Genomic DNA, 288358 nt, shown 5'->3' with positions numbered 1-288358 from the left:
AACTTTATAATCAAGTGAGAATTATCTATTCCTGATATTTAAGGTTTTATAAGAACAGATATTTTATGTTGTTTGATGGATGGATGGATGGATGGATGGATGGATGGATGGATGAATACATACCATAATCTTGGCATATCTTTTCCTTTCCTCTATTTGTTTTATACCCGACAAAAGTGGCTGGCTGGCTGGCTGGCTGGCTGGCTGGCTGGATGGATAATGTATGAATGGAAGAATGGAGAGGGGAGAGATGAGTGGATAATATATTAGAAGAATTGAGAAAAAGTAGTTCCTACAAGGGCTCCATTCTTAACAACAACAACAGAGTGAAGAAACAATCTGGGTAAAATGACCCATATTATTTATACGACATTATATTTGCTACAACTTGATCTCTCCTTCTCTGTCTTAACCTATAAATCCTATTATCAATGAATCCACTTAATTGATAATTTAGTGAGCATATTATGATTTGTTAAAACTTAGTGTTTTATAAAGATACTTATCACCCTTTATCCTTATATGCCATTCCTAATGACATTTCATCAAAATCTTCCTTCTGGAATAAGAGCGCAGTCAAATAACTTTTTGAATGTGATATTTAAGATTATAATTTTCAAAATGAATAATATATTCCATAACTTCAAGAGAAAAAACAAGGTATATTTTCTTCCTTACTGCTATTTTAGGATGACCTCTAAAAAGCCACTTTAAAATGACTACTACAGAATCACATGGTCATTCCTTCAATAATCACTTGAGTACATACTCTGTGCCCAGCACCATGATAGATGCCTTCTGTTTTCACATATTTTTGAATCTACTCAGGAGACAGACAAACAAGCAATGAAAATATGGTGCTTGGGACCATAGGGAGATGTACACGTGTAGTGGAGACATGAAAGAACACCTTAGTCTGCTTTAGGGTGTCAGGAAGAGATTAACAGGAAGAAGTCACGCTTGAAGTAACACTTGAAGGATGGGCAGTTTGCCATTATCATTAGTAGGACAAGAGAGTGCTTGAGAGAACAGTATGTGGATACGTGCAAAAGTACAGAAACACGAGAGATTCTTATGTGTTCAGAGACTACAGGAACTCAGGTACTGGAGGAGAGAAAAGCACAGGTGGCAGAAGATGAAAATAGACACGTGAAGGAAGAGGGGATGATGAAGAGTCTTGTGTTCCCTGCAAAGAAATTTGGACTTGATACCACAAAGAATTGCAAAAAGAGACGCATCATTACCATCTTTGCTTGTATGAGCTGCTGCAAAGCCCAGCTCAGACCCCTGACTGAAGAAAATTGCATCTAATCAGCAGAGCCTGAAGAATATGCAGTGTTTCTCTATGGAGATGCCAGCTCACCATTATTTCAATAGCCATAGTGTCAACGTGGTCATCTTCACTACAAAGGCTGGTTGCAGACCCAAACAATCTAAGGAAAAATCCATCCCAACACTACTCTATTATTGGGAACTGGCCCCTTGTAGCGTCTGAAAACCTGTTCTTGTTTGAACAAATAACCTAAGCTTGGCAAACTGGGATACCCAGGTGCATGTAAGTATGGCATATCCTCCGGGGATGTCAATTTTGCTCAAATCAGTGTGGCAAAAATAAACTTGTAGATATTTCTCAAAATCAATATGATATTTCAAGATTAAAAACCTGCGATTCAAACTCTTCCCCCAAACACCCACCTCAACCCCCCACTCCCAGGGGCCAAAGTCATTCCTCCATACAGTTATGGGCAACAATGTAAATGTCAGAAAATCCAGCGCTCCATGAATTAATGTTTGGAAAAGAATATGCCCCTGAGGAAGAAACGCATTCTAGGGGGGCTCACACATATTTTATTCTTTGCTATGAGTCAACATTAGTCCGTATATAAGTTAACACCAAACATTTAAAGACGGGAATAGTAGCATGTCGGATTTTCTCCTCAACAGTTTAGCCCTCTTTCAACAGTCCTGCCGATTTCTCAAGGTTATTTTAAGGATTAAATGAGGAAATGAAAGCACTCTGTAAACTGTAAAGTGCTACCCTGATGTAATGTTTCATTAACAAATTAATTTACAAATGGCTAGGACAAGGTGCCTTCTGAATGACGGTTTTGTTCCCACATGAACTAGAAAAAAAAATGCTCTGGTGTGGTCTACCCAGCAAAATGAAGGGCTGTGGCATTCCCTGATGTCATGGCACAGATGTGCAGAATTCCGATTGTCTACATCAGACAGTAGCAATCAGGCAGCGTGTGGAAACCCATCTGGTTCTCATATTGTCTGAACGAGGTGGTGAAGTGGAGGGTTTTTACTTAGCTGAATTTGAACAAATCCTCCTGAGCTTTTACCAAATGATTAAAGACGGTGCAAACTGTCCTCAGCCTAGTCCCCATGCTTTGATGTGCCCTGTCAGCAAACCCTAGGCTCTCACGTAAGACAAAGGCTAAAGTGGTGGATGTCAGAATAGTGATTCCAGAGCTCCTGAGTGATTTTACTGAATTGTCACTGGTTCATTCAACTCCAAAGTTATACGTGAGACATTGGAGGTGAACCAAACATAAACCAGACCTACCCAATTTTTAATGTTCTCAGCTGTGTCTTTGTGGGAAATATATTTCTTGGAGGTTTGCCACTTCTTTGTTGAGTGCCGTGGCCGGGGTTTCTGCTTAATAGTTGGGGGAGGGGGCTGCTGCTGGTGACAGAAATGCTAAAGCCAAACACAGAAGCCTAGCTAAAGAAAACAAACTTTCTCTCAAGAAGACGCGCAATTAGCTCCATGTGTTAAAAGAAGGAAGTTATTAAATTATTTAGTCGGGCATTCATGTCAGATGCAAAATATTTTACTTTAACCCTTTCTAAGACCACAGTATGTTCTTACTAGCAGATTATTCTGTGGAAGTAAAAAGATGGAACGCTGATGGTAAATGAAAGGACACACTGACATTTTAAAGGATTAATCCTGGTTCTTGGGTGTTTAGGGTTTTTCACCAGGGTTATCCAAACTGAATCCAGACACGTAAAACCAAATTCTTATGTAGACCCTGAAATGTACCCGATCACTAATACATGTGTCAAGACCTAGTATACATGAGAAAATCTTATTTATCTTATTTACTAAAAGGTGAGCCCAGCCAGTAGCCGTTTAATATGACATCCATATTAAACTGAGCTTTGCACAAGGCTGAGAAGTGAAGGAGATTAAACCTCTCAAGAAATGGATGTTGATGTTGATGTTTGGTCTAACTAAAATAGCAGCCTACGAGGATACTTCCATTCCTCAACAAGATGAGGTTGAGGTCTATCTCAAAGACTCTCTTGATCAGGTTTTATCACTATTATTAGTAAGAATGAGAATAGCAAACATTTTAGAAAATATTCTATGTTACAAAGCACTGTACACTTATACTTATTGCTTTAAAAATCTTATAAAGTGGACATGATTAAAACCATCGTCTCACAGAGAAGGAAGCTGGATCTCACAGGAGGTGATGTGATTTGCCCAAGAATATACAATCAGTAAGTGACAAAAGAGAGATTGAAACTCAGATTTTTATTCCCTATCTTAGGAGTTTCCTACCACACCGATCTTTCTCTTTTTATGTAACCGTGTGTCATTCTTCTGCAGGTTACAGAATAAAGGACTACAGGAATGGCCTTTTCAACTCTGAAACTTTAATGAACAACTTCAGTTGCATGAAACGTTTCCTTGCTGCAGAGCAGTTGCTCACCCTGGTCTTTCTCATCAGTCGGCTCACCTCTCATTTGGCTATTTTCCACTAGCAAGATCATCCTACCCCTTTCTTATCACCCTCCAGAGGCCCTGGCAGAAGAGCAGCAGAAGCAGAGAGAGGTGAACGTCGTGGTTTCTGGTCCATAGATTCTGACCCCATCACGTATGTTGCTTCCCACATATGTCATCCCATAGACATCCGATATTATATATTGCTCCTTAGGAGAGAACACTACTTGACTGAATTTGCTCACATGATCATAAATGTGAAACAGGAAGTCCAAATTGAACAATTAAGTTGGCTGTTTATTGAGAAGTCATCATCTTTTGACTAAAGAGCACTGGCCAACGTGACTCATGCAGTGAGAATCCCTTTGGCCTCCCATTTCATAAGGAAAGGTGAAGAAACCAGATGCTGCCTGACATTCTTTGGGCTTATCTCTAAGAACAGAGATAAGTAAGGAGATATAAGGAGAGTGAGAATCCACTCCCAAATTCTTCACCCAGCTCTGCCCCCTCAAGATTTCCTGCAGGCTGGGAACTACCCAGTGGTCTTCAATGAGCATTAGCAGGGGAATAAAGAATGAACCTTGCTGGGTTGGATGCCTTCAGACCCAAGATCTTCTGAGACCTGTCTATGATGGGCAGGAAAGGCCAAGTAAATGTCACTCATGCAATCTGGGGTGCTTCCATGGCCCATACGAGCTACTAACAACCCTCATCCTCTTCATATCCAGGATCTATGACTCCAACTCCTTATGTAGAGACTTTCAGATTTTAAAGAATAGACACAAACAAATCAACAAAATACTTCTTCAGCAATACTTAAACTTGATCTTTACACCTGGCTTAAAGTAAACTGTTTGCATATGGCCACCTGCAGATTATGTGCTAAATCATGCACTCATTATAGAGAAAAATGTGCATGAACTTATGAACAGCTCACACGCCTCAAAACAGATGCTTTAGAAAAACATGTCAATCATGGAGCTGGAAAGATGCTGACTCCTGGCAGCTTTGGAAATTGTTGGGTCTGTTATTCCATGATCGATTGTTTTGTCTCTATTTAATCCAATGTTATTTCTCTGGTGCATATTCACTCTTAAATCTATTCATATACTTCACCCAAGGATTTCGGCAGGCTGTTGAACAAAGTGTCCATCTGATACTTAACAACCCTCTTATCTCAGATTTGGTAATTTAGTTTTAACCAGCAGCACTATTTCAACGTCACTTTATATCTGCCCATAAACCGTAATGAGAAAAAAGCTTCGCCTTCCAAATTATCAATAGCACGAAGCCTGGAACACAGTACTTGCTCAATAAATAATTGTTTAGTAGAAGTAAAATGAACTTCCCCGGTGGGATTCAGATCCCAGCAATGAGGAGGCATAGTCAAGCCTACCAACTATCCCAAGGGGCATTTCAAACCTCTATGTTACCCTGCAGACAAGAGTTGCCCAGTAGGGACTCAGATGAGACAGATATTTCATCAGAACACTCAGCAGACAAACAACGCTCTCCTTTACCTCAAAACTTCACATTTCAGTTCTCTCTCCAGTACAGCAGGTCTTTCTGGGAAGTACTTACAAAATCTTTTCTCAAATCAGAGGCCTCCTTCAATTATTTGCTTTTCTAACAGAAAGTTTACCCAAGGGAACACCCATACATTTTTTTTTCTTTTGAAAGACTAGGAAAGTACATATACTTTATTAAAAGGAAAAAAAAATTTCATTTGGGTGAAGGTTGAGAAGGCTGGCTGGGTGTTCTTGCCATCTCAACAAGAAGTATCCTTGTTTTTCTTTCCCTTTTTCTCTCTGGGTTGAAAGTTCTGTGATATTATGAGAAACAACAAAAGGCTTTTACATAAATCATCTAAGTGCTAAGGTGACAGACGCACTGAGGAGAACAGAATTAATGTTTTTGGCTCTCAAGCTTCAACAGAAGAAAGCCTTTGTTAACTTCCAGCAAGGATCCTTCTGTAAGCCATTGTCCCACTCTTAAGCAGTCTTCTCCAGAGAAATAAATGACTTAGCACTAGTTAGACTCTAGATGCCTTCCAAACCCAGAGCAAAAATCATGGCTTACAAATGTCTTCATATATTGTTTCTTCGAGTATGCTTTAGGATCTGTCAAGCATTTCATCTGGAACCTCAAGAAGAGCAGGGCTCTAGCCTAGGCTGGGATCTCAGCAGCTGGATCTGTCTTCACAGAGACAGAAGGAAAGGCAAATATGCATAAGGTGGCCTCAGAAAGTAAGAAACTGTTCAGATATGTCAAATTCATAAGGAAGAGATAAGACAACATTTATATTTTTCACTAATGCCTCCTCATGGCCTAGAAAAAGTGCCTGGTACGTAACAGGCATCCAATAAATAATCAGTGAAGGAAGGAAGGAATCAGAGCCAAACTATGTGATTCAGGCAGTACCTGCAATTGCATATGCTCAGGATATGAAATGAAATGAAATCGCCTATGTTTAGTGTGCCATCCAGGAAGCATGGGGTGAGGGAAGGAGGTACTGGGGAGTGTTGGTTCAAACAACATCACACCACCCACCCCACAATTACATGGCAATCATGGTCTGGGTTTCTGTAAATCCCTTGGGGGGACTCCTAATCCCTTCAACAAGAAGCCCTCTTCCTGATGGACTGTTCATGCTATGTTACTGGGAGTCTAGTACTGTCTGGACTTGTTCTCTCTCTCTTCAGTGAATTGCAGGGTCTCAGTGCATCAGGGAAAGCAGGATAGAGTGGATAATAAGAAGGGCAATTGCAATCTACAGGCCACAGAGATGATCTCCTTCCACCTTTAGGAGTCCCAGAAAACACTCTAAAACTCTGGTGTAAGAAGCTGGTGTTGATGTAATGAGGAGAGAACCAGACATGTTTCCACCGCCCGGCCCACTTTGCATATTGGGTCTTCCCTAATGGACTTCCAGATCCCTTCTAAGACACCTGTATTTCACCCAGATACTGGCTACCCTCCAGGATGTTGACAGTGTTATGAAGTAGGAAGAAGGAGTGGGGTGTAATGCCAAAGCAGTATCTGAATGGATGGGGTGCAGCTCACATTACTTTGTGGTACACAGGTCAATAGCTAAAAGGCATTACCATAACAAGGATTTATCAAGTCCCCATTTTATGTGCTTTTGGGGGGCCATTTGTTTATGGATGGGAGATGTGAACAATAAACACAAACATGGGAAGCCTCAAAGAGTGCCCCACAACATCAAGAGACCAATAGGGTTTGCTGTTTGAAACCTGGGTACACAGTCTAGGGCTATGGAAGCCCTCACAGAATACATCTGCTGTGGCTAACGGACGCTGCAAATGAAGTGTGCCCTCTGAGTAGGTGTCAGCTTCCACCAGAAAAACACACCACGTGGTGGGGGGGGGGGGGGGGTTCAGTGCACAAAATCAGTTTGTGAATTTCAGTCCACAAAATCAACCGTGCAAGAAATGGCACATATCTTTATTCTCTATAAATCAATTTAATTGCGATTGTGAGCCTACTTTCTTCCACACTCAGAGGAAACCTCCGTCATTCCGGGGGTCCCTCTGGTAGCCCAGGGCTGCTCATGGTTCAGTGCCTTACACAGGAAGCCAGCCGAGTCGTGCCCTTCACCTCTGCCTCGTTCTCCGACAGACTTTCTCAGCTTCTGTGCCTGCCTGGGGCAGGGACATGTTTGAGGAAACTCTTTATGAGTTCACTCTGCCAAGACACAGCAGGCAGTCATTCCTTTTAGGAGATATCCCCTGGGTGCTGCTCAGGGGATCATGCAAATTCCTGCTGCCCCTCTCACCCACCAGCTTTAGGAACTTCTTTTACTCCGGGGAAAATTCTTCTCTCGCCATATTTCTTCCAAAGCACTTTGCTGCTTTCTAAAAGGCATTTCTTCCCCTGGGACTTTGGCTCTTAGAAACAAACAAACAACAACAACAACAAAAGGAATTTTGTAGACGGCTTCTGCTTTCCACCCTGGGGCCACAGAATTTTCCTGGGGCAAGAAACACAAAGGTAGGCAAACCCTATGCTAGGGTGTTAGAACCACAGAGAGAAAATAAATAAACTAATATTTAGCTATACATACAAAAAGGATGGACCAGAGAAAAAGTCCGCATTAACAGTATTCCAGATTTCCTCATTATAGGCCCTTATGCTGGACACAGGTGGTGCACAATGCAACATCTGTAGTTTGCCTTAACATAGGGCCCACAGAACTCCACACGGCCATGAATATCCAATGACCTTGAACGGATAACTGGCCACAGTAACTGGCCAGGTCATAATCACCTAGCTTACAGAGCAGGCCTGGCCAGCATCATGCCCTTCTCCAGCAGCTACCTGCGTGAACCTAGAGCTGACTGTGCCAAAAACATGAATGGTTTTTGTTCTCTGCAGTCGAACCGAATAACCATATTTTTCCAGATAAGCATCTGCTGAGGGAGGCTGTATTAACTTCCTCAACAAATTGCCATAAGCTGAGCAGCTTTAAATGACAAAAATGTATTCTTCATTGTTCTGGAGGCCAGAAGTCTGAAATCAAACTGTCAGCATGACCATGCTCCCTCTGAAGGCTCTAGAAAAGAATCCTTCCCTGCTTCTTTCAGTGTCTTCTGGTTCCTGGCAATCGTTGGGGTTCGTTGGGTCAAGGTGCATTACTTCCAATCCCCGCCTCCACTGCCTGTGGCACTCTCCTTGTGTGCCTAAATTTCCTTCTTCTTATAAGGGCACCAAGTCATATGGGACTTAGTGCCCATCTTAATGAAGAATGACCTCACCTTAATTTGATTATGCCCACAGGGCGCTTGGGTGGCTCAGTCGATTAAGCGTCCAGCTTCAGCTTAGATCATGATCTCACAGTTCATGAGTTCGAGCCCTGCGTCAGGCTCTGTGCTGACAGCTTGGAGCCTGGAGCCTGCTTCAGATTCTGTGTTTCCCTCTCTCTCGGCCCCTTTCTCTCTCTCTCTCTCTCTCTCTCTCTCTCTCTCTCAAAAATAAATAAACATTAAAAAAGAAAGACAGAAAGATCATGAGTATGTCGGCAAAGACCCATTTCCAAATAGGGTTGCATTCATAGGTTCCAGGTAGACATGATTTTGGGCAGAACACTATTCAACTCAGTATAGAGGTTGGAAACTCAAAACAATAGGAAAGGTTGACCTCCTTTGTTATGAACTGTGTTCTCCAGCTTGCTGTAGCTGCCTGGGGCTGCAACAGTCTCGGTGCACTGTCACTGAATGTCAGCTGGCCCTAGACTAGCCTCTGTATCTCAAAAGCAGCCTTGAAGGTAAGCAATTCTCTACTGTTTATGAGGCTGCCTTTTGGGAGAAATTAATACAGGGTTTAGGATTCTCAGACTGGGATCTACCAGCCACTGAGCCTCCCCGCCAGCCTTGCCTGATGGAGGAAATTAGAAACTCCCCAAGAAGGGTGTGTTACCAGCCACAACTCTGTCCTCCAGTGGTTGGGGGCAGGGATAACGTTTAGATTCAGAAATTCAAACTGTCAGTTATAAGTTCTAGGGATCTCATGTATTGTGTAGCAATTATAGTTAATAATGCCATATAATACACTTGAAATTTGTTAAAAGAGTAAATGTGGTATTCTCACCACACACACACACACACACACACACACACACACATACACACGCACATGCACACACACACACACACACACACACACAGAGTAACTATGTGAGATGATGGACAGGTTAATTAACTTGATTGTGGTGGTCCTTTTACAATATATACATATATCATATGATCATGCTGTGTACCTTTGAAAAGAATGCTGTAAAACCTACACATATACCATTCTTATTTGACAACCCTACTTCATTGAAGCTGGAAAAGAAAATAAATAAATTTTGAAAACTCAAAAAGAAGTTTGGCCTCGAATAGTTCCTGGAATGGGACACCACCAGCCACTCTCCAGCAGCCCACACCCCAGAGCTCCCCTAAAGGTCTGGTTTAAGAAAGTAACCCTAACTGTTGCTCACTGCACTGGAGATCTGGTACATCCCATGGACTGACACAAACTCATTTTCAAGAGAGTAGATGCAGAGAATAGGGTCTCTGGGTCTGCAGTGGCAAGGTTGATGCAAAATCTGCTGGGTCCTGATTGATAGCAGTGACTCTGACTGAAGGTACGTGGCAACCCCCAGTGGCCATTCATTTGGAATGAACACGTGTGGAAGGGGCTGAGATCTGAACCACACTGGGAGACACTGCTGTTTTGCAATTAGCCACTGTAGGACACGAGAGCAAGCAGTCGATCGACAAACCCTTTGCCCTCAGACAGTTTGCATGAAGCCCTCAGCTGTAAATGGGAGTTAAAGCTACAGGGCACCAAAGGAGCAGAGGCTGCCTGATGCAGCCATCTCTGAGGCCCCAGGACAACCACAAGGCATTGAGAAAACCCTGCCTGCCTTCCCTGTTACCTTGGACAGTGAGACTCAAACAAGAGGTAAAGTCTGACCTGGCAGTCAGCAGGATGGCCCTGAGATTGCAAAGGAAAACCAAAGGCCAAATCCCAGGTAAGGTGGCCTCTGGAAGCAAGAAGTCATTCAAAAGCTAGGAAGAATATAAAGACCAAATTCATGATGTAAGGAATTCACACCGTTGGGAGAATCAACTGAATAGAAGATGTCCTTTCTCTCCAGAGCACTGGCTTAGGAAGGGGGAGTTGAGGGCAGCTGGTAAGAGACCCAAGATCGGACATGTATGAAGAGGCCAAGGGCAAGACAGGGTACCCATAAGAATTCCTCTCAGTTTTCTATAGAGTCATTTCTCAAACTTAGAGTTTATTATAATCAATTAATCAATAATATATTGATTTTACTATATATGTATATTTATTAAAATATGTGTGTCAGTTTACTCTGCCTACACACTTTATTAAGATGTGGCAAGAATTAGGGACTTTGGTTTCTCTAAAACTGTCATCTCCTCACATTTAACCAGTACACTGAAGTGAGGAAAAAGAATGGTAATGTTACTGTTTTTCATTGCAAAATATGAATTTCCCTTCTCTCCTTCCGGATTCTTGGGGATTGGTTCCTTCCTGTTCTGCTCCACTCCCTCAGTGAATCATAATTCTGCTAAGACTTGAATCTTCTGTCCAACTTTAGGATTTCTCTCCTCTCCGGGAGTTAGTCTTCTGGGACCCCAAATGTAATACTAACTGGCTCAACAATCCCACAGCTGTGCACAAAATAATTGATAGAAATCTATTCACTAGATCTGAAATCATGTTACAGCTTAATCCTTCCCTATATCGGGGCCAGGTGCTTCACATGGTAAAGCTGGACTCAAGAGCCTTACACAAGTGAGATGAGATTTTTGGTAAGCCAGGCAAATCGAAAGATATGATAAAGAGTTCTCCCTCTATTCAACCAAGAATAGTGATAAGGCAGCAGCTTTCTGCTAATGCTGCCCAAAAAGCATGACTTTGTTTAAATTCTCTACAAGTGTCCAAAAGGAAATGCTGATGCAAATGAATATAATGTGTTTCTGTTAAAATCTGCAGTATAACTTTGTGGGAAATGTAAGCTTCATAAATTAATCAAGTAAAACTTATCAATGCATCAACAAATATTTATTGTGCATTTCTGTGCCCTAAGCACTATACTAGGCTTGTTTATGGAACAAACCTAGAAAAATTATATACCACCGTGTCCAAACCCTCAAGGAGTACATTTTTTTAAAAAATTGCATGAAAAGATAACTAGCATAAAAGCAATGGAAGAAATCACAAAAGGAAAGATAGACTGACTACATGAAAATGTAAACCTTCTATTTCTCAAAACACAAGCTTATCAGATGATATAACACAAAGTGAAATATTTACATAATAATGTTGCACCAAAGATAAGCTCCTTGATATACAATGAGGTTATGTAATGTAATACACTAAGATCCAGTAGATAAATGGTCCATGAGCATGACTTTTATAAGTGAGGACATATAGTGGTTTATACATATTTGAAAAAAAAAATAACCTCAGTAATTAACCAAAGAAATGAAAATGAAAACAAACAACAAAAAAACAATTTAACAACTTAGCCAAGACATTTTAAACAATAAGGGAGAAAATACAATCTTTTTTTTAATGTTTATTTATTTTTTGAGAATGAGAACTCACATGCAAATAGAGAAGGAGTAGAGAGAGAGAGGGAGAGAGAGAATCTCAAGCAGGCTCCTCACTGCCAGCACAGACCCTGACGTGGGGCTTGATCCCACAAACCGTGAGATCATGACATGAGCTGAAAACAAGAGACACTTAACCAACTGAGCCACCCAGGTGCCCCGAAAATACAATCTTTTTTGTCTGAATCTTAGAAGTGAGGAAAGAAACAAATTACCACCTTTATCTCCCAAGTACGGTAACAAAATGGGAGGGGAAATCCATATCAATAAGTAATGGAAGAACCCCTGAGAAAAAAATTTTTTTTAATTAATAGAACTGGAGAACTGAAGGTTCTTAGATGGGAGCAGATTGTAACCTGAAAATATGTTCCAGCTTCTGAGAAATTAGAGAACAACTGTGTCTGTGGGGAGCTGGGAAGAACAAGAAGACATGGAAAAGACTTCGTGTCCTGGTGTTATAGTGAGCAAGATATTCAACTCCATCCTTACTGTTGAAATAATTGTAAGTTTCAAATGGCGCTCTTTCATGCTGGGCATCGTGATAGGCTAAGACTTTCCTACCAAAATTATACTGAAGCATCTCTGCAGGGGGCCAGGACTAGGAGGTCTGGGCACCCGGTTTGTAGCTGCTATCACTTAACCTGAGAGATTTTAGACATCACAAGGAACAGATGGGCTGCATAGTCTTCAAAATCCACCCCCCCCCATTGAGTTTCTCAAAAATATCAAGGCAGTCAGTCTGGGTTGTTCCTTAGGTACAATCCCATATGGCTTCCCAGTCATGCTGGGGGTAAAGCTGACATTCCTTCTAAAAACTGTGGAGGATAACAAGGATCCATGTTTGACGAGAAAACCATTGCTTCTCTCCGAGGACCTGAGCTGAAGCCTAACTACTACAGGCAGGACCAAGAGTCTTCTGAAAAGATTATTATGAATCATAAAAATAAATGAGCACCCCAGAACCCAGAGGTCTACTCCTCTCTCCTGGTCACAACAATTCAGGCTAGAAAGCTTTCAGAGGAGGTATAAATATAATTCAGCATGCTCAGAGAAAAATGTCAACAATGCACCCATGCAACACCTGACTTAGAGCAATGAGAAGCACCCTCCCAAACAAGCTGTAAAGCAAACCCTCTAGTGTATAAAATTCTTCTTGGATTATTTTTGGTGGGCCAATTAGATATTGAAGAGCGAGTACTCAAAATAGTAACTTTGGTTTTAGAATATGGATCTGTGGCCCTTATTTCTAGTGATAATTAGCTTTAAGGTCATTATATACCTTTTCAGGGCACTCTCCATTCAAGATCATAAAAGCTTAACACACCATGCAAGACTTTCTGTCTTCTACAGGAGGAGGGGGGTTATCCCACCTACTCAAAAGGAGTGTATGCTCTTTAAGAAACTAATTGAAAAGACAGCAGAAAGCATTCTTTTTTAATGCACATAAAAAATTTTTTACATTTCCATCTGGCAGGATTCCTTAGTCTGTTTGAATACAACTATGGGTTTATATTCATGCAGTTCATGCTGTTAGGTCCAAAACCAAATCCTACAAAATCAAAGCCTGAGGAAAAGTCAATAAACACCACATATATCCATCATTGATTCCAGATTATTATTATGTTTTCCAGGGGACTGAAGAGGATAAAGGCAGATTAAGATAGAATCAACATATCTCAAGTCCATATATTCCTCATAAAAATCACTGACCCAAGAAAACCAGATTTGTAGTTTTTTTGTTTTTTTTTTTTTCTTAAACAAGCAGCTAGCATCCTATTAAAGTGAAATGTCCAATAAACAAATGATTCTGTAATCTGACAGGATAAAAAGTGTACTAACTTTGAAAATAGGATAAACTACTTTTTAAAAAATAGGATAAACTATTTTTTAAAATAGGATAAATTACTTCACATAATCAATTTATTGAGAATGGAATCCCACCGTTGAGTAATTCCTCAAAAGCTCTCTCAACACATTAGCTTCTCCTCCAGACCACATTATTAAGCTTGATTTTTGTTTCATGATCAGAATTTCACTCTCCACACATTCACAACAGAGTTTCTCACCTTTTCATTTCTGCCCCCAAATATGCTTCTCTTCCATCTTTCAGATCTCAGGAAATGGCACCATCACCCCCACAGTTGCTCAGGCCAAAACCCTGCTATCTCACCCTCATGCTCCATGTCCAAACCCTCCACAAATCCCATTGGCTCTACCTTCAAGACCTAACCAAAAACAAACTTTTTCTTCTCATTTCCGCCACACTAGTCCAAGATGCCAACTTCTCCCACCTGGACCATGAAATAGTCTTCTGACTACATTTCCCACCTCCGCTTCTGTCTGCCTTCAGACAAAAGGATACACAGTGCGTGGAGCAACTTCTAGAAGCTCAAATAATATGATGTCACTCTTGAACCCACCAAATCCTCCGTGGCCTTCTACTACTCTCATAATAAAACCCAAACTTTTGACTATGACCAACAACAACCTACATGATCCATCCACTGCCCATCCTGGAACCTCATATCCAACCACTTGCATATTGTACTCTGACTATAACATTCTACTGCCAGGTATTCACACAGCTCACACCCTCATTTCATCCAAGTCTCCACTCAAATGCTCCTTCAAAAGGCCTTCCCTGGCAACCCTTTCTAAAATATCCCCTGCAGGGGTGCCTGGGTGGCTCAGTTGGTTGAGTGTCCGACTTCGGCTCAGGTCATGATCTCACAGTTTGTGAGTTCAAGCCCCGCGTCAGGCTCTGTGCTGAGAGCTCAGATCCTGGAACCTGCTTCAGATTCTGGGTCTCCCTCTCTCTCTGCCCCTCCCCCACTTGTGTTCTGTCTCTCTCTCTTTCTCAAAAATAAACAAATGTAAAAAAAATTTTTTTAATAAAAAAATAAAGTATCCACCTGCAACCTCTACTCTGTTACTCTCTACACCTTCCCCTCCCTGCTTTGGGTATCCTCATAGTCCTTATCACCACATATCTTTGTTCATGTTATCTGTCTTTCCTGTTAGGGTGTTAATTCTATGAGTACAGGATCCTGGTTGTATTCACAGCTGTATTCCCAGCCTTCTGGGATGTACCCAAAACACAGTGTCCACTCAATGAATATTTGTTGAAAATTCATGCCATTTAATGAGGACAATTACAAAAAGTGGGTGAGATCATTGCAAGCCTGTTATCAGCTAAAATCCATTCCACATAAAAGATGTACCTTGGTCTAGAGAGCATGTGAAAATAAGTGCCAAAAGACAAAAATGTTCATTATATCAATTTCATTACATTACAGTCATATATTTTAATTTGTACATAATGTAATTAATATATACAATGTCAATGGCATTATACTTCTCAATATCCATAACTATCTCTTTACTTTTTTATAATATATTGGGCATGTGCTGGCTCATTTGAGCCAGAAAAATAAATGTTTATTTGCACATTGACATAATGAAATATTTATCCTCCTTAGATTTGGTATTTCAAATTCTGGGAATTTGTCATAAGGCAACTATTCAAAACTTGAGCAAACATGTAAGCATAATGGAAAAAAATGCACAAACAATTTTACAAGAAAAATCTAACAATACCCCAGAGGTTTTAATTTCCATCTTCAACCAGCTAAGATGTCCTGACAGGTTATCTGTCATTTTAACTGGTCAGGGAAGTCCCCAAACTGCTAGATCAATCCCTAATCATTCCACTGAACCCAAATCAGAACACCTATGTCTTTCTTCTTTCAAAATGTATATAAGCATGTGTTTAACAAGAAATGAGAAAACGTTATACAGTGAGTGCATGACAGAGGAGAATTCTAAAGGGATTTTTGTTGTTGTTACTAAAAGAAAACAAAAATACAAAAGATATTAGTGCCTTTTCAAGATAGAAAGTGTCACAAATCTTAGAAATAGTTACTAATTGGTAATAACCTAGTTCTGACTAAAGACTAACATAAAAATATATCCAGAGTAAAGATATGCAAATAGTTCAATAGAACAGAAGTGAAAATTCAGAAATATCCTTACATTTATGGTCAACTGATTCTTAACAGAGATTCCAACCCAATTCAGTGGGGAAAGAATAGTCTTTTCAACAAATTTCACCAGAACAATTACGTATCCATGTGACACATGATAAGTTCAGGCCCTTACCTCACACCATACACATACACAATTTACACATTCACCATCTACTGATCTTCAACAAGGGTGCCAAGACCCACAATGGGGAAAGGGCAGTTTCTTCAAAATGGAACTGGATATCCATTAAGAATGAAACTGGTCTCTTATCTCACACCATTTACAAAAATCAACTAAAAGTGGATCCAAGACTTAACTGTAAGACCCAAGACTGTAAAGCTACTAGAACAAAGCATAGAGAAAAAGCCTCCTGGCATTGGGCTGGGCAACGATTTTTTGGTTGTTTTTTGGAAAGCACAGGCACAAAACCAAACACAGACAAATGATATTTCACCACCAAAAAGCTTCTGCACATCAAAGGAAACAGTCAACAACCTACCTTACAGAATAGGAGAAAATACTTGCAAACCATATATCTGATAAAGGGTTAATATCCAAAATATAAAAGGAACTCAAACAGCTCAGTAGGAAAAAATAATGCTGTTAAAAAATGGACAAAAGATCTGAATGGACAGTTCTCTAAATGGCCAACAGGTGTAGAAAAGGTGCTCAACATCACTAATAGTCAGAGAAATACAAACAAAATCACATTGAGATATCAACTCACACCTGTTAACTGGCTATTATCTAAAAGACAAAAGATAGGTATTGGCAAGGACACAGAGAAAAGCGTTGTGTACTGTTGGTGGTACAATCATTATGGAAAACAGTCTGGAAGCTCCTCAAAAAATTAGAAATAGAACCACCATGTGATGGGGCAATCCCACTTCTGGGTCTATATTCAAAGGCAATGAAATCAGTAGAGATATCTGCACTGTCATGTTCACTGCAGCACTATTCACAGTTGTCAGGATATGGAAACAACCTAAGTGTCGACAGATGAATGGATAAAGGAAACTGAATTTGTAATTCAGTCTCAAAAATAAGAAAATCCTGCCATTTGTGTTAGTATGGATGAAGCTGGAGAACATTATGCTAAGTGAAATAAGCCAGACACAGAAAGACAAATAGTGCATGATTTCACTTATGTGTGGAATCAAAAAAGTCCAACTCATAACATCAGAGATAGAATGGGGCTTTCCAGAGGCTGAGGGGAGAGGAAAATGGGGAGATATTGGTCAAAGTATGCAGAGTTTCAGTTACACAGCATGAATAAATTCTGAAGATTCAATGTCCAGCATTATGACAATAGTTAATACTGTATTATATACCAGAAATTTGCTAAGAGAGTAGACCTTATGTGTTCTTAACACACACATACACTAAAAAAGTAACTCTGTGAGATGACAAATGTGGTAATTAGCTTGATGGTGGGGATCATTTCACAATGTATCAAATCATCACATGTACACCTTAAACATATACAATTTGTATTTGTCAATTATATCTCAATAAAGCTAGGAAAAGTAAAAAAAATGGTCATCAAAGAGTAAAACGGGGAAAAAAAGGTAAAAAAATGTTTTCTTGACTTGGATGTTCCTAATATGCATTGAGTCATGCAGAGTATAAACTAATCAAACTGTTTGGTGCTAAGAAAAGAAGTAGGGCCCAGATCTAACAGACCTTCCTCCAGGGACCTTTGCCACATAGCTGCTGCCTGGGGGGGAGGAGGAGGAGGGTGGGAATAATCTAGCTCAGTGCAAGCCTAGCCCCTGAAGACCTGAAGGGATGGAATACATTCATTGGGACCCTGCCAACTCCTCTATCACTTATACATAAAGACAAGGAAACAGTCCAATTGTTATAATTATTGTATGTTTCAGATATATTTGATGTTTCATTGACAGATAAAAACTTGTCCATTGGTGTAATTTAATGAGTATAGATGTTTCTTTTTTTAACTTTCTTTTTTTATTTAAATTCAAGTTATTTAACATACAGTGTAGTCTTGGCTTCAGGAGTAGAACCCAGTGATTCATCTCTTACATATGACACCGAGTCCTCATCCCAAAAAATGCCCTCCTTTATGCCCATCACCCATTTAACCCATCCCCCCACCCACTTTCCCTCCAAGATGTTTTAAGTGGAAAGAGCTTCTTGCCCTCACAACAGCCCTTCCATCTACACTTAATGATATAATATTGGTAGAAGCATTATCAATCATGTAGCCATGTCATATACTGCTGTTATTTATACTTACATTATAGACCAACCCTACCTAGCAAGACACAAGAGGATATAGTTTGCTGTTAACCATGGCCTGACTTTCTCCTCATATAGCTGAGTCATCAGTTCAAAACCTTCTGCAATAGAGAATCTGAGGTCAAGGGAGTATTCTAGACAGCATATCAAGAGAACCAGTCCAGTTCAAGACTGAATGACTAAGCACTATGTGACATCATGGTAATCAAGTCAGCACTAGCAAGAATATGAGTTCTGGATCAGAATTAACTATAGAGTCACCATAAAATAGAGCGAAAGTAGAAACTGGTCCTAGAAACTTCCATGCCCTAGAGAAAATTAAGAGGATCTTTTTAACTGTCTCTGTCTCTTTTTATCTAGAGACAAAGCAGAAAGGACAATTTGACACAAGCATTTCAATGCTTCCATATTTATGCACTTGTATAAAAATGAACATGACAAAATGTTAAAAGCACTATTTTTTTATCCAATAATGTGAATAACAGAAACTGAACTCTACTCCAGCCCTGACCCCATCCTTGATCCTCACCCCAAGGGACAGATTCAGTAATAGAATAAAGCTTGGGGATAAAGTAGTGATATCTGTTTTGCACATTACTTAGAATAATTTTTTAAGTGGAATATTTCACAAGTTCTTTTAAGGAGGCTGAAAATATATGCAAATAGCCACACCATCATGTTGCATAACCAACCATAGGATGCAATCCACAGTTACTCTATCAGAGACTCAATCACAGAATTTCAGGGTGAGATATCAAATCAATACTCACCTTGTAACCTTTTTCCAACTTCCTTCCTGAGCAACGGATGAGACATGAGAAATTTGAATTTGGTGGAAGTTCCTGAATCAGCACCCAGGACAACATCACCAGAGATGAATGCTTTGTGATTGGATTAAACAATATCACCTGCCATAAGCTAAAAAGGCTTATCTGATAAAGCACAGAATTCTGATATTGAAAGATGATCAAGTAAATCAGCAGCATGTTAAATATTAAGCATATCTTGGAATGTGATCACTGTGCTAGAGGTTACCGCATCATAGGAAATGAATCTTAAAAAAAAAAAAAAAAAAAAAAAAACAAGGTCTTTGGCTCTAAGACTCTGCTGAAGCATAAAAATGTACTTAAATGGGTTCTAGAACTGACCTTAGAAAGAAACACGGCTGCTTGAGGGTGCATTATTTCTCAGACCCCCTAAATATTTTCTTTCCTAACTCCAATGATGTTGCCCTCAAATATCATCAGCTTTTAAGGAAATATAGCTAAATCCATCATCTTGGCAACCTTCAAATTAAGATACCCTTTTGACTTTGTATATTGTTCCCATTTGAAAATTTTCTCTCCCTCTTCCATAATATTATCAGACTCTCTGGCCTTCCATGATGCTACAACAAATCTCTAGTCTACTTATTCTTTAAATACTTATTGAGTACCTACCAGGTGCCAAGTTCTATTTTAGGCATTAGAGAGGTAAATTAGTGACCAGCAGGCCTTGCCATCCTTTGTGATCCATGACTTCACCAGTATTCTATTTTTCCTGCTTCAAGTCCATATTGTGTCTCCTCCATAATACTGGGGACTGTCTTATTGCCTGCCCCTAGTACTGTATAACCCATATTCCTCTAGCCCACAAGGATCTCCATACCCATAGTACCTGATTACTGTCCTCCCCTAAACAACCATGGCCAAATTTACCAGTTTCCATTTTAGGAGTTTCCATTCTCAATTACCATCCAGTAGAGCCATCCCCAATCCACTGTGTGCAATGTCCAACTTGCTGCTCACCTTCTCAGACGTGCTCACTTCAACTTTCTACCACTGTGATCTCCACATAATCCATGACAGAACTATATCTTAGTTTAAGACACAAGTAGAGCTCATAATTATATTATTTATAGTTGCCCCTAATAACACTAATGATATGACCATCCACTTGTGGCTCAGTTTATAGAAAAATACTTGCCTATCACTTTTGCATCATTCAAGTACTCTCTTCTTTTTCCTTCTTCCTCCTTCTCTTTCTCCTCCTCCTCCTTCTTCTTTTCTTCTTCTTTTACTCCCCCTCCTCCTCCTCCTCCTCTCCTTCTCCTCCAACTCCTTCTTCTTCTTCCTTTCTTCTTCTTCTTCTTTTTCTTCTTCTTCTTTTTCTTCTTCTTCCTCTTCCTTCTCTTTCTTCTTTTTTTCCTCCTCTTTCTCCTACTCCTCTTTCCTCTTTTCCTTCTCTTTCTCCTTCTATGACTTCTCTTACCCCCCCTCTTTTTCTCCCCCTCTTCTTCTTCCTCTTCCTCCTTCTTAGAGAACATCCTATAAGCTCAAATTTTCTATAAAAGTTTTTGCACTATTTCTAGAATTATTTTTTTTTAAAAATCAGCATTGTTATGGCATGAACATACCCTCCAAAATATTTACATTTCAAAAATATATTTTATGTGTTTATACCTGAACACGTTTCTGTTAGTAATTTAGTTGCTTATGTCCATTAATCCAGTCTATATTATTTTTTTAAAATTTTTTAATGTTTTATTCATTGTTTTTGAGAGAGAGAGAGTGTGTGTGTGTGAGCAGGGGAGGGGCAGAGAGAGAGGAAGACACAGAACTTGAAGCAGGCTCCGGGCTCTGAGCTGTCAGCGCAGAGCCCAGTGCGGGGCTCAAACCCATGGACTGTGAGATCATGACCTGAGCTGAAGTCAGACACCCAACCAACTGAGCCACCCAGGCGCCCAACTCCACTCTATATTATTGAATACAACTTCTTATGAATCCAATTACCTAGTAAATGGTAATTAATATTCTTTACTGTAAGCATGAAAGGTAAGAAATGGGACATAAAGGTAGAAAGAGAACAGCTGTCTTCCTACTCTACCATGTCTATGGAAAATAATGACTTGGAACATAAAAGAAACTCTCCAGAAGAAAAAGAAACTAGCAAGTGAAGATTTCTGATCTTGGTTTTAGTTGGTGTTGGATTGTTGGGCTTAGGAAGAAGGGAGTTGGAGGGATTTTTTGATAAGTGAGAGGTTCTTTTATTTTATTTTTTATTAGATAGAGCACACAACCCAGAAAAGTTGGGTTAAGGCATGGACAATCTGTAGAACTTGACACCCTTGAGAAACCACTCCACATCTCTGCAACTTATTCCCCTTTTACATCTGAAGTGACAGGGTTGTGCTAGAGGGCTCTCTGATCTCCTCAGAATAGGACAGTTATTCATGGTTTCCTGCAAACTGTACAACTTACCTGTATAATGATGTAGGCAGAAAGGGGTGCTCGCATCATAATCCCCTTGTCTCCAGTTTGTATCTGATAATCCAAGCACTGGAAGATGTTCTGAGGGCTTCAGAATACTCCACCAGTGATAAGCAATAACAAAAAGCATATGAAAAAGGGCTTTTGTTTCATTGCTAAACCTTGGGATACACCTTAAGAATCATCTACGATATTGGGGCGCCTGGGTGGCTCAGTCAGTTGAGTGTCCAGCTCTTGGTTTTAGCTCAGGTCATGATCTCATGGTTTCATGGGTTTGAGCCCCATATCAGGCTCTGCACTGGCAGTGTGGATCCTACTTGGGATTCTCTCTCCCTCTCCCTCTCTCTGTACCCTTCCCCCACTTGTGCTGTCTCTGTGTCTCTCAAAATAAATAAATAAAAATTAAAAAAAGAATCATCTAAGATATTATTGCCCATTGTAATTAATGGGCAATAAATTATGTTGCATTACTTCTTAGGTAATATTAACAATTAACAATGAAGAAAAACAACCAAATATTTAGAATCACAGATATTTGCAAAACAGCATAGTATCACCATTTAAATTATCCACATGTGAGTGGACACTGAGGACATTAAAGGTTACTTCAAGTTTTCATCTAGTTATTACATAAGGTCAAAAAGGCCGCCAAGATAAAGAAGAGGGTGGGCAAGTGCTATAAATTACAATCCTTGCTTTAAACTGCAGTTCAGATTTAGAGATACAAAGGGAAAGAATAAAGTACTTGTGTGGAGGATGTATGTGTTGAAAAGATAAAATAAACTGAACCAGTCTCATCTAAAGTGGTATTCTTCAGATGAGAGTTTAGTAAACACTCACCATGTGTTAGGCACAAACAAACCCTCCACTCACACTTGGAAGAATGCCCAGGGGCGCCCGGATGGCTCAGTCGGTCCCAAGCATCCAACTCTTGGTTTCAGCTCAGATCATGATCTCATGGTTTCATGGGTTCGAGCCCCACGTGGGCTCTGCACTGGAAGCATGGAGCCTGCTTGGCTTGGGATTCTCTCTCTCCCTCTCTCTCTTCCCCTTCCCCATGTATGCTGTCTCTTTCTCAAAATAAATAAATAAACTTTAAAAAAATTTTTTAAATAAATAAAATTTTACAGTTCATGAGTTTGAGCCCTGTGTCAGGCTCTGTGTTGACAGCTCAGAGCCTAGAGCCTGCTTTGGATTCTGTGCCTCCCTCTCTCTGTCCCTCCCCCACTCATTCATTCTCTCTCTCTCTCTCTCTCTCAAAAATAGACATTAAATAAATAAAATTTTAAAAAATAAGATGCCCAAAATATGGGTCCATACAATCTATGAGCTTGTAGTCAGGTTGCTGAGAAAATGAACTAGCACTTAACCCACAATCAGGAAAATTACTAAATGCCAAACTCTTGGAGACTCATAAATTCATATAAATCAAGAGAGAGAGAGAGAGAAAAGATTCCTATAGTCTGGAATTATTGGATTCCCTAAAGAACAATGGGGTAAGTCAAAGCATCAGTGTTGGAAGTCTGACTCTCATTGGACACTTGCCTGTTGGGTGCCCTGGGTTGCCTATGCGGTAGAAATGGACATCTTCAAGAAGCCTGGGCAGTTTCTGTGTTGCAAATGAAAGTACATGAATATACGAGGTGAGTACATGATCACTTGAAGTGCTTACAGAAGAATAATATAATTCTTGGTAATAGAGATGTTGGTAACCAAAGGGGGAAAGGGTAGCAATTTTGCCATGAAGAATTCCAATTTAGGATGGTTTTAGTCTAGCAATAATGTCAGGCTCTTCCCACAGTTAAGAGACAGACTCAATTAGGAATGTACCCTGTGGGCATTAGGTGCAATTGCCATCCTAGGGACAAACTGCACTCAATCAGCATGGAAAGAATTGCTGCTGTGCATCAAGCTTACAGCTCAATTCACTAACCCAGTAAAAGCTACATAAGGAGCAGCATCTAAAACACAGGCAGATTCCATTAACAGTTGGATCAGACACATAAAAAGTATTAAACTTTATAGTTATTTGTACTATGTAGAGTCTAAAAGAAAAAGGAGAGTAGCATTTGCTTTAGAACCTTCTTCCAACCATCCCCTTCCGAGTCCATTCCCCTCCATAACCAGAATGGCCTTCTGACTAGTCCCCTCTTTCTTGCTCTCCATGCTCCCAAACCATCACCCTCACTGCTGCTACACCAGTCTCCCTGAAATATAGCCGTAATTGTTCTTCTTACCCTGCTCAAAAGCCTTGCGCGATTCCCAGCCAGCCCCATGGTGTCTAAATTCCTGCTCTCTCCATTTCCTGTATTGTTTCCCCAATAAGCTTAGCCTTAAGTTCATGTTCCCTGCACAGATCTCTAAATTTTCACTTCTGCCATGGTCTGTTCCCTTTCCCAAGTTGGATGCTCTCCCCTCATCTTCCTCAATCCCTTTGTGAAGGTTTTAGAAATATGTCCACAAATACTTTGCTACTCTTTCCAAGGAGAGGTGGAATCTAATTTCCCTCCTCTTGAATTTGGGGTAGACTTAGTGGCTCACTTCTAACAAACAGAACCCAGTAGAAGTGATGATGACTCCTGGCCCACCTGGATAGAAATGCACCTAGAATCATGTAGGGTTGGACCTCTCTTGCAGAACTCCATATCTCTAGTATAGTGATGTGTATAACTTGCACAATTTTTTCTCTTATTAGAGGTTAAGATCTTTGAGGATTTGGCTCCAAATGTTTCCTCTTACCACAGAAGTTAGGTGCAGGAAAAAAAGAAATGGTAAATATTTGTTGAGTGAGTGAGCAGCTAGATTCTAATCTGAAATTCCTTTCCTTACCTGAAGACCTGTCTATCTGTGTTTATTGTTGTGATTTTAGCAAGGAATCACATACAACTGAAGAAGCCAGACACAACGTAAGAAATACTTCATTCTTTCATAACTTTTACAAAAGGGGGAAAACGCTCCGAGACATAATTAGCATATTCAAATTTTCCAAGCAGATCCGGTAGGTAGAACTAAACCATCACCATTTTGATGCTAGTCCTTGTCCAAAGCAAGGTATGAATTGAGAGGCATGGAAATCAAGAGATGACCACATTCCTGACCAAATCACAAAGTGCTCACCGATTTTTCTTCCCACTAAAGACAGAAACTTCTCTCTTTCCCATTGTTTGTGAGCTGACATCATCCCCTAGACCACTTTGACCCTCCTCACTATGGCCTCCGATTTGCTTTGTACAATATTAACCAGGAATCAACAGCAACATATGAAAAGTGAATAACCATTTTTGATTGTTTGTATCTAAAATCCAGGCTTCCCATTTCCTCTGAGTAATGGAAAATGGGAAAACTGATTATGAACTGAGCATTAAATGTTCAGAGCATTTGGCTTTTAAAAATGAAAGCACAAAAAATCATTATGCTTTGTTGGAGCTCTCCAGACATAAGTACATAAAGAGAAGGATTCTTCCTGCCAGCCCTTGTCTTTGCCACTGGTAAGAGGACGTGCTGTCAGAGCCCGTGTCTCTGCTTCCTTTGACATATTTCTAAAGTGTCTATTATCAACCAATGTTCAGCCATCAGGGAAGCTCAGATTCAGGCAGTAATCGCCTAAGTAGGCAAACTGTACCTATCTCTTATGCAACTGGATTTGATCCTTGATCTGAAGCAACCACAATAAACCTACTGAGACATTTTGTACAGGGATAATTGTTTTTATAGTAAATCAGTATCCATTTACAGATCATTATATACTGTAAAACAAGGAATATGCTATTTATGCGTGAACTCTCTTGCATTCTTGACAAGTAAGACATCAATTCAGCTGCCTCCCCTTTCCTGAGCAACAGTGACAGCAAAAAAATCAGTGAGTTCCTGAGTTTCAGTTCTTCCCAGCTTGCTTTCAAATGTTAAAATAACATTGTCTCAGTTCCAAATTCCTTTTTTTTTTATTTTTCTAACGTTTATTTATTTTTGAGACAGAGACAAAGACAGAGCACAAGTGAGGGAGGGGCAGAGAGAGAGGGACACATAGAATCTGAAGCAGGCTCCAGGCTCTGAGCTGTCAGCACAGAGCTCAAAGCAGGACTTGAACTCAAAAGCCGTGAGATCGTGACCTTAGCCAAAGTCGGATGCTTAACCCACTGAGCCACCCAGGCACCCCTTCAGTTCCAAATTCTAATAAGATTTTTAAAAAGTGTCATTTCTCAGTTTCCAAACTTCATCCTAAGGGTTTTGACTACTAGTGTTCCTACTCTCTACTCCCAAAATAGGAGTGGGAGAGGGGGGCAAATTTTAAGGGACTGAAACCCTTTTGAGTAGTATTATTCCCACTGCCAAGTGTTAGACAAAGAGCACCTCTGCATTATTTTCTATGCTGGATAAATGAAATAAAGATTTAGGCAATAATTCAGGAAATTTAATCAATGTTGCCCATCAATATGGGTGATTCAAGATAGTATAATTTCAGTGCTTGGTAGTATAAGTTTTCAGCCTGGATTCTCTAGATAAATAACTATATTTCTCTTTGTTGGTGTGGACAAAGCTTTAAGGTGAAACCTTGCTTTTTCTTTTTTCAGTAGACATACCTGCCATTCAAATTGCCACACTTACAGCAGCATATTCTATCCAAACCAAACTAATGGACTCTAATGCACTGTTGTTATTAATTGTCCTTATGGGTAGTGAAAATAGGTTCTCCCACATCCGGCTCTTTGGTTATTTTAATAAATCTCACCTCAAGCCCTATTGAATTTTAACTGGCTGAAGAAAGTCAGCAAGAACATAGCCATAGATTAAAGCAACGCTCGTCATAATACAACTTCTTGAAATGGAAGTGTGAAAAGCGAGGACAGCAGAGAAACAATCACGTGAAGATTATGCAGATGGAAGTCAAGAGGGAGAGAAAAGTCGCAGAAGAAATATGAAGAAACTCAGTGTGGTAATACAAAATTCCTATAGGTGTCTGGAAAACACCACAGGAAAGCAACCGTGTGTCCCTAATATAGAGAATAACAGATAGTGACCAGATGTGGTTCTGAGAGGCTGTTTTTTTGAGTCAGGCTTTTTTTTGGAAATGATAAACCTAAAATATTTTCAGGATAAGAAAAGCTTCAGCATCACATTGGTCTGTTAATGGCTGCACATACAGATCAGTCACCATCACAAGGTGACTTGGTATCGTGGCTCGCCCATGCCCGCTGTCCTAACAGTGTCATCTTTCACCCTCAAAAGTGCACCAGTTTGGGGGCGCCTGGGTGGCGCAGTCGGTTAAGCGTCCGACTTCAGCCAGGTCACGATCTCGCGGTCCGTGAGTTCGAGCCCCGCATCAGGCTCTGGGCTGATGGCTCAGAGCCTGGAGCCTGTTTCCGATTCTGTGTCTCCCTCTCTCTCTGCCCCTCCCCCGTTCATGCTCTGTCTCTCTCTGTCCCAAAAATAAATAAACGTTGAAAAAAAAAATTTAAAAAAAAAAAAATTAAAAAAAAAAAAAGTGCACCAGTTTGGAAAACAAATTATTTGATCACCCTAATTTTTAGTGGGTTAGTGTTTAGAGGGAAAGAACAATGACATAATAAATGCATGTATCATCTTAAAACCATCTCATCTACCTCCCTCATCTGATGTTCCTCAGACTTGGTGAGAATAACCAGTAAATATACTGCTTCTCAGAAGCCCTCAACCTGACCTTTCTAATCCAGCTAACACACACACACACACACACACACACACACACACACACCACATATCTTCTTTGGTGATGCTTTTATGGAGATGTCCAAATTATTCCCCAAACAAGAATTGGTTCTTGTCTGCCAACAAGTGTTATCACTTTATCCGGCATCAAGATCAAGAACCACTGGTTCATTTGGTTTTACTGATCCTAGTTCATTCTGTCTCAATGGAGGCAGATCCCATAAGTAAAAATACATTAACCATAAGTTGGATTCAACATAGATAAACAGTGACAAAATGCATTTCCCAAACCCTGGTGTGCTTGCGAAGATTATGGCTGTTGGCCAGTAGCTCCACTGCACTTGGGTTGCAGAGGCTTGGAGAATAAATACCTCCATCCCAAGGACTCATAATATCTGCAACCCTCTGCTTGAAAGGCACTAGATCCTATCAAGTTACAAACAAAATTTCTTGGCTTCATTTTTTTTTATCTATTTTTAATTTCTTTTATTTTGCTCTAAACCCCTGTAAGCCTTCTTAGATCCTTCTGCCACAGTGTGGAAAACACACCAATAACCAAAGATCGTTCTTGCCTGCATAGATCTTAAAATTTAGAAGAATAGGGAAAACAAACCACAGGTCTCTGGTACAGAACATGATACAACAAGCGCCATGAAATAGAGACAAAGTGCTATTACAGTTCAAAAGAAGGATGAAATCGTTTCCATGGGGGTGGGGGATGGATGATAAGAGAAGACTTGGCACTGGATAGTGGATGGTGCTGTAATTGGTTCTTGGGAGGTTGTATAATGAGGTTAGATAATGGCAGAGATATTGAGGAACAGGCTTTTTGGTGGAAACAGCATACATAACAGTCTAGGGATTGGGGAGCCTGGGTAACTCAGGAAGTTAAGCATCCGATTCTCGATGTGAGCTTGGGTCATGATCTCATGGTTTGTGAGACAGAGCCCACATCAGGCTCTGCACTGACAGTGTGGAGCCTGCTTGGGATTGTCTCTGTCCCTTTCTCCCTGACCCTCCCTATCTCGCCTGTGCTCTCTCTCTCACAATAAATAAACAAACAAATAAGGTCTAGGAGTTAAAAAGTGGAGAGTATAATTGGGATAAAACAGTAACTCAAACCAGCAGAATGGCTATTTAGGGGTAAGACTTGTCCTGTCTAAAAAGTGTAGACTTCTGATATATATCTGAGGAGCCTAGACTGAGAAAGGAAAATGTACATGTTCATAGCATTGGAAGTGGGCGAGGCTACCTATAATCTTATTAAGAATGTACCCAAGGGGCGCCTGGGTGGCCCAGTTGGTTAAGCATCTGACTCTTGATTTCAGCTCAAGCCATGATCTCATGGTTTGTGAAATCAAGCCCCACACCGGGCTCTGCACTGACAGCACAGAGCCTGCTTGGGATTCTCTCTCAATCTCTCTCTCTCTCTCTCTCTCTCTCTCTCTCTCTCTCTCTCTCGATAAATAAATACATAAATAAACTTACAAAAAAGAAAATAACAAAAAAATAAATACATAAATAAACTTACAAAAAAGAAAATAAATATCTGTTATTCAGTGCACAATTACTAAAGCTCAAACAAAATGCAGGTACTGAATAGTCCACTACTGCATACACTCACACAATGGCTGCTTTCTGCTCAAACAGAGAAATTTGGCCACGAGCTCCAAAGAGACCACCCCCCCACCTCCAACACAGATGCAGGGTGTGTGTGAGAATCAGGAGACAGAACAGCCCCGGATCCACGCTCCTGTAGAATCCCATGTTCGTGTCAGGCACTGTGGTCCAGGATCACCCGTCCCAGCTCAGATCAGCTGCAGCGACGGATTTGACGCTCAGGCGAGAAGCAGAGCACAGGACACAGCATCGGGTCTCCCCACCTGCGTGACAGTCTCACTTTCCCCCACTCTAGGTCACCGTCAGTTTGATTGACGCACGGAACTGTTCGTCTCTCTCCTCCCCAGGGAGGGAAAGGAAGAGAGAGTGCAATATTGTAGAGTGAAAAGTGGTTTTATACGCATCATCTTAATTTTCAGTGATGGAGAAAGAAGAAAAAGAACAAGAATTCTAAGTAGCACAGAAAGGTTCAAGGTTAATTTGATTGGCAATATATGAAATGCCACTTACCTCAGGCCATTTCAAATTGCCCCTCATTCTCTCCACAGTGAATGAAATGATTCTTTCCAAAGACAGGGGCATCAACTGATAATCGCTGCTATTACATATTCATACACCACTTTACATTCCGTAGCTTACTTGGCAGGAATTCTTACAAGTCCCTCTTCACAGATGTCAGAGGTGAGGTGGGGACCGAGCGCACTCTCACGGGCACTTTCAGCGGACAGAGGAACAGAGACCGGACAGCAGGTGGAGGAGTGAACCGCACCTGGTGTGCAAGTAGACTGTGCCTCTAACTGCCCGCCTTCCCACCTCAGCACATACTGGAAAATGCCCTTTCCAGAGACCTGGTGCTTTCTGTGTTATTAAGGACCATTTGCAGAACCCACAGCTTTAACAGTAAGGGGTACTTCTCAGTACTGGGAGGAGGAAGAAAGAATCATTTTGTGCCTTGAAGAACAATGTGAGAATTATCTTTCTACATTAAGGATAATTTCCTTATCCTAGAGAAACTAAGAACATTTGGGGTTTTTTTTTAAGGATTAAAAACAAAACAGGAGAAGTCATATCGTGAGTTTCTATGCGCAGTTGACTTTCCCAGCTGCGGTGCAACCAAACATTCTTCTCTGGAGCCCAAGCCCAGGGAAATGGAGTCCAGTCAGTTCCCCATGCGTTTCCTGTCTAGTGAGCAGCAGGCACAACACAAGCCATTCTCATCCCCAGACAGGCCAGTTTACCCCGCACAAAGGTGCAGCCACAGGCAGAGTTCTGGAATAAGCCCATGGAAAGCTGAGAGGAAAATATGGGTGGCTCAGTGAATGCCCATCCCACCTTCAAAAGAAACAGAGCACAGGGATTATTTACACAGAATCATTAGCTTCACATTTTTAAACCATAATATTTCTCTCTCTCTCTCTCTGCCCCCCGCCCTCAGTTATTTAGTGACATGCCAATTGCTGAATTGCTTTTCATGATTAACTCTCTTATTTCAAGGTCAGTGATTGCCCTTAGCGTGATGACAGGGCTCAAGGTTAACACACAATTCAGATAAACCTTGAAATGTTGACCTATCATAAGTTCAGTGTAATTAAAAGGTGTGCCTATGCCTGAGCCAACTGTTTGAAACATGTTTTCTAGAAACCTAATGTATCTGAACTTGGCCGGAACATCTGTTCATGCATTTCCTTCACAGACCCATTGTTCAGAGCAATTTTCATGAAGCCCTAAAAATCTGCATGAAATTAATGACAGCAAAATGAGCTTCAGCTTATTTTTTAAAACTAATTTTAAATAAGAATTTCTGGTTGAAAAATAGGAGGCAAGGACTTTGGGGTTATGTAGTGCCAGAGGATATAAGGTGGGTTCAAATGCTTTAGGAGTAAATGAGGCCCTGTTGGTAGACTCTGTGTTTTGACATGCAATGGCATTTCTTGAAGAATTGTTCCTTAGAGTTATTCTGACCACAATTGTCTTCAGTGAGATTGATTTTTTATTACTAATGGGATTGATGCTCCCAGGTATATGACATAGAGAAGGAGAAAGTAAGAGAGAAAGAGATATTCCCCATGAAACTCTTCTAGAATAGTCTTGCCTCCCGCCTCTAAGCATCATTCCAGGATGCCAGGATGCATTTTGGCCATGTGTGGGTTAGGAGGCACCCAGGGGCATTGCTTAAGGAACAAGAGGCAAAATTCTTACACCAAGAGAACAGTTGATCCATCCACGTTTGGCAGTAAATCAGCATGAAATGGTTGAAATTGAACAGGGCAACATGCTAAGAACAAGGAATGTGTCTGGGTAAACTAAATTCTTTGTGAAAAACACCTACCTAGGGTTTGTAATTTCAAATCTAAAATAATCATGTTATCCAGAGTGGTAAAGCCGGGAATTAGTGGCCAAACAGACTTAAGTTCTGAGAGAAAAGCTCGCCTGGGTAATAACTATGGTGATTTGTCCCACATCCATCAGACCCAGGGGCAAGAAAGGAAGGAAGCATGATGACACATACCAAATCATTCTGGAATCTCTAATACATGAGCTCGATTGCAAAACTAATATTATCTTTCTGGCTATTCTCCAAATTCTAAAATATTGATCGTCCATTCTTCACAGCACTAGAACAAATAATCCTAAAATGTGTATGGAACCAGAAAAGACCCCAAATAGCCAAAGCAATCTTGAAAAAGAAAACCAAAGCAGGAAGCATCACAATCCCAGACTTCAAGCCATACTACAAAGCTGTAATCGTAAAGACAGTATGGTACTGGCACAAGAACAAATACTCAGATCAATGGAACAGAATGGAGAACCCAGAAATGGGCCCACAAACATATGGCCAACTAATCTTTGACAAAGCAGGAAAGAATATCCAATGGAATAAAGACAGTCTCTTCATTCAACAAGTGGTGCTGGGAAAACTGGACAGCGACATGCAGAAGAATGAACCTGGACCACTTTCTTACACCAGACACCAAAATAAACTCAAAATGGATGAAAGACCTCAATGTAAGAGACAGGAAGCCATCAAAATCCTTGAGGAGAAACCAAGCAAAAACCTCTTTGATCTTGGCCGCAGCAACTTCTTACTCAACACGTCTCCCGAGGCAAAGGAAACAAAAGCAAAAATGAACTACTGGGACCTCATCAAAAAAAAAGCTTCTGCACAGCTAAGGAAACAATCAGCAAAACTAAAAGGCAACTGACAGAATGGGACAAGATATTTGCAAATGACATATCAGATAAAGGGTTAGTATCCAAAATCTATAAAGAACTTACCACACTCAACACCCAAAAAACAAATGAAGTGAAGAAATGGGCAGTGAAGAAACAGTGAAGAAATGGGCAGAAGACATGAATAGACACTTCTCCAAAGAAGACAACCAGATGGCCAACCGACCCATGAAAAAATGCTCCACATCACTCATCATCAGGGAAATACAAATCGAAACCACAATGAGATACCACCTCACACCTGTCAGAATGGGTAACATGAACAACTCAGGCAGCAACAGATGTTGGTGAGGATGCAGAGAAAGAGGATCTCTTTTGCATTGTTGGTGGCAATGCAAGCTGGTGCAGCCACTCTGGAAAACAGTATGGAGGTTCCTCCAAAAATTAAAAAGAGAACAACCCTACGACCCAGCAATTGCACTACTAGGTATTTATCCAAGGGATACAGCATCCATCGAAGGGGCACATGCACCCCCATGTTTATAGCAGCACTATCAACAATAGCCAAAGTATGGAAAGAGCCCAAATGTCCATTGATGGATGAATGGATAAAGAAGATGTGGCATACACACACACACACACACACACACACACACACACACACACACACCATGGAGTATTACTCAGCAATCAAAAAGAATGAAATCTTGCCATTTGCAACTACGTGTATGGAACTGGAGGGTATTATGCTAAGCAAAATTAGTCAGTCAGAGAAAGACAAATATCATATGACTTCACTCATATGAAGAATTTAAGATACAAAACAGAACATAAGGGAAGGGAAACAAAAATAATATGAAAACCAGGAGGGGAACAAAACATAAGAGACTCTTATAGAGAACAAACAGAGGGTTACTGGAGAGGGTGTGGGAGAGGGGGATAGGCTAAATGGGTAAGGGACATTAAGGAATCTACTTCTGAAATCATTGTTGCACTGTATGCTAACTAATTTGGATATAAATTTTAAAAAAATAAAATTTAAAAATTTAAAAAAAGATTGTCAAAGAAGTTTACAGGCTTAATAAAACAGGTTAGACAACTTCAAAAATATATATATATATATTGATCGATAAAATGAAGATCATAATATCGGCCAGCTATGGTGGTTGTGGGAGTGAAATAAATATATAGCTCAGCCTCGTGCTGGACGTACAGCGAACTCTCAACTAACAAATGTTGTCGCCATTATGACCCCACGTATCGCTTTCACTCTTCAGTATTTAGCCATGAATAGATTTTATCGGAAAAGATGTATGTTTGATGATAGTCTTTTTTTTTCCCATTCACTGCAAGAGTATGTTTTGAGTTCCTTCTCTGTCTTAGGCACTGGACAAGGCAGAGGGACTGAAATCCCAGGTGAGCAGAGTCATGAAGATGCATAATTCTTGGTGGCTGATGGGGTGCTAAGACTGAAGACCCAGCCAGGAGATGTCAACTTACCACTTGGGAGGCCTTGCCAACCCAACTTTTAGACAAAAGGGAGTTATTTTTGCAAAAAGTAAATAAATAAAACTTTCATTTTAGCAAACCTAAGTAAGGTCTCTCTCAAAAGGATCCAAGTATACTGCAAGGAAGTATGAGCCAAACAGAAATGTAAGCAGTCAATTTGGGAGAACCTGTAAGCATCTGAAAGTCAGGAAAATGAGAAACATAAACTCACAGAATGGAAAGAGAGCCTCAGGCAACACTAAGCCATTAGGACTGATGGTTATTCCGGTGCAAAAGACCTCAGAAAATGAAAGCATCATCTTCAGCCCTGTCCTGGGTTTAACCACATTGGTCCGCACCCACACCCTGTTCACACTGGTTTTTCTCCCAGGCTATCCTGCAATGCACATTTGTCTCAAATACTGGTCCATATGCTGCCTTGCCAAGGCCTTCAAGTACATGTGCACATTCTAAATGATAAGCAAGTGACTGTATTAGCTTTAGTGAACACATTAAGCCTTAAGGGGAAAAAAAATGCATGACTAGCTTTTGTGGTCTTTAATACTGACGATGTTTTTCCTGCCTTTAAAACATTCTTTTTGATATCATTCCCTAAAAGCGTCCAATTTTATTCACAATAAAAATCTGCTATGTGCAATGCCATTGTCTCCTTATAATTATTCATAACATTTGAGAATAATTTCCGTTGCTTTTATCACAATGCTAGCCTTCCCAACCTCTCATTTTTACATTTTGAACATTGGTACAAATTTTAAATCTATTGAACCACCCATGGCTAACCATAGCGTTGCATTAAAAATCTTGTACCTCCCCTTTACATCAATTTACAATAATTCTTTGTTTTAATTGTCATTTAAATGTATCCCATACTTTTGTAAATTTCATCCTTCATCTGTATTAGTGCTAACTTTTCCATTTAGATTTCTGCTTTTGTCAAGTACTCCAAAAAAAAAAAAAAATACATAGGAACACCAAAGCAGAGGCTATTTATGAAATGGAAATGCTACCGATAATGTGGATGAAAAATGAGATTTCATAGTGAACTGTATGACTTCCCAGGTATCAGGTAGAAAGGGAAGTACTTTATACATACTATTTCATTTAATCTTCAAAACAATCTTATAAGGTGCTGCTGTCATCACACCCATTTTACAGATGAGAAACTGAGGCTGGAAGACATGCAGCCATTTGTCAAATGTCACAAAACTAAGAAGAGACAAAATTCAGAGCTCCATCTGTCTCGCTCCAAGACCTAAGCCTTTTAAGCCTTATACCACGTGTAGGAAATTTTATGTGCACTTTTATGCATGTGCTTTTGTGCAAAATGATTTTCATTGTTGAGGCAGCCAGAGGAAATCCCACACAATGGAATAAAGGCTTTGGCACTTTTAAGCCTCTTTACACTTTCATTTTTTTCCTTCTAATGTACCCCTTGCTATTGCTCGGTTTCCATTCAATCACAGTTAGAATGTCATAAAAGAGGTAATAATACAAATGATACTGAAATAACACATACAAAAATCCATGGAGAAAACAGAACAACATGAAAGCATAGTCACAAAGCCCCTCACCTCGTGGTGGCTACTGCCTGCCCAGCATCCTGGTTTTGCAGCCAGCAGCCACACGCAGCATCACTAAAATTTCCATCTCTAAGATGTTATTATGGGCCTCATAGAACAATCTGTGTAAGGTCATATTTGCATAAGTCAAGTGTTCCACAGTCTGTACAGCGTCTTTACCTAATGCAGGATGAAATCACTGGCGTGGACCATAATTAACCCTCCAGATTGCCTTAAATGCCAGCCAGCTTTCACTTAGAGATGTGGCCAGAACATGGAAGGAGTGAGGTGGAGTTGACTATAGTCAGCTCACAAAAGCCAACACACAGAGCTCAGAAACCATTCAAGAAATACTCTTCTACACACCAATGTCCTTTATGTAATACGTTAGTACAAACAAGGGAAAAGTTAGTGTGTGAGTTGGCAACAGTGAGGACTTCAGGGGACCGTGTATGATATTACCAATTGTCATCCTTGAGCCCAGTGGCTTCCTAACTGAATTTCCAGAAGCCCTGGTTTCCTACCTCACAGCTGCTTTAGGAATGAGAGAAAAAGACCCAATTAGGGGGCTTACGGGTCTTCAATGCTTCCCTCAACCAGTGTGACTTCACTTTTGTCTGTTAGGTATGCTGGGGTTTCATGCACGATTTGACTGGGAAGAGTATATGATGCTAAGTATGAAGTCGGAACGCAGCTAAATCAGGGCAACTTCTACCTTTCACTTGCAGATGGTACTGGTCAAAGATTTAGCATCCTGCCCAGTGAGTGAAGCCTGGCTAGAGGCAAAACCTAGACCGGAAACTAACTATTTGAATTCCTGCTCCAGCGCTTAGCCCACCACACCTTGAATCTCCATTCATGACTTCTACTTCTTTCTACTCCCACCCTGGAACATGCATGGTTATCTTTTCCAATTTGGATGAATGCATACATGTGAGAGAAACACAGGTGGTTCCTTCATCACACCTTTAAAAACTGGGCAGACCCAGGAACCATGTAGCCTTTGAAAGCAAGCATCCACATCCTGTATTACATGTCTGAGCTCATGTGTATTAATTTATCTAGCCTTATTCCTTCAGCAATTACACTGTATGGTTCTCTAAGCTTTACCAAGCACGTGCACATATTTAGTCCCTGTGTAGAAACTGGCCCTTTTGCAGAGCAGTGGGAAATTATTTATCCTACTGGGAATGTTGAGGTTTACAGTTAGATGGGGCTTTACGGATGACCCAATCTAACTCTTCCAGTCTATAAGTGAGAAAACTGAAACCCAGAGAGGTTAAATATTAAATCAAATGATGTCATTAGGTCAACACCGAAGACCAGATCAGCTGATTCCTAGCACCCCTCACACCATATGTTCCGATTCTATGCAGTGATACCTAGAGATTTCAGCGGGCCTTAGTGTTCCTGAAGATTTTGATGATTCCACTCATAGCTGAATATATTACCTGGCATATGGATACTTGACAGCTCAAAGGAAACTTATTTGCTTCTTTGTAGGAGTACCTCTAGGGACCTGTAGGGACCTTTCCCATAATTATCATAAATCCTCATGCTTTCCTTCATAGTACCTATCACAGTTTTGTGATATTCATTCATTACTTACTTACTTAAATGCATTTATTCACTTAATGCATCTTTCTTTTTCTTTCTTTCTTTCTTTCTTTCTTTCTTTCTTTCTTTCTTTCTTTCTTATGAAAATATAAGTTCTATGAAGGCAGTTGCCAGTTCTGTCTTGTTTAACATTTTTTTTTTCAGACTGTAGCACAATGGCTAGAACACTGCAAAAGTTGAATGAATGAATGAGGGAATGACGAATGAGCAAATGAATGAATTTCACAGTACCTTAAGAATATTTCTATTGCTACACCTATAATATGGTATTTAAACCATGCGCTTGTGGTTTAATAAACTAGGAGCTTCCTGAGGGTAGTATTTGTGCCCTCTTGTGTTGGCAATGCCTAGCTTATGTCTTATCAGTATGAAGAAGCCTGCCAATAAATGTTTATCAGATAAATAAATACATTCATTCATCAATAAAAATCTAATTATCCTACATATATAATAGGTATTCAAACACATTTACTGACTGCTTAACTGATTGGTTGGTTGGCTGATTGATTCATTGATAAAACTCCATAAAAATCATATGTTTTCAGGGTGGCATTTTTAGAGAGCTTTCTCACCATCACAGAACCTAGTGTATTCATGAGCACCCAACATGTTTATTTGAAATATGATTCCTCTGAATTTTATTGTTCTACCCTTCCTTTTCTTCTCTACTAGTTAAGACAGAAATATATCCATCTCATGGAATAAGTTTTTACGCCTATTCAGGGAACTGTACAAAGGTAAATCATTCAAGAGTGGGGTAGAGCAGTTTTCTCTATATACGTCACTTCAAGTTCATTGAATCTTTACTTTGAAAACCAAAAAGGGGCCAAAGTTCAGGGTAACCACTTATGACTGTGAGCATCACGGCATGTAATAAAATAGTCATAGAGCTACTGTTTATTGGATTTGAGAAGGTCATTCTGAGTAGGGCTCAAGGCTAAGTGCCTAAGTGTATCATGGGTAATGCCTTGGATTTGTCAGTACCTTTTAAGAACATCTTTGCAAAGCAGATGACAGCCGTGGAAAACAGAACACACATACACACATTCCCATAGATCTTTTCCACTAACATTTTGGCTTTTCTTTTGAAATTTTACAACCTCTATTCTACAAAATGCAAACATAATAGAGACAGTCTCTCAGCAGCTATTGAAGGAGAAAAAAGCAACAGGAGTTAGTCTTTGATCTTTCCACCATATTCCAGGTGGAATGAAAAAAAAAACACTCTATTTGGCAACTGGCATGTATGTAGACATCTAAGCACATATATATTGCATCTACTGTTAGCCCTGCTCTCCAGGGAGACCAGGGATCGATTGGTAATTGAGATCTGCCACTGGTTTAAACACTTCAATTCGTATAATCATTTTACCCTCTCCCTTCACTGTAAACCTTGGTAAAATGTTATTTAAGCTGCTTTGCCTCCTTGTTTCTCCCCGTCAATTGGTAAAGGGGTTTTAAAAGCGTGAACTCGCCAAGAGGCAGGCACCATGACATGATACAGGGAGGGTTAAATAAAGGACTGAATTATACATAAACTGTCCCTCAAAGGCTACATCATCAAAGGTCACCCATATTGTGGCTACATCACCTACTAGATGGCTCATACATGAAGGGGTACACTATTCAGCACATTCAATACTCCATACACTTTGGGCCCCAGCAGGAACCTAAGGTTCCTGGGCGCATTCGGTGAATTGGTGTGGTAAGCCATCAGAAGCTTATTTGGAAGAGCTACTAAGGAGCTGCCTGTTAGAGACCTCACCAAAGGGCAGAATGAGCATAAGCTGAAGGAAAGCTCAGCATCAGAGCATTATCAGTGTGACTGAGGCCTACAGAAAGAGAGCACTACTGGGGGGAAGGAAGGGAATAGAAAAAGTTGTTTCACTAAAACCACAAGGCTTAGGAAGGTCCCCCTCTTCCACCTCCCAGAAATGATAATGCTGCTGCTGCTGCTGATGATGATGATGATGATGATGATAATGGTGGGGGAGGACGAGCCAGAAGCCAGAGAGCAGCTGTCATTCTCTGCTTCACAATAAAATATAATGTAGCTCCCATCACCCTGGGACTCTGATCTGCAAACCGCAAAACCCAGAGACTGCCTTGTTAATGTGGAGGGGTTGCATTAACATCTGGCAGCAATAGACATGCTTATAAGTACATCTGGGGAATTTCTGAAGTATTCAAAGTCCTGTGTGAGCTTCTTGGGACAAGTGAAATTTGGGTCCATGTTCATGTTTAAGTGCTCTCATTTGTACCCAAAACACAGGGAGGCTAGAGGAATCTCGGGACATATATATCTTCCTTTGTAATACCTTAGAAACTTAAATGACCATCAGATATATGTGAGTTGGGATCTATAATCCACATGATCAAGTGCAAAGTGCATTTTCACAAAATTAATTAGCTGTCCACTCCCTATGAGGACACTGTGCTAAGTGCTCTATGGAACTTTAAAGTTTTTTAAATGGGGCACCTGGGTGGCTCGGTCGGTTAAGCGTCCAGCTTCAGCTCAGGTCATGACCTCATGGTTCCAAAGTGTGAGCCCTGCATCGGGCTCTGTGCTGACAGCTCAGAGTCTGGAGCTGCTTTGGATTCTGTGTCTCCCTCTCTTCTCTGCCCTTCCCCTGCTCACGCTCTCTCTCTCTCCCTCTCTCAAAAATAAATAAACCTTTAAAAAATTTTGAAGTTTTTTAAAATATGGTACTTTTTGGGGCGCCTGGGTGGCTCAGTCAGTTAAGCATCCAACTTCGGCTCAGGTCATTATCTTACGGTCTGTGAGTTCAAGCCCTACGTCGGGCCCTGTGCTGACAGCTCAGAGCCTGGAGCCTGTTTCAGATTCTGTGTCTCCCTCTCTCTCTGACCCTCCCCCGTTCATGCTCTATCTCTGTCTGTCTCAAAAATATATAAACGTTAAAAAAAATTTTAATATGGTACTTTTTGATACTGAACATGATATATTACTGATTTTATATTTGCATACAGTCATATATAAGAAACCCACCTCCCCACCTTCTACTTTGATTTCTGGCAACTCTAGACCTTAAAGTCACTGCCGTCAACCAAATAAATCAGTTACAAAGGAAAGTGTTGTCAGTAAGTCCATGCACTTTACTCTCAGGAGAAAGAAAAATAAAGTCATTGTCAAGTGAGAACCGCAGGCTTAGTGTGATGCACAGATTTGGGGTCACTGATTTCTAGTTTAGCTACCTGCATTCCCCCGGTAACCAATAGCATAAGAAGTCACAACTGATGGCAAAGTGCGGGGGGCAGGGGGCCAGGCCAAGAAACTAAACACTATGACAGTCCCATGTCCTTGATTGACGTGATGGGCTGAGGTACCTCCAGGATCCCAAGGGCACATGCATGTCAACACATGTCAGCACAACGTCCCACCTTCAGCTAACATGTCCAAGTCATCACAAGGAGATGGGTTGCATTCTGTCTGTTTTGGTGACCTGGGTGACATGTAGCTACGCCACACTGAAGATGCTCATAATGTCTCTAAAAATATGTCCAGCTAACCAGTTCAAGGATATCCTTCACAAAACTGCAGTGACGTGCCCAGAAATTAGGACCTAGATAAAACCAAATGAGAATCCAGGTTCTGATACCCGAGTGGGATATGGATGGCAGTGACAGAGCTTGGAACCCGAACAAGATTGGCATCTCCAGCCTTACATCCTGCAGGTGAAACCACTGAGATCTATAGAGAGAGAAGTGAGTTGCTCAAGGTCACAAGTCAGTGAACAGTAGGAATTGGGACAAGAGCACGGGTCTCAAGGATTCTAGTACTACCTTATTTTCATCGAAATACGCTGTCGCTTTTCTAAGGTAGTTTAACAGAACTTCCATCCCATGGGCTAAAACCTGTTGTTCAGTCTCCAGCTCACAACTGGCCTGGTATTTGAAGGAGCTCCCGATCCTGCCTGCCTTCATCTAAGTAAAACCAGAGTAAGGAAATTGGCTGGATTAAATCCCTATGAGCACATGTACAGCTTTCCATACCTGACGTAGATACTTTAAGCAACTGCTGCCACATATGTTTTGATGTGAGAGATGTAACGAGGAGAAATTATGTCCTATCCACAACCTATGGGAACAAGTGTATTAAAGGAAATGGGGGACAAGCATATACACGTCTTTTTCTGGTGTTCAAACATTTATTAAGAACCTACTATGTATCATGGCTCTGTCTACAGTTCAAGTATGCTAAGATCTTAAATGGAAATGCCTCAGAGTCTCAAAGGGTGACCCCAAGTCTTCTAACGGAGCCTGTGAAAGTTAATAGTTGGGAGGCTAACACCAAATCTCATTTATTGCTGTTTTAAATGAAATAGATCACAGTTAATAAAGAGCCTGCAAATTAAAGTAACCCAGCAGTCTTAACTAGCAATTAAAATGACTTTTTTTTTCCCTATCAAAGGTGAAAGCATATGCTGGAGCGAATTTTGTCACGTACAAGATAAATGAGCAGTTTGGCTCAGCAGGGAATAATTCCAGTTCGTACTGAAGGATCAGTTTCAATATCAAAATCTTGTTCTCCCAATGTCAGGAGCCTGATACTGATTTCCTGAAGACACCAGGGCTCAAGAGCTTTCCCTGTGAGGACACAAGCCCGGGTATACCTTCCCCTCATCCCTCCCCACACACTCAGGGCAGTAAAGGAAGGAATAGAAGTGTGATATTATCTGGGTTGTGTTAAGAACCTAAATGCCAGCAAAAGGGTCACCTTCCTCACTGCTACTATGGGAGCACCCAACACTTACAGAAGTATGTAGGGAATGAGAAGCAGGCGGGGAGAGAAACGTGCCTGGCAACGTCTAATCTAGATGGATGCCCATTTTATTCAGCCAAAAAATTCCTAAGAGCATGTTGGAAGGACTAAGATGAGCTCTGGGAAGCACCAATCACGCTTTAGGAGAGAAGAAGGTAGAGGCCCATGAAACTGGACATAATGAGCGCATAATATTAATACAATAACGTGCAATACCTTCCGAGTTCAGCTATTTGGAACATTTCTTCCCAAGAACCTGACTTGCCTCTATGTGTTCATTTGCCTAGCTGGGAAAGAATAGAAGTAGTGGGGACTCCTGGGGTGTTCAGTCGGTTAAGCGTCCGACTTCAGCTCAGGTCATGATCTCATAGTTCCTGGCTTTGAACCCCATGTTGGGCTCTGGGCTGACAGCTCAGGGCCTAGAAGCTGCTTCAGATTCTGTGTCTCCCTCTCTTTCCGCCCCTCTCCCACTCGTTCTCTCTCTCCCTCTCTCTCTCTCTCTCTCAAGAATAAATAAACATTAAAAAAAAGAAAAAGAAACAGTGGAGGTGGCATGCCTGATGGAAAGACAGGAAATTTTTAATGACAACAGAAGACAAGAAGAAGATGTATGCAGAAGAAAAAAAGAAAATATACATAAATAGAGGATATATGGACAGATGTTTACATGGATAGACGGATTTATCCACATGTACCCATAATAGATATGGGATGGATGGATGGGTGGGCCAGTGAATGATCAGTATGAAAGAGGAAGACACCGTTGCTAGATTCCTACTTGGTTTCAGTCACTGAACATGGAGCTTCCTGTGCATCATCTCATGTCAACCATCTGCGACAGCATGGCTATTTTGCCTGTTTCGCACATAAAGAAACTATCAACACAATAACATCGTCAGGGTTAGATTTGAAGTCTGGTTCTATGTAGCCACAAAACCTTTGGGTTTTCCACTACCCACACTGCTTCTCACTCAAGGTCATGCTGAAATTTGGAAGACACTATATTAGAGAATGGAACACAAGCCATGTAGACTTGTTCCATGAGTGCATAATTATAAACTATACCATCAAATCTACACAACCATTCAACATATGCATTCTACTGAACGCCAGGATAAAAAGGCAAAAGAACACAAGAGATTCGTCACAAATCTCTCCCTACTTGATAGCAAGCAGGTGAGAAGCACATTTCTGTCCAAGATTGTCTTTCACCACCTCTATGCTCCACACCCTGACAGTGCCCACACCCCCACCTCCCAGCCATTTTTTACTCCAACAGTGCTCACACTTTTTTGTATGGGCAAATTGCCTCGGGTTTTGTTACAATGAAGATTCTGGTTCAGAAGATCTGGAATCTAAGACCCAGCAGTTCTAACAAGTTCCCCGATGATGTCAATGCTTCTCCTCTGAGGACTACATTTCAGGTAATTAACCTCCACTCTATACCCCATTGTTAGACAAAATCAACATGTTAACTGTAAAAGGCTATTTAGCATCATTCTGTGGGCACTGAGAACATTTAAAACTTGTAATAATAAGACACGTGATGTGGATGGAGGAGATTTGGGCTATCCATATATTTGAAGGAAGAGTATCTGTAAGTTGTAGAATCCTTCCAACCAGTCCCCAAGTCACTCAGCTGCCGTTTTACATTAATAAAACCAAGAACTGCACAGTAAAGAAAAGACGCCATCTTGATGCCATTTAAATATATATTTACTTCTTATTCATGATCTTTCACCCATTTAATTTTCTCTGAGAGATTATGCAGGTCACTTTTTAAATGGGTTTCAATGTTTCCAGGGCTGCAGCTCATTATAAAAATGTTCACAGCAGATAGAATCTTGCTTCAGCACAGCACTATTTTCAAACTGGCAGCCGCAGAAATCGGTATGCAGATATTGTACCATAAACATTAATTTAGTATTATGTGGAAGGTTGATTGATTAATAAATACATAAGCCAGGAAGCCTAATTTAACTCTTAATTCACTTTTTTTTTTATTTCACAGAGAGGGAAAAATTAATCTAGAAGTGTTGATTGATTGAGAGTTTTAGTCTCGTCTAGACAGCCATGGAAAATGACTATGAACCTGGGACTTTGCAAACTGCATCATTTGCAAAATAAACCCAATCAACAAATTTCATCACACAGTGATTGATGGTCAGAAGGGAAAGGCTGTAGCGATCATGGAGGAGAAGAATATGTAATCATCCAAGGAAGCAGCTCGCCTTACAGAGTGGATAAAGGACAAAGAATTAGCAAATATTTTCAGCTCAGAGGTGGACACAATTGAAAGAAAATACGCTTGAAGTTTTTTTTTTTTTTTTAATTAATGAGCATTAGAGCACTCCAGTAGACTAGCAAATTAGAATTAGTACATTGCATCCTTAAGAATGTACAGAATATAAACATGTTTTAGCTGTTGTGGTCCCACAGCAAAGACTGCCTGATGTAAAGAACCGACTTACACTCTTGCTATGATTAAAAGGTCACATTTAGAACCAACTGTTCTATATCAAGATTTGAATAGTGTTGAATTTTTTCTAAAAGCAAGGGAAGCATGTTCATTGTTCTCTTTTTGAAGAGTAGCAATTAGGCTGAGCAAGGCAATTGCTTATAAATTAGACCTGCATCTCCTTCCTGTGATTCTGGTTTTCCTTTCCAGCTCATATTTACACAATGACAATCAAGGTCAAGTTCCAAGCCCTAAGCCTCAGAAGGCTGACATCAGAATCATCAATATTGTTTGCATTTAGTGTGTCCATGGAAGGAAATGGAAGGAAGGAAAGAAGGTAACATTTGAGGACCTCCTATAATAAGAACTGCTAAATATTCTGCCAGAGATTCTGATCTAAGTTCCCACATCAACACTTTGGTTTATTAACCCCATTTTACAAATGAGGAAAAAATATCAGGGATGTTAGGATGATTGGCTGACACTGCAACCATTTAGGTTGGGTTCCCTGCAGGCTCTAACGCATGCTCTTTCTATAGCATCAGAATAATCTGCAGAGCTTATGAAAACAGACTGTTGGGCCCTATGCTCAGAACTGATTCCGTCAGCGTATCTGTTTCCTATTGCTGCTGTAACAAATTACCACAGTCTTAATGGCTTTAAAACACAAGTTTGTTAGTCACAGTCCTGTGAGTCAGCACACAGCTTAAGTGGGTTCTCTGCTTAGAGTCTCAGGGGCCAGAAATCAAGGAGGTGCTGGGAGGACCACATTCTTTTTCAGAGCCTGAGGAAAGAATTTGCCTCCTGGGTCATTCAGTTTCTCGTGCTTGTGGGACTGCATCCACATGCCTTGCTGGCTGTCAATCAAGAGCCAAACTGGCCTCTAGAGGCTGCCTGCATTCTTTCCCATGCTGTCCATGCAGCCCCCTCCAGCAGATCCCATCTCTCTCATATTTTGAACCTCTCAGACTTTCCTCTCCACTGCATCTCTCTGACTTCAGCCAGAGAGACGTCTCTACTTTTAAGGACTCACTGTGATTAGAATGGGCCCACTAGATAATCCAGAATAATCTCCTTGTCTGAAAACTTTATGAACCTCAATTGCACCTGCAAAGTTCCTCTTGTATGTGATAAATTCACAGGCTCAGTGGATTAGAGGGTGGACATCTTTGGTGTCCGTTCTACCTGTTATAGTCAGTCTGGGCTAAGGCCCCACAATTTCCATTTCTAATATGTTTCTCGGTGATGCTGATGCTGCTGGCCCAAGACCACATTTTCAGAACCCCCGCTCCGGCTTCTTCTACTCCAAGTATGGCTCATAAATCAGCATGGTCTAGGAGCTTGTCAGAAATGCAGAATCCAGGGCCTCATCCCAGACTTTGTGGATAAGAAGTTGCAGCTTAGGGGCACCTGGGTGGCTCAGTTGGTTAAGCGTCCAACTTCGGCTCAGGTCATGATCTCATGGTTTGTAGGTTTGAGCCCCACATCAGGCTCTGCACTAACCGGGTAGAGCCTGCTTGGGATTCTCTCTTTCTCTCTCTCTCTCTCTCTGTCCCTCCCCCACTCACACTTTCTCTCTCTCTCAAAATAAAAAAAATAATAATAAACTTTAAAAAAAGTTTTTTAAAAAGTTGCAGCTTAACAAAGATTCCCCAGGTAATTTGTGTGCACATGAAAGTTTGAGAAGCACTGTCAGAGGCCAGTGAAAAACAGGGCAAAACATGGGAGTAAAGTATACGTTTTATTTATTCTCAAAACATTTTGGAAAGACACAACTCCTCCCTTGTCCAGTGATTGCCCTTTATTTTCTCTGGGAACGAATGAAGTGAAGATATCTTACCTACGAAGTTATACTCGTAAAGAATTCCTGCACTTTCTCTCTGAGTGCCTTTAATCTGCCTGTCCCTACTCCCAATTTTAATTCAAGAGAGGAAAAAAAATATCCCTGTGAACTCAACCCCAGAAATGTTTGACCGCCTGGAAAAATTGCAGGTTGGATTCGATTATTCATTGGGCATCTTTGACAGGGACATCCTCCTTTGGTCATATCCAAAGTGTGATGGGAATAGATGTCAAATGGCACTCAGACGGGATTGAGGACAAAATACAGTCCTGGCCATCACCTATGACCAGAGACAGGGTGGGCTCCAAGAAACACAGCATACTCTACTTTTACTCTGCCATTAATAGGATTTCCTCAGTCTTGGAAAAAGATTTAGCAAAATCTCAGGTCCCAGAGGAGAAGGAAATATCATTAACCCTTTTATTGAGGATGCTATTGGTTTTCTGTGAGTTGCCATTAGAGGAAAGTGACTGCAGTTAGAATATATTGAAGAAGACACAGAGCGAGACCGACAGCCTAGGACCAAACATTCGGCTGACTTCTATCTCTGGCCCAAAATGCCTGAATATAATTACTGAAATCTAATCATTAGACAGCCAGAGAATAGTGGAATAGGTTTCAAGATGTAGAAATTAACTGAAAATTAATTAACTCAAATTCTGTTTTTCCTTAATTTAAGGTGAGAACACAACAAAAATGGACAGATGTTTGGGAGTGAAAATAAGAATATATGAGTACAGTGAAGTGCTATGAAGTTAACCCCATTGGTAAACCACAAGCTGACAATCTCTCTCTCTCTCTCTCTGTCCCTCTTTCTCTCTCTCTCTCTCTCTCTCTCTCTCTCCCCCCCCCCCCCGTCTCTCTCTCTCTCTCTCTCTCTCTCTCACACACACACACACACACACAATGCTGTTTCTTTTTTAGCGTGCCAAGCTCCAGGTAATAAAGACCCATATTGTCTGCTTAAATTGGGCATTTGTTCCAAAATGAGCATGAAGAACCATACAAACCATCTCTCAGTCCCAGTGCATCCTCTCTACCCTTGCACGTTTCCTCTTTGATCAGGTAAGGAGACTGTTTCCATTTCCAACACTAAACCAATCCTCTAAAACATTGCTAAATTCTCTGTGGGAACTCAATAATAAAAGTACCATGGGCTGGCAAAGGATGTCAGCAGCCCAGAAATGCTTAATGAGGTACCTGAAAATGTATGCAAATTATACCAGCAAAGAGTCGATAAGGCACCGGGCCATTCAGGCAAGATATGGGACAAAAGCCAAAGAGATAAAAACCACTCCAGAAACCTTGAAGGGAAAAGCAGTTCCCACCTCCCTGATCAATGCCATTCCCCACCTCCCTTTCTGGAAACTATTTACCTCAAGAAGCATTTACAGAAGAAAAAAAAAATCAGTTTCCTGAAATCTGAAGAGTGTTTACCTTTGAAAACCACCTGGCAAAATAGCTTAGCTTTCAACCCTTCACTGAATTGCCAGTGTTCTTTCTGATCCATGTTTAACAGCAGTGGAGGAAGAAGTAGGAGAGAGTCCAGATCAAAGGTAGGATCCCTCAGGGGTCACTGGGAAAACACAAGATGACCCTACACTGGATTTCTGACCCGACAGGCAGTAGTCAGAGGCTGGCATACAGTCAACAAACCTTATAATTTTTGCCCTGTATTTGAGGATTGGGCAATATTCTAATTCTGTTTGACAAGTGGTTAGTCTATGATGTGTCTCTTCTTTAGAGCCTGTGACATAATATTTGCATTTGTTTTGGACACGGCTATTCAAAATGCTGCTACTGTTAGTAAGTCTCTTCTGGATATTCATGTGTGGGCTTCGCTGCACTTGTCCATGTAAGCACCATCATGAAAAGGGTTTTCTAATTCCTATCTCAACCATTTTTCCATTCCTCCCAGCTTCCCACCCATCTAACTTTTCTTTCTCTTCCTCTTCTCTTCTCCAGCAATTCATTCCTGAAGTTATTAGCTGCGGCAGAGCAGGTGAGGAACTACAAAGATGTAGCCTGCAGTGGGCTGTCAGAGCCCCAGCAGGGGCAGGAGTGTGCTTACCCAAGAGGGGTGAGTCAGCACAGATGTGGGGTGGACCACAGGGAAGGAAAGTGCAGTGGCAACAGAGATCATTACATACTGAGGGATCAGTCAATACATTAATGGATGGGGGAGAAAGGTTTCTCACTGTTTGCGAGGGGGATTGTAAACACACAAAGGGAGAAAACTAAAGTGAATGCTGCAGTGTTGGATTGGAAGTGGAAGAATTGGTTTCAACTCATGTTTTCCATATATAAAATGGATTATAAAATATACATGCAAATGCATAAGGGTGTGTGTGTTTATGTGTGTGTGTGTACATATATGTTCCCTAGTTCTAACCATTGAGATAGCTCACAAGGAGTGAGATTCCTGCAGCAATGAGCCCACTTAGTAGCCAGATCCCAGCTTCTAAATACCATTCTCCACTAAAAACAAAAACCAAGGCTCCTTGAGGAAATGACTAATTCTAAGACAGGGCCCAGAAAATTACAAGATGAGCCTGTGATATCTCGTTAGACCAGCAAGCAATAGAGTCCTCAAAGGATGCTGAGGCCATATCAAAAGAACACAAGGCAGCTTGACTGAGATAGTACCAGCCAAATCAGAGACCATTTGAACATCAAAATAAATAATGACAATAACAGATTATAACTCTTGGAATAAAAAGAGGAAACCCATGAGTTCATATTGATATAAAGTAAAAAAATAATAATAATAATGAAAAAAGGTTTTGGTAAGGAGTGGGTTATTTCCATGATTTCAAAGTACCTTGCCCAAAGTACTTTTTTACAAAAGGCAAAGTAATAACTTTACAGTGGAGAAGGTTGGCAGACGCAACAGTAATCAATTAATCAGTGTGAATACTATCAGTAATGGAACAAATACAAATCATCCACAACCTCGTAAGATGCAATGAGAAGACAGCACGACCTCCATGTTGTTCTTCCCTACAGTGTGTAACCTGCATCTAATTATAAGAAAGCACGGGACAAGCTCACACAGAGAAACATACTGCAAAATAATTGCCTTGCAATCTTCGAAAGAGTCGAGGTTATCAAAGTCGAAGAAAGGGTGAAAACTGGTTCCAGAATGAAGGAGAGAACAGACCCAAGACAACTAAAGGCAACACGTAATTTTTGAACTGGATAATTTTTCTCTAACAGGCATTCTGGGGAAAATAGGAAAACTTGAACAGGGTCTAAAGTTTCAATGGTTAAAAAAAAAAGAAAAAAGAGGAAGAAGTTCTTTTTACCATCCTTGCAACTTCTCTGTGGGTTTAGGGTTGTTTTATAGTAAATACAATTCTATGAAAGAAACTTAATAAAATAAATCACTTGAATCTTAATAATTCTCTCCTTTGATGATTTCATTCACTCTGAAGGATACCCCCATTTAATGCAGATGATTTTCTGCATTAGTGACCTGTGGCTGCGTGACAAATCACCCCAAAACATTGTAGCTCAAAACCACCATCTACTGAGGTCAGTATTCTGTGGGTCAGAAATTTCACACAGGGTCAGCTGTGGTTTTTCAGGGATATGGGGCTGGGCTTACTCACATGTTTGTGGTCAGCTACCAGTCCTGGGGTGCTCCTTCTTTGTGAATTTAGTGGGTGTCAGTTGGGACTACAAAGGCAAGGGGACGCATGGTTGGTTAGTATCTAGCCAGGTGGGCCAGGCCTGTTCCCATGGCTACTCAGGTCTCCAAGAAGAACAAGACAGCAAGGATGATTTCCAGGAGGAAATCATTTATTCACAATAAAAATGAGAATAAATATTTTGTAGGATTTTCATGGAGATTAAACAAGATAATGTATTGTTGACCCTTAACACGCAGTAGGCATTTAAAATTTTTTCCATACTCTTTTCTCCTTCCCTAGGCAAAACCTACTCCCCTCTTAGAATTTCTCTTGACATGTTCCCAATGGTGCAGGCTTGTGGAAACATGGTGGTCATTTTCAAACTGTCCTTTTCCCTTGTCCAATCATATTCAACCTGCCCACCTAACTAAAGGCTTATATCACAGTCCTCTAGAACTTTTTTTTAACTCTTAAAAGGTTTTTGGGGCGCCTGGGTGGCGCAGTCGGTTAAGCGTCCGACTTCAGCCAGGTCACGATCTCGCGGTCCGGGAGTTCGAGCCCCGCGTCAGGCTCTGGGCTGATGGCTCAGAGCCTGGAGCCTGTTTCCGATTCTGTGTCTCCCTCTCTCTCTGCCCCTCCCCCGTTCATGCTCTGTCTCTCTCTGTCCCAAAAAAATAAATAAACGTTGAAAAAAAAATTTTTAAAAAAAAGGTTTTTAATAATCAAATGCAGTTCATTCCATTTCTGCAATCTTATTCAACACACTATGGATGAACATCTCACCTTTCTGGCCCTTTTGCCAGAGCTGCCCTTCTCCCTTCACCCCCTGCATCAGGCCTGTCAGCACCACAACCAGGCGAGTCAGATCATACACCTGAGCTCGCCTCTTCAGTGTGCCCAGCCACTTCGCTCAGATGATGCACCTGCAAGTTGCGGCCTGGTGGTATGACACAGGGCTCAACTTGACTGGAATACCTGGATTCCAGTTTCATCTCTACCACCTACTCACTGTGTGGCCATACACAAGGTCCTTAATTTCTCTTAGTTTCCTCACCTATAAAATGGGGGTGAGGTGCTGCCTTAAGAGGCGTTGGAGGATCAAATGAGGAAACCCACAGAAAGCACTTAGCCTGTGCTTGGTACCTGCCAAGGGCTTTAATAAGGGTTAGCCATTCCTATCGCCGCCGTTCCCCACCCCCCCCCCGCAACCTTTAATACATTCTTTCCTTACCATCTCTGCTTGCTGCTCTCTCGGACCAGGAGCAGTACCAGGTAAGGTCCAGATCTTACCTTCCCCGAGGGCACCAGCACCAATAACACCTAACTGAAACCCAGGCTCTAGTGTGGCTTCCTCAAAACCATCCTCCCTCATCCCCACCGGAGAAACCAGTGCAAGTGGGAAAGTCCCAGACAACATTTCCCTACTAAAAGCTTCACCTGTAGCTGTCTTCCCAAACTATTTAGGATTAAGAACCAGTGCATTTCCCAACCAAATATCAATAACAGAACATATATTTGTAAAACGCAATGAAAACTAATTATTGGAAATTTTTCATGTAAAAAAACAAACAGAAAACACAAACCCAAGATTTCTATTATTAGATTTAATAGATATAAATACTCCCTTGGATTGTTTTGACAGTTTCTAAACACACTTATTCCCAATTGCACTCATCTCCCTAGGGACTCCTGGCAAAGAGTTGCTGAACTAAGAATTATCCTTTCTCCCTTCAGAAGTGCTGGTAGGTGTCCTACAGGACCTAGGCTCTGGCTAGTTTCTTTTTGAGTTGCCCCAACTCTCAATATTTATACATGTCATATACATATATATATGTGTACACATATATTTATACATGTCATATACATATATATGTGTACACATATATATGTAGATGACATGTATAAATATTAAGAGATATATAAAGATATATAAGATTTATATTTATATATATATAATGTGTGTATGTGTGTGTATGTACGTGTGTGTGTGTGTGTGTGTGTGTGTGTGTGTGTGTGTGTGTATATATATATATATATATATATATATATATAATTACTTGGGGTTTCCCCCAACTTGCAACATTTCTATCTCTATTCTTTCCCACAGGGGATTCCGTTTCCCCTTTCCATTTTTGTGACCAGGAAACTCCTAAACATCTTTTGAGATTCTATTCAGATGTTGTACAGCCTAAAGTCTCGCATGTCTGCTGTTGGTATTGAGGCTCTGTCCCTGGCACTGTGGTTGATTGCCACCACTGTCCTGACGTGTTTGTCTGACTACCAGCACTCCAGTGGCTATGGTCCCACTCTGTCCTAGTAGCCATTGATTGCTAAGTCTCGCTACCTCCACCAAAGCTGCTACAATACTAGAGCTTGAAGGAAAACATCCCCGAGTGACTAAAGCCACCGGAGACTTTTAGTGAATCCCACTTATCCCATTTTTCTGTCCCTTCTCCTAGGGTAGCTGGGACGATAAACTTGAAGACTGATCCAGAAAATATTTCAAGGACACCAGCCTGTACATCAAGAGTTTTGCCAAATACCTACTACACACCTGGCATGCAGCTGGATGCGGTAAATACAGAAGTAAAGACAGAGTCCCTTCAGAAAAGTAATGCTTAGAGCAGTTCAAGAAGCACTATAATCATAGAATGTGCAAGTCGTTGCAGTAATTCAAGGAACAGCACGTAAGTGGTAACACAGATTTTAGTGCTGGGTCTGCATGAGTCTCATTTCTGTACATCTTCTTCACAGAGGCACTGACAACCTTTTCTCTCTTTTCAAGGATGTTTATACAGTGAACAGCTTTGGAAGATAGAAATAATGTCTTCTTCTACAGCAGAGGGAAGAAATGTTTGTTGTGTAGTATAACAAAATTAGTGTCTCCCTCCTGGGAAAAAAATGGGCAGCTTTTCTGGCATCCCATCTATTGTAAAAGAGGTTTCCTAAGCTCGGGTTTCCTCAGCTTGAAGCAAACCCAGTACATATGCAGCATCTAGGGCCATGTGTTGCACCCATGGTGGTTGGGGTTGCGAAAGTAGATGACATGAGCATGATGTACATGCTGCTTGCTCTATGGGGAGTAATAAAGTCCTTTGTCTCTTACCTGGGAGTGTCGTGTCTTCTATCAAATCCATGAAACTATAGAGGACTAATGTGTTAGTGTGAAAGTAGGGTAAAATCTAAGAGCTATCAGAGTTCTTGATATTTAGATGGTTCAAGGGAATTATTTCAGGGTCCTGACACCCATCTGATCTAAAATACATAGGGTTTTGGGGTGCCTGGGTGGCGCAGTCGGTTAAGCGTCCGACTTCAGCCAGGTCACGATCTCGCGCTCCGTGAGTTCGAGCCCCGCGTCGGGCTCTGGGCTGATGGCTCAGAGTCTGGAGCCTGCTTCGGATTCTGTGTCTCCCTCTCTCTCTGCCCCTCCCCTGTTCATGCTCTGTCTCTCTCTGTCCCGAAAATAAATAAACGTTGAAAAAAAAATTTTAAAAAAAAAAATAAAATACATAGGGTTTTGTTTTTCTTTTTTTTAGTGTTTATTTATTTTTGAGAGAGAGAGAGAGAGAGAGAGACAGAGCGTGAGTGGGGGAGGGGCAGAGAGAGAGGGAGACACAGAATCCAAAGCAGGATCCAGTCTCTGAGGTATCAGCACAGGGCCCAACGTGGGGCTCCAACTTGTGAACCATGAGATTACAACCTGAGCCAAAGTTGGACGCTCAACCCACTGAGCCACCCAGGCACCCCTAAAACAGGCAGGCTTTGTGTAAGTTAGCCTCAAAGGCATTCTAGAACACAAAGTAAAGACCATATGGATGGGAAAGAAGGAATAACCACAAAATACATTTACAAAAATTCAAGTAGACAGGGTGCCTGGGTGGCTCAGTCCGTTAAGCGTCTGACTTTGGCTCAGGTGGTAATCTCATGGTTCATGAGTCCAAACCCCATGTGGGGCTCTGTGCTGACAGCTCAGAGCCTGGAGCCTGCTTCAGATTCTGTATCTCCCTCTCTGCCTTTCCTCTGCTCATGCTCTGTCTCCCTGTCTCTCTCAAAAATAAATAAACATTTAAAAACAAATTTTAAAAACAATTCAAGTAGAACAAGTTGACCAGATCACCATCAAGGGTTTTACACACAGTCATAAAACTAAACAAGTTTAGTTTTGGCCTTAAGGTCTACTTTGAGATAAAACTTTTAATAATATTAACCACAGATGTACAATTAGCTAGTACAGTATTTTCCAACCAAACTGATGAAGAAAAACTGTTCTGTGTCATGTTAATTGCTATGCCAATAAAAATAGACTTTCCTTAGTTTCTTAACTGGAAGGAAAGTTCAATAGGTTTTGGTGTTTGAGTTGTTGTTGTTGTTGTTGCTGCTGTTTTTTCACTGAAGCCCTTCTTGATACTTCAATATGGTAAAAAAATATTTTGAATCACCAAAGGGGAAAGTCAGCAGCATGCAGCCTAGACCAAGCTAATCTGATCAGGTATCCTTTGTTTGAGGAACTCTGATTAACAATTATTTACCAGACTCATTGTTCTGCTCCTCCTGATATGAGTGATGTTTGTATAATCCATTTAAAAATCACTATGGCATTATAAGCAAACAAATGAAACGATAATTGAATAAAATTAATCGTTGGCTGGATTTGCCTTAAAATGTGTCTGTAGAATTAGGATTCTGTAGTCCTAAACCGTCATAACCTAAAATAAGTGAAATTCCATAAAGGTTTGTGTGTATCTGTTCTCTGCTCTGATGACCTACAAATTAATAAATTAAATATTAATTGCACAGGAACATTTCAGTATTTTAGTCATACATCTACATCTCTAGTTGACTAAACTGTTTCAAGATATCAATTCACTATGCATATATATATATTTGATTCAGACATTGTTTACTTTGCCAAAAGAGTGCACTTAGAGTTTTATTACATGCCAGGCCACTGAAAATGGAGCATAGCATACTTATATTAGTTCCATGTAGAAAGATATACAACATATGTAACAATATGTGTATCATATGAATATATATATATCATACATACACATTTCAGAAACACCTATGCAAGGTCCTTCAACCCTAAAACTGAAAGGAATAGGAAACCAATTAGGACAAAATCGACAACCCTTTGATTGTAATCCTTTGACTGTTGATCACTTTTTAGCTGAAACAAGGGTTTAATCATTGTTACAAGGTCACACTACAATATAAATGTAAGTATCATTTCCTTAAAATTGTAAGAAAAATTGCTATTTCTCACACTGAAAAGCTCTCTTGGCCAAAAATATTTGGAAAATTTTTCATTACCTATTGAATGGCAAAGATTCAACATATTGGCTCACTGCTGTCTATAAATTCACCCTTGAATCATCCCTAGCATTGAGCTATCATAGGGAAGGAAGACAGTCAATCGATATTTATTAAATAAGTAAATGAACTTTTCACCTTTTAGTTGATACAATGATATACAATTTTAAGTATATTTGCTGATGTCTATGAAATTCTTTACCACCAATCCATTTCATTCAAAGGATTTAAAAGTTTATTAGAAAAACAGACAAATGCAAAAGAAATGTTTAAATGGCTTATCAGACAATAATGAAATTACTGAAATCCTGAGGATTATATAAAATAAAACAAGGGGCGCCTGGGTGGCGCAGTCGGTTAAGCGTCCGACTTCAGCCAGGTCACGATCTCGCGGTCCGGCAGTTCGAGCCCCGCGTCAGGCTCTGGGCTGATGGCTCAGAGCCTGGAGCCTGTTTCCGATTCTGTGTCTCCCTCTCTCTCTGCCCCTTCCCCGTTCATGCTCTGTCTCTCTCTGTCCCAAAAATAAATATACGTTGAAAAAAAAATTTAAAAAAAATAAAATAAATAAAAAATAATAATAAAATAAAATAAAACAATATACTAAACACAGATAATATTCTGCTTATATAAGTTATACATTTAAGTTGAAATGCAGACATGTTTATCACTATAGTTTTTCTTTAATGAAATCATTACTCGAGTTTTACAATGTTCCTTTATTTCCATTTTTTGAGCTTCTTATAGTGAGTGGCATTTATTTCATATAATTCTCTGGATTTTAACAAATTAATATTTTGTTATTGAAAATGTGATGCCAAGGAGTTAGAAATTTAGGCTGAAATCAATAAAACAGCTTAAAGCACATAGGTGACTTTTCTGGCCCTGTCCCCCAAATAACTTCTGTGTCTCTCTGGTTCATGGGCCTTGTTTCTTCATTTGTGTGAGCATTAGTTTTGATCTAGCCAGGATAATCCTCAGCTGCAAATCCCTCTTCACCAGTGTGCGTGTATGAGGACTCACTGCCACACCTATCCCTAAGTTGTTTGTGCTTATTAGGCTCACATCTACAGAAAGATGAAAATCAACAATTCCCAGCCTCAATGAAGTTATGATCAATGTGAGAAGTCATATTTTAGATTCCAGGGAAGACAGTGGAGTTCAGGACCTTAGGCTCACCTTGTCCCACAAATGCAACTAGATAACACCCGCATCAGTGTAAATAATCCAGTGAACAAGCCAAGGGCTGGCAGAACAAACTGTCCACAGCTAAATGTAGAGAAGAGTCCACATGGAAAAGGGTAGGAAGGGTGGAGGCACCGTTGGGAGTTAAATGGCCCCAGAGGGCTATCTGCAAGAGGGAGAGATGGCAGGGTGGAGAGGGGAAAGAAATAGACACCCACACATACCCCAGGCACAGGGAAGACAAACCCCATAACATTTGGCTTTGAAAACCAGAGGGGCCAAATTTCAAGAATTTTTACAATCAGCAGGGCTTAACACCTGGAACTTTAAAAAAGTCACCAGGCTCCTGGGAAAGCCTGGAAGGTGAGAGGAAACTGAGTCCCCACCCTTAAAGAGACAGTACAACAAACAGCCCCACAGAGATACAGCATAGAAGCAGCAGTTTGAAAAATACCTGGGATTTGCAAGATGAAGATTTGTTTATTCATTTCAGAGCATGTGCTGGAGGGTCAGAGATCTTGGGAGATTTCTCCAGGGACAAAGGAGATGCCAGGTACCGTTTCCCTTCTTTACCCCCCAGGATGAACACACAGACACCTGCAGGAGCCAGTCAGCACTTACACTCACCACCTAACATACTGTAAGTCCACCCCATGCCCACATTCTGCTGCAGACATGCTCCCTGCAGCCCGGCCTCTGCTCCAGGTCCCCTCCCACAACAAACCAACACAAACTTTGCTAACACCACATGTCCTACCACCTGCATAGCTTCTGCGGATCTACCTCTTCTAACCTGGCCTGCTTCAGCCCCTAGCGGTTTCCCGCCTGCCAGCCCGGACCCCGCTGACACCACATGCACCAACCCCAGGTTCTACTACAGACCTGCCCCCTCTACTATGCACTTGGCTGGAGCCCATCCAGAACAGTGCCACAAGCTCAGCAGTGTGTAAGCATATGTGACAGGTGTCAGAATGACTCCCACCTGGAAAGAGGGAAAGATAACCATACACATCAGTCTGACTAAGGCCCCACCAATGTTGTCCCTGGACAACAAAAGGAAATCACCTTGTGGTTCAGTGCTACTGCATGCTCTCTGGCAAACACCTGGCTTGACTCAACTCAAACCCAAGACAGCCCCAGACTGGCCCACTACCAGCACAGGCAAAGAGATCCATTACAGAGGCCTGGGCTGAGGGTGAAAGCAGCTCAGCCACACAGTAGGGCAGATGCAACACACATAGGAGACACCCTGAAGCACCAGATTCCAGGTAACAGAAGACATGGCACTGCAAGGCACTAGAGGACCACTTCTTCATAAAGGCCTTTACTTTCAAGAGCAGGAGACATAGCTGATTTTCCTAACACAGAGAAAAAGACAGGAAGACTTAGACAACATGAGGAGACAGAGGAATATGTCCCAAATGAAAGAACAGGACAAAATCACAGCAAGTGAGCTAAACAAAACAAAAATAAATAGTATTCCTGATAGAGAATTTAAAGTAATGGTCATAAAGATACTCACTGGACTTGGGCTTAAGAGAAGAGTGGAGGACCTCAGTGAGACCCCTAACAAAGAGATGGAAAACAAAAAAGAACTCCGTAAATGAAGAACTCAACAAATGAAACAAAATACACTAGAGAGAATAAATAGTAGACTACAGGAAGCAGAAGAACAGATTGGAAACCTGGAGGACAGAGTCATGGAAAGCAATCAAGCTGAACAAGAGAGATAAAAATAAGAAGAAAAAATAAAAATAGACTTAGGGAACTCAGCGACACCATCACATAATACATTTGTCTTATAGGGATCACAGAAGGAGAAGAGAGAGAAAGGGGAACAGAAATTTTATTTTAAGAAATAATAGCTGAATAACAGCTTCCTAACTCTGGAGAAGAAAACAGAAATCCATATCCAGGAGGCACAAAAAGCCCCTATCAAAGTCAACCCAAGGAGAATCACACCAGGACGCATAGTGATTAAAATGGCAAAAATTAGTGATAAGGAGAGAATTTTAAAAGAAGCAATACAAAAGAAAAGTTACATAAAAGGGACACCGCTTAAGACTATCAGCTTATTTTTCAGCAGAAACTTCACAGACCAGAAGGCATGACATATTCAAAGTTCTGGCATGGGGGAGGGAACCTGCAACCAAGAATACTCTATCCAGCAAGGCTATCATTGAGAATAGAAGGAGAGATAAAGAGTTTCCCAGAAAAACAAAAATTAAAGGAATCCATGGTCACTGAACCAGCCCTGAAATAAATGTTACAGGGGATCTTTGACTGGAAAGGAAAGCCCATAACTAAAAATAAGAAAAGTAGGAAACACAAAAGCAACAAAAATAAGCATATCTATAAAAATCAGTCAAGAGATTCAAAAAATAAAAGTATATAAAGCATGACACCATCAACTAAAATATGGGGAGTAAAAAATGGGTTGAAACTTAAGTGACCATCAACTTAATATAGACTGCTATATGCATAAGATGTTATACACAAACTTAATGGTAACTACAATTAAAAAACCAGTAATAGATATGCAAAACTTAAAGAGAAAGGATTCCAAGTAAATCACTAAAAAAGGCCAGCAAACCATTAGGGAAGATAGCAAGAAAAGGAACATAGAACTACGAAAACAACCATAAAACAACTAACAAAATGGCAATAAGTACACCCCTATCAATAATTACTTTCAAAAACATGACTTCAGATGTAAGTGGACTAAACGCTCCAATCAAAAGACCTAAGGTGATGGAATGGATAAATAAAAAAAAAAAAAAAAAAGCAAGATTCATCTACATGCTGCCTACAAGGGACTCATTTCACACATATAGACATCTGCAGATTGAAAGTAAATGGATGCAAGAGGATTTATCATGCAAATGAAAGTGAAAAGAAAGCCAGCATAGCAATACTTATATTGGACAAAATAGACTTTAAAACAAACACTGTAACAAGAGACAAAGAAGGACACTATATAATCAAAAAGGGAACAATCCAGTAAGAAGATATAACAATTGTAAATATGGATGCACCATCATGGGAACACCCAAGTACATAAGGCAGCTAATAACAAACATAAAGGAAGTAATTGATAGTAATATGATAAGAGTACGGGACTTTAACACCCCACTTACACCAATGGGTAGATCATCCAAACAGAAAATCAACAAGAAAACAGTGACTTTGAACAATATATTTGACCTGATGAATCTAACAGAAATATTCAGAACATCCCATCCTAAAAAAGCAGTATACACATTCTTTTCAAGTGCCCATGGAACATTCCCCAGAATAGATCATGTATTAAGCCACAAAACATGTCTCAACAAATTCAAAAAGATTAAAGTCAGAACATGCATCTTTTCTGAACACAATGCTATAAAACTAGAAATCAACACAAGAAAAAAATCTAGGAAGAACACAAATACATGGACGTTAAATAACATACTAGTTAAATAACTAGACAGTGAATGAGTCAACCAAGAAATCAAAGAAGAAATAAAAAAATACACAGGGACAAATGAAAATGAAAATACAGCAGTCTAAAATCTTTGGGATACAGCAAAAGTTGTTTTAAGAGGGAAGTTTATAGCAATACAGGTCTACATCAAGAAGCAGGAAAAATCTCAACTAAACAACTTAACTCTACACCTAAAGGAGCTAGAAGAAGAAGAAAAAAACAGTAGAAAAAAGAAAATATGAAAATTAAAGAATAAACAAAATAGAAACTAAAAAAAAATATCATAGATCAAGGAAACCAGGAGCTGTTTCTTTGAAAAGATCAACAAAGTTGATAAATCTTTAGCTAGACTCATTAAAAAGAGAGAGGGGTGGGGGGACTCAGATAAGCAAAATCAGAAATGAAAGAGGATAAATAACAACAACACCACAGAAATACAAAATATTATAAGAGAATGTTATAAAAAATTATATGCCAACAAATTGGACAACTAGAAGAAATGGATAAATTCCAACAAACATACAATCTCCCAAAACTGAATCAGGAAGAAACAGAAAATTGGAACAGACCAGCAATAAAATTGAATCAGTAATCAAAAAACTCCCAAAAAACAAAAGTCCAGGACCAGACAGCTTCCCAGGTAAATTCTATCAAACATTTAAAGGAGAGTTAATGCCTACTCTTTTCAAACTATTCCAAAAAATAAATGAGGAAGAAAAGCTTCCAAATTCACTCTAAGAGGAGAGCATTACCCTGATACTAAAGCCAGGAAAAGATACTACAGAAAAAAAGAACTACAAGCCAATATCTGTGATGAACATAGAAGCAAAAATCCTCAACAAAATATTAGCAAACCAAATCCAACAGGACACTAAAAAAATTATTCACCACAATCAAGTGGGATTCATTCCTGGGATGCAAGGATGGTTCAATATTTGCAAATCAATCAACATGATACATCATATCAACCAGAGAAAGGATAAAACCATACGATCATTTCAATAGATTCATAAAAAGCATTTGACAAAGTACAACATCCATTCATAGTAAAAACCCTCAACAAAATAGGTCTAGATGGAACATACCTCAACAAAATAGAGGCCATATATGAAAAATCCATAGCTAACATCAGACTGAATGGTGGAAAACTGAGCGGTTTTCCATTAAAATCAAGAACAAGACAAGGATGTCCACTCTCACCACTTTTATTCAACATAGTACTGGAAGTCTAGCCACAGCAATAAGAGAATAAAAATAAATAAAGGCATCCAAATTAATAAAGAAAAAGTAAAAAAAAAAAAGTAAAAGTAAAATATTCATGATTTGCAGATGACATGATACTACATATAGAAAATCCAAAAGACCACCAAAAAACAACTAGAACTGACAAATGAATTCAATAATGTTGCAGGATATAAAATCAATATACATAAATGTATTACATCTCTACACACTAATAAGGAAGTAGCAGAAAAGAAATAAAGAAAACAAGCCCATTTATAATTACACCAAAAATATTAAAATACCTAGGAATAAACTTTACTCTGAGAACTCTGAAAAACATTGACGAAAGAAATTGAAGATGACAAAATAAATGGAAAGACATTCCATGCTCATGGATTGGAAGAAAAAATATTGTTAAAATGTCCATACTACCCAAAGCAATCTACAGATTTAAGGCAATCCCTATCAAAATACTAACAGTATTTTTCACAGAACCAGAATAATCTTAAAATTTGTATGGAACCACAAAAGGCCCTGAATAGCCAAAGCAATCTTGAAAAAAACAAAATTGAAGGTATCATAATCCCAGATTTCAAGATATACTACAAAGCTATAGTAATCAAAACAATGTGGTACTATTACAAAAATAGACACGTATATCAACGGAACAGAATAGAGAGTTCAGAAACAAACCCATGATTATATAGTCAATTGATCTTTGACAAAGGAAGCAAGAATATACAATGAGAAAGAGACAGTTTCTTCAACAAATGGTGTTGAAAAAGTTTCATTCATGCAAAAGAATGAAACTCTATCACTTTCTTACACCACACACAAGAATAAGCTCAAAATAAATTAAGGACCTAAATGTGAGATCAGAAACCAAAAAAAAAAATCCTGGAAGAGAGCACAGGTAGTAATTTCTCTGGCATTGGCCATCGCAACATTTTTTGATTTGTCTACCGTGGCAAGGGAAACAAAAGCAAAACTAAACTATTGGGATTACATCAGAATAAAAAGCTTCTGCACAACAAAGGAAAGAATCAGTAAAACTAAAAGATAACCTACAAAATGGGAGAAGATATTTGCAAATGATGTATCTGATAAAGGGTTAGTGTCCAAAATATATAAAGAACATATACAACTCAATACCAAAAAATAAATAATCCATTTTTAAAAATGAGCAGAGGACATACAGACATGAAAAGAGGCTCAACATCACTCATCATCAGGAAAATGCAAATTAAAACCACAATGAGATACCACCTCACACCTGACAGAATGGCTAAAATCAAAAACACAAGAAACAACAAGTATTGGCAAGGATGTGGAGAAAAAGGAACCCTTGTGCACTGATGGTGGGAATGCAAACTGGTGCAGCCATTGTGGAAAACAGTATGGAGGTTGCTCAAAGAGTTAAAAATAGAATTATCATATGGGCCAGTAATTTCAGTACTGGGTATTTACCCAAAGAAAATGAAAATACTAATTCAAAAAGATACTTGCACTCCTATGTTTATTGTAGCATTATTGACAATAAACAAGATTTGGAAGTAACCCAAGTGTCCATTAATAGATGAATGGATATAAAAGATGTGATGATATAGATATAGATATAGATATAGATATAGATAGATACAATGGAATATTACTCATCCATAGAAAAGAATGAAATCTTGCCATTTGCAACAATATGCATGTGTCTAGAGTGCACAATGCTAAGTGAAATAAGTCAGAGAAAGACAAATACCATATGATTTCACTCATATGTGGAACTTCAGAAACAAAACAAATGAACAAAGAAAAAAAGAGGCAACCCTAAAAACAGACTTTTAACTATAGAGAACAAACTGATGGTTACACAAGAGAGGGTAGGGGGATGGGTGAAATAGGTGAAGGGGATTAAGAGTCCATTTATCATGATGAGCAGTGAGCAACATATAGAATCATTGAATCACTATATTGTACACCTGAAACTAATATGTAACACTATATGTTAACTATACTAGAATTTTTAAAAAATTAACTGGTCTACAGAATAGAATTCATTTACTCATACATTCATTGAGTCATTATTGATTCATTCAGCAGTGTTCATTTAACACATATTATGGCCCACGTCCTGCAAAAGATACCTTAGATGCAAAAGCTAATAAAACATTGTAGCCCAATGTAATGTTTCTTATTCCCCTTACATTACCTCTGCCTCACCTTAGTCCAGGCCCCATAGCTCCTCAACAATCAAAAAAGACTATCACCTACAGTTTTCTCCAGAATCTCCGGCCAATAGGCAATTGTTCAATCCTCCTAATGCACAAATTTGTTTCTATAACTTCCTTCTTCAAAAACTTTCAGTTGCACCCCCCTAACCTATGAAGTAAATTATAAATTCCTTAAACGAAAATAATTTAAGAATCTCTCTATCTTGGTCCCAATATATCTTTCCAATCCTAAAAAACTAACACATAGAGGAGTGATTTACATTATTACCTCAGCCTTTCCATATATATTATTTCATATATATTAGCCTGGGCTCTTCACATACTTTATCTTCATAATAACACCAGAGATTCACAGGGCACTATTGTGTGCTCCCCCAGAACATTTCATTTTTGCCTGGGCACACCAAAGACTTGATTTTTAAGCCCCCCCAAGATCTAGGTGGAGCCACATGACTGGCTCTGGCCAACGGAATATGAACAGATTTCTAGGCCTGGTCCCTAAAAGATCTCCCACACTTTCTTCCTCTCGCTTCCCTTCTATAGTGAATTTGGGGACCAAATATTAAGGACAATGGTGTCCCAAGATGGAGTCCCTAACAGCAGAGTTCCTCTCTGACCCTGCCTCACTGCCACCCCCCAAATCTAAACGGGACTAAGATGTTAGGAAACATCCGGTTTTTATTGTTTTCAGTCACTGAGATTTGAGTTTATTTGTTGTTTCAGCGTAAACTATTTTATTCTGACAACGCAGGCAGAAATTAATTTGATATTCTTTTAGAAATGAAAACTAAGATTCCAAATGGCAAGTGACACATAAATTCATATATTAATAAGTAGGATTATAAATTCAGGTCTCTACTTTCTGTGATGATTTATATGTGAACTTCACTGGGCTCATGGATGCCCAGATAGCTAGTCACATATTACCTCTGGGTGTGTCTGTGAGGGTGCTTCTGGAAGAGATTAACATTTGAATCAGTAGACTAAGTAAAGATTATCCTGACCAATGCAAGTGGAGATCATCCAATTCATTGAGGGCCTGAATGGAACAAAAAAGGCAGAGGAAGAGGGAATTTGCTCTCTGAGCTAAGTTACCTACCCTCTCCTGCCCTTGGGTACTGGGGCTATGTATAGTGTTGGGTTTATATTACCTTGCATATAAGTCACCCAATAATCATGTTGAATGAATAAATGTGGTGGTTAAACTGTTTAATCTATCATTAGTACATACATAGACTTACAGCAAATGTCAACGAAAGCCACTTCTGATAATAACACAGAGGAGTAATACATGCAAAGGATCTTCTGGACAAGATGTCCACTTTGATCTCCTTTTTAAATACGGGACATTAGTTCTGATTTTTAAAGTGTACTTTGAAATCCTCTGATCTTCTCTAATGAGCCACTTGATTATATAAGGCTGTGCCTCATGTTTCAGCAATGAATTTGGCACTGTGTTCACCAGAGCTGGGCTTAGCAAATTTGAATAGTGGAGGAGACTATTAACAAGCAGTTATTCCTGTGTTACTTCTTTTGCCACAAACCAATTTACTTCAGCAATTTTTACCTACTTAAAAAAAAAACTACACAAATTAGAGCATGTCTTTAAAAATAAATTGCTTCTAAATAAACCTTAGATGCAATTAGAATTATGATACTTTTTATGAAGAGCTGTGTCTCCTTCCATTTGGTGCTAGTGACAAAGGTTAAAAATGCCCTCCTATAAAATACCACATAATTAAACAAAGCAATTTTGTAATTACCCACTACACAACTGGATAAATTCCAAGTTTCATAATTATTTTAACCTATAGATGATCTACTTGTATAAAAAAAAAAATAAGTCCAATGGATAAAAGAATGGAATTTCTCTTCAGCACAATTTAGTTTTGTTCCCATTCTCTCAACTTAGGCTTCTTTTTTAAAAGAATGAAAATAACAAATAGCAAACAGTTTCTGCTCTTTGTATCTCCCTCCTCACATAACTATGCACAGATATGGGAGTAGAATGTCAAGGAGAAAGCTTGAAAATTTTTGCAACCTAGCACTGGAAATGAGACATGGTGGTACAAGGCATATTGAAAACCCAACCCCCACCATCAACAGGTGTAAGAATAATGCCAAAGGAGAAGTTGAAGGAACTCATGATAATAATCTGCTGGAGACAAAACTCTATAAAACACAAATCCTTGTTTCCCAGGGATCAAATTACACCACTACGTAGGCAACTTTCCACCATGCCAACTTCCTGTGTTGAGCTTCCAAAAGTTTTCATCTAAAGTGCACACCATCTCCCCTCATCTTTGCAAAGTGCCCAGGCAGGCAGGCTCTCTCCCCACCAAGCTCCAGATAAATGTCCAGCTATCTCAGGGTCCACTCCCACTACCCCTGTCACACTAAGATGAAGACCGCCTATGAATAATTCTATAGAAGGAATCCATTCTGCACAATACAACACACTCTGGGATGACAAAGGGGAGAAAAACTCTTTTTTTTAAAAAAACCATCCTTCAGAACTTCCAGGTCACTGGATGATTTTAAAATCACAGTGATGACCAACTACTTTCATCAAATATCCATGATACACCTTAGGCATTTTGCAAAGTACTAATCCTAATACCTTAGCCAAATGTCACCATGGGGTAGGTACCCTGATTAATTATTTAGTCATTTTATTTTGAAAGTAGTATTCTTGCTTTAGGCTCAGACCATTACCCCACAGCACATTAAGCAAATATCCACAGATTCCAGGAGTTTCTATAAATGAAAAGTCTAAAACCTGATGACATCTGATGAAACTGCATTCAGATCTCACTAAAAGAGCTTGATAGTAACTTTTCCAGAAGGCTACTTTTACCTTCTGGAAAAGTGCACAACAGAACATGTTAACCAATGAGTCACAGGGTCCAAGTTCAATGTCCTTTGAAAACTCATCTCCCAGTCTGAGCATTTAGACTGAGGAAGAACAAGGGTCATTACATGACTACAGTGGTCCAGGCAAAGCAGCCTGGATTTGTCCCTCAGCCTGCCCCTCTTTCTGAGTTTTGGTATGAAAATAGATGTCTACATTATCTGATCTTCACATATATGGAACAGGAACACCCAGTGTAAGTTTCAGCTGGAAAACAACTTGAGGTAACATAAAGTGAGCATGCATTTATTCATCACTTCTTTGGCTTACCATTTTAAATCCATACGACAAGACTTTTTTTTTTTCCCATGAGAACTCGGAGGTTCTAAGAATTGAAGTGACTTTGTCAAGGTCACCTAATAAGAAAGTAATATAACTGAGCATTTGTCTCCACAGCCTACTGTCTTTCTACTATAGCATGTTAACTCCATGGATTTTAAGTTTAAAATGTTGACTTTATGTTTCTTAACCTCTAAATCTGTTTCTTTTTCTGTAAAATTGTAACATTCCCAAAATCACACAGCTGAAAATGGACAATTATGGGATGTGAAACACTGGCTTTGTATTTCTTTCTGACATACCACATTCAAACAACACTAGACATTTGGCCTTCCTCTGCCAATCCTCTTCTTCCTCTTGTCTCCTCAAAACCTGGCATCATCTCAAAAGCACCCTTCCTCTCAGTGACACACGTCTTATATACATCAAACAGATCTGGTAATTCTACCTTCAAAATCTTACATCCGTCACTTTTCCATATCTCCATCTCTACCTTCAGGACTAGTTACCATCATCTCCAGCTGAGGTAAGTGATGTCCATCATCAATCCAACCCTTCCCACAAGGCCAGGACCTTCTGGAAACATAAATCAGGCCATATATTACCTCAGTGCTTAAAACCCTTCAATGACCTCCTATTTCATTTAGGATTACCCCCTGGTCATTTCTCTCCTTTCTCCCACATGCCTTACTCATTATTCCTGTTCTTCATATGTATCAAGCCATTTTCTTTTTTCCCCCCTCTCCCATAAAATGTTTTATTAACTGAACATGACTGAACATGACATGGCCAGATATTATTTTATATCCTATGAGCCAACAATATGATCTTCGTTGGTACAGATCCTCTTAGGAGGGCTTCTGTAAAGCATCTTGTTTCCTTTAGCATTTTTCAAGTATAATTGACATATAACATTCTATTAATTTCAGGTTTACAACTTAATGATTCAGTATTTGTATACACTGCAAAATTATTACCACAATAAGTTTAGAAACCAACTGTCACCAAAGTTATAACATTGTTTCTTGTGATGAGAACTTTTTAGATTTACTCTCTTGGCAACTTTCAAGTACACACTACAATTTTGTTGACTTATAGTCACCATGCTGTATGTTTTTTCCCCCGTGACATTTATTTTATAGCTGGAAATGTATGCCTCTTGATGCCCTTCACTCATTTCACCTACCCTCCTCTCCTCTGTTCTCTATATCTATGAGTTTGGTTGTCAAATGTATCAAGGCCTTGTCCATTCCAGGGGCTTCATACATGCTAATGCTTCTGCCTGGGACCCTCTTACTCCTTCATCATCCCACTTCACAGGTATTTCCTCACTGGAGATACCCTTGCTTCTCCTCTCCCATTTCTACTGGGCCCCCCCTCTTCCCCTCCTTCATAGTCTCCTGTATCAAAGCATTGGCTAAGTTTCAATAACAAAGAGATTCCAAAAAACCAATGAACTTAAATAAGATGGAAGTTCATTTCTCTGTCAGTTATAATACATGAGTCCAAGGCTACAAGGGACACCCTGCCATCTTCAAATTGCAGCCTCCACTTGTGATCCAGAACTTTTGTTTTAGTTCTCATCATTTCTAGCCAGCAGGAAGGGGGAAAGGGCCAGGGAATATATGTGATTCCTTTTTAAGATGCACCTCTAAAGTGCAAAAAAATAGTCCTGTTCCTATCCCATTGGCCAGAACTTAGTCATGTGGACAAGCCATAAGAGATGGTCAGTGTTTGGTGGTGATCTCAACCAAAACTCAAGCATTCTATCATTAAAGACAGGCAGAAGGGACATTGGTGAAAAACAAGCAGACTCTATACTTTCTCTTTACAGGACTTATTTCAACTAATAATGACATATTTATTTGGTCCACTATTTGTTCAATGTCTGTCTTCTCTTTCAATGACAGAGAAACATTTTACCAGTTTGGATGACCATAATGTCACCATACCTGACACAGTTCCTGGAGTATACTAGTTGAGTCATAAATGTTTAATGATTGAGTGAATAGCTAAGAGTTCTTAAAGAATTGTGCAAACTAATATGTCTACCTTCCTCTAAATATATTCTCAGAGGATAGAATATATACTCTGTACATGTGGGTGTGTATCTCCATTGACCTGCCAATTCCTATGATGCCTCTGCCCTTCAGCACCATTTCTTCCTTGGACACTTTATCTGGAACTTATTAACACTCCACTGTAACTTTTTTCATGACCTAGTTTGCATTTGTCACTGCTGATGACCTTCCCATTGTTCTTACAATTCTTTCTGTCTTCGTTTCCCTGCTAACCAGTGTTACTTCTGCCCTCCACCCAGATGGGCCAGTTACCCTTCTTTCATGCCTCTACTACAAAGAGGCTTTGCTCATTGGTATCAATTCCTTCTTCCATTCAACAACTTTTTGAATCGCCAATCTGCTTACCATGCTAGTCACCAAGACACGACATATGTGATATAATCTCATTCCCCAAGGAGTCTCCAAGTCTGTTCGGGAGGTAGACTAGAAAACAATTTGAATCCAAAGGAACAGGTGCCATAAAAAACATTTGCTTAAAAAAAACATGGGAACTACCTCATTGTATCTGATATTATTATCATCGGATCATCCAAACTTTAAGGATAAGGAGGCTAAAGCTCAGAGAGCTAAAGTAATTTGCTCAAAGTCAGACATCTCCAAGTGAGAAAGTAGAACTGCCAGTTCAAGGCAATCTGATAAACTCACCATCTTTCCCCCCTGACAAGCTCTAATGCAATGCTACTCTACTCTGCTATGGTCTATTCTCCCCTAAGTTTTTGACATGGCTGTCAGCTCAGCCTCTTCTCCTTGTCCACAAGCACCCAGCTCCAAACGGGCCCCGTCGTGCACTCCATACATTAGGGTAATGGCCTCTCGTGTTATTTGCCTCAGTCTAGGACCTTATCAGAACAGTAGGCACCCCCGGATGCTGGGCGGTACAGAGAGAAATGACATCTGTTTGCTGGTATGCCAATTACATCTCATGGCAAACTACCCCATACGTTCAAAAATAATGCACTCATCTCTCTCATGGTTCTGAGGGTTGACAGGGCTCAGGTGGGTAGTCCTTGTTCAGGAGCTCTCAAGCATTTGCAGCGAGATGCTGGCTGGGACTCCTCACTCACATTTCAGGTGCCTGGGCTAAGATGGCTGGAAAAAATGGGAACCGGGTAGATGGCTCCATGCGGCTATCTTGGATTACCTCACAACACGGCAGTCTCAGAGCAGCTGGGCTTCCCACATGGCATCAAGCTTCCCCAAAAACATGCATTCCAAGAGGTCAGGGAGAAAGCTTTAGGCTTTTTTTTTTTTTAATCTAGACTTGTAAGTTCCAGAATGTCACTTCTGCTGAATTCATATAAATCTAATTAAGTCAAAAACATCAGTCCATATTCCAGGGAGGCGAGTTAGACTCTACTTCTCCATGAAAGAAGTAGCAAAAAAATTGGCAGCCTTCTTAATCAACCTCATGTGGAGTAACACAGATCTGGGCTCAAATCCCAGGTTTGCCACTTACTAACTGTGTGACCTTAAGCCAGTTACTAAACCTCTCTGAAACTCAGTGTTCTCACCTTCAAAATGTTGAAAACACTCTTTCTCTCACCAGGCTGCTGTGAAAACAAAAGGAAATTCAGTATGTGAAATGGCATGTGCCAGGCAGGTGCTCAGTAGGAATTAGTCTTTTTTCCCCTCATGCTCTACCCTCACTCCCAAGCAGGTGGCAGAATAGGGTTTCCATAAACAGGGGCCAACTGAAAGAGCTCCCAGCTGCAAACGCTAAAGCAATCTAAACAGAAAAATGAATAGAGTAGTATTGGGTTATAACCCAAATTATAAAATAAATATTCCTGAGTCCATTCAGATGTAAACAAATACATAAATTTATAAATAGGGAGAAGAAACAAATATGCTCTGCAGAAGAATTCTAAATAATTTAGGTTAGAAATGGAGCATAACCCCCCATACCTCAACTGGGGACTAAGCATAGTGACTTCTTTCCAAAGAGTGTAGTACAGAAAGGGAGAAACCTGACCAACCCTACCCCAGCCAGGTGACCAAGGTCAGCATCAGTTGTTAGTCATGTTGACAGTACGTGCTCCTCACATGATGTGATGGAAATGGTACTTAACCTCTGTGATCTTGCTCCAAACATCCATAACCCCAGTCCAACCATGAGAAAAACATCACACAAATCCTGAGAGATGAGTCCTTGACTAGTACTCCTCAAAACCCTCAAGGTCGTCAAAAACAAGGAAAATTTAAGAAACCATCAGAACCAAGAGAAGCCTGAGGAGACATGACAACTAAATATGATATGGCATCCTAGATGAGATCCTGACACAGAAAATAAAAAGGAAATTAAGTTAAAACTAAAGAAATTTGAATAAACTATGGAATTTAGGCATCATAACGCATCATTGTTGGTTCTTTAATTGTAACACATGTATCATACCAATTTAATATAGCCCTTGATAAACACTAAAAAGACTGATGCCTTCTGAGGTGTTATTAGTCTTAGTGGTCATGCCAGGCGATGCTTGGGCTCAGAAGCCAGCATGTTGAGTTGAGTATCTGGGTTGAGTTGGGCAGGCTCTTCAGCTTGGAATCACATCTCATGCTAACCCAACACACTTGATTCCTGCCTTTTCTTTGTCCATGGCACAGTCACCTCCCAGATCCCCCAGTTCAAGACTTCAGAGGCAGCCTTTCACTGTTTTTGTCCCACTTTCTAAGTCCAATTGTTTCTATTCATAATTTTATCTTAAACCCAGTACCTCAACTCAGTACCACTGTCCTAGTTCCGTCCTCAGCATCAATCATCCACACCTTTATGATTCTTACTGTCCCCAAGCCTCCCTCCGATTTCAATCCATCCTCCAATGTCATCAGAATTGACTTCTCCAAAAAGGTATTTGATGGCACCAACCCCTGCTCAAAAGTCCCTCACTCCTTTCAGATAGAAGGCACACCTACTAGCACTCATAGAAGGGTCTTCACATTGGCCACAACTCACATTTCTGCTTTCTTTCCCTGCCTGTCCCTCTGACACCTCTGGCAGTCAAACCAGATTGCCACTGCACTTCCTCACATGCGTCCTGGATTGTCAGGCCTTTGTGCCTTTGAGGGTCTTTGGACTCCACCAGGAATGCCCATGTCATCCCTTCCCCGTCTTTCCTCACTTGGTGGACCCCTCACCCCACAAACCTCACCTCAGAAGTTACCTCTTTCAAAGCTCTCTCTGACTCCCCAAGCAGAGACTCTCCCCAATAGCACCGCCTATGTGTGATTACACTTATTCTCACAAGAAGAGTCTGTCCTGTGAGGACCACCTGACATCCACCCGTGTCCTCCACACCTATAGCAACGCCATTCACACGGCGGGTATCCAGTAAATGTGCACCAGATGCTTCTATTCTATGACTCACCCCAGCTGTTCTGGGCCACACACCCCGGGCCCCTTTGCTCCCATACACCACCACCTCCTACCCCCATTAGAACTTTCTTTTTAGATGACCGTCTCCCTGTTGGCTCTTCTGAGGGTCAACTAGGACTTTGCAGCAAGAGTCAGCAAAATGAGAAAAGAACTGACACCTTGAGCTTAACTTCAGAAGCTTCCAAAGCTCAAGAGGAGACCCAAATGGTGACAGTCTCTCTCCTCTTACGTGAAATATATTCCCTTGTGTCGTTGTTATATCCTGCTGACTCAAGATGAAATAGCTGCAGCCAAAGGAAAAGATTTGTTTTACCTAATAACTGCAGCATCCCAAGGCTTCCTCCCCGACTAATCAGTCACAGATCCCAAGAGAGAGCACGAGAGCGCCCCCTGCCCAGGCCCAAGGCAATAACTGGTCTCCCACCAGCCTGGATGTCACGTTGGAGTCTCTTCATAGCCCTCAGAGTCTATAAGACACTCCCCTAAAGCAGAGCTAGATACCATAGGAACACGGGTTCAAAAAAAATTGATAATATGCCATTAGAAACCAAATTAATGAGGGAGAGGGAATTACAAAATAAATTTCCTCAGATGAATCATACAGAAACCCAAACACGTTCACATACATTGGTGTTAGGAAATAAGCTTAAATTTGGACCTCCAACCACTGAATACCAAAGGAATATCGAAGGCCACATCCAGATGTTTTCTGAAGTTCTTCTTAAAGAATTCTATTTTATCACAATGAGGCCATTTCTTTATTTTTGTACAACTGCTCTAATGATTTAAATTATAAATCATGTGAGATTTTTCCTCTTGTTTTGGTTTTTCATATATATTATCTCTTTTCCTAAATAGTAATTCTTATCCTTTAAAACACATAAGGCCAATGATGAGACATAGGGGGTGGAGACTGGCACAAAATTACTAGAGACCAGTGCTCCCCTACCGAGGGCCCAACTGTGGTGCATATCGGTAAAATTTCTTGCTGAAAAGCACTAATTTTTTTTCCACTGGAACCCTAGGCCTTTTCTCCATGATCCTGACACCCAATGTGGATCTATGGCCAAAGCATAAATTCAATGAATTAACATTCATTAAAGGTTAGCATTGTTATATATTATAATTTTCTTAATAAATCTTTATCAAATTTTATAAATAAGTCAGGAGTAACTAATATACTAATAGGAATCAAAATCACAAAGACCACAGGGTTTTTTTACTTCAGTAGGTCTACATTTGATCATTAGCTTAGTAGTGATACAGAAAATTTCCTTTTTTTTTTTTTAATTCTCCAATCTGATATTTGCCTCAGAGATAGCAGCTGATAACAGAGAGATTATGAAAATTCTGGCTAAAATTAAAATGCCAAAACTGGATCTTCTGGATAATGAGAAACTGATTGCCTCTATTACTGGAGAGGAAATGAAAACAGCAATAGAAAAATTTGCAAGTAGCAAGCCTCCCGTGGTGATGAGTACCAATTGGAATAGGATAAAGCTTTTGAGGGAGAATCAAAAGATCTGTTATGCAGGATTTATGAGGACTGTCTACTTATGAGATCCATGAAAGCCCTAACTCGAGAGCCTTTGTTCTTATAATCTGTCAAAAGTACCAACGTCGCTCCTGTTTGCTTAATTAATTGCACTGGATTAAAAAAAAAAAAAAAAGCCTTCCAGGTAGGAACTGGATGAAATAATTCAAGTTGAGATCAGTGGTGGTCTCTTGCACGCCTGCACTTATTATATGTGCAAAATGTCTAATTTACGAGTGCCAGCAAATAGATTTAGACCTCCCTTCTACTGCACAGAAAGTCTTTATCATGTAGAAGAGGAATATTTACAAAGGCTGCTAAACAAATTTCATTTTCAAGAACTTGAGTAAATGACATAAAAGGCATGAACCTCTTTGTGATACTACATCAGTTACCAGCAAGAGTGCTTCTTTCTCCAGAGAAGGAAACATGTGGGATATAGGTACCTTTTCACTTCATCTGTTGACAAAAGTTTATGTTTGATTCAATAGGGAAGTGATTCAAGGTAAAAGTTAAAAGTCAACCATCCTTGGAAATGGTGTACTTCATTTTAAAGTAATGTGTTCACTCCACTTTTCAAATTACTTGAAAAACCTCACCTTATCAAAACCACAAGAATCTACAAGCAAACACTTAAAACAACAACAAAAAAGACAAAGACATAAAGCAATTGTGCTCAACAGCACTTAGCAAGTGGGAAAGAATAAAATCCAAATCTCTCCAGCTAAAGGTAACTTTTTTAACAGACAGTATCCAAATATTCTTTCTTTGAAAACTTTATAGTTGATCACTTTTTCATTGTCTTTGGTTTTTCTCAAACTAGAGCCCCACATTGGGTGAAGGAGAAGAGAAATTTTCATGTTGTTTCAATTTTGGAGATCATCCGATGAGACAATACAAACAAATACCTGAAAGACCCACTTATGGCGACACCAGGGCCTCTCCCCCATTTCTCAGCACCTTTGGTTTCTGCCTGACCTCGAAAATCCTCACTGCACACGAACCATTCTGATGGCAGTTTCCACTTAAGGCAAGATTTTCCAGAATGGTAGCTTATTCAACCCAAAATATTGTATTTCCTTTCCTTTTCTTACAATTTTTATTAAGTTATGTACTACTATAATTATTAAGTTACTTGCTACTTACTTCTCAATGAAGTAAAAGGTAACCATAGCATATTAAAGAGTCAAGAGCAACCTTGTGTTTTACTGCAGCATTATTTACAACAGCCAAGACGTGGAAGCAATCCTAAAAGTCCATCAACGGATTAATGAATAAAGAAAATGTGGTGTAGATGCACAACTAGTCAGCCACAAAAAAAAAAAAAAAAAGAATGTAATCTCGCCATTTGCACAAACATGGATGGACCAAGAGGGCATTATACTAAGTGAAATAAGTCAGACAGAGAAAGGCAAATACCATGTGATTTCACTTATTTGTGGAATATGAGAAAAAAACACACAAAAAAGCAAACTCATGGATACAGAGCACAGATCTGTGGTTGCCAGAGGCAAGGGACAGGTGTTGGACAAAAAAGGTGAAGGTGGTCAAAAGGTACAAACTTCCCATTATAAAATAAACAGGGATGTGAGATACAGTATGGTGACTGTAGTTAATAATAGCATGTTGCATATTTGAAAGTTGCTGAGAGAATACATCTTACTAGTTCTCATAACAAGAAAAAAATTATAACTATGTGTGGTGATGGATGTTAACTAGACTCATTAGAGTGATCATTTTGCTATATACACAAATATCGGATCATTATGTTGCAAACCTGAAACTAATATAATGTATGTCAATTTTATTTCAGAAAAAGAGAGGAATTAGGAACACTAAGTATACTTAAGGGTACTCACTGAAAGGATCTTTTAAAACATTAATAACCTTCTTATAACATATTTTTGACCTATAAACTCATTTTTTTGACATTTTCTTATCCTCTGTTTGCATGTGAAATTAATATCTCTACCTTTCGAATATCAAAACCAGGCTAACTAAAGAACTATTGTAGATTGTTATGATTATAGAAAGAGATTGTTATTTCACTTTGCCAAAACTATTGCAGATTCCTGGAGAAGTCATAACAAGAAACAAATTGCTAAGGAAGCTATTAACTATTTAGTATTTCCAGCCATATGGAAATTCTAATATTATGTGTCCATGTGGATATGATAGGCATACTTAGTATGAAATTAATATTCTCTCAGTGGAATGTTTTAGTTATTTTTGTTTTTGCTTTTGTTTTTAGTATTTTGGTCAGCTTCCCATAAATGCCACTGCCTTTCTTCTTTTTTTTTTTTAATTTTATTTAAATACAAGTTAGTTTCAAAGTTGGCACAGTTAGGTTTCTCTCATGATATATCTGTATTTGGAAGATTGAATTCCAGAACAATTTATTATAGTTGTGAGAGCAGTTTCAACTGATTGGCTGACCTATCTAAGAAGGTGTATGTCAGATAGAGAAGGGTAACAAGCCATTGTTCAAGGGGGGGTCAGGTCTTTAGGAATTCTCTAGGGTTTCTTTGGGCCCCACACTAACGGCCCAGAATTAGCAGGCTCTTGTGCTTACTGAGCCAGACCCCAAACCTAGATTCAGCCCCAAATCAGGCTGGAAGCAGACACAAGATGGCCATAATCAAATGCAAAGTGCTGGGGGGAAAGGGGGTATATATACACATCTGTGCCTACGTCTGGCAAAAGGTGGAAAGGGTCAGAAGAGGTAAGAAATGAGCAATACCTTGAAAGGTGATGAGGAAGATGTCTTATGAACAAGGAGGGGAAAGACATCGTCTAAGAGGGAAGTGAGGAGAAGTGGAGACGCACAGAAGGGTGAGGAAGTCTGCTGAGTTAAGGGACAGTGAGATGTCCACTGGGACTTGACTGTAAGGTGCAAGGGGGGAAGGTAGTGGTGTCATGTGAATTTGTGGGAGGTCTCCTGGGAGAGCAGAATGATTCTGGAGGAGCATCCTCCAGGACTGGCTTAGAGACACCAGCCAGCGTGTACAACCATTTAGACTCCGGAAGGGTGACTTAAGAGCTCAGAATGGTATCATGTCAGCTGAGATGGTAGCTCAGATACTGGAGCATGCACATCCTGGCTTTGCCCCTTTCCAGCTTTGTGACCTTGGGCATGTTACTTACTCATCTGTGAAAGGGGAACAGTCACAGTATCTTTGTGTCATTGTGAAAATTAAATGCGTTGATTATGTGTAAGGCATTTTGCATGCACCCGGCACAGGCTAACATTACTTAAGTGCTAGGTAAATAAACTCATGACTGCAGCCATTAAAATACCAATTCTTTAGGAAAATCTGCTCTGGCTTCTAGGCTTAAAGGGAGCCCTATTTACAAAAATACATTCAAAGGATCACTGAGGTCTCTGACTCTAGAATCTTAACCCAATAACTTGCTCTGAGGAAGAATTCCAGTCTTGACCCAGATGTTAACTGAACTGAACCTTATGTAAGAAGTTATAAGGGTTCATCCTAAAGTGGGTGCTTATTGGGCTCCCCAACAGAAATCAAGTAGAGTCTCTTGGTTTGCTTTAGCAGGCAGGGGAGAAGAAAGGCAGCAGAAGGATGAGTCCCAAGCAAAGCCAAGAGAAGAGATTTTTCCCCCCCTCAGGGCTCTCTGATTATCCTCCGCTTCTCTGAAAAGCAATCATTCCTTTTTATAGGTTCTTCAGAAAGAAATACAAGGTTATTAAGAACATTTTTTAATTCACATAGCCCAGATATTTTTGGGTAACTATGTCATAATTATTGAGTTATGTGTCCAGATTGTATATAAAATAAATTGCTGTATATATATATGAGCAAATGAAAAATGAACTCCAATATTCTTTATAATTGCAGCTACAATCACCTAAATGGATCATTAAAATTTTTACAGGAACACTCTGGGTTGCATTTTGTCTTCAACTTAAGCCTGTGTGGCATGGGGTTCATCAAACCTCATTCGTACAAATAGAAATACAGAGTCATGTGGGACAATTTGCTTGCTAACTTCTTTTAGATTTGTGCTGCAAACGACTGACCTCTACTCAAAACAATGAAAAAGAGAACATGGCCAATTCTGCCCTAACAAAATAAATGCATGTATACATGTATGTAACATGAAATGCTTACTTTGAAATTCAGTCACACTAATGAATAATATGTCAGGACCAGAGTCTATTAACTAATTATTGTAGTTAACAGTGTTAGAATAAAAATCTCTTCCAAATGTTTACAACTCAGCCACTGAACATTTCTTTAAAATGGAAATTACTTTGAATATTCCACATATGTCTCCCCCACCATACCATTACCCCTGCCTAAATATAACTGTATGTATAAAAATAAGGGGTGATGGGGCGCTTGGGTGGCTCAGTTGATTAAGTGACCAACTTTGGCTCAGGTCATGATCTCGCAGTTTGTGAGTTGGAGCCCCACATGGGGCTCTGTGCTGACAGCTCAGAGCCTGGAGCCTGCTTCGGATTCTGTGTCTCCCCTTCTCACTACCCCTCCCCTGCTCACGCTCTGTGTCTCTCTGTCTCTCAATAATAAATAAGCGTTAAAAAAATAATAATAAGGGGTGAGAAAACCTGGCTAAAATATAATTTGTATGTAACTTGGGCTGGATGGAAATCATGAGAGTCTACTACTTTCCTATGGGATTTTTGGAAAAATAAATGCATCTGAAAATGTTTCATTTAATTAAATAATAAATTTTCTTAAAAAAAAAAGAAAAGAAAAGAAAATGAAGTCAGGGGAATTGCAAGAAGAATGCTTTCTAAAAGAGACTAACAAAAGGCTTCTGATGTCACAAATTATATTACCTTTCAATACAACTATGCTCCCTAGTGGGGACTTGTAAAAGGTTTAGTTTAAATTTTTTAGGAGTTTGTTTCATGTAAGCATCACCACATATGCCAAATGATCCATTAAGGATGTTCCATTATAGCTTAAAGAGTTTTGAGTTAAATACACAGGGTATCGTGGCCTAAGATGCTAAGAAAATATGCAGCTCAATTTCCATTTGATGTAACCCTGAAGGAAAGTATTACCCATGGAACATTTGCTGCATTAAGGCAAGCATTTATACAATGCCTTCAGAACTACTTGGATGCTTCTGACCCCTCTAGACAAAGTCCATCTGTCTCAACACTTTGGAAAGTTAGTCGATTCCCGTTATTCATATATGAGATATGCATTTATAAAGTGTGCATTGCAAACATGCCTAGAGACCTAAATTATATCTTCATGTTTTTATGAGGATTGTATATCACAGAGTCAATGCACCGTCCTGGCCCACACTCCCCAAGACTCTGTATCTTGGGTCTTTCTCAAGCTAGCAGTTTTAGAGTTTGAAGTATGGACGTCCAGATTTTTCTCCAGTTATCCTGTTCTCATCTGTGCCCTCCACTGATAGTCAAGTGTCCTGGAAACACCTTTGAGGCCAGAATTACGTAAGAAGTGTCTGCATACTTTGAAAGAAAACTGATAGCCACAAGACACTGAGCATGCCCTGAGGATGTCCTACCACATGAGCCCCTGAAGTCGGTTCAAAGTCAGTGGTGCAAAAATATCCCCCGTGAATCTTGAACAAGTGCCATGTTGACAGAGGGAGACATCTGATATCCAAAAGGCCAAAGCAAAAGATGCATTTCTCAGAGGAAGATTAGACAGCTTACTTCTGGAAACTACAGTTCTTCCACATTGGTCTTTTATATTTGGCTTTCTTTCCACTCACTCTCTCTCACCGGAAATCACCAAACCCAGTTAGATTTTATGGGAAGAAATCCAAGAACCCCACTGGTCTGAGAGAGGTGAAGAGTAATCAGAGACGACTGTATGGAGCAGGTAGGGTTCCATATAAGCTAGTTTAGACTTTTGTGTAGGTGCGGGTGAAGGAAGGCATTTTGTGCAGGTGAAGGAAGGCATTCTAAGTGGATAATAGCAAAACGAATAAGTCACAAAGACAGGAATGGCTGCAGAGTATTCAAGGAACAGTGACTATACCTGCTTCTCCAGAGGCCACATTTGGGTTGGGGATAATGAGATCAGTTGGGGCCAGATAGTAGAGGTTCTTAACTATCCGCCTAAGTGGGTTGGAATCTATCACACAAAACTGAGAAGTCAGTAAAGGCTTTTGAGATCATGAAAACCACATTTCAGGAAGGTTTATCTGATGATTATACGCAGGAGAGATTTGGAGGCAGAGGATGAGTTGTGGGAAACTGGAAATTGGGAAGTATCAATACATCCTAGGCCAAACCTCTCTCCCGTTAGCTCCATATGGTGACTTGGTCTCAGAGAAACCCAACAGAGGAAAAACAAACAGCCTCCCTCATCCCATCTCACCTTCTCCCCATTTCCCAGGGCTAGTCCAGTGACATCTGCTGGGACAACACCCCTGGGAGAATTCCAAGTCCAGTTCGGAGCTCCTCCCCTCCTATTCACTTACCAAAGACACACAGATAGATAAGGAGAAGCCTTTCCTTTTAAGGGAACTGGATTCTCCTTAGCAGATAAGACAGCTTTAAGATTAGTAAGTCTCCACCTGGGACAGGGCCAGCTGAATAGATCTGAATTGCCCTGGATGAAAGACCTCAGTCTACAGAGGCTCCTTATCAAAGCTACTAATCTTTCTGCGTATTCTTCATGCTGTTCCCAGGCCTGTCGAAGTTTTCTCCCACCTGCCTATCAAGTTTTGGGCCCATAATGTGGCCTAATGCCAGATCAGACCTGCCAGTCTCATTTCCAGCATGGCTTACCTAACCCTCTCTCCAACAAGACTTGTGCTGCCATCAGCTTGCTTGACCTCAGCTTGTCTCTCCAGTGCTTCTGGTCTCCAGTGCCCACAGTGGCCCTGACCCACCTTCTCATAGGGATGCTGTCACATAAGGAAGTCAGAGAGGGCTTGCAGCCATCTGGTCATAAAGTGGTGAGGGTTGGGGCGCCTGGATGCCCCAGTCAGTTAAGCGTCAGACTCTTGATTTCGGCTCAGGTCATGATCTCACAGTTTGTGGGACTGAGCCCCACATCAGGCTGTGTGCTGACAGAACAGAGCCTGCTTGGGATTCTGTCTCTCCTTCTCTTTCTGCCCCTCCCCCACACTTGGGCGTGCTCATGCTCACTCTCTCGCACTCTCTCTCTCTCGCTCTCTCTCAAAATAGATAAAGAAACATTTTTTAAAAATAAAAAAATATAAGGTGGAGCAGGTCTGAAACACATCAAGATTAATGGAAGGAAAAAGAAAGCCAGCAAATAAAGCATGCCTGATTTCTCCTATCATACATTAGTGAGAGGGCTATAGGCCAGTTCACTCTGGAGGACAGCACCATGTACAGAGCATTTCCATGGCATCTGGTGATAAAAACATGTTAATGAAATTAAATCTCAAAATGTCTTTCTGGTAGTGATATTGAGTACCAAGACCTAGAAACTGTAATTATCTGCAATGAGACAGAATGAAAACGAGACTTCTTTACCTCTGTTCTTTCAACGTGATTTAAATTGGGTCACTGAAGAAAAACTCAGAATGCTGGCTCTCAAGTATTCTTTATGACTAAATCCAGGTCAATCTCATTTCTGTCCTGTAAACAAATGTGAAATTTTTTTTTGTCATCATCTGTTTTGTAAAATATTTACATTCTAAAAATAAAATATATACATTCTAAATGAAGATGAGAGAAGGCAAAAAAAATGGAAAAATGGAATTGTTAACAGAATGCAATACAGGATAATATAGTTACTAAGGGACTTTGGTCTGTTCAGCCCCCTATACAGAATATCACAACACAAAAACAGCTTTCCACAAGTAAGCCTAGCCCAAAGTCCTGAAAATACAGGTGTGTCTGACAGTGATACCCAGGAATGTACAATGGAAGGTCTGAGTTTGTTCTTTCATTAGTCAGTAAGTATGTCATATATATCAGGGACTTGTAAAAGTTTAAGAATATTGATGGAATTTTTTTAATACTTTCAACAGTAGCAAAACAATCTCTTGTGATAAATGCAACAAACACAAAATGCTATAGAAACACACAGAAGGGACACTTAATTCAAAAGTGGAGTCAGGGCAGACTTTCCTGGAGGCAGTGACTTGAAGACTGCCATGTTGAGGATGAGTGGGGACTGACAGGGCATGTCAGTGGACTGCAAGAGAAAGCAGCAGCAGGTGTAAAGGCACAGCACTGTGATTGTGCTGGAGACACACAGGGAACGAGAGATATTCCAGCTGATGAGGGCATGGAGCTCAAGGAAGGAAGTGCTAAGAGAGGGGCAGTGGACAAAGTAGGTAAGGACTGGACCATAGAAGACTTGGCTTGCCACGTTAGGGATTTGATTTTTATCGGGAAGGCAATGTGAAACCATGAAGGGTTTTTTTTTTTTTTTTTTAATGTTTATTTATTTTTGAGACAGAGAAAGAGCATGAACAGGGGAGGGTCAGAGAGAGAGGGAGACACAGAATCTGAGCTGTCAGCACAGAGCCCAATGCGGGGCTCCAACTCACGGACCATAATATCATGACCTGAGCCGAAGTCAGACACTTAACTGACTGAGCCACCCAGGCGCCCCAAAACCATGAAGGGTTTTAGAAGCAATTGACATCATCTGATTTGCATTTAGAGCCCCCCTCACACTGGCTTCAGAACTGAGGGTAGGGTGAGGTGGGGTTAGAATGGGGACAGTGAAACTAGGCCGGACACTAGGGGGTGTTCCAGAAGAGACATACAAGGACTTCCCCCAACATGGTGGGAGCAAGAACACAAAAGAGGGAAGGGAAAGAGATGGGAAAGAGAAAGACTCAGCAGCACTGGGGATCTGGCTAAGTGAAGAGCCAGTCCCAAGGATTCATCACTTTGGGACTGTGTTCTAGATGAAGGGGAAGCCACTCCCCAAGATAAGGAGTGTGTCCGAAGAAACAGTGAGCTTGAATGTGAGGTTGGTCTGTGAGTTGCCCAAGTAGAAACTTCTTGGTCTGTCTGAATGTTCAACCTCAGAGGCTTACATCCAAGCATCTTTACATCTCTTGGGTCAAACTGAAAAGTTATCAACCACAGAATAATTTATCTCAGACTTTAAAGTATTAGATATTATGCACAGATACCAGCTTGTGGGGTAACGAGCTCTGTAAGCATATGACCCATGTGAAAAGTGCTTCTTGCTGCTCTGCAAAGTGAGCCTCACCATAAATTTCAGGAAATTACTGAGAATCTTACTGTTTAGATTTCTCAGTCCAGACAAAAACTCATTTCTCCTATTCTTCTTCTATTTTGTAAACAATGTCCTACCCAATGTACTTCTATTGTTAATGACACAAAGTGTACAAAACACTGCTGAGAACTTTTTTAAAAGTCCAAATATATTGTCCCTTAGCATCTAAACTCCTTCAAAATTCTCTAATAAATTACTCAGATGGGATGCTTCTTGACCAAATCCAGGAAGGATTCCTTCCACATATCCTATGAAATACAGCAAAATGACTAAATTTCTAGCATGTATAGTGACTCAGTACTAGCTCTTTTATAGGAAGACGGCTCATGTAAAACAAAGCAAGATTTTAGTCTAAATGGAGCTTATGCATTGTCATCATCCAAAAGCCTCCCAAATTATTCCCCATATTAATACTTTTATAGAAGCATTTCCAGAACATGTCTGAGTCTTAAGTTTCAGACCACATTTGACTAGGATTAGCAAAGCACCATTCACCACAGCACAGCTCTGAGGCAAGCCTGCAGTAAGGACTCTCAAGGCGCGTCTCACATCGCCACTGCTATCCCCCTCAACCGTGCATGACTCATGGAAGCGTCTCCCCTCATCCACCAGTGCTCAGTCCTCATCTGCTCTCAACGCAGCTGCCTGGGGAGCCTCTGCAATCACTGAGCTGAATTATACTCATCTTCTGCTCCAAACCCGCCAAGAGTTCTTTCATCCACAAAAAAAAGCCAAAGTCCTCAATGGTGTTATGGTGCCCCCACAGACCTGCTCCCCTCCGAACTCCTTCACTTTCGTCCCCTATGATGCTCCCCCTTGCTTACTTCACTCCAGTCCCACTGGCTGCTATTCCTTCGAAACTCCTGGAACAGTCCTTCCCTAGGACCTTTGCCCTGGCTGTTCCCTCTGCCGGGAATGAAGACACACTTATGGCTCAGTCACCCCACATCTTGCCAACTGTCACCTTCTCCGTGGGGTCTCTCCTGACCACTCTATTTAAAACAGAATCACACTCCACTCTTGCCCAGAATTCCCAGAGCACCTAACACTGCTCTGTGTTTTAGAACACTCATTTACTTATTTGTTGCATTGGCTGATTATTGTCTCCTCACACTAGAATATAAAGTCAATGAGAAGAGGGATTTTTCTTCTGTGTTTTGGTCTTGACTTCTGGTGACTGGATCCATGCCTGGCACCTAATAGGCACTCAATAAATATTCATTGAATGAATGTGAGTGCATAGTACGTGAATTCTTCATTGCCAGCAAGAGTTTACTGTGTTCAGGTCTGATCCAGAAAGAAAATTTTAAAGCCAGAGGAAGAATGGCTAGGCAGGCTATGGTTTTCCAAAACTGTGCACCAAGAGCACATGTTGGGGTCCCCATCAGTCACCACTAGCAGATCTCTAGGGAACCAATCTCACATTCTTCCTTTCAGCTATTCACTCATTTCTCATGCGTGCGTTTTCAGAAATTTTTGAGTGAAAAGACCTTTAAGTACTATACACGTTACTGCTGATATCTACTCACACACAACTGGAAAAAATAAAACACATTATCTTCCTCTTGTGCTAACACCATGCTAGGTGCTACAGAGGGTTTTTTTTTTTTTTTTAAGATGAAAAGAGTGGTTCTGGTGTTCAAGGAAAACACAGCCTGGGTAGGAGGACTGGAAAGTGATTACATCTGACTAGGGGTGAGCTAAGAGCCATCTTCCTAGAAAAGGGACATTCGATCTCAGCCTTGAGTATGACAATGAGTTCGGCAAGTGGAATATAAGAAGACAAGATTTCAAATAGAGGGAAGAGAAAGCATTAAGGCCTAGAGGCATAAAGAGACAAGAATCTACTTCCAGGCTTTCTTAGCCACCTGTCTGTGTTTGTTTCAACGGGGGTATATGACTTTTGAAAACTATAAAGAAATGAACAAATGTAAGGAACATTATAATTACTTCCTTCCTTTGGAAGCTTGATTTGTTCAATCTGTATTTCATTCCAGAGATATGAAAGATAATATAGGATATTAGGGACATTTTCCCTTTGGTTGACCATCGAGGAACTTAGTCCCATTTTTTTCCTACTATTCTCTTCTTTCTCTACAGTTGTTCCTAATTTTGGTAGAACTGGACTCTTCTGAGAATCAACAAAAATTCTAGACCCTCTCTCCAGAAAACTGCACATACACACTGCTTCTCAGAGTTTAATCCAAAGAACTGAATCCATTCAGAAATTATAGGTTTCTTTTTTATCCTTGTGTCCAATATAGTATGGGAAGACACAGTGGAAGAAGGGAAAGAGGTAAAAAGGCATAGAAAATTGGTGGATAGAAAGCAAGCACACATGTACACCAATTCATAGGCTCCAAGCTCAAAACCTCCCCATGGAAATAGAGCCCATAAAACTCCAAGCCAAGCACAAGAGATACGATGTGTAGCACTCTGCACTGAGCACCAGAGAAAACCAGAATGTGGCTATTCTCTCATGTCAACCTTTCCAATTTACAGCCCATTCTGCAAAGGCTGAATTGTAAAACCAGCAGGAGGCTTCAAAGTCAGAGGATACAGTCCTGTAACTTGATCTTCAATTTCCTCATCTGTAAAATGGGTGTAAAAACAAAATCCTCTCCAGTCTAACTCCTCCTATTGCTGTGAAAATCATAATAGATAGCATATGTAGAAAAGTTCCTATGCTCTCAATGCTTACGAATGATGGCTATTATTATTATGTCTGATTCGATATATAGCTCACCCTTCAGGATCAAAACTTCTACAGCTCACTTGAAGGAAAAGCCCTTACCTACTGAAGCGCTCTAATCAATAGTAAACTGTGCCTAATGAAATCAGCTGCTCCCACATGAGCCCCCTACATACTACCTGACTGGTCAAGTAGAAGTTCCACTACCGAATGTCTATCAAACCCAGGTGAATCAGCAATGTTATTATCCTACCAAACAGGTATATAGGGAATGACAGATGTGCCAGAATATTACTCAGAGGAAAACAAGCATGGGAGCTGACATTCAGCTTTCTGCTAGAAATGCACCAGAAACTCAAGAGACCTCAGCAGAACTCATGCCCTCCCTTCTGTCCAAATACCCCCCTTGCTGCTTACTGTTGTCACCATTCACAGTGCCCTGTCCACCTGGGTACGTTTTGGGTTTTTTTGTTTTGTTTTGGTTTGGTTTTTGTGGGGTTTTTGTAACATTTATTTATTTTTAAGAGAGCGACAGCTCTTGTGAGCAGGGGAGAGAGGTGGACAGGGGATCCGAAGCAGGCTTTGTGCTGAAGACCAGCCACTCAGGCGATGGCTGGTTTCCATCTTTCTAACTCCACGTCCTCCCCTCCAGCACACACACACAGTAAGAACCAAATCCTATTACTGGAACCCTCCGTTCTGTCCTTTACAGTTCAGCAATACTGTTTTTGTCTACACCACATCCATCTCTTGGAGAAATTATGGCAGAATCATCCCTGATGTGAGCTCTTTATAATGGGAGCCTGGGAATTAGATCAAGCTTTTTAGGTTGTTGTTTGTTGCTACAACCTTACCCATTTTTATTTTGCACAAACCAATTACGGACAGGAGCGTGCTACAGATCTCCCACTATGATGGTGGGCTTGTCACTTTTGCCTTGTATTTATGTCAGTTTTTGCTGTCTAAATATAAGCTGCATTATTAGGTGATTTACAAGTTTCGAGTTGTTAGGTTCTCATATTTTCCTCCTGAATTACTCCTTTTGTCAAAATGTTGTAATCCTCTTTAGCCTTAACAATGCTTTTTGCCTTAAGGCCCATGTCTCTTGCTATTAATACAGTTAAACTAGCTTTTTTTCTGTTACTATTTAGCTGGTATATCGCTCTCTACTCTTTCAGTTCCAATTGCTATGGCCTTATATTTAGACATTACCCTTGTAAATTATATATAGCTGGCTTGGTGTTTTTATTTTTGCCTTTTGACTGTAAAGAATTTTCAATCCATCCCGATAACCCCTGGGTAAAAAGTGGTAAATTTAATGCAATTATATTTATTGTGCTTACTGCTGCTACCTTACTGTATGTTTTCTTTTCCACTTTTTTTCTTCATTTTTTTCCTCCTTTTCAGTTTTGTATTGTTTTTATCAAGCTTTATTTATTTTTTTTCTCTCCTCTCCTTGGAACTTACAAGTTCTGTTTCTATCCTTTTGATGTTTTGTGTTTTAGTATTTTGAAAAGCTGTCCCTGCCTCTGGGTACCCAGAACTAGGGCAGCTAACTGGGATAACAGGAATGGTGTCTAGTGTAAGGGCAGAAGGGGGTAGCCCACTTCCAAGCCTGGCCATACTCCTTCTGTGTGACACTCCACCCTCCTTCCTGTCCTCAGTGTGCAGAGAAGCCGTGTGCTAAAGGCAGTGCTGTCCCCAAGTGGAAGAAGTCCGACGTGCCGAGTCATCGCTTCAGAGGAAATCACTTTGAAATTTCAGGGCTTATATGTTGCCTCAGCATAGTCAAAAGCATTCTGAAGGCCCAAAGATAATCAATGTTTTCAACGTCAGACAACCTTGGAATGACTTAAGTGCGGACACTCCCTCCCCACCTTTTGTATTAGGATTGTGCAGTAATTTCATTCCATCCTGATTTACCACCCTTCAAATTCATCTCCGCTCGTGTTGCTTATGCACATTCACCCACATGCTCAGCATTCTTTCTTACACTCCTCGCTCCTTCCTTCTGGCTTCCATTCCCTTCTTCCTGGAGTAAATTAATGTCAATGTTTTTCATCAACAGTTTTGATGCTGGTACCCGACTCCGTCTTTCTTTACTTCTAAATGTCTTTATTTTGCCCTGCCCCTTGAGATATAGATTAACTGGTACAGAGTTTTTGCTAGCCACTATTTTCCCTTGGCACCTCGAAAAATATCATTCCGTTATATTCTAGCATCTATATCTGCTGATGATAAGTCTCTCATCAGCTTTTCAGTTATTCTTTTATAGTTGAGCAATGGTTTTTGTCTGGTTGCTTTTAAGATCTGTTTGCCTTTGGTGTTTCAAAATTTCATCAGGATATGTTTCGGTGTGGATTCATTTTCCTTATTCAGCTCTGGACACAGTGAATTTCCTAATCTAAAGACACATGTCTTTAGTCAATTTTTCCAGAGTTGCGGTCATCAAATCTTCAAGAATCTCCTTCTGCTCTTGTTTTCTTTTTTCACTCTGGAACTTCTACTAGAAACATGCTGGACCTTCCAGTTCTATCCTCTGCATCTCTAAACTTCCCTTTAACAAACTTCCACATCCTACTCTTTCTGTGCTATATGCTTGATAATTTCAGATCAAGGTTCTAGTTCACGAATTGTCTCTTCATCTGATCACTACTGTTCTTTAGCTCTATTGCACTTTATTTATCTTACCTGCTGAGGTTTTTATTCTGATGACTATATTCTTTCATTTCTAGAAATTCTATTTGGTTCTTTGTCAAATAATCCTGGATCATTGTGAGAGTCTTGTTCTCATTCTGATCATTTGTTTTCTGCCCTTAAGTTTTCTGTACTTGTTGTCTGGTACTTCTACACCTCCATGATGTGCATGGAATCGAACCCCTCTATCTTCTTTGCTCACTCCTCAGGACTTAACTGTTTGTTGTTGTTGTTGAATTTTTTTTAATGTTTATTTATTTTTGAGGCAGACAGAGCACGAATAGGGGAAGGACAGAGAGAGAGGGAGACACAGAACCCGAAGCAGGCTCCAGGCTCCGAGCTGTCAGCACAGAGCCTGATGTGGGGCTTGAACTCATGAACTGTGAGATCATGACCTGAGCTGAAGTTAGACACTTAACCGACTGAGCCACCCAGGCATTCCAGGACTTACTGTTTTCTAACAGGTTTGAGTCCTGGTTCTATAACTGAATAGACATGTATCTTGAGTGAATTACTTAACTAAATTTAGTTTCCTAGTCTGTAAAATGCAATTAAGGAGTAAAGCACCCGTCCCACAGTAGGGCTGCAAGTAGCAAATCAGATAATATGTATATAACACTGTAAGCTCCAAAAACATAACTTTTGTTACAGCATTCAGCTCTGGATTTTCCCCACTACCTATCACAAGGTCTGCTCAGTGAATATTTGATTAAAAAAATATATACAAAATATAGATGGAAAAACTTTAAAACTTAAAAATATAGATTAAAAACACTGAAAGTTAAGTCAGTTATGATAAATTTTATTCTAAGGAGTTGTCCAAATGCTAGTACTCCTTGGGCTATGAATGCCCAACTTATAAATATCTCAAACACCCATTCATTCATTCATTCTCTATACCAGAATAGCCACTGTTCTAAAGATGAGATAAATAGAAATGAATGATGCAGAGTTCCTGCTCTTACAGGGTTTGCATTGCAGTGGGGAGGAACCAACAATAAATAGATCATCTACCAGATAAGGAAGGAAAGAAGGGAGCAGAGAGGAAATAGATTATGATTAAGGCTTAGTCAGAATCAAACTAAATGGATGCATTTTGGAAAGTCGTCGAGTTAATACTTTGCATTGAAAGGACTTGCTCTGTAGTGACTGAGCTGAGATTTGAAAAGAGGGAACCAGCTATTTGAAGATATAAGTAAGAGCAACCAGGCAAATAGGACAATGGCTGCAAAGGTTCTTGGGGAGCAGGTTTTGTTCTTTCAAAAAGTGCAGCAGCTAGTGTGTCTAGAATGTAGTCAGAGCAGGGGACTGGTAAGGTCAGGTCTGTATTTTGTAGGCCTTTGTAAACCAGGGTAAGGGGTCCAGAGTTTATTCTACTGGATCAGGGAAGCCACTGGAAAGTTTTGAGCAAGAAAATGTCCTCATATTGAGTTCCATTCTTACAAATATCACACTGGCTGATCGATCTCTGAGATGGAGGACTGTTTGAGGAGATGCAGCGAAAACAAAAGGGGGACACTTGCATACTTTCTGCCTGGTCCCCAATCTGCCCAGAAACTGCTGTTGCCACCAACACAGACCACACTAGCATCAGGCTGTCTATACAGAAAGCTCTGGTCTCATACCGCCATCTGGTGGCCAGTACTGGAACTGCTTGAGCCTATAGCCTCTCAAGATCTACCGGGCTCTTCCAGAAAATCCTCCAGTCTTCTACTTCTCAATCTCTTACCAAATTCTTTCCAGTCCTACTCTTAAAAGCATCTGTTATTCAATTTAGCAATTTTTCTGTTTCTACAAATAAAATATCAACAGGATCTCTTATTCTTTTTTATTGTAAGTAAAAACAAAGTCTGAATTAAATTAATAGACGAGGTTATAATCTTATTAGTGAAATTTATTGTTAATTCTAATAGGCTTCATGGAAATTGTGAGAATCAAGGTATCTTTCACCTTACAAACCACTAACAAACACTTGTAGAACATAACTATGGAGTAAGCATCATAATTTATGATGTTACTTTACTAAAGAGATTGGAAGTCAATCTCCTGTATATATTTTTAGTGCAGAATGTGGTCCTAGATGTGTAATCATAACATCTGGAACAGCTGGTATGTGCTGAAAGAAGTTCACCATTTTTTTTTCTTTGCTTAAGAAAGTAGCAATTTGAAAGATGAGGCTTTGTTTCAAATGGGAAAGCTATTTATAGCCGGCAATTGGCAATTGTTGAAGCATACTCCGGCTAACTGTGTGTATGTATGTATGTATGTATGTATGTATGTATGTATATGTGTGTGTGTATGTGTATGTGTGTGTGTGTGTGTGAAACAAACTGCCTTTTACAGCAGTATAATGGTCAAATCTGAAAACTCTCAACTTTTTCTTGGCTAATACAAAGCAGCTCCTTTTATATTAATTTAAAAATATGACATTGGGGCCACCAATAGCCTTTGAGAGGAGTTGCCACTTGCAGTGATATGGCTAATTGCAGTGATTGATATAAGGAGACCTACTTCCTTACACTGATATTTTCTTATCCATCACATTGAAAGATCCTAAGAGCAATGCTTATTCAACTTTATTCAGGAAACTTTGACACATTCTAGCAAGTCTGTTAAACATTTATTTTGCCGGGCATAGGATCTCCTGCTGCTTTTGCTAGGCAGAGGTGAAGCCCTGCATTTTTACCCCAGACATAATTAGATTGGCTCTTACTTTGGGGATACTTTTGGGTCCTTCCACATCAAAGTAAGATCTGGATAAGAAGTAGCAAAACTTTGTTTCCGATTCTGTGTCTCCCTCTCTCTCTGCCCCTCCCCCGTTCATGCTCTGTCTCTCTCTGTCCCAAAAATAAATAAACGTTGAAAAAAAAAAAAAAAGAAGTAGCAAAACTCCTCTTTCTGGGAAAATTAATTAAAGCATGATTTCAGTAGCTGTTAATGTACCACAATGAGACAGGCCTGTTGAAAACCACTGTGCTCTTGGTAATGATCTTCTTTTCCCCAGCCCAGCCTTATTGCTGTATTATCCCAAAGTACCTCCTCTCATGGGCATACTCTATACGAAATGAGTTAGGGGTCTCAGCCCTCTTCTTAGCAGAGACTTGTCACAGGATCTTGCACCACCATCGGCAGCAATTAGCACTAATTGGTACCCTGGGCAGCAGTCGAAATGAAAGGTCAGTGATGGAGTGAGCAGGCAGGACGAATTACCCTTTCGCCTCTGGAAGTGAACTTATTGGCTCTATGTGGCGCTGTTCCATCCCTGCCACCTCTGCCCGGCCTAGAAGCTGGATTCAGGGGGAATTTATTCTCTGAGGCTGTCAAACAAGAGTATTGGGGAAGGTCAGTTCACCGAGTGGGCAAAACAAAACTGCTGAGTTATGACCACGGAACAGCCATAAATAGGTCTCCCCTCTCCACCCCATATTACCTCACCCCTTCCTATCTCTCCCTCTTGCTTTCAGTTTCTTCCTATAATACTATAAATCCAATCAAAGCAGGTGCTCTGTCAGCATTTTCCTCGCCCTTACCACAGAGCCCACACACTGTCTGTGCTCATTACGGTGCACACCCGGGTCACTGGATGGCTGGGAAGAGACGGTGTCATTTGTCTCACCTTTCCTTCTCTGTCTGTTCGTCCTACCTGCTTCCTGAGAGAGGAGGGGGATGAAGTGAAGAGGAGTAAAATGAGGCCAGTGCAAAAGTCTCTCTTTATAGAATATTAATTCTGCTAAGCGCCTTTGTGTTTGTCATTCGAATACCTTTACCCTAGCTACTTTAAGTCAGCGGTTTGAGAAATCCTTGAGAGAACTGTCAGGGAACAATTAATAATCTTTTCCTCTGCTACAAGTAGCCACCACATGACTTGGCATCACTTTCAAGACAACAGAAGGCAAAGGAATGTTGGCTTTCTGCCACCTTATAAAACTTGCTCCTCCCGTTTACTTAACTCAGATGCCAGCACTATTCTGAAGGCTGAGCAGAGAGGAATATAGAAAGGGGAGTGAGCATCTGATTAACAAAATCACAAGTAAACTAGAATATCAGCATAGAAGTCAACGGCCTTCTTTCTGTCTTCATGCCCAAGAATGAATCTGAAATTCAACAAAAAAATGATTCCGTTTCTGCCTTTGCATTGCCTAGAAAACACTTCTCACCTAGATTTTGAAGCATTCACTTGGGGAAAGAACCAAGACATGGTTGACCTGGAAATAACTCAGCCTTGCAGAGATGTGAGAGCCCAGGCGTTAGCCAAGCCCAAGAGGAACCTATCAAGATCGTTTATAACTAGATCCGTGTGTCAACCGCCCTACCCTCAACTCACTCAAGTGTTGGTTGGACTTGAAAGATTAGCCCAAAAGTGAAACCGCCAGAAGCATGCAAGGAACCAAAGTTGTTCTGATGAGTCCTCTTTTCTTTCCCTAGAAACAATTCAAAATGAAGTTAATGAGGTGCCTGGTCTGAACCTCATTCTATCTCAAAGCCTGGCAAAACACCAGGCAATAGGAAGTGTGCAATACTGTTTGTGATATGAAAGAGTGGATAAATACCTGGATGGCCACATAAAAATCTAATAAAGGAGTACATTTTATGGCAACTAATTGACTTCATTCCATTCAGCCAAATTGATGCTCTTGGCCAGAGTCCAGAATTAAAGTGCCTGGAGCAAAATGAGAAACGTGTAACACTAGCTAGAGGGGTGACGTGCTTTCGTTTATTCAGTCAACAAACCTTCGTTCATGCTTATGATGTGGCAGACCCTGTGATAGGCACTTGAGCACAGAGATGAAAAGCATCAATTCTGCCTGAGTTTAGCATCCAGTCCAGTTGAGAGAGCAGAGATGGAAACAAATAATGGCAAAGCAAGTGACCTACCTATCCTGGGTGGCACCAGGAGAGGGAGGGAAGGGGCTCCCAGCCCTGGGGAGTTGATACAGGAGGGACCTTGGAGCTGGGTCTTTAGAGAGGGAGCAGAAAACCAAGATGGGAAAGGAAACGGTGCTCCGGGCTGAGAGCAGACAGAAGACTGAGCAGTGGACTGTGAGAGGTCACAGTGACCCTAGGAAGAGTGAATAGTTGTCCAGAAGGGAAAGGGAATGGGGCAGAGAAGAAAGGAGGCAGGAGAGGAGAAGGAGAAGGGAAGGAAGTGGGTGCAAACTCAGAGAGCTTGCCTGAGAAAGTCTGACAGGGGCCTGTGGGCTACCCGGAAACAAATCTGGTCTGTAAGCAGCAGGCACACATGAAAAGAGTCAAGTGGGGAAGCGACCCGATCACATCAGCGGGAGGACAATTCACTCAGTTTGGTCAGTGTCCCTTTTGTTCCTCCCTCACTCCCCCAGTAGCTTCGTGGTGCTCGAATGAATGAATGTTTGCAGAGAGATACTGCAAGATCCTGTTTAAACACACACACACACACACACACACACACACACACACACACACACACCACAGTGGAGGAAATCTTCTGGAGTAGAAGAAAAGTAAAGTCAGGGAGACTGCTATTTTAAGGGCAATGTTTAGGGGCTAAAACTGATGAGCCTTGATGGTTAAATGCCCCACAAGTTAAGAGAGAAAATGGACTTGAAGGGAACTCTGAGGTTTCTAGAGGGAAGATGGGTGGTTGAAGAAATGTTTACCGGAAGAAGACCAAAACCTCTATGTGTAGTTCCAAAAAAGAAGCACTTGGCCCTCAAAAAAGTCTCAAAATTTCCCTCACTGTGTTGAACTACTATATGTTTAAAGGCACGAACAAATGGCATGTTTCCTATCAGTGCCAGAAAAAGAGCAAAAAAATACTTTAACCCAGATGAGCCTCGTAGAGATCAAGGGAAGTATTATCTTAAAATATTACAGTTTAAGAAAGGCATCATTTGTGCGTCCCATTCCTACAGTTTATAAGAAGGCAAATGCGACATTTGGAGTTAAGGACAAGAACGTGTTTCAGTGATAAAACCCCATGTTCATTCACTCTGAACCTCCTGATTTTAAATGCAATCTCGGTTTTATCTCATCTGAGAAGAGTGTGCATTAGTTTTCCTATTAAAGTTGGAGCTCAGAAATCTGTGTAGCTGCCTGAGGTCTGGAAACAGTGAACAAGGTGCAAAGGTGAACCACATTTTATGCGCATAGGAGACAGACAAGGGAGGCAGCAGGCCCGGGCCACGGCGGCTCCTCCCTCAACCTCGCACACGTTTGCCTGCTCTGCACACCCCCGCTCCTTCGGGGATCCAGGCCTGTTCATTATTCATTTTGCCTTTGGCGCGCACAGCACACACTTTCAAACACTCGGACAGATGGATGGACACAGTGATGCAAATAGTCTCTTCCCTGTTGCAAAATGCACCTGAAAATCACATTTTCCCAAGCTTCCCCTCAGGCATTTTAAATACTCAAAACCAGGTAAATTTTTCAATTCACTCAGAAGTTAACAAGTACTCCACAATTCAGGAGCTCTACTCAATCCCAAACGGAAGAGGTACTTTTTTTTTTTAAGTTATAAGCCACATAAGTATGATTTTGCACAATAAGCTAGTTCATTGGGTTTTTAATCTTTATCAAAACTGTAGAGTAAAATTATTACTACTTCCTAACTGGTTCTAGCAAAGGTTTACATTCTGCTCCTACTCTTTTCTCCACAATCCCAGGAAATTAAGGATAAAGCGTTTGTTAACAATGTTCATGTTACAAATGTAAACACAGGAAAGTCAGAAAACATTTTAATAAGGTTCTCAAAGTCATTATAATTTGCCCACTCTGCTCTTGTGCAAAATCATATATCCTTGTCCTGTTTTCCAAATCTATAGTTTACCGAGTAATGGATATGTGTGAGTAAATCCCTGTTTGCAAAGAAAATCTTCATTTTTACTTTTGTTGACTTAAATTCGTAATTCACATCAACTGAGCTACTAAATTGTTTTACCTAGACTCACAGTGAAGAACTTAATTTTTCTCATTGTAGGGCTTGGTAATTCCTATCAGGACAGTTGATCAAATCAACTATTCATAACCTACTCTGCCTCTGCAAAGCTGTGTTCTTTTTTCTCTCCAGTTTGCTCTCTGAAACATACCAAAGATGATCTGAAGCATGAGCGAATTTAAATCCCACATGAATTGTGCCTGGCATCTGTACTTTGCTTTCACATTCAGGAAGAGCTTTTCCGATGAACTCTCTTACAGAGACTGTAAAGAAAACGGAAATGAGAGGTACCAAACTGAGCAGCCCACAGAGAGCCTAACAGAAGACCACAGATGCCATCCCCCCCACTCAGTTCTACCTGCACAGGATTTGTTAGTGGCAAACAATTTACTCTTTCTGAGCCCTGCATGAAACATTTTAAGGATCTAACTCCCAATACAACAGACTACCTGACACAGAATCACAGCTACCTGGTTGTATTGCTGCTAGTCTATTAAAATTCCAAATCGGCTTATTAGTGTCTTTGTGTGTTTCTTCGGTGAACAAAAACAAGGATTCTGAAAGAACTGTCTTTTTAAGCCAATAACAAAGCTGGAGCCTATCAAAATGATAAGGCACAAAAACCTAGAGAATTCATTTTAAGTTGCTATCAAAGGAAAACAAAAAATGTGGAGGTCTTTTGACATACCAACAACTTCTCCTAATAAAAAAGAAAATGACATGCATGAAGACACTGACCAAGACAAAGGAGGGAAGTTGTATCTGTTAAAGACTTTTCACCTAAGTGACCATTTTCATTTGATGATGCTGAGCATTGTTGAGAAAATTAAGTAGATTCAAGGCTTCACACCTACATGTGCCTATTTCCATGAAAGACTTGAAATAGTTTAAAACAAGATGGTGTGGTAAGAGGATCAACAAGACAAATAATTTCTCTAGAAGAAACTGAAGTTAGAAAATAACTTCACTTCTCCCCAGTGACATCATGGGGACCTATGCTCTGCTTGAAAGCTACTTGGTCAATAGAAATATAGCTACGAAAGGGACCTGTAAAAACTGGACGTGGAACAAAGACCCCCTGGGAATGCTAGCGAGGGTTTCTGTGACTCCCGGGAGAGCCAGTCACTGCTGAGGCCCATCAGGAGAATCAGAACCCTCTCCCAGCTTTGCAAAATCAAGCAAGCCTCTGGAGTTCTTGGACAATCCAAAGAGGAGAGCCATAATAAGACTAATATTCTTCCATTAACCCTGGAGATTGAAGAATACCAATTTGTTCGTAATCTTTCTTTTTTTAAAGTGAGAAACATGACATTTTTTTTATACCAATATTATGGTTCATGTCTATTCAATAGAAAATTAAACTCAAATAAAAAGTTGACATAAATATGCCAACTCTAGTGGTCAATATGGTCTCTGTCTCTATGCCATTTTGCAATGATCAATCTGTGTTGAATGGTAAGCAGGATTTCTTTTTAAAAAGAAAGTCCCAGGGTGCTTGGGCGGCTCAGTGGGTTAAGCATCCAACTCTTGATTTCGGCTCAGGCCATGATCTCAGTTTGTGGGATGGAGTCCTGCGTCACACTCTGCACTGACAGTGTGGAGCCTGCTTGGGATTCTCTCTCTCCCTCTCTTTCTGCCCCTCTCCCACTCTCTCTGACTCTCTGAAAATAAATAAATAAACCTTTTTTAAAAAAGAAAAACAAAAAGAAAGTGCCAAAGCAGGTTTATTATTGTGTCTTTAGCTTTCTGAAGAAAACATAGTTTTAAGAAAATATTGAATGTGGCTTTCAAATTTCCTAAATATATCTATATGTATCTATAAGTAGACAGACACAGGAAAAATACCTAATGTCAAATATAAAGATCGGGTCCCTTCTTTGACCCTTCATTTGGGAGCCAAGTTCAGGTAGGTACCTACAATTTCCCAGCTACTCCAGGATGATGACCACTCCTTCTTATCCATTACTCAACTCTTGCATGGGTTTGGGTAATTTCATCAGTTACCAAAACGGAAACACTGGACTCTGATATTGCAAAGCAAATAATTCTTCGAGTTTATAGAGGGTATTTCCACAGGAAACCCCGGGTATCACCTCTCCTGGGTAGACCCAGGCACGTACACCAATGCCTTCCAGTACTGTATTTCCTATACACCAGAGCCAGATTCTAGAAGGAACATTTCTCCATCCCCACTTATATTCCATGGGTAAAATATTAAGTATGTTCAGAAAAAGTGCTCTCCATCTTGGTCAGGCCACCTCTGCAGCACTGCCTCAAGTTTGGGGGGCCACAGCTTGGTTTTTGGGTTTTTTTTTTAAGTTTATTTGAGAGAGAGCAGGCAGGGGAGGGACAGAGAGAGAGTGAGGGAGAATCCCAAGCAGGCTCTGCACTGTCAGTGCAGAACCCAACTCAGGGCTTGATCTCAGGACTGTGAGATCATGACCTGAGCCGAAATCAAGGGTTAGACCCTTAACCTACTGAGCCACCCAGGTGCCCCAGGGGACCACAATTTAAAAGGAGGTATTGAGTGACTGGAGTATGTATAAGGGATATAATCAAGATTCTCAAAGTAACGTCAAATGACAAATGATTGAAAAAGGACTAGAGATGTTTAGCCTGAAAAAGACAGACTGTCTTCTATTCTTCTCATTATAGTTTTGCAGAAAATGTTTGTTTTGTTTAGGAAAGGCTTCTTTTTTTGTTGGATATAAGGAGCCAAGCAGATTTCCATTCCATATAAGGAAGTACTTTCTTATAATTAGAATACACTGCCTTGTCAGCGATAGGGGTCCCCTCCCTGAAAAAATTTTCATTCACCATCTGTTAGCAATACTTTAGAAGACTATTTTGCACTAAATAAGAGGTCGAACTCCTAATCTCCAAGGTAGCTTGAAATTCCAGGTTTCTAATAGTTTATATATTTGGTTAGTTCTAATATACTTAAAAAAAATTTTTTTTGCATGAGAATTCTGAATCATTTCTGGAACCAATAGTTTCTTCTAAAGCAGTTCAATAAGCATCACTTGATCTGATTTGATGTCAGTAGGTATGATTCCCATTACCTTACAGATGGGGTAGTAGATAAAACTCTGAAAGCATGGGCTTCAATGTTTGACTTAAGTTCAAATCTCTACTCCGTTTGTAGCCTGTTGTGACCTAGGCAAGTCTCTTAAGCTCACTAAACTTTAATTTCCTCATCTGTAAAATAGGATAATACTATTTAGCTACAAGATTGTTGTAAGGATTAAGTGGGATAATGAACATAAAGAGCTTAGCAAAGTCCCTGGCTCAAGGAAACTCAATATAAGGCAGCTGTTATTATTAGACAACTCATATGCCCCTCAATGCTCCTGTGTCTGAGCAATGCACTATTGGAAGACGTTCCACGTGCATCCTCGATATCCACATATAGAAGAAGGTGGATGGGGGGCGCCTGGGTGGCGCAGTCGGTTAAGCGTCCGACTTCAGCCAGGTCACGATCTCGCGGTCCGTGAGTTCGAGCCCCGCGTCGGGCTCTGGGCTGATGGCTCAGAGCCTGGAGCCTGTTTCCGATTCTGTGTCTCCCTCTCTCTCTGCCCCTCCCCCCTTCATGCTCTGTCTCTCTCTGTCCCCAAAATAAATAAACGTTGAAAAAAAAAAAATTAAAAAAAAAAAAAAAAAGAAGAAGGTGGATGGGGGAGGGAAAGGACAAAAACCTCTGTGTGCATCAACCATGTATAGATAACTACATCTTAACATACATCTTTGTTTAATTTTTAATTTTGAGATAATTGTGGATTCACAGGAAGTTGTAAGGAACAAAGAGATATCTCGTGTGCTCTTTACACATTACATGCCATTTTATGTAATGGCATTTTTTTATGAAGTTAGTCATTGTTGTCAGGTTTTTCCCCCATCCACCTTACTGATGCAGAGTAGAAATAAATGTTGCTGAAAGCACAGAGAACCCGGGAGAGTGCCCACCCTTGGGACCTGTGCAGTCACTCTTAATTTTTCCCTTTAGCTTGACACATCTCACTCACTGCTGAGGCTTCCTTTCTACATAACACCTGTCCACAGCCTTGTGAAAAGCAGAACCCCTATTCTGGGAGACTGAACTTGGGATGTTGGAAAATGGTGGTGTTGTGGCTCATTGAGCAAAGGATGTAGTTGGTGTTTAACATGGCAATATTCCAATTTCTATTGATTAGATCAATTAATATTCTAGTGCTGAGGTGAGGTAGTATGTTTTCCTTCATCCAAAAACAATTAATTAATCTGTATTGACTGAGCTCCAGGGGAAATGTATCTTAGGATATGCCTGGGGTTGGTTTCAATACAGTTGGAGGCTTTCATGTGGAAAATTCTCTATCTAGCAATTACATGCAATGAGAAAACTTGAAATTCATAAGTGATTCAGTAACTCAAAAGCCATGAAGAGTGCAGCAAGAGCCAAAGAGGGACAATCTGGGCATATTAGTCAATACACCAAACCAATAATTCCCCCCAAATAGCCAATCAACAGAGTCTGTGGAGAGCTTTGAAAAAAAAACACAGATTTTTACACCAAAATGCACCCATCGCAGCCCCTCAGGGTTCTTATCCAGTGGGTTGAGGCTGGGCCAAGGAAACAGCATTTCTCTCCAGCTTCACAAGGGCTCTGATTGATGGCTAAGGGTGAACATTACTGCCTTGAGCACACTATTTCAACACGAGGAGTCTGTGTTCATATTAGAAAAGAGAAAATACACTTCCTTTCACACCTACTCCCAAAATTTTCTGATCACTTTTATTTTAAAATCATTTTTTGCGATGATGATGATTTCCAGTTTTTCAAGTTACTTCTTGGACATTGTCTACTTGGTGGTATTAGTATGCCAATTTCATGGAAGAATATGACAACTTCATCACAAATTTGAAAAAAGAAAAAATACTATACTGTACTGCCAGAATAATTCATTTGTGGTAAAAATTCTCACCAAAGCCAACATCTCCCTTATCCAGCAAGTGGTGATGGTAGATGAAAACAGGGGTGCTTGCCCAGGTACACTTCTACACTGATGAGATCAGTAACTCTTCTCGGGGCACCTGGGTGGCTCAGTCAGTTAAGCGCCTGACCTCAGCTCAGCTCATGATCTCCAGGAGTTCGAGCCCCGGTGTTGGGCTCTGTGCCGACAGCTTGGAGCCTGGAGCCTGCTTTGGATTCTGCGTCTCCCTCTCTCTCTCTGCCCCTCCCCCACTTGCACTCTGTCTCTCTCTCTCTCTCAAAAATAAATAAAAACATTAAAAAAAAAAAAAAAAAAACCTCTTCTTGGCTGCGCTTCTCCTACCCCTGGCCTCCCCCTGACAAACTCCTTTGCACCACCAAGACTCCTGCCCCAAATGCTACCATTAGGTGTATATTGGAACTTCCCCTGTAAAGACTATATAAGGGTTGGGAGTCAAATCTCTGGTATAGGAGCTTCAACACATTTTTTAATTAAAAGCCCATTTGAATATAGAGCTATTACATACTATAGTAATAAAATCAAACATTGCCACTGTCTGTTCTTCAATAGCTTACAAGCATTTTATATTCAGAATCCCCAACCTAGAATTTCAAGAAGCATCCCCTTAGTCTTTGACTGTGAAATAATCTACGTACCATTTTTCTCATTCCCTCTTTACTTCATAGTCTATTTATAACTATGCTTAAAGTGTTAGACTCAAAATGGACAGAAATGGTGCATAAACATAAAAGAACATTAAGTGTGGGGCACCTGGATGGCTCATTCAGTTAAGCATCCTGCTCTTGATTTTGGCTCGGGTCATGATCACGCAGTCATGGGGATTCCACTGCTCAGGATTCTCTCTCTCTGCTCCTTCTCCCCCTCAAAATAAATAAATAAACTTTTAAAAAAAAAGAACATTAAGTGCAAGTAAAAAAGATTAGTCCATAATTTGCAATATTTAATGAAGCTGTCCTCCCAACAAGTTAGAAAGAATGGAGCCTACAGGGACTTCCTTAAGGGGGTTCGTGGAAGGTTTCATGGGGGAGAATGTTCATTTCAGGAAGAGGGTACCTCTTAAGATATGAATCGTCAGATACAAGAGATGAACTGAATAGGGGAAACATAGAACAATTAGATGGAGGCATCTCCCTTATATGCCTAAATGCCCTACACGCCAAAGGCTGGAATATAACGTATGACAACAGTGGTTCTCAAAGTGGGGTCCCCAGACCAGGAGCATCAGCATCACCAGGGAACCCATTAGACATGCAAGTTCTCGGGACCCATTCCAGATCTACTGAATCAGAAACTCTGAGCCCAACAGGTTGTGCTTAATAAGCTCTCCAGGTGATTCTGATGCACGCTCAAGTTTGAGAATGAATGCATTATAAGAAATCAAAATCTGGCAAGTCCGGCCAGATATTTTTTCTTCTCAGGCTGCAAGAATCCAAACCTGTCTTCCCCACTACAGGACAGTCTCTTTCAGCGACCCCTCCCCATTCTCTTACTCTTCTCTTCCTGCCTCCCCTCCTTCCTCCCTCACACAAGTACATAAACATGAACACTCACACACAGCCAGGTGAACACCTGTTCATCATTCAAAGACCTGAAAATCAGCCCTTCCTTTCCTTTTCTTGGAGAGTTTATTTCCTAGGAGTGTGCAGTGCTGAGGCAAGGGGTGGAATTTAAACAATCCCTAATTAAGGAGGACAGCACCACATATTTATCACATTATACTGTTGTGTATTTACCCCTTGTCGCTCTGGATGCATTTGCATATAATCTTTCATAATTCAATTCACTTGTTTAAATCATTTCTTTTATTTTCACTTCTTTATTCGGAAGGGAACGTTTATTTTACAGAGCACTGGGGCCTCCCAGTGGCAATTTTAGGTAACTTCAGATTTTATTCTGGAAGCTTTGGAGGAATGGTATCCAAATCCTTAGCTTTTCACCTACTTGTTCGAAGAATAAGACGGAATCAAAGCAAGCTTTTTATCTGAGGTAGATTATATTGGCACGCGAGCTGAAATGTCCTCAGATGTTGGCTTCGACTTCTTGCATGTATCAGACTCCTCGTTCAGTCACTGGCTTAGCAGAGACGTCAGTCAGCAGGCGTCAGTTTCTGGTCGATGTAAACATTGACCAGGAATACATCCAACAGAAAGACCATCAGAGACCAACATACTCTGCGATTCCTTGTCCTCACTGACCTTGAAGCTTGCTCCCTGGAGTTTCCATCCCTACCATCCTGCCTTTGAAGTGACTGCCCAGGGAAGCCATCTCCCACCAGAAGTTTGAGACACATCGTTTTTCCTCCTCTCGATCCCGGAACATTCCGTGACTACACTGGCTGACGTCACTCTTCAGTGCCAACCTGCACAGTCCTCTGAGCTTCACCCTCACATGACAGCCTCTGAGAACTGCCAGCTTCTGGCACCATGGCAGCACCCGCTGAACCACATGGGCTTACATCCGGCCACCTGTCCAGACCCCTGGCCAGTGTTTGAGGCTCAGTCAGCAACATCAACCCCCCAGAACCGAGGTGCCTGTCATCGGATGAACCTCAGGCCATTTCCACTGAGACCAGCACTTTGCCGTGGAGATGCTGGTGAATGTCCAGTCTCCCTGTCAGAGTCCCTTCGCTCTCTTGTTTGGCTTCAAAAGCCTACACTGCCTGAGTCAAGGCTGCCCTCACCTTGAAAGATTGCTGAAAGGCGGTTTCTGGGAACCGGCATGCTCACATCACCCCAGGGCTTACCTCTGTGCTGAGGCAGTGAGCGTCAGCACCTAGTAACAGGCTTGTAAACACTAGCATCATTGACAGATCGGATGAGGTTTTAAAGTTCAGCCCCGCCCCCTTGGCCTTTTCTGCTGAGGAGTCACCTGAGGCCATCCAACACCCCTCCACTTCCTTCCCCCTGGGTTGTCTTTCAATAAAAGAACAGCTTGGCTTCCACCTCCATGCCGCCTTATACATGGGGTCTTTCTTTACCCCCACACTGGCTATTTGAAGATCACTACGTATCTTTAATCCAGTATTTGTCCAATGTTCCGTGCAAAGAAAAAAGTTAAGTATTTGCTGGGTATATACACACATTTCTAAAATCATACTCTTCATGGCACATTGTGAAAGGGAGTTCATCTCAGTAGTGTTCCACTACAGCTAATTTGTGCTCAGGAGGAAAATAAAGACAATATTCAGTAAATTAGATTGCTCAGAATTAGCTAGAATAAAATTCAAATTCAGGATGTTAATGCAGGGCTCAGAGGGGAAAAGGGACATGAAGCACCAGCTTTGGTGCCACAGGGACCAGGTTCCCATCTCAGTCTACCCACAGGTGTAACCTTGGAGAAGCTGCTTACCACCACTGAGCCTCGGTTTCTTCATACTTAAACTGGGCTAATGCCTCTAGGGTATTAAAAGGTATTCAGTGAGATGCCCTATGTAAAATATCTAAAATAGAGTGCAAAACAGTGAGTATTTCACAAATGGACTTATTTCAGCAAGGGGCAATAGAAGCCACAATTTTTTCCAGGGAGTAGTTCAAATGGGTCACTGTTGGCTGTCTGAAAAGCTTCCCACGTGATGTTCCTTCTGTCCAGAATGCATCCCCTCTCCCCTCACCATCTCCAGCTATACGGGTCACTTATCCAGCAAGCCCTCATTGACTCCCTGGTTGGATGTTAGGTTCTCTCCTACCAGAACAGTCTGTTCCCCACCCCACTCCCCCAGGCACTGATCTCCCTGTCTGCCTGTTCACGTGGAACCTTAGGTCTCTGGGAGGAGTGGCCCATCTACACTGTTCACTTTGTCTACAGCCCCTGCTTGGCATATTGTGAGTTTTCAACAAATATTGAATTAATGAATGAATGAATGACAGCCATCAGATGGCTTCCTGGAAGAGAAAGAATAAACTCCAAAGGAAGTAAAAGGTAGTTGTATTAGTTGTCTTCTTGTAATTGCCTTTAACCCTCCTTGAGTTCTTTCAAAAATATGAAATCTGTTCCTAGTACCTGTAGCTCTTTGCTCTCTCCACTCCGAGAATGCTGCCCGTTCTTATTATATAAATTTATTACAACTGTATAATCATTATACCTAATTATAATCTTATAATTATTCCTCAATTCCTCCTTTTAAAATTTTTTTTTTCCAACGTTTATTTATTTTTAAGACAGAGAGAGACAGAGCATGAACGGGGGAGGGGCAGAGAGAGAGGGAGACACAGAATCAGAAACAGGCTCCAGGCTCTGAGCCATCAGCCCAGAGCCTGACGCGGGGCTCGAACTCCCGGACCGCGAGATCGTGACCTGGCTGAAGTCGGACGCTTAACCGACTGCGCCACCCAGGCGCCCCCAATTCCTCCTTTTAATACATAATTATGAAATGCGTTTATCATGTTTGACATCTAATTCTTAAATTGAATACCTATTAATCACAGAGATCCTAAGGAAGGAGGAAATCCTTGGTTTAAAAACTGTTAATAATTTACTAGATGCAAAGTGTACTTTTACCTCTGAACACCAGGTGGGTAGAAAACATTACTCATGGTTTTTAATCTAAGAATTTCTTACATTTTTATGGCCTGTTGTTTGGGCTTATTTATGATGGTTTGTGACAAAGAGACAACATTTGCCATCATGATTTATACTCTTCCAACAAAGGAAACACAGAAAGAGATAAGAAACCCAAATTAAATCATGACAGTAAAAAAAAACAAAAAACAACACAACAGTGAAGGTAAGGGGCTGACTCATAAAACAAAGAAGAGTATAGCTATATAGGCCGTGGACAATGAAAATATAAAAATTTTCAAACCCTAAACTACAAAATGTAGCATTTACCAAATAACTAGTTTTCAGAAGCCTTGTGTCCTATATTTGTGGCATTATGAAATAACAGCTGGCTATTAAGATATTTGTTAAGGGACTGTTTTAATCTTATTTGGCCATGCTTCTGCTTGGAAAACCAGACAAAATGCTTTGGTATGGTAAAGCGTTAGTGGTGGCAGCAGACAGCCAGTATCTTTTCAAATTTTTTTTTCTTAATGTCATTTATCACAAAATTTGACCTGGACATCTGTTTTCATGTTTAATGATGCTTTTAAATTCCTTGATGTTTGAGCGCCAGTTCTTTTTTTTTTTTTTCAACGTTTTTTTTTTTTTTTTTAATTTATTTTTGGGACAGAGAAAGACAGAGCATGAACGGGGGAGGGGCAGAGAGAGAGGGAGACACAGAATCGGAAACAGGCTCCAGGCTCCGAGCCATCAGCCCAGAGCCTGACGCAGGGCTCGAACTCGCGGGCCGCGAGATCGTGACCTGGCTGAAGTCGGACGCTTAACCGACTGCGCCACCCAGGTGCCCTGAGCGCCAGTTCTAAAACTTGATTGGAGTTCATGTCAAGACAACTGCCTTAGAAACGAGGAAACTGGGAGTGCTGAGAGGTAAAAATCGTCCTGTGAGCTGTCCCGATGAAAGCACAGCTCATGACAGAGGCCAAAGGTCATTTGGGAGGAACGGACATCGGTGGTGTTATGCGTGCCCAGCAGTCTAAACTCTACACAGCTACACACAGTCTGAGGACACACCAGTGTCCAGCCGGAGAACTTTTCATAAAGGAACTAATAGGACAACACAACTAACCGGTGCTAACTAAGGCCCCAACTGCCCCGTTAATACAGCCATGTAAGAATACAGAGCAGTGTCTTCCATTTTATCTGGCACCTGGAAGCAGAGCCGACACTGAAACTGGGCTTGCAGGTAAGTATTCTGGACTGAATTTCACATCACAAACTCAAAAATACCAAAACCCGGATGTGGAAACCATTTGTGAACAATTTCCAGGCTCCAGAAAGAAGACCTAAAGAACTGGATCCACACACACACTCACAAGCGTCTATGGTTTTTAAATCTTGCTTTGCCTGTATCCCCCTGCACTGCGTGAAATTATTTATCTGTTCCAGGCCCAATCTTCTTTCTTATTTTTGCCTTATAATTTGATGGAGGAAAAAAATGCACATATTTGACAATTATTTTCGTCCACATGCAGACTTCATTGAAAACTAAGTTTCAATGAAGGAGGAGGCACAGGATATTAATTTTCTTCTAAGCGTATCAATAAACCCATCTGATCTACTTAAGGCTGACTTTAAATCTTTTATTTCTAGAGGAAACAGGTTGGCTCAGTTGGTTAAGCGACCGACTTTGGCTCAGGTCATGATCTCATGGTTCATGAGTTAGAGCCCCGCATCAGGCTCTGTGCTGACAGCTCAGAGCCCGGAGCCTGCTTCAGATTCTATGTCTCCCTCTCTCTTTACCCTTCCCCTGCTCATGTTCTCTCTCTCTCTCTCTCTCTCTCTCTCAGAAATAAACATTAAAAAAAACATTTTTTTAATCTTTTATTTCTGAAGCCCAAGGTTCCCAGTTTGCTTTCAATGTTAGTACATGTAAATCTTTTCTTGTATGAAAATTCTACCCAGTGGATATGTTTTACTTCCAAAGGATATTCAGAAATGATTTACCTGCCCATACACCAATGGTACTGTTTAAAACAAGTTGGAGGGGTGCCTGTGTGGCTCAGTTGGTTGGGCATCCGACTTCAGCTCAGGTCATGATCTCACAGTCTGTGAGTTCGAGCCCCACGTCGGGCTCTGTGCTGACAGCTCAGAGCCTGGAGCCTGCTTCGGGTTCTGTGTCTCCCTCTCTCTGCTCCTCCCCTGCTCACCCTGTATCTCTCTCTCTCTCAAAAAATAAATGAACATTAAAAAAATAAAATAAAAATTTTTAAATAAAAAAATAAAACAAGTTGGAAACGGTCTCTGCCCACAAAGACCAGGCACTTACAGAGAACTTCACGCTCCTGGAACCCAAGGATTTAAAAAAATTAAATTAAAATAAAATAAAATAAAATAAAATAAAATAAAATAAAATAAAATAAAATAAAATAAAATAAAATAAAATAAATAAAATAAAGTAAAATAAAGGAACATTCTGTTATGTTTCCTTTCCTGTTTTTTCCACAATAATGAATTTATACCATTGGCTCCAAATCTGTTCAGAAGTTACCCAATGCCACAAATCTTTATCCCAAAAAAAGAATATAAATATGGAATAGAAACCAATTTTTTTTTAATTCTGGTTGACAAAAATTAGCACAAGTGAAATAGGACATATCAGTAAATTCTAAAATAGAAGATTTTCGTATAGTATGTAGTTTCCTAACGTCAATTGATACTGGCTGGGGCACAGCAATTTTTTGTGTTTACCTGTGTGTAACATGTACATTTTTCTTAATTTTTTTAATGTCTATTTTTGAGAGAGAGACAGAGACAGAGTGTGAGTGGGGGAGGGGCAGAGAGAGAGGGAGACACAGACTACAAAGCAAGCTCCAGGTTCTGAGCTCTCAGCACAGAGCCTGACGTGGGACTTGAACTCATGAACGGCAAGATCTATGACCTAAGCCGAAGTCAAAAACTCAACCAACTGAGCCCCCCAGGTGCCCCCATAAATTTTAAGCTGCAGAGAATCACTAGCAAGTTGGTACGTCTGCTGTGAAGCAACAACTATTCTGTGATAACCCTCTATTAAAACCTTGACAGTGTGTTTATTCTATTAGAAATCTGGAAAGTCACTGCAAGAATTGGACTAGGTTTTCAGTAGCCTAGTTTAACTTGTCAAAAAATAAGCACACACACACACACAGAAAAAGTGGAGTAAAGGCAAAATTCATAAACTACCTTGGACTAAAGTTAACAAATCAACTCCTAGCCATAAAATAAACTTGTAAGATAGAAAAGACTTCCTCAAATGACATCTTTTGAAATCAAATTATTATGAAACTGAATCTAGACAAGTGTGGAGAACCTAAAGCAAAAAGATAAAAGTAGACACGCACACAGTGTGTGTGGGTGGGTGTTAAAATTTGCAAGTGAATGCTATAAACAGAATAAAACAATGGCTATGGAACGATGCATTTGACAGACTGACAGTTAGGAAAAGAAGAACCATATGGCTGGCTTGGTCCTAACTCCGTCTTGGAAAAGAAGGACACTTTATCCATTCTACCTAAAAATAGCTGGGTAGTGATAGTCAAACATTTAGCAGAGGAGCCATTGTATTCACGTGTTAGCCCTGGATTCCTGCCACCACAGCTAAAACCGTCCTAGAAGCTCGCGAGTCAGCTGTGAGAAGATTTGGAACTCCGCTGACCCGTTTGAAACTGCTGTGGTTTCAAGAGTCAACAGATACTATCGTAATTTGTGGGTGAGGGGCACAAGCTCAAATAAATCCCAAACACACCTATGTGTGCTCCTCATGTTGGCCAGCCTCGGGGCTCCATCCCTGCCTTCTTATCTTTCCTCTTGCTCCATGAACGAGCTTTACAAGCCATCTCTAAGCTGAGGACTCTAACGTTACATCGAACAGCTGGGCTCAAACACTTTAGAATCACCTTTGACTCCTTGGCACGGAGGGAATGTCTGTTGGCTCTGGCTTCCAAATGCTTCTACAAATGACCACTTCTCACCACCTCTAGGGCTCATTCCTGCTGCGGGCTCTGCCCTCCTGGTTACCTGGACGGCTGCCACAACCTCCTAACCGGTCCCTTGGCCACTTCACAGTATTCTCCAAACGGCAGCCAGCGTGGTCCTCACCCGGACTGATGCTGTCTCCCTCTACTGCAACCATCCATCGATTCTCCACTTCACTGGAAAAAAGCCCAAGTGCTTTCAGTGGCCCTAGAGGCAGTGGTGCACACTGTGATGTGTTGCCCAAGTCCCCTTCCAGAAAACTTCTTACCTGGCTGCTCGAAGTGCTGCAGTAGACGGACCTCAGCTGTCAGCATCCTTGGGGATGCCGAAGAGTCACCTCACACGAGGTCACAGAGCCTTCCCAGGGCAGCGTGCATCCAGTGACTGAGTGATGTGGGGTCACCAAGGCCCAACACAGGGCCACTCAGGCCATTCTCAGTTCAGGGCCTCATGGGGCCAGGCCTGCACTGCAGCTCGACCTTCTGTCCCACCCCTTTCCTTTTCTTCCTGATCAAGAACTGGTGAACAAGACACCACCTCAGAGTCTGTTTCTGAAGAAGCCAGCCTGCAGTGACAATCAGACGTGACCTGGCCCCCTCAGCCCCTCTGACTAACCAGCATCCCCCCTCGCCCTGCTCCAAAGCACACTGGACTTCACTGTTTCTGCTCAAGGACTGGCACGCTCCTGTCTTAAGGTCCTGGCCTGGCTGCCCTTTCTGCGTAGAACACACTTCCCTGGATATATGCACCGCTTCTTCCCTCACCTCCTTCCTGCTTTGCTTAAATGTCACCTTCCAAATGCACCTGCACGAACCACCCAGTTAAGGCAAGAAACAAGGAAAAATATAAGGAAGGGCGGTTCTCATTCTCCTAATGTCTTTGCTTACCCTTCTGGGGACTGATCCCATTTTGAAGAGACGACTTCACCCATTTACAAAGGAGCTTGAAAATTGCTGTTCTAAATACATAAAAGCAGTGCAGTTGTGAAGAACACAGGCCCTAGGGGCACCTGGGTGACTCAGTCGGTTAAGCGTCTAGACTCTTGACTTCGGCTCAGGTCATGATCTCACAGCTTATGAGATCGAACCCCCGGCAGGCTCTGTGCTGACAGTGCAGAGTCTGCTTGGGATTCTCTCTCTCCCTCTCTCTCTACCCCTCCCCTGCTCATGTACGCATGCTCACTCACTCTCACTCTCTGTCTCAAAATAAATAAATAAACTTAAAGAACACAGGCCCTCTTCTCAGACAAGCTGGGTCTGAGGCCCACCCTCTGGAGCTGTGTGCTTGGGGCAGGTGACCACCCTCACAGCCCCGGCAAGGCTGCATGTGAGGCAGGGATAATGATAGTCCCTAGACTTCCTAGAAAAGTTGTGAGGATCACACAACTTTATGTAGTAATGGACTGTGAAAACCAGAAAAGACCACATAAATGTCAGGAGTCTCTGGGAGACAGCCCTGTGGGCTGCACAGCCAAAAACCCATTGGGAGTACATCAGCCTCCTTCTTACACATCAGGATCCTAGGAAGTCCTTCTGTCAGCTCTGCTGGACCCTGAGTGGCTGACAACTTCCAGCAAAGCACAGGGCTGGGCTTAGGAGAAGAAGTACCAGCCTGAGGAACATCACAAAAGTGATAACCACCAACCAATGGAGTCTGAACCACTGGTACAGAATCCTCGTTTTTTACCCTCCTTGCACTGACTTTAATTACATCGGTCTTTGTTCTAATCTCTAAGGTCTGTGTGAAGAAAATCATGTAGGATTTCAGGTATCCAGGTCTATATATGTGCATCAGAAAAGCTTTAAACTTTAAAACCAGCCCTGTATCTGGTGATTTGAGTTTAGGAGCCCAAATCTTTTCATGTGTATTTTCAACCCAAAGTTTTTATATTTATTTCTCTCTCTGTGATACAACATAACTGTACATGGCTTGAAAATTAAACAATTACTTCTCCAAAATCTCAACTGTGTTAATGCTGGCCTCCAGTCATTTTTCATTTACTAGAATGAAATGTCCTTGCCTGTAACCTCAGCTCCACATGCATGATTGATTTCAGAGGCTGTGCTCGAGGCCTACCCTGCCAAGGAGAGACCATCGACCACCTATAAGGTGGCACTAAGGAAAACCACAAAATTAATCTCCTAGTTACCATTATATTATGTATCTGCCTTTTCAGATTTACTTGCAGATCCCATTGTAATCCATTTCTTTATTTCTAAAGAATCAGATAAGCTCATGTCTAAAGCAATAGCAATGTTCATTTTAGAGATATTAAAAATTATCCTACAATTACACATTAAAAACAATAGTACCATTTAATAAAATGATAATAATAATAAATGGTGCTATTGAGGGATAAGAAAAGTCGACTGTGTCCTAACCAATGACCACACGGTATGGCTTAGCCATCTTCTAGACTCAGGTGTTATATGTGGGAAAATTCCTGTCTGGGGTGAGGCAAGTGTATGAGGCAAGTGACTTGGGAAAGTCACTGCTACATCAGATCATCCAGGGTCTTCTTTAAAGGAACACTCTTCTGGAAACCACCTTTCCCTTCCTTGCACTCCTCCGGCTTTTCTTCACAGCTTTATACAACTTAATATTCAGGCTGGGGAAACTGGAAATCTCCTCCAGGTCAAATAACTCCTTAAATCTATCTACAAATTTATTTTCTTTCTCCAACCTGAATTTCATGACCCAGAGGATGACGGTAGTTTCTTTGCACAGATGGTCAAAGGTAATGAGGAGTTCTTCCAGGAAAGGATGAGCGTAGACAACATCAGCTGCCAGGATGTAGTCAAAATTGTTGGAAGATCTGGGGAAGTTCTCATCTAAAGCTACACCCCAGGAGAGTTCTTTAACCTGAGGCAAATGCTTACATTTCATTTTGGTGTTTCGGGAAATATTATATTGCAGGTTTCCAAGTAATTCAGGTAAATCTGTGGCAGTCACATGTGCACCTATGAAACAAAGAACAGTAGGAAAAGTAACCCTCGAGGGATAAGGTAAAGCAATCAGGTTTCAGGCCAACATGCATTTACAATTCTGCACAATCGCTAACCCCACGGAAAAGACTGGTCACTACACACAGGAAGGAAATCTCTTCAAAACAGATGCTAAAGTAGCCTTATACATCCCCTTAAAAAAAAATTAGATTCCCATGGTACTTTTGCACTCCATTGCATTTTCTGTTCTCCTGGGGTTTTTGTTTTATTATTATTTCTGTTGTTATTTTCTATTTACTATACGCTAGGAGAAAAATAATCTAGAGAAAGGGAAAAGTCAAAGGATTTGGAAACTCCTGCATCAAAAACCATAAAATACCTAGGAATAAATCTAGCCAAAGAGATAAAAAAATCTATACACTGAAAACTATAGAAAGCTTGTGAAAGAAATTGAAGAAGACACAAAAAAATGGAAAAAAGATTCCATGCTCCTGGATAGGAAAAACAAATATTGATAAAACGTCAACACTACCCGAAGCAATCTACATATTCAATGCAATACGTATCAAAATAACACCAGCATTCCTCACAGAGCTAGAACAAATAATCCTAAAATTTGTATGGAACCAGAAAAGACCCCGAATAGCCAAGCAATCTTGAAAAAGAAAACCAAAGCTGGAAGCATCACAATCCCAGACTTCAAGTTGTATAACAAAGCTGTAATCATCAAGATAGTATGGTACTGGCACAAAAATAGGCACTCAGATCAATGGAACAGAATAGAAAACCCAGAAATGGACCCACAAGTGTATGGCCAACTAATCTTTGACAAAGCAGGAAAGAATATCCAATGGAATAAAGACAGTCTCTTCAGCAAGTGGTGCTGGGAAAACTGGATAGCGACATGCAGAATGAACCTGGACCACTTTCTTACACCAGACACCAAAATAAACTCAAAATGGATGAAAGACCTCAATGTAAGACAATGTAAGGAAGCCATCAAAATCCTCAAGGAGAAAGCAGGCAAAAACCTCTTTGATCCTGGCCGTAGCAACTTCTTACTCAACACGTCTCCAGAGGCAAGGGAAACAAAACTAAAAATGAAATATTGGGACCTCATCAAAATAAAAAATCTCTCACAGCCAAGGAAACAATCAGCAAAACTAAAAGGCAACCGACAGAATAGGAGAAGATATTTGCAAATGACATATCAGACAAAAGGTTAGGATCCAAAATCTATAAAGAACTTATCAAACTCAATACCCAAACAGTGAATAATCCAGTGAAGAAATGGTCAGAAGACATGAATAGACACTTCTCCAAAGAAGACATCCAGATGGCCAGCCGACACATGAAAAAATGCTCCACATCACTCATCCACAAGGAAATACAAATCAAAACCGCAATGAGATACCACCTCACACCTGTCAGAATGGCTAACATTAACAACTCAGGCAACAACATGTTGGCAAGGATGCGGAGAGAGAGGATCTCTTGCACTGCTGGTGGGAATGCAAGCTGGTGGAGCCAGTCTGGAAAACAGTATGGAGGCTCCTCAAAAAATTAAAAATAGAACTACCCTACGACCCAGCAATTGCACTACTAGGCATTTATCCACGGGATACAGGTGTGCTGTTTCGAAGGGACACATGCACCCCCATGTTTATAGCAGCACTATCAACAATAGCCAAAGTATGGAAAGAGCCCAAATGTCCATCGTTGGATGAATGGATAAAGAAGATGTGGTATATATGTACAATGGAGTATTACTCATCAATCAAAAAGGATGAAATCTTGCCATTTGCAACTGTGTGGATGAAACTAGAGGGTATTAATGCAAACAAAATTAGAGAAAGACAAATATCATTTGGCTTCATTCATATGAAGAATTTAAGATACAAAACAGATGAACATAAGGGAAGGGAAGCAAAAATAATATAAAAACAGGGAGGGAGACAAAATATAAGAGACTCTTAAATATGGAGATTAAACAGAGGGTTGCCGGAGGGGTTGTGGGAGGAGGGATGGGCTAAATGCGTAAGGGACATTAAGGAATATACTCCTGAAATCATTGTTACACTATATGCTAACTAACTTGGATGTAAATTTAAAAATAAATAAATTAAAAATAAAATAATAAAAATTAAAGAAAAAAGTATTTGGAACCCTCAATGGAAAAATCAGAAGTCACTGCTGAAATAGGTTATTTCAGTACATAGGTTATTTGCAGTGCATAGGTTATTTGCTAAAAGAATGCTGAGCCCAAGTCATGTGAACCGAAATGAGGGTATATTACATGGGCATTCTGTCATTGAACAGGAGGCACTCAGGTGCAGAAAGAATTTTTAATGCAATTACATTGGAAATGTCATGACATCCATGTTTATGCCCAAGTTTCAGCTTGACCACTTTACAAATATGAATCTTCCCATCAAAAGATGTTTAAAACCTAGCCCTGAAACACACATAGTGTTCCTACAGCCAAGGACCACAGATGCAGGACAGAATACTCGTATGAAGAAGATGTGCACAGCCTCTGAGTGAAAAGCGAATAGTAGTGGTCATTTTCAGGAAGAAATTGGAAGAGGCAAAATTGTAAAAACCAATAACCAATAAAATTTGGCCCTTAAAGTAAAATTTGAGCAGTAGCAGAGACTGAATATAACGTGTAAATAAATCTAGGGACTGGCCAATTCCACATCATCAGACAAGAAAAGACTGGTGTAAGAAATAAGAAAGCAGAACTGGGAGAGAAGTATAGCACAGCCCAGACCAGTTAAGAAACCACTCCTTAGTCACGATGACAAGTTTCTCTGGCCATTGATTATGTTTTGTGGGAAATATGAAACATGCGTATCATTGGTAGAATCAGAGAAATATGAATTGTCACATTCTAGTGTGGGTGGGTCTATCATTTTCAACAAATCTCTTTAAAATCCCAAGATCAGGAAGACCTCCTCCCACCACCACCCCCAACTTCCCAGAGTGAATATGAACTACCTGACTATGAAGATCTTTGTGTCTAGAGAGCAGAACACCATCTGTCTCCATCTTTTGTTATTTGTGTTGTTATACAAGTAGCCTAAAAGGGTCAATTATTTTTAATGGAACAAATGACTTTCTGAAGCACAAATGTGCTCCTGATCAGGAAGCCTTTGGGTACAAATCCAGTAGTACCTCTGAGTACCCATACTAAATGGAATACTGACTTCAGAAAGCAATATCTGAAGAAGCAATTTTAAAATATATATGGAAGACTTCAAGGGTCCTATATTTCCCCAGCATTTAGAAAATTGTAAATTGCTAAATTTTGAATTCCTCTCAAGATTGTAGACTGGCAGGTGTGCACTTCTAAAGATCAAGAAAACCAAGACAGACCTGGGGAGCACCCATCAGAGAAGGCAGCTAAACAGAGGCAATGCAACAGGTAACAACAAGAGAGGAAGTGAAGCAGGCTCAGGCGTATGTAGAGACTGTCACACATTCCATGAGACAAGGGAACACTGGTAAGAGAAGAAGGGGTCCCAGAAAAAGAACAGAGATGAGCTGGGAAAAGAAATTCAAGGGGAAACACCTAAAATTAGAAGCAGACATGATTGATAATACTCCTTCTCTCTTCCAACAGGTGCTTTTTCACGAAAGCACAGGGCTCCAAAACCCAAAAGGAATATCTGGCTGCTCAGGGCTACCAGGGCTACCATTTAAACAAAGATGGCCAGAGCCAGCGCAAGACATCCCCCTGGGCCTTGTATCCCACATGACTCCCCTAGCAGCCAGGAGGCCTGAACACAGCTCCCAGTTACAATACACTCGTGACTTGGTTCTCCATGAGAAGAATTAATACAACTTCACAGAAAATTCTGAAAGAAACCAGTAAGGTGACTTTAAAATTGGCAGTGTTTCAGAATGCCTGGGTGACTCAGTCGCTTAAGTGTCTGGCTCTTGGTTTCAGCTCAGGTCATGATCTCGCGGTTTCATGAGTTCGAGCCCCACATCAAACTCTGCGCTGACAGTGTAGAGCCTGCTTGAGATTCTCTCTCTCCCTCTCTGCCCCTCCCCACTCGCTGTCTCTGTCTCTGTCTCAAAACAAACAAACAAAAAAATAAATAAATAAAATTGGCAGTGTTTCTTGATGAAGCCCATTCAAACAATTAAGGAGCTAAAAATTAGCCTAGGTTATAGTAAACTAGACAGCAAAAGCAAGTAATTGCATCTGATCATGTAATTCTCTGACCCCATTCAATCAAGAGTCCTTACTTACCAAGTAAACTTGCCACGATGGAGACCAGCCCTGTTCCAGCTCCAATTTCAATCACATTTTTGTCAACCATATTATAGTGCTTTACATTTGTTTCCAGAAAATAGCATAGAACAAGGGCCTATGAAAGTTAAAAAAAAAAAAAAAAAAAAAAAAAGTGCTCGGCAAGTAACAACAGAAACTGAAATTAAAGTCTATTAGATAAATACACCATATACACTAATACTATATGTATGTACATGTGTGAACATGTGTGTGTATACGTACACATCACAACAGAGGTACATCCTCCAACAGGTTCAATATTTAGACTAGAAAAAGTCCTTAGGTACTGTTGGGGAGATAAGAGAAATGAAACTATGGAACTCAATTGTGTAGGTTTGATTATCTTTAAATTTTTTTTAATATTTTTTCTTTTTATTTTTGAGAGAGAGACAGAGCAGAAGAAGGGGGCGGGTGGAGAGAGGGAGACACAGAATCTGAAGCAGGCTCCAGGCTCTGAGCTGTCAGCACAGAGCCCAACACGGGGCTCAAACTCATGAACTGCAAGATCATGACCTGAGCCTAAGTCAGATGCTCAACCAGCTGAGTCACCCAGATGCCCCTGATTATCTTTAAAGACAGCAACTTCTGGGGTGCCTGGGTGGCTCAGTCAGTTGAATGACCAACTTCCGCTCAGGTCATGATCATGGCTCGTAGGTTCAAGGCCCGTTTCAGGCTCTGTGCTGACAGTGACGCCTGCTTGGGATTCTCTCTCTCTGCCCCTCCTCTACTCGTGCTCTCTCAAAAATAAATAAACATTTTTAAAAAATAAAATAAAACAAAGAAAGCAACTTCTAATAATAATAGTCATTTCAAAGAAGTGTGTGGGATTGGGGCAGACAGTGGTAGGGGGTGGTCTGTCCCCTTCATGGACAATTGGTAAAGGATTGGTGACATTTTAGAACACTCTGCATGTTGAGACTAATGGATTTCATTATGACTATTTAACTCAAATGGAGTCAGTTTTAATGGGAAATAAAAATGTTTGCTATTGTAAACTCCAATGGTCACAAAACACTGGCAGTGTAAACAGTGCTTGTTGTCAATCAACCCTTCAAGTCAAAAATAGAACTGATTGCTGGAAGTGTTTTCCCAAGTTTTAGTGCTGTTTGAGGTCATAAACTAGAACAATAGAACCTATTTTCTTTCTTCCAAATAGTACACAGTAATGAACAAAACTGGCTGAAAAATCATTGAAAGGTAGCAAATTCTATGTGAAATTATACCGATGGCCAAACGACAGCACCGTAAGAATCCATGGCTTCAGTAATTCGAATCTCATGACCAACAAAATGAAATCCCTCCCAGGAGGTGGTTGTTATTAAACTTGGAACAAAACATCTTGCCATGATCTCTGCAACCACTTTCTTGCTGTCATCATCTCTCTTCTCTGAAAGGAAAAGAAGTTAATGGTTGTGATTGTTGTGTTAGTAAAAACCAGGAAAAAGAACTGATGGAAATGTAGCATTTCTACTTATTCTAAGTTACTTTTGAATATCCATTGACCTTATCTGCAGTATAATAGCAAGGTGAACTATTTTAAAATAACTCATACTACAAGCTAACATTTCATATGTCCACAGCTTTCTGATTTTCACCAAAGTTGAAATCACCATTATTCATTTCTGCAAAGCCATGTGAAACAAACAATAATTGATATTTTTTAAAAAAGCAATGATTTTCAAAGGCTACCAATCTATTTATCTAAAACGAGAGAAAGATTGGCGATGAAACATAAGATCTTGACTATTCATATTGGCTACACAATGCAATTGCAGCTATTTCAAAAATGCATCATAGTATTCCCTTTATGACAAAAGATATTCAATACCACCCAACAATATACCCTTGTATTATTTTATTATTACTTATTTTAAGTACATTACTTTGGGGCAATTAACGGCATCTTAATATCCAGGACACTGCATAAGGTTCATAGGCAACATCACCAGTTACTGAGCACATTTTAAACATGCCAGACCATGTTAAATATATTATATATGTTACTTCATGTAATTTCTTTTATTTCATGTAATTTTTGCAACAGTTTTGTGAGGTAAGGCATTATTCTTTGTACTTTTACAGATAACAAAACTAAAATTCAGAGAGCTTTATTAACTTGACCAAGCTCATGCAACTTGTAAATGAAGGAGCTAAATTTGAATTCTTTTGGTGGCTCCAAAGCTCCTTCTCTACTCCTAAAAAGCTATAATGTAACTTTTAAAAACTAGCCATCTCTAAGAACTTAACAAATTAGTTACGGAGCAAGATACACACCTCTAAGTCTCTATTTCCTTATTTGTAAAACGTGACAGAAGAATCTACATCAAATAGTGTTGGGAGCTTTAAATAAGATGATTCATGTAAAGTGCTTAGCACCTTGACTGCTACCTAAAGCTTGATAAATTATTATCATTATTATAACTGTTATTGTACTTTGGTCATGAAACTAATAATATAACAAGATCACCATGTAAACAAAAATACTGGATTGTGAGGTACCAGACAGAAAATTCTATACTTCCTCATAGAAGCAGAGAGTAGAACGGTGATTGCCAGGGGCAGGGCTAGGGGCAAGGGGGAGATAGTGGTCAAAGGGTACAAAGTTTCCTTTATGCAAGATGAATAGTTCTAGAGATCCAATGTAGAGCATGGTGACTACAGTTAATAATAATGTATACTTGAAATTTGCTAAGAGAGTAGATCTTAAGTGTTCTTATAAAAAGAAAAACAGTAACAACGTGAAGTGATGGATATGTTAATTAGCTTGTCATGTTCATTTCTATATATCTATACATATAGACATATATATCTATTTTACATATATGTAATATATATACATATATATACATACATATATATAATATATATCTATACATATATATAATATATAAGGGTGTGTGTATGTATATATATGTATACATATATATATCTCAAAACATCAATCATACATCTTAAATGTATATAACCTCTATTTAATAGTCGATTATGCCTCAGTAAAGCTGGGGAATAAAAGAAAATTCCAGAGTTAAATAAAGAAGGGGTAACTCACCATGGTGGTGGTTACTAAGGGATGTCTTCACAAAGGAACTGTCTTAAGTTTAACCTTTGATCTATGATTTGCATTAACGGAGAAGCTATTTATTTCTTATACCAATCGTTAAATTCCATTGACTTTTCAAGTTTTGTTTCTGTGCTTTTGAGTCTCGCTAGTCCTTCTGGCCACTTCCCCCACCTCAGCACTGAATCCGGGTCTAGTTCTCTTCAACATAGTTCTTAACAGGTAAAAGAAGAAGGAGGGGAGGGGAGGGGAGGGAAGAGGAGGAGAGGGGAGGGGAGGGGAGGGAAGGAAAGGAGGGGAGGGGGAGGTGGGGAAGGAGAAGGGAGGGGGAGGGGGAGGGGAGGAGGGGAGGAGAAGGGAAGGGGGAGGGGGAGGGGAGGAGGGGAGGAGAAGGGAAGGGGGAGGTGAGGAGGGGAGGAGAAGGGAAGGGGGAGGTGAGGAGGGGAGGAGAAGGGAAGGGGGAGGGGAGGAGGGGAGGAGAAGGGAAGGGGGAGGGGAGGAGGGGAGGGAAGGAGGGGAGGGGAGGGAGGGAGGGAGGGGAGGAAGGAAGGAAGGAAGGAAGGAAGGAAGGAAGGAAGGAAGGAAGGAAGGAAGGAAGATACAGACAGATATACATACAACAGTGGAGTCTTGCCTGATGAGAGTGCATCATGACCTGATGGGGATGATTAACTCACACCTCAGTCCTGAGATCCAAAAATAAGCAAGTAAATAAACAAATAACAAATACAAGTATTTCCAAAAAACTGGGAGCAGTATAAAAACTTCTCTTTCTGGTCTTCATAGAAAATAAGCTCCTGCTAGAAAATTTATTTCCCAAATCTCAAAAAGTTAAAAACTTTCACAGTTTCCAACATTGCAACTATTCAAAGTTTTAAAACAGATGCACCACTCAAAATTAAAATGTCATAGAATCCTAGAATGTCAAGATGGAAAACACCTCAGATACCTTCTAGCCGAACCTTACACCTAATTTGGGAACCTCATGTTCCTGTTGGGTGTAAACTACATAGTCAGCTTGTGCAACCTCTTTCAGCATTTCCAATGAAGATAAATGTGCTACTTCACGAGGTGCATTTAGAAAATGTGACTATTGAAAATTCTTCTCAATATTAAGCCAAAATCTGACACCAATTTTTGTGTCTATTATTCCTAAAAGTAAGCTTCATGGTGAGCAAACTTCTATTTTTAAAATGTGTTCCAAAATTTTAGCAAAGGGGAAAATATGCAAATACATACATGGCCCCAGTGCCAGTCTTAAAAATTCTGGACTCAAGAGTATGTGAAAGCCTCAAGTGGCTTTCAAACTTCTCCATTGCACTGAGGCAAGAATAGAAGTGAGAGTCTTGAGTCCCTGAGTCCTAAGAGAAGATGTTATTGCCAGCTCTGTCCTCTTAGCTTCAGTAACATCATTCCCTAGTGTTCGGGGAGCAGAATGGCTAGATGGAGGTAGATCAAGTTTGACATTGTTGAAAACTTTCTTCAGAGGCCACAGTCACAGGAAGGACTTCCTGTCAACATGATTTCCCGTCCTAAATTCTGTGATCCTTCAGTAGAGTCCTTCCAAGGATCCACACAGAACCAGGTATCACCCCCAAAACACTCTAACTTAACAGCACACTATAGGAAGGACCCAGTCTACACTCCAGTCTACAGCACCACAAACACTGACCCTTGGCAGAGATCTAGAAAAACTTAAGAAATGAAAAACCAATACTTTTAGTAAAAGCCACCCTTGTAATCAATCGCACTGCACTTTTTCAATGATGGCATGCATTCACATGCAAGAAGGACTCTAAGAACCAAATAATGTTGGTAATATGCTTTTCTTGAACTTTAACTTTCATCTCATTATATTCACATGCCTTGCTAAAATGGGGTAGGGAAGGAGGCAGATTTGCTGTGGATGTTCTTTAGGGAAAAGCAGAGAACATTAATTGCTTCCCTGACCTTTAGCTGAATGTGCCTTCTTGGACCTCCTAGCATACTCTCTGTAAATGCAGTGCTTTCTGAGAAGTTACCCAAGGTATCAGGGATTAATAGATGTTAGAGTACACTAAATCCCAGGAGTGTCTCCTAAAGTTCCAATCTTTGATATAAAAACTTTGCCAGTGAATATTTACTGCTACAGCCTGACATCTCTGACGTTGCACTTTCTTTTAAAGGTTAGTAGACCAGATTAGTGCTGCTGTCCTAACAAGAGTGTAATAGCAAATGATTCCTGTTTTTTACAGTCTTTCTAAATAAACAAAACTAGTCATTTTTTTAAGAATGACTACAACTTTACCTTCATAAAGAAGGGAGATCTAAAAATATAGATGTGAATATATTATTATAATCAAATTATTTACACTTTCCAAAATAAAGGATCTCCAAAGAGATTAATGAAACAATAGCCACTATTAATTGCTTATATACTTAAAAGAGTACAACTCTACCCATATGTGGTCATTCAAAATTAATTATATACCTAGGATGCTATGTATCATACAGAAAATATTGTCAGGTTGAATAAAATTTAATTGATAATGTTTTATATTAATATTTTCTTCTACATTTAAATAATATACAAATACTATAAGCATTCCTTAAGAAGTAAGTCTCAGAAAAATTTAGTATAATTTATAACAGGAAACTACAATGTACCAAATTTGGCTCTTTAAAATAATTTGTCTAGATGTAATATGTAGGATTTTAAAAGTTGGGACACCTGGGTGGCTCAGTCAGTTAAGAGTCTGGCTTCCACTCAGGTCATGATCTCACTGTTCTTGAGTTCGAGCCCCATGTCAGGCTCTGTGCTGACAGCTCAGAGCCTGAAGCCTACTTTGGATTCTGTGTCTTCTTCTCTCTCTGCCCCTCCCCCGCTCATGCTCTGTCTCTCTGTTTATCAAAACTGAGTAAATGTTAAAAAAAAAAAAAAGCAAATACACCCACCCACACACACGCAGTTATTTCTATCTTAAAACTTTGCTGTTTAAATCTATTTAAAGATTTAAATAACAATTTTAACAGTAGTTATTTATTTAAATCAAAAGACATGTTTAATATTAAGTTTTAGCAATATCACCGCTTTGATGACAAGAGCCTCTGAACTGAAATCCAGTGGAAAGAGCTGCGTTAGTTATAAGGGCATTCTTACATAAAACTTGTAATAAAAAGGAGAAATCTATCCTCCAAACATAATATTCAAAGAATATGTTTTTTAAAATACATGCTTATGTGGCGCCTGGGTGGCTCAGTCCATTGAGTGTCCGACTTCATCGCAGGTCATGATCTCACGGTTCCTGGGTTTGAGCCCTGAATCGGGCTGTGTGCTGACAGCTCAGAGCCTGGAGCCTGCTTCAGATTCTGTGTGTGTCTCTCTCTGCCCCTCCCCCGCTCTCTCATGTGCTCACGCGCTCTCGCTCTCTCTCTCTCTCAAAAATAAACGTTTAAAAACAATTTTTAATAAAATAGAATGAATGCTTAGTTATTTGTTGAATATGGGAATGAATCTTAAGAAGATTAATGAATCAATAGATATTCTTTGGCCTTTAGTTAAGATTTGAAGAGAAATTTTTTCCAAAAAGTAGTATCGTTATCATACAATGGAATTCTAATTTATATTTCTGAAGAATATTTTTTCCACACATATTCTCCCCTTGTTACCTAGCACTTAGGCCCTGGGACAAGTAACTAAAACTGAGTCATGTTACACAAAATGTTGAATCTTGACTTTCCGATACGAAAAGCAGAAAGCTTCTGATTATCTTTACTTTTAGATAAAAGTTATCTACTATAATCTTAAGAGTATTATTAATGAATTTAATATTGAAAGAAATATCAAAACAAATTATAAATAAAACATAATTAAGACAGCATTACAATTAACTATGTTGCTATTTCGGGCTTACCTATTTGAATGCTCTTTGATACAAAAAAGTCTTAAGCACCATTTTCCTGCTATTAAAATCTTTGCTGACAGGGAATAAAATCTACCAGGTGCTCTTGTTCTCCTGAGAATTAAAGGTGTTTCAAGTATGAAGTGAAAATTAGCAGAATTCTGCTACATTATGATGATGCTTTTCTTAAGAGGAAAATTCACTTCAGAGACTGGATTGTAGTAAGCCTTCAAAAACAGGAGCTCTGTCTAGATTCTTCTCTTTTATACTTTTAAGGTCAATAACAACAGTAATAAATGGAAGGGTCAGATCACAGAAGTACACCCTCCCCCCCCCAAAAAAAATGCCTTTAATAGCTCTGACAGGTGAATTTAAGCTTCCATTTAAGGGTTGTCATGAAAACCCGTCAGCAAAATTTAAAGTAAAAACCCCTCTACTAAATGAAAGAGCCTTGTCATTCAACTGAATCTTCTATTCAAAGATGAATGTCATGTGCTTTTTAGAAATAGCTAGAGATTAAAAAAAAAAAAAAAGATGTTAAAGATTTTATTTTCCAATTAGTAAATGGTCACAGGCTAACCTGAAAGAATTCTGGATGTCTCAGCAATGTCAAGGTCTTGGGCCTGATGTTAAAACTAATCCCCGAGAAGATTTCACAAATATTTTTTGTCTGGAGTTCTGCTTAGTTTCAAGAATATACAGAGGCTGTCACTTTGATGCAGTGGATCAAATGAGGTTACATTTACAGAAGAAAGACAATTCGCCCTTTACTAGATGGCTCAGGATGCAAATGGAAAGGAAAAAAAGAACCAAAATTAGTTGTACTCAAAGTTTGCTTGCTGGGATCCCCATGGGGACAGACACCTAAACAAATGTGAATGAAGTGTGACAAGCACAATAAAAAGTATTTCTAAAGTGCTCTGGGAAGCACCAGTAGTGGGCGAATCTGGAGAAGCTGTTCTCAAGGAGGAGGGAAGAGGTAGGTGGCCAGGCAGAGAAGGGAGGAAGCAAGGTCAAGGGAGAGGAAAGTTCCCGGGGAGTGGTCAAAAGCCCCCCAGAGTTGGTGTAAAAGGTGCATGTTGGGGTGCTGTAGAAAATAAGTGGTTGCAGGGACAGGTTGGGGTTGGACTTGTGGGGACAAAGGGAACAAGTGTGTGCTTCTCAGGTGAGGAGCTGTGGCAGGAATTGACAGGAGCAAATTTAGCTCTGACAGCAGCAGTGAAGGCTAGGTGGAAGCTGATTAGTAGAACACGATTGCAATGATCCTGGCAAGAGCCGCAAGAGTTGAACTAGGGCGACACTGGGTCCAGGAGCCAAGCCTGCTTTCGCGAGCTGTAGAAGTTGTGGTAGATCCTCCCCTCGAGGGTAGCAATGGACATGCAAACGTGACACTCACCCTGGTGTTCTGAAGACGTCTGAGGCAGACTGTTATTTAAGAGTTATGTTTATTCAACACGTGGAGGATGTGTCAGTTTAGCAAATAGTTGTTCAGGCTGCTTATGAATGATTTCTCACATTAGTAATTATATGTGCGGTCGTACTCCCCCTACTACGTAAAATTTATCACCTCAGACTATAGTTTGATATGTCCCCTAAACAGCAATACAATTACTAAAACTTTCTTCTTTATATATTAAGGTAATGTGGCTTATAAAAGCCATTGACCCAACTCTGGAAAGATTTATAAAGATGCTTGTGGAAGGTTTTCACCTGATATCCCTACAGAATACAGTATACTTGGTTCTGAAAAGAATCAACTGACTGGGGACCAGAAACAGATCATTCCTAATGAGCAAATTGTAAGTCCAGCCAATAGCCCCAGTTAGAGCTAATTCATTCATCCACTCATTTTACTGAGTACCTGGGCACTATGAATATAAAGATAGGGTAACACACACCTGTTATAATAGAGATCTAACTAGTTCACTCAAAAATAGAAAGAGAAAGCTCAGGAAAGCAGGACCTGAGCCCTGATGATTATGAGTCCTGGAGTCAAATGAGAGAGGGCAAGACGTCATGCAGAGAAAACAACATGTGCAAAGGCCCATTGGCAAAGACTCTTGACCAATTTTCCGGTTTAGGAAACTCTGAGAACTAAAATGAAGGATGAGTGGGGGTGGGGGGCGGGGGGTAGCAGGAAATAAAATTCTTAGGTCATGCTAAGAAGTCTTGATTTTGTCCTATTGAAAAGAATGAGACACTGAGGAATTTTTTTTTTTAATTTTTTTTTTCAACCTTTATTTATTTTTGGGACAGAGAGAGACAGAGCATGAACGGGGGAGGGGCAGAGAGAGAGGGAGACACAGAATCGGAAACAGGCTCCAGGCTCCGAGCCATCAGCCCAGAGCCCGACGCGGGGCTCGAACTCACGGACCGCGAGATCGTGACCTGGCTGAAGTCGGACGCTTAACCGACTGCGCCACCCAGGCGCCCCGACACTGAGGAATTTTAAGCACAAGGCAAATATGACAAGATTTGAATTTTTGAAAAGATCCTGCAGCTATAAAGAAAGATGTACAGAAGATAAGGAGGGGGAGCTGGCCTAGAGTAGGGGCAGCCAGGTGGAAGACAGCTATGACAGTCATGAGAAGAAATAATAAACACCTGAATCAAGGTGACTGACGCTGTCAGGGGGCATGAGGAGTCGGGAAACAGGAGTCGGTAAAATTGATGGGAGATAGTGATGAAGGGTATAAGGAAGGACCAGGCTGATTCCAGATTTCTGGGTAGCCAGGGAATGATGTTGCCATAAACTGAGACAGAAAAGATAGGTTGGGTGGGGGTGTAAATCTGCAAAAGGCAAAAAAATCATGCAGATTATCCTGCAGTAGGACATGCTAGCCACAGAGCTGTGTTGTTCAGACTAAGGGAGCCTGCCGCCGGGACCATAGCTGCCTGACAGCTCCCGCTGTGTCCCTCAGAAGCCATGTCTCCCCTTGGGGCTACCCGCTAAAGCCAGCCCGCTCCCATTCCACAGATGACCCGTACCTAGTGGGTGCCTCGCTCCCTCTCCTCTCGAACACGTCAGACCTGCACCGTGATCTGATGGCTTCCCCCTGCCCACTTCTGTTCCTTCCTTCCTTATTCTCCACAAACACTTCCCCCGGTAAATCTCCTGCAACATTTAATCCCATTTTGGTATCTGCTCTGATCTGACACAGCAGTAAGGCTGATTTGGGAGTCGTGCACAGAAATCACTGAGCCTTGGGTTAGGACTAACCTGTTCCAAGACTATTTTGTAACACATTGCTATGCGGGCTAACAGCTGGAGAGTGGCTGTTGAGAGGTAGGCAACATAAGATATTTTGAAAAGTTAATGTGGATTAGGTGTTACGCGGCTTGGACTCTTGATGTAGCATTAGAAACCAGATAGAGGATGTTTTAGTATCTACCACAGTCCTAACTTTAATCTGTGTATAATTTAGGTGACATCCTAGAATTCTTGGACCTTCAGGACAGTGGCAAAATAGAAGAACTGGGCTATGGGTTTGCTCCATCTTTTCCAAGCACAAGACACTTAAGTTTAAGAGTGAGGACAGGGAAAGTCAATATCCTTTAGCACCCAAGAAGTGAGTGTTCCACTGGTTAGTGGAAGTCTTTCCAACAAAATGCCATCTGATTCTCATGCCCCAGCAGCACACACTTACTCTGCCTGTGAACATATTTTTAAAGCTTTAATTGGCTCTGTAGATGATTATGGGGTGTGTTTTCTCATGTTATAAAATATTTTAATACTAGTTCTGTCTCAACCTTACCTTGAACCCCTTCCACTTCCTTTGTAACTTGCCAAATTATTGTACGCACAGTTGAAACCAAGTATTGTTACTAATGATAATGATAATGACGAAATTTTATTCATAAACTGCACAGAAATCGCATCTTCATTCAAATCACCTAAATGGCTGGATTTTCCAAGTGATCATGACTTTAAATGTTTAGGTTTGCAAAAATCACTACAGTAAAACTGTTTGTGTAGAAGCCACGTAGGCTGCCAACACTGGGCACCCACCCAGCTCTCTTGGCCTAAAGATATGCTCACCTAGGTAGAGGCCACCTGGTATGCCTAAAAAAGGAAAAATTAAAAAAGCAGGACTACATTTCATAGAAAACTTCCACAGTGTATAGACAAAGGAGAGAGAAGAAGAAAGAAGCCAAGATAATTAAATTTGTATGACAAATGTTCTACGAAAACATAGTAGTCACTCCTCCAAGGCGGTCAAGAGTGTCTGTCTGCACTTTTATCTCAAGGCAATGGGGACAGTTGCATTACACAACCCATGAAAAGTCACTCTTGATACTTAAAATGATGTAAAAATCAATTTCAAATAACTACTATTGCAGCAGAATTCAAACTTAAATTCCTCTATCCTCAGAGATCAAATTGCATGATGTACTTTTCTCTAATTAATACATCAGAGGAACCATAAACATAGACTTAAAATGTTTTTCTATAAGTCTAAATCACCTTTCATGCAGGCATTTATAAAAACTTGCAGCCCTACCTAAAACTACTTTTATCTCTCCTCCTATCTAAAAAGAAATAACTTAGAAATCACAGTCATGTATTTAGTGTGTAGCACGTGAGGAAAAATTTATTCTACTTTTTCGTATTTGAAAAAGACTCCAAGTACTTAGCAAGTCTATATATCTAATTTGTCTGTCAAAATTATCTATAACATATCATCAGGACCATAGGTACAGCAGTAGACATCACACATTATTATAGATTTTTTCAGGTTAGCAAATACAAGCCAAGATACAATATGCAATTGATAAGTCCTAGTTCTCTTTAAGACATTAGGGAACACTGGGGCGCCTGGGTGGCTCAGTCAGTTAAGCAACTGACCCTTGATTTCAGCTTAGGTCATGATCTCATGGTTTGTGAGTTCAAGCCCTGAGTCGGGCTCCACACTGACAGTGCAGAGGCCGCTTGGATCCTCTCTCCCTGTCTCTCTACCCCTCCCTGCCTCTCTCTCTCAAAAATAAACTTAAAAAAAAAAAAAAAAAAAGATGCTGGGGTGCCTGGGTGGCTCAGTCAGTTAAGTATCCAACCCTTGATTTGGGGCCAGGTCATGATCTCATAGTCATGAGATCAAGCCCCGCATTGGGCTCCACACTGGGCGTGGAGCCTGCTTGGGATTCTCTCTCTCATAAATAAATAAATAAACTTAAAACAAAAAAGGCAAGACATTAGTAAATACCACAAACGTAAGCACTTATATTCTATTAGTTGTTTCTCTTCTTAGAATTGGCTAAATTACATAAAGAAACATAAAATAATTTACCTTTTTGAGTTCCTGAATCCATTAAGTGATGAACTAATGGATGGCTATATATTGACGTTTTCTTGATCATTTCTTGAAAACTAGGCAAATAATATAATAAAATATCAAATGGTAATAATTCAAAAGTGTGTTAAGTGCTTTTATATTTACCTAATAAAGCTTAAGTAACATCAAATCTAGTATAGAAAATTCAATTAAAATTTCATATATTGATAAATCAGGATTTAAGATAGACCACCAAAACACAATCTACGCAATACAAATAAAAATTCGGACAGAGAAGAGTCAGAAGTTTCAGAAGCTACTGGAGAAAGAAAACATCCTTCACCAGGGACTACCTTAGCTATCACAAAAAAAGGCATCATCTTTATACTGACTGGTCAGATAGCAATCTTAACATTTAAGAGGTGATTAAAACATTGGGAGAAAATGGATTTTGTTCAGTGTAGTGAAAACCACAGTTTTCATCTGAAACAGCAGTAGATATAAAGTTCACTTGTTTCCATCACTGTATTAGTAGGAAGTACCCAGGTTCTAATAGCTCAACCACCAAATGGGCTTTTTAAGTAGCTTCTACTTTGAAGAACCAAATATGTTTAAAATTAATTATTCTGTGCCTCTCAAATAGAGCATATCCTGTGAACAAGCTGAAACAAGCTGTTATTCCAATTTAGGGAAGAACTGATTTGATGTTTTTCATCTCAGTTTTGGCTCCTATCATACATAATCCCTGTAATACCATGGAGTTATACAGCACTCCGTTCTTCCGGGGATCCCCAATCACTTTTCACAGCCACCACATTTTTCTTTGCAGTATGCCTCAATAAGTTAGAAGACCAATTATTTTCCCTACAGTTGACAAAGAAAACAAAAAGTCAAATGACATCCCCGCGGTCGCTGGTGAAACAACAGCAACAGTGGCCACGCGTTCTGTCCCCGACTTCGTTCCTCTTCCACTAAAAGACGCAGTGTTTATTACACATGTCTGCCTAAAGCTCAACATTTATTAAATGTGAAATCCAGACATACCTAAACAGGTGGGCTGAGTTTCTAGAAGTTTAAAAAGTATCATCCACAACTTTTGTTTTGCTGGAGAGACCACTGAGGATGCATGAAAGGCGAGCCCAGAAGCACGCACTTTGCTACTGTATACACTGGCAGCGAGTCCTTGTGGAAGGGATTAGAATCCTGACAGCTGCGGCTTTGGGAGCCTCTGGGTATACAGCAAGGAGGCTGGAATGCCTGTAAACAAGGGGGCTGAAGAACAGCAGGAACATTCCATGCGCATGTCTCATGAGTAGAGCTAGAGCCAGTAGGCGAATATAAACCACTTGGACAGGTCCGTGAAGACTATGTGAGCAAAGTGATCCATTTTTGAACCTCAATGCCAAGAGTTATGTAAGACTTCACAGCTGTAATGTCCTGTGACGCAGAGGCCGCGGACTGTTTAGGTCACCTGCCCGGGTGTGAACATCATTTTTAGAATCACACAACCACGCCAGAATGTTAGAGAATGTGCTCTGGGCACAGGCATCAAGTTTCAATTCCTTCCTGCTCAGACTAAATAGGAAGGCTGAGGGTGCATGTTCCCTGTGCACCTGCACATGTATACACCTGGCTGCACTTCAGAGCACGTATACATTTCCCCAGGCACTGAAAATGCCCTTAAAAAGAAGTTACGATAGGTAACAAAATAGAGCAATATTATTAAGGTAAACAAACCTAGCGGACTGTGGGTAGATCTTCTAAGAAATACATTATATACCATGATGTATATACAAAGTTGACTTGGGGTCATGTTAATATATTGGACAGGACTAGCAGTCTGGGAACCTAATTTTAATTAGTCCTGTCAATAATCTGCTTGTGATTTTAAGCATTTAGTTAATGTGTTCCTTGGTTCTCTCATCTATAAAACAGGGATGTAAAAGGTACGCAGTATTTGTGGGATGAAAAAATGGCAGGTAAAAAAAATATTCCACAAACTGCAAAACCCTAAACAATGAAAACTATTATTCATAGGTGGTTAATTCTAGGCAGAGGGCATTCTCTCTCTTTGGCTTTCTTTAAAACAAGAATAAAGAACCATTTGGTGAATAAAAATTACCTGTCTAGGGGCGACTGGGTGACTCAGGTAAGCGTTAGACTTCGGCCCAAGTCATGATCTTGTAGTACATGAGCTCAAGCCCCGCGTCCGGCTCTGTGCTGACAACTCACAGCCTGGAGCCTGCTTCGGATTCTGTGTCTCCCTCTCTCTCTGCTCCTCCCCCGCTCACGTTTGGTCTCTCTCTCAAAAATAAAGAAACATTAAAATTTTTTTTTTTTTTTTTAAAACAGAACCTGCCTTTTTCAAGGGGTTGTTTAAAAGATCACGAGACCGGGGCGCCTGGGTGGCGCAGTCGGTTAAGCATCCGACTTCAGCCAGGTCACGATCTCGCGGTCCGTGAGTTCGAGCCCCCGCGTCAGGCTCTGGGCTGATGGCTCAGAGCCTGGAGCCTGTTTCCGATTCTGTGTCTCCCTCTCTCTCTGCCCCTCCCCCGTTCATGCTCTGTCTCTCTCTGTCCCAAAAATAAGTAAACGTTGGAAAAAAAAAATTAAAAAAAAAAAAAAGATCACGAGACCTCAGTGCTGGATTTCTTAAGAGGCAGAATCCCTAAATCGATGATTTAAAGTGACATGATAACAATGATCACTTCAGTTACACTGAACTGTCTGAAAAGTACATGGATACTTCTGCCTCCAACTGTAAGTAGCTTATAGCCTACCTCTGCTTCTGAGAACTAGAAAAGCAAATTACACACACACACACACACACACACACACACACACACACACACACGAGAGGTCATCAGAGAGTTGTCAAGGCAACCAAGAATTCCAGGCTTTTGCTGACTATTGGGGTAAAGAGGCCGAGAGGGCAAGGGGAAGACAACAGGGAGGGATGCCAGTGGAATTTCAGGAGATCTCACAGAACCCAGGAGACAAAGTACAGTGTTTGGGGCCAGCAAGGTGGCCAGGAATTGGGAGCCCAAGATCCCAGGAAGCACAGAGAAATAAACCCCACACTCAGCACTGACTCTCCACTCAAGGCCTTTGCTCAATAAGATGTTTAGGGCAAGAGGCTAACTTCCCAACCAAAGAGTGGCTAGAAGCAGATGTAGCAGGGACCTAGCAGCCTAGGTGATGGCTGATCCTGGGACCCTGAATGACCTCATGGTGGACAGCTGCCCAACCAGCTCAGACTGGTCATCCTGTTGACTGGGAGATGAATAATTGTCCAGCTTATCTAGGCCACTGCATATGAACATCTCTTTGCTACAGGAGCTCAGCCTTCACCCCAGCTATTGTAGGGCAAAACAAATGTAAATTATCTATTAAAGACAACAAAATTCAATTTTAACAAAAGTACTATCTACAAACACATATGCAGAAAACTCCCAATTATTAGGTAGCTTTGAGAAATGAGGATAATATGAAAAAGTTAATGTCCTCCCATCCCATCCCCAAAAAAGTGTTCTGCTTCAAATGCCTCCAGAGAAAAGAAGCATTAAAAACAGATCTGAGTATTACGTGGAAGCCATGGTTGACTCCAGAAGAAAGCTGCTAGAGAAGACTGGTAGAAGCAGACAAGATATTTCAAATTGGGAAAGAATAAGTAATAAGCAAGGAAAAGCAGCAGCTGCAGATCAACTATTTGAGAAGTTGGGCTAAAAGGTGAAAATAAACAAAAGCCTAAAAAAAAAAAAGCAGCCAACAGTCAGTCAATGGTTGTTGAAAGGTATCTGTATTTAGCATTCATTGGTAATGATGTCGATTATTTGAAGGCAGAGGAAGAAAATCAGTCAAGATGGAAAGACCAAAGATGTCAGAAAAGACACAGACTTGGGAAGACAGTACCTCTGAAGGCCAAAGAACCCAAGCTCAGCCTGCTCTTCACCATAAGCAATCAGAACTTTGAGAGCCGCTGTTGGGAGAGGTCTCAGCAGGAGCAACACTAAAGTAACCGTGGCCAGGACGCTCTAGAGGAATGTCTCTATCAACAGTAATCGACCTCTGGAAGCCACCCCTGAAGTCACCCACCTACACCGGTTCAGCCGCAGTCCTGAGCCCCCACAGCCACTTACACACAAGTCGGCTTGTGACAACCAAATCATCTTAAAAGAGAAACATTACGGTACAGAGGCTCCCGTATACAGTTAATACTCACAGGGGAATCACGCACCCCATTCCAGCTTCCTCATTATTTTGCTAGAACCACAGCAAACATACTTTTCAAAGGATGTGGCAGCAAAGTGAGGTTCCCTCCTGCTATCCTCTTACATGGCCGCTGAGGAAAAAGGGGAAGGTGCAGAAAACAGGACTTCACGTAGTTGTGGGCAACTGCCACTGTTATGGAATAAGAAATAAGGAGATCTTTCTTCTCATCTGGGTCGGAAAGTCAGGGGGAATGCATATAGACACTGACCACTGACCAACAGAAATCCCTTCCTTTCTGTCAATGCTGTCAGAAAGCATCAGACACCGTATGATAATAGAAACATGAACAAAGACTGTGAGTACAAGGAAATACTCAATGACGTGGAAAACACTAGAAAAACATATCAGAAAACAAGTAACTGTCAAGCTCTGCATCCATAGTTTTACAAACCACACAATAAAAAAATTGTGCAAATACTTTTAATTGTACTATTTCATCACAACAAATTCATTACGAGATGTTAAGTTGTACCCGATGACGGAGAACACACTGGTTTAAATTAGCTTTTCCTCTTTCTCCCTCTGGTACCTCTCAGTTTGCCCTTTTTCTTCCCAAACACAGATCTGGCAGTCACCAGCACTGGTGCTGTCCCCGCTCGGTCATCATCACTAGAGCTGCTGCTGGTCGAGTCTTCGTCGCGGACAGGAGCAGGGCGCCCTGCTCTTGGCAAAGCCGGACGGCTGATGGGGAGCTCCTCGGCTGCTTTCCCCCTTTGCAGGTTCACCAAAGATACATACTCAGCATCCTCCCCAGAAGACGCCCCGGATGACGGCGAGAGGCAGGTGCCCCCCAGAAACCCACCACATTTATTCGCTTGCTTAGGATCTGAAAGCCTCTTTCTTTTCAGGTTTGATGACTCTTTCCGTTTATTTGCCATGCATCTCTTCTGGGTTTTTCCTTGTGCCGTATCCGGGAACTCACAGTCTTTCTCCATGGCAACAGACACCGCTTCTATTTCACTGGCCTCTTCTTCTCTTTCTTTTCTCAGCATACATGTCACAGCTCTGTTAAGTCTCTGGCTCCTAATACCCTTAGCATCTCGTCTCTCCTGTTGAGCTAATCTAAAGAAAGAATCAATTCGGAGCTGTGTCTAAAAAAATGAAATGAAATAAAAAATCAGCCAAGGAGGTAAACTTTCTAAAGCAAATCAAAGAGTTCCACCTTGATCACCAGCTTCGGAGGGCTGTTTCAGAGAATATGAATTCATTCTCTCTCAAAAGCCAAATCTCTCCTACGTGATTTGCTGGAGATAGGTTTTATTTTTCTAGATCATACTTAAAGCAGTACTTGTACCACCTCTGTCACCCCCAAGTCCCCCGTACACAGCTCAAATAAGAACCCCCTTCCAAGGCACGTAATGAGACTGAAATATTTCTCAGTAGCCAAAAAGACCACCTCCTCCAGGAGCAACACAGTGTCACGGGTCTGTTTCCAAATTTCACTCTTCCTTTCTTTTGAACTCATCATCCTCATGCGATACACTGAGGAGACAACCTCACAGCATATTGGGAGTCGTAGGAAATAGGCATGTGTTTTGGTTAGCAAACCCTCTTCTAGGAGGACAGTTGCATTCGGGAAAAGTTATATGCCTAATGTTCATCACACCATTATTTAGGAAAACCTGAAAATGGAGGGCCTGCTAAGTAAACTCAATCAGTAAGTGAAATCTCTTCGATGAAATGCAATCTGGTCACTTGAAATTATGAAGTCTATGCAATACAGAAAATAGTCCTCTGTTATTAAGTATGGGGGGAGTCAGATCTATCAGACTGCACTTATGTGTGACAACAAATCTATGTGGGAATGGGGTTGGGGGGTGGGAATAAAAGAAAATAGACCTAAATGTTAACATCTGTGTCAGAGAAAGTAAATAATGGATAATTTTAATGCATTTTTTTCACTCTCTAATTTAGGGGAAATAAATTTATACTAACTTCTACAAGGTAAGAGAAAAAACATATTATAATAAAATATATCTGAAATTAAGGAGTAATCAGTCACTAAGCCAAGAAGCTTTCCGAGTCTGTTGGCATACAACGTCTGTATTAGAGAGAGCCCTCAAATAAGCAACAGGAGACTCTTTCTGGAAAAGCATGTCAGTTTTATGTTTTTTTTTTTTTTTTGAAAACTAACCAAGCTTGATGACAACAGATTTAAATATAAGTATCTTACAGGATATGGTCCCATACGTACAGGTAAACCATTCAGTAGAAATATTTTGGAGGTTGTTCTGGGGTAGGAACAGTTTTCTGTACGGGTAGGAACATACTCACAGATGAGCAAGACACAATTATCTACCAACTCGGGAGAACTGAGGGACATACAAAGGCCTCGTTTCTCCTCAAAAATCTCTCCTGCCAACATGCCATAATGATGATAATTCACATATAGAATTAAGGAGCATTAGTACTTGAGGAGAATTTAATGATCAGGATTGCTTTGGACTGGACACTTCCCCGACTTTTTAAAAATGAAAATAGCTCTGAAAAAGTAAAATATTCAACCATAAACACCTCAGTGTGTGATCCATTATTAGACTGTTTTTTTTCAAAGTCAGAATGAATAATGCAAAGACACCAAAGTCCAGCCCTAAGAGTGAAATTCAAAAATTAAGACAAAGTGCAATTTTCTTTTTCTGTTTTCCTCTGTTCTCTTATCTAAAGCACAATAATTTTTAAATGGATGTCATATGCCCTAAGATAAAAGAGTAACTCATCTTTAACAGCTGCCACTCACAGTCTTCCTAAGTTCACTCCTCACCCTGAATTTAGGAAAAGAGCTGCCATGATTACCTGCTGGGCGTTCAGTTGCTTTAATACTGGAAACAGAGACTCATCTGTCTTTGTCCTGTTCCAGCCAAAATAACGCTGACAAAATATGCAGGCAGTTAAGGCTTCTACGTGTTTTTAAATATATTTAAACAAGTGATAAATAAAAAGGTCCAAAGAACTCACCCTAATTCCATTCCCCAGATCTTAGAGATTTTCATATTTATAAGGAATAAGTGGTAGAGAAAAGAATGACAATGACTTCAGTGTCCTCTAAGATAAGACATATCCAATTCTCATTTTAGGACATCAAAGACTCGTTACTGGGGCGCCTGGGTGGCGCAGTCGGTTGGGCGTCCGACTTCAGCCAGGTCACGATCTCGCGGTCCGTGAGTTCGAGCCCCGCGTCGGGCTCTGGGCTGATGGCTCGGAGCCTGGAGCCTGTTTCCGATTCTGTGTCTCCCTCTCTCTCTGCCCCTCCCCCATTCATGCTCTGTCTCTCTCTGTCTCAAAAATAATAAATAAACGTTGAAAAAAAAATTTAAAAAAAAAAAAAGACTCGTTACTATGGAAAACAGTTAACCTAGATTAAAAACAAGTTTCCGATATCATACATACATCTCTGAGAGAAAAATATTGTAGTTAGACTAATACTGTTAAACGTTTAAACACCTATCCAAATCATTATTTAAATATGCAGAAAGGAACATATAAATAATAATAAAAAACAAAACTACTAATCTTTTCTATTCTTTCAAAATGACTTAATACTTAGTTTGTGGTAGTATCTATGAATGCTTATCACTACTTATTTCAGGAAAGACCTTGTTTAACGCTAAAGAGATTATTCATGATAGCTAAAACACAGAAGCAACGCAAGTAGCCACCTATAGATGGACAGATAAGCAAAATGTGGGGCATCCACACAACAGAGTGTTATTCAGCCTTAAAAGGAAGGAAACTCTGACACGTGCTACAACATGGATGAACTTTGAAGACATTACGCTAAGTGACATAAGTCAGACACAAAAAAGACCAATACTGTAGGATTCCTTAGTCAAGGAGGTCCTTAGTCAAAACCACAGAGACAGCTGACTGTGGTCACCGAGAGCTGAGTGGAGGCAGAAGGGGAGTTACTGTGTAATGGGGACAGGGTTTCAGTTCTTTCCGGATGAAAACAATATGGGGGTAGATGGTGGGGATTGGTGCACAACAATGTGAATGTATTTAACGGCACTGATGGGTACACTTAAAATGTTAAGATGATAAATTCTGTTCAGTGTATTTTACCACAAAAAAAAAAAAAAAAAAGGAAAAGGAAAAGGAAAAGGAAAAATCCTAAGGAGAGAGAAAAAGGAGCATCTTAGATAGACAGAATGTTAAGAAAAAGTGGATCCTAGTGCATGTTCCCTCAGTTGCAAACGGAAACACATACTTGGCTCAGCGTTCCTTTACGTTTTAAGAAGTAAAAGGATATTCTCTAATTTTGTCGAGATCTGGCTTCCCCCACAGAAATGACCCCCTGGAGTCATCCACCACAGGTTTGAGGTAAGCGTCTGCCACAGCTGGGTTGGGAAAGCCAGGTGTGAGTTGCAGCTTGCGTAATTTTTTTTTCACTTTGGTGTCATAAGGGTCAGGTCTTATCTTCTTACTTTTTTGAGCTTCATGCCACCACTCTCTAGAAGGCAAAGGAGACAGACCACGACATTATAGTGGAAACGCTGCAGATACAGGCCTATACTTAGATAGAAGACGCAACGTCAAGTCCCGACTCCAGAACAAATTCTATGACCCACAGAGAACAACTTCATCATTTTTAATGTTCTTCACCACAACATGTAACGATGGCAAACACTGACTGAAAGCCTACCATGCCTGGCACCGTGTTAGCTCTTCTACACGCCGTATATCACACGACCACAGTCCGACCACTGTCCTCACATCACAGATGAAGAGCTGAATGCCAGCAGAAGTCACTACCTGCTCAAGATTTCACAGCTGGGACTGGGAGGGTCAGAACCTGAGGATCTCCCTCCAGAGCCCACAGCTTCTGTGGGTCTCTTTCTTGCAGTAAAATGAAGTAAACTGTATCATTTACCTCAAACCAACTATAGTAACAGACCCAAAAATATTTAAGAATATGTAAAAATGCCAAGAACATGTTAAATTTTTAAAAATGCAGAACATGAGTCTATATAAAGTCTAACATCAATTTTGGGGAAAATGCATATATGTGAGAAAGAGAAAACATAAGCAAGCCAATTTAAAATAAGAAAAACAGCAACAACTATTATTTTACTGCGGGCTAGGCAATGTTCTAAGCAAGGACAGAGCTGTTCATTTTCTTCTTCATATTTTATTCCTTCCTCAGTTTTTCCATTGTGACCATAAATCACCATGGCAGGTTCAAGAGAGCCACACGTTCCGTGACTCTCCTGCCATCCAGAAGTGGCTTGGCATCCCTTCCCTCGAGCCGGGTGGGCTCTGTGACCAAGGAGTGATGCTGGGCCAGGTCTTCAGGGGCTGCAGTTTCCACATCCCGGCCCTGAGAATATCTGCCTTGGAAGCAGCCGACATGCTGTGAGGAAGCGCCCGCTAGTGAGGAGGTCCAGACGGACAGGGTCCACCATTCTGGCTGGGCTCCCCGCTGACAGTCAGCACCACTGGCCAGATCTGTGGCTCCAACTCCAGTGGATCCTCTAGCCCAGCGGAGCGGCCCCCCGACACACATGGAACCCAACAAGACACGTCCACACAGCCTCACCAAACTGCAGATTCATGGGCAAAATCAATGGCTGCTGCTGTCTGAAGCCGCTGAGGTTTAACGTATTTTATAATACAGCAAGAGATAACCAGAAAAATTTATACAATTAGGAAACACGAATGGCATAAAGTTAAAATAAAAACATAAAGATAACCCTCACCAATCTATACACTCAATGGAATTTAAAAAAACAAAACCTCTATCTCATGCTTAACATGCTTACTAGTATCAGAAACTAACTCAGGTTTGCTCTCAGCCAGCCCCACCTCACCGATGCAGGAGCGCCATCTAGTGTTACAAAAGACTAACTGCAGTCTTCGCTGCAGGGCCAAAAGGAAAAAGGAAAAAAGAATACTGTTTCCAAGAATGCACTAAGGGAATACCTGTAATTCTTCCCCACTCTTTTGAATTTTCACCTTTGAGATAAGTAATTCGGATTGTCCGCTAGGAGGAGCAGCACAACATGCTGAGCACTCCCCACAAGAAACAATCACCCTTCCTGAAAGCAAGAGGGCCAGGCACTCACATAAAGATGCAAGACAGTCGGCCAATCAGCCCTGCTGGCGGAAGCGACTGTGGTAAGACTGAAGGGTCTGGGCCCGGGCCAGGTCAGCGGGGTGGACTGCTGTTCTCTGGCCCTGCTCTTTCGGGGCTCTTTGGGCCCAGTGTTTTCAGACCTCATTTTCCCCCAAGCATCCAAAATGTTCTGTGAAATATCCCCCAGTTTAAATGTTGGTAGCCAATTCAAAATTAGAGCCCCTCTTTCGTGGTTGGCCAAACCATGCATAGCTGGGCTGAACTCGCAGGCGAGCCCAGAGCAGCTCCACCTTACAGGGGTGGAGGGTGACTGGCCAGGGCCCGCTTGGGGGAAACGGAACGCAGAAATGAAAGCAAGGCAACGTCCTCAATTTTACTGCTCTTCAGCTTCTCTTCCTGCTCTTTAACTCCACATTGGCCTTAACGCTGCCCAGCCAGGCACAGCGAAGGCTGCTCCTCTCTGCCATCGACCAGCTAGACAAGCAAACCAGAAATGGCTAAAGTGGACTCTGAAAATGTACACCATTCAACTGACAACAAACAAGCAAAATTTACTGAGAGAGAAAAAATGGCATAAATAGGCATTCACTGTATCACAAATTCAAATTTTCACCAACAAAAAAAAATTGGGATATCAAATTGAAAACCTAAATACCATTTTTACTTATCCTAAAATAACTAGGTAAGAACCCAAATATATGTCTATAAAGACACTCAAATCATGTTTGTTTAGACTTAAAAAAAATAAAAATAACAACCAGCTTTGGATTAAATTAATTAATCACGATACATCAAGACTACCACAGAGTCATTAAAAACTGATACTTGGGGCACCCATGTGGCTCAATCAGTTAAACGTCCAAGTCTTGATTTCCACTCAGGTAATGATCTCATGGTAGTGAAATTGAGACCCGCATCAGGTTCTGCACTGGGCATGGAGCCTGCTTAAGATTCTCTCTCTCCCTCTGCCCCTCTCCCCTGCTCGTGCTCTCTCTCTCTCCCAAAAAATGTTTATTAAAAAAACTAAAAACTAAAAATTTAAAAAAGACCCTGATAATAACCTATACATTGTAAAAAGTAGATGAAATCATCCCATTCTTATAAAAAGAAATAATACACACTTATATGAGTACACATGTATGTATGTTTGTATATATACAATGAATAGAGTATACTGTGCATAGAAAAGTCTAAAATTATATAAATCAAAATATTAACTGTAACCATTGCTTTAATTCATGTCATAATTTTTCTATTATTTGTATAATAAAGTTATTTGCAGTTTTTCAAGTTACTGATATACCATGACCTACAAGCTACCTAGTAAGTGACTTCCAGTATATTATTTCCTCAATAATATGCAAATTATGAAGACAAAGATAAAGAGAGCATAAAATACATACATTGATATGTATGCTACAGCTGGAGTACAGCGAATATTAAAACCATTTCTGTATTTAAGTTTTAATTTTAATCACTGATCCTTTAGAGACGAACATCTGAGCATTTTTCAGACACAGGAGGCACATCTGGAAAGAACTCTAAAGAATCATTAAGTCAACTACTACCAAACAGTGTTTCATGACAAGGTGGTGGTTACAAAATACCATCACAACCTCACAAATAAACTACAAGCCACTGAACTGTGAAATTTATGGTATATGACTTATATTCCAATTTTTTTTAAATGCGATCAATGACTAACCTGAAAGAAAGAAGGACTTTCACAGACATCGTCCTAACTACCATCTCAGTACCCGAAGGACAACACAACCTGGGCTCTGGCTGGAAGGCAGCCCCACCAGGGGACGCACCTGAGTACACTCAGCAAGAAGGACAGCAGGGCCCAATACAAAGTTCTCAGCATCCTATTTCCATGCCTTCTCTGCCTGACTGTTCAGAACACCTGACACACACAAGTACAGGTACATGTTTGTTTCTCTTCTTCCCCAAGAGCATGGGGCTCCGTGAGAGCGCAGTGGAGACTCCTACCCGTGAGAGCTCCGAGAGGGCTCCGTGAGAGCGCAGTTATCACTCCTACCCCAGTCTCGCAGGCTGTCTGACACACAGTCCCTACTAAATAAATATCTGAATGAATGAAACAGAAATTTCTACTTGCCTATGAAATCCCATAGGCCTGGCTATGTACCCCTGAACTAGGATAAGTCTGGTGTCTCTAAAAACATTGTCTCTGATTTCATTGAACTATAGAAAAGGGAAAACAAGTTTAGTAACCCAATCTATTCCTCCTTCTGTTTTCCCAACGAACAGTGATTTGTAACAGTTCATGATGTAAATAATAGTTCTGTTTGTTACACTGGGTATTTACATAAACATCTGAATTAAAGAAATTAACAAAGAACTTACGAGAATTTTAGGAGAGGTTCCAGGCCATGTCCAGGGAATTCATTGAGAATTTCCATGGCTGTAACACAACCTACAGTTGGTATTCCTTCTGTATAATCACTTCCAAGCAAATAGGCCAAATTTATTAATTTATTCCGGTCTAATCCTATAAAAGTAAAAATCATTTTATATTTTTAACATTTTTACTAGAACACACCAAGCAAGCCTCTGCCTCAGGGCCTTTGTACACTGAACTGCCTCTAGGGCCTTTGTCAGACACGCTCATCCCTAAGGTATGTACAACACTCACTACCTCTTTTTTTTTTAGGTCCTAGCCCAAAAGCTACCTATCAGTAGTCTTTCCTTAGCACAACTCTGTATACGACAGCACACACACTTCCTGTGCCTGTAAGTCACCCTCTCCTCTTCTACAGCTTTATTTTTCTATATGGTACTTATGTCGAATTATGGTTTACACTTATCATCTGTTTCTCCTATCAGACTTTCATTCTCCGCTGTTTCCCCACTGCCAAGGACAATACCCGGCATAGAGGAATTGATATATATTTGTTAAATAAATGGGAAAAGGAAGAATCACTGCCAGAAAAGCCAACAGAGGGCCACGAAGCTCACGACTCCAGCAGGAGTGACTCCCCCCTGCCTCCCCAACTCTACCACCTTTGGTTTACTCTGGAGACCTCAGGTAACCAAAGTCTAAGCAGGTCAGGTAATTAAAAATGCAGAACACGCCTAAACATGACTAGGGTTTTAATTCTTAATTCTAATTTAAAAATCCTATTCCTCTATATAAGCAAAAGATCACTTACATGAAAACTTGTATAGACCAACCATTTCCATTAATAAATCAAATTAGTTCCTTGGACAGGAAAAAATTCATAATACAAATTCAAAGTAATCATACTCTGAAGTCTTACCAAGTTGGTTGTGAAAGTCCACATATTGGTAATATTCTACAAACTTGTTTTTATTAAAAAAGTTTTTATAGACATGCCGTGCTCCAAACAGCCAAATATCACTATCATCAGTGATTGTTCCAGAAGTTTGATCAGTCAAATCCAGGATGGCGCACTGAGCCTCTGCTTCCATGGGAGCCTCAATGTAGGGAATGCCAAACAGGCGAAGAAGTTCCTGAGGAGTTACAGACACGCAATCACCCCTGTGGAATGCAGGACCTGGCCGTGACCAGAAATGGGAGCAGTGCGTAAACATTTCACTTATTGCATTCCCTTGGGGAATCTGATTAAGTACAAGCAGCGCTATGTACTGTTAAAGGAGGCTTGAGCTGGTGCACCTACCTGGCTTTCCAGGAACATCTGCCCTGTCACGGTAGCAGCAATCCGTTCTTGCTGCTGTTTTTGTGCTTTCAGTGAATTCTGTTGTTCTAACAGGTTGCTCTCCAGAGTTTCCAGTTCCTCCTATAAAATAATTTCATCTGTAGATAATTATATCAATAGTCCAATTAAACTCATGTCTTACAAAAAAGCTTGCATTTAGTCTGAGTAAATTACCAAATAAGCTCTCTTCCTTATGAAGTTTTCCACTTGGATTTCTGAGTAAGTCTGTAATTTCTTTAGAGTTCCCTCACTAAATCACACGGAAGTGGAGGCCATCCCAGACAGCAACCTACACAAAACAGGAGCCATCAGCAAGAACAAGATGTATGCAAATAGAAACTGCGCATAAAGAAACTGTGGTATAGGGGGGCCTGGCTGGCTCAGCCAATAGAGCATGGGATTCTTGGTCTTAGGGTTGTGAGTTCAAGCCCCAAGTTGAGTGTAGAGATTACTTAAAAGCAAAATCTTTTTAAAAAAGAAAGAAAGCAAACTGTTATACATGCATACAATGAAAATACTATTCAGCCATAAAAAAACAATGAAATCTTGCCTTTTGTGACAACATGGATGGACCTTGAGGGCATTATGCTAGTAAAATAGAGAAAGACAATTACCATATGATCTTTCTTACAGGTGGAATCTAAAAAAATTTTTTTAATTAAAAAGATTTTAATAGGTTGTAGATACAGAGAATAAATTGGTGGTTGCTGGGGAGGCTGGGGAGGGGGAGAAATGGGTAAACTGTTGAGTTTTGGGTTTTTGAGTTTAAACAAATTGAATTTAAAAAAACCCTTGGGTAAGATACCACTTCCCATCCACTAGGATGACTAGAATCAAAAGGACAGATATAACTGGGGAACCCTTGTGCACTGCTGGTGGGAATGGTGTAGCCACTTTAGAAAACAGTCTGATGGGTCCTCAAAAGATTAAACACAGTTACCCTGTGACCCAGCAATTCTATCCCCTAGGTGTGGACCAAAGAGAAATGAAGACATACATCCTCACAAAAACCTGTACATGGAAGTTTATAACAACATTTTTCATAATAGCCAAAAAGTATAAACAACCCAAATGTCCACCAAATGATGAACGAATAAAATGTGGCATGTATCCATACAGTGGAATACTATTTGGCAATAAAAATAAATAAAGTCCTGGGGCATCTGGATGGCTCAGCCTGTTAAACGTCCAACTCTTGATTTCAGCTCAGGTCCTGATCTCTCGGTTTGTGAGTTAGAGCCCTGCATCCAGCTCTGCACTGACAATGCAGAGCCTGCTTGGGATTCATTCTCTCTCTCTCTCTCCCTCTCTCTCTCTCTCTCTCTCTCTCTCTCTGCCGCTCCCAGCTCACTCGTGCACGTGCACACTCCCTCTCTCTCCCAAAATAAATAAATAAACTTAAATTTTTTTTTTTAATTAAAAAAAAAAAAGAAGTACTAACACATGCTACAACATGGATGGACCTTGAAAACATTCTGCTAAATGAATGGAGCCAGAAACAAAAGGCACAAGTTGTATGCTCCCATTTATCTGGAATTTCCAGAAAAGACAAATCCACAGAGACAGAAAGTCAATGAGTGGACCACTAATGAGTGGTTCCCAGGAGCTGAGGGAAGACATGGGGTATGACTGCTAATCAGTACAAGGCTTCTTTTTGGGGTGATGCACAGGTTCTAAAACTGTGATGATTACATAACTGTGAATACACTAAAAGCTATAAACTGTAAAAACTAAAATCAATTTCTATAGCATCAAAAATATGAAATACTTGGAGATGAATCTGACAAAGGATATGTAAGAGTTATACAAGGAAAACTGTAAAACACTGCTGAGAAAACTGCAAAAGATCTAAGTGAATCAAGATATATCCTGTATTCACTGATCAGAAGATACAGTGTTGCTAAGATGCTAATTCTCCCTAAATCGATCTGTCTATTCAACGCAATCTCATCAAAACTGAGAAGCTAATTCTAAAATTTATATGGAAATGCATAGGATTTATTACAGTGAAGCAACTTTGAAAAAACAAAGTCAGAAGACTCAACTTCACATTGCCTCAAAATTTGTGATATTTTAGTTGGTTTTGGTATATCATACAAGGCACCAAAGCTCTTTTATTTTTCTAGCACCATTGAAAAGACTATCCTTTCTCCATCCAACTGCCTTTGTAGCATTGTTGAAAATCTGTTGTCCATACACGCACAGATCTATTTCTGTACTTTCTATTAAGTTCTGTTGATCTATGTGTCTACCTTTATGCCAAGAGTAAACTGTCTTGATTATTGTTACTTGGTTCTGTTGCTGGACTCTATTTTGTTCTACTGATCTATGTATCTACCCTTAGCCAATATAATACTGTCCTGATTACTGTAGCTTTATAGTAAATCCTGATATCAAGTAATATAAGTCCTCCAATTTTTTCTTTTTCAAAATTGTTTTGAGTACTCTAGTTTCGTTGCTTTTGCACATAAATTTTAGAATCAGCTTGTTAATATCCAACAAAAATTTCTGTTGGGTTTTACTGGAATTCCATTAATCTATGGATCAGTTTGGGGAGAACTGGAATCTTAATGATATTGAGTCTTCCCATCCAAAACAAATGTATTTAGGTCTTCCCTGATTTCTACCATTAGTGTTTGCAGTTTTGAACGTTATCTTTCATATATGTTATAAGCTGCACACACAGTATTTTATGCTTTTAGGTGCTACTGTATGTGGTTCTTGCTGTGGACTGAATTGTGTTCCCCCAAATTTCACATGTTAAAGCCCTAACCCCAGATGTGACTGCATCTGGAGATAGCATCTTCAGGAGATAATTAAGGTTAAATGAGGTCATAAAGGTGGAGCCCTAATCTGACAGGACTGTAGCCTTAGAAAAAGAGATATCTCCTTCCCTCTCTCCCTACCCTCTTCCTCCCCTCCTCTACCAGCCCCCTCCCGCACCCCACTCCACCCGTACCATGTGAGGACATGGCAAGAAGGCAGCCATCTACAAGCCAGAAAAAGAGCTCTCACCAGGAACCAACAATAGCCTGCACCTTGATCTTAGACTTCCCAATCCCCAGAACTATGAAAAAATAAGTTTATTTAAGGAAAAAAAAAAAAAGCATGCAAATAGCTAATAAATGTTCATCCAGTAACTTCTTAAAGCTCAAAAGCTGTTTAACTTGGCTCTTTCTTAGCAATAAGTTAAAACTCAATGTCATATTATTACCAAATTAATATCTTGCCATTCATTGAGTGAACTGTCTGCATCTTTTTCAGCTTCATCGCGTGGCTCAATATCCAAGGCCTCACTTCCAGAGTTGTGTCTTAGGGGGCCCTCGGAGTCACCAGACGCTTCTTCCTTCTCAGTTCCTACTGGTTCCTCTTCATCTTGTTCAGAGGGAGGTCTGGAAGCTTCATGTGACTCAGCTTGAAGTTCATCACTACTAGGTACACTCTGGACCTCAATGAAACTTCCTGAACCAAAATGAACAAGATCACTTTATTTATAAGTGAAACATTAAAACTATCCTGAAATCATCAAGAGCTTTCCAAAGTATCCTTAAAAATGTTTCACGGTGGGACACCTGGGTGGTTCAGTTGGTTAAGTGTCCAACTCTTGATTTCGGCTCAGATCATGATCTCACAGTTTGAATTCAAGCCCCGCTTGGGATTCTCTCTCTCTCTCCCTCTCTCTCTCTGCCCCTCCCCTGCTCGTGCTATCTCTCTCTCTCAAAATAAATAAATAAGCAAAAAAATTTTATAAAAAAATGTTTTACTCTCAAAAGATTTGAATTTAATAGAAAACATGTAACAATAACATATTACTATTAAACATATTTAATAATAAATATCTGTAACTTCACAATAAGCCTTTTCCATTAGGTAAACTGGCACTGCCTTTGAAGTTAGGAACCAAGCTTTCAAAGATTTGCATATAAGCTTTATGCAAATATGCTCAGTTAACTAATATTGTTTTAAAGTTCACAAAAGGGAATAATCAGAGATGTAAACAATCATGTAGGTTGCTAAATATGTTTTCATGCTACTTCACTAGAACATAGCAAAGAATGAAGCTGTGACTTAGCGGAAAGAATCCTGGATAAGTACTCAGGGGAAATAGCTCTTCTCTTACACTTGCCTTCCCTCCTCTCTTGTGTCTTGTCTTTTCTGTGAAAAAAATTGATTCCCTTCCTTCCCTTCAGGTGGAGGAGGCTGGATTTCAGGATGCAATCAGGACAGAGTGGGCTGGAGATCCCAGAGTGGGGACTGGAGCCAAGAAGACAGCCAGGACCAAGGAGGACACCAATGGGATCAGATGGTTACAAACTGAGAGAGAACAAGCAATTAGTTAATGTATTAAGGACAATAGGAGTCAGGTTTTTCACTGTTTGGAAAAGAAATTAGAACAAAGGTGGAAACTAATATGAAATCTGTAATATTGGATTGGACTGCAGATACCAGTATGAACTTACAGATTTGTACATGTGTGATTCATACTTATTTGTAGAGAAATAAATATAGATGGGTGTGTGCACATTTGTGTGTGTATACATAAATATATTTCCTGGCTTTGTCCCTGAGAGGGCCTGAAGCAACGACACCCCAGTAATGGTGAGCACACTCAGTGTCCAGACCTTGGTTTCCAAACATCATGCTCCATTACAAGGACGAGGGCTCTTTGGTGAACTGCTTGGACCCAGGGACAGGACAGGGCAGGATAAGTAGAAAAGAAATCTGGAATGTCTTGACCAGAAAGTAAAGAAATGCCCAAAATATAATGGGGAATTGTCCAAAGTCACAGGAGCCAGCCTAAAGGGGCCCACACTGGCCAAAGCTGGGACAATTCCAGAAATAAAGTACGACAGCATCATAAATCGCAATAATCATAATAAAGTAAGAATTCTTGGGTCCACATTGATATAAAAAAATAATAAATGGGGAAAGGGGGGAAATCTTCCTTACAGAAGGATGTAAACCAAAAAATACATAAGGAACAATGAACTAAAACACTATCATTTGGCAAGAAGCCTTGGGTGGCTCAGTCGGTTGGTCATCCAGCTCTTGATTTCAGCTCAGGTCATGATCTCAGTTGCAAGATCGAGCCCACAGCAGGCTCTGAGCTGGCCATTGAGCCTGCTCAAGGTTCTCTCTCGCTCTCTCTGCCCCTTCCTGGCTGGCACACTCACGCACTCTTTCTCTCTTTCAAAAAAAAAAAAAGAAAACAAAAAAAAAACCCTACCATTTGGCAACATGATAGTAATCATTTAGGCAAAAATCATCATTGAATGCTAAAACAGGTGGTAAAGGTTTGTTCAGAAACAGCATATTTACACAGACTCAAAAATTCCTTTCCATAAAATACTAATTACAAGGAAGAAACAGTATCTTTAGAATGAAACTCAGCAGACACCAGGAAAAAAGTGACCTTGTGTGTGTGTAGAGTCAATTCTCGCTATTCATTGCAGTATGTTCGATAAAGTCACGGCAAACTCCTAATCCATGAATAGTCATTGTTCACAGAGTAAATATATTTATAATCTCAAATCCTAATAACAACCTATCTTGGTAAATTCTGTTTTCTTTTTCTTACAAAAGAGGAAATGAGGTTTAGGAGTGTTAAGAGACTTGCCTGAGGCTGCCCCACTAACAGGTGCCAAAACTGGGATTCAAACCCCATCCAACTAGACCCTGAGCCAGAGCTTTTGGTCTACACTTCCCTGCTCCCTTCCATATTCACGCTCTGGTCACCTCTGTAGGACAGCTGAAATAAGAAGGCACAGTGACATCTTGTTCAACCTCAACTGGGAACGGAATGGCAATTCTAACTTTTAGCCACTTTATTCAGGTCCAGGAATGACCACAAAGACACTACTGATAAGTATTGATTCTGCGTTACAAATAAATTTTAGTAAGTAGGCAACTTCACAAATAAAAACCTGTGAATAATGAGGATCGGCCATACATGGGGCACCTGGGTGACTCAGTCAGTTAAGCGTCCGACTTCAACTGAGGTCATGATCTCATGATTCATGGGTTCAAGCCCCATGTCTGACTGTGCACTGACAGTGCAGAGCCTGGAGCCTGCTTCAGATTCTGTGTCTCCCTCTCTCACTCTGCCCCTCCCTTCCTTGTGCGCTCTCTCTCTCTCTCTCTCTCTGAAAAATAAACATTTTAAAAAAATGAGGATAGCCATATAGAAGTCTATGTACATATAAATGTATATAGACAAAGAGATATGATAAAGCAAATGTGGTAAAATGCTAGCCACTGAGGTACTGGGTAAAGGAACTAAGATGTTTTGTAATGTCTTTCAATTTTATTAAGTGTGTTATTATTTCAAAACAAGAAGTTATAAAAAACTAAAAGACTCACCTTTACCTTTTCCAACTAAGGTACTCCCTCCTTTTATATTTTAATTTTTTTAATTTTTTAATGTTTTTTATTTATTTTTGAGAGAGACAGACAGACAGACAAGAGTACAAGGGGATGGGGCAGAGAGAGAATAGAAGACACAGAATCCAAAGCAGGCTCCAGGCTCCCAGCTGTCAGCACAGAGCTCAATGCAGGGCTCGAACCCACGAAACATAAGATCATGACCTGAGCCGAAGTCGAACTCTTAACCAACTGGGACCCCAGGTGTCCCTTTAATTTTTTTTTAATGTTTATTTATTTTTGAGAGAGAGAGAAAGACAGAGAGAGAGAGACAGAGCGTGAGCAGGGGACTCCCTCCTTTTAAAAACAACAACAGAAAGAACCAACTTTGTGTCCTTGGCAAAGTCATTTCACCTTTCTGGGTCCCTAGTTCATCACCAGAACAAAGCGGGAGCGAGACTACACTAAAGTATCCCTCGGCTCCTGCAGATGAGAAACAGTTCCAAATCTCTGAAACAGCACAAGCACCTACCATCAGATTCACTTTCTTCAGAGTCGATTTCCATGGGCTCCATGGACTTTGGAACTGAAATGAAGTCCTGGTCTGCAGATTCCACTGGGTTCTTGGCTGCAGATTCTTGGACGGTTTTCAGGAAATTCTCATTCTCTTTAGCATCAAACAATCCCGCATCTTCCAAGTTCCTTTTTGCCTCTGAAGGGACAATTTGTGTATTACTCGTTTCGTTCAAAATGACAGTGCCAGTGATTTTAGAAAGAGGACTTTTTTCACATTCTGCTTCATCCTCACTTGAAAGAACAGAGGAAACATATTTTCTGCCCGATGGACAAAGGTCTGGTTGCAGCTCAGACACTTTGGCATACGTTTCATCCCTCAATCCAGAACTCGAACTTGTCGGAGGTGTTGGAGTCCCTTCTCCTCCACTCTGGAGTCCGGGTGCATCGCTGTGTCTCTTCACTGTGCTTTCTGAAGGAACTGGATCTTTTCTACCCTTAACTGCGGACTCATCACTTGTCTGAAAGGCTGTGTTCGCCACAGTGAACCTCGGTGACATTTCTTCTTCTGGAACACGAGATTCGCTGACGGGCTGTGACACATGAGCCGAGTCTGCCGGCCTCTGGCTACTGTCAAGGCTGGTGTCGGACTCCTGTGCAGAGTTCACACAGGCCAGGTGGGGTCCTGCTGGCAACAGCACTCCTTTTCCATTAACTTTCTTAAGGCCTTCATCAGTTTCCTCATCAGAACCCTCCTCGGGCGGCTTTTTCACTCCTGACGCTCCCGTCTGCACATCGTTTCCTGCGCGCATTTCCATGTCTTCATCGTCGTCGTCAAGAGCCTTCTGAATAGCTAAGAGAGTGAGCGGTGACACGGGTACGTTCTCCCCGTCAGACTGCCTTCGGCCCTTGCTCTCCCACTCCTCCTCCGAGCTGCCCCCCAGCACGGCAGCTTGCACAGCCAGGGATGTTCTTGGAGGAGGAGGGGTGGTGGCAGGCTCTTCCTGTGGCTTTAGTTTTCCACATGGAGAGGACTTCACGTCAAAAGACTTGCTCTGCATTTCACTGGAAGAAGGAAGAGCCTCTGAATCCACCCCTGCAGCTTTCTTAGCTTGAATACCTGAGGAAGAATTAAAATATTTCTCATTACGTAGTTTTACAGTAAGACACTATACCTCTAGTATGATGAATAAAACAACGCTGCTTCTCATAAATGAAGTTACAATTTTTCATTTAATCAGCACTGAGTTAATTTATTAATTTTAAAGTGGGCTGGTACATGAACACTGAATAACGTATAGAACTGCTGGATCGCTATAACATACACCTGAAATGAATATAACATTGTATGTTAATTATACTGGAATTAAATGTTAAAGCAATAAATTACAAGAATAAAAATAAAGAGGGTTGGTACAATAGTAGGTAATCCATTAACAACTACATACATTTATTACTGCACAAGTAGAGTCTAGTTCATAGAATTCAGAAACACGATAGATTTTTGGTTTCCAACCATCAGGTAAGTGATGGTGCCTGATACCTCTTATCAAGATGTAATGTGAAGTGTCTTCAGAGACCACTCTCCTCGACTCTACCTCCTTCAAAAAGCCCCCTTCCTCTTCATATTGTCTTTGGATTTGTCCGGACTGTTGCTGATTCATTTCCCTTTGGACATTTTCTATGTGTTGGTTTAGATAGTTTTTTTTAAGCAAGCCTTTGAGCTGGTACTGTGAAAAGTCATTAGACTCCTAAAAGAAAATAAATAAATATAATGATTCTTTTGTATTAAATACAGATAATATTCCCACATTTCCATCCCTTTCCCCAAGGGGACAAAGAGCAATTGATTTTTCCCATTGGTGATATTTTTGTATTATAAAAGTAAAATTTGAATACTAGCAAAAAACTATAATTGCCTTATTAAAAAATAATCTTTAAAACAGAAAGAACTGGGCAAAAGAAATCATGGATACTGTTTATGACTTAATGACTTACTCAAAAAACATTTATTGAGCATGTAATGCATGCCAGGCACTGTGACATTTTGATTACGGCTTAATAGATAGGCAACCTTCCAGAATGCAAGTAAGGTGCCTAGCATGGTCCCTGACCTATAAAAGACACCAAATAAATCACAACAGCCACAGTTATTAATGATAAGTTAACATTTATAAAGCATTTCCTGGGAAGGCATTCTTCTGAGAGCTTTTACGTGTCATCCCATATTATTTCCAACCACCCCACGAGACACATGCCATTATCTCCATTTACAAATGAAGAAGCTGAGACAAACATGTTAACTAACCTCCCTAGAGTTGCAAGGCTAGTAAGTGGTAGATACGGGATCAAAAACAGGTTGCCAACTTTATATTGCTTCTATTACTATTATGTTATTATTTACCATCATTACTATTACCAATATTGCATTTGCCCAATGTACAGATTATACAAAGGTCCCACCTGGCTGACCTAGCACTTCCCTTTGCTATCAGAAGCACAGATTCAATGGGCAGCTGAGCCACACTACCCTCCCATCTACAGACCCCAAGTTCCATGGTGGCAGGAAGAGAACAAAGGGGAGAAAATCATTAGGGACCGTCTCCCTTCTTCCCATGTCTTCCCACCATTGTTTACATAACCCAAACTGTATCTCCTCAAAGGCCAGCCAGAGATCTTTTCACACTTAAGAAATAAAGTACTTGATACACAGACTGAGCCTGGATTTTTCCCCTGAAATGAAAATAAATTTACTCCTAACCTTTGTATATCATTTCTGTGTACCTTCATATTTTCCTATGTTCACATACTTCGTGGAAAAACAAAGAAGTGATAGGGAAAGAAAGAGCGCCTGTCTGCCTTTTGCATATTTTTGGTATCAATTTAAGAAATGTTCAAAAGTCTGTAGAAAAAAAAATGCTACATCCATTCATCAGGAATAATGCTGCTGCAAAATGCATATTCTCTGTCCTCCAGTGAGTTAGAGAATGATGTGAGAAATCATAGGTAGTAGCAGTAGAAAGGGAAACAAAGCTCATTTGCCCACTAAAGGCAGTAGTAACTTCTGGTGTAGCATGACCAGGAGACAAGCTTGACCCCAACTACGCACACCACCTGCTCCAGGTTTCTGTGGCTGTAGAGCCAGCACAGATGCTCCAAGCTACGGATTGAACCACTACTGAACACTTATTATATGAGAGATACCGACATAGGTGCTGAAATTACAGAAGTGAGCACGACAGGCACATGTGAATGCTCAGAACCAGAAAGAAACATTACAGGGTGTTACGAGAAGACAGAGCAGGAGGCAAGACTTGGTCTTAAATGGTAAGTCAAAAGGCTTCTTTGAAGAAGTGTGTCTAAGTTCAAACTTATAAACATATGACGCTTCCTAGGATCTCGGAGACACAAATGCTGTTTACTAGAAGCAGATATTATATAAGTAATGCTTATCAATTTCCACTTTTTTCTAATGAAAAATCTTGAAGTTCTTAATCGTAAGCATGGATATGCTGTTGTATATTTCACCTCTGGCATTGCTTCAAATAATGTTCTTCTTCGCTTGGTAAATTCTTTCATATCAGTCAAGATTTCATGCTTTATTTCAAGAGGCAAGCTGCTGAAGTCTTCAGATTCAATATCTATCGCATGAGGATTATGAAAGAACTCTTCCTGTAAAGAGTAAAACATAACACCGTGAAATTTACATTTCATACACTTAATTCTATTTATCCTGAGAGATATTTATTGCACTTACAAACATAGTTCTACATAATCTACAACAGACTAAACACAGTTGTACATAATCTGCACTAGGTCCCAGTGAATAGACAGATTAAGGAATACAGCCATTCACTCACAGATTCATCCAGTAGAAAAAATACTTACCAGACACCCCTAATGTACCAGACACTGTTCTGGGTGCTAGGGTATTATGCAGCTCATGCCAGATAAAGTCCCTACTCTTAGGAGTGAACTAAAGACATAATAATGAAATAAATAAATAAGTGAATGAACAAGACAATAAAGCAAGTTAATCTGATTAAGAGAGTTGATTAGGAGAACAGGAAGAGAAAAAACATTTACTGGTAGACAGAAAAGACCTCATTAAAAAACGACCTGTGAGCAGGGACTTGAAAGACACCAACAAGCCTGATCAGGACATCCCAGGCTGCAGGAACAGCAAGTACAAAGGCCCTAAGGCAGGGATGAGCCTTTGATATTTAAACATTATTTGTAACTCCCTTAATTAGATTAGTTTTGCTTTGGTCTTAACCTATGATCAAAAGTGAAATAAAAAGTGAAAAATTCACAGACATGAAAAAGTATAAAACTTTTCTAAATTTTAACTAATTACAAAAGTGCTTTAAAACTCTTCTATAAAGAAAATAAAATAATACAGTTAGCTTTCCTGTATGTAGGCATGGTGTATGTGTATGTCCAAAGCAGCCAGCACTGAGGACAGGCCAGTCATGCGCACAACACCCATGCTTTTCCCTCAGTAATGTTCCCAGCAGCCCTCTGAAGAAGCATCATTATTATTTTTCTTCTACAAAAAAAGAAAGAAAAGCAAGCCAGCCAGCCAGCCTTGGAGAAGTTACTATGTCTAAGATCACACAGCTAGTGAACAGGAGGGCCCACACTTAAATGCAGAACTTTCTGACCACAGTGCTCATGTCTTCACCAAGACTGCTATCTTTCACTACATTAATAATGCAGAAGGCTCTACAAGTTGAGGGATCCTGAGCCTGAGGTTTTAGCTCAAAGGTCTTTTTCCAGATGTACCAAAACAAGAGGAACATAAAAGACCAGTTAAGTTGGGAATCAAAGAATGTTACCCACTATTCAAGAAACTTGAAAAAATTTTTAAAAACTTGTATAGACAGTACAGCCTCAATTCATAAAAATGTCATCCATTAAAACGTGTGTGGTCATGGTTTTAGAACATGACCACACGTTCTCTGATCCCTCTTTTCATGTAATCCCTCCCCTTAAATAGGGGGCGGCCTGACTGACCAGCTTCTCACAGACAGGACATGCAGGAGGGGAGACTGCACGACTTCAGAAGTCGGCCAGAAAAGGCACAGGGCCCTGCCAGGCACTGGCTCTTGGGACGCCTGCCCCTGGAACACAGTGCCACGCTGTGAACGAGCTCAGACCACACGAAGAGGCCCCAGGCAGGTGTTCTGACTGACAGCGTCAACCGGCAGACATGCAGTGAGGAAGCCCTGGAGGGGGCTCCAGCCCCAACTACAGTCTGTCTGCATCTACCCGGCAGTCATGCAGACAGCACTGCCTCGCCGAGCTCACCAACCCCCGGAATGGGGAGAGAAGACGACACACAAACAACCATTTCCACGTCACTCGGTCACGCGGCAATGGGCGAGTGGAACCTAAGCACAGACGTGGTTACACATGTATGCGTACATGTATATCTGTCACATACAGATCACATACAGATGTACCCAGACACACACAGGTACTCAACCGAAATGAGGAGGGAGGGAGAATGAATTAACATATACCGAATTACCTGAAGTCATTTATGGGTGCTACCTTTTCTATATTTTTACACAGGTATGCATTACTATTTGTTGGTGGGTTGGTCGGTTGGTCGGTTGGTTGTAAAGGAAAGATGGCTTATTTTGGATATCTGGATATACATAATGGCCAACCAACTCCACATAAATGTGCGCGGGAGCATGTGTACTTATACATATATTCACAAGTGCACACTTATACACACATGCACAGTAAAGAAGGCGTCTGTTTTTCAGGAACTTTCATAAATTCACACCACCTCATTATTCATTTTTGTGTCATTCATTTCAAATGGTAGAACATATTCTGAATTCAAAAATTACGTATGTACCTGTAATGCTTGTTTCTGACTCATTCTTTCTTGCCATTCTTTTTCGTCTTCTTCTTCTGAACTGAAAGCCAAGCATACGTTTACAGTATCTATGATTTAATGACTTATGAAAATACTGCTTGAGGCAGGGGGCTGCTAGCTACAGGGGCTACAAGGGTGAGTAAGATGGCAAGACATGGGTTGCCCTTGTTCCCACAGTCTGGAGGGGACACGTGTGAGTGAGCAATTACAGTATGATCTAGTAACTTCCACCACAAGAGAAGAGTAATAAGGACAGTCACCTCTCTCCAATCTGGGGGGTCCTAAAAGCATTCTGGAATCTGGCAATTACACTGCTTGCCCTGAGCCCCAAGTAAGTGACAGGTCTAGTTGTAGGGCATGAGGAACATTCATGCAGAGAAGTATTCCAGGCAGAAACTGAAGTTCTATAAACATCTGGAAACAAGGGAAAGAAAGCCTGCCTGTACACGGTATAAAAACAGTGGGTGGTGAGGATGGGAAGCATGTGATTAAGGGGCTGGAATTTATCCTCAAGAAATGAGAAGCTAGGAAGTGTTTTAGGCTACACAATGACATTATCAGATTTGGGTTTTAACAGATTCTACACTATAAAGAAGAGATTGAGCATGGTGGGTAGGAGTTCCAGCCAAGGGTAAGACCAACCAAAGACAAAGACAGAGAAAGAAGTGTAGAAGCCACTACGGTAATTGCAAGAAAGGACGATGGTGGCAGTGATGAAGATAAACAGAAATGGCCTGATTCAAAAGCTACTTGGGGTCTCAGGAACCCCTGGGAAAGGTATGGGGGCAGGTAGGGGCAGAGGCACACTCCAACCACAGAAGCTGCGACAATTAACAGTGAGCGAGAGGAAGTGCCAGAGGAAGAGGGGCGTGAGAAAGAGTGGCCAGAAAGGTTCCCAGGTAGCTGGACAGCATGGGCACCGTGTCACACACGGCTGAAAAGTGCGGTCAGCTGAGGCCTGCAAAGCGTCTACTGGATTTAGCGAGGAGGACGCTGCGTGTGGTCTCTAAGCACGGTGGTAGGAGACAGAAGACACGGGCTGAGAAACAGGTAGAGACAGCAAGTGCATGCAAAGGGTAAGAAACATGTGTACGAATGAAACATCAACAGTGCTAACACGGGGTCTGCAGAAAGAAGAGAACAATCAGCACAAACCAAAACACAAGTACAAGTTAGAATGAAAAATGAAAAACATTCTAAAAGGGACAGAGAATGCATTTTCAGTTGCATTCATTCCCACATGCCTCATCATGCAGATAAAACCCAAAGATTTAAATCTGTCTAAATACACAGACAATTACTATTTGTAAATAGTTAAACATTTACCTGTTTTTTTCCTCCTTCTGTAAAGGTGGCAAAGCATAGAGGTCATCTCTTTGAACTTGAGTAAGACTGGGGAGCGCTTCATCTCTGAAAAACACACACAGACTTCGACACAGGTAACGGGATTTAGGATTTTAAGTCAGGATTTTGACGACACAAGCCCTGCTGAGGAGGTGAGAAGAGGGGAGACACAGGGCAACAGGTTTCTTGCTGCTAACCTGGCTGCCCAGGCCACTGTGGTGGGAAGTAAGCACGGCCTGGAGAGAAAGAGGGCGGCTCCCCAGCACCTCAGCCAGGGCCTCGGCTACAGGCATGGACACATGCCTCATACAAGTACAAAGTGCACGCAATGCATCATTACAGCCGTTCTCTCTCCTTATCAAAGCTGACACCCACCAGAGAATTTTCACAATTTCAAATTACCAGGTCAAATGGACACCCCACTTACCCCTCTCATGTTACCACCTATTATCTGCTGAGTTAAGGTTAGGGAAAGGGTTAACCCAACAAAAAATTAAAAGCTTTAAGTCTTTAAAATTAATGCAATTTGCCTCTTGCCTTTTGCTTTTTAAGGCAGTTTTGATAGCTTGTCTTTTCAAAAATGTTTTCAAAAGCTTCTCTGTAGTTTTTTTGGAATCACTGGTTGCCAAATCCTTTCTCTGCCTTCTCTTAGCCTGTGAAAAGAAAGGGTAGAGGATTCTATTTCAGGGTATTAGTATATTAAAAATATTTCTCTAATTTTTTTCTATAGAATGTGGTTGTCTGAGCTTTCAGACTGTGGATGCTTTAGTACTTCCTCCAAAGTGTTGTTTATCAGTGAAAATGTTCAGGTCTCTGATATGTAAAGCACACCGAGTTTCCATCTAGCGATTACTGAAAGAACTAACTAGTATACAGTATTTGGGAAACAATTAATTTATTTTCAGTTTCTTTTAAATATCCTTTAATGTCCCCAGAAGCCTAAAAGTAAACAATATAGTTAAGTAAATGCTTCTCCAAAGGATTATATCAATTAACTAATGTATTCTGTAAAAATCACTGTTATGCCAAAACCAATTTCTGCTATTGGCCTTTATAAAATAACATTACTCAGATGCCACCCGGTCCCTCAACATCCAAAATTATATCATAAGAAATCCTAAATTATAGAGAAGTATCTTGTAAGTAATGTCCAAGTAGGAAAAAACAGAATAGTCTCCATGCTTACGGTGGAATATAAGGAAGAAACACAAAACATTCTCTTCCCTTCTAAATTAAGATATAACACTGTGGAAGTGTAAGGTGTACAATGTGTTGACTTGATACATTTATATATTACAAAATGATTACTACAGTAGTGTTAGCTAACACCTTTAATCATGGGGCAGGGGAATTGGGGAGATGTTGTTTACTTTAGATAAATTCTGGAGTTCTTTCCTGTCTAATCCTTCCAAGGAGTGCCTGATACAGTGTATCCTGGATAATTTAACTGCAACATGCGAATCTATACCTTTTACTGAGGGAACAAACATCCCCAAGCTACTGCAGATCCTTACTTTTATCCTATATTCTCACTTACTTAGACAATGCCTGTCCAGTGTAATTATGAAGTGATGAGCTGGCATTTTCAACACATAAAAGTCCTATGTCCAAATGGGTGCTATCATTTGGGGCATACACAATTACTCCAAAGTTCACGCCTTTGTTCCAACATTGTTTGAAACTACTTTCAGAATAAAGAAACTCCTGGGGTGCCTGGGTGGCTCAGTCAGTTGAGCTCAGGTCATGATCTCATAGTTTGTGGGATCAAGCCCAGAGTCAGGCTCTGCACTGACAACACAGAGTCTGCTTGGGATTCTCTCTCTGTCTCTCTCTTCCCCTTCCCCACTCTTGTTCTAGAAAGGAAGGAAGGAAGGAAGGAAGGAAGGAAGGAAGGAAGGAAGGAAGGGAGGAAGGGAGGGAGGGAGGGAGGGAGGGAGGGAGGGAGGGAGGAAGGAAGGAAGGAAGGAAGGAAGGAGGAAGAAACTCATTATCATTGTTTTATATCCTGGCTAATTTCCTTCCTCGATAATCCACTTTAATCACACCTGGCACCACACAAAATCACCTATTCCTAACATCCCATCAGTGTTTAAACACTGGGGACCCACGATCTCAGATTCAGAGCATTTCCCCAACAGGTTCTCTGTAGCGCTCAGCAGCATAGCTGAAACATGCATAGAACAGCTACAAAGATACTCTAGAAGGAAAAATCCCAAGTGTAAGAATTTTAGTAGTTTTATTAAAAGTTGAATTTTAGCATTGCACCCAGGAGGTACTCTCACAAATAATCCTTTTTGAAAAGAAAAAGTGTTGGGAAGCCTGGGTGGCTCAGTTGCTTAAGCCTCCAACTTCAGCTCAGGTCATGATCTCATGGCTCGTGAGTTTGAGCCCCACATCAGGCTCTGTGCTGACAGCTCAGAGCCCTGGAGCCTGCTTCAGATTCTGTGTCTCCCTCTCTCTCTCTGCCCCTACCCTGCTCATGCTCTGTCTCTCAAAAGTAAACATTTTAAAAAAATTATTTTAATAAAAAATAAAGAGAAAATTAAAATTATACATGAACTTTTTTAAATGTTTATTTATTCTGAGAGACAGCGAGCATGCGTTCATGCACAAGTAAGGGAGGGGCAGAGAGAGGACCCCAAGCAGGCTCTAGGCTAACACAAGGGCCCAATCCCACAACTGTGAGGTCATGACTTGAGCTGAAATCAAGAGTCAGAACCCAACTGACTGAGCCACCCAGGTGCCCCGAACTTTTCTTTCTCTCTAAGAATGCAGAAAGATAAAAACAAAACAAAACAGATGACTCTTACCAAAGTCTGTTTCTTCAACAGTGGAGCATCCCCATCAAACACAAAAATAGGACGAATTCGAAAAAATAAGAGTTTGCAGAGCCGATGAAACAAAGTGAGAAGATGAGCATTTTCTATCGAGTTCCCATGGCGATCCCGGACTCCTCTTAGTGCCTGGTTCAACCAAATGCTAATATCTGGTAGAATTGTTAAAGGAAAGATTTTGGACTTTCTTCCCTCACCCCCACAATTTCAACTTCCCAATAACCGATATCATCTAAACATTGAAACTAAGCACTCATCACAATTCATTTGAAATTGGAGAATGTTTAGCCCTGATGGAATCTACCTAAAATCAGTTAATTTTATTTGAACCCTTACTACTGTTCACATACTGAATTTTAAAATCTTACATCAATAGATGTGTCCTTTTAGAAAATCTAATTGCAAATAATTGCTTCTTTAAAGAATAATAATCTCTACAGAATTTTCATAAATTAGCACAACTCTTTTGGAGAACAATTTGGCAATTCATAGCAAAAAAATGTAAAAACTTGCATTCTATTTTACTACTTCTTCCAGACATTAGTCCTCAGAAAATCATCATAGACTTACAATAAGAGTTACTTTCATGAATGTTTACAGTAATGAAAACATGAAAAACAATGTAAAAGGTTTCCAACAGATCTTTAAACTAAATTATGATATACTGATTTGCTGAAATACCAAAGAGCCCTCAAAACTGGAAGCTACAGAAGCATATATAGTGATAAGAAAGACAATCACAAAATATTAAAGGAGACAAAACAGGTCACAAAACTCCAGAATGCATAATTACATTTTATAATACACAGGATATGTTAAATATAAAAAACTAGAAGTTCAGGCACCAAAATATTAACAATAGTTATCTCTTTTGCAATTACAAGTAACTTACATCTTCTTGGAGTTTGCTTATATTTAACCTTTGTAAAAACTGCTGCTTACCAAATTACTTCCTACGTGTCCGCACGACAGAGGGATGCAGCACGGCGGGTCCTCCCCTCCCCATCTCCTTGCCAGCTCCTCTAATTCTCCACTCAAGCCTGGCTTCAGCAGTGCTCTCCCTCAGGCCCTCTCCCCTTCTCCTGCTGCACAGGCTGCCTAGGCCACCTCAGCACCCCTACACCACACCCTCTCCCTATGTGAGCTCTGTCCTGACCCTCAGACTAGATGGCCTAAATGACACCTCTACCTGATGCCTCACAGATGTTCCCAATTTCACATGATCAAAACTAGACACAGGTCTTTTCTACCAGGCTGCTTACGTCCCCATTACAGTGAAACCTGTTCACTGGAGTCAGATCACTGAATGTCATCCCCTACACTCCCCTCATCCAAACACTACCAGATCCTATCAATTCCACCTTTCAGCCCGTCTTGAAGGTAGACCCTTCCTGCCTCCAGGGTCTTCTCACATGCCCCTTCTTCTGCCTGAGTTTCTCTCTCTTAGCCTAGTTATCTCCAACTCATAGGTCCCGGTCTATGTGTCACTTCCTCAGCCCAGACAAAGACCTCCACTTATGTGCTCCTATTCAAAACGTATTGCTTATTATGTGGCAGAAAACCCACTGAGGATATAGCACTGAACAAAACAAGGGGTTTGCCCTTGTAGAGTTGACAATGTAGTGGAGGGAAAAACCAAACCATGGGCTCCATGCCTTGTCTAGACCATGTTTTTGTACACTGCTCCCCTTTCACAGGACATATAGGAGTCAACAAATACTTGCTATTAAATGAGCTGAACAGTCAAGTATTTAAATGAATGTATACTACCTAATTTATAACTGTAAAACAAATTAGGCCAATCAACAATTAACTTAATAAATACTATGAAAAAAATAGTGGAAAGCAAGCTATTATTATATTCATTCCTATATTTGAGTGCTACTATGTGCCAGGCTTATCTAAGATCCCAAGATCTTGAGATAGAACAGTAAACATAGCCCTGAACAAAACAGATATGGTATCCATCTCCAAGAAATTTGCACTCCAATGGGGAAGATGAACAATAAAATAGAAGAAAAATGAATAGATACATATTATATATTATAGATATACTATAATACATATAGATATAATACAAAAAAAGCAAATAGAGCAGAGTAAAAGGACAAGAGGGGCGGGGATCAGTAGCTCTTTACTTAGGGAAAGCCTATGTGAAGAAATAGTGGAGTCCTGAATGAACAAGAGGAACAGTGAGATAAGAGGGACAGCAAATGTGAATGCCCTAAGAGAGAAGCATGCTTCCACTGAAGGACAATGTGGCAAGATCTGAGCCAAAGGAGCAACAGAGTTGATGTGCATGTGCAGCCACCGGAATGTGACTTAAAGATCACCCCAGGGGACGAGTGAGGAATAAACTAATTATAACATCCCTAGTAAAAGCACACAGCAATGGTGGAGACAAGAAGTGGCAGGATAAAGGATCTACCTTGGAAGTAGGATTTGGTGTTGACTTAGTTCTATACTGTATTGGATAAAATATTTCTGCCTGGCTTGTTTCTGGTTGCTACACCGTTGGACAGTATTAAGTTTCTACTTAAACCATTATTTTGAATGTTATGATCAATGAGAAAACCTAATTTCAGATCAGTGGCTCTCAACTCTGGATATGGCTCTCAGCTCTTCAAACTGGATAGGAAACTTTTAATTCATAGATTACTGAACCAGATATGCCTAAAATTCTAAATCAAAGATACTGAGATGTCTTTTTTTTTTTTAATTAATCTTAAGTGGTCTCAGCTAGGGTTGAAAGCTCCAGCTTGAAATTACTTTTTAAAATTATATAAAATAAGGCATTCTGGAAATATTTGCATATTTTGACTTGCCTAATTTCAATAAGTTCATTTAAAAAAAAAAGGAGCATTAAATTCATCCCAGGGCTGGAAAAAAGTTAAATCCACAGCAAAGCCAGAATCACTTCATAGATAAGACCCAAAGGACCAATAACATTTTGAAACAAAAGATAAATTACTTTAGTTCTATTGTTAGATGATTTAAAATTTAATCTCCATTAGTATGTATAGCCTAAAGAGAGTATAATATTTTGCTAACAGAGTTAAATGCAGTTTACAAATGTTAAGGTCCACAAGAGTCAAAAGTTAAACCGCTAATTATTATTGGATGCATTTAGATTATATAAATAAACAAGGCACTCATCCTCAGATGGTTAAAAAAATGTATTTTAAGGATCCAAGAGTAAATTATGAACATAATGTGTCATGGAAAATTTCTTCATTAACATAGAAGACAAAAATATTGGAATATAGGTCAGATATTTGAATTCGAATTCCCATGAAAATGTTACAAAGCTGGAAAGAGCCCAAATGTCCATCGATGGATGAATGGATAAAGAAGATGTGGTGTATATATATACAACGGAGTATTACTCAGCAATCAAAAAGAATGAAATCTTGCCATTTGCAACTGCATGGATGAAACTAGAGGGTATTAATGCAAGCGAAATTAGTCAGAGAAAGACAAAAATCATATGACTTCACTCATATGAGGACTTTAAGATATAAAACAGATGAACATAAGGAAAGGGAAGCAAAAATAATATAAAAACAGGGAGGGGTACAAAACATAAGAGACTCTTAAATATGGAGAACAAACAGAGGGTTACTGGAGGGGATGAGGGAGGGGGGGTGGGCTAAATGGGTAAAGGGCATCAAGGAATCTACTCCTGAAATCATTGTTGCACTATATGCTAACTAACTTGAATGCAAATTAAAAAATAAATAAAAAGAAAATGAAACAAAGCAAAATCAACTATAGGACAGCGGTCAAATATTCTTTTTACATATATATATTTATACACACACATATATATATACACATATATGTGTATATATATATGTGTGTGTATATATATATATATATATATACACACACACACACATATATAAGCTTGTATTTATAACTGGAGGATCATTGATAGTCCTCTTTAAATGGTTTGTTCTTTCAGACAAACTTAATAACCTCATGAAAATTATTTCATGTCCCAAAAGAGCTCCCGAGTCATCTAAAACACAGGTCACCTGAATTCTAAATTAAATGCTTTACCTTCCTTACTTTGATTTTCCCAGAAAATCAGAATGCTGAACTTCATGCGTCAGCTCAGTGATTTTACGAATCATCAATTCTTCATAGAGGCTGCCACATAAAATGCCTAAGTCTTTGCTGAAGTTTGAAGGATTCCTGTCACCGAAAACTGCTTTCCTTCCCATAGAGTTCTATAAAGAAAATCTTTAGAAAGCAGTGAAGAACCACTAGAGGGCAGCAATAGCGCGTTGCTTTAAAACAACAGACTCTCCCTTTCCCGATACAAGGTATCTATCCTTCAAAAACTTTTAAGCAAGGCAAAACTCATTACGGGTGTATTTCAAGATTACTCACACTACAGAAAATATAATCATCATCTTACTTTATTTGAAAAACTATCAGTGTCACATCGTGTACAAGTTGTCTCCACACTAAATGACAGCTCCTCACTCAGTGGCCCCTTCTGCAGGACTCCCACATACTCTTAAACTGCATTTACCGCCGACAGCAAGTATTTGCAGGACTCTTGTCCTCCTAGATTACAGCTCCTGTGCCCACCTAGGGACTGGCACAAGGTACCACCAGCTTCCAGAACAGCCACTGAAAGGTGAAGGAGGAGGAGGAGGGAGAGAAGGATGCTTAACTTACAAAAAGACCAAAACTTCAGAAACAGCATTCACAGGTTTTGATAAAGCAGAAAAACACTTAATTTCAAAGACACACACAAAACCAGCCAGACATATGCACAAACGACAATCTTTTAAAAGCCTATCACAGAGGCCGGGAGGTTTAAAAAAAGAAAGAAAAAAAAAAGGCCACTGTGTACCTTTTGAAATCTTTTCACTGTTGTACTACATGAATTCCCTAGTCCAAAACTCATAATAAAAAATTGTAAAAGTTACTTTTGAAAAAGAAAAAAAGGTCAAACACCTGTCCACACTATCCTTGTTCTCTCTAATACGCGTAAGTGGAGCAGTGGAGCAGGGCTCAGGACCCGCGAGCAACACTACCGGTAGGAAGTCCGCATCATTTAACTCCACGCTGACCCCCAAGCCGACCGATGCTTTTAACCTTTACAATATTAACTAAGCTTTCACTTAAATAACCCCTTTACTCCTCATACCAACCCCGCGTGCAGATACTATTACTACCTCCACTTTGCAGACGAGAGGAGGAAAGCACTGCCCCTAAGTAATAAAACCAGAGGACTGCAGCCCAGCGTGGCACTCCTGCAAAGCGGGGGAAAGCAGACACTTGAAGAAAAAACGTCGCGAAGGAGATGCCACTGCTACCCCGCGGGAGACCGTCGCCCTGCCAACACCACGCTGGGCCCAAAAAAGGGAGCCGGGAGTAACTGCCTGACGCGGGTCCCTGCACCCGAGAACCGACGATGCGTTAAGGATACCCACAGCGAGGATCTTCCCTTCCAGCGTCTCCGGGCTCACTTGCCGCCCGGAGCACTCCAGCAGCTTCCAGAGCCCCTGGACCCCCATGAGGCCTCCAGCGACACTCGGCGGCGGGGTCGCGGGAGACCTTCTATTCCGATCCTACCACAGCCTGCACCACCGCAGGGGCTCGGGCGGAGCTCCCCCTGCTCCCACCCAGGGAAGATGGAAAATAATACAGGGTTTCCAGGGAAAACCGGCACCGGCGAAAACGGCACTTCCTGGCGGCTGACACTGCCTCACGGAAGAAAGGCGGGAGCCCAGAGAATGGCCGGCGTCAGGGAGGCGCCAGTCCTCCTCTCTCCTAAGGTTTGGCCCAAATGTGTGCCCTCTTAGCGGAAGAGCAGTGAGGGGACTACGCAGACGAAACAGCCAGGGGGTCCCCTAACACCTACTGTACCGTAGAGTTAACGCGTAAACCCACACAAAATGGGTTAGGCGGACGGGTCTCCGCTTCCATTTAATAGCTGCCCAGGGCGGAAGTCCCGCCTCACAGCCCTACGTATAGTCGCTGCGCCTTTTCCTTCCGAAAGCGAGGGTGCGGTGCAGCCTCCGTGTTTGTGTCCTGTCATTCCCGAGCTTGCTCCACGCTGGCGTTCTGTCGCAGCCAGATGTTGAAACTGTGCGCTGAGGTCATTGATTTCCATGTGGTTTTTCCGTACCATCCCCCCCCCCCCACCGGCCGCCACTTCTGCAAACTCTTAATACCAACTTTAGGACAAAACTATCAAAAATTGGTTTTTAGTAAAACCACTTCCCAAAGTATTGTTTTTTTGTTTTTTGTTTTTTGCATTTCCTCCATGTGTGGAATAATCCCCACAAATTCCTACTTGTATTTTACAGAGGTTAATATAATTGCCTATTCTATTTTTGTTCCCCCCTTTCCCCACCTGCAATGTAGATTATAAACTTATTGAAACCAAGAATTATCTTGTTGACTGTTAGAGCCCCACTCCCAACACTTAGGGATTCCATAAATACCCCCTAAATGACCTCTGTCGGCCTCTAATCTAAAGCTCTCCAGTACATCTTGCACCCCCTGAAAGAGAATTTCCCCACAAGCCTGGCAGCCTTTGGTCCAAATCCTGAGTGAGCCACACAATAGCCCTGTGTTTGTGGGCTGAGTTGTGTGCACCTCTAAAATTTGGATGTTAAAGCCCTAAACCCCAGCCAGCACCTCAGAATGTGACTCTATTTGGAGATGGGGCCTTTTAAAGGTGACTAAGTTAAAATGAGGCTGTGAGGGTAAACCTAATCCAATCTGACTGGCGTCCTTATCAGAGGAAATTTGGGGCACACAGAGAGAGACACCAGGGATGTGCACACTGGGGAGGACCATGTGAGGACACAGCTAGGAGGTGGCCATCTGCAAGCCAAAGAGAAAGGCTCAGGAAAAACCAAACCTGTCAACACCTTGATCTTGGACTTCCAGCCTCCAGAACTGTGAGAAAATAAATGTGTTATTTAAGCCACCCAGTCTGTATGGTAGAAGACACCATATGATCCTAAGCGAGTTTCTTCATCAATGAGAGTCTGAATAAAGTGGAGATGCCACCTCCCTGGGGTCATTCTGAGGTCAGTGATTTAATATGAAACACCTAAGGGGTCATAGTGCTCAAATTAGTTTGTTGAGGGGGGCCTGGGTAGCTCAGTCAGTTAAGTGTCCAACTCGATTTTGGCTCAGGTCATGATCTCATAGTTCCTGAAATGGACCCAGCCCGGGACCCACGTGGAGCCTGCTGGGGTTCTCTCTCCCTCTCTGTCACCACTCCTCCCCCACTCATGCATGTGCACGCGCGCTCTCTCTCAAAACAAATAAACTTAAAAAAAGAATTTAAAATAAAATTAGTGTGTTAAATTAATGATTGAAGGAGAATATGCTACGGGTAAAACTAATGTACAAACTGTGATGGCTCACAGAGCAACTTGCCTGAGCTCTGTTAGGTGTCTGGGAAAAGGAAAATTTGGAAGTGTTTTTGCTGCTGCACCAGCTTGGCCTAAAGATGGGACACAGTAGTAGGGAAAGGAACAGTTTCAAGATTTGATCTAAATGAACATTTTTTATGCCTAAGAGCTGAGTAAAAACAAATAGCCAATGAAGGCATTTGAGTATTAGAAGTGCTTTTAAAACCAGAGCAACATTTCTTGAGTACAAAATATTCTTTTGAAGGAACAGGAACTAAGGGGTGTATAGTTGACTTACAGTGAATTGGCTCCTTTAGATGCTGCTTAAAGGGCTCACTATCAACATTCTGAGCAGTAAAATACACATCTTTTGGAGAAATGATAGCAAGGACTATCTACAAATCACTGTTCTAAACACTGTACGTGCATTAACTTATTTACTCTTCAAAACAATTTGTAAAATAGATGATATTCTCCCCATATTACCAATGAGGAAATAAACACAGAAATATTCATCTTAACTTCCCCTACGTGATACAGCTAGCAAGTATAGAGCCAGTATTTGAGCCTTCAGTGCTTCTATGGAGACTCCTAGGAAGAGATGACCAATAAATCAAATAGGACAGGAGTGTTACTAATCTTGAAAGAGAAGTGTGCAGTAACTTGCATATAGTTTTTGGAAAATTAGTCTCTGTAAACCTTACTATGCTCTTAATAACTGTCAAACTTGTATATCAAGTTATTAAGTAATCCTATATATCAAGACTTTTCTAAAATTATTTGTGGCCAATAGGCAATCTGTATAAACTCATCCTCTTTTCCTAGGTGTCACTGTATTCTCCATGTTGCACTTGTCTCCTTTCCTCTTGGTTCCTCCTATCTACCTCTTCTCTTAAATATTTCATTAAACTCTATGAAACTGCTGATATTCAACCATGTTTGACCTACAAAAATGACAATTTTGTTTGGTTCAAGCTTATATAATTAAATTTTCTACTTCCTATTATGTAGTCTTACAGGAATCTAAAATTATAGTCATAACGTATATTGTTTCATTGATTATAAAAATCAGATATAAGATGGTTTCTTATACTACTTAGGCGGAATTGTCACGGGCTTCAAACCGAATTCCAAGGGTACTCCCTATATAAAAGAAAGGTTCACAATATTCACATTATTAAAAGTAGAAAACAAAACTTTATTTGATGAAAACTTCTTAAAAGTTCCAGAGTGAAGTAACAAAATCAACAACCTACAAATCTCTCAGTCCTTTGCATTTCACGCAAAATATTCTCTTCAGAAAAATGACCATTTCACAATATATATCCCTGTCTGTAGGCTAGACATGTCTGAGTGGATAAATGGATATAAAATTCAAAAGAGAAGAAAATGAAAATATTTTAAAAATAAAAATCTGAACCCTCTCCTTGGGGTGTATTGCAATATGGTTACCAACATATTCAGCACCTTGTAATAATCAAGTTACTGATTTGAGTCATGAACAGCCCCTGAAATGAAAGAACATGTCACAGGCTGACAGCAGAAGAAAAATTGACATCAACTAGAGAGGAGCTGAAATACATGAAATCCACTCTTTCTGAACTATTTAACACTCACTACAAACAGCTAATTGTATGACTTAAAAAAGGAAGCAGCTCAGAGTTGGGAATATGGATATTTGTCCTCTGAGTGGCAATGGCATTCCTAATGCATCTTTAATGCTGTTAACAACATAGGACTCCACACTCAGGGACCAGTCAAATATTGGAAGATCTCATTTCACAGATTACCTTGGATATAGAAACTTTGAATTCCACTTTTCTTTTATTCTATCCCAAAACAAGGTTCACTGTAGACAGAAGTCTTTCAAGGCCTGAAGATCTTGTCAATATTGGATGGTAACATACCAAGTCAAGAAAGCCAAGAATATCCCGAATCAATGCACCAATAGAAAAGATCAGTTTCTTGAGTCTTCGCTTTGCCTCTTTATTGAGGATCCTGAAAAAGTTAGTCAGGAAACAAATGAGGCAGGCAAGATGCTGCTTGCAAGCAAAAGAATTCTAGACTCACTAAATAATTTTAAATGAGCTTTAACCATGAGAGAAAGCTAGAAATCAACAGCCCAATTTTCTTTAAAAGGGCAGATGGTACCTTTTATCTTGAGTTTAGGAATAAAACTATCTGCAACAAAATGTGTGGCGATCGAGTTATAAGAAACCACTTCATGCTTAAGTATTTCAAATCATGATGCTATTAAGTGAATTTGTGTTTGATTTGTTTATATGTAATTTTATTGGATTTTGTGAAATTGTCCATAATGTTTATATACTCTTTAAAAGGACAATAATCTGTGCTTACCTGCTTCTATATCTGAAATCACCCATCATAATCATATACAAGCTTATTTACTAGAGAACTACAAGGTTATATTTTGTACCACAAGCTCTGTTCCTATTTAGTGTAGACTTAATAAAACCTTCTACTGTCTTAATGCAGTCTTGTATAGAGCAGTCGTGTTTATAACACAAGTTGTTCAGTACCCAACATGGTCAGTCATTCCCATCATAATCACTGTAACCCTGGTAACCACTGTTCCTTCTCTCATGGATACTGGACATCTTTTTCCATGCCGAGTCCTGATGGAAACTAGCACTGAAAGACCGGCCCAGGCGCCCATGCTGCTTCTTGGAGATATTATCTTCACTCTCAGATTTGGCTATTCCCTGGGCATGTGTTGGAGGTTGTGATTCTTGTCTAATGGTTCCAAATGGAAAGTTCCAAAGGCCAAATCGTTGCCAGTTAAGTCTCTGGAATGCTATGATGCAATGCAAATTTCCCCCAACCTGAGAAGAAAAAAAAAAAAAAAGTTGGGTTAAGAAAGTGAAAGGAAGTTAATTATACTAATAATGTGGGTTCCTATGAATTGCCTTATGTTTCCCCCTTCACCTGCCTCAAAACAGTACTTACCCTTTTCAGATACCACCAGATCACCTTATCCTGCATCATTCTTGACCAGCTGCCTTTACAAAAATATAACAATGCCCACAGGAGCCAAAACAACCCCCCCACCACCACCCATATGACTCTGCACTGGTCACACACACTGCTGCTTCCCCATCTGCCCAATCCAAACACCAAGATCTCCTCTTCCTGTCTCCTATATGTTCTTGATGTTAGTAGGACCATATCAGTGGAATGTCAACTCAATCCACAGAATCTACTTTCACTGAGAACCTCCCCAAGCCTCCTTGTTTGTACACATGACTCTGCTTCATGGCCACAGTTCATCTGGCTCAGAAGTGAACACCTGACCCAAGCTGGGCCAAAACTATGGGACTGAGCCTGGGCAGGCCACTCTCAGCCTATCTAGACTGCTCACCTGAAAGGGAGACATAAGTTGAAGTTCTTGATCTTCAGAAAGTAAATATTCAGACAGATAAGAACAACATGTAACTCCCAGAAGAATGAGACAGAGAAGCTACTTGGCCCCTGCCACCATTCTTTTACCAGGTACCAGTCCCTTCTGATTCCAGGCTATCCTCCTTGTGTTTTCATTCTAAAAATACCCCTCTTTCCTGAACATAATTTTCACTCTTCTATCTGAGATAATCTGAACTGGATTTCTGTTATTTACAACCTAAGGAGTACTGAGTAAAACAGTGCCTTTTGTCGGCTTGGGAAATATCTTCAGCTACAATGGTGTTCTTACCTTCTTTGTTTTTCGATACTGCAGCCCCCTCTCTAAGTGTCGGATATCTAGATATTCTGGATTTTGAGTGTTGAGATCAGTAACAATATCTGCCCACCTATAGTGAAAAAGGAAGGATAAAGCACACTTTTCTCTAAGTACAAAATACCACTGTAATGGAACTTTTCACATGAGCAATTTGCTACAATATTACCATAACGATAATTCTTTCATAACAAGATTGTTCCACATCCTAAGCCCTAATTCTTTTTTTATGACAAGTCTGCTTAACCAACTATTGCCAAGATTCTTGGTTCAAAAAATGGCTACTTTCATTATGAAATACATATTTATCAACCCGTTAAATGACATCCTGCAGGCTAGAGTAGAAACAGCCCATATTTCCGTTTCAATTAGAGTCGAGTTTTCAAAAGATTTCAAAGTTAACGTGTTTATTCACAGATAACATGATTGATTGTATAGAAAACACAAAGCAATTACAAATTACTTTGGATTATAAAACTATTACTGGAATTGTGAGTGAGTCTGATGAAAATGCAAGATTCAAGGACTATGTAGAAAAATAGATTGCATTTTTGTACACTACCAGAAACTAATTCAGAAGTGAAATTTTTTAAAGGAAGGTGCCAAGAGGTACAAACTTCCAGTTATAGGATAAATAAGTACTAGGGATGTAATATACAACATGGTGATTATAGCGAACACTGCTGTGTGACATACAGAGAAGTTGTTAAGAGAGTAGATCCTAAGAGTGCTCGTCACAAGGAGAATTCTTTCGTTAACCTACTGTAGTCATCATTTCACAATATATGTAAATCAAACCATCATGCTCTACACCATTAACTTATATAGCAATATGTGTCAATTATGTCTCAATAAAACTGGAAAACAGACAAATGTTTTATTGCAAATGGTATCGATTTGCAATACCATCAAAAAACATAATAAACTTATAGATCTGTACAGCATAATGGCTACAGTTAATAATACCGTATGGTACACTTGAAACTTGCTGAGAGAGCAGATCTTAAGTGTTCTCACCACATATAGGCAGAAAAGGTAACTATGTGAGCTGATAGATATGTTAATTGACACTTGATTGTGGCAACCATTTCACAAAATGTAGATCAAATCAGCACACAGTACACTTTAAATATATACATTGTATTTGTGTATTACAACTCAATAAAGCCAGGAAAATAAAAAAAAAATAAGTAAAAAAAAAAAAATAACAATATCAAATATTGGAGAAGATATGAAGAAAAGCTGGGTTCTCCATACATTGCCTGTAGGAGTACAAAATGGCATAACCCCACTGGAGAACTTTCTCCCAGCTTCTTAAATACACAGCTATCCTATAATCAGCAACCCCAATCCTAGATACCTATCCAAGAGGAAGAAAACATATAAACATGTCCTCCAAAAACTTGCACAATAAAATGTGGCAGATCCATACAGCAGAAAATTATTTGGCCATATCAAGGAATGAAGTTCTGGTCTATGCCACAACACAGATGAACACTGAAAACTTTACTCTAAGTGAAAAAAGATACGAAAGTCCACATATTGTATGATTCCATTTATAGGAAATGTCCATATCAGGCAAATGCACAGAGATAGAAAGTAGATCAGTGTTGCCAGGGAGTGAGGGGAGGGGGCTGGGGAGTGACTGCTAATGGGTATGGGGTTTTAGTTCCTAGAATTAGATCATGGTGGTTGATGCTCAACTCTGAATATACGAAAATCCACTGAATTGTATACATTTTTAAAAGGGTGAACCTTATGGTATGTGAATTTTATCTCAGTGAAGCTGTTACCTAGAAATTTTCTAACGATATAAACATTAGCGTTCCTAATAGCTTTACCCACATAAGACCAAACTCAAAATAATCCAAATGGTCATCAGCAGAAAAATGGATAAAAAATCGTGGTACACTTACACTAGTTAATACCACTCAGCAGTAAAAAAAAAAAAAAAAAATCATGATATGCATGACAAAGTAGATGAATCTCACAAGGTTACTTAAATGATAGAAGCCAGATAAGAAAGAATATTTTATGACTCCATTTACATGAATTTCAAGAACATGCAAAGCAACCCATCATGACAGAGCAGAGGCTGTCTATGGGGACTGACAGGAAAGGAGAATGAGGGTACTCTCAATACAATGAAAATGTTCCATATCTTGATTGCAGTGATGATTACACAGGTATATTCATTTATCAAACTCCACCTAATTATACAATTAAGATCTGTGCATTTCACTATATGTAAATCTTACCTAAATTAAAGAGAATAAGGGAAGTTAACATACTTTTTACAGTGAATAGCAGGATGTTTTCTACTTGATTCTCCAATTAAGATCCAATACTCTACTTCTTGTGGTGAGAAGGGACCCCTGCTAAATATAAAACAGATTAAAAGTAGGCTTAATAAAGGTCATTCACTCCCTTGAAAATATTGCTTCCACTATGTTAATAAAAAATATACTAAAGTTATTCAAAGATGACATTCATTAATACTAGAATAGATAATTGGAGTTTAAGCTTGAACAAACTTCTTAAGACCATTAAAGAGAAAGCATAAATAAAACTTAGGTCTTGATCTCAATTATAAAATCTAGGGATAAAAAAAAAAAGAAAAAAAAATGAAATATACCACCTATTAGAATCTAAAAAAAAGAGAAAAAAATCCTAGCATCCTACAAGCATTCTTCAGCTACTCCTCTCCTTTCACTGTGCATTTAGAAGTTTTCAAAAGGCATCCTAAAAATGAAACCCTAAAGTCAGATGCCTAAATCCCCCTCCGGGAAATTCAAGTAGATCTAGAGGGATTTGCACAGTTGTAAAGGCGTCTCAGGTGATGCTTAGGTACAGGCAGAGGTGTGGAACTCTCCCCTAATGGGTACAAAGTTGGACTACCTACTTTTTCATGTTTTATGTTTGATAGATGTCTGGAGTAAGGTGAAGCCTCAGGATGAAACCATAGAAGAAACAATATACCTCACCTCCAGAGAGATGAATAAAACATTTTAGGATTCGGAGAGATCAAGTACTTTCCCTCTTGTTCCTCATTCACAAAACTATAATGTCCAGCTTCCTGGTTCTCCCAGATCTCAGGATACTGCCCCAGCATCCCCCAACCCCACAGTGCCTTGAGAGGGACTCATGCTTGCATGGCCTCCAGCCTCAAAGAACCCATCCTATCCCCAGATGAGGAAGCCATGTTCTCCCTGGCTGACCTTCAGCCTTCACCAAAAGAAGGGGGCTGCCCTCTCCTCCTCCTCAATGACCGATGCTACCCACCCAGGAAAACACTGATAAATTCCACATTTTTCACTAGGAGGAAAGAAGATGCTTCTTAATGTGCTCAGTTGGGACAACTTTTTGACACAAGATCCCCTAACTCATTTTCCATGTGAACAATGGATGAAAACACAGTGACATAATATGTGAAGTCCTTTGCAATCATTTTGTAATAAAGGTAAAAGTGGTTTTTCAGATGTCTTTCATTGCACGAGTCTGAACAACAGCATCTAAGTGGATAATGTAAAAGCCCAATTAACCAAATGCAATTCTGCAAAAGAACTAGCTAAATATTTAGAGCATAGTCTAACTTGATGCAAATGAAAGAAATAATCAAGGCTTCCAATTTCTGAGTGACTAAATATTTCCTAAATGCTTTCTTTTTTTGGTGAGTTACCCACATAAAATATGGAAATGCTTCTCTCAGTAAGTTATCCACATAAAATATGGAAATCCTTACCTGAAAGCTTTATTAGCTTTAACAGGGGTTGCTTCGAAGCCAATTGGACAAAAATAATGATTTTGGCAATGATAGATATAAGCCAGTGATTCATCTTTCAATCCATGAGTTAACTTCGACAAGGCCCCAGAAGCTACACAAAACAAAAGCAAACAAACTGAGGAACCATAAAGCACTGTGGACGCTTTACGCAAATGACTAGCTAAGGACTGAAGGGAAGACATGACTTGGAAGACACTGACATTGCTGGGGGAAAAGGAGAAGCTTTATAGATACACAAAAATATGAATAAATGTAGTTTCAGTTTTACTCTTTTGACTGAAATTCAGATAAACTGAATAGGAAACTTAAGACCTGAAATATGTCCTTGCTTACCAAAATCTTCTAATAACACCTACTTGTCTACAGAATTTAATTACCACATAAAACCTAACACCTAGTGTGTACAACAATGGTCTCAACTTTTCTGGTTGTGCACATCTGTCACGGGAAATTTCTGAATCAACATGCCCATAAGAAGCATTTTTGTTTATAGATACTATGGTACTAATAGTACTTTATAGAAGACATACAAAAGGTAGGAATTTGAAATTAAATTAAAATACTGACAATATAGGGGTGCCTGGGTGGCTCAGTCAGTTACGTGTCCGACTTCAGCTCAGGTCATGATCTCACGGTTTATGGGTTCAACCCCCCCCCCCCCCAATCAGGCTCTGTGCAGACAGCTCAGAGCCTGGAGTCTGCTTTGGATTCTATGTCTCCCTCTCTCTCTGCCCCTCCCCCACTCACGCTCGCCTGCTCTCTCTGTCTCTTTCAAAGATGAACAAACTTAAAAAAAATTTTTTTTTTTAATAATGACATTGTATTATGTTCTTCTCATTCCACAGTGGTCATCTCACACAGCCCCAGTAATGTATACGTCCCCAGTTTGAAGAGCACTGATGTTGATGGGTAGATAGTACACAGACTCCAAAAATGCAGACTTTCCCCGCTAATACACACTTTAATGTTTCTACAAAAGTTACCCAGACTTGAGGGACAGGTTTCTCAAGCCAAGTAATGAGATAAGAACATCTCTCAGACAGGCTGATCATACCACAGACTCCTTCTTTTATATTTCCCACAGCTATATTAGTTGTGAAGTAATTTCAAAAGTAGTATCATAAGCAATAAGTTTTTACCAGCACTCAATATTTAAAGCCATTGACTGAGGTCTCATTAACATGCATCTCCCGGAAGAAACTAAATTATTCATGAACAAATAGCCCATTAAAACTGGAAAGCCTAAAAATAGGTGAAGTAGATGAAAGCTTGCAATTTGTGGTTTCTCTAATTGACTTTCTGGCCACTGAGATGGTTGGAGACCACTAAAAACAGCAGATCAATAGCTGTAGCACAGCTAAGAAGGCAGGACCCCACCCTACCCCTGTAGATACACGCGATTTGTGGGCTCCATGGAGACAATAACATTTCTGGCTTAAATTCTTTCTCCAAGGCTTCATGTAGGTCTTTCCCATAGATTTTACTTCATGGCCAGAAGCACCAGAACGTACCTGTATGGCAAGGTGATCTTTTCCACTAAAATCTCCATTTCATAATGACAAATGATAAATCTTTCTGCAGATTTTTGTTGACCTCCCCTGACAATTTAAAAACTGACACCCAAGGGCAGCTCTAAATGAAGAACCATCAGAACTAAAATTCAGAAGAGGGTCAGTATGTCACTTCCTTCATAACAGATGGGTTCTAGGATAGTGAGCAAACATAAATGTATGCATTTAGTCTCCTAACAGATTAAATAATTACAAAAGATGGTGACACACATAGTTGGTTTAGAAAAAAATCTTCAAACCTTTCTTAAAATTGTGAAAATGCCCCATAAAAAATTTTCCGAAATGACTAAAAGTTTTAATGAAAAGAATTTTTATTTTAGCTTCTTAATGGCTATCTTTAAGTATTTCACATTATCCTTCTTTAAGTCGAATGTAACACAAAACACCTGTGAATAGTAATGAGTCTAATTTCCTAGAATATATTCAGTATTTCAGAAGCAAATGAGATAACTAAGAAAATTTGCTCTCATTAACCTTCACATCTTTTTGTCCACTGTAAACACTCTTTGACCATGTCCTCATTTTCTAGAAGACATGAGGTGATTTTTCTTCTGTAGCATAATGGTTATTGGCTTAGTGCTAGCCAGGGATGTTTCTGCTCCTTACCGCAAGGTTCTGATTGATTTAGAGCAGGGATTAGCAAGCTTTTTCTTAAAGGGCCAGAGAGTAAATATTTGAGGTTTGTGGGTCATGAGCACTACTCATACTACTCAACTCTGCCATTGTAGCATGGAAACAGCCATAGGCAATGTGTAAGCAAATGGATATGGCTATGTTCCAATCAAACTTTATTTACAAAAAGGACTGTAGTTTGATGACCTCTAATTTAGATCAGTAATTTTCAGACTTTTTTCCATATGGAACCCTGGTGCAAGGAACGTTGACATGGCATACTAGTGCATAAAAAAAGCCAAAAGCAAGTTGCTGTGGCCAAAAAGGAGGTAGGGAATCTAGATCCCAAGTTCTCCCCCGACCCTGCACCAAGGCACCACCATAGAATTCCCATGGCTCACCTGAGCACAATCTGAAAATCACCATATTTCCTATCAATGGAAGACCCAGCTCTTGAAAAAGAGGTTGGATAATGCCTCTTTAGAAAGACCACAGCAATAGTTCTCAAGCTTGACACACAGGACTTGTTAAACACTTGATGGCTGGTACCCAACCCCAGAGTGTCTGAGCCAGCAGGTCTGGAGCGGGGACCAAGAATTAGTATGTCTAACAAGTTGCACAGGTGATGCTGATGTTGGCATTCTGAGAACTGGCCTAGAGTTAAAGGAAAATTTCATTTAATTCAATTCAGTAAGCAATTTCTGTGCACCTACTAAGTATACCAGGAACCGCAGGCAAACAAAAGGCAAGTGATACACAGCACCTGAAGCTGCCCTCAGAGGGAAGATAAAACAAGTAACCTTAATATAGAGTGGGATAAGACAGAGCCACAGAAAAGGGTTGTAATTCAAAGGAGGAAGAGCACATCAGGTTTGAAGAATCAAGAAAGGGAACATTCAAGACAGAACTTCACCAAGTGGTAGGATTTCAGCAATCCGGACAGAGGAACGGGCATGAGGAAAAAACAAAGTCATTACAGGGGAGGGATGTAATTAGGGAACAGCAAGTCGTCTACTTTAGAATCTAGGGTGTGATAGCGTAGCAAGGCCTACCGTACAGCACCCCAAGAATTTCAGGACAAGGTCAGAAAAATGTCACCCTCTGAAATAAAAAGACAGTAAATGCAGTATTTACTACATTGAGGTAGTCATCTGAAGACGTAACTTCCAGTCAGGAGAAGACATATCAATGTATTACTGATGGAAACTAAATTCAGAACGATGTTCAGCCTAGACCAGAGAATTTCTAAAAAAATCTGACACTTAAGTAACAAAGCAATCACTTCCAAGTGCAGGACCATGATCTGTATGGCACACAGAAGAAGAAAAGAACTAGGAGAATCAGCTGGCCAGCTGAACGGTGAGGAGATTTCCTGAGCTGCAGACAAGAGAATTCCGGTGCCTTGGTTTATTATATCTCTCACTGTAAGTTAATATATAAACAGTCTGGTTTTTTTTTCGTTTCTTTAGTGTGAATTTGTTCTATACAGGTTGATTGATCATCTATAGGAAAACTGTAGAGAAGTCTAGAAGAATACATCAGAATGTATTTTACACGTTCAAAGACAAGAACCAGGGGGTGCCTGGGTGGCTCAGTCGGTTAAGCGTCCAACTTCAGCTCAGGTCATGATCTCACGGTTTGTGAGTTTGAGTCCCAATTCAGGCTCTCTGCCATCAGCACAGAGCCTGCTTTGGATCCTCTGTCCCCCTCCCCCCTTTCCCCTTCCCCCGCTTATGTGCACAGGTGCATGCTCTCTCTCGCACTCTCTCAAATAAAGAAACATTTAAAAAAATCCTCCATGCCTTAAAAAATAAATAAAAACAAGAACCAGATTCTTTAACCCAGCACATAATATCATCCTACAAGACTCTTCCTCCCTTGACATCTTTTAAATACAACTGGTTCAGGGGCACTTGGGTGGCTCAGTCAGTTAAGCATCCGACTTCAGCTCAGGTCCTGATCTCACAGCTTGTGGCTTCAAGCCCTGCATCCAGCTCTGTGCTGACAGCTCAGAGCCTGGAGCCTGCTTCAGATTCTGTGTCTCCCTCTCTCTGCACCTCCCCTGCTCAGGCTGTGTCTCTGTCTCTGTCTTTCTCTCTCTCAGAAACAAACATTTAAAACATTTAAAAAATAATAAATAAATAGATAAATACAACTGGTTCATGTAGAACAGCAGTGAAAGGCCAGTCTGCATTGGCTTTGAGTGATGCTAACAATTTTATGCTTTAAGCAAGCACTAGAGAGCTCCTAAAATAGAAGGATCTATTAGCACTACTCTTTGAAAAGATCTACCTGCCACAGTGTCTAATAAGAATTGGAGAAACCAGTGGATGAGGAGAGCAGAATATTAATGCATCATCCAGCCGAGATGTGCTAAGGTTCTGTAGTGAGCTCAGAGTAGTGGCCACAGTGAGAGTATCTGTGAGTAATACAGATAGGGATAGGGCAGAGGTAACTATTCTCTGTTACGCAAAATTAATGAGTTATGACACATACCAGAATAAAGATGGCATACATGAACATTAGTATAACTGTTAAGCTAGCTGATTTTTAAAAATGAATCAAGGGGCGCCTGGGTGGCTCAGTCGATTAAGCGTCTGTCTCTAGATTTTGGCTCAGGTCATGATCTCACGGTTTATGAGTTCAAGCCCCATATCAGGCTCTGAACTGACAGCTCAGGGCCTGCTTGGGATTCTCAGTCTCTCTCTCTCTCTCTCTCTCTCTCTCTCTCTCTCTCTCTCTCTTTCTTTTCCCTTCCCCTCTGCGTGCTCTCTCTCTCAAAATAAACTTACAAAATAAGATGAATCGAGATTTGCCAGGAATCAATGTTGGTAGCTAAGCGAACCAAGAGTTTTAAGGTATCTGAATAATAATAATAGTAATATAATGGTAAAACTGAACCACTAGTTTGAACTAGTTGCTGACAACTTACTCAGAGTTTTATTATGAGTGATTACATCTCTGAAAAAAAAATACTTCCCTTCATATCAACAGTTAAATCTGCTAATTGTATCAAAATCCCTGTATTTTGTTTTTAGTCCATGAGTGAGCTCAGTTTCCACTGACTGAGGGACCGCTGGAAATGAGCAGGTCAGCAAACACTAGGGAGGTACAAAGTCGAAGAAACCTAGAACCCAGGAAAGCAGGCCTAACAGTCGTTACAGGATAACTTAAAAAGAGAATATACATTTCAAAGTATTTTTCAAGTGAACAGCAACCGGTGACAATGGTATTCACTACTGAACAAATGAGACTACTCAGTCCACTGAGACAAATGAGAAAAGCCAATTTTAGAACTTTTTCTTCCACAAAGAGGGAGAACAGAAAGGTCTTCTGCTTGACACAGATATCGCCCCTCTGACTACAATCAGAAGTTCTAGGGCAGCATGAGCGAGGTCACAGGGCACCACATATGGACTCAAAGGGCTACCGAAGGCAGTCCTTGCGGTCAAGGAGCTGGACAGACACGTTAAAAAGATGAAACGTAAGGCTGCATATGCCAAATGGCCAATGACAAATGCAAATAATCAGTCCTATAGCAATTAAGAAGTGGCACCTTAAGTGGCAGGGAAAGCTTCAGCAATATAGCAGGGTTTGTGCAGGATAACATTGTTGAGAAGGAAGACCAGAAAATTCCATGGTAGGAAGCGGATCAATTATCCTTCAGGAAATACACACAGAAAAAGAAATAGTCAGGGAGGCACCCGGGTGGCTCAGTCAGTTGAGCGTCCAACTCTTGATTTCAGCTCAGGTCATGATCTCATGGTTTGTGAGATGAGTCCTGCGATGTTAGCATAGAGCCTGCTTAGGATTCTCTCTCTCTCTACCTTTCTCTCTCTCAAAATAAATAAATAAACTTTATTTTAAAAAAAGAAAAAGAGGGGTGCCTCGGTGGCTCAGTCAGTTAAGCGTCAATTCTTGATATTGGCTCAGGTCATGATACCACAGTTCATGGGATCGAGCCCCACAATGGGCTCTGCACTGACAGTGTGGAGCCTGCTTGGGATTCTCTCTCTCCCTCTCTCTCTGCCCCTCCCTTGCTTGCCCTTTCTCTCTCTCTCTCTCTCTCTCTCTCTCTCTCTCTCTCTCAAAATGAATAAACATTAAAAAAATTTTAATAAAAAATTAAAAAAAGAAAAAGAAATAGGAGTCGAGTATCGTGATAGGGAACATGAAAATAGAAATAAAACCGTGAAAATATATTATTAAAATTCATTTGAAGAAATGGCAGCAATCCTACTCCCCATGCCAAGAGAAGGGGGTTGGGTCAGGGGAATAGGTGAATAGGTAGTTTATAACACTCCTCAGTGAAAAAGACTTCGTGGGGGCGCCTGGGTGGCGCAGTCGGTTAAGCGTCCGACTTCAGCCAGGTCACGATCTCGCGGTCCGTGAGTTCGAGCCCCGCGTCGGGCTCTGGGCTGATGGCTCAGAGCCTGGAGCCTGTTTCCGATTCTGTGTCTCCCTCTCTCTCTGCCCCTCCCGCGTTCATGCTCTGTCTCTCTCTGTCCCAAAAATAAATAAATTAAAAAAAAAAAAAAAAGACTTCGTGTACGTTGGAGGAAGTTTAAACATACAGGTAAAAATGTCTGTAGAGCCCAGTGCCACACAGCCTAGATTATTAGGGGCACTGGTTAATCTACACATCAAATCATTAAATTAAAAAAGTCATAAAGAACCCAAGAAATAAAATAAATAAAATACAAACCCTCAAAAATCTGCAAATGAGAGTTTCTAATAAAAGTATGGCATAAAATCTTAAAGGTGGACAGGACATTTGGACAAAAATTGCTTAAAATTCGAGAAGAGTGGTTCCTAAACCAACTGTCTCCGGGGCCCTATTAGTATTTTCTTACATTCCATTAATAAATAACGATGTTTCTTAATTTGGGAATTTGATTAAATTTACATAACTGACGTTTCTGCTATACTCAGATTTTCTTTGATATCATATTCTTTCTGATATCACATTTCTTTCATATTATAATTCCTCTGAGTCTTCATTATTCCCTTGATTTACTTTAATTTTATTGACCTTTCTCTGCATAGAACCTGCCTCTCGATCTAGATGCTTGCTGATATTCATACAACAAAAATCTACAAACTTCTCTGATGAAATCCTCTTCTGATCCATAGGCAATAAGCAAGAAAAGAAATCCTGAGTCTCAGGCTGGTGTCTCCCGGTCCCCTCCTCATAATGCAGTCTTGAGACACCACCCTGAGAACTGTGTTATGGTATTTTTCCATTGTCTCAGACACATATGTGTGACATCCTCTCCATCAATTATTCCTTTGTTTATAGAAAAGGCCTGCCAATCGCTGCTCTAGGTTAATGATTCACAGTGCGGACACATCCAAGTGGTTACATAAGACCTCTTGGGGCACAGAAACAAAATACTAGAACATTTACTTCTGTTTGTTGTCATACTTAAAAAAACTAAGCTCTACTAATATCTACTCTATGGATTGAGCATGCATGTCGCAAAAGGCCACATGTCACACATGTGCAGTCCCCAGAGAAGAGTCAGAGTTCCACAGAAGAGGTGCTGGCTTACATCAGTAATTACTGCTTAATGAATAGAATCATTATTATACTTTGTAATAACGAGAAAATGACTGTTCAAATCTTTTGGGCCAGAAAACGATTCTACTTATTTTGCGAAAATAAACGTAAAGGTCTTAGGGCCAAATTATCCATTTTCTTTCACAAAAAGTCAAACGTCCCAAACCCACTTATTTGATGACAATGACACTCCAGTAACACTGATGTCAATTACAGTCATCATGGCAGATGCTTTTTTAAAAAAAAAAAAAAATTATTTTTTCGGGGCACCTTGGGCAGCTTAGTTGGTTAAGCATTTGACTCTTGATTTTGGCTCAGGTCACGGTCTCACAGTTGCATGAGTTTGAGCCCCACATCGGGCTCTGCGCACTGACCACACGGGGCCTGCTTGGGATTCTCCCTCTCTCCCTCTCTCTCTGCCCCTTCCCTGCTCGTGCTTTCTCTGTCTCTCTCTAAATAAATAAATAAACTTAAAAAAAAATTTATTTTTAAGGGAGAGAGAGAGAGAGCAAGCACTCAAGCAGGGGAGGGTAGAGAGAGAGGAGGACAGAGGATCCAAGCAGGCTCCTGCTGACAGCAGAGAGCCTGATGCAGACACAAAGCTCAAACTGGTGAACCCTGAGATCATTGACCTGAGCTGAAGTTGGATGCTTAATCGACTGAGCCACCCAGGTGCCCCTGACAGATACTTTTCTTAAAAAGAAAAAAATGTAACAATCTAAAAATCAAACAAACCCCCTGTGCTAAGGAGAAATAGAGCATTTGGGAGAAAAAATGTTCAGTAACATTTCTATTGGTATATAATTTTGTTGGTGAAAATGAGATATGTTAATTACAAAAAATACTAGCCATATAATAGCTCTAAAATGTGCAAGGACCGTTAAAAGCAGCCAACGCTAGGACCCACGAAGCAAGTGGTTAGGTTTGAGATCTGCAACCAGGAGACCTGATCTGACACCTAAAAATATCACTCACTACTGTGTAACCCTGTTCAGTTTATTGAACTTTCTCCACATCTCAGTTTCCTCATCAGTAAAGGGGGAAATGATACATCTGTGCAGGACTGATATGGAATTAAAGCAAGTAAATCAGTAAAGTGCCTAGCACAACTAAATTCCCACTAAAAGATGGTTTTACTACTATAAAGTCAATGCTTAAAAACTAAGAAATAATAATATATAGTAAAATGTATCAAAAATGCCCTTCATTTAAATGAAATTACCCTCTAAAGTTTACACCATATGGGCAAGGTGACAGTGGTCAATGTGATATACCATATGATCATGGCCATGATAAACATCTTGTTTTACAGGCTGATATTATAAGCTATCAACACCATAAACTAAAGTACAGACCTGGCAAGGGTAAAATCTAGAACCAACATAATTAATATTATTTTCCTTTAACTTGAAGAGATAAGGTATAAGGTGTCTCTTTCCTAGAACAAAAAATATATACATTCTTAGGAAATGTGTCATCTGGCTAACAGGGAGAAATTAGTAAATATTAGTAAAAAGTACATTAGGGAACACCAGGGTTACCAAAGATGTTCCTTACTTGTCAGTGCTGATGTGGCTCAGTCAGTTAAGCATCTGACTTTGGCTCAGGTCTTGATCTCATGGTTCATGAGTTCGAGCCCCACATTGGGCTCTCTGCTATCAGGACAGAGCCTGCCTTGGATCCTCTGTCCTGTTCTCTCTGCCCCTTCCCAGCTCGTGCTCTCTCTGTCTCTCAAAAATAAACATTTTTTTTCAAGTTCAAAATTAAGCCAATAATCTAAATGATATGGAAAACTCTCTATATATCCATAACCAGTACTACTCCTGGTTAAACAGTGCTTGGTTTAATTACTATATGCATATCGATGAATAAATCTGGTTTTAAAGAACAGATGTTGATCAAAATACACAAATTAATCACAGAAATATGATAATATCCATGGTATATTGTGGTCTAAAGAATTCTGAGTTTAGGACTGTTTCATACAACTAAACATACATAAATGTGAAAATAAACACAAATATATAAAATACAAAGTTTTTAAACTGATACATCATTTTATCTTCCCTGTGATACATATACCCTACATCACCCTGCCAATGACATTACAAAAACACTGGTTAAAATATTGAAAAGATCGTTAAAATACGTAACTGATGCACTTCCAGAGATTAAAAAAGAGATAAAAATAGATCTTAAGAAGGCTTTTGTCCTGAGGGTTTCTGCTAAGCCCCATAAAATTTAAGGTACTTCAATGGCTGCAGGAAGGATGCAGGAAGTAAGCCTGGGGTTGCCCAGGATGGAGAGGGAAGGAAACCAGAATATGTCACCCAAAATATGCCTCTTTGACATAAAATTATTTTGAGCTGAAGGCAATTAAGAAGCCACAATGCAGGAAAAGCTCTCTCAACCCGCCCCCTCCCAACCTAAAGGCAGGATGTAAATTTTTCTTTTACTGGAGACAGACTCTTAGCCCAGAGATGGCACCAGAGGAATCTGCAAGCAAATCTTACTCCATTAGTGCCTTCCCAAAAATGTAACCCTCCCACAGTCTGCTGTCCTGGGACACTGAAAACGGCTTCCCTTTGTCCTGTCACTTCTTTACAAAGGTAATTGTTCTTTGTTGCAGAGGGTAAGTAAGCTGTCCTAAGCCACCACGCTGAGTTACTTTTCAGTGAGGTTTCTCCCACCTCAAGTTGTGCTGTAAACATTCATAAACTGGCTTTCTCTTGTTAATCTGTCAAATATAACTAGCATATAACTAAACAATCCTTAAAATCAATTACTCTTGGGGCGCCTGGGTGGCTCAGTCGGTTAAGCGTCTGACTTCAGCTCAGGTCACGATCTCGCGGTCCGTGAGTTCGAGCCCCGCGTCAGGCTCTGGGCTGATGGCTCAGAGCCTGGAGCCTGCTTCTGATTCTGTGTCTCCCTCTCTCTCTGCCCCTCCCCCGGTCATGCTCTGTCTCTCTCTGTCTCAAAAATAAATAAAACGTTAAAAAAAAAAAATCAATTACTCTCTGTGATAGCCAAGACTATTCTATCATGGAACTTTGTCACTTTCAAAGTCCATTGTCCTGTTATTAGATGTTATTATGTAGGCCTAACATCAAATATTCTACAATCTTGGCATTCCTTTTTAGGAAGAGGAGCTACAAATTCCATGTTTCTTCCTGAAAGAGTTTTACCAGCATGCGCGCGCGCACACACACACACACACACACACAGGCCCAAATAATACAAATAATGTGTTGAAACAGTGTTTAGGACATGTTTCAAAACTCTAAAAGTTCTACATGCAAAGAGGAGGACAATTAAAAATATTCACCGGTATATGGGAAAGCACCCTACAGATTTCTGTTACAATTTCCCCCTTGGATAAAGACATATAGAAGTAAAGACCGTGTTCAGGGTTTACAGAATGCCCCATTAATCAAATCAGCCAATCTTTGTGATGGATCCTAAAGTGTGTGTGTGTGTGTGTGTGTGTGTGTGTGTGTGTGTGTGTGTGTGTTTGTGTGTGTGTATGTGTAAAAATCTTCCATGTGTTTACCTACCAGTTTCTCCGGCTGTTTTATTCTTCCCATGAGGCTTATATAGAACGTACGAGCATCCTTTTACGTGAAAGTGGTCATTAATTTGTCTAAACCATCTGCAAATGACAAGAAAATGTGCTCATAGCAATATTTCCATAGCACAGATAACATCAATGCCATTCCAGAGAAATTCGGGCAGCACCCAAATTTGGCATATCCACTAGCAGTTGGGGCCCAGCAGCTGGAAACCTGGTCCACAATCCACTTCTACAGCACTGCTATTTCACAGAACTAGAAATAAGGTATTGTCTGTAAGTGAGGACTTCATACCTCATAAGTGTTGTATTTCCAGTGAAAGGGCCGAACCTAATATCTTCAAATGGAGGTTGAAAGCCCAAAATATGTAAAGCTTCTTCTTGGGTAACAGGTGGCAGACTAGAAAAGAAACATTGCCTTTCATTTTGCAGTTCCAATCGCATGCAAATGATAACCTGTCTCAACATTCATATGTCCATCTGATTTGGTTTTTGTTTTGTTGTTGTTATTTTTTTGTTTTCTTTTTTTTTTTTTTAATTTACACCTGAGTTAGCATAGAGTGCAACAATGATTTCAGGAGTAGGTTCCAGGGATTCATCCCTATGTGTAACACCCAGTGCTCATCCCAACAACTGTCCTGCATCTGATTTGTAAACAATTTTACTAATACAGGTGACCTTTGAATGACGTGGGTTTGAACTGTGCACTTACACACAGATTTTTTCTTTTTATAAATTCAGTGCAGAACTACAAATGTATTTTCTCTTTCTTAATGAATTTCTTATCAACATTTTTGTTCTCTAGCTTACTTTATTGTAAAAATACAGCATATAATACATGCAAAATACTACATACAAAATATGTGTTCATCTACTGTTTACTTTATTGGTAAGGTTTCTGGTCAACGGTAGACTGTTAGTAGTAAAGTTTTGGGGGAGTCAAAAATAATATGTGGATTTTAGACTGCCCTAACCCCTGCATTGTTTAAGGGTCAACTGTATTTTTAATGTTTATTTTGTCACAATAATGCATACTTACTTTTTCTTAATTTTTTTTTAATGTTTATTCATTTTTGAGAGACAGAGAGAGACAGAGCATGAGTGGGAAGGGGCAGAGAGAGGGAGACACATCTGAAACAGGCTCCAGGCTCTGAGCTGACAGCACAGAGCCTGACGTGGGGCTCGAACTCACAAACTGCGAGATCCTGACCTGAGCTGAAGTTGGATGTTCAACCGACTGAACCACCCAGGTGCCCCAATAATGCATACTTATTATTTTCAGCTAAAGGCTTATAAAAAATAGCAATTTATTTCTCGATTTATGAAAAATCTATTTTTAAAAATGTCCAATTACAGGAGCACCTGGGTAGCTCAGTTGGTTGAGTGTCTGGCTCAGGTCATGATCTCAGGGTCATGGGATCAAGCCCTGCGTGGTGCCTGCTTAAGATTCTCTCTCTCTCTCTCTCTCTCTCTCTCTCTCTCTCTCTCTCTCTCTCTCTCTCTCTCTCTCTCTCCCTCTGCCCCCCGCCCCACTCTAAAAATAATAAAAATAAAAGAAATAAAATATTTAAAAAGAAATCTTCAATGACAGAAAAAGCAATACAAAGTAACTTTGGAATTTGGAGTTTAGGGATACCACTAAATTAACATACTTACTTTCCAGCTCCTATTGTGCTGTACAAGAAATTCCAACAAGAAATTAATGAGGAGATGCCACAAGAAGTCTTATATTGCGGTCGGCTTATGCAGTACCTGAGAAAACAAAACATTGCTTTCTTCACTTGAATGAATACAAAATATGCATATAGAAATATAACACTCATGGCAACTAAATCTGTTAACATAATGAAAACTTCTCTCATTAAAGCCAAAGTAAAATCTTTACTCCCTTAAAATATTTTTGTATTTATTAAACATATCAGAAATGCATGCACAGCAACAATAAACCATCCAGTTTAATAAAGTTAGCTAAGTTTAACCACTAATTAAAGTAGATGTTCTCCAAACCAATGGAAAAAAATAATGATATATAAATGCAGATACCAACTACTAAAATTTCAGCATAAGTTACTAGTTGAGCTGCATACATGATTATTTGCAACTTCAAAAATACTGGAGAAATGAAACAAAGCATTGTCCCCATGTATCAACTTTTCAGAGATTTTTCCACTCAGACTACAAAACATCCATTTATCACCCACTGTGTCCAACTAAAACCAGCAGCTCCATTGTCACAGAGAATTTTTTCTTTTTAGAATTTAATTTTTTAATTTTATTTATTTATTTAATTTATTTATTTATTTATTTATTTATTTATTTATTTATTTTGAGAAAGAGAGAGCACGAGCTGGGGAGAGGCACAGAGAGACGAAGGCAGAGGATCAGAAGCAGACTCCACACCGACAGCAGAGAGCAGATGCGGGGTTTGAACTCACGAGCCATGAGATCATGACCTGAGCCAAAGTCCAATGCTTAACCGACTAAGCCAGCCAGGCACCCCATATCACAGAGAATTTTAAAATGTAGCACAAAATCCTTCCATAGCACAATTTCATTGCACTGACTAATCCAGACAATTTTCCAAACAGTCATGTGTCAAGAGAAGTGACCACAGCTCACATGAACAGAGGAGAAAAGAAGCAGACTATTCAATTTAAAAAAAAAAAAAAAAAAAAGAAAGAAATAGTGGGGCGCCTGGTGGCTCAGTCGACTAAGCGTTTGACTTCAGCTCAGGTCATGGTCTCACAGCTTGTGGGTTTGAGCCCTGCATCAAGCTCTGTGTTGAGAGTTTAGAGCCTGGAGCCTGCTTCAGATTCTGTGTCTCCCTCTCTCTCTCGCCCTCCCCGGTCATGCTCTGTCTCTGTGTCTCTCAAAAATAAATAAGCATTAAAAAAATTAAAAAAAAATAGTATTGGGTTTCAAATTATTTCCCTAACTGCTTTTTTTTTTTTTTTTTTTTTTTTTTTTTAGTAATCTCTATACCCTTGAAGCTCAAACCCACAACCCTGAGATCAAGAGTCACAGGTTCTACTGACTAAGCCAGCCAGGCGCCTCTCCCAACTGCTTTCTATTGAAGGTGCTAATAGTAGACAAAACAAAAAGGAGAAACAAGATTTATCATCACTAAACACAGTTTTAGTATTACCTTACAATTAATTACAAAAAGAGGGGAGCTGGATGGCTCAGTTGTTTAAGCATCTGACTCTTGATTTCGGCTCAGGTCATGATCTCACGGTTGTGAGACTGCGCTCCTCCTTGGGCTCTGAGCTGAGTGAGGGGCCTGCCTGGGACTCTCTCCCTCTCTCTCTGCCCCTCCCCATGCTTGTGCATATGCTCAAGGGCGCATATGCTCGCTCTCTCTCTGTCTCGAAATAAGTAAAAATATTTAAAAAATTAATTACAAAAAGAAAAATTGCAGGTGTATGTTTATTTGTATATGTGCATATAATATGCATAATGCACATACATAAGTCAACAATGACCCTTGTATCTACAGGCTTAAGATACAAAAGATAATTATGGTTACTAAACTATACGGTTATTATATAGCCACATAATACAGGGATTGTTATGGATTGAACTGCACCCACCTAAAAAAGATACACTGAAGTCCATGGGGCGCCTGGGTGGCTCAGGCAGTTAAGCATCCAACTCTTGATTTTGGCTCAGGTCATTATCTCATGGTTTGTGAGACTGAGCCCCACATTGGGCTCTGCACTGAAAGCATGGAGCCTGCTTGGGATTCTCTCTCCCTTTCTCTCTGCCCCTCACCCACTTGCAAGCACGTGCTCTCTGTCTCTTCTCTCTCTCTCTCTCTCTCTCTCTCTCTCTCTCTGAAAATAAATAAATAGGGGCACCTGGGTGGCTCAGTTGGTTGAGCGTCCGACTTCGGCTCAGGTCATGATCTCACGGCCCATGGGTTCGAGCCCCGCATCAGGCTCTGTGCTGACAGCTCAGAGCCTGGATCCTGCTTTGGATTCTGTGTCTCCCTCCCACTCTGCCCACCCCCCTCCCCCTGCCACTCATACTCTGTCTCTATCTCAAAAATAAATAAACATTAACAAGTTTAAAAATAAATAAATAAATAAACTTTTTTTTTTTTAATTAAAAAAAGATACGTTGAAGACCTAACCACAGGTACCTATGAATACAATCTAATTTGGAAATAAGGTCTTCACAGATAAAATCAAGTTAAGGTGAAGTCATACTTGAGTAAGGGTGGGCTCTTAATCCAAGATGGCTGGTGTCCTTATAAAAAAGAAAAAAGGGACATGCAGAGAGGAGAGTGCCGTGTGAAGACCCAAACACATGAAGGGAAAACTCAGAGACAGAAGTGTCGCAGCAGCAAGCCTGGGAATGCCAAGGACCGCCAACAAGGCACCAGAAGCTAGGATGAAGCAGAGTCTAGCCCTAGGATTTCAGAGGGAATGTGGCCCTCCCAACAGCTTGGGCTCTGACTCCCAACCTCCAGAACTATGAGCCAGTTCCTGTTGATTTAATCCAGCCAGTTTATGGCACTTTGTTATGGTAGCTCTAGGAAACTCATATGCTAATCATCATCATCCAGGAAACACTACAAACTGCTTTACATCCACAAAAGCAAAAAACCCTGAACACATTATGAATGGTTTTGTTTATAGCTATTTGCAAGGCTGTTTAAAAAAGAACTCCTACCCACAGAAATGACCCTGACTTGAGAAAGTGTTGGCGTTACAGGGCTCTCATATTTCAAACCCAGAAGCTAACTTCCATAAGAGCTCATGTATTCATAGCTACCACCTACATTCTGTTCTGCAACTAAATTTCCAACAAATGGACTTAGCAGTCACCATGACTTGTTTCCTGATGCTTTTCCATTCCTTATTTTTTCTCACCAGATATCTTGGGTGGTTGACATTCCTTGTTGAGTGGCTAAGAGCTCATGGCCATTGCAGTCACTCAATTCTTTCATGACTGGGAGTCTGTTGCTTCCATACTTGAATGACAACATAAATAGGACACTTGGGTGACTTTTCCTCTCCTGAGAAACATGATTCCACTGTAGCCTGATAGCTAGTACTGCCATGATGTGAAGACCGATACCAAAGGGGTAATTTCCCTTTGTACTGGTTTTGCACTGTATACCCATGACTCCTTATGCTTGAACTCCAGTAACTCCACCAGAACATGCCTTGGTGCTGGTCAATCTGTATCGGTTTTCCTTTCCTGGGACACAATTTGCACTTTTATATCTGCAGACTCTAGCTTTTCCTTCTTTTGGGAACGTTCCTTCCAATTGTGTCTTTCAATTTTTTTTTTTTTTTTCTATTTGTTCTGATCTCTTTCTCAGGAATACCAGTTACTGATATTTGGAGCCTCTGTCTGTTACCCATATCTCTCTGTTGTTGTTGTTGTTGTTGTTGCTGTTTTTAACAATTTTATTTTTAAGTAATCTCTACAGCCAATGTGAGGCTCAAACTCATAACCCCAAGATCAAGATTCATATGCTCTACCTACTGAGCCAGTCAGGTGCCCCAATATTTATCTGTCCTTTAATCCTTTTTATATCTTTGTTATTTTCCATTTGGGTTTTGTGCAATTTCCTCACACTGACTCACCATTGACTTAATTATGTTTTTCACTGGGTTGGGTTTTTTTTTTTCCTGCTTCTAATGTGGTTTTCACCTGTGCAATGACTTTGTCCTCCACTTCTTTCTGTGGGCCTGTCAATTATTTCCCCTTCTGTAGTCATATAATCTCTTCTTTGACTTCATTTTGAAAAATTGTATGAATTATAACTTTTTTGATATAAAGGGCTTATTGTCAATTTTAACTTTATTTCCTTGAATAACTTTTCCAAAGATGTATATGCCTTCCACAGTTGCCTGGTTTTATTTGCAATTTTTATACACATATATCAAGTTGCTTCCTCTGTCTTTCCTCATCCTTGAATAGAGCCGATTATCACTGAAAGTTGTTTGCTGTCTTCAACATCCCATGGTCAAATTTGTCAAGTCTGCCCATCATTTTTGTTTTGGTTTTTTTTTTTTTTTTATAATTTTGGTAAAGACACATAACATAAAATATACCATCTTAACCAGTTTTTAAGGGTACAGTTGAGTCATGTTAACTATATTCAGTGTTGTGAAAGAGATCTCTAGAATGTCTCCATATTGCAAGACTGAAACTCTACACCCACTGGACAACACCTTTTTCCCCCCTCCCCCCAGCCTGTGACAAACACCATTCTACTTTCTGCTTTTATGAGTTTGACTACTTTATACTTCATATAAATGGAATCATACAGTATTTTTCTTTTTGTCACTGGTGACCACCATTCTACATTCTTTCTCTTTCATTTTGACAACTCTTAAGTACCTCTTACAAATGGAATCACACATTATTAGTCTTTTTGTGTCTGGCTTATTTCACCTAGCATAATGTCCTCAAAGTTCATCCATGTTGTACCGTGTGTCAGAATTCCTTCTATTTTAAGGCTGAACTAATATTCCATTGTGTGTATATACCACATTTTCTTTATTCCTTCAACTATCAATGGACACTTGGGCTGTTTCCCCTTCCCAGCTATTATGAATAATGCTGCAATGAACACAGTATGCAAATATCTCTTCAAGATCCTACTTTCAATTCTTTTGGATATATACCCAGAAGTGGGATTACGGGATCATATGGTATCTTAGTCAGCTCAGGCTGCTATAACAAATTATGACAGACTTAGTGGCTTCAACAACAAACAATTATTTATTTCCTATAGTTCTAGAGGCTAAGAAGTCCAAAACTGAGGTGCCAATGAATCTAATGTCTGGGGAGAAACTGCATATGGCCATCCTCTCATTGTGTCCTCACACGATGGAGCAGAGACAGAGGAGGAAGCAATCTCCCACTTCCTGTCCTTTACAAGGCACGAATCCCATTCATGGGGGCTCCCCCTTCATGACCCAATCACCTCCCAAAGGCCCCATCTCTTAATACCATCACATTGGGGGTTAGGATTCCAATATATGAATTGGGGGGAGACACAAACATTCAGCCACAACACACATTCTATTTTTAACTTTTCGAGAAACTTCCACACTATTTTTCATAGGGGCTGTACTATTTTAGATTTTTATATTCCTACCAACAGCACACAAAAGTTCTGATTTCTCCACATTCTTGCCAACAACTATTATTTTCTGGCTTTTTTCATAGTGGTCATCCTACTGGGTGTGAGGAAATACCATATTGCAATTTTGATTTGCCATTTCTCTGACAATTAATGGTGTTGACCATCTTTTTGTATGCTTGCTGGCCATTTGCATATTCTTTGGAGAAATGTCTGTTCAAGTCCTTTACCCATTTTTTAATTGGGTTCTTTGGTATTTTTGTTGTTGAATTGTAGGAGTCCTTTACATATTCTGGATATTAACCCCTTATCAGATGTATGATCTGCAAAATATTTTCTCCCATTCTGTAGGATGCCTTTTCACTTTGTTGATGGTTTTCTTTGATGCACAGAAGTTTTAAGGCTTGATATGATTCTATTTGTCTATTTTTGCTTTTGTTACCTGTGCTTTTGGTGTCATATCTCAGATATCGTTGTCATTCAATGTCATGAAATTTCCCCCTAAGTTTTCTTCTAGTTCCATAGGTTTAGGTTTTACATTTATGTCTTTAATCTATTTTGAGTTAATTTTTGATAAGCAGGGTCAAGTTCATTCTTTTGCAGGTGGATATCCACTTTTCCCAGCACCATTTGCTGAAGAGACTGTCCTTTCTCTATTCCATGGGCTTGGCACCCTTACGGAAGATTGTTTGCCCATGTACATGAGTGTTTCTCTCTGGGCTTTCTATTCTGACCCATTTGTCTACATATTTGTCTTTATGCCAGGATCACACTGTTTTGATTATGTAGCTCTGGGAGGTTTTGAAATCAGGAAGTGGGTGGCCTACGTTCCACTCTTGCCATCACTACCTTCCCAGCAATTCACTAGAGGCACTGTCCTTAGCTAGAAATTAGGAAGTAAAATAATCCAGTAGCGATCAGAGGAGCAGGATGTCTCCTTCCACAACCCCTACCTGCATTTCTGTAGTGCTGAACTGGATCTCCATCAAGAACTCTGATGTTCCTCCCCTGGTGCAGTGGCTCACACCCCTAGATCTAACCAAAGGGTCACCGGATGGTTTCAGGACTGCCACATGAACTTTAGGGAAACCTGTACCATTTGAGGCTAATAGTAGTCTTTGCAGTTCTTGGTGTCCTCTCCCTGCTGGTCCAGAGTGCAGAGGATTTGAGAAGCATGTATTAGAGACTATGGTTTGGGGATATTGTTAATTCTTTGTTTCAGGGAAGATAAGAGTTTTCCCCTATTTTTTATTTTCTTGTTATTGTTTCCATGGGTTTGAGGCATAGAGGCCAAGGGCAGGCCACCCCAAGATGGGTCGCTTTGACATGAACATTATTTTGAGTTGAAAGCAATCCAAACCCAGCAGATTCAGAAAAAGCTCATTATCCCCCCCCCCCCCCCCCCCATCAACTGCCTGCTTTACCAGGAAGAGAGCTATTAACCAGAGACTCCCCTTTACCTGAGAAACTTATCTGCATAATAGGGTAATTTTTGTTTTTCAAAACATCTCCTTTCATCTCCCTACTAATCACCTTCCTCCTCTTATCCGCAGACTCCTACCCCTCTCCTTAGCTCACATAACCTTCATGTTACTCAATGTCTTTAGAATTTCCATGTCTGTGTGAATTCCCTGTACATACGTTGATTTTCTCCTGTTAATCTGTCTCATGTCAATTTGATTCTAAGTCCATCTAGAAGAGCCTTGAAGAGCAGAGGAAAGCTACCTCCCCAATAGAGAGAAGGAATGGAGTAAACAGACCTTATTCTGTCATATTTAAATCTCCAACTTCTATCCAAAACACCTCTTCACAAAGTCTTAGGGTCACTCCTAGACACCCTTAAGATTTTCCATATTTCTTCATCAGTCCAAACTTGTTTACTGGTCTTGTTCATGACCAGCCTAAAACTTTTACTGACTTTCTACTATCTCCTACAGGTGTTTCCATTCCAATCGTACTCTTGTAATATCTTCAATGGGAAATGAGTTTGTCATCCTAACAGTGTTTCCCCTCAGGTTATTTCTCCCATCTATCCTTCCTCATCCAAGCCTTATGGTTTCACATGTTATACTATTAAAATACAATTACCCAAATTTGTTGTTAAAACAAATCTTAGGTGTAAGGGATTAGAAGCAAAAATGGGCAAAGGCTTTCTCCAAAGAAACCAAAATTACTGTTTTTGATTCTAATGCCTCTTCTCCAATACAATCTACATCCTTATTACTACCAATTAATCTTTTAAAATACCTTTTTGTTAAGAAATCATCAATGGCTTCTCTCTACGTCAGGAACAACAACAAAAAAAATCTAAATCCTTAGCCTAGTGTCCAAGATACAGATCATGACAGGTTACAAAGAAAGAATGTGAACTTTGGAGTCTGACTCTCTTCAGTTTTAATACAAGATCTGCTTCTTCACCATGTGATGTTAGGTAAGCTTCTTAGCTTCTGAACTTCACTCCAGACAAGCCTGTCTAATCTTCATTACCAATACGCAAGACACTCTCCTCCCATCCATGCAAAGACCTTTGGACCCTCCTCCATACCTCTCTTAAGACCCAGCTCCTCAGTGAAGCCTTTTGATGATCATTATTTCCTCTCATGTTGGTAGTTTATTCATACCCATCTTGTCTGAATATTCATACCCATCTTTGTCTGAAACTTGTCTGAGATATTTTATATTTCTCTGCTTAGTCCCCATTTCTCACCTACATTTTAAACTCTGAGAAAACAAACACCATGTTTTGTGTATCTCTGTATTCTCGGCCACAGTAAAGGGTCCAATATTTATTAAATAGGTGATAAAATCTAACATTTTTTAAACCTCACACAAATAATTTTTAAAATCTCAACCCATAGGGGCACCTGGGTGGCTCAGTTGGTTAAGCCTCCGACTTCGGCTCAGGTCATAATCTCACGGTTTGTGAGTTCAAGCCCTGCATCAGGCTCTGTGCTGACAGCTCAGAGCCTGGAGCCTGCTTCGGATTCTGTGTCTCCCTCTCCCTCTGCCCCTCCCCTGCTCAGGCTCTGACTCTCTCTTTCAATAATAAATAAATGGTAAAAAAAAAAAATTTTTTTAATCTCAAATCATAGACTAGTAATATCCAAAAGCCATCATTAATTAAACATTTTTTTTCTTTCAAATAGGAACTGTATTCCAAGGTAACCAAACAGCCACAGTTGACGAGTGAAAGCTCTTCTTATTGGAAGAAGATCACTAACTAATAAAGGGAGAAGATATGAAAGAAATTTGAAATATCACCATTTTCCAGCAAGGATTCAGGTAACAATCATCAATGGGTTTGGCTAAAACCACTAGGTGAAAAGTTAATGGGGACAGGATATTAGCCTGATGCCACTGTCCCCCCCACTGATTATGTGATGGTTGCAGAAAGGAAGAAAAAAGAACTTGACAATGTGGGCTGACGCTGTCACCGCCTAAATCCGATAATCAGTCTTAGAATCTAGTACGGGACGACCAGATACTATGCATCCCCTGATGTGATGCAGTATGAAGAACAAAGGGTCACCGAGGCGGTACTGTGGTCTAAAATGTTCCATCAGAATCTAAACCAAGTCTGTATGTCTAACTTCCAGCTGTCAGGAAATACTGAGGCTATAGAAATAATTTAGACAACAGGGGGGAAATATCAGACAAATCCAGAAGGTAGGACACTCTACAAGATATCTGGCCAAGTCTCTTTAAGAAGTTAATCTAGGGGCCCCTGGGTGGTTCAGTCAGTTAAGTGTCCAACTCTTGATTTTGGCTCAGGTCACGATCTCACGGTTTACGAGATTGAGCCTCGCTGTTGGGCTCTGCACTGACAGCATGGAACCTGCTTGGGATTCTCTCTCTCTCTCTCTCTCTCTCTCTCTCTCTCTATCTCTCTCTCTTTCTTTCTCTCTCTCTGCCCCTTCCCTGTACTCTCTCTAAATAAATAAATAAATAAACATTAGAGAAAAAAAAAAAAGAAGTCAATCTCCTAGAATTTAAAAAACAAAAGTGAGGGGAGGGAGGTAGAGACTGTTCTAGGTTAAGACACACATACAAGCCACAACAAGCAAACACTAAGTGTGGTTCATGGTTGGGAACCACAATGAACAACCAGTTGTAAAAATACTTCAAAACAATGTGGAAAACCTAAATTTAGCCTAGGAATTAGATACTATGGAAATATTATTAACTTTATTAAGTATGACAATGCTATTGTGTTAAGTGTGGTTAAGGAAAAAAGTCAATTTTTAGAGATTACCATCTTCTGAGATCTAATACTTTCCGCTGCTTAATATCTTCAAGAGGAGAATACTGAGGCCACTCCCTCTGATGTCTTCCTTTTTTGTCTGAAGTTTTTTTCTTGCAAATTTGTTTCTTTACATTGCCTAGACACAAGAATACAAAGTAAGCAAAATGCTCAGGATGAAATAAGCCATTATGGGAGTATAATTAATTATGTAAAAGGAACCCCCGGGTGACACAGTTGGTTAAGCAACCAACTTCATCTCAGATCATGATCTTGAGGTTCACGAGTTTGAGCCCCACATCACATCAGGTTCTGTGCTGACAGCTCAGAGCCTGGAGCCTGCTTCAGATCCTGTGTGTGTCTCTCTCTGTGCCCCTCCCCAACTCGAGCTCTGACTCTCTCTCTCAAAAATAAATAAACATTTAAAAAATTATGTAACAAAATTAAAAAGTAACTGCCACTAGTTCTCAAAATGATATTGCAAACATGTTGAAGAAAGACATGTATCTTCAAGAATACTCCCCTGGCTTAAAGAGAGAGAATAAATAAAAACAAGTTTAAGCAATCATGAGTGTAGTTCCTATCAGATTCTTACACTTCCAACTCCTGATCTAGTCCCTTCTCTAGGAAAAGAATCAATCACAAAATCTTTGGTTTAGAAAATCAAATTACCAATGGTAAAATATTTAACTAGACCACTTTCCAGAAAATGAATCCCTTTCTACAAAACAATAAAACCACATTAATGTAACTCTGTTAAGAAAGTAAAAGCAATAGATCCAATAATGCAATGATGCGATATTTAAAAATACCTGCAGGCCTTACAGAGACCACAAAATGGATTAAGAATGATGCTCATGTGTACATTATGAAAACGTGACTTCAGCACCAGGAACTAGAACGGAAAACAAAGTCTTCTTTCTGTGTGTGTGTACATAATGAAGTGTGCACGCACACACACGCACGCGTGTGCACACGTGAGCACATGCAAGCAAACACACACACACACACACACACACACACACACACACACACACACACCACTCTCTCCAAAAGACATGTAAAGCAAATAGCAGGGTCACCTAAAGGGGAGGAGAATTGGAAGCTAGACAAAAAGAAGACAAAACTGAGAATGAGACACTGCACTGTTTAATCTTTACACTTTTTGTTTCTGAACAATGCTAATGGATTACTCAGGCAAAAAAAAAAAAAAAAAAAAAAAACACCTATTTAATTAAAATCTTAACTATAGAGAAATGATGGTTACCAGAAGGGAGGTGGGTGGCTGTGGGGGAAATAGGTGATGGGGATTAAGGATGCACTTGTCGAGATGAGCACCAGGTGAGGTATGGAATGTTGAATCCCTACATTGTATGCCTGAAACGAGTATTACACTTTCTGTTAACTGACTGGAATTTAAATTAAAACTTTAAAAAATATATTAATAAATAACATCCAAGTTTCATGTCAGTAAAATACCATTAACATTTCAGACAGCTATGCTCAAATACTTGAATAAATTTCACACATACTACATTTTCGATGAAGTGATCAAACCTGATATGAAATTATATTAGAGCTAATATTTTATTTTTATGAGTTATTCACAATGATAAGACATAGATTATAGAGAGATATGTCTAGAAAACAAACACAGGAAGGGGTTTCATTCGCCTTTCAATAAAACCCAAACCAGCTGGAACTCAGAAACTATGGTGACACAGGGGATTTCTCTGATTTTTGTTAGATGTCATAATGACAAACACTGTAATATCCAGACACCAGTTTTTCCCCACTGCCTCTAGCTATTCGAAGTCTTCACAGAGAACACAAAATTTCCACAGAGCTGAACAACCAGTGGCAAATATGAGCTAAGTCCCATTCGGACAAATTTCTTCCCCTAATAAAATACATCTTAGCGACTGACAAGATGGAAAAACCACTGTCCAGCATTTCTCCGATGTCTTGTCTTCACTGCCCCATAATGCCTTAATGCCCTACGCAGTTTTCCCAGCCACTTAAAACCTTAGAGGCTAATGAAGCATGCTAATCAGTGCCCTCAGCACTCCCTGGGGTGGTCTGGCCCCACACGCTTTCCTCTGAGGCTACCTAAGCCTGCCCTCTGTCCCCTTCAACTTTACGCCTCGGAGCCCCCCCGGGCTAAAGAAGTGTGTGTTCCAAATAAGCATCCTTGGTAAATCCAACTGTTGCCACACGGGCAAAATTCCATTCAGCTCGGGAGAGAGGAAAGCTCTGGCAAAGTGGGAGCTAAGTTTGAGAGGAGAACGTAACATACCCACGCCTGAACACTGTCTCCCCATCTCATCAACCCCAAGTACCTCTGCCCACTGCTGTCTGTCACCGCCATGTTCCTTCTTCCATTCCCCACCTGGCCCACAACACACCATTTGGCTCTGACACCAAAAGGAACACACATACACACACAGCTACCTCTATTCACCACGCTGCCTTTTAGAGAAAGGTCTGAGCATAGCAAAAAGTAGAGTATCTGCCATCTTTTTGACTTGAGGAACCACGGGACAGAGTTTGGGGCAATCACTGTCACTGGAAAGTGAAGTGGGTGGGCACCCCAGAAATGAAAGAGCCAGAAAAGGGGAGACTCAAATTCTGCGCATAAATTTGGCCCCAATCTTAGGCTGACTCTGGAACCATGCGTGCACAGAGCAGACCCCAAAGAGCACAGCTAAGGCCAAAAAATATTGGACAGAGATTTCAAATGTCCTTAAGGGACAGAATTTGTGGTTTTAGTCAAACCAAATCTATTGGTGCTAAAATTAAAAACAAACAAATGAACAAACTTGAAATAAAGCACTCTTTGGAGGAATATACAAGAATCCAAAATCAACACATTTCCAATACCCAGCATACAATCCAAAATTATTGAATATGTGAGGAAACTGGAAAATGTGACACCTTCTCAAGAAAAAAAGATTAGACCAACTCGAAGATGACCCAAATTTTAAAACTGGCAGATAAGGATTCTATCTTATCTTATTTTAAGTAGGTTTCACAGCCAGCACAGAGCCCAACATGGGGCTTGAACTCACAACCCTGAGGTCAAGACCCGAGCTGAGATCTCGAGCTGAGATCTTAACCGACTGAGCCACCCAGACACCCCAGCAAATAAGGATTTTAAAGTGGATATTACAGGGGCACCTGGGTGGCTCTATCAGTCAAGCATCAGACTTTGGCTCAGGTCTTGATGTCATGGTTGGTGAGTGTGAGCCCTGCTATGGGTGAGCCCCACTTCTCTCTCTCTCCCTCACTCTCTCTCCCTCTCTGCCCCCCATGGGATTCTCTCTCTCTCTCTGCCCTTCGCTCATTTGCACCCTCTCTCTCTCAAAAAAGAAAAAAGAAGAGAAAGAAAAGAAGGATGAAAGAAAGGAAGGAAGGAAGGAAGAAAAGAAAAGGAAAGGAAAAAAGAAAGTGGATATTATATCTATGCTTTATGAGATAGATAAAATCTTCCAGTAAGGAATGAGAAGATAGGAAACCCAAGATAGGAAACAAAAACTACTTTAAAAATGTAAATTCCGGAACAAAAAAAACAATAATCTGAAACAAATAATTCATGGAATATACTTATCTTTAAGAGATCCACTTTATCTTTTTCTTCAGCTATCAAGTTTTTATCAAAAGGAAGATGAATCATGTCTTTTCCGAGGCGAGCTGACTAACACACAATGTTACATTCGTTTCAAGTGTACAATATAGTGATTCAACAACTCTATATGCTACACTCACCATAAGAGTGGCTACCATCTGTCACCACACCACACTATTACAGAACCTTGATGTATCCCCTATGCTGTGCCTCTTATTCCCATGAGGCATTCACTCTCTAACTGGAAGCCTGTATCTCTCACACCCCTTTACCCATTGTGCCTGTCCCCCACCCCTCTCTCCTCTGGCAACCATCACTCTGTTCTCTGTATTTGTAGGTCTGATTCTGCTTTCTGTTTGTTTGCTCGTTTACTCGTTAGTTTCAGGTTTTAGATTCCACGTTAAAGTAAAATCATACAGTATTTGTCTTTCCCTGTCTGAACTATTTCACTTAGCATGATACCCTCTAGATCCATCCATGTTGCAAATGGCAAATTCTCATCCTTTTTTATGGTTGAGCAGGAGAGATGCACTTTAAATATAAAAAGATACAAGTTGAAAATAAACGGACAGGAAAAGATACACCATGCCAGCACTAGTCAAAAGAAAGCTGGAGTAGCCAGATGAATATCAAACAACATAGCTTTCAGAACAAGAAATATTACCAGGAATAATGAGGGATATTTCATGACAATAAGAAAGGTCAATTCAACAAGAGGAAATAATACTCATATTGTGTGTGAACCTAATTAATAGAGTTTCAAATTACATGGAAGCAAAAATCAACAGAATTAAATGCAGAAAAGATAACAATCATAGCTGGAGATTTTTAACATTTCATTTTCTTTTTTTTTTTTAATTTTTTTTTTAACATTTATTTATTTTTGAGACAGGGAGAGACAGAGCATGAACAGGGGAGGGTCAGAGAGAGGGAGACACAGAATCTGAAACAGGCTCCAGGCTCTGAGCTGTCAGCACAGAGCCCAACGCAGGGCTCGAACTCACGGACCGCGAGATTGTGACCTGGGCCGCAGTCGGCCGCTTAACCGACCGAGCCACCCAGGCGCCCCTTAACATTTCATTTTCAGCTGTGAAGAGAACAAGACAAAAATTCAGTAGTGACACAGAAGATGTGAACAACACTTTGGCCCAATCACAAACACTTCGACCCAATGTGTATTTCTAGAACACTATACTCAACACTACACCCATATTTTCAAATGCACACGGTACATTCACCAACATAGACTGTGTGTTGGGTCATAAAACAAGTGTCAGCCCACTTTAAAAGACGAGTTCATATGTCCTCTGTCCACAATGGAAATAGATTAGAAATCAATATTGGGGCACCTGGGTGGCTCAGTCAGTTAAGCATCAGACTCTCGATTTTGGCTCAGATCATGATCTCATGGTTCCTGGGATCAAGCCCTGCATAGGGCTCTGGACTGACAGCGCAGAGCCTGCTTAGGATTTTCTTTCTCTCTCCCTCTCCCTCTGCCTCTCCCCTGCTCACGTGTGTGTGGGTGTGCGCACACACGCTCCCTCTCTCTCTCAAAATAAATAAACTTTAAAAGAATCAATATTTAGAAAAAGCCCCAAAGTATCTGGAAATTAAGCAGCATACTTCTCACAGTAACATATATATCGAAGAAAAAATCACAAGGGAGATTATAAAATACTTCAAATTACATGATAATAAAAATACAGTGTATCAACCTTCGTGGGCTGTGGCTACCAGAGTACTTACAGAGCCATGTTAAGCACTAAATGCTGGAAGCAGAAAAGTCTTGAATCAAAACGTTGGAAAAAGAAGAACAAAGTAAACCCGAAGTAAGTAGAAGAAAGAAAATAATAAAAAGCAGAAATCAATAGAATAGAAAACAAACAATTGAGAAAATTAACCAAGTTAAAAGCTGGTTATCTGAAAAGATGAGCAAAACTGATACACCCCTAACCAGAAGAAAAAGAGAGAGAACATAAATTACCACTATCAGGAAAGGAAAGAGGAATTATTGCTAAAAGACCCTGTAGACATTAGAGGGATAAAAAGGACTATTAGAAATAACTTTGGGGAGGGACACCTGGGTGGCTCAGTTGTTTAAGTAGCCAACTCTTGGTCTCGGTTCAGGTCACGATCTCATGGTTGGTGAGATCGAGCCCCGTGTTAGGTTCTGCACTGAGAGCTCGAAGTCTGCTTGGGATTCTCTCTCTCCCTCTCTCTCTCTCTGCTCCTCTCCTGCCCACGCCCCCCTCCCTCAAAATAAATAAAAAACATTTTAAAATATTTTAAAAATTACTTCGGGGGGCCTGGGTGGCTCAGTCAGTTAAGCGTGAGACTCTTGATTCTGGCTCAGGTCATTATCTCGCAGTTGGTGAGATTGAGCCCGCATCGGACTCCATGTTGACAGTGTGGAGCCTTCTTGGGATTCTCTGTCCCCCTCTCTGCCCCTCCCCTGCTTGTGCTCACTCTCTCTCTCACTTGCTCGCTCTCTCAAAATAAATAAATAAACTTTAAAAAAGAAAAAAAAGAAATAACTTCATGCCAACAAAATTGGCAGCTTAGATGAAATGGACAAACTAAAACTTGACAGAATCGATGGGAATCAAGACAACTCCATGATCACAGTTAGAGATTTGTTACACCCCTCTGTAAAGCCCTCAGAAAATAGGAGAGAACACTTCCCAACTTGTCTTAGGAGACCTGCATAGCCCTAATTCCAACAACCTGAAAAATATATTACAAAAAATTACAGACCAATCACCTGTAAATATAGACACAAGGTGAAACCCCCCTGACACGCTGAGAATACAAATTTACATGACATTCTGGGAAACAAGTCAAGCTGACAAACAAACAAGAAGTATGGAGGTTTTACAAAAAGAAGCCTAGAAGTAAAATACAAATCCCACCTCCACCTCCTCCTAGCTATCGTCTTTCCACAAGCACCTCAACCTCTCTGAGCCTCAATCTCTTTACCTACAAAATAAGAGTACCCACCACATAAAAATCCTATATTACTGTGAGTTCAAAAGAAAGAAGTGAAAAGCAGTAGTGTCTGCCACAGGGCCACCACCCTGCAGTTGCGAAGGCTTTGTATTGCACCCTGGGTGAATAGCGCCCTCTTAAGTTGTGCAGTACACAACCTAGTCAGTGGTACCTGGAGACCCTGCTGGGTGCTCAAACAATTTTAAAAGGAAAAAGCCACAGTTATACAGAAGAAAAAAACTAAACGCTTAGTTGGGAAAGATGAATTCATGTCTCTGCAAAACTAAAAAATAGTGGTATGTTATTCTAGCCACCTCATTAACCACTTCTAAGCCACTGTATACTTATCTGCAATACCGGTATTTTACAGCATTCTTAGATTTTTCAAAGCTCTCAAAATGCTAAGGTTATGTGTGTAGTTTCCAGTGGCAAGCCATTAATGAACTAAATGTCCTCTGCCCAAAGTTACTTCTTAACTACAGTGATAGGCATGATAGCAATGTTCCTTGTATAGCAGTATGAAAAAGGAAACCATACTTAATGGCAAGCTTAAACAAAATACATTGTTTTCTTATATTTTCACATGGGAAATTCACGCCTCCTTCCTTACCTGATTTGTGTTTCAAATTTGTGGTCACCCCATCAAATTCAGACTTATCAATTTCCCATGCGAGAGGTAGCTTGCCCAGGCTATTGGATAAGTTGTCCAAGCTATTTTCTTCATTGTAGATGATCTCTGATGTACTAGTTGGGATGCCAATGTATCTTGATGGGTTATTTCCCGCAGATAAAGAGGTACTATCAGGAAGACAAGAAGAGCGGGTTGAATTTGGAGGTTTATAGATTGAGGTTGCCTGGTTGAGAAAGGCATAGTCTGAACAGATGGCATAAATTTTCTCCCGAGTATGGGTCACTGGACAGCTCCACGGATAATGACCATCTCCTTTGGGGCCCAAGGGTGCCCCCGAGGCACGAGTGCAGAAAGACTGTACAGCACCGTGTAGATTCTCTTCAGGAGACTTTCTCTCGGATTTGTGCTCACCATTTCCAGAATCATTTGCCCTTTCTGCTTCTGCAACGTTAGGCATTGAATGCAACTATAAAAGTTCTGTTAAGGAGAAGTTGCAACTCTTTCTGCTACTCAAAAACCAACTGTGACAATCGTTTAGAGCATCCTACAGAAACTTGGGAGCTGCAAAATGGGATCCTAAGAAAAGAGGGAGGAAAGAGAAACATCAACAATCCGCTAGACACTACAAAAGACTAAGAAATATATCAAATGTTTCACATGGGTTCATTCAATGAACATTTATTTTACAACTACTAAACACCTAGAGTCACCCCCCATCTGCTTTATTAAAAAATTATTTTACAATAATGCTTTAGAATAATAAAAAAATACAAACAACTCAATTAAAAATGGGCAAAATATCTAGAGGCGCCTGGATGGCTCAGTCAGTTAAACATCCGACTTCAGCTCAGGTCATGATCTCATGGTTCATGAGTTCGAGCCCCACATCAGGCTCCGTGCTGACAGCTCAGAGCCTGGAGCCTGCTTCAGATTCTATATCTCCCTCTCTCTCTGCCCACCCCACACAGGCTCTGTTTCTCTCTTTCTCTCAAAGATAAATAAAAACATTAAAAAAAATTTTTTTTAATAGGCAAAATATCTGAATAGTCACTTCTCCAAAGACAGTGTAGAAATGGTCAATAAACACAACGAAATGATGTTCAGCATCATTAGCCATCTCAGAAATGCAAATCAAAACCACAATAAGACACTATGTCAACCCAGCGGGATGGCTCTAATGAAAAAGATAGACGATAAAGATTGTTGAGGATGTGGTGGAACTGGAACCCTCATACACGTCTGATGGAAATGCAGAATGGTCTAGTCACTTTGGAAAACAGTTCCTCAAACACTTACAGAGTGACCATATGATCAAGCAATTTCACTCCTAGGTATATAGCTACGAGAAATGAACACATATGTCCACACAAATGTTCATAGCAGCATTATTTATCATAGCCAAAAAGGAGAAACAACCCAAATATCCATCAATTGATGAATGGGTAAGTAAGATAAATAAAATGTAGTTTATCCATGCTACAGAATATTATTGGGCAATAAAAATAAATGAAATACTGACCCATGCTACAACACAGATGGCCCTTGAAAGCATTATGCTAAATGAATGAAGCCAGTCACAAAGGAGCAGACAGTGTATGATTCCATTTATATGAAATGTTCAGAATAGGCAAATCTCTAGTGACAGAAATTAGATTAGTGGGTTACCTACAGCTGGGAGGGAGGGGGAGGTTGGGGATGATGGGGTTTCTTTTTGTAATAATGAAACTATTCTATAATTGATTGAGGTGATGAATCCACAACATTATGAATATACTAAAAGCTACTGAACTGGACATTTGAAACAGGTAAATTGTATGATGTGTGAATCATATCCCAATAAAGCTGTGCATCCATCACCACAATTATAGTTAGTAGTCACTAACTTGTGGTCAGTCTCAGGAAAAACTCATTTTCAAGTCTACACCAGTTCCTTTGGGGAAGAAAACAGAACAGTTTAAATAGCAACCAAGGGCATTTGAGGAAGTCGAAGATTTACAGGACCTTGATGAGTCAGACCAGCACAGGTGGTACAGGAGGGCACAGGGTGCAGGTGCCAGTTCTGAGTGTGCCCACCCCACAGGGCGCTAGTGATAGAAAAGTACTCAAGAGACACAGCCCGCCCCAGGTAACCAGTCTGATGTTCACTAGTCAATATCTCTGCCCATTCACTTATTTTAAAAAAATTAGAAGTGAGAATAATTTTCTTAGGTTACAGAAAATGGTTATATAAAACCCCCCATACAAATATTGAATGACAAAAACCTCTAAGGCAATAAGAAATAACAGAAGAAGGATTGCCACAAGAGCCGTGGTCCCTCTAAATCTGTGAGCAGAGGGGCGCCTGGGTGGCTCAGTCAGTTAAGCGTCCGACTTCGGCTCAGGTCATGATCTCACGGTCCGTGAGTTCGAGCCCCGCGTCGGGCGCTGTGCTGACAGCTCGGAGCCTGGAGCCTGTTTCAGATTCTGTGTCTCCCTCTCTCTCTGACCCTCCCCCATTCATGCTCTGTCTCTCCCTGTCTCAAAAATAAATAAACATTAAAAAAAATTTTTTTTTAAATAAATCTGTGAGCAGAAACTAGTAAAGGTAACACATGTCCTACATGTAATTTAAGGTAACAGAGTTCATTACAAGAAGGACTCCACATATCCTACAAGAGATTCCATTCCCTTTATTTTTAAGAATGCTTTCCTTTTTTCTTTTTTAATGTTTACTTATTTTTGAGAGAGAGAGAGAGAGAGAGAGAGAATGAGTGGGGGGGGGGGGCAGAGAGGGGGGGAGAAGATCCAAAGCAGCCTCCAGGCTCTGAGCTGTCAGTACAGCTGACTAGAGTAGGACACTTAACCCACCGAGCCACCCAGGCACCCCAGGAAGGCTTTCCTTCCATTCAAACCTTTGGGGAGTGAGTTTTTTGGAATTGGTGCAGTTTATAGTTATTCACAGAAAAGTCGGTTTGGCTGGAACCTCCCCACCAAAGATGGAACCCCCAACAGTATCATTCGGGAAACTTCTCTTGTTTTCAAGAAATCCTGGGAGTGCTAGCAGTGGATCTCTTCACAGGAAGCCCTGGGAGTGCTAGCAGTGGATCTCTTCACAGGAAGCTTTAAGCCTTCTCTTTCTTCCTCATCTCCTGGTGTCATGGTGATGTTGGAGGAAGACGCAAAGAGAAGCTTGTATCTGAGGCTGTACAGACCACACTGGGCTTTTCTGAGGAGTCGATTTCTCTGATTCTTAGCGGATGACCTAACAAAGCACTTTCTACTGAGCTGTTGTCCTGGTGCCTTTCTCTGAGAGCCAGCGTGGTGGACGGAGGTAAGTATTATTTGTGGCGTTGGGGCTGTATGGGTGGGTTGCGGTAGGGTGCATAGGGCCCTGGTAAGTAAGGGGTAGTGACCCAAGGGTGTTGGAGTCCATCGGAGGGAGTGGTGGGGACAGAAATGCTCCAGGCACTGCCCTTGTCTCTTCATCTCAAGCTTAGTTTCTACTTTGTCACAGCTTCCTTCCTCAGATTTCATAGAAGTGTGCCCATGGGACCAGCTCTCTGTAGCGTGGGGATGTTATGAAGAACGCTCATTTGGAACATATAGAGAATATTCTTATCAAAAACATAGGCAAAAGGAAATTAGTGCATTTGAGCACAAAAGGTAGGGCTGAGGGGCGCTTGGGTGGCTCAGGTGGTTAAGCATCTGACTCTTGACTCTTGATTTCTGCTCAGGTCATGATCTCACAGTTCACGAGATGAAGCCCCACATCAGATACTGTGCTGACAATGCAGAGCCTGCTTGGGATTCTCTCTCCCCCCTCTCTCTACCCCTCTCCTGCTTGTGCTCTCTCTCTTGTGCGTGCTCTCTCTCTGTCTAAATAAATAAATAAATAAATAAATAAATAAATAAATAAACTTTTTCTTTAAAAAAAGGTAGGGTTGAACTTTCTGGAAGCTAAAGACAAGAAAGAACATAGCACTTAATTAACAAAAAGTTTAATAGTCTGGTTTTCTTTGCATTTTGGGTTTGTTTGCTTTTAAATAATAGTCACTCAACAAGCATGATCTCTTTGGTTGCACTTCTACAAAAAAAAAAAAAAAGTGAAGATCATCCACATAAGGCCATAATTTATATCAATTGTCAATAAAAACCAATACCGGTATGAAAACATTCTCCTTTGAAGCATTGTTTATGGAAATTTCTCTTTGAAAAATTGTGTAATGTTTCTAGATTTTTATCACAGAAGTAAAACAAATGACAGAGAAAACTACTACAAAATACCAAGATATGACACAAAGAAAATGAAAATCATCCAACTCCCATGACCCAAACGCTGTTGATGTTTATTTTCTTCCCTTAATATCTGTCAGATCTGGGGAATGTTCTCCCCATGTCAGTGTGAGCCCCTGAAGCTAACTGATGTTAGTATTATTTATTATTATCGCATGCTCAGGCTTCCCTACGAGAGAACTGAGCACAAGTTATTACTGATAACAGAATCATTAGAGACAGCAATCACTGTATTATGTTGTAATTATAGCCTCAGGAAACACTGAGGGACAAAGGTGCCGTTGTCCCTCCACTAAATAGCCTGTAGCTTCTCTGGTTTTGTCACACCTCATATCTCCTTTTGTTCCTATTTTGGTAAACCATTCCCAAGTCTATCCCCACCCCTAGCACCACCCCATCCCCGGGATGGTATTTCTAACCTGACCTGTGCAGAGTTATTAGAAAATAAAGCTTGGACACATATATATGCTCACGTAACTCCCCTGCCTAAAACCTTCTGCTCTTAGAACAAAAAGCCAACTCCTGGCCCCAGGATGGATCTCCTTAGCCCCATCCCTCTCTCACAGCCCCCTTCCTCCTTCCAACTTTCCAATCTCTGGATGCGTTCTCCTACTCACCCTCCAGTATTTGGTTAATCCCCATTTATTGCACATATCCTTCCATGTCACTTTCTGGAGATTCTTTCTTTGCTCCCCAAACCAGGCTAGGTCACCCTGTGCATACTCAGTACCTTTCCTTAACAAGTCTTACCAGGGCTATCCCCAGGGAAGAGCATTTTTTAAAAGTTTCATCAACAAATACTTAACTTGTAAGTGCCTACATCATGCCAGGCATTATTTTAAGCCCCGGATTAGGAGCCTAGTAGATTCCAGGAAGATTTACTAGGAGAGGCTTTACGAATCAGGGGCTGGACATTAGGCTAAACAGCCTCTCTTTCCTCCTCCCTGGGTGTCGTCTATGAGAATGATGTTTCCTAATCCAGGTAAGAGAGGAGATGCTCTATTACGATTTTACTAAGAATGTCTAAGGACCTAAGGCTCAATTTAATGATGTTCTCAACCATCATGGCACAGGCAACAGAAATACTGTTTAACTGTGAGTGAACAAAATTTTATAAAATGCACCTGTAAAGTAACGATTTTTAGAAGTCACTAGAACGAACTGTTCTGTCAAATAAACGCTCCATTTGTAAGGTCAGTATCCATCGCCTAGGCTACATTCTTTTCGGGTTATATTTCCAATCCGTATTTTAAAGTATCAAGTTGGCTTAGGGAACGAAAGACCTTCAGAAGTCTCTTCAGCAAGCCTCCCCATGTGACGACTATTATCTGTATTCCATACGGAAGGCCAGTGAAAGGTAATAGCATGGAAGTGACTTACTAACAGTGGAAAAGGCGCCCACGAGCTGGGCCAGACGCGCTAAGCCCCAGCGGGTCAGGTCTCGGTCCTCCTCCCCAGTGTCCTCCACACGCGCACCAGGCCCCTTGCCGGGCTCAGACCCGAGCCCCTTCCCGGGCTGCGGCCGCGGGCCTACGAAGGATACCGGGTCCTCCCGGCGGCGTGCAGCCCAGGCTCCCGGGGCAAGCGAGCGGAGCTCCCACCTCCCTGTTCTGCGAAGCTCGCGGCGCCGCCAGGCTCAGAGGCCGCCGGGACCCAAGCGACAGTCTCGCAGGCCGGTCCCCGCCACGCCGAGGCGGTGTGTGAGGAGGCGGCGCCGGGCGAGGGGAGGAGCCAGGCTGCGCTCCCAGCCCGCGCCCCTCCGGCGGCCGCCTCGGCCCGCGCGCGCTCTCCGGGACCCAGCCCCCCCAGCCCCGGTCCCCGCAGCGAGGCCTCCGGGCCGCTCCGCCCGCCTCCCGCCTGGGCCGGAAGCCGGAGTCCGCCGCTAGGGGGAGCGCTGCGGACGCCCGCGGGGTGATCGCCTCCAACCCGCCCGGGGCCGCGGGAGGTTCCGGACGCTCGACGCTCCAGGGCGGGTGGGACGCGTCAGTTACTGCCCCCGGGCCAGGAGGGAGTCGCCTATTTGAGCTCTGAATGCACCAGTTGAAATCGATACTCAAGACAATTGCAAAAAATTAAAAAACAGACAAGCCCCGCCTGGACGCCCACCCAGGCCAGCTTTTGCCCGCGGAGCCCCCCGGCGGGTCTGGGTTTTCCGGGCAGCTGGCAGAGGTCCCGAGAGGGAAGTGGGAGGGAGAGCTGGAGGCTCTGGGTCCGATACCTGAGCTCCGTGACCCCTCCTGGTGACCTCCCCCCCCCCGCCCCCGGCCAAGGGGCAGACGTGCGGGGAAGGGACGGCCACGGCGCGCTCCCGGCCAGGCCCTGCCCGGCGTGGCGTGGACACCCGCGCCAGGCAGGAGCCACCGGTATCCACGCGGACATCTCCAAATCGGGCTTTGTTCCCGAGAGCACTCGCCCCTCATCTCCCTAACACTCCCCCCATGTTGCGGCCCAGCTCTTCACCCCACTTTTTCCCAGGAAGAGGACGGGCACGGATGCAGTGGCCACCGCTCGGATGGTCACGGGGCTCCAGGGAGCCCACGGCCCCCGGCAACCCAGGCGGCCACAGGCGGTGCCCAGGACAGGCGGGCAGCAGCAGGCCCTGCCCGCGGCGCGCGAGTGCCGGGCGGATGGCCCCGCGCGCTGGGCGCACAGCAGCCCGCAGCCACCTCCGCCCGGCCCACAGCCCCGGGTACCTCTCGGCCTGTCCGGCGGGGTCGAGTCGCTGCGGCCGCCGCAGAGCCGGCACCGGACCCGGATCACAGCTTCCCGCGCTCTGCCCGCGACGTGCCTCCAGTTACCCTGGGGCTGGCGTCTCTCGTCCCATTGGAGCGCGCGGGGACAGCGCCCTGGACGGCTGTGCCCGGCGACCGGTTGTCAGATATCATTGACAACACCTTCCTTTCATCGTGTTTTATAATACCTGCCCTCTGCACGTGCGGAGGGTATGGTGACAATTTTTATTCTTTACTCTTAGCTGTGCCCCCGCATGCCCCTCTGTTGGGCACCTTGTATGTAAGCGGTGACCGCAAAGTAAATAAACGAGTGAGAGTAGGTAAAACCTGGCAGGATTTCCGCTAGTCCTATCGCGAACTACATGTCCCAGGAAGCCGTGGAGCACGGACGCCACCGCGCCATCCACTTGGAGAGGGCCTTACTCAGCCCGGCGACACGCGGGCCAATCCCCTCGCCCTGCACCTTGGGCTGGAGCCTGAGACCGATTCGCCCCCAAGGATGCTCCAGTTGTAAGAGCAACGCAAGTTTATCATTGTCGGGAGAAAGAGGAGCAGCGTGTTTGGAACGGGTGGCATCCTTCAGCCGGACCAGCCAGCGATCCGCCTGTGACTGTCCTGGGGGAGAGAGGAGACCCGCGCGCCTGCCCAGCCCAGCAAGCGACACCTTTTTGGAGTCGTGTTTCCTGCTGCGATCGGCCAACGTGCCCCTGCCCAAGCCGCCGCTGGTCCCGTCCACTTCTTCCACTTCATTTATCCGTGGATCATTTCGAGAGTCGGTCTTGTAAATGTTTAGCATTTTGCTGCTTTACTGCTTCTTTCTGGGGACAGTGCCAGCACTTGCCGAGACCGGCGGAGAGAGGCGACTGAGTCCGGAGAAGAGCGAAGTATGGGGACCCGGGCTGAAGGCAGCTGTCGTGCTTCCCGCTCGCTATTTCTACATTCAGGCGGTGGATACATCAGGAAATAAGTAAGTCCAGAAACGGCTCCCTATTTTGGAATGCAGTGAAAATGGACCGTTTCTCCCTTTTTTTATCCGCCCAAGGTTTTTCCACAGCGGTTTAAATTCCAGGATATTTGGATGCTATCCACATGCGGTTGTAACAGTCTTTCCCCATCCCAATCAATTTTTCCCTGTAGCTTTAGAAATGTTTCCGGATTCCCTCTTCTCCTAGATATTCTGACAGGGGAGACAAAGCCTCTGCACTTTGCTGGAAGTTGTGTTTCTACCTACTTTTGCTTAAGCTGTTGTAAGGAATGTACACACCCAGCTGTGAAAAAGTCGGTTGGTTCATCCCTCTCTGGTGCTGCCCTCTGCTTTCAGGTAGACTTCTGCAGGTGAGCGAGTTTTGAAACACAGAGAAAAAAGAAACACTATTTGAAACTTTACAGTTAAGAGGGAAAGTATCAGTGTGAGTCTCCTGTGTGTTTGTAACAAACATTATTGCATTCCATTGAATTCAACCATTAAGATGATAACTTAAAACGGACTTTTAAAATTCACATACATCTGGGGCACTTGGGTGGCTCAGTTCAGTCAGGAGAACTTTCTGCTGAGGTCAAGATCTCAGGGTCCTGGGATCAAGCCTGGAGTCCGGCTCCACATTCAATATGGAGCCTGCTTACGATTCTCTCTCTCCTTCCCTCTGCCCCTCTCCCTAAAATATAAATAGAAATAAATAAAATGCTCTGTGTCTCTCTCTCCCTAAAATAAAAATAAAATAAATTAGAATTCACATCTGTGAAATGATTGTCTTTTTGTTATTCAAGGATGCTGACCACATATATTTTGTAAGGGGAAAAAAAAACATCTTGGGTATTCCAAGAAAAACTTTAAGAAGTTTTCGAAAGCAGAAAAAAAAAAAAGTTATCAATTGTGTCACTTGGGTAACACAATTGGGGAAACTAAATACCATTTTAACAATCTTAATAGCGGGAACACTCACTTAAAAAAAACTTTTAGGGGAGACTGGTGGCTCAGTCGCTTGACCATGGGCCTCTTAGTTTCAGCTCAGGTCATGAACTCACAGGGTTCATGGGTTCAGCCCACCAAAGGCTCCATGCTGACAGTGTGGAACCTGTCTGTCTCTCTCTCTCTCTCTCTCTCTCTCTCTCTCTCTCCCCCTTGCCCACATGCACCCTTTCTCTAAGAAAGAAAGGAAGAGAGAGAGAAGAAAAAAAAGAAAAAGAAAGAATCATTGAAAGAGATTTTTCAAAAGGTCGTTATCTTTACAGGCACCATTTGACCACAAATTTCCAGATGCATGAAATAAATAGTAGGTGGATAAGAGGGTTTGTGTGTGTGTGTGTGTGTGTGTTTTGGTTTTTGGTTTTGTTTTAGGGACAGAGAATATTCAGCGGGCTCCACGCTCAGCACAGAACCCAACGCAGGGCTTGATCCCACAACCTTGGGACCATGACCTGAGCTGGAAACAAGAGTCAAACACTCAACCTACTGAGCCACCCAGGCACCCCAAGAATATGTTTATATGTGGAATGCATAAGTGGGTTCTATGTTTACATGAATATGTAGCCTTTAGATATTCCCTTGAAATTTTCTAATGAAATGTTTATGTTATTGTGGCCTTCTGCCATCCTCTTCTTTTTCTTAAATCTCTGATCCATCACATTCATTCCGGCACTACAAGCATATGAGAGAGGCAGCAAGCATATATGTTAGGGGGAGAGTTTGAGAAAAAGAGTAAGGCTGACAGACTGGAGAGCAGAATCTTTGTGCATTTGTGCCTTAAAATAATCTTTATATCTTACTGTTCTTCCCGTGACAGGTTCACATCTTCTCCAGGTGAAAAGGTGTTCCAGATTAAAATCTCAGCACCAGAAGAGCAGTTCACTAGAGTTGGAGTCCAGGTTTTAGACCGGAAGGATGGGTCCTTCATAGTAAGATACAGAATGTATGCAAGCTACCAAAACCTAAAGGTAGAAGTTAAATTCCAAGGTCAACATGTTGCCAAATCTCCATATATTTTAAAAGGTAATTTGGAACATAATTTTACAACAACAGTGTTAATGAAGCCATATAATGGATATTTGTTATGTGTTTTGAATGGTGAGTGAAATTGTTACGGTGATATTTTGTTACTTGTGTGTAATCAGGGCCAGTTTACCATGAAAACTGTGATTGTCCTTTGGAAGATAGTGCAGCCTGGTTGCAGGAGATGAACTGCCCAGAGACCATAACTCAGATTCAGAAAGATCTGGCACATTTTCCTACGGTCGATCCAGAAAAGATTGCAGCAGAAATCCCAAAAAGATTTGGACAAAGACAAAGCTTGTGTCATTATACCTTGAAGGACAACAAGGTACAATTAAGGTTTGCTTGTTTGACTTGGTGACTTTTTTTATTTTGTTTTGTTTTCCTTTGACCTTTTGGCTCTAAGTAGCTACTGAGTTTTATTAAGTATCATTCAATGAGGAGCCGGCTGGCTCAGTTGGTGGAGCGTGTGACTCTTGATCCGGGGGTTGTGGATTTGAACCCCATGTTGGGTGTAGAGATTACTTAGAAATAAAAATCTTTAAGGGGCACCTGGGTGGCTCAGTTGGTTAAGTGTCCGACTCTTAGTTTCAGCTCACAGAATGATCTCACAGTTTGTGAGTTCGAGCCCCACATCAGGTTCCGTGTTGCCAGTTCAGAGCCTGCTTGGAATTCTCGGTCTCCCTCTCCCTCTGTCCCTCCCCTGCTCGCTCTCTCTCTCTCTCTCTCTCTGAAAATAAATAAATAAACTTTAAAAAAATAAGATAAAATATTTTTAAAACATAATTCTGGGGTGCCTGGGTGGACTCAGTTGCACCTGAGTCCAACTTCGGCTCAGGTCACGATCTCACAATTCGTGAGTTCGAGCCCCACGTCGGGCTCTGTGCTGACAGCTCTGAGCCTGGAGTCTGCTTCAGATTCTGTGTCTCCCTCTCTCTCTGATCCTCCCCAACTCACGTTCTGTCTCTCTCAAAAATAAATAAATAGTAAAAAAATTGTTTTAAATCATTCTAAAGATCATTGTGATACACTTTACCTCATTGAAGTCTGCCAGTCCTGTTAGATTAACGTAATAAATGTTCATTTCTCTTTTAGGTTTACATCAAGACTCACGGTGAACATGTAGGCTTTAGAATTTTCATGGATGCCATACTACTTTCTCTGACTAGAAAAGTAAGTATTTTTTTTTTCCTCTCAGGTAAAGACACTTTCAGCCCAGGTTTTACAATATAATTTTTAAAAATAACAGCTTCAGTGGTACTCTATCCTGGAACCTTATTAAAATACTATTCTGAAGCTTTATGTCCTGGAGAATACCTGCATTCATTTCCTACTGTTGCCGTCACAAAGTACTGCGAGCTTGGAGACGTAAAACAGCAGAAATTTTTGTTCTCTCGCAGTTCTGGAGGTTACAAGTCTGAGAGCAAAGTGTCAGCAGGGCCTTGCCCCCACCCCGACCCTCCTGAGAGCTGTAGGGGAGGACCCTTCCTTCCTCCCCCTGCTTCTCGTGGCGTGCCGGCCATCCTTGGCACTCCTTGGTTTGCAGCCACATCACTCCAGCCTCTGCCCCATCATCGCACGGCCTTCCCTGTGTGTCTCTCTCTTCTAAGGACACCAGTCATATTGAATCAGGGCCCACCCTACTCCAGTATGACCTCAGCTTAACTAATTATAACTGTAACAACCCTATTTCCAAAAACTGTCTTTCTGAGATACTAGGGTTTGGGACTTTTGCTTATCTTTTGTAGGGGACAGAATTCGATCGATAACAATACTTTTGAAGGGAAAATGTCTTAAAATAAAGTTGGCTTAATACTCAACCTACTTTGAGCCCAAAGAAGACATCGTCTGTTGAATCCTGTTCCTTGGTATAATGAGCTTTCAGCAGGGTTCTGGTGGAGAACCTGACCGTGATAGTAAAATGGCCGATACGAAAAGCTCTACCCACATTTGTTACCAGTTGCTTAGTAACAATTTATTAGATAATCTGTGTCTACATCTTGATTGAATTACTCATGGGAAATCATAGTATCTTCTCAGAATTGCATAGCATTTATAGTGAGTTCATCCTGAACATAGGTGGCTACATAGCATGCGTATTCTGCCTCCTTTAAGCTAAGACATCGGGGTGCTGTCAAGTTTTCCTTGCACGTGTATCAATCCATGGAAAAGTAAGACTGCCCTTCAGCTATTTGCAAATGACATACAAGATAAAGGGTTAGTATCCAAAATCTATAAAGATCTTACCAAACTCAACACCCTGCCCCCCCCAAAAAAATTATCCAGTGAAGAAATGGGCAGAAGCCATGAACAGACACTTTTCCAAAGAAGACTTATCCAGATAGCCAACAGACACATGAAAAGATGCTTAACATCACTCATCATCAGGAAATCAAAACCACAATCAAAACCACCACCTCACACCAGTCAGAATGGCTAAAATTAACAGCTCAGGCAACAACAGATGTTGGCAATGATGTGGAGAAAGGGGAACCCCCGTGTACTGCTGTGAATGCAAACTCATGAATGCAAACTGGTGCAGCCACTCTGGAGATATATATATATATATATATATATATATATATATATATATAATGGAATATTACTCAGCATTGAAAAAGAATGTAATCTTGCCAATTGCAACAATGTGGATAGAACTGGAGGGTATTATGCTAAGCGAAATAAGTCCTTTAGAGAAAGACAGATATCATGTGATTTCATTCATATGTGGAATTTGAGAAACTTAACAGAAGATCACAGGGGAAGGGAAAGAAAAATAAGACACAAGACACAGAGAGGGAGGCAAACCATAAGAGACTCTTAAATACAGAGAACAAACTGAGGGTTGATAGCGGTGAGGTAATTGGGTGATGGGCATTAAGGAGGGCACTTGTTGGGATGAGCACTGGGTGTTGTATATAAGAGATGAATCACTAGGTTCTACTCCTAAAGCCAAACTACACTAAGTTAACTAACTTGAGAATAAAATTTGTTTAATAAATTTAAAAAAAAAGAACATGAAAATATTACAGAACAATGTTGAGAAAGAATGTAAAAAAAGACTGCCCTTCAGGACTCCAACTTTTCAAGATGCTTCTCAGACTGACCACAACAGTTCTTGCCTAAAAAGTAGGTCTTGGGGTGCCTGGCTGGCTCAGTCAGTTAAGTATCTGACTCTTGATTTCAGCTCAGGTCATGATCTCAGGGTCGTGAGATCCAGCCCCATGTCAGGCTTTGAGCTGAGCGTGTAGCCTGCTTGGGATTCTGTCTTTCCCTCTGCCCCTGTCCCAATCACAGGCTTGCACTCTCTATTTCTCTCTCTCCAAAAAAAAAAAAAATATATATATATATATATATACACATACACACACACACACACACACACACATACACATACACATACACACATATATCGATGTTTACCCCAAACATTTACCTGTGGCTTGATATGAAACCAGGATCTTTGAACATGTCTGTGCCACTTGTTGGTAGAAGCAGCCTAGCTTGGAGTGCCAGCTTTTGTGTCCGGCTTCCAGAGTTTAGAGTCTGGTCCCACCACCTACCTACCTGGGATGTATTTTTTAAATGGGAACGTCTGGCTCATTAACCAGGAATGAAGGGTAGAGTCCCAAGTTCTTTTTTGTAATTTTTTGTGTTCTAATTGTTTTCCAGTAATTCTTTCTCTCTTTGATCATCATAGAGTCTCTTGGCAGCATTAAAACCGAGATTACCTTTGTCATTTCATCCCCCCCCCTTTTCTTTTGAAAGAGAGAAAGAGAGAGAAGGAAAGTACATGCAAGGAGGGGAAGGGCAAGAGAGAATGTTTTTTTTGGTGTTTTTTTTTTTTTTAAATTTGAGAGAGAGAGAAAGAGCACGAGTGGGGGAGAGGGTCAGAGGGAGAGAGAATCTTAAGCAGGCTCCATGCCCAGCCCGAAGCCCAACGCAGGGCTGGGGCTCGATCTCACCACCATCAGATCATGACCTGAGCTGACATCAAGAGTCGGACGCCTACCCAACTGAGCCATGCAGGCGCCCTTCATCCCTTTTTGAAGCAAGCCTATTGGCCACTGTGGAGGCACCACAGAAAGGAAATCTAGTATACTGAGATATACAGTATTGTGAAAAATCACTCACTATTCAAATTGGCCTAATTATCATTACCTGAAGCTTGTAAAGCTGGCCTTTCATCTGGTCGGATTTCTCATTTGTGTTTCCCTGCTCCCCGGGTGGTCTGGCTGTACTGCAGGATAGAACATTACAGGAATGCAGCCAAAGTGAAAAGGCAGAGAAATGCCACCGAGGAAGGAACCAGTGCAGGATTCGAGGTGGCTGAGAACAGGACAGCGTGCACACCACGGGGCAGGGGGTGTAGCGCTTCCTTGCAGAGAGGGAACGACCTCCCGTCCCTTGCTGGGTGGCGGTCCCTGCACTATGGCTGTGTGCACCTCAGTTCGTGCCGCAGCCTAGCTCCCTGACCGCTCCCTGTGGGGTCTCAAGCACAGGGAGCTGGGGGCAGCCTGAGGGCCGGGGGCACCTGCACTTCGGCAGAACATGAAGCACATTGCCTCGCAAGGAGGTGAGTGCAGCCCAGACTGAGGGCTCCATTTCTTGGTAAAGAAGTGTTCCAGACCCGAGACCCGTTCTTCCCATTCTTCTGTGACCAGGCAGGGGCTGCAAAGACTGCACGAGGCTGCCTTTCCCAACACATGGATCCATGGATGCTATTATCCACTGCAACGAAGGTAAATAAGCTCTTCACTTTCTTTTTCCAGGTGAAGATGCCAGATGTGGAGTTTTTCGTTAATCTGGGAGACTGGCCTTTGGAAAAAAAGAAATCCACCTCGCACATCCATCCAATCTTTTCCTGGTGTGGCTCCACGGATTCCAAGGATATCGTGATGCCTACCTACGACCTGACTGACTCTGTCCTAGAAACCATGGGCCGGTGAGAGATGGGTCTAAGATGACCCAGAGCCTTGGTGAGTTCTTTCCCAGCAGCCTTTGCAATGTGACAGTTTGGGAGGAAAATCTGTTGCACTTTTTGTCTTCCAGAGTAAGTCTGGATATGATGTCTGTGCAAGCTAACACAGGTCCTCCCTGGGAAAGCAAGAACTCCACCGCTGTCTGGAGAGGGCGAGACAGTCGCAAAGAGAGACTGGAACTGGTTAAGCTCAGCAGGAAACACCCAGAACTTATAGACGCTGCCTTCACCAACTTCTTCTTCTTTAAACATGATGAAAGCCTGTATGGTCCTATCGTGAAACACATTTCATTTTTTGATTTCTTCAAGGTATGACATCAATTGTGTCCAATCCTTTCTGTTTTTCCAAATGTCTTCATTTGGGTGAAGGAAACTGAGGCCTATAAATTCTAGGGGGTGAAAGAGGTGAGCACAAAATTTAGCGAACATCAAGGCATGAGGCCCTGGGGACCACTTTGGCAGCATGAGGGGTACAAGGTACCCAGACCTGACATTAAACATGCATCAAGGGAGGGAGGCCTGGGTGGCTCAGGTGGTTAAGTGTCTGACTCTTGGTTTTGGCTCAGGTCATGATCTCATGGTTCGTGAGTTCAAGCCCAAAATAGGGCTCTGTGCTGACAGTACAGGGCCTCCTTGGGATTCTCTCTCCCTTTCTCTCTCCGCCCCTCCCCTGCTCGCTCTCTCTCTCTCTCTCTCTCTCCTTCACTCTCTTTCAAAATAAATACATAAATTTTAAAAATATATTCATCGAGGAAGCTTTGGGCCTGGGTAGGGCTAGAATTTTTTCCCCAACTCACCCTCAAGGTAAGCACATTTCAGCTCCAAATCCTTTCTTATTAATAAATACATGTATGTGATTTTACAAATTCTTCTCCCCAGAGCATCGTAACAGTCTAAAGAAGAGATAAACCAAGTATCTCACATCAGACTTTCTGATGGGGAAGTGTCTTGAAACCCATGCAAATGATCTGCCTGGGAATCCTGGAGATTAGGGAGACCTTTCTGTGTCTAAAATGTGGACTGCTCTTTTTTCCTGTGGAGAGATCCTTTTTCTAACTCCTTCTTCTAGGCGGTGGGACACTGCCTGTGGGGTCTCAAGGCATTCTCTAAACCACTAAGTGGTTTTTTTTTTTAATTTTTTTTAAGTTTATTTATTTTGAGAAAGAGAGAGCAAGCGGGGTAGGGGCAGAGAGGTGGGGCGGGGAGAGAGAATCCCAAGCAGGCTCCACGCTGTCGACACAGCTGACACAGGGCTCAAACCCACAAACCACGAGATCATGACCTGAGCCGAAGTCAAGAGTCAGATGCTCAACCAACTGAGCCCCCCCAGGCGCCCCTAAGCCACTAAGTGGTTTTTAAAGACCCATGTCATGGAATGAAAGGTGGACAAAAGGTACTCACCTGTCCTCAGAATGTGGGAAAGTAAGTGATTCGTCAACTCTGTCTGCACCTGTGGCCAGGTTTTCTTTGGATAGGTTCCATGGCAGCAGGAAGTCCTAAATAAGGCCGTAAGTTGAATTGTCATCACTTCCTCCGTATGCATTTCACAAAGACTTGTGAAAGAAAGAGAGGTTGCCAGTCATCCCTCATCAGTGGGTGTAGTGCCAGGCCTTTGCACTTGCTACAGCTAGAGAGTAATTGTTACCATGGCTCTAGGCATATTTGTATTCATAGCTGCTCTTGCATCTACGCTTGTTAATTTTCTCAAGACTTGTGTGTGGCCATCTGATGTTTAAAAGGTATGGTTGGGGCACCTGGGTGGCTCAGTCAGTGAAGCGTCTGATTCTTGATTTCTACTCAGGTTATGATCTCACAGTTGTGTGATTGAGCCCCGCATAAGACTCCACACTGAGCATGGAGCCTGCTTGAGATATTCTCTCTCTCTCTCTCTCTCTCTCTCTCTCTCTCTCTCTGCCCCTCCCCCACTCTCTCTCTCTTAAAAAAAAATTAAAAGGTACGGTTAATATGGCATAGGCTACCATGCTTAGGTGCTCATACGTGATCAGTAAAGTATTAGAGGGATTACAAAATCACAATAAGCCTATCTTTCCTAGGTTGTTGACTTTGGACAGCAGTCTTAGTATTGTATTGTCTGCTCTAATGTTAGACTTGTGGCCCCCTTGTGAAATTTGGGAGAGCATCACAATAAGCCTTTAGCTCTAGGCCAGGTGTCAATATGATAGCACTTACTCCACGGCCAAGGCAGAGGGCAAAATCTGGCCAGTTCGTGTCTGCCAATGATGAGGCTTCAAGTGCGGAAAGAGGAGGGAGTAAAGAGAGTGGAGAAGGGAAGTGTGATGGAGGCTTCTCTTCTGCTGTTTTTCAGCACAAGTACCAAATAAACGTTGATGGCACTGTCGCAGCGTATCGCCTGCCGTACCTCCTCGTCGGTGACAGTGTTGTGCTGAAGCAGGACTCCATCTACTACGAGCACTTTTACAATGAGCTGCAGCCATGGAAGCACTACATTCCAGTGAAAAGCAACCTGAGCGATCTCCTGGAAAAACTTAAATGGGCAAAAGATCATGACGAAGAGGTAAGGTCAGTCTCTCCTGCCCCACCGTCACGGGCTCGTTTTCAACGTCTTGTGCCCGAAGAGCATCCCGGATGCTGAGCCATACACCCTTCCCTCTCAGTGGGAGGCCGCCCCCCCCCTCCCCCCGGGGTAGCACATCTGTCCCCCTCAGGGTGAACGCCGGCACGGGGTCTGGATTAACTGTCCACTCTGCACTTGAGATAAAAAGCTAGAGGTTGGCCTTGAGGATGCTCTCTCTTTTTTCGGTCAGGTTGATCAGAGCCTCAGGCACTGCCTCCCCTTTACTAACAATATGAAAATGTTCAAACGGGCAGGAAGAAAAAGTTCCTGCAGGACTGCATGAAGTAAACTTCAGGCAAATTGCTGAGAATTGTTAAGGCAGTTAAGCTTTGTCTTGCATTTACTTTACAAAGTCATTGTTACCTCATTTAATGTGTGCCTTCTCTCTGCAAGAGAGGCTTCATTCTAGAAGGTCCAGTATGATTCCTCAAACTTTCAACTCTAAAAAGAAACCTCCCTTTAATTTGAACGTACTGTTGTTAAATGTTCCCTTTACCACATAACACTACCCTCAAAGATTTTTCCTGCCGTTGTCCCAGGATACATGTACCCTGAAGATCAGTTTGCATATGTGTGCACGGGAAAAAAACATGTTTCATTAAGGGACTTTGTGTTGTCATTGTTCCCGCAGGCAAAGAAGATAGCAAAAGCAGGACAGGAATTTGCAAGAAATAATCTCATGGGCGATGACATATTCTGTTATTATTTTAAACTTTTCCAGGTCAGTATTTTCTAAGAAAACAGACATACTATTTGCAGTTGGGCATGTTAAGAGCAAATAACATTTCACGTAATAGTTTCTAAAAGTATATTAATATAAAGAGATACATACACTTCTCTGTGGGCAAAAACCAGGGACCAACATCAAATCATAAAGAAAATAGTACAAACCCGACATTAGCTAGACAAGAATGCTACAACATGAAGGGGAAAGTATTTATGTTAGCACTCTGTATTGTGTGGTTAAGAAATTGGCCTCTGATCCTGCCAAGTTATTGTGTATGGATCTGTATTTTCTCTTTGTACAATCTTTTTTTTTTTTAATTTTTTTTTAGTATTTATTTTTGAGAGAGGAGAGTGTGAGTGGGGGGGGGGGGTGCCAGAGAGAGAGGGAGACACAGAATCAGAAGCAGAGTCCAGGCTCTGAGCTGTCAGCACAGAGCCTGACGTGCGGCTCAAACCCACAAATTGTGAGATTGTGACCTGAGCCAAAGTCAGAGGCTTACCAGCTTAACCGACTGAGCCACCCAGGCGCCCCTGCTCTTGGTACAGTCTTGCCGCTGCTTTACCATTTCTTTGTCTAAACAGTGCCCGGTGGGGCGCCTGGGTGGCGCAGTCGGTTAAGCGTCCGACTTCAGCCAGGTCACGATCTCGCGGTCCGGGAGTTCGAGCCCCGCGTCAGGCTCTGGGCTGATGGCTCAGAGCCTGGAGCCTGTTTCCGATTCTGTGTCTCCCTCTCTCTCTACCCCTCCCCCGTTCATGCTCTGTCTCTCTCTATCCCAAAAATAAATAAACGTTGAAAAAAAAAAAATTTTAAACAGTGCCCAGTGTCTTCTGACCTATACTGCTGACTCCATATGAGCAGTGGTTTCTCTTGGAAACTGTTTTCATGGGCCTAAGCATTTAGGGATTATAATCAAAGTATATCTGACAACTTAAAAGGGTATTTTTAAAAAAGGCAGTAGTTAAAAAAATTAAAGATAATAAAAAATTTTTAAAATGCAGTAGTTAAAAAAACTTAAAGATACTAAAAACTTTAAAAAAATACAGTAGTTAAAAAATTAAATAAAAAATAAAATATAAAAAAATGCAATAGTTAAAAAAATTAAAGATAAAAAATAAAAAATGCAGTAGTAACAAGTAATTTCCTAATGATACTACTAGATCTAAATTAAGATTTTTTTTTTAATCTCAAAATTGCAGGTATTGAGCCCCAAATCTTAGACTCCACTCCAGAACGGTTGATCTGTTTCTGGTCTGCACTGGCTCCTCCCTCTTTCTAACCTTCCCAGGGGCTGGTGAAGGGACAGAGAGGGTGAAGTGGAAGATTTACTGTCTGAATTCCTCAAGGTCCACAGGCTTGTGCTCACTCATTCGGATTACATTTCCTAGAGCATCATCACCTGGCCCAGAGCCTAACACACAGCAGGCGGATGATAGATCAAGGTGGTGGCCGAGCTGTGCAAGCCATGGTGGAAATATGTTCTAGCCTCAAATTCCCAGTCTAGGGCAGACCGTGTGCACAATTATTTTCACTTCAAGGCAGAAGCTGGCAAAACCAAAACCGTACAAGTCATATAAATGATGGGGGCACCTGGGTGGCTCAGTTAAGCATCTGACTTTGGCTCAGGTCATGATCTCAATTTGTGAGTTTGTGAGTTTGAGCCCTGAGTGGGGGCTCTCTGCTGTCAGCACAGAGCTCGCTTCAGATTCTCTGCCCCGCCCCTCCTCTGCTCCTCTCCTTCTCTCTGCCCCTCCCACCCCCCCCCCCACAGGGTTGTCTCTGTCTCAAAAAAATAAATAAATAAATACATTAAAAATAAATAAATGAAGGATAGAATAAGGAGAGGTGCAGTAGCAATCAGCAGCCGGTGTCCAAAGGACAGCCACCTCTCAGAAACTCTGTTATTGGGGGTTTAAGGGGAGTATGATGAATTCTGCTTCTCACAACTTGACACATATGAATTAAAAGGACCATATCCTAGCAAATTCCACTGTATCTGATTTGGTGGATGTGCTCTGAGTTACAAAAGGCACACTTCTGACTTGTTGCTTCCACAGGAATATGCCAATTTGCAAGTGAGTGAGCCCCAAATCCGAGAGGGCATGCAGAGGGTAGAAGCACAGACTGAAGATGACCTCTTTCCTTGCACGTGCCATAGGAAACAGGTAACCCGAACTGGCAGTGGCAGAGCAAGAACTAGTCTTGTTCCAAGTCGTCATCTGTCCCTTCAGTCCTTCAGTCGGGCAGCCACTATTTGAGCTTCTCTGGGGGCCTGCCTGCCCTTCAGTCTACCAGAGGGGCAGATGCCGTGGGAACAACATGGCCAGAGAAAGGGCACCCAGATGCAGGTAGGGGAGAAGTCCAGGAGCTCCCGGCAAAGTGGAGGAGAGCCTTTTTTTAACGTGAGAATTCACATGGCCTTTGAATAGATGTTTATAATTTTAAAAGTGTTTTCACATGTGTCACGGGAGATGGCTTTGGCAAAACTCATCATCTCAGTTTAGAGATGAAAAATATATGACCGTGATTATTCATATATTACCAGATTATGCATTTAAGAGCAATCTCTGTTCATACCACCAATATATACTGATTTCATTAACAAATGGTAGATTTACACAGACTTGTAAGGCTAAAAGGACCTTTTAGGGGGGCGCCTGGCTGGCTCAGTCAGTGGAGTGTGCGACTCTTCATCTTGGGGTTGTGAGTTTGAGGCCCATGTTGGCACAGAGCCTACTAAAATATTTTTTAAAAATTAAAAAAAAAAAAAAAAAAAAGGACCTTAGGGGTCACCCAGGAAATGCCTTCATCTTACGCTTATAAAAACAAAGCCTAAAGAAGAATTTAGCTCATAACCACCCAGCTGGATTATAGCAAGGCTAGGACCAAGAACTAGTCTCCATCACCAGATTGTGTGCCTGGTTGTGTGTAAAGACATGATGTGGCAGGGGAGGGTTGTTTTGATTGTAATGCTTTTTGTTTGAATGAATATATACTATATAAAATTGTAGTGTATATCTCTACACTCTATGTATACATATATATTACATAAATGTGTACATATGTAATATATTGGCTTGACATTATTTTAAGCAATGTCATCATGTCTAAAAGAACAAACTCAAAACTGTGATATTGTGACCAAAAATGAGAAGGCAGATTTGGCAGTTATCATGCCTGACTCACAGGGGGTTTGAAATGAATTAAGTGACCGCTATCCAGTGGTATGATAGAATCAGTTTATATAAGCTCACTGTCTGTTACATATTAAGAATTTTGCACACTAGTTAATTTCTGGTACCTTGGAATCTGCCTGGTGGGGGAGAGTCACCATGACAACAGCAGGTGCTGCAAATCAGTTTTTGTTATTTCCTTTTCTTGTTTGGAGTGCAGACTTGCCACTAAGTAACTAACCAACCCCCTCACCCCCACCCAGAAACGTTCTTCATCAGTGTTAACGCTTGTCAGTGCTGGAAGTTCATTAAATTAGTTAAAGCCATTGACCAAAAAAAAAAAAAAAAAACTTGCTAGACTTTGGGGCACCCGCCTGGCTCAGTCAGCAGAGTTTGCAACTCTTGATCTTGGATTGACCCCACATTGGATGTAGAGATTACTTAAAAAATAAATTAAATGCTTAAAAAATAAAATCTTTTAAAAATTTTCCAGAGTTGAAATGTACCCGCTCATGAAATTTGTGATTTGGTATCACAACACTTCTGTTGGCTCCAAATGAAACTGGGCGGCTTCCTTTCTCCAGTCCTCTTTTTTTATTTTTTATCTTTGAGTGATGCTGGGGAGTGCCAACACTGACCAGTGGACTTAGAGGCTTCGTTAATTTCCTCCTCGTCTGCTGTAGCCCTTCACAGATAAGATACATAACACAAAGCCCTTTACAGTAATGCAAACACTTACATGTTTGTGTTCCCCATCAGCAGTCCGATAAAATACAATGTGACTTTCCCCAGGAGGGATTCCGAGCATAGTCCCAGGCCCTACAAACCTTTAGCGCCCACTTGCCTTTTTCGCTGCTTCCACCTTTAGGGGAAAATAATTAATAGACTAACGTAAGTTATCTTGATGCGTGTAAGACTTCTTGATGGCACTAAATATTTTGCTTCTTAATTGCAGACCAAAGATGAACTCTGATGTGCAAAATACCTTCCCTTCAAATAATGGTGCTCTGAAGGCTCTTTTTAACTGACATAGAGGAATGTTTTTTAAATATTGATTCTGTGGACAATATAAAGTCTGGTATGTGATTGGATTATGAACATATGTTTCTTCTTCTTATGCAGTATTCCTGTGCCCATCCTTTAAAGCACAGTTTTAGAATTTTGTAATAAAACCACTTTTATTTTAAAGACCTGTGTTGTGCTAATTATTAGCTGTGTTTGGACCGTGGAGCAGTACACAGAGGGAGTCTGGGCCCTGGCCTCCGTGTCGAGCATCACAGCAGCCACCACCTACGTGCACGCATGTTTTATATGACAAAGCAGTGACCTGCTGTCTGCATGCCACTGTTATTTTGGACATTTCATCCACCGTGACCAAACATAATTCCAAAAAATACACCTAATAAGGCCTGCATCTGCAATCCAGTTTCTTGCCACTTCCCAGTATGCATCTTACAGTCCAGCAAAACCAGCTGGACTGTTCTGTTCGTTCCTTGTTTCTTACCTTCCTTGGTTATTTTTTCTCTTGGTCTGGAGTGCCATGACTCTCTTCTGGCTCAGTGACCGTCTGGTGCACATCTCTGAAATCACTCCTCCAAATCTCCCCATCTGCATACTTGAACCACTGTAGTTACCTGACGGTGTTAGTGATCTCATCATTACCAGACTTTAAGCAGAGATTTGACTGCAGAGACCATGATCTTCCACATCGTCTAAAAGGGTGCCCACAACTAGAAAAGCTCAATGAATATCAAATTGGTGAATACCTAAAATCACTGAAATGTGATTAAGAGAATTAAAAACAGGCTAAAAAGCCTAACACTGAACCATAATATAATGTCGTATAAATTTCTTTACATAATGGTCTCCCTTCCATCTATCTTCCAGTTAAATAATCTATTGTATTTTTTTTTTTACGTTGTGGAATGTATCCTATGCACAGAAGACTATAAAACATGTATCTGCATTTTGAAAATAATTGTAAGAAAACACCCATGTAATTATTGTCAAAGATTCTTTGTTTGGCCAAGGTTTAGTCAAGTTCCTGAGCCTTCGAGGGCCATCTGGGCACTTCCTTATAAAATACGGTTTCAGCAAAAACTCTGCTGAGTCCATTTAGTAAGAATCCCCATCCTCCACATCCAATCACTCTTGGTATCTATTCGGGTTCCTGGTCCTCAACTATCCCCCCTAGGTGATTGATCAGATTGGCCTGTCCTTAGCAAGAATCCTGTTGGGTCAGATTTGCCAGAATCCCTCCATAACCCTGATGTATCCTCTTAGTAATTTTCTATCCACTGACCTCCACCCTGCTCCTTGGCTGTAAATCCCCACTTTTACGCACTGTATTTGGAATTGAGCTGGTTCTATACTGAGATCTCTTCCCCGATTGCAATAGTCCTGAGTAACATTTTTTTTTTTTTTTTTTTTTTTTTTTTTTTACCACTTTACTGTCTAGCTCTGATTTGCTTGGATATTACCACTCAGGTTCAGAAATGGAACACTGCTGTTCCTTAGAAGTTCCCCGTCTCTCCCCCTATTATCTCCCACTCACCTGCTCCCATGTGGCCAATATTGTGACGGTTGTGATCATCTTTTCCTTGTACAGTAAAATCTTGGTTTGGGAGCATAATTCACTCCAGAAACATGCTTGTAATCCAAAGCACTTGTATGTCAAAGCGAACTTCAAGAACCATTGGCTCAGTTGTGATCATGTGACATTTGGCATCACCTAATACTCGTGCTGCAAGACATTGCCTGTGTATCAAGTTAAAATATATTAGAAATGTTTGCTCGTCTTGTGGAACACTCACAAAACAAGTTACTCGCAATCCAAGGCTTTACTGTACTTATAGTTTTACCACCTACATATTCCTCCCTAAGCAATGTAGTTGAATTTTCTTTTTGTAAATTGATCTAAATGGAATCATACTGAACATATTGTTGTCATTACTTGCCTGTTGAAGCACAGAGTGGCAGCACATTCATTTATATATGTAGGCAGTATTTCATTGTATCAGTAGGATTCCTCTTTTAGCCATTCTGTTACACATGGACTTTTGGGTTGTTTCCATTTTTGACAATTCTAATCAAAGCTACTATGGGCATTCTTATTCATGTCTCCTGATTACATCAGCTTTGGAATAAAATTACTGGGTTATAGAGTATATATGTCTGCAATTTTGCTAGATAATGTCAAACAACTTTCCAACTTGATTGTCCCAATTTGCATTCTCCAGCAGGGTACAGGATTTCCAGTTGCTGTACTTCCTTGCTAACACTTGCTGTTATCAGACTGAAATTTTTTGCTAATCTGGGGTAAAATGGTAACTTACTATGTTTTGATTTTCATGCTGACCATCTTTTCATGTGCTCACAAGCCATTTGTGTTGTGTTTCCTACTTTTTTTTTTATTTGTTTGTTTATTTACTTACTTTAGTTCATTTCCCTACTAAGTTGTTTGTCTTCCTGGTAGATTCATAGAAGTGTATTTTAGAGCAAGTACTTTGTTGATTGACTCTGCTGCATAATTCCTACTTTGTGGCATGTCTTAGATTCTTCTGGCAGTGTTTTTTCATGTTCAAAGGATGATGATTTTTTTCTTTCATAATTGAGTTTTTATCGGTTGTGCTGAGGACCAGTAAGACATCTCAATTTGTACACAATTCTTAACATACATATCAAAAATCTAAAAAAATCATATAGTTGTGATTCTTTCCTAAGTTATTCCAGTGACTTTCCAGCTTAAACTTTGGAGGCAAATTTTCCTTAACAGTATATCAAGTATCAATATCTTCAAATGTTGACACACTGTTACATTATTAAGTCCCATTAATTCACAATTTAATATCATATACACTACATACACAGATTTATAATCCTGCACAGCACGTTAACAAAGTTACTAGGAAAACCAACCAAGATGTTACAGAACTTACAAAATTCTGACAGGGAGAGTCAAGATCAAGGAGTGGTTTTCTTTAGGAAACAATATTTTTTTTAATGTTCAAGACATGTTAAATGCATGACAGACTCCCAATTGCCATTCAATATGCTTTGTACTGTAGAATATAAAAACTACCCCATCTGTGAAATGTTGAGCTGATACCCAAGGCAGTCAAAGCCTCCCATATTCAATACCCCAATATTTTCTGATTGTACCAAAAAATAAATAAATAACAAGAAAATGATTTCACCTCTTTAAAAAAAGCATTGACACTTAAGAAATGGGATGAAGTGGGTGTCTCTCCTTAAAAATGTTTCTAGAGCTACTAAAAAACTTGCATCTATAAAATAGTTGATCAAAGTACTCCTCTGAATTGTACAAGAAGGGGGACAGGATGACTGATAAGACATGGTATGTATGATATTAATCAGACGTAGCTTCTTTCCCTCCTGCTTCATCAGGGGCTGGAATCTCCTCGTTTTTAGTTTCTCCATTTTCTGCAGGTAAGTCTTTCGTTTCTTGGTTAGCCACTTCAGCCTGGTTTCCCTTTGCTCCCCTTTTCCTCTTTGCTTGCACTTTTTTGTCTGAAGATTTATCCCTTCCTGCCCCCTTTTTTGGCTTCATTTCCATTTTTGCAGGAGCAGGTTTGGCTAACAACCTCCCCCCATCTCCTCTTGGACTCCTCCTTCGCAGCCCCCTTGGCAGAGCTGGCCTTCCTCTTGGGCATCCTGAGGGCGGGCTGGGCAGGCAGAGAGGCTTCTCGAAACCTAGCTGACTGGCCGCTGCAGGGCCTCCCGGCCCAGACGATGATGATTTCAACATAGAGGAAAATATCAATCTTTTCTTTAGTGGCCAGGGCTTTTTGTAACTTGTTTAAGAAATTTTTTCGAATTGCTCCGTCACTAAGCGGGTTTCCTATGTTATTTTCTGTGTAAGTTTCTTAGGGCTGCTTTGGCCAATTATTACAAACTGGGTGACTTAAAACAGCGGAAATTTATTCTCTCAGAGTTTTGGAGGCCAGAGTCTGAAATCAAGGTGTTGGCAGTTTGGGTTCCTTCTAGGAGCTCTCTCTCTCCATGCCTCTCTTCTGGTGGCTTCTAGCTTCTGGTGGCTTCTAGCAATTCTTGGTACTTCCTGGCTTGTAGACACATCACTCCCATCTCTGCCTGGGTCTTCATAGTGTTCTTCCCCTCTGTGTGTCTCTGTATCTTCTCCTTTTCTGTCTCTTATGAAGACACTAGTCATTAGATTTAGGGCCCACCCTAAAAGCAGGATGATCTCATGTTGAGAGCTTTAATTATATGTGTAAAGACCTGATTTGTAAGTAGTTACATTTCACAGATAGGCATGTCAGGACTTGGACATATCTTTTTCTGGTCACTAATAATTCTGCCCATTACCTCTTCTAAAAACATTCCTCTTGAGGGGCGCCTGGGTGCCTCAGTCAGTTAAGCTTCTGACTTCGGCTCAGGTCATGATCTCACAGTTTATGAGTTTGACCCCCGTGTCAGGCTCTGTGCTGACAGCTCAGTCTGGAGCCTACTTCAGATTCTGTCTGTCTGTCTGTCTGTCTGTCTCTTTCTCTACCTCTACCCCGCTCACATTCTGTCTCTCTCAAAAATAAATAAACATTAAAAAAATAAAGAAAGGGGCATCTGGGTGGCTCAGTCAGTTGGGCGTCTGACTTCAGGCTCAGGTCCATGAGTTCGAGCCCCACATCAACCTCTGTGCTTGAAAGTGTATGAAATGCGTACTTGAGGAATTGAATCTAACAAGAAATGGACAGGACTTTTATTTTTTTATTTTTTTTATTTTTTTCAACGTTTATTTATTTTTGGGACAGAGAGAGACAGAGCATGAACGGGGGAGGGGCAGAGAGAGAGGGAGACACAGAATCGGAAACAGGCTCCAGGCTCTGAGCCATCAGCCCAGAGCCCGATGCGGGGCTCGAGCTCACGGCCCGCGAGACCGTGACCTGGTTGAAGTCGGACGCTTAACCGACTGCGCCACCCAGGCGCCCCAACAGGACTTTTAAAGAGAAAATTATGAAAACTTGAAAAAAAAAAGCTAATTAAATTGAAAAATATTACACGTTCAGGGATTGGCAAAATCAATATTAAAGATGTTATTTCTCCCCCCAACCTGGTATATAGTCAGTGTAATGCCAACCAAAATATGCCCTGCCCCTTTTTATGTGGAACTTTTCAAACTTTTTCTTTAAAAATGTATGGGCCTGAAAAGTACAAGAAAAATTAAACACTCTTGAGGAAGGATGAATTATAAGAACTTTCCCTACTACGCAGCAAAACTTTTTATAATGCTATAGTATTCATCACCATGTGATGTTGGTGCAGGGATAGAAATATAGAACAATAGCAGAATAGTGATGCATAAACAGACCCAGCCCCACGTGTATGTGGAAACTCTATCTGCAATCAAGAACTGCTGAAAGGTTGGAGAAAGGTTGCACAATACAGTGCAGGGAGCTAGGATAGGAGGGTGTTAATGATTCTAGTACAAATTCCAATGTGAGGGGTGGTCTCCACACCACAAAGCAATTCTCAGACACAGCTGGGTATCTTACAATTCAATTCAATTCTGACACTATCTACCTTGAGATAGCATCAGATTCCACAGGTTAAGAGCTTAGTCCCATAAGACTGCCCTCCACTTCAGACTGAAATCCCAAATCCAGGTTGTTACCCTTGCTTCTGACCGATTGGCTGTCTGTAAATCATAGATTACCACAACCCCTTCTTTGGGTTCAATTAATTTGCTAGAAAGCCTCACAGAAATCAGGAAACCCGTTTACTCACTAGATTACTGGTTTGTTACAAAGGATATCAAAGGATATTAATTAATAGCTAAAGAAACACATAGGGTGAGATTCCCAACCAAGGAGCTTATGCGCTTGGGCTCAGTGGCCCATGATTCTGGTTCACCAGCCTGGAAACTCTCCAAACCCAGTCCTTTTGGGTTTTTATGGAGGTTTTATTATAGAGGCATGATTGGTCAAATCACTGACCATTAGTGATTGACTCAACCTCAAACCCCCTCTTCCCTCCCAAGGAGATTGGGGGTGGGGTTAAAAGTTCTAAACCACTAACATGATTTGTTCTCTTGGCAACCATCCTAGCTACTTTACAAAAGTCACCTCATTGCCATAACAAAAGACACATTATCACTCTCTTAGGAAATTCTAAGGGTTTTAGGAGCTCTGTGCCAGAAATGGGAATTAAGACCATGTATATATATTTCTTATTAAAATTCACAATATCACAGATACCCATATATGGAAGGAAAGCAACTGGATAGCTTGCACACAGTATATCACCAAAGGTCAGTTCCAGGGAGATTAGTGACAAAACACAAAACATAATATTTTTAATCAGCAAAGAGGCTATCTCTACATTATACTAGTAGTAAAAACTTTAGTGGCTGAAATGGCTGAAGAATTATTATTCCTTCACTTTGTGGCTCTGATGAATAAAGCCTTAGGAGTTATTACTAAAAAATACCAACCCTAAAAGTTTCTGGAACATGTCTTTCTCATTGTACAAATCTTTTTTCCCCTCAGTCTGAGAAGATTGTCATTTCAATCTATCACAATGGCACTGCCACAGATGACCTGTGTGTGTTCCCTGGGCCTCCAATGACACATCAGCATAGCAGGGATTCCCCTTCTGAACACCATGTCTGGTTGTAAAAATAAGTGAGAAGTGGGTGCTGACAAGATAGCTTTCATAATATGCCTCTGCTTGCCTTATAAATCTTTTGTTTATGTGTACATGAGGAGAGTTGAGATTGCAGTAAGGAATTCAGGAGGAATGACTTGGGTTGATGAACATGGAATGTGTAACCCGTTGATAGATGGGAAACTTGGCAAGTCTCACGGGCCAGTTCTCTAAACCAGACTTTCAGAGGGAGCCTTTGAATTAGGGTATGAGAAAGTGAATTGAAAGCTTCATATGCTCATATAAATGTGTATACAGTTTTCCTTCTCCAAAAAACATTTTCTGCAACTTACTTTTTCACTCAACAATACAAGGATCATAGGAATATATGCCTGTAGTCATAATGCTTCGTGCAGTGTGAGAGGAGGGAAGTTTGGCGTGTCCCCAGAGTTACCCTGCCCATCAAGGGTTTATAGTAAAATGGTCCTACGGTTGACATCTCAAAAAAAGAACAACGAAAGAAAGAAAGAAAGAAAGAAAGAAAGAAAGAAAGAAAGAAAGAAAGAAAGAAAGAAAGAGAAAGAAAGAAAGAAAGAAAGAAAGAAAGAAAGAAAGAAAGAAAGAAGAAAACCACAATACACCATGGATCTCCTTCTGAAAGAGGACTTTCATTACTTCCATTTTGAACTCAAACTTTCTTTAAAAAAAAAAAAAAGGTTTATTTAGTTATTTTGAGAGAGGAAGAGAGAGAGCGCAAGCATGAACGAGGAGGGGCAGAGAGAGAATCTCAAGCAGGCTCCCCACTGCCAGCATGGAGCCCCATGTAGGGCTTGGACCCATGAACCATGAGATCATGACCTGAGCAGAAATCAAGAGTTGGATGCTCAGCTGATTGAGCCACCCAACCACCCCTGAACTCAAACTTTCTATTTGATTAAGTTCTTCTTCCAGCTTTCTCTTCACTCTGGAAAAAGACCCTGAGGGCAAAGCACCCCCAGATGGGAACCGAAAGTACTCCCTCAGGCAATAAGGGGTTTCCTGAGCCAGCAAGACCCCATGTCTTTGACTCCAAGACAAAGACCCACCAGACCTTCACTGCCCACCTGCACATACCACTGACCTTTGCCCCACATTTCCTCATATAAGCCTGGAAATATTTTTGGCACTTCAGTGACAGCCTTTGAGCCATTAGTCTGTGGTCTTCCGGGTGTCAGCCTCATGGAAATAAATTCCTCTCTTACTTCACCACCACTTGTCTTTGTGCCTTTGGGTTTTGTCAATGGTGAGTGGTTGCGCCTGGTCGGTTTGGGACTCCCCAGAGTCAGTTGCTCTTGCACCCCTGCATGCCAGCTACATTTCCACAGTCTTATGTTACATTTTTCTTAAAAAGGAATCCTGGATATGGAGAAAGGATGTGGCTATAAGAGGTGGTGTGAGGGATGCTTGTGATGCATCGGTCCTGTATCTTGATTATAGTGCTGTTACCCGAACATATCACGTGATCAAGCTACATAGAACTACACACACACAGGCACGCATGCACAAACGAGTGACAGAAAAGAGGGAAGTTACCATCTGCCCTAGGCTTGGGGTAGATTTAGTCATTCAAGAAATATATGATCCCACACACAGGAGATTCGAGGCATAACAACAAAACACCCTGCCTTTATGGAGAGTTTACAGTTCTCTGAGGCGACAGCTACATTCACAGTATATTAGGTAATAAGGAGAGAAGGACAGGAAGTGTGGCTGAGGGGATGAGGGAAGGCCGCAATGAGAGAATGACTTGTAAGTGAAGAAGCCACCGAGATGCTGGGTTAGCCACTCTGAGGTGGGGAACAAAGGCAAGAAGGAAATGGTAGATAAAGTTAAATTTCCTTATAACCTGCGGCCCATTACTTGACGGAGGCAAAGTAGACCGTTTCTCCAGGAACTCCCTGTGTCTTAATGTTAATGCTTTGCCAGAGGGAAAGGCAACTTTAGCTCAACAGTAGCTAGGCCTCCAGGATCCTGGATCCTATGAGTCTTCTTTAGCATATGAAAACCCTTTTGGACACTTCCCTGGACTTTACCTCCCCCCATCTGCCCCATATTTAATCAGTCACTCCTCACAATCTGCGGGAAGCTCTTTTTACCCAGGGGTCCTGTCCCTGTGCTTTAATAAAACCACCTTTTTGCCCCAAAGACATGTCAAGAATTCTTTCTTGGCTGATGGCTCCGAACCCCAACACTTCAAACTTCATCAACTGGAGGATGAACAGCCAGGGCAAAAGCCCTATACGGGGGCCCCGTCTGGTGGGTTCGGGGGTGACGATACCAAAGAGGCCTGGGTGCAAGGAGCCAGGGAAGGTGACCAGTGGGAAATAGAAAGGTAAGAAATGATAGGACTGATCATACCGTTAAAAAGAAAACCACAGGGCGCCTGGGTGGCGCAGTCGGTTAAGCGTCCGACTTCAGCCAGGTCACGATCTCGCGGTCCGGGAGTTCGAGCCCCGCGTCAGGCTCTGGGCTGATGGCTCAGAGCCTGGAGCCTGTTTCCGATTCTGTGTCTCCCTCTCTCTCTGCCCCTCCCCAATTCATGCTCTGTCTCTCTCTGTCCCAAAAATAAATAAAAACGTTGAAAGGAAAAAAAAAAATTTAAAAAAAGAAAACCACAGGCCCCAAATGGAGTCACTTATATTAAAACCCCACGTCAGCAAGCCAAGACTTAACACTAACTTAACTGCAGTTTCGATCCCCGATCACCACCAATGTAACCTTTAACCAGTCAACATGGAACTTCTTGGTCAGCACTACAGCACTAGGGAGTTTACTGATAGACCCCGTCCATTCCCCTTAGGAGGACCTTGCCTAAAATAATGCATTACTTGCTAATAATTGCCTTCTCTCCACCCCACCCCCACCTTTAAAAGCCTTTCCTCTCCTGTAGCTTGATGGAGCTCTCTTTCATTTGCTCAACAGGATGCTGTCCAATTCATGAGTCATTCAGTAAAGCCAATTTGGCCTTTTAGGAGCCAAGGACAGACTGCCTTCAGACGTGCCACTTTGGCATATTGATTATTTTAAATAAATTTACTTAATGTGAGAAATAAGCCCACTGACCCAAAGGAGGGATGGGGAGACGCAGAGCGCAGTCAAGGGAGGCCTTAATCAATGCTTTCGCAAGAGCAGGTGTCTGATGGACAGGCACATGTGGGGCAGTTACAGCAGACAATTTGTCGCCTAGTGTGCAAGTCCCCCCCCCCCCCACCCCGTCCCTCATTAGCGGAGCACTGCAGAGGTTACAGCCTTGCCCGGATGTCATCCATGCCCGTAAGGCAAAAAGTATTCAGATTGGAACAAAGGTACATTCCTTGAGGTGCTGCAGAGACTTCAGTTCTTTGGCGCATGCTCATCGCAAAGCTCGCAAAAAAATAAGTCCCTGGAATGGAGAGGGGAAGGAGAACCCCGACGTGTCTAAGGGTGTGGGACTCCATTGTGGGGGGAGGGTTGGTAGGTATTTGCAATACGTTGTAAACCTATTGTTAACTAGACAGCACAGCTTTCATTTGGTATTTCTGAAAATGAATCATCTCATTTCTCATACTTAAGAGACAGCCAGTACAACCAGGACACTCAGAGCCTCCTCTGCCCCCCTGAAAGCAAGAAATGAATTTCCCATGCGAGTGATACCCTCCCTGTACAAGGAGGTAATGAGTCATCCTTATCACCAGAAATGGGAAACTTAGAGCTGAGAAAGTTGTGTAAACAATCCTTGTTACTTTTTACTAATTTACTTCCACACCCAAATTCTGTTTAGAATTCCTTACTAATTGAAGCTCCCAAAGTTTTCTTTGTCCTGTCAGTTCTTCACAGATTTATTGTCTCTTTGTCTAAAAAGTAGACAAACTGGCTGCCTCAGTCACTTCTTCAGGTCTCAATTTCATAATTGAGCCTCTGTGCGTATGTAATAAAATTTGGGTTTTTTTTTTTTCTCCTGTTGATCTGCCTTATGTAAATTTAATTTTTAGGCCACCTAGAAGATCCTGAAAGACAATTTCTCCTTCGCTTCAATCTGTTAAATTAGTCAGTTGAGTTCTTATTGTTTACAACATAAAACTGAGGAGCTAATGGCAGAGTAGTAGGAAGAGCCTAGGCTTGCCTTTTTCCTTGAACACAGCTAGATAAATACCTCATCGTTCTGAACACCCAAGAAATCAACCTGAGGACTGAAATAACAAACTGCACAACTACAGGGAGAGAAGAAGCCACATTGTGGAAGGTAGGAGGTGTGGAGATGTGGTTTGGGGGAGAAGTGGATTGAAGAGGCTGCAGAGGGGAGGGAGCCCTGTTCATGGAGAGAGGAGAGAGAGAGAGAGAGAGAGAGAGAGAGAGAGAGAGAGGAGCGCACAGGATATTGCACAAGGAAAACACTTCCCCAAAGCCATTGACTAGGAAAATGAGAGGGGCTGATTTTTGTGAGATTCTACAACCAGCAGGGCTCAAAGACTAGAGTTTTAGAGGTCTGTGGTGTGGCCAGCGTGGAGCCTGGAGGGCACTGCAGTGCTCCTGTGGAGAAGGAGGGCAGATAGCCTCGTAGTGGACAGCCCAATCTGAGGGTTCCCTGGGATGCACTGGGAGAGATGGTCCCCTCTTCTGAGAGTGCATCTGGGAGAGGAAGCATCGGCTCTCTGGGAACAAAAAGAGCCAGTGGGCAGCATTTCACTCCCCCACCCCTCAGGATAGGTGCAGAGACACCTGCTGAGGACAGCTAACCTGGACACTGGCTCTTTGCTGCACTTTACTCCAAACTCCATGCCCCTGTGCTTTGGTGGAAACTGCCCTTCTGGGATAAGCCTGCACCAGCCTCAGAGTGGTGAGATCCTCCCGCAGAGGACCAGCATAGGTCCGCACCACATCGGGTCCCTAAAACTTGGGAGTTTTAAAACTCAGCCAGCCTGCCTGGGATAGAACACAGGTGCACTGCATTACTGTGTGGGCAGAGGGCCCAGACACAGACAGGGTGGAAACAGGGATGTGAGGGACACCTGAGACACACAAATGGAGGTTGTTCCCTCTTCTGGAAGGGCCTCCCAGGCAGTGATGGTCACAAACTCCCCTTTCTGGGGAGTGGAAGGGGGCTGGTGCCATTTCTCTCCCCCACCCTTCAGCATAAACTAACTTCAGTAAGCAGCACAATTGCCAATACTGGCGGCCTAAACTGCTTACACCAAATCCTATCCCCTTGCATTCTGCAGGTGCTGCTTTTCTCTGGTAAGTGTGCCTGAGAACCAGTGCAACAGGCCCCTGCCTCAGAAGACCAGCACAAACACCTCCACATGCACCACATCTACTGAGCATAGAGTTCTGCAAAGCTTCAGCTTTAGTGGAAACAGCATCAGGTTTATTTTAACAACCAGACCAGAGCACACCTAGTTGAAACTTGCCACACTCTGGCCAAGGTCCTAAAACACTCCCCACTTCAGGCAAGGAGAAGCTCTGCGGAGGACTGACCTGAGGGAAAGAGCAGCCAAAACACAGCAGCAGAGTGCACACAGCATACACCAGAGACACTTCCTGGAGTGCCAGGCCCCGGGGAATATATGACCTCTTCTTTATAAAGCCATTACTCTCAGGAACAGGAAACATAAACAGGCTTTCCTAACACAAAGAAGAAAACAGAGACCTAGACAAAATGCCAAGATGGAGAAATTCATCCCAGACAAGAAAAGGCCACAGCCAGGGATCTAATTGAAACAGATATAAGTATATGCCTGATCCAGAATTAAAAGCAGTAATCATAAGGATACTAGCTGGGCTTGAGAAAAGCAAAGAAGACATTAGGGAGTCCCTTACTGCAGACTTCTGAGACGTAAAAACTAGGCAGGCCAAGATGAAAAATGCAACAACCAAGATTTGAAACTGACTGGTGTAATGACCACAAGGATGGAAAAAGCAGAGGAATGAATAAGTGATGTAGAAAATAAAATTATGGAAAATAATGAAGCTGAAAAGAACAGGGAAAGAAAAATATTAGATCATGAATGTAGACCCAGGGTACTCAGTAACTCCATACATTCATACCATAGGAGCCCCAGAAGAGGAAGAGATGGAAAAGGGGGCAGAAGGTTTACTTGAGGAAATTATAGCTGAAAACTTCTCTAATCTGGGAAAGGAAACAGACATGCAAATCCCGTAGGCACAGAGAACTCCCATCAAAATCAACAAAAGTGGGCCCACACTAAGACATATTGTAGTTAAATTTGCAAAATATAAAAATAAAGAAAAATCCTAAAGAACCAAGACAAAAGTAGTCCTTAACTTACAAGGGAAGACAAATACGGTTAGTAGCAGATATCTCCACAGAAACTTGGCAGGCAAGAAGGGAGTGGCATGATATATTTAATGTGCTGAATCAGAAAAATATACAGCCAAGCATACACTATCCAGTAAATCTATTCTTCAGAAAGAGAGATAAAGGGTTTCTCAGACAAACAAAAACTAAAGGAGTCCATGACCACTAAACCAGCCCTGCAAGAAATATTAAAGGGGACTCTTTGAGTGGGAAAGGAAGACCAAAAGTTACAAAGACTAGAAAGGAATAGAGAATATCTGCAGAAACAATGACAAACCAAGTAATAAAATGGCACCAAATACATATCTATCAATAATTACTCTGAATGTAAATGGACTAAATACTCCAATCAAAAGCCATAGGGTGCCAGAATGGATTAAAAAAAATCTATATGCTGCCTATAGGAGACTGAGTTTAGACCTAAAGACACCTGCAGATTGAAAGTGAGGGGATGGAGAACAATCTTTCATGCAAATGGATGTCAAAAGAAAACCAGAGTAGCCATACTTATATCACACAAACTAGATTTTAAACCAAAGACTATACGAAGAGATGAAGAAAGGAACTATATCATAATAAAAGGGTCTATCCAACAAAAAGATCTAACAACTGTAAATATTTATGCCCTCAACTTGAGAGCCCCCAAATATATAAAACAATTAAGAACAAACATAAAGGAACTCATTGATAATACAACAATAGTAGAGGACTTTAACACCCCACTTACATCAATGGACAGATCATCTAAGCAGAAAATCAACAAGGAAACAATGGCTTTGAATGGCATACTGGAACAGATGTACTTAACAGATATATTCAGAACATTTCGTCCTCAAGCAGCAGAGTACACATTCTTTTTGAACGCACATGGGACATTCTCCAGAACAGATCACATACCAGGTCACAACTCAGGCCTCAGCAAGTACAAAAAGACTGAGATCCTGCCATGCATATTTTCTGATGACAACACTATGAAATGTGGAGTCAACCACAAGAAAAAATTTGCAAAGACCAGAAATACATGGAGGTTAAAGAACATCCTACTAAAGAACAAATGGGTCAATGAGGAAATTAAAGAAGAAATTAAAAAAACACATGGAAACAAAAGGAAATGAAAACACAACAGTCCAAAACCTTTGTGATGCAGCAAAAGCAATCATAATAGGGAAGTATGTAGCAATACAGGCCTACATCAAGAAGCAATAAAAGTCTTGGGGGTGCCTGGGTGACTCAGTCAGTTAAGTCAACTCACGATTTTGACTCAGGTCATGATCTCACCGTTCATGAGTTCGAGCCCCAAATTGAGCTCTACACTGACAGTGTAGAGTCTGCTTCAGATTCTCTCTCTTCCTCTCTCTCTCTGCCCCTCCCCTGCTCTCTCTCTCTCTGAAAAAATAAATTAAAAAAAAAGAAAAATCTTAAATATACACCCTAACCTTTCACCTAATGAAGCTAGAAAAAGAACAAGAAATCCTAAAGCCAGCAGAAGAAGGGAAATAATAAAGATTAGAGAAGAAATAAATGATATGGAAACAACAACAGCAAGAAAAAAACAGCAGAACAGATCAATGAAATAAGGAGCTGGTTCTTGGAAAGAATACATTGATAAACCCTTAGCCATACTTATCAAAAGAAAAGAGAAAAAAACGCAAATAAATAAAATCATGAATGAGAAAGGAGAGATCACAGTCACCACTGCAGAAACACAAACACTTATAAGGAGACTATTATTAAAAATTATATGCCAACAAATTGGGCAATCTAGAAGACATGGATAAATTCCTAGAAATGTATAAGCTACCAGAACTGGAACAGGAAGAAATAGAACACTTGAATAGACAGATAACGAGCAAAGAAATTGAATCAGGAATCAAAAATATCCCAACAAACAAAAGTCCAGGGCCAGATGGCTTCACAGAGGAATTCTACCAAACATTTAAAGAAGAGTTAATACCTATTCTTCTCCAACTGTTCCAAAATATATATATAGAAGGGAAATTTCCAAATTCATCCCACAAGGCCAGCATTACCTTGATTGCAAAACCAAAGACCCAACCAAAAATGAGAATTACAGGTTAATATCCCTGATGAACATGGGTGCAAAAATTTTCAACAAAATACTAGCAAATTGAATCCAACACTACATTAAAAGAATTACTCACCACAATAAAGTGGGATTCATTCCTGGGATTTAAAGTGGTTCAATATTTGCAAATCAATCAACATGTATATGATATTAATAAAAGAAAGGATAAGAACCATACAATCCTCTCAACAGATGCAGATAAAGCATTTGACAAAGTACAGCATCCATTCATAACAAAAATCCTCAACAAAGTAAGGATAGAGGGAACACACCTCAACCTCATAAAGGCCATATATGAAAGACCCACAGCTAATATCATCTTCAATGAGAAAAAACTGAGAGCTTTTCCTCTATGGTCAGGAACAAGACAGGGATGTCCACTCTCACCACTGTTTTTTAACATAGTAGTGGAAGTCCTAGCCTCAGCAATCAGACAACAAAAAGAAATAAAAGGCATCCATAGTGGCAAGGAAGAAGTCAAACTTTCACTATTTGCAGACTACTATGTAGAAAACCTAAAAGACTCCACCAAAAAATTGCTATAACTGATACACGAATTCAGTAAAGTCACAGGATACAAAATCAACATACAGAAATGGTTGCATTTCCAAACATCAACAATCAAGCAGCAGAAAGAGAAATCAAGGAATAGATCCCATTTACAATTGCACGCCCCCCCCCCAAGAAAAAGATAGATAGGAATAAGCCTAACCAACGAGGTAAAAGATATGAACTCTGAAAACTATAGAACACTTCTGAAAGAAATAGAAGAGGACAAAAAGAAATGGAAAAGCATTCCAGGCTCATGGATTGAAAGAGCAAATATTATTAAAATGTCTATAATACCCAAGGCAATCTGCACATTTAATGCAATCCCTGTCAAAGTACCACCAGAATTTTTCACAGATCCAGAATAAGCTATCCTAAAATTTGTATGGAACCACAAAGACCCTGGATAGCCAAAACAAACTTGAAAAAGAAAAGCAAAGCTGGAGGCTTCACATTCCTAGACTTCAAGTTATATTACAAAGTCATAGTTATCAAGACACTATGGTACTGTCACAAAAGGATACACAGAGCAATGGAACAGGATAGAAAACCCAGAAATGGTCAACTAATATTCGACAAAGCAGGAAAGGATATACAATGGAAAAATGACAGTCTCTTCAATAAGTGGTGTTGGAAAAAATGGACAGCAACATGAAAAAGAATGAAACTGGACTACTTTCCTACACCACACACAAAATAAATTCAAAATGGATGAAAGATCTAAATGTGAGACGGGAAACCATCAAAATCCTAGAGAGTACAGGCAGCAACCTCTCTGACTTTGGTTGTACCAATTTTGTACTAGGCACATCTCCAGAGGCAAGGGAAACAAAAGCAAATATGAATTAGTGGGACTTCATCAAGATAAAAAGCTTTTGCACAGCAAAAGAAACAATCAGCAAAACTAAAAGACAACCTTTGGAATGGGAGAAAATATTTACAAATGACATTTCGGATAAAGGGTTAGTATCCAAAGCTAATCAAACACAACACCCAAAAAATAAATAATCCAGTTAAGAAATGGGCAAAAGACACAGACAGACATTTTTCCAGAGAAGACAGACATACAGACGTCTAACAGACACAGAAAAAGATGCCCAACATCACTCACTATCAGGGAAATACAAATCAAAACTACAATGAGATATCACCTCACACCTGTGAGAATTGCTAAAATTAACAACACAGAAAACAGCAGGTGTTGGCAAGGATGTGGAAAAAGGGGAGCCCTCTTGCACTGTTGGTGACAATACAAACTGATGCAGCCACTCTGGATAATAGCATGGAGGTGCCTCAGAAAGTTAAAAATAGAACTACCCTTTGATCCAGCAATTGCACTACTAGGTATTTACCCAAAGGATACAAAGATACTGATTCAAAGGGATACATGCACCATGATGTTTATAGCATCATTATGAACAATAGCCAAATTATGGAAATATCCCAAATGTCCATCCACTGATGAATGGATAAAGAAGATGTGGTATGTGTATATACAATGGAATATTACTCAGCCATAAAAAAATGAAATGTTGACAGTTGCAGTGTGTGGATGGAGCTAGAGAATACTATGTTGACAGTTGCAGTGTGTGGATGGAGCTAGAGAATACTATGCTAAGCGAAATAAGTCAGGACAGAGAAAGACAAATACCATATGGTTTCACTCATTTGTGGAATTTAAGAACAGATAAACATAGGGGGAAAGAGAGAGGCAAACCATAAAACACACTCTTAATTACAGTGCACAAACGGAGCGTTGCTGAAGAGGAAGCGGATGGGAGATGATCTAATGGGTGATGCTCATTAAGGAGGGCACTTGTTATGAATACTGGGTGTTAAGTGCAAGTTATGAATCACTAAATTCTATTTCCGAAACTAATACTACAATATATGTTAGCTAACTGGAATTTAAATAAAAACTTGAAACAAAAAATATGTGTAAACAATATAAAACCTTAGTGGTCATTGTAAGGCTTTGGCTTTAGTTATGAGACAGATGGGAAGCCTCTGGAAGGTTTGGAGAAGGTGTTTACATTTCAACAGGGTCTAGTTGGTTGCTGAATTGTTCAAGTAGCAAAGAGGTGGAAGTAAAGGTGGAAACAAGAGACCATTTAGTAGACTCTTTCTGTAATCCAGGCAGAGTTGATAGGCGTGGGGGGTGGGGGTTCTGACCAGTCTGGCAGAAGTATGAGCAGTGGTTGGATTTTGTATATATTTGCAAATAGAGTCAACAGCATTGGCCGATTGTTTGGTGTGAGAAAATGAATAATCAGAGTTGACTCCACGTTCATTGACCTGTGCCACTGTTGAAATGGAGCGGCTGGGACACGGGGAACGGTCCAGCGTGGAGGGAGTCATTGGGTGAGGCAGGGACTGAAAGTCACTCACCACCCACCACCAGCTTGTTAGCGAGCAACCCCCGCCCCAGTCACCCGGAAGCGGCTGGAAAACTCCCGCTCCCGGCGTGCCCTACGCGCCCGCCCGCGCGCCCGGGGGGCGGGGTCTGCGCGCGCGTGCGCCGATGCGAAACGGGCTGGCGGGTGCGGCGAGGCGGTCGCTTCGAGTGTGGTAGTTTGTTCCGCGAAGGGAGTGCGGACGGCTAGGCGGTCTCGGCCACCTTCCCGGGCCCGGTAAGTGCGGCGGCGGCGGTTGGCGTCGCTGGGTGGGGGACGGCCTCCAGAGGAAGGTGCTGGCGCGCCTGGCGGCCCCGTCTGAAACATTAGGGCTCGCGGCCGGCGCCCCTCGACGGCTGCTGGTCGCCTCCGTGAGGCGTTGGGTGTAAGTGCGGTGCCCGCGGGCCCGACCGCCGGGGTTTCGCTCTCCTGGCCGCTGGGGAGGCCGCAGTGAGGGGACGGCTCGGGCGGGGAGAGCCGAAGCGGCCGGAGCTGTGAGGCGGTCGCGCCGGGCCCCGGGGGCGGGGGGCGGCCACCGCGCACCCCGCGCACGCGCGCCAGTTGAGTGCACGAGAGGGTTCTCACAGGTGCCTTGGAACCCTAAATTCTTGGCGGGGAGGTGGGGGGTCGCTCCGAATTTCTGCCCTGGTCCCGCGTGCTGTCTGGTGTGCACCCACCCGGCCAGGTCATCGGCCTCCGGAAGACTTGAACTCTTCACGTGTTTGCTCGCCCGTGACCTCCAGCGCACCGCTGTGGACACACTGGACGATGCCCGCGCAGTTTTTCGGTTGGAAGTTGGGGTGGTCGTGGCGTGTCGGTCCTTGAGCACTAGACGTGATCGCCTCTTGCGCCCCCGGTATTCGTGGTCGTCGTACAAGTCCCTCCGGAATGCTCGCGAAGTACGGAGACTGCAGATTCGTCCTCAGGGTATCCCTGTGGCTCTCCTTTTACAGTTGAAGACCCTGGGGGAGAGCCAGACTGCTGCCCTGCCCTGCCCTGTCCGAATGCGAAACCAGAGGTCGTAACCCAGACTGCGGAGACCGGGTTGCACCGTATCCCGGAACAGTTTCGTTGGTAACCGAAGTAGCCGGTAGAGAACAAGGGCACCAGCTGTGAGGAGTGGACTGTTCATCCGGAAACCTGGCAGGCCGTAGAGTTTCTCCGAAGGAACCCAAACATCCAGGTGGTTTCGGGAGAGTAGAGCATTCTAGGCCAAGAAAGTGGATTGAATACTGGCTCCTGGAATCTCACTAAAATTACGGTAAAGGGGTTTTTTTTTTTTTTTTTATAAGACTTAAATTCAAATGATGGAGAGAATGGGAAAGGAAACGATAGCAGTAAAGTAGTGGGGTCCGGAAGGCAAAGGTTCTTAGCAAACAGCATAATTCTAAACCTGCAGCAAGGAACAGTGTGGAACAATTGAATGCAAAACACACAAACTGGCAGCTGCCAGCGAAGGAAGTGGTGTTGGGGGTGCACCTAGGTGAAATCTGTTGCAGAGGTAATTAGATGTGCGCATCTCCTTCCTGGTTTCACACTGTTGGGTGACTGCCTTCTCCCACTAGAAGGCGGGAGGCTCTTGGGAGAACAGAGGATGGAGCTTTGAACCAGGGGACCTCAGGCACAGTTAACTAGGGGGCTGTGTTTTTGAAGGCAGGGACGCTGAAGCCTGAAGTCCTTTATTCTCCTCCTCCCCCCACCGAAACCCCAGGATTTTTGTAGCCAGACCGATTCCCCTCAGGCTCAAGTCAGAAAACTTTTCTGCACACATAACACACACGTGTAGAAAGATAGTAAGCGGGTCACAGTGGGGGCGCCTGGGAGGCTCAGTCAGTTAAGCGCCCGACTCTTGATTTCACGGCAGGTCCTGACCTCAGGGGGCCAGGGGGTGATCGAGCCCTCCCATCGGGCTGTATGCTGAGCATGGAGCCTGCTTGGGATTCTCTCCTCCTCTCTCTGCCCCCTTCCCCCCACCCCTGCAAACAAACCTTAAAAAAAAAATAAGTTGGTCACAGTGGTTACTTCTGGGAAAGGAAACTCCATGGCTGGAGGAAAAGAATCTGAGGAGGGTTAACTATTTACATGTTTGTCCTTTAAAAATTTTGTAACATATGCAAATATTACCTATTCAGAAATCGAATGTATTCCTTAAAAAATATAATTGCAAGTGAATATACCCTTTGATACAGCAGTTCCTCTCCCACAAAGTTATTACAATTGGTCTACACACGTGAGAAAATAAGGTGCATACCAGTCATTGCAGCATTTTAGCAAAAGATTAGAATCAGTGTCAGTGATGGTTGGTGAAATATATCATGCACAACCTTCCCTTGGGATATTCTGCAGCCATAAAACACAATGAAAGAAGCTCATTGTATAGAGAAAAGAGTAAACAAAAGATGTATGTTAGGTGGTGGGGGATTCAGAAAAATATGAGTTTAGTAAAAAAAGGTGTGTGTGTGTGTGTATATATGTATAAAATATCTGGAAAGATACAGAAGAAGCAGGTAATATTGGTTGACTTTGGAGAAGGGATCTGGGTAGCAAGGCAAAAATGGAATGAGGGACACTTCACTGTATATTTTTGGTACCTTTTGAACTTTGAACTCTATTATTATCTCTATTCCATGAATGAATGAATGAATGAATAAATGTTAACAGGAAAAAATAGATGGATAATGGAGATCTTGGTGTTGGTTATACCTTGAGTAATAAGAGATCTCTTCCATAGGAAGGAATGCTGTGTAACAGTCCCCAGATCTCAGTGGCCTAACATTTCATGCTCTTGGGTTCTTCAGGCCAGCATTTTTGGTTCTTCAGTGGCTTAGATCTTGGCTGGATGAGGCTGGACTCCAGACTTTACTTTCGGGTTCATATCTGCTGCAGCGTGTTATCTTTGTTCTGGGACCCAGGCTGAAAAAGCAAAAATACCTGGAACATGCTTTTCTCATGACTGGGGATGGGAGTTCAAGGGGGCTTCTGGAAATTTGCTATGTGCCAGCTCAGAAGTGGCACATTACAACTTTCGCATATATTTCATTAGTTAATGTAGTGTCTCATAGTCAAGGCCCAAATCAGTAGGGTGGAGATGTATGTACAGTACATATTGGGATGCTCTGCAAAGTCACCTGACAAAAGGTGTGGATACATACTTCTCTTGCAGGGTAGGAAGAAGAACTGAATGATGATAAGGAAATAAGTTAATGGAAAGATACTGTGAAATTAAGTTAAAGATAGTTGGTTGAAAATAAAGATGCTTAGGGAAAAAATATGCATATATGCCAAGATACAACATTCTACTTTGGTATGAATTTTGTTAAGATTTCCATGTCAAGGTATCATATTGGCTTTTCTTTTTTTTTTTTTTTTTTAAATTTTTTTTTTTTTTTTAACGTTTATTTATTTTTGGGACAGAGAGAGACAGAGCATGAACGGGGGAGGGGCAGAGAGAGAGGGAGACACAGAATCGGAAACAGGGTTCAGGCTCTGAGCCATCAGCCCAGAGCCCGACGCGGGGCTCGAACTCACGGACCGCGAGATCGTGACCTGGCTGAAGTCGGACGCTTAACCGACTGCGCCACCCAGGCGCCCCCATATTGGCTTTTCTTATATAACATCTGCCATTCCCACACCTGGCCCTGTAACCAATTCTGGGTGCCCATGGTTTTAGGAACCTTGGAAGTAATTGAGTAATGCATATGTAAAGGCACCAGTTCTTAGAGAAGTAGTTCTAAATGTGTTTATTTCAGCTGCTGAATGTGTTCATTCATATTTCTTATGTCATGTCCATGTCTGCCAACCCACCGTTCACAACAGAATCTTCTTTTCAGGGAGATGTCCTTTGCTTCTCAGATGTAATGCACTTTAAGTTTGTTACTCAACAGTGAAAATGAATCATACAGAGGTAATACATATTTTCATATGTTCTGCATCTTCAGGGTTCCTTTTTTTTTTTTTTTTTTTTTTAAGTCATGTGGCTCCAGAGTAATTTTCTTATTTTCAATTTGTACTGTGGTAGACAGTAACATTAGTGGTTAAGAGTAAGGACTTTTGGAGCAAACTACCTGAGTTTGAATCCTAGCTAGTAGCTATGTAACCTGGGCAAATTACTTAACCTGCTGTGCCTCCATTTTCTCATCTATAAAATGGAGGGGATAATAGTACCTTATAGAATTATTAGGAAGGTTAAATAAGTTAATACATATAAAGCACTTACAGTACTTGACAATAAGTACTTAAATATTAGCTATTGTTAATAGTGCTTTTTATTTAGAGGCCATGTGAATCATGGGTCTCACAAAACAAACATATAGTTGTGCAGTTGTCTGAATAGGCAAGGAAGTAATTTTTGATCCCTTTATTCTCTTGAATTCCAGGTTAAATTAAAAATACCTTTTGGAAATAAATTACTAGATGCTGTTTGTTTGGTACCTAACAAGAGCTTAACATATGGAATAATTCTTACACATGGAGCGTCAGGAGATATGAATCTTCCTCATTTGATGTCACTGGCATCCCATCTTGCATCTCATGGGTTTTTTTGCCTGAGATTTACCTGTAAAGGCCTTAATATTGTACATAGAATTAAGGCATATAAATCAGTTTTGGTAAGAAAATTTCTTTATATTTACTTGTAACAATTCTGTTGTAAAATTCTTAATACATTTAAGACAAATTCTATGTATTTTAAAAAACTTTTAATGAATATTCTTAGAAACTCAACAGTACCTGAAAGCTGTATAATGGATTTCTCTTTTTTGCTGTCAGTTTCCATGGAGATGAATGCTCACATCATAAATATCCTATGGTACTGCCAAGGGAAGCTATTTGTGATATAATAATTTTCTTACTGGAATGACATAACTTCAGATTATATAGTTCTGAATATTTGCCTACCATACTATGAATGTACAAATAAATATAGCACAGTTTGAAACTAAAATCCCTGGATAAAACAAAGTTGAAATTTTTTTAATCCAGATTGTTTCAAACTTGATAGATTTTTCAGGGCTTTAAATTAGACGTTAGTGTTATTAAATTCTGTATCAGTTGGAAGCTTTTACTGGCTTCTTTTTTTAATGTAATTCTTAAAAATATTTAAGTACCTGAATCTTGAATTTTTTAGACTGGTGAAGTGATTTTTTTTTTTTTCTCTCACTTACTTGCCTGTATTACCCAGGATATGATTTGATAGTGACAGCATGATTGGAAATGCAAAGAACTGGTTACCTCTTTCAAGAAGACTCCCTTAAGATTTTATGGTTGTCTTTACAAAGATTTTCATACATTTCAGTAATGATGGGAAATATATGTTGGTTTTCCAGTCGAATATTTTATAGGAGAAGAATTGATAATTTTTTGGTTGGTTTTTCTAGAATTACCTAAAGACCTTAGGAGAATACAAATTGACAGGTGTTTTCCTTGGCGGTAAGTTATAATACTTGCTTTTAAATTTACTAATATTAATATAGGAACAGGTAATCAAGAAGTAAAATTAATTGATGACAGGAAGCTAATTTAAGGATTTTTTGTTTTGGTAAGTCACTTTCTTGTGTAATATCAAGGTACTTTATATGTTTAAAGTAGATTTAAACCTCATAGATATGTATTGTAACCCAAAGATCTCTCCTTTTATTTATATCTCTGAGTCACCCTCTGTAAAATGATTCCTTCACAAGGATCTTTAAGTATTCTTCAGAAAAATAATTCCTTTTTTTTTTTTTTTGACTTAGGATCATTTTTAGCTCTATATAAGGAAGCTATAGATGTCCATTATGGGTATCGCAGCTTGTTAATTGCCACCTTTTGGAGTTAAGTGATGCAGTTATGATGGATGAACAGTAAATGAAATCTAATTTGCCATATTATCACCACTTCTTTATATGAATGTTTATATATCAAACTGAACTTAATTTTAATTGATTTTAGGTCGTTCAATGGGCTCAAGAGCAGCTGCTTCTGTAATGTGCCATATTGAGCCAGATGATGCTGATGCTTTTGTTCGAGGTCTCATTTGTATTTCATACCCACTGCACCATCCAAAGCAGCAACATAAACTTAGAGATGAAGATCTCTATCGTATAAAAGATCCTGTATTGTTTGTGTCAGGTTCAGCAGATGAAATGTGTGAAAAGGTGATTTACAACTTGATGTTTGTGTAAATGAGAGAGTGAATGAAAGACAATTATCTTGGGAACAAGATCTTACCTGCAGCTTTCAGTCTCTTTAAAAGGTGCTGATTGGACTAATGCTAGTTTTGTGACTTAGTGACCTGTTGCTTTGGAGAACCGAGAAATATAAGCATACTGACAGAATTCATCTGCCTGGAAAGAGTTGCTAAATGGTTTGACTCTTATTTGGGAATGAAAGATGAATATCTGAATCTTGTGTTTTGGGGATTACTAGACTATACATTTGTTTTTATCATTTCAACATTCAAGCAGCCTCTTCAATTATAAAATTGACTCTTGAGAAAAAGTTAATAACTTGTATATGTTACTATATATTGCCAACAATGAGTACTTGATCTGTTTGTGGTATTGCTGTAACTGAGACGTAGACTGCCACTTCTGTGGACATTTCTTTGCATATTCCATTGCCTCGAAAGTTGTCTGTAGAGTAAGTATTTAATAAATATTTAGTGAACGGATGCCAGTATAGGCGGTGCAGGAAAGAGAGAGAGAATCCTTATTAAACACTAAAAGAGCATTATTAGTCTAGTATCTTCTTCTTTTTTTCCTTTAGAACTTGTTGGAGAAAGTGGCACAGAAAATGCAAGCTCCCAATAAAATCCACTGGATTGAGAAGGCAAACCATTCCATGGCAGTGAAAGGACGTTCAACAAATGATGTTTTCAAAGAAATAAATACACAGATTTTGTTTTGGATCCAGGAAATCACTGAAATGGACAAGAAATAATTGTATTTAGCTAAAAGCCATGTTATTTTGGATACAAATACAGTTCATTTGATAAAGAACAGCATACCTCTTGCATTATGAGATATTTCAGATGAATTTAATGTTCCCCCATTTTTAAAACATGTTTTAATTGTGAAATTAATGTTCTCTACAAAATATCTTTTGAAAGCACTGTTATAGTTGTATAAAGATGATGTACAAATACTGAAGGTGGTCTACATATAATTTATTTTCATTAATATAGTTAAGTTTTGAAAAAAAATTAAACATTTGAATTTTGTTACACTAGAACTTTTGTCTTATTTTCTGTGCAACTGAGAAAGTAGTCTAATTTTGCAGAGCAGTGTCTTTAAAAAAGGAAAATAAGCATTACATTACTGTGCTGAGTGTGGTCAGTTTTATAGAATGTATACACTCATTCACCTAATCTTTTAAATCTCAGTTAAGGGATAGGAGGGAAGATACATTTTCAAATATGGGGACCCTGAACATTGTTTTTGGAAAGAAGTAACAACTTTCATTCAAGAAAGGTTTACCGGGAGCACCTGGGTGGTTTAGTAGTCGGTTACGCGTCTGATTTCAGCTCGGGTCATGATCTTGTAGTTTGTGAGTTTGAGCCCTGCATCGGGCTCTGTGCTGGCAGCTCAGAGCCTGGAGCCTGGTTCAGAGTCTGTGTCTCCCTCTCTCTCTACCCCTCCTCCACCCACGCTCTCTCTCCCCCTCAAAAATAAATAAACATTAAAAAAGTAAATGTTTACTGAAGGCCTGTTACAGGCAAAGCTTGATTGGGTTTGCAAAGATGAGTAAATACTTAGAGCTTAACTATAACAGAGGAACTTGATGTCTCGACCTCTCCAAATAAGAGGAGAATGAAATAAGGACTAACATCTGTGCTGAAATCTAGGCAGACTTAGGGCACTTCATTTTGTCTTAGGAAGTTCAGTCAATACCTGGACTGGACTTGGAATGGTGTTGAGTTATATATTAAAAACACGGTGTCCGTGTTTCTTACGACGGGCACAAAATGTGATGGGGCTGATGATGTGTAAGTTTGTAGTGAAGGGTGTTTTTCTATAGTAAGATACTGACTTTTTTTCCTGGCCTCTCTACTGCTCTAATATTAGGCCCTTCAGACAGCCTCAAGGTGGATTGGACAGCTTGCTGACTTTTGAGGTCCCTCATTCTCTGGTGGGGTCCATGGATTTTAATTATTTGTTAATTTTTCTCAATAGTGCATAAAGAACAGAAACCTGGGTAACAGTGTCCAAATCGTTTATATTACAGAGTGAAATTACGTACCACTATGAAATCAAAATGTCAGTGTCACTCAGGATATAATAGTTACTTTTTGACTAAATTTCTTAAGGCTTAAAAAAATTTTTTTTTTTAACATTTATTATTGAAAGAGAGAGAGAGCATGAGGATGGGAGGAGGGGTAGAGAGAGGAGGAGACAGAATCCAAAGCAGGCTCCAGGCTCTGAGCTGTCAGCACAGAGCCCGACGCGGGGCTTGAACTCACAAACTGCAAGATCATGACCTGAGCCAAAGTCAAACACTCAACCAACCAATTGAACCACCTAAGCACCCCTGACAAGGCTTAAATTTTAAAAAATAGTACATAGTACATAATCATTGCTTAACATTTGAAACTTTAATTTTTTTTTTTTTTCAACGTTTATTTATTTTTGCGACAGAGAGAGACAGAGCATGAACAGGGGAGGGGCAGAGAGAGAGGGAGACACAGAATCAGAAACAGGCTCCAGGCTCTGAGCCATCAGCCCAGAGCCCGACGCGGGGCTCGAACTCACGGACCGCGAGATCGTGACCTGGCTGAAGTCGGACGCTTAACCGACTGCGCCACCCAGGTGCCCCAACATTTGAAACTTTAAAACACTACTGATATCAAGGTATTATAAACACATAAAACACATCCAGAGCTGACAAATATAATTATGGTCTACAAACAAATACAAATCAATTGGGAAATATTAATATTAAAAGTCAGAAATAAAACTAATGGGAAAATAAAAAGGAAAACTTACTATAGAGCAGACCATAACATAAAGAGGACAGTGAAGAAGGTTAAAAGGTTACTAACCAGGCTATGTAGTCATATTTGTTGGCAAATTAAACTATAGGGATAATATAGGTGACCAAAGATACTACATCAAACATAGAGATGACGTAGATGGTCTTTTAAAGTTGATTTTTCCGTGAGTTACTTGTAAGAAACTTCCTGATTGGTGAAATAGCTTGTCATTTGAGAGCTGTGTACCAGGGCAGGGCTGGGGAGTGTACAGCTCCCAGAGAGATGAATGGTATGTCTAGGGCTGGAATGAACATTTGTGAAAAGGGCCCAGCTGCTCTTCACAGATTTGCCATGTCTTGCAGGGAAAAGTTTGAGATTATGGTTAAAGAGCTGTCCTGGCACCGCCTCTGGTGGGCACCCTCAATAGCACGACCACTACCTAGACCAGTAGTTCTCCACCAGGAGTGATCTGGCCCCATAAGGGACGTTGGCAACGTCTGGGAACTTTTGGTGGTTATGGCTGGGGTGGCGGTGCTACTGGCATCCGATAGGCGGAGGAAAGGGATGCGGCCAGCAGTCTAATGTGCATGGCAGCCAGCCGTAACAAAGCAGGATCTGATCCACAATGTCCGTGGTTTCCAGGTGGAGAACCTGGGGGTTATCTTGAAATCCTTTCTCCCTCACCATTAGCTTTTCTACCCCCTTCCAAATCCATTTGTTCCTTATAAATACGTTGCCCGATCATGAGTTTTCAGTGTCTGATTCTGTCATCTCTCTTGTTTATGCTGCCATTACTCTTAATCCAGGCCTTCACCAGTTCTCATCTGTATAACAGCAGTCACCTAACTGATTTTCCTATTTTGTGGTCTCCTTGCTTCAACAAACCAATTGACACCCTCAAGTCAAAAACTATGTTGATGGATCTCCAAAAGTGACTACTAAGGTTGAAGTCCTTGGTTCAAAGCTCTTCACAATAGGCCCTATCAACATTGTAGCCTGATTTCCCCCATACTATGAACCTGGACAACACTGCACAGCCCTGCACAGCGCTCCGGTTAACCTGGACAACACAACGTTTTGGAACAAGGCTTTCTGCCTCGTCTTCCTGAAACTTTCTTGTTGGTCCTCACCTGTTATCAAATCCTCCTCATCCTTTAACATGCTTATATTCTCTTTCCCCCTTCACAGCTTTTTTTTGAATTACTCCAACCAAGTAGCCCTCCTTGGAACTCAAGTAGTATCTTCCTCTCTGTTCACATGCTGCCTTTTCAGTAAATTATTGGCATATTTGCACATCACAAATACCCCATGTCAGGGAATGATTTTCACTGATCTTTGTATCCATAGAGCCCTTTTTAGTTGTTCAGTGCTTTACATATTCATTATTGAATATTTGTTGTAATTGAACTAAGATATTTATAAAGGGAGAATTTCTAACCACTATGAGCAGTCCCTGGTTTTATATTGCTGTTTTATACACCTATTATTGGGACTTTTTCCTGATACATAAAAAAGGAAAAGCCTAGGGGCACCTGGGTGGCTCAGTCGATTAAGTGTCCGACTTCGGCTCAAGTCATGATCTCACGGTTTGTGGGTTCGAGCCCCGCGTCAGGCTCTGTGCTGACAGCTCAGAGCCTGGAGCCTGCTTCAGATTCTGTGTCTCCCTCTCTCTCTCTGCCCCTCCCCTGCTCATGCTCTGTCTCTCTCTCTCTCGAAAATAGATAATGTAAAAAAAAATTTTTAAAAAAAAGGAAAAGCTTAGTTTCACAATGTCCAAATAGTGTGAAGAATGTGACCTTGGTACATATAATAGATATTTTAAAACTTAAACAGAATTTTTTTGGAGTGTTCTCTTGTGTCTATGTTCCTATTAGTGATGGAATTTCTCTGGTGTTCATTATTTTATTTTTTTATTGTCTTCATAATTTTAAGAAATAAATCCAGTTTAGCACTTTACTTTTTATGCAGTTTACTTGAGATTAACACAGGAAGAGGTTTCTGGTGTAAAGGACATCAGTGTCTACACTCAGAATTAGGTGACTTTTTTTTTTTTAAGTTTATTTTTGAGAGAAAGTGTGTGAGTAGGGGAAGGGGCAGAGAGAGAGGGAGAGAGAGAATCCCAAGCAGGTTCTGTGCCATCAGTGCAGAGCCCGACACGGGGCTCGAATTCACGAACCGTGAGATCATGACCTGAGCTGAAACCAAGAGTCGGAAGCTTAACTGACTGAACCACCCAGGCGCCCCTAGTAGGCAAGCCCATAGGAACAAACATGACAGAGCTCTAAAGGAGGATATTCTTGGGGCGCCTGGGTGGCGCAGTCGGTTAAGCGTCCGACTTCAGCCAGGTCACGATCTCGCGGTCCGTGAGTTCGAGCCCCGCATCAGGCTCTGGGCTGATGGCTCAGAGCCTGGAGCCTGTTTCCGATTCTGTGTCTCCGTCTCTCTCTGCCCCTCCCCCGCTCATGCTCTGTCTCTCTCTGTCCCCAAAAAAATAAATAAACGTTCAAAAAAAAAAAAAAAAATTTAAAGGAGGATATTCTTTACCTCTTGCACATTCCCCATCAGCATGAGCGGTTCCTTGTCAGTTCTTACAGAGCTAGTCTGAGGCATACTAATCAGGGATTCAGTGCCATAAAGCTCTGCAAGGTCTCAGGAACTATAAAGTGTTAAGACATTGAGTACTGTTTACAGTAGTTCACATTAAATGAGTTAGAGAATGCCTGCTGTCAGGCAAGAGAAATTGAGTCTGCCTTCTAGACTTTGAGGGAAAGTGAGCAGTACTTAAACCTGGCTCTTAAATACATGCGAATTCTGACATCAGGAAGCCTCACAAGGAGCCGTTCTTTGGAATCACTAGAGATAGGGCAAAAAGGGAATTCACCACCAGACGATTCCAGAATGTACCTTTGGTTTTCAGCATGTAACAGTAGATTGTTGAGGAACATTGCTAACAGGCCCCTCTGGCAAAAAGAAGTATAAAATGGGATGTTCTATCTTAAGAAAACAAAATCAGGCAGGCCCATAAGAGACAGACAATAATATCTCACCCAGTGACAGTGAGACATACTAAAAAATGATTTGGTATCTGTCTGAAACTCAAACTGCAGCATTTCCTTTAGTTTTTTGTTCTGTTTTTTACTAACTCTGTCAACAGTACATTCATATTTTCCTAACCACAAGCACAAAATGCAGTATTCCTGGTGGTACTAGAAAATGGCTATGTCTAATTCAAGTTTGTTCTGCATTTTTTGAATTACAGGGTAGTAATCAACTGTACGAAGGGATTGTTTATAGAATTATATTTTCTTTTTGTGAAATTAATAAAGGATTATTTACAATTTTTAAATTTAAAAAACTACTAAAGCACCAAACATGTCTCACTAGTGAGCTTTCATTATTGCTAAGGTAAGTTGATATGAGCTCAGTTGAATACCCACTATGACACGTGCTGTGAGTAGGCCCAGACCCGTCACTGCTGCTGCACTTGATCAAGACACTGAGCAGCACTGGACATTTTTTTCTGGCAGAGCATTGCATGGGGTTATGAGATGGGCATACCACCTTTTTGTGTTTTGGAGCATCCAAAATCGAAGACTTCAGAATGAGACCTCAACCTATTTCACATTTTACATAAAAATGTCAACGGAATTTTATTTCTTTAAAAGAGCGGTGCGGAATAGACTGGAAGATAATACATTTTTGCCATTGTGGGAACTTGTAGAGTCCTGGACTCAAAATGACTGGATGGCAATCTTTTTTATAATTTTCCTAGGAATTATTTTTGAGATAATACTCATAAAGATTTATACATCCTTTCATAAGAAACCTGTACTTCCAGAAAAAGGTAGTTCAGGGGCCCAGGAGGTAAGAGCAAATGGTTGATTTCTTTCTCCCCTGTTCTTCAAAATCACACATGAGAATAAATTATAAATTTAACTTTGATATTTGGGTTACTCCTTTAACATTTATCTTATTGTCTCCCTTGAAATAGAAGGAAGACTGTTGCCTGAAAAGCATGAAATTTGGTAAATATTATATCATTTCATATTTTAATATAAAACTTGTTCAACCGGAGTTGCTTCTATTGGTGTCCTGACTTTTTTTTTTTTACTTCCCACTTATCTCTAGATAACTGGTCAATTCGTTCATCTTCACCTTCGGAAGAAAGGTAAGTGATACATTGTGAAATTAAATGAAACAGGTTGGGTTTGTTCTATTCAAAATTGCATTTACATCTGAATTACAGAAAAGCGTTTTCCCATATGTAAAAAAGACCACAGCTCTTCGAAGTCATAATTCAGTTGAACATTGATTTTAATGGTTGCTCTGTTCCAAGCTGTGTTAATGACTTTTCATATGCTATTAAAATTAACCTTCCAAGGAGGTGTATTATTACTGCTTATACAAATGAGGAAAAAGAACATTTACAGAGGTTTAGTAACTTGCTTCCCTATCCAATCTCTTTCCCCCCCACACACAAAGAAGCAGTAACACCAGTTCTGATCATTCAATTGAAAAAAATATCATTTAGCACCTACCGCAAGCCAAGAAACCCTAAGCTGGGTTCTGCAAAAGTGACACTCTGTTTATACAATCCCAAAGCATCCCAAAGGATGCTAGGGATTAAATATGACAGCACTAGTCTTAACTGCTATTAATATTTGAATTGCTCTTATCAAAACCAATTCGACAATTATTAGATATATCGTCTACAATGAACATTGTGTTTGATACTGGGTTACAAACAATGAGACAGTGTCTGTTCTCCACAAGCTCACTTTTTTCCTTTTAATGTTTTTTAATGTTTATTTTTGAGGGAGAGAGACAGAGCATGAGTGGGGGAAGGGCAGAGAGAGGGAGGCAGAGAATCTGAAGCAGGCTCCAGGCTCTGAGCTGTCAGCACAGAGACCAACATGGGGCTCAAACTCATGAACCTCAAGATCATGACCTAAGCCTAAGTCGGACGCTTAACTGACTGAGCCACCCATGCACCCCAAGAAGCTTACTTTCTTGTGGAGGAGACATATACATAAAGGATAATTGCATTGCAGTATGGTAGCATGATGATAGATACATTAAGAGAATATTGAGGAGATACTTAAGCCAGCAGGTGTGTTGGGGATGGCTTCATGAAGAAGGTTATGCTGGAGCTGAATTTTATTTATTTATTTTTGTAAAGTTTATTTATTTATGTTGAGAGAGAGAGAGAGAGAGAGAGAGAGAGGGGCAGGGGCAGAGAGAGGGAGAGAGAATCCCAAGCAGGCTCTGCATTGTTAGTGCAGAGCCTGATGCGGGGCTTGAAGTCACAAACCACAAGATGATGACCTGAGCTGAAGCTGGTACTTTAGCCAACTCAGCCATCAAGGCACCCCTGGAGCTGAATTTTAAAGAATAAATAAAAATCAATCAAAAAAGGACAGCAGGGTGTGCCTGGGTGATTTCTGCTCAGGTTATGATCTCACAGTTCATGGGATCAAGCCATGTGTTGGGCTCTGTGCTGACAGCATGGAGCCTGCTTGGGATTCTCTCTCTCTCTCTCTCTCTCTCTCTGCATCTCTCTCTCTCCTTTGGAATAAATAAATTAATTAAAAAAATACAGCCATTTAGGAGGGTAAGGAGGGTATTCCAGGACACGAGTAGATGGAAGGAAATAAGAAACGGCAGGGCTTGTGCAATCAATTATGATTATTACTGGGAAAATATATGGCTCCTATGGTGGTGGGCAGCATATTGTAGTGATAAAACACACATTTTGAATTTTAAAAAGTCTGGGTTTAGATCATAGTTCCTCCTCTTTTTTTTTTTTTTCCAACGTTTATTTATTTTTGTGACAGAGAGAGACAGAGCATGAACGGGGGAGGGGCAGAGAGAGAGGGAGACACAGAATCGGAAACAGGCTCCAGGCTCCCAGCCATCAGCCCAGAGCCTGACGCGGGGCTCGAACTCCCGGACCGTGAGATCGTGACCTGGCTGATGTCGGACGCTTAACCGACTGCGCCACCCAGGCGCCCCACATAGTTCCTCCTCTTAATGATACTATGATCTTGGTTTAAACTCACTGATACTCCATTTCCTTACTTTTCAAATAGCAGATAGAAGAATTGCCTCTTAGTTAGAATGAGATGTGTAACAAAGCAAAAATACTTTGCCCTGGTACCAGAATTATTTTGGGGGGACAGAGCTATGTTTAGGAGAGCATCTTTAATTATTCTGAAGGGAAACTGCTTGAATATTGGTAGAAGCCCATGCATAACACTGGTCAAAGTGCATCGCATCAGAGACTGAGTGAATTCTGTCTTGCTTATGAGATGGGAGAGAAGAGAAGGGTGGAGGGGTGAGCATAGAGGAAGGAGGAGCAGGGGGAAAGAGGTGAGGCTCAGGACTGAATGGCATAATGGACATTGAAGGATGAGACCAGCACTCAGTATCTGAGATCAGGGAGAGCCCTGCTGGCCCAGCGTAGTCTCGCTTATCTTACATTGATCAGGTTTTGGGGGATGGTTTGTTTCGAGATTGACCACAGCCTCAGAAGTGTGTTCCTGGGAGAGTTTGCCACCATTATATGACTTTCAAAGCTAGGAGCTGTCAATGACGGGTTATTTTAAAAGTGTATCTCCTAAAGGGAGTTATCATTGATAAAAGGATTTAAAAACAGATTTTGTATTTATTTGTTACTATGACTAGAGGACTGTCCTAGGACTACAGTCCATTGAATGACTTAATGGATTTACAACTATGGATATTTACTTGTTATCATGGCTATAGACCTGTTAGTCTTTTCCTAGGAGTGTGGGGATTTCTTTTTAAAACTTTGAAGGCCAATTGAGATTGCTGGGGAGAGGCCAAAGGGCATTTCAAAAGTGGAGAGACATGTCTAATGTTTAAGTGGGTGCTATTTGTGTTGCTGTAACCAACTTCCCTCCATTTCTGCCTTCAATTCTGAGCCACATTTATGGGTGGTTTGTGTATGTGGATTTCCGTCCCCCACCCCCACTTACTAAACTAAAAGAAAGGGTTCGATTGTATGTCTGGGTCAGCTTGTTGTGGATGAGGGTTAATAATCAGAAACCTACAGGCTGTGAGTGGTCACTTAGCAAATGTTTACCGAGTTCCAACTATGTGCCAGGCATTGCTGTTGGCCCCTGAGATCTATTACTGAATACAAAAGCAATGATTCTTGCCTTACATTTTATTTTGTAGAGTTTATTTTATTTTATTTTTTAAAGTTTACTTATTTTTGAGAGAGAGAGTGAGCACACACAGGAGGGGCAGAGAGAGAGAGAGAGAAGGAGAGAGAGAGAATCCCAAGTAGGCTCCACATGCAGGTCTTCAACTAAGGAACCGTGAGATCAGGACCTGAGCAGAAATCATAAATCAGATGCTTGACTGACTTAGCCACCCAGGCGCCCCTGTTCTGTCTTCTATGTTAAAAAAAAAATTTTTTTTAAGTTTATTCATTTATCTTGAGGGAGACAGAGACAGCATGAATAGGGGAGGGGCAGAGAGAGAGAGAGAGAGTGAGAGAGAGAATCCCAACCAGGATCTGCACCACCAGCACAGAGCCCAATGTGGGGCTCAAACTCAGGATACAATGAGGTCATCACTTGAGCCGAAACTGAGCGTCGGACGCCCAACTGGCTGAGCCACCCAGGCACCTCTGTCTATCTTTTATTTTTAAAGGATTATTCTGCCAGTTGAGAGTAGACTATATTTAGTCAAGGGTCTAAGCAGATGGGCGGGCTATTGAAAATAATCCAAGTGAGAGATAAAGGTGACTGATACCAGGGTGGCAGCAGTGGGACGTGGTGCAAAGTGGTTGATTTCAGAATGTGCTTAGAAAAGTAGAGTCAACGGGGTGCGGGTGTGAGAGAGAGAGGGGACAAAAATGAGTCCTGACAGTTTTGGCCTGAGCATGTAGAAAGATGCAGTGGTCAAAAACCCAGATGAAGAAAACTGAGGGGAGCAGGTTTTGATGGGGAGATCAGGAATTTTGTTTTGCATTTGTTGAATTAGAGATACTGAGTTGATATCCAATGGAGATAGTGGATAAGTGTTTTGGAAAAGATGTTTGGTAGAGATACTAGGTCTGGTGGTTGTTGGCATATGGGCAATATTAAAAGTTACAAGAGAGGATGAGATTTCAGAGGGACTGTGTGAAGAAAAAAGGAACAAGGACTGAGTCCTGAGACACTTCAAGGTGATCGGGAAGAAGAAGAGGAGCCATCAAAGGACACTGAGAAGGAGACACCAGGGAGTTAATAGGAAACCAGGAGAATACGATGGCCTGGGAGGTCATCAAATGGACAGTACGTAGAGCTGGTGTGCAAGATAGGTATCAGACCCATATACCTTATAAATGTAGAAGCAAAATCCTCAAAAACATACTAGCGACCCAAATCCAGCGGCATATTAAAGGGAGTATACACTGTGACCAAGTGAGATTGTTTCTAGGAATGCATGGTTGGCTCAACATATGAGAATTATCTACTATTGTCTTATTATGTTTAAAAACACAGTATTTTTGCTGAAATACATGTCTTGCATTTAAGCTTTCCTCTTTTTCCTGAAACATGCAGACATCAATTTTCTGTATTTCTTATATTCTCATTATTTGTTCAACCTTAAGTGAATAATCACATTCTTGTCCTGATGAAATTTTATCCTAATTATGTCTCGACACTGGTGTAACTTATTGGAGTCACTTGATTCCCCAGAATGCTTATGTATCCTTCCTGTATCTGTTAGGATATTTTCATTCCCAGGGAACAGAAAACCATGATGCACACTGTCATACTAAGAGAATTTATGATATTATATAATGGGAATCCTGAGGCAGAATAGGCTGCAGAATGGATTGATACAGTAGACCAACAAGTTCATTAAGGTCCTGTATCTCTCCCTTTGCCTTTCTCAGTGTTAGTTTTATCTTGAGGTGGGTGGAAAGGTGGCTATCAGAGTTTCAAAATCAGAGCAGCAATGTCCAGAGGAAGTAAAAGGCCATTTTTCTCTGTGTCTTTCTTAGGAACAAGGCAGCTTTCTCCATAAGTCCTTACAAATCTTTGTCTTATTCTAGGATCAGTTCATGTCCGCACCTAACCTAATCACTTGGAAGTGGAAACGAGATTACTATGTTAGACTTAGTCTAATCATTTGATGTAGAATAGATGTTAGAGAGTCCACTTCCATGATCATTATTCCAATCCAAAATTGTGCTGAGAAGCACTGACCTAACATGTAGGCTTTTCTCTCAATCAGAAATAAACAGCTGTTAAAATAATCTGGGTTTATATATAGAAAGCTACAGTTAGTTTATGGTATTGGACACTCTTCTGTTGTATCTAATAAATTTCCACAAGAATATTTAAAAAAATTTTTTTAATATGTATTTATTTTTGAGAGAGAGAGAGAGAGAGAGAGAGAGAGAGAGAGAGAGAGGCAGAGGGGGACGGAGACACAGAATCCAAAGCAGGCTCCAGGCTCTGAGCTGTCAGCACAGAGCCCGACATGGAGCTTGAACTCACAAACTGTGAGATCATGACCTGAGCTGAAGTCAGATGCTTAACTGACGGAGCCACCCAGGCGCCCATCCATAAGAATATTTTTAACCTTTGGGTGCCTGGGTGGCTCAGTTGGTTAAATCCAACTCTTGATTTCAGCTCAGGTCATGATCTCACAGTTCGAGAGATCGAGCCCCACACCAGGCACCTCACTGACAGCATGGAGCCTGCTTGGGATTCTTTCTCTCCCTCACTCTCTGCCCTTCCCCTGCTGTCATGCACACATACTTTCTGTCTGTTACTCTCTCTCAACATAAATAAATAAACTTAAAAAAAAGAATATTTTTATTCTTGTCAAATTTTCATGTAGAGAACAGAAACAAACTGATATTTCTTGTAAAAGGATATACAATAAAACCTTGGATTGTGAGTAACTTGGTCTGCAAGTGTTCTACAAGACAAGCAAACATTTGATACTTTTTAACTTGATAAATGAGTGATGTTTTGCAATGTGGGTAGTACATGACACCGAATGTCACATGATCACAATGATTCTTCTCCCTCTCTCTCTCTCTCTTTTTCTCTGCGAGATTGTGGGTGATCATCTCCCATGCTCGGATGCTTGGTCTCAGGCTACAGTGTTTGGCAGAAAGCAGTGATTTTTCAGAACTTTGGAAGGTGCCCACAACTGGCACTAGTGTATTTTTTGTCACTTCAAAGTACCTATGGACAGTCCTTTGTTTTTCCACACAACAGTAAGCTTAGGAATACTTTGCTTCATTCTAGGTCAGGCTGCCTGCAGATACAGACCCTTTCCTCTGCTGTCTTATTTCCAGTTACATTAAATACAGTGTATGACAAGAATTTATTAATACTGTACTGTAGTCAACATCCATGCGAGTATATAAAATGGCCCCCATGCAGAAAAAGAGTCCATTGAGCCAATAGATAGCAGTGAGACTGTCAGTGATAGTGAAAGTTGTTCTACACAATAACCGTTCTCTTGTCTCCCTCATACCAGCCACGAGGGTTTTCAAAGGTAAGTGCAGGTTAATTTATTTTTTTTTCATATTTTGTATTTCCTTTATTATTTTCTATTATATTACAGTATTGTAATCATTTTATATGAATATTTTTGGGTTGAAGAATGAATCACTTGAGTTTCCATTATTTCTTAGGGGAAAATTTGCTTTGATATACAAGTGTTTTGGATTACAAGCATGTTTCCAGAACAAATTATGCTCACAAACCAAAGTTTTACTGTAATTTTAACTTGCAACTTTGACTCTTTGCTGTCAAAAGTTGACTTTGAGGGGCACCTGGGTGGCTCAGTTCGTCCAGCTTCCAACTCTTTGATTCAGCTCAGGTCATGATCTCACAGTTCATGGGATTGAGCCCCGAGTTGGGCTCTGTGTTGACAATGGAAAGCCCACTTGGGATTCTCTGTCTCTCTCTCTCTCTCTGCCCCTCCCTTACTTGTTCTCTCTCTCTCTCTCAAAATAAATAAATAAATTTTTAAAATAGACTTTGGGATAGGTTTTTGAGGTAAAAATCCCTCATTCTCTGAGAAATGAGAATAATTTACTTCACTTTGTCAGTGGATTGATTTATTCAATGAGTGGAACTAGGTTATGAGTTATTCTGTAATGTGAATAATGACTTTTCAATTCATCTTTATATTGAGCTGTGTTCTTATACTCTATTGAGTTACCTTATATATTTTTTTTTTTTTTACTTTTTTTTTTTCCAATATTTATTTATTTTTTGGGGGGACAGAGAGAGACAGAGCATGAACGGGGGAGGGGCAGAGAGAGAGGGAGACACAGAATCGGAAACAGGCTCCAGGCTCTGAGCCATCATCCCAGAGCCCGACGCGGGGCTCGAACTCACAGACCGCGAGATCGTGACCTGGCTGAAGTCGGATGCTTAACCGACTGCGCCACCCAGGCGCCCCGAGTTACCTTAAATCTATAAGAGAGTTCTTGTTTGAAATATGTCTTAAATGACAACTCATTTACAAACTGTTTTCTTATATTCAGAGTTGATGAGTTTTCAGTAAGAACAATTACTTCATCACTTAAAACTGAAGACAAGGAAGGTAACTTTGAAGATAGAGTTTCACCAACAGATGAAGTAATATGGTCAGGTACTAGTGAAAGTAAATATCAAGTAAGTTACTCTAGTGAAAGTCGTATGCCATCTTCACATGGGACTAGCTCATCTTTGTCACTGTTTCATTCAGAAGTAAAGGAATTTTTTCTTAGCCATAGAGGATATGAAAATGAACATGAAACAGCACAATTTTCATCAAGGAAATTATTTGCAATATTGAAAACCAACAAAAATAAAAATCCAGCATTTTCTTCTGACTTTAACTTTTCAAGATGCTCTAGCATCTCTAGAGAAAGTGAAGGTCTAGATATGGCACCATGTCCTCCTGCCCACTTATTTCTTTCCAGAGACCAAGTCAGACTTCTGGAAGAAACTGTGAGAAATCAAATTCCTTTAAAACCCAAAACTATCTTAGAGAGTAAAACTACTTATCCATACTCAAGACCTCAAGAGTCCTTGATTCAAAATCAACATTCTTTTGGAATGCATATTCCTACCCAAGCACAAGATTCTTTTCCAGTACAAAATGCTACTCAGAATCAAGGTTTTTATGAAGCCAGATTTACTAGTCAAGCCCAGCAATTTGTTAACAACCAAGAATCAGTCAACAGCCAGCCTGATATCATGGCCAGGTATTTTGCTCTGCCTCAGGATTTGATTAGGAAGCCATTTTCCAGCAGCACACAAGACTCCTTCCAGACCCAAGTTCTGGGCAGAAGCCAACATTTGGTTAATGTCCCACATTCTGTTGAGACTCAACATTCAATCAAGGGCTTAGAGTCTGATAATAAACACTTACATGAGACCCAATATTCTTCTGTTTGGTTTCAAGATTCAAACCAGATTAAACATTTAACGCAGGGGCAAAATGCTATTTTTAAGAATGCCAGATTTCTAGTTTTAACTGTAAGTCCAAATTCATTTGCAGAAGGGATGCTCCAAATAAGGAGTGTAAAGCCAGAGGGCCAGAAACAAATTGCTTCTTCAGAATTAAACCAGTATTCTGTATATAGCTCAGTGCCTCTTTCACTTACCTTTGAAAGGCAGAAAAACTGGAGAAAAGCATTACACGGTAAAAGTAAACTTAGTCGCAAAGTTTCATCTCAAAAGTCGAAGAAACCACCAACTCCATGGGTATTTCAAATGACAGTATGCCACACTTCAAAACCTGGCAAGTTAGGATGCAAACATAATGCTAAGAAGAAAGAATTACATCCAAGGAAAGGTGTATCAGATATAGCTTTGCATCTTCTTTACTTTTCCAAGCTTGTTCCTCCTTATAGTAAGAGGTATTCCAGAAAAAAACTAGTAGAAGTCATGCCAGGTGTAACAGGACGTAGACATTCTCTGCTGAAGCAAAACAAGACACTAGATGCAGAGAATGTCAGTTGTGTGGGGTCTGTTGAGAAAAGAGGAACCTCAGGCAATGCTAAAAATGTAAAGCAGCATGGCAGAGAAAATGAAGGACAAAAAAACATCTCAGCAAAACTTCCATCCTGGCTAGAAGAGCCTTTCATGGTCAATACTTTTCCATTAAAAGCACCTTGTTCTTTATTAATAGAAACAAACTGGAAGAATAAACAATCTCTTAAAGACCCAATTACACAAGAAAAAGAAATTGGTATTGCAGAGTTCCATGCCCCCAATAGTAAAAAAACATCTGACCTGCATATTCCAAAGCATGAGTCACCTTTAGAAGAAGCTATATCAGAACGTTGGCAAAAATTTGCTTCCTCTCCTGAAATGGAATCAAACAGAAGAATGAAAACACGGGAAGACCTAAAAAGTAAAGAGAATTCCCATCTTCCACTTTCAAATGGAGAGGAGTTACCAACTAATTCACCAGAAACACAAAGGTGCTTTCCAAACAGAAATATACAGAAGGAAAGAGATTTTCTGGAAATTGTTCTGGAGACTTCAGAGGTCAATTTGCTCATTTCACTAGGAACTAAAGAGCATAAAAGCAGTGAGCAAGTAGCAAGTGTAAAAACTCAAGAGAGTACAGAAGAGACAGTTATGAAGGAAAAGAAACCATTAATCCTTCATGTGACAGAATATGATGACCCAAGTGAAAGTGAGAGACTGCAATGTAACACGAGAAGCCACATAAATATGCAAGATAAAAGAATATTTGCAACGTTTCACAATGCCACTGACACTACCATTTCTGGGCCGCCTGATACGGAAATGCGGAGCAGATTAAAAGCCAAGACAGATACATCGACAACAGGGTTTAGTTATTCAGTGGTAGAGCAAGAGAAATTACCAGATGAAAAGAAAGCATCGGATGCAAAATACATTGAGGAGAGATGTATTAAAAAGCCACAAGAACATGACAGAGAGGAAGAGGAACCAACTTTACAAGAAGCAGTTCCACAGCTGAAGCAAGATTTCAGGGTCAGCCTGCAACTAAAGCAGAAGCCTAAATATGTCAGATTTGAAATTAAACAGAGCAGTTCAGGTAGTAGAAAAAACCCAAATAAAGAGCAAGAGGTACAACCACAAACTCTTTCTACAGAAACAATTGTGGGGACTGGTCCATGCCCCACAATGGATCCATTTCAAGTTCAGGTAAAGCAAATCACGGACAGACCTACAGGTAGAGAGACTGCAGATGCGAAGAATCCTCTTACAGTGCTAGAGAACTCACCAGTGGGTGGTGTTATAACTGATACAACAGAACGTGATGTCCCATTTGGTGGAAGCCCCAGAAAGATACCAGATGATCATATTGCGGAGGAAAAGGAAGACTTAAAACGAGTTTTCCCTGCAGCTGCCCTGGGGTTGTTCATCATCCGCACACTTCCTTTATTATCTTTCAAAAGGCAGAAAATCAGAAGAAAATGGTCAGGAGCAAAAACGGTACTCGGTCCCAAACTTGTCATTATGAAAGTAAAGAAGCCAGCAAATTTACTGATGCCTAATATCAGTAGGAATGGTATACCAAGTCTTAGGAGAAGATTGAGAGGCAATTTTAAAATCATAACTAAACAGATACTGCAAGATAAAATTGTGTCTGATGTGCTTGTGAATGTTACTTACCCCCACATGTCTACTGTGCCTCGTATTAGAACACACAGCAGACTCAATGCGGAGAATCCCGGCCATACCAAGCCAAACCAAGAGGAATCAGAGGATGAAAGGGAAGAAAAGCATTCCAATTTTATTAATAAAGGAAATGACCCTGGAAACACACTAGAAGAAGCTAAATTGCAAGATGAAGTGAGAGGGGACGAAGCAGCTCGACCAGAAGCAGTCCTTCATGGTCCCTGGCACCTCAGATTGAATGCAAATCCCGAGAAGGAGTTCAGAACAGAGGAAGAAATGCCTCAACCAGTTACATCTGGAGAAAGTCTTGTGGAGTCTGTTGACACCCCAATAATGGATCTATTTCATGTTGAGAATATGAAGAAAAGCCTAGCAACACAAGCAGACTTAAAACGCACTGCAGATGCGGAGATACCTCTTCCGACATCAGGAAAATCAGTGATTGGAGACCCTATAAACCAAACAAGAGAAAGTGATGTTTTAGATTATGGAAATGATACAAGGGAAATGGGTTACTTTTTTGCAGACACAAAGGCAGAACTACCAAAAGATTTACCAGCAATGTATTCAGAGACTTTTAATTGCCACATGCCTGTTTTAACTCACTCAAAAGTGAATAAAAACAGAGTACGATTCTCACACACAGAATGTCCAGTGAAGCCCAAGTCTGTACCAACGAATACAGTGAAGCCGTCAGTTTCACAAGTATTTAATAGCACAGGTCATAGAAAGAAATTGGACTCCGAGGCGAAGGCCAAGTTGGAGAAGATCAACCAAGCTAATGGATTGGTATATGACTTTATAAGTAGCCTTTTTTCTCCTATGCATAGCAGATTACAAGGAGAGACAAACAGCTTCTGTCACGCTCAGTTAAAGCAAGGGCAATTAGCAGAGGAAGTGAGACCACGGTATGTTGATTTCTTTGATAAGTGTAGTGCATTCCATGACCAAGAAGAAAAAGTGAAAGACGGAGAGGAAGTGGAGCAGAAAACATTGCTAGAGGCAGCTTCGCAGCATACCCAGCATCTCTGGCCCGATGCATGTCAAGCGAAGGAGACCCACCTTGACGAACAGTACACAGCACTGAGCAGTTTAACACAGGAGCAAGATGCTCAGCACCAAAAATGGTTTGCACAAACTGCCTTGCAGACTAGCCTCCAGATGGCTCCTAGAGAAGGCGAGGAACTCGAGAAACCCAGCCAAACAGAACATGCCATAACAGCCCCTATGGGTGCCGAGAGTCCACCTCCCAAAGCAGAGAACTCATCATTTGATAACATTTTCAACACCATGACAGAGTGTGACTTACCATCTGGTGGAAACCCGAAAAGGGTAGTAGATTCTCACTTTGTGGAAAACAATTCAGAGTTACCAAAAGATTTGCAAGTGACATGCCTGCATTCTTCTGGTTCTGTTGAGCCCTTTGTTTCTAAATCTGAAAGAAAAGAAAACACATTAGAATTAGCAAGGAAGCAAGTAACAGCAAATCACAGATATAGAACTATTAGGGGAAAAAAGCCATCAACTTCACATATGCTTAATGGCACGCAGAGCAAGGGACTGCAGTGCAATTTTAAAACAAAAATGAAAAAGCCACAACAAAATAAAAACACAGCAGATGCATTTCTCAATATCATTCAGTCCCGGGTGCCTATTTTGCCCAACACCAAAATGAGTAGCGGATTAAATGTAGAGACAGATATGCAGAGGGTAACAGGACTTGATTATGTGCAGCTAATGCAAGAGAAATTGCTAAATGGAGGAAAAGTATGTTGCCCGGATCATATCGTGAGTACCTTATCTAACAGTATGAAAGATGGGAAAGAGGAGGAAGGAAAACATGAAGTGTCACCAGCTCCAGAGAATAGCCAAAGCTTCATATTCAATGCGTATCAGAAGGAGAATTTTGACCTTGTCCAATCAGATGAGGAGCTGAAACAACCACAGAGTCGAAATCTTCAGGTACAACCACAAATACATGGTACACAAACTGTTTTAAGTTCTGCTTCATGCCCCATACTGGATCAGCTTCAATTTGGAGAGCTAGAGAGTTACGCTGGGTTTTCACCTCCTAAGTCAGAGGAAGTGAAGAATGATGAGATCATTTTTTCTGCAAGAGAACATGGTGTCCCATCTGACGCAAATCACCAAAAGGAACAGGCTGGTGGTGTTGAAAAGAAAGACACAGTGACTTTTGATTTCTGCCTACCTGCTTTATCTACACCCCAGACAAACTTCAAATATTCAGACAAGAAAACGTCAGTGAATATCAAATATGGACTTTTAAAGGCAAAGAAACTGTCAGTTTCAAACATATTCAATATCAAGGGTGCTGTTAGCCCAAACCATAGAAAAGAATTGGGATGTAACCCTACAACCAAAATGAAAGAGGTGCATCACGGAGAAAAAATGGCAGCCAAAATGTATTCTTTCATGACTATTACCCCTGACATTAATACGTATAACAAGATAGAAAGAGAAAAAGATATGTTAGGAGAAAGAAGTCTCAGGGCTAAACAAGTAAAGCAAGCAACATCACCACTGGAAGGGAATATTACTTCAGATGACACCAAAGAAAACAGTGTTCAAGATGAGGAGGAAGAAACCGGTGACCAGGAGATATTAAAAGTAATTTCACAGCACAGCACACATTTCAAATTCTGTTCAGGCCAGAGGGAGGAGCTTGACCTTCATCAATCAGAAAACCAAGGAAGTGGGAAAATTCTCTTTGTTATAGAACAAGACATCCCACAACAAATGCAGCCTACAGATTCCATGCTGGGAGAGAAGCCAAAGAAAAGCCACCATCCACAAAATGGTGCAATATATATAGCAAGTTCAAAGCTTCCTCCTCTAAAGTCAAAGGACTCACTAATTGGTCAAGTTTTAGTGGATACAGTGAAGGGTGGTGTCCCAAGTGTTGGGAGCCATATGGGGGAACTGTACCATCATGGTAAAGAGGAAAATGCAGAGTTTAAAAAAAATCTAGAAGCAACTGTCCTGGAGTATTCGGAGGTCTCCACGCCTGATCTGTCTGAATCGAAAAGGCAGAGAAAGACATTTACATGTAGAGCCTTAAAAAATCAAATGAGTCCCAAATGTGTAATTATGAAGGCAAGGAAAATGCCAATTTCAACAATATTTAGTATCTCAGGGAATGGTTGTCTAAAAAACTTACCTCCAAAGACCCTGAAATCACAGAACATTGACTTTTTAATTCCTACAAAGTGCTCTGGGGTACTGGAAGATCTTATTGCAGAGAAAAAAGAAGGATTAGCACAAGAATTTCCAGCAACGATTCTGGAGTCTTTGGATTTATCCACACTTGCTTTACCTGCATTGAAAAGAAGGAGAAACCATTTAAAATATACAGAGAAGAGAAAGAAAATGAGTCTCAAATGGGTAACTTTGAAGACAAAAAAGCCACCAATTTCCCAGACACTTCACATCACAAAACGTGGTATTCCAAGCCGTAGAAGGCAATTCAAATGCAACTTCAGTATCATGATGAAACAAGGTAAACCCGTGGCAGACAAAACCCTAAATGCCATCTCCTCTCCCATGCCTGTTTCACTTGACGTGAAAATGCATAACAGAATAAAAGCAGAGTCAGATGTGTTGTGGACAATGAGATTTAGTCACGAACGGCAACAGCAAGAGCTGTCACCAGATGGAGAGAGAGCCAGCGGGGCCTTTTCCAGTGACAAGAGGGGCCGTGCCTCCAGGGGCATGAAGGAGGTCAAAGGCCAACGTGAAGAAGCAGCCCCACGGAGTTCTCAGCACTTCAGTTCCATCACTGGTAAAATGGAGGAGCCTCGCTGTGTGAGATCAGAACTAGAACTGGAGAATTCAGCAAGGAAAAAAATCCCAGAACCACTTAACACAGCTCAGGAGCAGCAGCAACAAACACTTTTCACACAAAGCGCGTTGCATTGTGTTTCCTGCACTATCTTGAATTCACTTCCAGTTGAGAAGCTACCAAAAAGAACGAAAGCACAGAAAGGCTTGCAATATGCAAAGAGCCCAAAGCTTTTATCTCCGGAGCTAGGGAAATCTGTTCGTGAATCTTTAATTATTACAACACAGAGTGACATCCCATCTGAAAGAGGCCCTAGAAAGGAACTTGCTAGATCTACTCCAGAAGGGAAGAGAAGATTGCAAAAGGATTTACAAGGGAGAACCTTGAAGTTTTTGGATTTCTCCACTGCAGCTTCATCTGATTTTAGAGGGTGGAGAAAGACACCACAAATCCCCAAATCTAGAACGGGGAAAGCACAGATGGCATCAATTTTAAAGACGATCCACATTGCTAGGTCTGCAGCTCTTAGCCATGGAAAGGAACAGGACTGCGTCTTGGAAAACATGGCCCCAGAAATATCTCAAGGTATGTCAGATATATTTACGAATACCTACCTTTCACATACACCCGTTTCACCTGCCATCAAAACGCATCAAAAAATAAAAGCAAAGAAAGACCCATTAAGGAATAAAAGCAGTATTTCACAGCTAGAACAACATGAAGGGGAAAAACTGTGTCCATATTCCTCTAATAATGGGAGAAACTCAAGCAGCACATCAGAATCAAGATGGCAAAGTGGGAAAGAAAGAGAGGGTGTTGGAGTTTTATTCGAGACAGGTCTACATTTCCTGTGTAGTACAGGAAGGAGAAAAGATCAAAATATGTTTATTACAGAGCAGGAAGTACAGCGACAGACAGTGGTTTCAGAAAATAAATTGGAGTCTACTTGTCCTCCTCTGATTCCACTTCACATTCAAGAGCTGAGGAAGAACATCCCACCACAAAAAGACATACCACATAGACTCGGTCAAAAGATTCCATGTCCAAAATCAGGGACAGCACTGTTGGACTACTTTTCAACTGATGGAGCAGAGTGTAGTGCCAAATCTGATGCGAGCTCTGCAAGGAAGCTGGATGTTCACATGGCAGTTTCCCTACGACCTGAAGACAAAGGGGAAGGCATAAAAACTCACAAAGTAGTGAAGCACAGAGTTGATCAAAATATTCCGCCTACCAAATCGGGAAACTCAGTGCTTGGAGATCCTGATGATGGAAGCTCTAGGAGGAAAATGAGTGGTCGCATTGCCAGAAAACATAGAGAGTTGCAAAGAGATTTACTAACAACGTCCACAACATCCGTTTTCTCTGACTCTATAAGGCAGGAAAAGGTATTAAAGTTTCCAGGAAGGAAAAATCTCACGGGTCCCAAATGTGTAACCATGAAGGCAAAGAAGCCGCTTTGTTCACAGATGCTTCATATCACTGAGCATGATAATCTCTACTGTAGAAAGGAACAGGACTGCAACTTAAAATCTTCAATAAAAGACAAGCAACAAAATAAAAGTATAGCTAATGCATTTTTGTCTCCCGCACCTGTTTCGGCTGATAACAAAATAGATATCGAAATGCAGAGCACATCAAAAGCAGAGACAGATCAACTAAGAGTAAATCTGCACAGCCATATCCCTGCAAAGCGAAGGAAATCACCATGTGATAGGGAAGCATGGAACCAGGCCAGCTCAACTGATATGCAAAACAGATCAAGCAAGACAATGAAAATGAATGTGCAACATGAAAAGGAAGAGGAAAATATCCAAAGAATGTTATTGGATTCAGTTCCACACTGTGGGCAACACCACCGCTTCAGCGCCGATCAAATGAAAAATCCTGGTTCTTCCCAATCAACATCTGAACTGAATCATTCAGAAGTCAGAAGGACTTGGAATTTGCCTTGGACAGCACAAAAGATGAGACAAGAAGAATGCTTTAGAGAAACCGTTTCGGAGCCTGTTTCTAGACACATGATGACTTTTTTTCAAGTTGAAACAGAGAAAAAAGGTCTTTCTACTCAAGAAGGAATAAAATGTATGGAACGTGTAAAGACTCCATTGCCAAAAGCAAGGAAATCAGAGACCGCTTCAATAAAATGTGGCACTCTATGGGATGGAAATCCTAGGAGACGTTGGGATAGTCCTATCTTGGGGAAGAAGGCATGGAATCAAAATGACTTAGTGAGAACAGTCTTAAAACCTTCAGATTTTTCCAGCCTTGATTCATCTGTACCCAAAAGCCAGAGCTATGCATTGGAGTTTGTAAGCAAGAGAAGTATAGTAAGTTCCAAGCATGTAACTTTGAAGGCAAAGAAACGACCAAGTTCACAATTGCTTAATACCATAAGGTGTATTACAGGAAGCCATAGAAAGAAAAAGGAGTGCACATTTCAGTACAAGATGAAAAGGAGACAGTGGATTGAAAGTGTTGTAGAGGCGTCACTCCCTGCTGTTGAGGGAACTGAGATTCCACCATCCAAGATAGTGACTGATAAACACTCATTCAATACAATAGCAAGGAGCACCATATATAACAGAACACTTCACAAAAATCTGCGTGGTCATACTACAGAAGAAAAGGCAGAGTTAGAGGAAAACTCTGCCACAACTTTCTTGGGGCCTTTAGATTTCTTCACACCTATTTTATCTGACCCTGAAAGCCAGAAAAACACAGTACAGTTATTAGAAGAGAAAATCACCTTGAATATCAACTGTTCAATTATGAAGAAAAAAGAGCTGGCAATTTCACAAATACCTAAGATCAGAAGGCAGTTTACCACAAAATACAGGAATAAACCTGGATCCAATTTAAAAACGAAAATGCAACAGATGAGGCAGGATAAAAATGTGGCTAATACATTTCCAAATACCATTGACTTCACACCGGATACTCCTGACCTTAGAAGGCAGAGCAGATTGAAAACAGGGATTGACAGAGGATCACAGTTCCGTCACACACAGCCAACACATAGAGAGCTGCCAACCGAAGGGCTAGTGATTTCACAACCGCTTCATGCTACCAGTCGTGCTGCTTTAAGCAATAATGAGCGACAGGAAAAGAAGATAGGCACGAAGGGAGAGAAAACTGTATTACGTGTGGACCTCAAATCCGTATATGATTCCATGCCTATTTTTTCACACATAAAAATGGAGCCATCACCTAGTACCTGGGGTATCTCTGAAGAGTCTTCTGAAAAGGGAAATGCCCTAAACAAAGCAAATGCTAGCTCTGCTTATGCCTGCACACCTGTGTATCTTCAAATCGTAAAACATAAAGCTATGGCAAAAACAGCAGATGTGAAAAACAGTATGCATACCAAACGGGTAAAATTGAAAGCAAAGAAGCTACCTGTTTCCCAGCTGTGTCATACTATAGGATGTAGGACCAGAAGAAACAAAAAGGAACAGACATGTAACATGAAGAAGCAGAAGAGGGAGTTCCGGCAAGATAAAACTGTAACAGATTTATTTCTGAGCACTATTTGTGATTCTGGATCTGGTCCATCTCAAATTAAACAGTTTACAGAAGTAAAAAGGGAGAAAGACAGGCCAAGAAAGCCCCTTTACACTCCTCCCCAGCGAAAGCTAGAGAAATCACTAAGCCAAAGAAAAATGTCATCTTCAGAGTCCACTGATATTAAGAATACTATATCAAGAAATATCAAAACACTGAAACAATACATTAGAGCGCAAAAAGAAAATCGCCAAACTCTTTTACTAGACATTCTCCCTCAATGTAGAGATCAGTTAGTGATTGGCCAACAAGTGACGAAGGAGCTTGACCCCGTGAAAATAGGAGTAACGTTGGAAAGAGAGGTATACCCTGGTCTATCTTCCCAGAAGAGGGATATTGATTACCCTAGGTTCGATGCCCCAAGAGTTAGAAAACTTACAGGATGTGAATTCCTTGTTGCACAAAGAGTGAAGGAAGAAGACATAGACATGGTTGAACGTTTGGTTTCAATTCCATCGGGGAGACAAGTATCAGAGAAAACCGATGCTTCATTAAGTTCAAAAGGACAGAATATATTTCTCACAGAGTTGAATGCTTCTCAACAGAAGACTTGCAAGGAGCAAGAATTGCCAAAACAAGGAAGTGTTTCAGTGACAAATCTGGGGTCTGTTGCCTACCCCATTATGGAACCTTCTCGTTTGGAAAACACAGGAAAGGTAGCTGAGGAAGAGATGTACACCAGCAAAAAAAATATTTCACATCTATTGGGAAGAGAAGATATAGAAGAAACTGATATCTTCCAAGGCTCAAAAGGACAGAAGTTTCTTTACACCAATCTGGTGGCCCAGCAAAATATATCTGCAGTGCGGAAAGGAGAGGTGGAGCCAGATGACATTCCTGAAAGTACTGTGGATTCTGTATCTTGCCCAAATAGGGATAATCATTTCCAGATAACACAGGTGGTAAATACAAGGAAGGAAGATGTAAGCATTCCTATAAATTTATATGTAAATCCATGGAGAAAAGAGCAATCACAGGTAACTGATAGTCCATTGAGATTAAATGAAAAGAAAATGATTTTTTCTGAAAAACTGAAGGCGAAGCAACTACATAGGTCTATGCAGAATAAAGAAAATATTCTGGAATCCATTTCTTCACGCATAGTGCATCGACTCCATAATAATAAGCTAAAGAAAAATGTCTCAGCGAAAGGAAGGAGTTCAAAAGTTTTGAGTTCAGTGGTAGATGAAGCATCAAATAAAGCAGATACTCCAGTAGACCAACCTCCATGCTCAGAAGGAGTTGACTTGCACAACAGGAGAAGAAAAGAACCTCAAAAAGAAAGTACATGCAAGGCTCTTCCCACATCTGTTTCTTATTCCTTGACAGATGTCCTTCAGATGAAATTGCCGTGTGTAAAGGAAGTATTAAAGGCTCCAATGTACCACACTTCAAATACAGAAGGAATTGGCTTGCCTGTTGAGGGAAAAGAAGAAAAGCAACCAGAATGTATACACCAGATTTCTCCAAAACCTGCTTCTCACTCTTTGAGGGACATATTTCAGAGCAAGATGCCATGTAAAGAGAAGGCATCAAAAGAAGTAGTTAGCACCATGGATTACATTCCAAGTACAGAACAAATTGGCTCGTTCATTACAAGACAAGACAGCAAAGTGCGGATAGGTAAAGGTAAACCATGTATGAAACTGACAAGCTTGTGTGCTTCCTTACCATCTCTACCACACACTGATGTGAATTCAAGAATAAAAGTAGGGCAAGGTAAGTCTGGAATACTAAAGAGCTGCCTTCTACCTCTAAAGTCCCAGGTATCATCAAGTGTCAGGAAAACACTATTTGCAAAGTCAATTAATAGAGATAGTTTAAGCCGTGTAATAGAATCAAAACATTTGCCACAGGGAAAAAAGGAAGATGGAGAAAATATAGTATATGTGAAAGACATCATGGGCCTCAAATGTGTCACTTTTAAAGGAAAGAAAACATCTTTTAAATATATACTGCATGGAAAAGAGCCACAGTGGAATAACAAAGAACAAGAGGAAATGATGCAAAAAGATAAAAGTGATCTAGACATGGTTCAGAATAAACACCATGCTTCCTTTCCTTCTTCACCACACCTGGAACGGATGCCTGGAATAAAGGAGGTCCTCATGCGAGGAATCGCAGGATTTTGTCTTCCATCACTGACACTCAAGGAATTATCTGATGCAATGGGAGTACGTGAGGAGCCAACTGATGATATTTTAAGCAGTATAAAAAAAGCAAAATATATGCCACGGAGAGATAGAGTAGAAATGGCTTTGGAAGAAATAATGCAACCCAAAAGAATAGCTTTGAAAGTGAAACAGTCTCCAATCACACAGGAATTACAGTTGAACATCAAAGAAAATGAGAAAAACATTCAGGAACATAAAGATAATCAAGTTGGGATTCGGAACACATCTTGTATTTCCGTCTCTTTTCCATCTTACTCAGAAGTGGACATAAGAATAACAGGGGAAGAAACCAGGCTAATAAAAAGAAGGTCCTCTTTTCTACAACCAGAACTCCAGGAGTCATCAGATATAGAAAAAATAGCATACAAAGAGTCTGTTTATGGTGATATCTCAAGCAGCATAAATAAAGCCAAAGAATATATAATGCAGGAAGAAGAGGAGAGAGTAAAAAAGGAAGAAGTCATACCTTTCAGGGAAAAGAAATCACCAATTTCACAGGAAACCCAGCTGGATATTGAAGAGCAAGAGACAAAGGTACAAAAAATTAAAGATGAGCCAAATGTCCTTGTGAGCAATACCAGCCCTTGCATAATTGCTCCTTCTCATTTAAAGTTGGGTACAAGAATTCAAACAGCAGACTCTCTAACTGAAGTTGCAAGATACTGTATTCCAGAACTATCACGCCAGAAATCATCAGATGCAGTGAAAAAAGCAAATAAAGAGTCCATTGATGACCATGCCGCAAGTGATGTACAAGAAGCAAAAGACTATGTGCCACAGAAAGAAGAGGGTGATGTAGAGATATCAGCTGAGAGAGACGTGATGCATCCAAAAGATAAAGATTTAAAAAGAAAGCAAGCACTTTCACAGGACATACCACCGGATCTTAAAGAGCAGGTGAACGTGGATCTGGAAAGTGAAGAGCAGGGGAGAATGGAGGGAGGAGGTAAAGGTGAACGGGAAGTGGTTCTGCCCACACACGGGGCTTCTGAATCTTCTCTAAGTCACCATGAATTGGACACAAGAATAGAAGGAGAGGAAGACAGCCAAGGAATAACAAGACCTGCTGTTTCACAACTACTGTTACAGAAATCATTTGAGGCAGGGAAAACAGCATATACAAAGTCAACTGGGGATGATATCTCAAAGGATCTAAGAGTAGTGCAAGAGTATGAGCCAGAGAAAGGAGAAGATGGAAGAAAAATAGTAAATATGAAATATCTAATGTATCCTAAAGGCACAACTTCCAAGGAAAAGGTATTACTACCCCCACATGTACTCTATACCTCTGGGAGCTGTGGCTCCCAAATTGTAGAAGTACAGACGAACATGAAGGAAAAATTAGGAAACCGACAGGAAAGAAGCAAACTAGATAAGCTTCTGACAAGAACTTCTCTACTTCCATTTAAGTTAAACAAAGGTATAGGAGGCAAGGAAGAGAAAGAAGGAGTAACAAGACCCTCTCTTCCACCCTCATGGCACAAGGAATCATCACATGCCGAGGAATTAAAATATACAGTACCACCTTTGAATGGCATCGCAAGCAGTTCAAAAAGAACAGAATACATGACACAGACAGAAGAGGAGAAAGCAAATACTTTTGAGGAAGACATAATGCACCCCAGGTACATAGCTTTGAGGGCAAAGAAATCACCCCTTTTCCTTATACTCAAAACAAAGAAACTGCAAGTCAACATCAAAGAACAAGGGGAAGTGGGGCAAGAAGATAACGAGGACACTGTTGTGCTTCTGAGCAGAATTCATCCTTTCATCACTTCTTCAACTCATCTTAAGTGGGACACAATAAAAGATGAGGAGGGTGAGCCAGGAATAATAAGAAATGATGTGCCACATCTTGAGCTCCAAGAATCATTGCCTTCAGGGCGAGTGGCACCTACAGAGTCATCTGATAGCCATGTGATAAAAGAAGAACAACACCCACGACAGGAAGAAAGGAACAGAGTACAAACAGAAGCCACAGATGGCTCAATGCGGCCCAGTGGCACAGATTGTAAGGCAAAGATATCACCACCTCCTCCTGTGTTCAGGGTTACTGAGCACAGTGCTTTGAACAACAGAAAGGAACCACAGTGGAGCATGATGGAGAAAGTAGAACAAGAGCAGCAAAGAACAGGTGACCCTGATGTGGCTCGGACAAAAACTCCTCCTTCCACACCTTCCCCACCTCACCACCGTTTGGACACAAGAACCAAAGAAAACAAGGACTCACTTGCAATGATAGGATGCTCTCCTTCACAATTGCTGTGCCCTGAGTCATCAGATGCAGGAAAAACCAGACATGCAGATTCCAATGAGGGCATTGGCTCATTCGATGTAACAATAAAAATTAATCAGCCTATGCCATATACAAAGGTAAAGAACAGAGTAAACATAAAAGATGGGGAAGGTAGAAGATTCCCAAAAATAATCACTTTGAGAGCAGAGATATCCTCACCTCTACATCTATCCAGTAGAAAGAGACTACCTTTGTATATTAAAGAGCAAGGGAAAGAAGTGCAAGAAGGCAAAAGTGAACCAGAAATGGTTCTGAAGGAAGCCTGTGCCTCCTTGCCTTCTCCATCTTGCCTGAAATGGGACGGGCAAATGAATGAAAAGGAAGACACATTAGAAAAAACACACTTCACTTTTCCACCATCAAAGATTCAGGATCCATCCAATTCAGGCAAAGAAGCATATACTAAGTCATTTTATGGTGAGTTAAAAGAGAAGGATAGACTCAAAATAGATATTGAAGACAAAATGGTCCCAAGATGTATGGCTCTGAAGGCAAAGGAAGTACCCCTTTCACATATACTAGATACCAAAAAATTGCAGTGGAAAATGAAAGAGCAAGAGAGAAAGATGCAGAAAAAGAAAAATGACCTCGTTGAAAATCTGGGAAACATCTGTACTTCTTTACTGACCCTACCATATCTTAAATTTGGCAAAACAGAAGGAGAGGGGTACATGATAAGAATTACAAATGTGCCTCTCCCACAACTACAGTCCAAGGAATCACTAGATGCAGTGAAAACAGCATATGCAGAAACAACTGATGGAGAACTTTCAAATGATGTAAAAGAATTAAAAGAACACACGTTACAGAAAGAAGTGAGAGATGGAGAGAAAAACGTGGAGATGAATAGTACAGTGGCTCCCAGTGATAGGCATTTAAAAGAAAAGAGATCACCTATTTTACTTAGATACAATCTAAGTGACCATCCGTGGAAAACTAAAGACCAAGAGGGAATGGCTCAGGAAGGTCAGCGTGAGCCAGGTGGTACAATACCAACTAAGACTTGTACTTGTACTTGTAGATCTTCCCCACTTCACCTTTACAAGAATCCCAGATGTGAGAAAAAGAGAATGGCCATATTAACAAGATCCTCTCTTTCCCCAGTCAACTTCCAGGAATCATCAGATTCTGAAGATGTGGAAAGTGTAGAGCCAACTGCTAGAGATATTTTAATCAGTCCACAAAAAGGAAAAGATCAGATGCCCCAGAACAAGGAGGGGGGTGAAGTAGAAACAGTAAACCTCGTGTTCCCCAAACATCAAGAAAAGAAGATACAAGGAAGTAAAAATGAACCAGGTGTGGTTCTGGCCAACACTTCCTCTCCATCTTCGTCTCTCCCTCTCCTCCAATTGGATAAAGAAATACAGGTAGATGATGAAATGTTAGTAGCTACAAGGTCTGTTGTGCAGAGAGTATCAAATGCCAGAGAAATAGTACATACAGAAGCAATCGGTGGTGATGTCTTGCAAGATAGTCAAAATGCGAAACAATGTATGCCTCAGGAAGAGGAGCAGGACAGAGAAAAAACAAATATGAAAAGTATGGCGCATATCACAGATATAATCTTGAAGTCAAAGAAATCACCTCCTTCACGTATGCTCCATAGAACAGAATTGCATCTAATCATTGGAGGGCAAGAACCAAAGAAACATGAAGGTCAAGGTAAACCACCCTGTACAGTGCTCAGAAAAATTTATGTTTCCAGACATTCAGCTAACCCTACATTAGATAAAGGTACACAAGTAAATGAAAAAATGCTTGGAATTAGAAGACCCTATCTACTTCCATGCGTGCTTTCAGCATTATCAGGTGCAGGGGCAATTCGTGATGTAAGAGAAAGAAAACAACATATGTCACAGAAAGAAAAAAAGTATGAAGTGAAAACAGTTGATATGAGGATTAGGATGCATCACAAAGAGGCCAGGATTTCATCAATTTCCCGTATCTTTAACACAAAGGAATTTGTGTTGAATATTAAAGAACAAAAGGAAAATATGTGCAAAGGTGAAGATGAGCTACCTATAGTTCTGACAAGGACTTTTCTTTCCATCCCATCAGCACCTGCCCTTTATCTAGACTCAGGGAACAAAATAGACAAAGATGTACCAGGAGCTACAGGATCCTCTCCTCTCCAGCAAAATCTCCAGGAATCATCAGATACCCAGAAAACAGCAATTACAGAGGTAGTTGCTGGTGATAGTGAAATCGTTGTGAAGAAAGTCAAACACTCTGTGCCACAAGAAGAGACAGTGCAACAGTGGACATCCAACTTCATGGTCAGTGTACAGCGAAGGAATGAACCTCCACGAGTCAAATCTGAAGGAGACTTGAGTCTGTTAGTTTTAAATTCACAGCATGAGGACATTTATTTAACAGGATTTGGTACCATAAGTGGGAAAAGGCTGGAATATTTCTTTACAGGGCAAGAGGCTCGACCAGAAAAATACAAAACAGAAACTTTTACTACGTTTCTTTCCTACCCCACAAAGGATCCAGCTAAGATGGCCAACCTGAAGAAAGAAACTGAAATAATGGATGATTTAAACCATAAAAGGAGTCCTAAGAGTTTAGTTTCACCACCAAGGAAAATATCCAAGGAAATATATGTCACATTTGGTACCCCTGTACGTGCAAAAGGATTTTCTGTTTCAGAGCAAGATGCCCCCCAACAAAAAACGTTATCCAAGGCATCTCCAGGATCTGGAAATTCATACACATCTGATAAGCCAGAGAAAGAGGTACAAAATCATGATAAAATGAGCAAAATGCCCTCTTCCAAAGCATTAGCCCTACAGACAAAGGGATTGCTTGAGAAAATGAATATCACAGAGTCAGATACTCCCCCAATTATAGAAGAACAAGAGATTGTTGTGAAAAAGCAAGTGGTGTTACAGTCTGAAAGGGGACATAAGACCTGCCTGGATTCCAGCCTTTGTCTTAAACTCCCACTTAAAGATGGAAGGCAGAAGACGCAATTGGAAACAGATGTATGCAAGCAAACTATGGTGTACCCCAGAATACAAATACTACCAGGAACACATGTGGATATTACAGTGTTTGATACCCTCGGAGGGAAAAAAGAGCAGGCATTGCTGGTGCCAGAACAAAAGGAATGCATTCTAGAATCATGTCAGAAGCCTCTTCCCTTCCACTGGACTTTTCCAGCTCAATCTGAAGATCTGGAAGGAAAAAATAAAATGGACACCAGTGCTATTATAAATCTGGAGCAAAAAACATTAGAACTGGAAGAAGGGGAATTAAAAATAGACACAAACATAGCTATCTGTCTGGAAAAGGACAAAACAGAAATGCACAAACACATCATTGTCAGTCTAGAGGAGAACTTAAAAAGGGACACAAATAATGTTGTAAATGGGAACACTCCATCTCCAAAGGCAGAGGAGTCTCAAATTAACACTCAGGTGATCACTCGTATAGGAAACAGCTGCCCAATCAAGCAAAAACATAAAAAGGACCTAGAAGTCCCTGGTGCAAAACAAAATATTCAGCCACGAAAAATGTTTCAAAAACATATTCTGGATTCATTTTATGCCTACATTCCTCTTTCTATCAAGTTTGAAGGCCGGAAAGGCAGATTAACAATAGCAGATTTGAAGAGAGAACTGAGCCCCAAATATTTAACTATGAAAACCCCAAATCACCCAATTTCACAGATTCTTAATAACACAGGACGTGGTATTCCAAGCAATAGAAAGAAATTAGAGTATGACTTCAGCGGACCAAAGAAAACAGTTTTGTGGCGTGAAGATACTTCAGGAATATGTATCAGAAGTCTTTCTATTTCCACGGTGAATTCATCTCAGACTGAAGAAACAGCAGAATCTGAGACAAACCTAGAAAGAGAAAAGATACTCTGTCTTTCTGAATTCCAACAGAAATCACCAAGCACTGGTGACGTTAAGAGGAACAGCTCAAGCATTGTAAAAGAAGGGTGTCCTCCCTTCCCCCCACTGTCAAAATCAGAAACAAACCTCAGCCATGAAGCAAAGGAAAACATTTTGATTTCACAAACAAAAGAAGAAAACGTTGTTCCAGGGCCTGATAGCTCAAGGATCATAAAGGAGCCCTACTTGCTTATGACTGAGAAAGAAGAAAAGGCACCAAAACCCATTCTGACGCCCACAGAGTGTCCACTCATGTCTGATGATCCAAAGGACAGTGTAGAAACCCACATGGAAAGTACCCTAAGCATGAATATTTCCCTCCCAGGAGTAGAAGAAACACAACATGGGGCTGAGCTACTCGATATCATGGGGTGTGCCTCGCCACCAGAGCAGGGGGATCAGAGTGAACCTATCCAGGACACAACGACACCAAAGGTCCAGCAACAAAAAACTTTTCCAGGAAGTGGGCCTGTACCATCCCAAGTTAAAAGTAATGAAATAAAAGTAGTGGCAGAAAGGACAAGTGCTGAAAGTTTACTTCCTCTTTATGAAGCAGTTAAAAATATCTTGGAATCCCAGATAAAAAACATGATTCAGGACAAAATTTGTGAGGATATACTGGAAAAAATAAAAGCTCATAAGCCTGATGCTTGGAAGTCACCATCTTTTGCAGGAAGTTCAGATACAACATCCACAACAAAACCTCCCAAATTGCAGCCAAAACTCATTTTGGAACGTCTTCTTCCCAAAGAAAACAATAAGCTCACTAATCATTTAGAGTCAAAAGCGTTTGAAATAAAACTGAATCTGATACCAGAGATAGCAAAAAAATCTTTCCACAACTTCAACTTTTATCTAAAACAGTCTATTTCAGAACATAACAGTTGGAGGCTATATCCAAGACAAAAAATGTGCTTTTTGTCTCTAGAAGGGATTGATGCTACAGAACCTAATTTAAATCAGAAATACCCCAAGGATTCACCTCCTGTCCGCTGTATGAAGACATTGATTGTCAATGTTTCAAGTGACGGCAAAGAGATCATTGCAAACCGAAAGAGTATTAGAAAGCTAGAAAGTGTAGCATCTTCAGCGACTTCTGCTAATGAGATGCCATTGACTCCTATTCTTCCAAACTACTCAGCAGAAGAAAAAGACAAACTTTTCGTACACTTTTCTATAAAAACATTAGAGATTCAAATGACAGCCTTTCCCAGAATTGTAAGAGAATCCTACACAATGGCCAATGCTCAGAATACAAAGAAACCTTTATCTAAATTTGTTAATTCTGGTACCAAAGTACCAAAACGAAAAAACAAAATTTTGTTACTTTTCGAGGAAAAATCTCTTCATCAAATAGATCTTAATTTGCAATACAAATACCTTCATTTTCTCCTGGGGCTTCCAGTCAAAAGTATGTTCCCTAAACCAAATGCACTTCCCAAACATATCCTGAAGTTAAACACAGTTGCAATTTGTAAAAATAGAGATTACAGGGGAGAAAGCGGTGGTGGTCTTTGCATTGACACAGAACCGTTAGTACAGCACATCTCTTCCAAAAAGCAAAGTCCCCATGAAAACTCATCATTGATGAAAAAATTCCTCAAGCCAACCCATGTGTGCGCTTCTAACGCTGATCAACAGGCCACAGCTCAGAAAGATAGTACAGTTCTTTCAGAGTTAAAGTCTCATGTGACTCCAGAAAAAGATAAACAATGTCATGGGTGGTTTCAAGAAACAAATACGTATAAATATTTTGATCCAAAGACTCAGGAAAGTGCTCCCCATTTAGTTGATTCCCATTCAATTCCGATTTCTGAAGATTCTGCTGACAGTCAGACAAATATTGAGAGTCTAGCCAACTTGGAGGCATGCTCAGCTCTTGAAGTATATGGGAGCAAAGAATGTATGTTCTTAGAAGCAAACCCATATTTAAGTCAGGAATCCCAAAACATTCTGTTTGAATTACAGAAAGGCATTCCTTTGGAAAATCTCTACAAGATGAGAAAAAGCAAAACTAATTTGAAACCATTTTACAGGGAATATTCAGGTTCCCATCATGGTGTCAGAGGCTGTAGAAAACATTCCTCAATTGTGACACCTTCTTATGAATCCCACAAAAGCAGGAAATACGGGTCATCTGACACAACGCCATTTCCTGACTGGTTGTGCTATGGTTCATTAAATACTGTAGACATTCCATCTAGCTCATCTTCTGTTGCGTTCAGTGAAGGGAAGTCTTCATGGTCTGCAGGGCACAGAACCACCTACTCTTTAGCTCCCTTAACAGAATCAAATATCAAATTACATCTTGCAAAAAGCCAAGGCAAACCTTACAGTCATCTTGAAAGCAAAGAAAGAAAGAAGGCAAAGTTGGATTTATTTCGAAAGAACAACCTTCATTGGGACTGTGATTACAGTTATACACAGAATAAAGAGAAATGCACAAGAAAGAAAAAAGTATGTAATTATGAGTCAGAAAGATTGAATCATTATGCAAGCAAACCTAAGTTACCATCAAAGCCTCATCGAGAGGATGTCTACTTCCATTCTGAAAGCAAACAAAACCAGCCGTTTTTTTATGCCTGTATGCCAGCAGATTCGCTGGAGATTATGCCTCAAACCATTCGCTGGACTATTCCCCCAAGAACTTTAAAGAAGACAAACTTCAGAGTTCCTCTGGTGGCAAAGATTTCAAGTTCGTGCAATATATGGACTTCATCCAAAAAGCTCTTGGGGTCTCTCTTGGAGTCCTTCAGTCCGGTTCATCCAAATGGGTATAACCATATCTAGATTCATCTGAAGTGGAAAGCTGGTTGTTATTGTGGTGTTCTGTGAAAAATAAAATCAGATAAAGTCAAACGATCTTTTCATGAAGTGTCTTCTAAACCGATAATGTTTTATTTCTTTGGTAGATTTGCACAACTGTTCTGGACGGATGGGGTGGAAAAGCAGATGACTTTGGGCTTGATCCCACCATGCAGTGGGGTCTCCTTTTAGTTTATGCTGCCTTCCTCATAATCGCACAGGAGAGGACGCTCTCTTCCTATCCCACACCAGTGACTGAGGATGAGTTGAAGGACATGGAGCCTATAAATGAGATTGGGAGAGAATGACCAGAAAGTTGGGACTGCACAGAGGGAGAGAGTTTTTTAAATAGCAGTGAGGGTTCAGTAATGTCAGATGTCACGAAATACAGGAGTAAATGCTGATTTTGCGAAGCCAGATTCCTGTGATGACTTTGTCCTCCTTCTGGACCTCAGCAGCAGCTCATTGACCTACATGTGATCACCATCTGCCATCACGAGGGGGGCGGGCATCAAATCATACTGGGCTCTCGCTCCGGAGCATTGCCACTGTGCAGGAACATCCTCCGGGAGGGGCAGGAAGCGATTCTGCAGCACTACCAGGGGAAGGGAGACTACCTCCCCGTGTACCTGTACTACCTGCCTTCCTACCACTGCCTGCACACACACTTCACCGCCCTGGGCTTCACGTCCCCTGGCTCAGGGGCACAGCAGGCTCACCTGATGGTGGAGGTGACTGAGAACCTGGACTGTAATGCCAACAGCAGACCTTACCTTTGCCCTTGGGGCTGATGACCCCTGCTTGAACTCTTGCAGGAGGTCCAGAAAACCCAGGTCAACCCAGGGGCTGGGGGGGAGAACACTACAGATCGGTGGCATTGGTGGGGGTGGGGCAGCAAGAATTTTAGCAACAAGTGAATATTTTAAAAATGTATTTTGTACCGGCTTATTCCTAGTATGTGAATAAAGTACGGGTCTCATTCAGAAAATAAATTTGGGAGGGGGGGCTCATAAATATTCCATAATGCCAATCATTTTATAATTAAATGACAAGACAGATGATAGTTTTTCATATCACCATTACATTAATGCCAGGAATAGCAATGCCTCCTTTATTATAAATGCTACTTGATCTTTTTAAAACATATATTTACTATACTTGGAATATTTGGGCATGATTAATAGAATAAACAATTAGAAAGCATTCCATTTTTTTTTTACTAAGCAAAGTACATAGTTTTATACAATTTACACACAAGTTTTAATGTTAGCAATAGAAATAATGAAATTATTTCACCTGTTGATATTTAATAATAAAAAGGACTTTAACTCTGAAGACATGCCCTACAACCATACAGTAGATTTTGTCATCAATATGAGAGTCTTGGTATCTGATATGAGTTATGTCCGTGGGGTTTGACAATCAGATGGAATATATCAGTACTTATTATAGAAAATTTTGAGCATGCACACACACACACACACGCAAGAAAACAAAATAGTATGATGTACTTCTAGGTACCCTTCACCTAGCCCTCAAACTTTAACCTGGAGCCAAACCTGCCTTATCTACTTCTCGTCCACTTCTCCGTGAGTATTTTGACACAAATCACAGACATATAATTTTATCTATGAATATTTTCTATATCTCTACAAGGTAACTATTTTGTAACATAACCATCTCATATCTTAAAAGCTAACACTGATGTCTTCATATCAAATATTCAGTCAGAAGATTTTCAATTATTTCATGATGTCATTTCCTAAGTTGGTTTGAATTGAGATATAAAGAAAGTCACACTTTGTGCTTGGTCTTTTAAGTCTTTTTTTTTTTCTTTAAAGCTTATTTATTTATTTTGAGAGAGAGGGAGAGAGAGAGAGAGAGCACACAAGCAGGGGAGGTGAAGAGAGACAGGAAGAGACAGAATCCCAAGCAGGCTCTGTGCAACGCAGGGCTTGATCTCATGAATCGTGAGATCATGACCTGGGGTCGAAATCAAGGGTCAGACGCTTAACCAACTGAGCCTACCCAGGTGATTCTCTTTTATTTTTATTTATTTTTTAATTTAATTTTTTAATTTTTTAAAATTTATGTCCAAATTAGTTAGCATATATGCAACAATGATTTCAGGAGTAGATTCCTTAGTGCCTTAGGTTTTTGCTTGCTTTCTCCTCTAGGATTTTGATGGCTTCCTGTCTTACATTGAGGTCTTTCATCCATTTTGAGTTTATTTTTGTGTATGGTGTAAGAAAGTGGTCCAGGTTCATTCTTCTGCATGTCACTGTCCAGTTTTCCCAACACCACTTGCTGAAGAGACTGTCTTTATTCCATTGGATATTCTTTCCTGCTTTGTCAAAGATTAGTTGGCCATACGTTTGTGGGCCCATTTCTGGGTTCTCTATTCTGTTCCATTGATCTGAGTGTCTGTTCTTGTGCCAGTACCATACTGTCTTGATGATTACAGCTTTGTAATCTGGGAATTGAAGTCTGGGATTGTGATACCTCCTGCTTTGGTTTTCTTTTTCAACATTGCTTTGGCTATTCAGGGTCTTTTCTGGTTCCATACAAATTTAGGATTATTTGTTCTAGCTCTGTGAAGAATACTGGTGTTACTTTGATAGGAATTGC

The 288358-nt window shown here is 40.9% G+C and overlaps 5 protein-coding genes and 1 pseudogene across 10 annotated transcripts; 3 read left to right on the top strand and 3 right to left on the bottom strand.

The window, feature by feature from the left end:
• Positions 1–109067: 109067 nt before the first annotated feature.
• Positions 109068–129504, bottom strand: LOC115512607. Its single transcript, XM_030313807.1, has 5 exons — positions 128387–129504; positions 127358–127437; positions 116357–116520; positions 115092–115209; positions 109068–110845 (listed from the first exon to the last, which is right to left on the bottom strand). Exons 2-5 carry the CDS (start codon positions 127425–127427, stop codon positions 110406–110408), a joined length of 792 nt encoding a protein of 263 aa, XP_030169667.1. The 5' UTR covers positions 127428–127437; positions 128387–129504; the 3' UTR covers positions 109068–110405.
• Positions 129505–132016: 2512 nt separating this feature from the next.
• On the bottom strand, positions 132017–210187 carry LOC115512585 (basic immunoglobulin-like variable motif-containing protein). Of its 4 annotated transcripts, XM_030313780.1 has the most exons (24): positions 210100–210187; positions 203114–203710; positions 195906–196032; positions 186205–186300; positions 184844–184948; positions 184535–184629; positions 173196–173328; positions 171745–171831; positions 169430–169526; positions 168332–168563; positions 158306–158481; positions 156033–156148; positions 155478–155561; positions 154131–154191; positions 151787–151930; positions 149802–150009; positions 148278–149378; positions 144600–144847; positions 141347–141466; positions 140966–141179; positions 140052–140196; positions 135861–136061; positions 134408–134492; positions 132017–132705 (listed from the first exon to the last, which is right to left on the bottom strand). In XM_030313780.1, exons 2-24 carry the CDS (start codon positions 203589–203591, stop codon positions 132115–132117), a joined length of 4944 nt encoding a protein of 1647 aa, XP_030169640.1. In that variant the 5' UTR covers positions 203592–203710; positions 210100–210187; the 3' UTR covers positions 132017–132114. The 4 variants fall into 4 exon arrangements, with proteins under 4 accessions (XP_030169640.1, XP_030169616.1, XP_030169624.1 ...); XM_030313756.1 differs by lacking the exons at positions 168332–168563; positions 169430–169526; positions 171745–171831; ... (5 more) ...; positions 203114–203710; positions 210100–210187 and adding an exon at positions 163776–164276; XM_030313764.1 differs by lacking the exons at positions 132017–132705; positions 134408–134492; positions 135861–136061; ... (10 more) ...; positions 158306–158481; positions 210100–210187 and adding an exon at positions 208787–209022 and having other exon boundaries at positions 166889–168563.
• A 434-nt stretch (positions 210188–210621) lies between these two features.
• POGLUT2 (protein O-glucosyltransferase 2) lies at positions 210622–225789 on the top strand. 2 transcript variants are annotated; one of them, XM_030313796.2, is made up of 10 exons: positions 210622–211105; positions 212922–213127; positions 213250–213455; positions 214223–214300; positions 217900–218072; positions 218180–218417; positions 220435–220644; positions 221336–221425; positions 223486–223593; positions 225557–225789. In XM_030313796.2, the coding sequence occupies exons 1-10, from the start codon at positions 210924–210926 to the stop codon at positions 225572–225574; spliced, it is 1509 nt and encodes a 502-aa protein (XP_030169656.1). In that variant the 5' UTR covers positions 210622–210923; the 3' UTR covers positions 225575–225789. The 2 variants fall into 2 exon arrangements, with proteins under 2 accessions (XP_030169656.1, XP_030169659.1); XM_030313799.1 differs by lacking the exon at positions 210622–211105 and adding an exon at positions 211140–211473.
• Positions 225790–228970: 3181 nt separating this feature from the next.
• Positions 228971–229274, bottom strand: LOC115512580 (annotated as a pseudogene).
• A 14445-nt stretch (positions 229275–243719) lies between these two features.
• Positions 243720–250792, top strand: TEX30 (testis expressed 30). 2 transcript variants are annotated; one of them, XM_032592441.1, is made up of 7 exons: positions 243720–243820; positions 244537–244844; positions 247414–247487; positions 247960–248190; positions 248959–249010; positions 249512–249717; positions 250328–250792. In XM_032592441.1, the coding sequence occupies exons 3-7, from the start codon at positions 247473–247475 to the stop codon at positions 250499–250501; spliced, it is 678 nt and encodes a 225-aa protein (XP_032448332.1). In that variant the 5' UTR covers positions 243720–243820; positions 244537–244844; positions 247414–247472; the 3' UTR covers positions 250502–250792. The 2 variants fall into 2 exon arrangements, with proteins under 2 accessions (XP_032448332.1, XP_030169588.1); XM_030313728.1 differs by lacking the exon at positions 243720–243820 and having other exon boundaries at positions 244305–244844.
• A 5318-nt stretch (positions 250793–256110) lies between these two features.
• Positions 256111–286521, top strand: CCDC168 (coiled-coil domain containing 168). The gene is made up of 8 exons (XM_030308974.1): positions 256111–256407; positions 256659–256698; positions 264067–268445; positions 269037–271571; positions 271965–278918; positions 278967–283199; positions 283314–285685; positions 286186–286521. Exons 1-8 carry the CDS (start codon positions 256167–256169, stop codon positions 286519–286521), a joined length of 21090 nt encoding a protein of 7029 aa, XP_030164834.1. The 5' UTR covers positions 256111–256166.
• Positions 286522–288358: the final 1837 nt, after the last annotated feature.

This window comes from Lynx canadensis, chromosome A1 (assembly GCF_007474595.2).
Source record: "Lynx canadensis isolate LIC74 chromosome A1, mLynCan4.pri.v2, whole genome shotgun sequence".
NCBI lineage: Eukaryota > Metazoa > Chordata > Mammalia > Carnivora > Felidae > Lynx > Lynx canadensis.
The sequence above is the reverse complement of the archived record's forward strand: the minus strand, read 5'-3'. Positions and strand labels throughout refer to the sequence as shown.

What these genes read in the sequence shown, in the direction of transcription:
- LOC115512607 (XM_030313807.1), bottom strand. Translation starts at nt 127,427, where the DNA reads ATGATCAAGAAAACGTCAATATATAGCCATCCATTAGTTCATCACTTA. An exon ending in GGATTCAGGAACTCAAAAAG is followed by an intron (nt 116,521 to 127,357) that starts GTAAATTATTTT and finishes TTTTCCTTTCAG; the next exon opens with AGAAGAGAGATGATGACAGC. An exon ending in GTGCTGTCGTTTGGCCATCG is followed by an intron (nt 115,210 to 116,356) that starts GTATAATTTCAC and finishes TAACTTTCATAG; the next exon opens with GCCCTTGTTCTATGCTATTT.
- LOC115512585 (XM_030313780.1), bottom strand. Translation starts at nt 203,591, where the DNA reads ATGCCTAACGTTGCAGAAGCAGAAAGGGCAAATGATTCTGGAAATGGT. An exon ending in TAAAACAGCCGGAGAAACTG is followed by an intron (nt 173,329 to 184,534) that starts GTAGGTAAACAC and finishes TGTTTTGTGTAG; the next exon opens with CTTCTGGGGCCTTGTCGAAG. An exon ending in ACTGCCTTAAAAAGCAAAAG is followed by an intron (nt 155,562 to 156,032) that starts GCAAGAGGCAAA and finishes TGTGTTTTTCAG; the next exon opens with AGATGAAGCGCTCCCCAGTC.
- POGLUT2 (XM_030313799.1), top strand. Translation starts at nt 211,217, where the DNA reads ATGCTATCCACATGCGGTTGTAACAGTCTTTCCCCATCCCAATCAATT. An exon ending in ATACCTTGAAGGACAACAAG is followed by an intron (nt 213,456 to 214,222) that starts GTACAATTAAGG and finishes TTTCTCTTTTAG; the next exon opens with GTTTACATCAAGACTCACGG. An exon ending in CATTTTTTGATTTCTTCAAG is followed by an intron (nt 218,418 to 220,434) that starts GTATGACATCAA and finishes GCTGTTTTTCAG; the next exon opens with CACAAGTACCAAATAAACGT.
- TEX30 (XM_032592441.1), top strand. An exon ending in GACAGGTGTTTTCCTTGGCG is followed by an intron (nt 249,011 to 249,511) that starts GTAAGTTATAAT and finishes AATTGATTTTAG; the next exon opens with GTCGTTCAATGGGCTCAAGA. An exon ending in CAGATGAAATGTGTGAAAAG is followed by an intron (nt 249,718 to 250,327) that starts GTGATTTACAAC and finishes TTTTTCCTTTAG; the next exon opens with AACTTGTTGGAGAAAGTGGC.
- CCDC168 (XM_030308974.1), top strand. Translation starts at nt 256,167, where the DNA reads ATGTCAACGGAATTTTATTTCTTTAAAAGAGCGGTGCGGAATAGACTG. An exon ending in CCAGGAGGTAAGAGCAAATG is followed by an intron (nt 256,408 to 256,658) that starts GTTGATTTCTTT and finishes ACTTATCTCTAG; the next exon opens with ATAACTGGTCAATTCGTTCA. An exon ending in GTCTGATGATCCAAAGGACA is followed by an intron (nt 283,200 to 283,313) that starts GTGTAGAAACCC and finishes CCTCGCCACCAG; the next exon opens with AGCAGGGGGATCAGAGTGAA.